General features: G+C 38.6%; 13 protein-coding genes across 26 annotated transcripts; 8 read left to right on the forward strand and 5 right to left on the reverse strand.

Moving 5' to 3' along the window:
* Positions 1–12,743: 12,743 nt before the first annotated feature.
* On the reverse strand, positions 12,744–13,262 carry si:ch73-52p7.1 (uncharacterized protein LOC100321084 homolog). Its single transcript, XM_035531625.1, is given in 1 exon segment — positions 12,744–13,262. A coding segment is annotated over 1 exon segment (519 nt).
* Positions 13,263–20,246: 6,984 nt separating this feature from the next.
* Positions 20,247–32,896, forward strand: ifngr1l (interferon gamma receptor 1-like). The gene is made up of 7 exons (XM_035531628.1): positions 20,247–20,724; positions 25,159–25,276; positions 28,273–28,445; positions 28,760–28,893; positions 29,553–29,730; positions 29,971–30,101; positions 30,361–32,896. Exons 1-7 carry the CDS (start codon positions 20,658–20,660, stop codon positions 30,679–30,681), a joined length of 1,122 nt encoding a protein of 373 aa, XP_035387521.1. The 5' UTR covers positions 20,247–20,657; the 3' UTR covers positions 30,682–32,896.
* A 427-nt stretch (positions 32,897–33,323) lies between these two features.
* Positions 33,324–44,524, forward strand: rab23 (RAB23, member RAS oncogene family). 2 transcript variants are annotated; one of them, XM_027023613.2, is made up of 7 exons: positions 33,324–33,770; positions 39,200–39,438; positions 40,674–40,759; positions 40,850–41,006; positions 41,120–41,202; positions 41,672–41,764; positions 42,396–44,524. In XM_027023613.2, the coding sequence occupies exons 2-7, from the start codon at positions 39,284–39,286 to the stop codon at positions 42,530–42,532; spliced, it is 711 nt and encodes a 236-aa protein (XP_026879414.1). In that variant the 5' UTR covers positions 33,324–33,770; positions 39,200–39,283; the 3' UTR covers positions 42,533–44,524. The 2 variants fall into 2 exon arrangements, with proteins under 2 accessions (XP_026879414.1, XP_026879424.1); XM_027023623.2 differs by having other exon boundaries at positions 39,206–39,438.
* A 221-nt stretch (positions 44,525–44,745) lies between these two features.
* On the reverse strand, positions 44,746–48,235 carry bag2 (BCL2 associated athanogene 2). The gene is made up of 3 exons (XM_027023635.2): positions 48,002–48,235; positions 47,150–47,259; positions 44,746–47,065 (listed from the first exon to the last, which is right to left on the reverse strand). The coding sequence occupies exons 1-3, from the start codon at positions 48,124–48,126 to the stop codon at positions 46,665–46,667; spliced, it is 636 nt and encodes a 211-aa protein (XP_026879436.2). The 5' UTR covers positions 48,127–48,235; the 3' UTR covers positions 44,746–46,664.
* A 143-nt stretch (positions 48,236–48,378) lies between these two features.
* znf451 (zinc finger protein 451) lies at positions 48,379–56,014 on the reverse strand. Of its 4 annotated transcripts, none has more exons than XM_027023675.2 (13): positions 55,992–56,014; positions 55,431–55,513; positions 55,248–55,322; positions 54,997–55,110; positions 54,773–54,887; positions 54,466–54,616; positions 54,090–54,216; positions 52,423–52,582; positions 52,079–52,226; positions 50,425–51,923; positions 49,890–49,976; positions 49,685–49,762; positions 48,379–48,537 (listed from the first exon to the last, which is right to left on the reverse strand). In XM_027023675.2, the coding sequence occupies exons 2-13, from the start codon at positions 55,485–55,487 to the stop codon at positions 48,497–48,499; spliced, it is 2,652 nt and encodes an 883-aa protein (XP_026879476.2). In that variant the 5' UTR covers positions 55,488–55,513; positions 55,992–56,014; the 3' UTR covers positions 48,379–48,496. The 4 variants fall into 4 exon arrangements, with proteins under 4 accessions (XP_026879476.2, XP_026879486.2, XP_026879467.2 ...); XM_027023685.2 differs by lacking the exon at positions 55,992–56,014 and adding an exon at positions 55,904–55,986 and having other exon boundaries at positions 49,899–49,976; XM_027023666.2 differs by lacking the exon at positions 55,992–56,014 and adding an exon at positions 55,904–55,986.
* Positions 56,015–58,555: 2,541 nt separating this feature from the next.
* dst (dystonin) lies at positions 58,556–163,265 on the forward strand. Its single transcript, XM_035531626.1, has 104 exons — positions 58,556–58,933; positions 59,298–59,332; positions 59,732–59,917; positions 62,954–63,167; positions 77,847–77,908; positions 80,393–80,482; positions 84,780–84,857; positions 86,409–86,501; positions 93,745–93,911; positions 94,838–94,950; positions 95,322–95,428; positions 96,191–96,310; positions 97,395–97,490; positions 97,632–97,759; positions 99,271–99,364; positions 99,455–99,609; positions 99,739–100,180; positions 100,266–100,394; positions 100,490–100,567; positions 100,713–100,874; positions 101,419–101,523; positions 101,655–101,750; positions 101,837–101,962; positions 102,051–102,203; positions 102,364–102,518; positions 102,769–102,895; positions 103,210–103,393; positions 103,757–103,914; positions 104,051–104,229; positions 104,362–104,500; positions 104,586–104,779; positions 104,895–105,057; positions 105,219–105,302; positions 105,403–105,510; positions 105,637–105,735; positions 112,719–112,865; positions 114,947–115,035; positions 115,172–115,280; positions 115,990–120,576; positions 120,773–120,919; positions 121,043–121,258; positions 121,376–121,525; positions 121,754–122,017; positions 122,250–122,396; positions 122,589–122,744; positions 122,831–123,064; positions 123,242–123,526; positions 123,731–124,160; positions 124,197–124,279; positions 125,012–125,188; positions 125,892–126,015; positions 126,207–126,415; positions 126,658–126,975; positions 127,068–127,234; positions 127,452–127,608; positions 127,869–127,995; positions 128,128–128,190; positions 128,475–128,710; positions 128,847–128,976; positions 129,210–129,409; positions 129,614–130,109; positions 130,496–131,964; positions 137,977–138,138; positions 138,234–138,404; positions 138,785–138,951; positions 139,158–139,317; positions 139,558–139,884; positions 140,219–140,303; positions 140,754–140,995; positions 141,899–142,105; positions 142,387–142,506; positions 142,621–142,728; positions 142,890–143,108; positions 143,202–143,405; positions 143,983–144,214; positions 144,365–144,591; positions 144,731–144,853; positions 145,154–145,255; positions 145,721–145,822; positions 146,257–146,430; positions 146,514–146,669; positions 146,837–147,034; positions 147,643–147,771; positions 148,187–148,357; positions 149,184–149,339; positions 149,750–149,956; positions 150,255–150,374; positions 150,997–151,166; positions 151,379–151,538; positions 152,471–152,665; positions 152,997–153,125; positions 153,689–153,832; positions 154,180–154,368; positions 154,487–154,616; positions 154,826–154,989; positions 155,098–155,260; positions 155,530–155,684; positions 155,805–155,879; positions 156,495–156,512; positions 158,854–158,971; positions 160,299–160,489; positions 160,821–160,931; positions 161,794–161,917; positions 162,136–163,265. The coding sequence occupies exons 1-104, from the start codon at positions 58,753–58,755 to the stop codon at positions 162,390–162,392; spliced, it is 22,479 nt and encodes a 7,492-aa protein (XP_035387519.1). The 5' UTR covers positions 58,556–58,752; the 3' UTR covers positions 162,393–163,265.
* On the forward strand, positions 108,477–112,697 carry LOC113585686 (desmoplakin-like). The gene is made up of 2 exons (XM_027023347.2): positions 108,477–109,916; positions 110,172–112,697. Exons 1-2 carry the CDS (start codon positions 108,495–108,497, stop codon positions 112,203–112,205), a joined length of 3,456 nt encoding a protein of 1,151 aa, XP_026879148.2. The 5' UTR covers positions 108,477–108,494; the 3' UTR covers positions 112,206–112,697.
* A 1,362-nt stretch (positions 163,266–164,627) lies between the features above and the next one.
* zmp:0000000760 (collagen alpha-1(XXII) chain) lies at positions 164,628–180,458 on the forward strand. The gene is made up of 27 exons (XM_027022951.2): positions 164,628–164,704; positions 165,449–165,560; positions 166,262–166,385; positions 167,599–167,992; positions 168,365–168,442; positions 168,533–168,634; positions 168,721–168,774; positions 171,000–171,053; positions 171,796–171,849; positions 171,939–171,992; positions 172,223–172,276; positions 172,392–172,445; positions 172,537–172,590; positions 173,397–173,450; positions 173,583–173,627; positions 173,707–173,760; positions 173,856–173,909; positions 174,011–174,064; positions 174,210–174,281; positions 174,380–174,415; positions 175,532–175,576; positions 175,673–175,705; positions 176,020–176,166; positions 177,044–177,220; positions 177,983–178,073; positions 179,187–179,264; positions 179,494–180,458. The coding sequence occupies exons 2-27, from the start codon at positions 165,482–165,484 to the stop codon at positions 179,793–179,795; spliced, it is 2,397 nt and encodes a 798-aa protein (XP_026878752.2). The 5' UTR covers positions 164,628–164,704; positions 165,449–165,481; the 3' UTR covers positions 179,796–180,458.
* Positions 180,459–184,245: 3,787 nt separating this feature from the next.
* col21a1 (collagen, type XXI, alpha 1) lies at positions 184,246–215,959 on the forward strand. 8 transcript variants are annotated; one of them, XM_027022888.2, is made up of 30 exons: positions 184,246–184,447; positions 187,030–187,160; positions 187,572–188,132; positions 189,384–189,549; positions 189,642–189,870; positions 190,900–191,073; positions 191,356–191,433; positions 191,950–191,958; positions 192,454–192,537; positions 193,415–193,477; positions 197,065–197,118; positions 197,213–197,266; positions 197,358–197,411; positions 198,179–198,232; positions 198,653–198,706; positions 198,810–198,863; positions 199,463–199,516; positions 202,856–202,900; positions 203,100–203,153; positions 204,205–204,258; positions 204,405–204,458; positions 204,646–204,717; positions 205,575–205,610; positions 206,630–206,674; positions 207,307–207,339; positions 208,154–208,300; positions 211,802–211,856; positions 212,897–213,088; positions 214,379–214,456; positions 214,954–215,959. In XM_027022888.2, exons 2-30 carry the CDS (start codon positions 187,061–187,063, stop codon positions 215,139–215,141), a joined length of 2,895 nt encoding a protein of 964 aa, XP_026878689.2. In that variant the 5' UTR covers positions 184,246–184,447; positions 187,030–187,060; the 3' UTR covers positions 215,142–215,959. The 8 variants fall into 8 exon arrangements, 7 of the variants coding, with proteins under 7 accessions (XP_026878689.2, XP_026878697.2, XP_026878705.2 ...); XM_027022896.2 differs by having other exon boundaries at positions 214,963–215,959; XR_003411509.2 differs by lacking the exons at positions 211,802–211,856; positions 212,897–213,088; positions 214,379–214,456; positions 214,954–215,959 and adding exons at positions 208,565–208,640; positions 209,223–209,340; positions 209,455–211,793 and having other exon boundaries at positions 208,158–208,300.
* A 5,093-nt stretch (positions 215,960–221,052) lies between these two features.
* bmp5 (bone morphogenetic protein 5) lies at positions 221,053–230,600 on the forward strand. 2 transcript variants are annotated; one of them, XM_027022793.2, is made up of 8 exons: positions 221,053–221,182; positions 221,275–222,065; positions 225,302–225,494; positions 227,868–228,016; positions 228,492–228,689; positions 229,157–229,233; positions 229,404–229,514; positions 229,703–230,600. In XM_027022793.2, exons 2-8 carry the CDS (start codon positions 221,576–221,578, stop codon positions 229,850–229,852), a joined length of 1,368 nt encoding a protein of 455 aa, XP_026878594.2. In that variant the 5' UTR covers positions 221,053–221,182; positions 221,275–221,575; the 3' UTR covers positions 229,853–230,600. The 2 variants fall into 2 exon arrangements, with proteins under 2 accessions (XP_026878594.2, XP_026878587.2); XM_027022786.2 differs by having other exon boundaries at positions 221,053–222,065.
* A 6,771-nt stretch (positions 230,601–237,371) lies between these two features.
* On the forward strand, positions 237,372–255,675 carry hmgcll1 (3-hydroxymethyl-3-methylglutaryl-CoA lyase-like 1). Of its 2 annotated transcripts, XM_027022864.2 has the most exons (10): positions 237,372–237,577; positions 238,141–238,218; positions 238,805–238,912; positions 239,668–239,763; positions 244,423–244,571; positions 245,423–245,486; positions 245,823–246,011; positions 252,927–253,052; positions 253,612–253,706; positions 254,868–255,673. In XM_027022864.2, the coding sequence occupies exons 1-10, from the start codon at positions 237,482–237,484 to the stop codon at positions 254,905–254,907; spliced, it is 1,041 nt and encodes a 346-aa protein (XP_026878665.2). In that variant the 5' UTR covers positions 237,372–237,481; the 3' UTR covers positions 254,908–255,673. The 2 variants fall into 2 exon arrangements, with proteins under 2 accessions (XP_026878665.2, XP_026878675.2); XM_027022874.2 differs by lacking the exons at positions 237,372–237,577; positions 238,141–238,218 and adding an exon at positions 238,639–238,669 and having other exon boundaries at positions 254,868–255,675.
* Positions 255,676–255,682: 7 nt separating this feature from the next.
* gfral (GDNF family receptor alpha like) lies at positions 255,683–259,653 on the reverse strand. The gene is made up of 10 exons (XM_027023066.2): positions 259,632–259,653; positions 258,701–258,838; positions 257,682–257,837; positions 257,520–257,605; positions 257,348–257,429; positions 256,936–257,260; positions 256,456–256,709; positions 256,098–256,175; positions 255,892–255,973; positions 255,683–255,769 (listed from the first exon to the last, which is right to left on the reverse strand). Exons 1-10 carry the CDS (start codon positions 259,651–259,653, stop codon positions 255,697–255,699), a joined length of 1,296 nt encoding a protein of 431 aa, XP_026878867.2. The 3' UTR covers positions 255,683–255,696.
* Positions 259,654–262,351: 2,698 nt separating this feature from the next.
* Positions 262,352–273,575, reverse strand: hcrtr2 (hypocretin (orexin) receptor 2). The gene is given in 10 exon segments (XM_027023815.2): positions 262,352–262,457; positions 262,459–262,516; positions 263,029–263,150; positions 263,625–263,809; positions 263,812–263,860; positions 264,138–264,252; positions 264,847–264,984; positions 264,987–265,089; positions 266,281–266,465; positions 273,359–273,575. Coding segments are annotated over 10 exon segments (1,278 nt in total).
* Positions 273,576–275,855: the final 2,280 nt, after the last annotated feature.

Genomic DNA, 275,855 nt, shown 5'->3' on the forward strand with positions numbered 1-275,855 from the left:
AGGCAGGGTACACCTCATTAGCACTCACTAGTCAAGGGCCATTAGCTCTTCAGGTAGAACAGTCAGTGACAGAGGAGAGGTTTACAGCAGTTAAACTAACACTTATCTAATTACTAATAGAGCAAGCACACAGCAGCTTTGTTCTGCCTGACTGCTAAAATACATACCAACACTCACACACACACATACACACACACACACACACACACACACACACACACACACACAAAGAGAGAGAGAGATCGACAAACACATTGAATGACTGTCTTTCTGGGGTGTTGAATTGTGTGTGTTACTCTAGTTTAAAAATGCAATACCTTCACCTAAAACTCTTAGTTGCTAAAATAAAAGCTGCTTTTTGTTAAACAAACAAACAGACGGACAAGCAAAAAATAAACGGGACTAGTCAAATGTTGTCATCAACATTTTCATGTTGTCCTATTATCATGGGAACACTTGGCTGTGTATGCCCCCTACAACACACTGACATTCAACACATACACTTACTTTATTGGTTGATTGAATTTATTGTTGAAAAATGTAAATGTAATGTTTCTATCTAATCTACTACTATAGAAAGAAGAAATCTGGAGACAAGGAATAAGTCAATAACAAATAAATGCCTCCTCCTCCCTCTTCCTGTCATCTTCAGGAAATCTAATTATTTGTCAAAGAAATAAGAGGCCTAAAAAAGTTGTGGGGAAAAAAGCAATATCAGTAGAAAAGAAGGGCATCCACCTCCTTCACAAGCACCTATAACATTGGCTCGCAACGTTGTATGGAGAAGAGACATTAAAGAAACAATACGAAACATAAAAAGCAAGAACAGAATTCTACATAGATGCCTTTAAATTTGTAACAGGCTTTTTCATAAAAGACAAAGGCATATATCTGAAAGTGTCAAAAAAGGAAGTTGAAGGACATTTTAAAATGATCCATACCAACAATTAACCAATACTTGTCCCTGCTGACATCCCACCCCCACAACATCAATATAAGCCCTCCCAACCAGAGTGAGGTGAAAGAGGCAGTGAAAAGGCAAAACTAGCATCTGTGCCAGGCCCTAACAGTGGGTTTGTTTTTTTTATTGTGCCTACAAAAATGCCCTGGATGTTCTGAAACATAAGGGTTGGCTGGGAAAAGAAAGTTATCCCCAAGGAAGAGTGTTAATCTCAAAAGAAAATCATTTGAACAGTTTTGCCATATAAGCCTTCTGAACACAGAAGGCAAGAGCTTTTTCAGGGTGTTGGGACAAAGGCTTACAAAATGTCTGAAGCAAAAATATTTAATAAATCCATCATTCCAAAAAGCTAACATTGCAGGCATATCACCTTATAGCATAATTATGATACAAGCATAATATGGCATCAAATGCAGACAGGAAGGAAAGAAGGATAGAACCAGCATGTGTTATTCTTTGATCCATAGGCCAGTGCCTATGGATCAGTTCCTCATTGCCTACTGTGGACTACCTGCAAATGAGGAATTTTCAGGTGCCTGCAACAATAACAAATTTGGCAAACACTATTTTCAGGATCTGAAATTTTCTCTCACAACAAGCTACTTCACCACATCTTGGCAACTAGCAGAAGTAGTCATCATGGCTGGGTACACTCTCTCCCCATTGGACTTTACTATGGCAATAGAGTTCCTTATCAGAAGCTCAAAATGGGTTGTGGGAGGAATAAGCCAGTTTGGTCAGCAGTTACCACCAATATGAGTCTAAATGGATTATAGAACTATATCAATAACATCTGTGTCCCACACCAAGAGACTTCTGGAAATGCTTCATCAATATATGACATGGCAAAGATGAGGATCAAGCCCAACAAGTGTAGATGCATTTCCACTGTCAAAGATCAAGACAAATTAAATATTTCAGATTGACAGAACACCTGTCCCAACTGTTTTGGAAGAGCAAGTAAAGAGCTTGGGCTGATGGTATAATGCAAAGCTCAAGGACACAGAGCAGTATGAATAACTCCAAAAGGATACAATCACGTATGTAGATTGCATCAATAAGACCTTATTGCCAGAAAAACACAACTTGTGGTGCTTCCAGTTTGGTATACTAACATGGTCTTTAACAGTGTATGAAACCCCCCATCAACAAAGTGTAAAAGCTGGAAAGGGAAATCACCATATAACAAGGGTTAAGACTACCATGAGCCTTAAGTCCTGTTGGACTGTGCAGGAATGGCAAATTGGAATTACCAATTGTAAGTCTTATGGAAGAAGCAAATCTACCAAGGTAAGGTGAATCAGAAAATCCTGTTATTCAAACAGAAGCTGCTCATGTGGCAGTGGGAAGGAATTGGGCCCCATCTGAAACTATTCATTTTAGGGATATGGTTGGTTAAATCCAACTTGGAGGTCCAGTTTTGGGCTTGACCTAAAAGGTCCCTAGTGTCACAAAGTAACACCAGTGCAGAAGAGGAAGCTTGTGGTGCTAGAGGTGAGAAGACATGCCAAGGTTGTCTCAATAGTCAGACAGGGCCAATGGACTACCTGGGAGAGTGGAATCTCACCTAGCATGAAATCTGGGAGATGGAGGGACCTTGGCTAAGTTTTATCTTCAGAGCCACTCATGATCTCCTACCCACATCCCAAAATCTGAAGCTGTGGTTGGGAGAAGACCCTGCTTGCATCCTTTGTCAAGCACCTTGCATAATTAAAGCATATTCTAAAAGGATGCACTACTAGCCTTACCTAAGGACTTTATACTTGGAGCACAACCAAATTCCTAAACAGCAGGCATTGATTTCAGAATAGATGTGAACACAAAGGCTCTCCCAAAAACATCAACAGGATATATACTCTTCATGCCATTTATACCAGCAGGCCAACCTCCAAAGCATCAAATAACATTAAAGGATGTAAGCATTCTACAGTTGGCTCAGGAAAATGAATGTGGACATGGGAAAACAGCTTGTGTTTCCCTCAGACATTGTAGCTACAATACTCCAGCCAGACTTGGTCCTGTGGTCCATATCAGTCAACCTGTTGCCGGCATACGTTATAGAACTGACAGTACCATGGAAAGATAGTGTTGAAGCTTATGCAAGGCAAAAGACCAAATACACTGAACTGGCAACAGAGCTGCCCAGAATGGCTGAAAGGGGTTTCATTGCAACGGGGGGGTGCCTAGGACACCAGGTATCACCACTGAGGTATCACCCTCTGGCTATGTTGTGGACTTATCAACAAAACATCAAAGATGAAACTCCCTCACACAAAAAAACAAAAACATTCCATCTGCTGGCAAGTTGCTAGTTAATCATGTTTTTAAATCCCAGTTAACCAATCTTTCTCATGGATAACACTCTGTGTAAGAAGTATACTCTATAGCAAAGCTGCAGTATATAAAATATATACTTTCCAAATAGGGTTTTAAACCTAAATCTAATAACATTTGTGAAGCATTCTCTTGTATAATCAGTGTGACCATCTCTAACCATTGAAAAATAATTTGCAAAATACTTTGGAACATTGTAACGAACATCTTAATCCATATAGCTGTCTTAAATGACAGCTAATGACTATGTGGGTTGAGTTTTAAAACAACTTTTTAAAATTTGTTGAGAGCTTTTAGTAATTAGTTTTTATACTTTTGTGCTAAATCTGTATATCAGAAGGTGACCACATACTCAAAGTGACACTGAACCAAAGCTCCAGCCAAAATTCACAGTTAACCAGTCCAAAAGGTCAACTGAAATAGCAGAATCATTAACATATAATAAATATTACATGGACAGACTGATTTTAAATAATTCATATACAATAAAAGGAATAAGGGTCCCAATATATATTGGGGCACCCATATCTCATCATTCTTGAATCAAAAATGATAATATTTATATAAATTGATCTGTTAAGTGTCACTAAATATATTTTAGGGTCAACCTGGCAAAACCCTCAGCTTCATCAATAAAATTCCTATCAGTTTCTATAAGTCCAATTGTCACGGAACACTCCTCTTCCACTGCTCACATGGTATGGCCCGCAGCATGCAGTGGGAGTTCTTGGTTGACTGTGTCTCGTTTGTAACCACGCCTATGTTAAGCACACACCTGCATTGGTTTAGTCTTGTCACGTTTGTATGTGTTTAAACCCTTCTTAATGTGTGCATTATTGTCAGTCATTGATCCTGTTTGCGTTCATGTTTGTGCCTCTGTTCACCTTGCAGTGTGTGTTGTCTGTTGCACTTGTTTTGTGTTGCACCATGGTCCTGGAGGAGCATTGTTTCATTTTTGCTGTGTACTTGTATATAGCTAAAATGACAATAAAGCCCTTTTTGAACTTTTGAACTACAGTGCTGGTGTTTGTGTTCATTACTTGTGTTCTATGTGAGTGCCATTGTCATGAATGTGCGTTAATAAACGTCTGTCTCCATCAGCGATTCTGTACGTCCTGGTCCTTGACTTGCGCCACCAATTTAAAGATACAAGTTTTTTTTATTTTGTCCACTTCTTTTGAGGTTTGTTAAATAAAATAGTCATGTATCTGTGGAATAAACCCTGTCTATTCATATAAAAACATGTGTTTGTAATGTGTTCAATTTTTAGCATAAAATTCAATCAGGTACCATGAATTACATCATGAATTGATCCATAATTTCCTGTGTCATACTTATGTTTTTGCAATGGAAACACTTGAGCAATTTTAGGTCATTTGTATAGCTGATTGAATAGAGATTAATATGAATAATACAAATAGTAAAGTCCTTAGCAGCATCTCTATATAATCATGCAGGTATGTTATCTAATCCTGTGCCTTTAATAAAACTTAGTTCATTAAGGCTTTTAAAAACTTAAAATTTGAAACCCTGGTAAAGGAGAATCTATTTAGCACCTTTTTAAAAATAAAACTGCTGAATGTGACTTCTACCATACACTCCTTACTCCTGTGGGAGTTCATTGACCTTTTTTTGAGAAACTGTGGTCAAACAAGAATTAAAAAGTTATAACTTATAACTTATAAAGTTGTCTGTTTTAATCTCTCCATTTAAGTCCAAACTGATATTACTCATCATAGTTTTAGCATTGTTCTGTATCCTAATGCTTTTATCATTAAAAAAATTATGTGATCTTCAATTACTATTTTATGAGTAAGCGTCTGAACTTACTCAGTCTTGATTCCACTTCACTCTTCTTAAAATCTGCATAACTGGCATTCTATAATATATTTGTCTTCAGTATATCACCACTTATAAATTCATTTGATGTCTATTGTTTAATTGTTTAAGTTTAATTTATCATTGATTAATTTTTATTTTCCTCAGTGGAGGAACCAAATTTAAAATAAAACACCTTATTAAAAACTCCACATGCTTTTTCAACATCATAACATTTTGCCAGAGACAAAAACAATCATGAATTCTTGTGCTCAATGCAAATTTTAATGAAAACACATTGGAAAAGAGAAAAATAAACAAATATGAGCTATGAAACAAACACAAAGTGTAAACTAAGCACTAAAAGATAGACGTGACTTACTAGAGCTAGTGAAAACAAGCACAGCAGGGACAGAGAGTGGCATTTGAGTCCACTGCCTAATGGTAATTGGAAACTAGCAGTAGGTGTGGAGAGATGTAACACATTACAATACCTGGAAGCATAGGTGTGAGTTGGGGCAAGAGGCGGGCGAACCCCGCCCCCTCCCCGCCGCCTGGACCATGCTTGTTTTATTTAACATAAAAGACTGTTACCTAATATAACAAGTTTGTGGTTTCATTTGCACATATTGCCTTAAACAGTTCATATAAATCACATTGCTTTTGAGACCTACAGTATGTTCCAACCAATATTGGCCTGCCTTTATAAAAAATAATATTCAACCAAAACACCTCTAGCCTAAATCATCATGATAAAAAATCCTCTCTAATATTAAAATTTATGGTCATTCTCACATATACAGAGACCCCACCTCCCTTCTGATTTTGATCCTTTCCAATAACGATCTAATTTTCTACCTCAGTCTCAGCATCATATAGAATGTTTTCATGTTTCAGAAAACTACTAAGGCATTATTATAATACTGAAAAGGCCATAGTAAAACAATTAAATATTGATATAATTCAAACTGCCTCTTTCCGGTTTATGTTTGCCATGACAGAAGAGATAATAAAATTAATAATTTTGTCAGTTCTTTGGACATTTATTTTTAACTTACTTACCTACTTTTATTTTAATGAGAAAAATCATACTGAAACTTACATTTGCAAAATACACAATTAGACACATCCTTGCAAGATGCACACATATATGTTATTCCTTTACAACACATATTTTAGAATACATTTTATATCTTTAGTGTCATTACCTTTGAATAGCATATGTCCTTTATTCAATCAAATGTACATCATTTAAGATCAGACCAGTTTTAGAGGAGCATAAGATGGATAAAAAAATAATTAGCATTCCTTGGGGGCATTTTGAACAAAGAGTGTTTGTGTGTTCTTTTGAACAATAAGGAACTTGCTAAAGCCTGAATAAGCAAAAGATATACAGCATAGTTTTTTCTAGGGTCACAGGACCTCCTTAGGGCTTATCAAAAGCCTTATACTACACATGTCAGTGTGGAGGAGTTAGGTATAGGAGAAAAGGGCAATTTTCCCAAGTGATAATTACCACTGGGTAATTTAGGGATACCAAAAAGGATTACTTGTCTCCACCCACTAATACACCACCATAAACAGTGTGTTGCTGCCTCTCACACCAGGCACTGTGTGCTCCTAGAATTTCCTCTGGTTTTGTCAGCCCATCAGCTAATGGAGGAAGTTAATTGTGTTGGTTGTAAGGCCACCTGTCACGCCAGCCTCATTAACATAGTAATAGGATGAGGGTGGCATGGACAGCATGCCTCGACCATGATAGTGAAACGCTTCTGCTTGTCTCATAGACTTCACAACTACAGCCACACACATTCATAGTGACGACAGCCATAGCTGTTATGTTTGTATGCACTCCAAGACGGATATGATTGTATACAGCAGCCCAGGAGTAGTAGTTAGCATATGGACAATGTGTATGACACAAAAAGGTATCCAGTAGAAAAGCTATCCACAAATAAATAAATAGCCCATATGTTGCTATGTATTAAAAAAAAAAAAACTTGTTCAGTTGGTGTGTGGAAAAAATGGATTATAGATAGATAAGCAATAACAACATTTGGGTGAGTTTGTAGAATAATACCAAGGGATTAGAGTGGCACTTTAACTAGGCCATCTGTATGACATCCTGTCCATTCTCTTCAGGCCCACTTAGAGTCTCTTGCTCTGCCTGTCAACTAGGCTTTCAGCTAGCCTAGTTAACAAATGTATTCCAGCTCCACAGTTATCATGTAGATTGGGTTGTTTGCCTAGTTAACCACTAACTGCTCAATTGGACAAATTACAATAGGTCACATAAATTGCATGAAATGTATCCAATGGCCTACTGCCGAGGCTGTTTAAAAATAACAGAACTTTTTTCTTATAATAAATATGGATTTGCCATATTTCAGCATCTACTAGTTGTTCCTCATAGCCAGAGGCCATTAAAAGTTTGGATATCCTCCTATGCTCTCATACCATGTAAAGCTTAAGACTTTTGAACATAAAGTTTGTCAGATGTTTAGTGTCATTCATTGCTGTTGAATTATGGGTAGTGGGGATAAGATTATGACATGTAGCTGTACATTTACCTCATCGCCAGTGCACATCACCTTCCCCCCACATCTTTTCTTATGATGCATTTAAAATGCTAATAACCGATTTATTATGTGCTCTATCAAATGCAAATGTTTTGTTTTACTGCTACAAAAGTTGGGTTGACAGAGGCATTAGCATATCTTATGCCTTCCTCCTTAGCATGCAGTGTTGGAGCTAGCACCATGAAACAATGCAATAAATTACATTAACAGTCGCATTAGATAAACAAGCCAAACGATGCCACCATTAAGATGTACAGCGAGGTTGCTCAGGCAAATGAGGGTGTCTAACTCTGCTAGCATATGGTGCACCAATTCCGTCAAAGCAACACCATCTCAACATTAGCTGGAAGTGTCAGGCGAGGCTGTCTGGGTCCAAAAAATCATCATGCTAATAGCCATTTATGACACTAAACGAGGAACTCATGAAAATGGACAACTTATGTGCTGGTCTTAAAGACACAGTTTTGCTAATACTGTTGTACTATAGTATTCCCCAATAATTAAGCTATATTCTAGTAATTAAAGTTAATATTAAAAATAGTAGCACTTTAATAGACTATTAAAGAGATGTAAGTATTCTTACTCCATTAGTTTTCCCAAACTTTTTACTGATCTTAAAACTTTTACTATGACATTTTAGCAAGTTATAGGCACTGAGAGTGAGAGTGACATTTCTTAGGACCTATTGTTAGAGTTCCAGTGGGTGACAAAAGCTTGCATCTGAAAAAAATCATGAATCATGATATGATATATCATGAACCCTGAGTTCAAAAGAGTGCAACAATCAGAATTGTTTATAAAGGCATTTTCCTTTTTGTGTCCCACAAAGCTTTATCTATAAAAACATAGCATCTTTGTCAGGGTATTATTGATGCACTTCAGATGAAGATGCAGAGCCGCTGCTGCTGTGTAGTCTGTCTCTTTGAAGTCCTGATCCACTGGTCACTAGTTAGACCATAATCCTAATCGCAACCATTAGCCATGCAACAACGCACGTGACCCCACTGTAATCTTTGGGGCACCATCCATCTATTTGTCTAAAGGGACCCGAGCATCCATAATCCCACTTCACACCCTACCCTGCGCTGGAAGAAAAGCTCACCCTTAAACAGATGGCCTGCAGTCTAAGCGGACAGGAGGTCTGCATTGGCCCTGGCCTGGGTCTGAGCAGAGGGAGGGGGTGAGGCTGAGGCATATGGCCGCAGCCCTGTCCCCTGCTGAATGCTTAACGGCCTTTGAGCCGCTGCGCAGTTTTTGGCCACAGAGATACACACATGCTTGCACCGGATGACATCTCTATCACACTGTTTCCCAAACCTGGTGCTCTATACATTTTGGTGTACTGCCTGCTCTAACAAACCCACTTTAACTTCAGAATTGCCTTGTTAATTAGCTGAGGAGGTGAGTCAGGTGCACTGGAAGCAGAGAATATCCTGGAATGTGATGTACAGGGGTACTCCACGGCCAGGATATTTGCATGCATTCTGCAGCTCTCACATAGGGTTCAGGTGCTTTCACAGTGGCATCTAGCAGATTGCAGTGAAGAACCTCCTAGCCCCCTTCCCATCTGCACCTAAAGACCTGCATGCCCTGACAATGAGGTGACCATGTCCCTGCCTGCACGCAAACAGAGGGGTTGGCAGAGGCATGAGTAGGAGGGTGAATGTGCAGCGGGGGAAACACATTAACAAGCTATAATCTCAAACGCCTTATCCATAATGCATTGTCTGGGCCAATTTACATGGTGTGGAAGCCTTTGGGGGAAAAATCTCATCCATCAAGTTATTTTATTAGCTTTCCTCCCTCCTCTCCCACTCTACCCGGCCTTTCACTTTTCTTTTTGTTTTTCTTTTTTTTTTTTGGCTTCTGTTTTGTCATGGTTGTTGTTCTGTTCAGCGCAACTGGCCCCATAAAAAACTCCAAACAGCTTAATTGCTGGGTTGTAAAAGATTAGCATGTTCTGGATCGGGGGAGGGCTTGATGTAGGGGGAGTCAGGGATGGAGTGGTCTGGGGAGGGGTGGAAGATAATAGGAAGGGTGTAGATTAGACCAGAGACCGGCTGGGGGAGGCCAATAAAGAAACTTCATCATCCTCATCAAGTGCAACACTGCCGGCACAAAATGCCTGGCTGAATTCCCATCTGAATTGCTCAAAAACGCCACCAATTATAGTTTTGGGATCTGGTGAGGTCAGTAGCAGGGCTGTTGCCATGAACCTGTGGGTGCATGCGCCGACTAATAAACAGTTCCATTTTGAGCCTGTGATGAGAAAGAGAGTGCTGAGAAGGAGTTCTTAATGTTCATCTGAGCTGGGTCTACACCATTAGAGCACAGGAGGCACTAAAGAAAAAGTCAATATTATATTTAAACTAGTTCTTTTTTTTCCTGTCCTTTAAAGTATTTTTAGACATTAATAAGTAAAAATAACAAATTGCTATTTAAGAAGAAAAGAAAATGAGGAAGAGCCTGAAACAGAAATACGTAACTAACTCATTTTCATGTTATTCCATTTCTTTCATATCTGGTACATGAAAAGCAGAAATGGAAAATATAGATATTTGTATGATTGAGAACAGCTTTTTATCCAGTAGCATGATTGCTCTATTATTTTAATGTTAGTGTTTATAAACTAATTAAATAATAAACATATTAAAATGTGTGATTATTCAGAAGCAACAATACACACATTTTGTTGTGTAAAGTTTTGAATTATCATATCTGTTGGTGTTATTAACTGAGCAAAACATTAACTGAAAAAGCTTAACTAAGCTAAATAAACACTTCAAACTAAATAAAACAAACGTTTTTATTTCAGCTGAAGAGACATTTGAAACACTTATTAAGTGGACACATTTTTGATCCATTATTTTAAAAATATTAATTCACGGTCTGTTAACTGTAACCATTTTACCTAAAAGTTTTTAAGTATGTTAATTTGACTGATTTTACGAGTTCATTAATCTGTTTTATTGTCATTCTTCCCTTCTATTAAACTGATTTCCCCTTTTCGTATTAAATATTTAGTGTAGTCTGTTTTCGTGCAAGAGATTAGTGATTATAATTCACAGCCGCCAGCCCTCATTAGCCAAAAGTATGTTTAAATGAAAAATTCGTTTACTGCTCTGTAAAAAAAACTTCAGCTTTAGAAGAACCTGCCGCTACCAACGGGAGATGGATGTAACGGAGCGTTAGAAATTCTGCTGCATGTGTGATGGCTGGGGTGGGATACGGAGCTCAGCCAGTTTGTTTCGTTGTTGGCACATCAACAAAGCAGTGCTTCCTCACTAAGCTCACTCATTATCATCGTACCGACTTTGCCCACAATCCATCAGGCACCACATATCACACAGGCAGCCTTGGAGAAAAGGACCCCATAATTGCAATCATATATGTAGGGATTTAGCATGCGTGCCATACTGTACCATTAGTTTCACAAATAAGTAATAATTTACTAATGACAACATTATGTTGAGTCAGTTTAGGGGCAATTAAAGTGAGTGATATTTACATATGCCTAATGAATCACAGTGCCGTGGCAGCTTGAGTGAGGCTCATGAATATTCATCCGTGCATTCGCCAGGCCTAGCGCAGTTTATAAACTGAATTATGGTTGATTTGCCCTTTTAAAAGATGAACATAGGCGCATCTCCCTCAAGGAGCGAATGAACAATAATGGCTGATTATAAAAATGTTTTAGTGGTAAACTGCCGGTGAGGAGATCAAAGGCTGATTTTTATAGACTTCCACAGCTTTCAGAGGGGGGGGAAAGCGTTTGCCGGGGCAGTTTGGTGTAAGGTACTGGAGACGTCTGTGACCGCCCCCCCATTGGCTGGCACACCAGTAAGGTCAACTATATCATCCCGAGGCCATGCAACAAGCAGCCTGAAATAGAGACCTAATTTGTCATATCTCATCTGACGACTGGCTGTTCAGCGAGTGCTTGCCCATTTAATATCTGTAGGAAATGCAAAATGTGTGTGGGTGTGCCTGTGCATGGTCAACCTGGCCTAACTTTTTAAAAACCTTTTTTTCTCGTGTACTTTTAAGTGTGCTTGTAAAAATCTAAGTTTAGAGTTGCTAATTGGTCTCTGTTAATTGCAGTATGTGTGTTTTGAACTGGTTCCATTTAATTCCCAGAGTAGATTATTAATTGTAAATGCCAACATCTGCCTTGCTGAAAACGATTTGATCGGCTCTCTGGTACTTGAACCTTGATCAGCTCGCTACAGCGCTGTTTACTTAATGGTGAGGGACTGTGACTCATTATATGCTTCGCATAAACTATACATAAAAACTGAATATACTGCATTTCTTTCATCTTAACCTACCTATGTAGGTTAGAGAACACAGTTTAAAAATATGTATACTATTGTCACTCGTGCCAGTTTTGTAAAATTTGAAATAGTACAGATTTTGTCATTTTAAAAAACTAAAAATATTATGAAGACGATATTAACCTGTACCTTAGAACGGATAATAGCATGAAGTGATTTTACGCATGATGAGAAAAAAACAATATAATAAATTTAAAAAAAAAACGAATTGTTAAAATAATAAAAATATAATAGGAACATAACATAATAAAACAATGCAACAAAATCTGATTTTATAGGACGAATCAGCCCACCGTGCTTTATTGCCCCATTTTATTGTCAACATTCTTTGTAGGAGATTTCCCAGTTTTGAATCTCATCCTTGCCTTAAAACCAGTTCAGGTCAGAAAGCGAAAATCCTCCTTCACAACAAAGAACAATGTTCCCCCCTTGTGGACAGTTTCTGTTAGACAGGCAATCTGGGTTGTTTGTACTTTGCTGCTCTCAGTCGTCAAATACATACGCGGAAATATTATCCTAGATAAACGATAGATAATAGCCCAAATTATGCAATGTAATATATATATATATATAAAACCACCCCGCTTAGGCTTTAGATTTAGTTAACTACATATAAAAGCTGCATACCCTTCTCCTTTACATGCATCATAGCAAGACTTTTCTGGTGTGAATTAAATACGATATTGCTGCATAACGATATGCATTTCTGGAAGCCCGTCAAGAGACATGAATGGGCATTAGGCCATAGCTATCCACACAAGTTTTCACTGTATACCCTTTCAGCCCACCCTTGCAAGCCAGCAGAGGTGTGTGAATGACAGCTATCCTTTCCTCTTCATGGTAGGGTGCTCCCATGTCCCCGCCCAGCATAACACTGTGCCCTGCCCCCTGGGATGGGTACGAGATGGTTAGCCTCTCCAGCTTCCGCACTGTGAAATGGTCAGAAGGTGGTGACCCGCCTTTGGCTGTCTGCTCACCTTCAACCAAAGGCCCGTCCCTAGTTGTGCTTCACATGATCAGCACTAGGTGGCGCACCTCTGAGTTGTTCAGGAGCTGTGCCGTGTCAAGCGGTGGTGCGTACCACGCAGTCAGACTCCTTGCACGCAAGGACCACTGCTGTGTGGAAAATGGGTGTTCATTACAGTGGCACTCACTGGAGTCAATGGCGACACAGGCTGCCGGCTCCTGTGCACATGTCCAGGCAAGGAGGCTACACTCTCTTACATAAGACGGCATGAATTCCGCATGCAAGAGTGCCAATCTAGGCCAGGTATAAGGACAGTACAGTACAGCAATGCCTGTCGGGATCAACAGAGGCTTTGTGAGCACGAAGGTAACAGTGGGAAGGCTAATCAGTCCAGCATGAACTTGCACGCATCAGCAGAAATGGAGGTCCGAGGCTAACAGGAACTGAATCACTAAGACTGGGAGCTTTCTTCTCCTTCAGATCAAAAAATTTTCATTTTTGCTGTTACATTCCACTTTGTGCTCACAGTTTGAGCAGTCTTGAGCTGAAAAGGTCGCCATTGGTAGATTGTTGTTATCACAGCATGCCTGGCTGTGCAAACAACAACATAAACAACGTAAGACAACAGAAAGAGCAGAAAAGTGGTTAGAATGTTTTCATAAGAAGTATCTTTTATTATAAAATGTGTTCTTATTTTCACAGCTTTCACTGAATTCCACTACTTCCATGTTTGTCTTTCAAACATGATAATATCCTTTAGAGGCAAGATGTGGACACAGAATTCTGCTAACTACTGCCAGGTCTGGATAGATTTTTGCGGCTCAGACTCACAGTTGGTCACTTTTACGCAACAAATAGGCTTTACAGGAAACTGCCTGCCAATGAACTTCACATTCTTCCAGATGCAGTCAACTAAACACATACAGCTGCTTGACATTTTCTCCACTGACTTAGGGTGTGAGACACAAGCGTATTGTTATTCTTTTAAACCCCCTTTCCATCTTTGTGATAAATATTGCAAATAGTGATAGTATGTGAATACTAAGGTTCATACATCAACAATTTTGAATGTTGGCTTTAAACATCAGTCAACCCCATTCCATTTATATGAACAGATTCCTTCTTAGAAGTACTGTAATAGAAAAAAAATGGAACATTCTGATAGTGATGTATAATGAAAATCAGCTGACAATTTGTGAAACCTTTAAATAATCTTATTTGCTGATGATCAAAAAAAAAATCAAGATGTATTTATATAGAGCTTTTTACAACAGTTGTTGTCACAAAGCAGCTTTACAAATGTTCAAGTCCAAGCCGCAAGTGAGCAAGCCAAGGGCAATAGTGGCAAGGAAAAACTCCCTAGTGCATGAGGAAGACTCAAATTGGGGGGGGGGGGGGCATCCTCCTCTAACTGACAATGGTCACCACAAAAATAATTGTAAAAGAAAAATAAATGAAAAAATAAGCAATTAATATCTAGTCCAACTTTTTAGAGGTCCTAGTCTTGTTCCAAGGTGTGCATGTGTCCGAGACCCATCCGGCAAGAGAATGTCCATTAAGGGCAAGGGCTGACACTTTATTAACAATTTAAACTAGCTGTTTATAAACATGCTTTGCTCTTTTGAATCTTGTTACTGCCAGAATCAAGGGCTAGAAAATTTGATGATAATATTGCAGACAAAGAGGACTTATTATTTTAGCTGCATGTTTGAATAAAGCATCTGAATACAGCATTTCACACACAATCCCTCATACATTCAGAATCCAGTTACAATCACCTTGACATCAAACACAGCTATTTTTGTGATGTGTCCAGTTTAAGTATAAGAAAGGAAAGGAAGAAAAAAGACAAGGCATTATCCAACACAAGTCCTTTCCTCAGTATATGGATCTAAGAGACTGAGCAACATAAAATTTTACTTGGCTGACTGAGTCAGCAGTGCTAGCCAAAGCCACAGACATTGTCCTCAGCATTTTGCTATGCATGGTCAGTCAAGCCAAGCAGGAAAACATTAAATACGGAGGGAACAATGTGAGGTAATCACTCAGAAAAATGGTGTCAATGCCGATCAGTCAAAATATTCACCAAAGAGAACATGTTTTCTGCCGAGGACAGTATAGTATTGCCTTTGAAAAATAAAACATATTACATGTTCTGTGTTATGTCAGAAATTTACACTGTGCAGACTAAAGCAAATGTATCAAATAATCTGCGAGTGCAGTTGCTATCCTGTGTTGAACTATTTCAAAATTAGGGCTCAGCCAAACCATAAGTGTGGGCCAATTCAGCAGAAAAATGAGTCTTTTGGTTACGAGAAAAGCAGTTTTTTGGTAACGAGAAAAGCACTATGTTGTCAAATGCTGTGGAAACCTACAACAAGTAAACAAAAACTGTAGTGCAAAAAAACTACACAACTGCATATCTGGGGAATACAAACACCTGAGAATATTTCAGATATGATTTACCCATTCCAGTTTATCCTACTTGGTAAAAATTGAAATTACTCAAATGGAAACCAAATGCAATGATAGGTATATATAACAGTTTTTGTTTAATTCATAAAGTTACAAATCCAAATCTGTATTTTACAAAGAAGAGTATGAGATTCTACTTCTGCAAAGCATGCAACAGTTCTGCATTTAAATTCATCAGGAAGGTATAGGCATCATTAAGGATCAAAATAGTCAAGTTGTTTTTAATGTAGCATGCTAAACCAATGGGAGAGGGGCCTTTAAGGTGGAATTTCTCAAAACACATTAACTTTTGTAACTTGTCATTTTGATGCCAGCTATAAACAGTGATCAGACCAAAACAAAAGGCTAAACAGTTAACTGACCAGGCAACACTAAAAACTGATTTAGGTTTGTCATAAAATACACACGAAAATTTTAATTAATATAACAAATTACACATTTATCAAACTGCCAATAAAAACCATGTAGATCTTTGTCCAGAGTAGAAGTTGCAAGGAGCAATGCTTAATGACATCAGGAGTGAGTAGTAATTACATTTATTAATTCATAAGTATGCAAATAATATATTAAAATACTCTTCTACTCTTAATCTACTTTTTAATCAGTTTTATTTTAGTCATTTACACTTAGTTACTACTTACTTCACAGTTTAAGCTAGTTCTTTTATAATTCATCTTACCTGGACTGCTGTTGGCTACTCAGGAGGGTAATTTTAATGCTTCTGCTAGTGAAAACTCATTTTTAACATTCCAACATGCAGAGTTAGCCTAATTAATTAAATATTAAATAAATGTTTTATCCACCCTCTGTTTAGGCATGAATTATTCAGTACAGCAGTGTTTGTGCATCCTACTTAAAGGGGCATTCATATAAGTGACATGGAAAGAACTGCTCCTTGCAGGCTCTATGAAGGCATCCCACAGTGCTTGGGCCTCTCTTCGTTTCACTCTAGGAGAGATAATTCTTACATGGCTTCTCCTGTTGCCAAACTGACAACACTTTCTGTTCTTTAAACCCTCAAACACAAACATCTTGACTTTCAGCATACCCATCTGGGATATCATTATAAATCTCTGTCCACATCAATCTTTGTCTGAGCAAGACAGAGCTATTACATATCTCAGGTGATATCGCCCATGGCAAGTTCTGGTCATCTTTGAGATGATACTGCCATTGAATCCCTGAACTATCATTTTTTGCTGATGTTGTGTGACCTGGATATGCACATTTCTCTTCTATATCAAGAGGATTCACCCCTGTCATTTCAGAGAAGTGACTCTTCTGGTTCCTAGATCTTCCTAAGTTCAAGACTGTTTACTCAATACACACTAAATAGAAATATAGAGGCAGACTCTGGAATTAATTGAAGAGAATAGCTGGTCCCATCTTTATTCTGAGCTCAATGTTACAAATGAGGCATTGTCCGGAGAATGTCCAACACTCTCAGGTGGGCACACCTTTTATACATTTTCTTCAAGGACACTTACACTTACACTTAAACTTAATGGACACTTACCATTTTTATTTTTTCATAATACTTTTCCAGGTTTCCACTATTGTGTCTAAATTGATATTCAATATTTATACCAGCCAGTTTTTGGTACCATTATGTTCAACCTGAACCTTTTTTTTTTTTTTTTTTGTATACGATCCTACTTCATATCACCAGATGCCCATATTGGTTCTACCGATGATGTCCATAGTGCTTCTTCCGGTGCTAGGTCAGGATGTCCTGTCCTTGAACCCAGGCTCCCCCCTTGACTGAGGCCCCTTGAGGCCTGTCAAAGAGGCCTCCTGAGGATTTATATTGAAACCTATAGAGGCCATTTCTGCATGAAACCAGTTTATTCTGGACCATCCATACTTTTCTGCTTACGATATCATTTTATTACCTCACTCTGTTGCTTGTTAGTCTGATGTCATCTCAAGCCTGGACTACTGCAATTTACTTTTGGAAGGGCTCCCTGTACACACCACTAGGCTCTTGAGAGAGATCAAGAATGCAGATAAATGATTTCATGGGACGGTGCATATATTCAATCTTCCAAAGTTCTCATACTACTGCATTTGTATTGCATTTCTTCCACTTTCATGTAGTTGCCTTTATAAGATTTATAACCCAATAAAACTTGCCTACAAAACCAAATATGAACCTGTCCTCTTCTACCTGAACCCACCTTGAAACACATCTCGTACACTTTAGGACACACAGTATACTTGCCTCAAGACTAGCAACCAAGTGGTGGAAGGAACTTTCACTACTTCCATACAGTGGAGTCACTTGCTGACTTAAAAAATATGAACAAAAATATATGGACACTTTGAGCCTTATACATATCTATATGAGCTTGTCAGACATCCTATTCAGAAAGCACAGGCATTAATATGGAGTTGCCACCCCTTTGTGGACATAAAAGCCTCAATTCTTCTGAAAAGGCTATCAACAAGATTTTGGAATGTGTCAGTGGAAATGTCAGTCTAAAGAGCATTTGTGAAGTCACAGATGAGAAACTTATCCCCAACTCATCAAAGCATGTTTTTATAGAGCTTGCTTTTGCACAGGGCCATAGTCATTCTAGAACGGGAAAGCGCTTTCCTCAAACTTGCCATAAAGTTGGAAACATGATTGAATAAAATGTCTTTGTATGTGGTAGCATTATCCTTCCTCCACCAAACTTTACTGTTGATACAATTGTATAGATAAGTAGCATTCTCATGGAATCTGCCAAACTCAGATTTGTCCTTCAGACTTCCAGATAGTGAAGCATGATTCACCATTTCAGAGAACATGTTCCCACTGGTCCAGAACCCAGAGGCAGCATTTTTTACACAGCTCCAGTCAACACTTGACATTGTACATAGTAATCTTAGGCTTATGCGCAGCTTCTGAGCCAGGGAAACTAATTTTATGAAGCTCCCAATGCACAGTTCTTGGGCTGATGTTGGTAACAGAGGTAGTTTGTAATACAGCAATAAACAATGCAACAGTATATATATGTGATAATCTGTGTGGTTTGGAGTTGAAAACTTGGCAGCCATGCTTGGCAAGTTTGCATGGCCTTCTGCTATATGGCTGAGCTGTTGTTTTTCAAAAAACACTTACATTTCTTAATAACAGAGGGCAGATCTAGCAGGACAAAAATGTCACGAACAGACATGGGCAAAATTGCATTTTTTACAATACAACAGATAAAGTTGCTTAGCTCTTCAGTACAAACCATTTTACTGCTAGTGTTTGTCTATGGCTCTTGCATCAGCTCTGTGTTTGATTTTATAACCCTATTTGCTTTGGGTGCAACATCTAGCCTCAATAATTAGGAAGAGTGTCCACATACTTTTGAACAGATATCATGTCTATCTTTTTTTTTTTTTTTTAACTCTGCCTGACTTAGCTTTCATTTTATGATCTATATACATTTCTAATCAAAGCATTATGAATTACATCTGTGTTTGAAATAATTAAACAAATTTAATTGCCTTCTCTATAATGAAGGCATCTCTACTATCCACTAGCCTCACTTTCTCTAAAAGGCATTCCTTAAAAATTCTTATAATTAGACAGTTAGAGCACAAAATACAATCTTTCAGTAAATAGTACCTTCTCAATTTTAAAGATAGCTGTGTTAGGTAGCTCTCTGTAGTAGAAGTTTAGTTCTTCATTAATTTAATTACAAAAATATATTTAAAAAGAACACAAAATTTGATTCTCACCATAACAGATTAAATAAATGCCATAAAAATGGCATGTTGCCTTGGCCCTAGTCTCACATCACAATCTTTGCCTACCAAGTAGCCTACCAAAAATGTAGCAAGCAAAGAACTCTTAAAACACAGGCCGGTCAGAAGCAAATATAAGATTTCATATACTGTGCTGTGTGTATTGTAATCTCTTTTAAATGGAGCTAACGGGGTGAGATGAGATGCAAGTGCAGAGTAAAACGCAAGCAGTAAGGTGACAGTACAGTAGTCCTGGGAATTGGACCTCTGGTGGCCATTCCGGCTAACTGCAGACACAGATGTGACTTCCAGCTGTTTGTATTTAATTACTGTAGATGAGAAATCAAATTTGGTCTGTCTTGAGTTTGTAAACACTAACACTGTACCAACAAACATTTCTTCTTACCAACCAAACAAGAAGTGGTTTAGTGGGTAATTATGATGTAATCACTTCGATCTGAATAAAAATGCAAATCTAGTAACGCTATTTGATATGCCATATAATAAAAATTACCTGTAAGTCAGTTCTTGCATAGGTTCATGGCTGTGCAGTTTATTTTAGTGGGCTCCATAATGCATATTTATACATTTGCATGTATACCAGCATTTAAAATGAGCTGATCACCATCAGCTGATTTATTACTGGTGATATTATTCAGATTCATTAAGAACAAATGTAAAACATGTACATTTAAAACAGTGGTTGTTGTATGCAATTGGAGGCAAAACACAAATTAATTTATATAAGAAGAGCCCCTCACTTAAAGTCATCTTAATCTCCTACTTCTTCTTTGCATAAATGACATACAATAACACTGAATCCTTGTTATTTATTTTTGCATTCACTGTAGCCTGCTAGGGACCAGCTCAATTTTAAATCTTATAAAAATAGATCATAGAACAAGACACACAATTATCACAAATTTAGATGCTGCTTGCTCATTTGTAAAATGTTACATTAAAATTAGTAATTGAAAATATTCTTTAAAATATAAAATTTCCAGACTATGCTTGGCAACAGGTAGGTGCATGCCATATACGCACTGAGAAGAATGACGCAGTATCTGACCACCCTGGCCTATAAATAATCGAAAAACGCTTGCAACAACATCAGAGGCTTAGCACAAAACAAAACAAAACAAAACAAAACAAAACAAAACAAAACAGACTAAATGGATAACAGGAATAACAGGGGTTCCATATACTGTTACATGTGGATCCATGCGGATCCCTACGAGTAACTAGTATTTAAATACACAAGGCCGCGCCAGGAAACGCTGGGGAATTCCGTAATTTTTAACGGGAAACTGGCGCGTTCTCGGCTTGTTGGAGAGCCGTTTGGTTTGGTAATAATCCTGTTGGGTTTAACGTTTCGTAGCCAAGTGTGCGGAGGAAACGGAAGCTGTTTGGGAAATATTTGACAAAAATACCTGTACAATTGTTCAGATTGTTGCGCTGTAAGAAACGTGATCATGTTCCAGTGGCCAATCGTCAGTGTATTGTCACTTTATGGGTTTATTTTACAGGTCTTCTGTTCCGGTAAGTAAACAAAGTAGCTAACAAAGTTAGCTAAGCTAGCTAGATAACGACCGTTTTACAATATCAAGTAATAGCTATATATCTCAATTCAGCTCGCTAGACAGATGTTCAACTATGACTGCGAAACCAAATGGGCCTAAACAAATCTAAACTAGCTAGCTCCGCTTAGCAAAATTTGTAGCATAGTTTATGTCAGTTATATAGCAGCTAACTAGCTGTCGACGCATGATGACCAGTATTAAGTTTCTGTTATCCATAGGTAGTATTGGCTAGCTAATTGTAACTCTTAAGATAAAGATGATGATGGCTGGAAATTGATAGTTTTTAAATCAGTTTCCGAAATGTTAAAAATAGCTTAGACGAAAGTTTGATAGCTAAGTTTGTTTTTGGGAGTAACCTTAGGCCCATTTTCCCGCATCCGTAGTTTACGTTAGAGTCGTTAGTGTGATGGCCTGACCCGTAAAAAAGTATTTATAATAATGTAGTTTACACTCCATCGTTCATTTAAAATAAGAGGTCATGTAACAGTTGTCTAACCTTTTAATTATTACCTCTGTTTTGCAACTAAAGCAGGAAACGAAAACAAATAACCCTTTGGATAACTATCCAATTGCTTTGTCACGTTCTAGGCAAATAAATAGGTCTATTAAAATATGGGCCACATATGCAGTTTTTTCATGTGTGATATATATTCTTGTAGTAAGAACCAAGCTTTGTAGTCTTGTTTCTTGGTTTGACCACTTTACATTGTAAGCTTTTGAACATACTTGTTAGAGTTAATAACTCTTCCAACTCAATGTGCTAATTGTTTAATATGACTGGCAGTATGTAAAAATATACTCGATTTCAGCTGTTAAAGGAAGCTGTAAGCCAAAATACAGCTTCTATGATTGCACAATGTTTGCAGACTGCTACATTTAAATTATCCATGACTTTTAGAAAAATATTATTTTCTTGCTATAATGAATCCCTGGAGATTTGAGTTTCAGTTATTTGAGGTTTACAAAAGCATGTATATAATTAGCTTATTTTCAATTAGCTTTTTCTGAATTCCCTTATATAAGATGAGTAAGAAATTGTGAGAAGTTGACACTTTGTTACAGTAATGCCAAGAGTTGACTGTCATGCTTCATCTTATTTTCACACGTGCAAACCACAGTGAAAGCTGATCTGAAATGTTGTGAGAAAACATGTGAGGGACACTTGTGGTTAAATCAAAAAGTGAGGATGTGTTAAAACCATGCTCTTCCTGTTATTATGCTGCTCTGTCAGAGCTGCAGCAAAACAACCATGCTGCAGCTCTGATATGTAGTCTGAAAGTAGGCCTAATCAGCAAACCAACACTAAGATTTACGATTCACTCTGACACACAACCTATGGGCATAGTTGAATTATTGCTTTTTGTGTACTTGTTGAAGCTGCAAATATGTTTTTTTGTTTGTTTGTTTTGGGTTTTTTGTTTTTGTTTTCCCTTTCTTTCTTCAAAAGTGTAGCTAAAGATAGTGACTGTTTAATTGACACCTGTTTTGTCCATTAAATACTAAAGCCTCTAGTTAGTCATGTTCTTATAGGCAAGTACATATACAGTGTTTCTATGAATACTGTTCCTAGTCCAATAAATAACTAACCAGATTTTGTCCCCTTCCAATGGAAAATGGATGTTCCTAATGTTGGGTAAATCATTCATAAGCTTTACACAGTGTAGGCTACATTTACATTAACTACAGGAAACTGTAAGATGGTCAGTGCTGGGCTTAGTTATGTGGCAGTGAAGGTTGCAAAATCACCATTGGTATGTTTGTACATGGTAGGGGTGTATAATTCTGATTCTCTCTGCTCACACCACTGTATTCAACTTTGCTTGAGACTGTTCAGTGGTTTTTAAGTTGTGTGCTCATTGGAATATTAGACCCAAATCCAAACCATTCTCAGCTAGGTCTGACAAGCCAAAGTGGTTGGTCTTTGAGTAATATTTTATTATTTCTGTTCTTTTTTTTTTATTGAAAAAATACTGAATGTTTAGAATTGGTGTCATCCAAACATTTTTAATATTTTACATCATGCTCTCTGGTACTCTCAAGACAGCAGTATGGCCAAAAGAGTACTGTGTTTTTCTTAAATGAGCAATTTTTAAAAAATCAACAAACCTATTGTGTCAATAACATCAACAAAATGGGACTACATCCGTCTATTCACTTACATTTCTCAAGGGCGTAGACTTGATCTAGACTGGGTAGCAATAAGTGACCCTTTCTCTCAACCCCTTTTTATAAAACAAATATTTATAAACATTAAACACCTTAAAAAACTATTTATAAACATCACTAGACCCTTTGCAGTGCCAGTTATAGTTCTCAGCCAAAATGCTGTATGATAAGAAAAAGTGGAGAACAAAAAGCTGATTAAAAGAGAAGACATCCTTGTGATGTTAGGTTGCTACTGACTTCCTCTTGTTTGAGGAAAGGAATTATGTTGCAACTTGAAATTCTCACAGTTGTTCTTTGCAGTTCCCTTTTAAAGGGGTCTTAAAAACAGCAAACATGAAACATTTTTATTATGTGTGGAGGAAGGGGTCATTAAAATATGATTGATATAACGAGAGGCCTCACCACTCTAGTACCATGATGGTGGTGCTGTTGGGTAGCAATTTTGAGATATGCAAAAACTAAATTGGGAATTAACCATGTGGGATTTGTAAAACATTGGTAGATAAACATTTTTCAGCATATTACTGTGCCCCATGTAAAACCTAAATAATAAAATATGAGGAAAAAGCATCTGAAGAGGGGCATTTAAAACAAATCCTTTTATGTGGTTTCAAGTTAGAAATCACAAAAAAAGAACTACAACTACTGTAGAACTACCATGCCATTCAATCTCATTGTGACAATTATAGTGACAATTATCTGGTAAGCAGTGATCCTGTGGTCAGTAACTGAATAACAGTGAATGGGGCAAGAGGGTAGCTGACAACTTATGTATGATAAAAGAGGGTCTATGGCATGCAATTGAATACAGGCCTATAAATGCACTTATAAGACAAGAGTAGCTGATATGGTCAGTGACTAGGTGCAAGATACATATGGATGGATTTTGTGCACCTTAGTTAAGTTAGTGTTCTGTCCATATTATACAGCCTTACAATTTATGAATGCACCTTTCTCAGTACCCATTGATGCTTTACAATCAGCGCACTACATGGTGCTTTTACATTCAGTCAACATACCAGTGAGAAGCAGAAGCTAGTTGCCCACAGCATACACTCAACCAGAAATGTCAGCTCCCTGGTGGACTGCATCAGGCATAGGAAGGGGAGAGAACACAACACCCAGGACAGAGTTTCATCCATTCACTCACACCAGGACCCACAGCTTAGGGTAACCAATTTTTAACTAACTTCAAAGTTTTGGACAGTGGGAAGAAATCCCAGAAGAAAACCACACAGAGCGAATACCTAGCTAGGGACATAAACCTGAGACCTTAGTGCTGAGGGGCAAACATGCTAACCACCAAGCCACTCATGGTACTTTTTTTTTTTTTTTTTTGCTTGCTTAATTCTAATTTTATAATATAGGCTAAGCAAGTCCCTACTTGGAATAAGATTAACAGGTAACGTGAGCTTTACTTGAAGTTTGCTCTGTTCGGTGTAAAGTATCTTCAGAGGAAGGTCTACAGCACATGAATTTCTTACTAAAATGTTTTAAATGTTTGAAATATCAGGTCTCCAGAAACCCATTTTTTCTTTTTCAGTAGTATGAAATAAAAAATATCACTCAGAAAATACCATTCAAAATCTGTGAGATTTTCAAGCATCTTGGATGTTATACTGTTGACACATTTAGTGGATGGCTGTCCTGCAAAACTATGCCTGTACAGTTATTGAATTATTAGTGAATTATTAGTGTGCTGTGAATGTCATGACCAATCTCAGACCTTTGAGATTAGTATCCTATGGGTTTTACAATTAATCACCTCAATCACATGACTTAAAAGAAAGAAACTAAGTGGAGACTGAGTGTAACTAAGAAAGTTGGGCTTCTAAAGAGAATAGAAGAGAATCAATGGAGGGTGTTCCAGAATGTGGTCACCAAGACACCCCCACTCGCTGCGCCGTATGAACTTGAGGGCAGCTATGAGCCAGTGTAACTGATAGAGAATTGTGACGTGAGCTGTTCTTTTGGTATGTGCAATAATTCTCTGGTAGCTGAGTTTTTTTGTGTGTACTGGGATTGCGTAGGGCAATATTATACCCAATATTGCTATATTTTAAGTTCTTTTAAATAATTAGGATAATTGTCCTAGTTTAAGGGAAATGTTGGTATTTTTCATTTTATGAGTGTTCTTTTTTTCTTGCATAGACTATTTGAACTATTTGTTGTAAGTGATAATTGTAGTCTTGTATTAATACCTTGGTTTTTTTTTTTCTTTCCACAGTTCCTCCGCCAACTAACCTCACCCTGAATTGTCATAATTTTCACAATGTCCTGTACTGGAATTACAGTGAACCAAGTCTGCAGCCATTATTCATTGTAACTATTCGGAACTATGAAGGGTATGTTCACGAGACACAAATTCACGGGGGGGGGGGGGGGGGCAACAGGGCAGGGACTTAAGATTTGTTGTTGTTCTCTTCCCCCCTCCCCCCCTTTTTTTCTTTTTTTTCTTTTTTTTTTTTAAATAAAAAAAACAAAAAACATTTATTGCCTTATATTAAAAATGTAATTTCTGATCACAAAAACACAGAGCCATGCATAATATGAAAATAGGCTGTGTATTTAACAACATTGATGTAACCTTAATTTGAAAGTGGTTTCAACCTTCTTTCATGCTTCTTGGGGAATTATATTCTATGCAAGGTACAGCATGTCTTAGCTGATTTGAGAGCCCGACTGAAATGTCTTGGACTCCTATGGAATGATTGCAGATACAGGCAATATAAGGATTACTAGAGGACACAGTATGATGGCTATGATTTACAGATTTTATATTCTCTGCATATGGTGTTACGTACTACATGAAGTTATCTACCAAATGTTATATACCTAGTAGAGTGTGGAACTATTAACATCGGGATCATGGGTTCAGTTCCTAGTGCTGTCATACTGATGTAAGTTGCTCTGGATGAGAACATCTGTACATTTCTAGACATGAAAATATATTTTACTTTAAGTATTGTACTACAACATGCTATTTTAAGGATGTGTACATAATGCTTTTTGGGAAGGGAAAGGATTTTGTGCTGATGTAAAACAAGCAGGTCATAGAAAATTTGATTTTTCAAATAGTATGCTATGGGAATCTGCTGGCCCTGTGCTTATCAATTGGTTACCTGAAAAAGCAGTGAACATCACTTTGTGATAATCCTGTTACATATATCTTACATTGTCTGTCTCTCTCTCTCTTTTATTGATATATATATATATATATAGAATGTGTGTGTATGTAATCTTTGAGGCATTCATCTCAAAGTAAACAGTTTTTTGTAGTCCCACAAGTAACCAGAAATGCTTTTTACTGTGTTGTGCCAGTGTTTTAAAGTTGGACAAAACAAGAACAGCTTCGTACCATTTTAAGATAAAGTTGTACGTTTACATTTATGGCTTTTAGCAGACACCCGTATCCAGAGCAACTTACAAAACTGCTTTGTCATTTACTCATAGATTACATCCTAGCCAGTACAGTAGGTTAGACTCCAGTATACCAACAAACTAGAATACTGTTGGAATACAGGAATCAATGCTGATGCCTAGAAGTGCAAAATACATAAGCTCTCGAAAAAGCACCAGGGTAGCTTCCTGCCAGAGAAAGGTCAGAATCCTTCGTAAGTTACAAAGGAGAAATCTGCAAGACTGGGTTAGATTTGAAATGAGTTTAGAGGACAACTGGTTGTCCAAAATTATACCCAGGCTACGAGCAGCTTCAGATGGTGATACCGTGGAGTTCTCGAAGGAAACTGAGGTCATAGTAAGGCTTGGAACTTCCCAGGATGTACAGAAGCCCAGTTTTACTGGGGTTGAGCTTCAAGTGGTGGGCTGTCATCCATGACGCAATGTTAGTCAAGCATGCTGAGATGTCTGGAGACCTGCGTGTCGGAGGGTGGGAAATAAATAAATAATTGGGTGTCATCGGCGTAGCAGTGGTAGGAGAAGCCATGAGAAGATATCACATCACCAAGAGAACGTGTACACAAAGAAGAGAAGAGAAGAGAAGAGGGCCTAATGCTGAGCCTTGTGGAACACCGGAGGAAAGTCTTCATGGTTTGGATGTGGATCTTCTCCATGTTACCTGGTAGGACTGTCCCTCCTGATGCGACTGGAACCATCTCCATGCAGAGTCAGTCACACCAAGGCTGGAGAGAACAGAGAGGAGAATGTTGTGGTTTACTGTGTCAGAGGCTGCTGAATGGTCCAGTAGAATCAAGACAGATGACAGTTTGGCAGCTTTAGCAGCATGAAGTTTCTCCGTCACTGCTATGAGGGCTGTTTCTGTTGAATGTGCTGGTTTGTAGCCAGACTGATTGGGATCATGCAGCTGGTTCTGGGTGAGGAAAAAAGATAATTGATTGTTAACTGCTTGTTCAAGGGTTTTTGAAAGGAAAGAGAAGTGATACTGGTCTGTAATTGGTTATTTTGGAGGCGCCAAGTGTGGCCTTCTTGAGGATTGGTACCACCCTGGCAGTTTGGACACAACTAAGGAGTTTTTGATGACGGAGATGAAAGGAAGCAGATCTCTTGAGATCATGTAGAACAGATTGGAAGGAATGGGATCTAGCAGACATGTAGTCAGATTGCTGGAAGTCAGAAGTTGATTAATTTCATCTGAGGAGAGAGGAGAAAAATAAGAGAGTTGGATGTAGAGGAATGAACACTGGTTGAAAGAGTGGGAACAGGAAAAGGACTGGTGGATTGCTGCAACTTTTTCCTCAGAAAAGGTGATGAAATCCTCAGGAGTAAGATGAGGGAGGAGGGGGGGTTAAGGAGAGAAGGAAAAATAGTGAATAGCATGCATGGATCAGATTCTGATTATTAGAATAATCATCTGTAGTAGGATGACTTTGCAGATGTTACTTCCAGTGAGAACTTGGAAAGGAGAGAAGATGGGAGAGAGAGAAGGCTAGAAAGTGATGGTCTGAGAGGTGGAAGGGGGTAACTGTGATGTTGTGGTTGTCCTGGTGAAAATGAGCGAAGGAGAATGAGCGTGTTTCCTTCAATGGGGATTTGAAATAATTTTATATTTTTAGTGCATCTTTAATCTTATCTTTATAGCAGTTGTAAAAAAAGAAAAAAAAATTGCAGGTTTTTCACATGATGGTAATGAATTGCAATTTAGTTTCAACATGTACCCAACTGGTCTTTGTTTTAAAATCTCCCCATTTTATCAAAGGGTAAAATCAGCAAAGGGCCCTCATCATAAGAGTTTCCGTCTGACATGGCACAGACCACTGTGAATCACTTGTGGGATTTTGGGGTTTGGCTCATCGTTGTCTCAGTGTTATTGGTGTAAACTTCACAAATATTGATGTTCATTTCATCTTCTGTTTGTGTACAGGCCGCGTCAGTTAGTGAATACCTCTAAGAACTACCTGGACATCAGCTCGTACACTCAGGACGCTGACGATGCATACTTTGTGTCAGTGGTAGCTACGTTGAATGAGTCTGCCATCCATAGTTCAGGCAGATCCACCCAGTTCACCTATGGCGAGTTTTCATCCAAGACCAAATGTAAGTGAAAACCCTCATGACTTTAATCTAGCCAACAACCATAATTAAACTGCTCTGTAAACATGGAGCCAGCAAGTTATGTTTTATTTTGGGATGCAAAGTTATTTGGCATGCTGCTGCTGTTTTACTGATTTCAGATGGCACAGTTGGTGCTGTTATCCATAACACTGCCTATCTTTGCGAGTGACACAGGCTGAATTGTAACAAATTAATTTCATGTTTTCAAGCATTAAAATATAAAATTGAAATGTGTATTTGTTGGAAGTTGAACAGAGATCAGAATTTTTTTATTATTTTTTTTTTTGTCATTTTAGGTACAGTGGACTTTCCACCCTTGAACATTTCAGTCTGGTCACGCAGATTTGAAATAAATTATCGTCATCCTTTTTATATCTATGGCATTGAAACACTGAATGACACTTTCATATACTCTGTTGAATATAATGAGGTAAGACGTTCAGATCCTCAGTTTTTTTTAAACTGATGAAAATAAATGTATCTTAAGTCATCCTACTCCATATATGTCATTTAACAGATCTAAAATGGAACAAGATCAAAATTTTGGATGAACAATTTGAAAATCAGAAATACCACTGTATTTCTCTGAGTTTGCACTATGTATTTATCCATTTTGACAAATGTCACATTTGTGGCAAGGTGAAGAAATCAAAAACAGAATTTGTGTGTGTGTGTGTGTGTGTGTGCGCGCGCACGTGTGCAGGTGCACACGTGTACATGTTTGAGTGTGTGATAAATTTGATAAACTGATAAATTGTGCTCTATGCATGATTCATGCATGACTATGTAATTTGTACTATAAAATACTCATCACAGAAAGCTCCCACATACAAATGTATAATTATTGTTGTTATAATATTATTATTATTATTATTATTATTATTATTATTAAGTTAAATTAAGTGCCTTTCACAAGCCCAAGGACGCTTTAGAATAATAAAATAAAAAAACAGTTGGCTATAGAAAGTTTTAAGTTGAGTTTTGAAAATGGGCAAGGTAGATCAATCACGAAGAGACTAGAGCATGGATAACATCCCCTCCATACACACTTTGTGAATGTTTGTTTGTTTATTTAATTTCCTTCAACAGACTGAGAGCACAATATACAGTTGTCTTGTAACAGAACTTGTCTGCACAGAGAAGATGCACCTTCCCGAAAGCCTTTATGGCAGTTGCATGATGGTACATTTCAAAGGGTCTGTTAAAGGCATACAAACAGATATTTCTAGAAATGTTTGCAGTGACAGACTAGATCCTAATGAAAAAGGTAAGGCCTTTGCTTACATAGCAGCCTATGATGTAGACCAACAACTCAAACTGAATTGTATTGATTAGGAAACCTGCTTTTATAGAAAATCATTATGGTCTGAAAGATTATATGTAATCTAAAATATTTATGTTCTTGAGTTATATTATTGTGATTATCATTATGTTCTGAAAGATTATATGTAATCTAAAATATTTATGTTCTTGAGTTATATTATTGTGATTTGCATTTGTTTTACAGACTGGACAACTATTATAACCACTTTAGTATGTAGTGGGATTGTTGTTATAATGATAATAGTAGTAGGAGGTGTGCTGTACAAGAAGAGGACTCAGATTAAGCCTCAAAACTCTGTAATCTCCAAATTCCTGGTAGGAATTTGTACTGAATATAGCCCATCATTTGCATAGGTAGCAGCCAGTAGTGGTGGCTGCTGTGTATGAATTCTCATCTAAATGTCTTTACTTAATACATTTTTGCAAATTTTGTTAGTTACTTGCATCCACTTGCATAGTACCAGTAAGGTTCTCTACTTGACTGTTCACTAATTGTACCATTTATATTATATTGCTTTTTTTTTAGCATAACTTAACCTAATTAACTTAATGCTGCCATATGTGCCTCTTGCAGAGCATTGTGAGATCTGATCATGCCATGATAGTGCCCGAGCAGCCTACTCTGTGTGCAGTGACGTCTGTAGGCCATATCCCACTGCTGCAGACCCCAGATGATGTGCCCACCCCCACCAACATCTCACCTACAGACGTTACCCACTTTCCCATTGACTCAATTCCTAACATGGAGTCATCAGGGAGCCAGGAGCCTGAAAGTATGGTGGAAGAGGAAGAGTCTGAGGATGCTAAAAGCTCCACAGGCTATGACTGTGGCAAGTTTCTTGTTGTCATGAGCCCAGGAGACACTGTAGATGCTTATGGGCCAAGACAAGCTTAAGGCTTGGTCTGAATTGAGACTGTTTACTAGATGTGAGTAATATGGAGTGATGACACATGATTTAGTAAAGCTCAGCAAGTAGCATTACCAGTAACAGGAATGGTGTAGGAGCTTACATTCAGTATAATTTTTGCTGTATACTGATTGCAAAGTATATTTATAAGACATTTTTTCCATATGTTGTTTAGTGAGAAAATGAAACAATGGTGGTGATGTATTTGGAGTCACCAAAATACTATATACGTTTCTTCAGCTTAGTTAGGGTTGGGCATTCTCATTCAGACCCAGTACCATCAGCTGGTTGGCTATGCTTTTACCTTCTGTTTTCCCCAATTAAAAAAGAAAAAAAAAGATAAGACTGATATACACTGGGTGCCACTGTGTAATACATTTCAAAATTACTCAGAAAAGTGGAAATCAAAGATACAATTTCAGATGCACTTCTGCAGTGCGACTATAAATCCAGTATAATTGCAATGCAAACATGGATGGTATCTTTTGAAAGTCACAAAACAGAAATAAAAATGACTGAAAGAATCCACCATAGATTGATTATTAGAATCAAATTTCTTTATCTTTGTTTGATTTATATTATAGAAAATGAATTTTGTTTCATACAAAAAGGTATGAATCAAATCATTTTCTTTGTTATTGGATTGCAGCCTAATTTTGTCTGAAATTTTGACCTTGTATATTTGAAATCATGTTTTTTTGTTTGTTTGTTTGAGGGGTGAATTGGTTAGTTTGGAAAAATCATTGGATGGAAAGAAAAGCAGGAAAGAAACTTGAGAAGCCTTGAGTTTGATAGGAATTGAATATCAATTTGATTACTTTGAAGAGAAATGTAATTTTTTTTTCATGAGATTCTCACCATCCTAGTGACACATGCCATAGACAATTAATCTCTTTTATACCTGGTTAAATATAGAAATGGATAAATTAGCTGCATGTCCATATGTGAGTCAATGGAAAGCCATAAGAAACAAGAGTTTGGCGCATGATGCAGGACTCAGTACCCCTCCCCCTTGACTGATGGCCATAACAGAATGTCTGGTATTTTAGGACCTTTTAACTTGTCAGTCTTGAACATTATATTCTCAGACAAGGAGGACAAGGAGGCTGTCAAGCATTTTTCAGACTGAAAGTTTCACTTTCAGTTAACTTGTGTAGTGTGAGATGGGAAAATCCCTGCAAAAATCACTCGTGGTGTGTTTGTGCTCTTTTTTCTTTTCTTTTTTTTTCTTACGATAACGAAAAGAAAATTGTAGTGTCTTTCCAGCCAGGGTGAAAGCTGTATTTGATTTTTCATGGGTTTTTTCATGACATTTCATCTTAATGCAAAGGTGCTTTCTGCCATTGAATTAGGTGTGGTGGTTGTTGTTATTAATAATGACTGCTGTGAACAATTGAGTGGTTGCAAGTTATATAAAATCTATTACCTAGTATTTAAAACAGCAAATTATGGTAGGCTTTGTCAGTGAACATATTAATATCATAGAAACTTCTGCAGTTGTTCCTATTCATTCCTAAAGCACTTCCTAAAAATGCTTGGAAAATGTTAATTTCTATATCTAAATGAAATGCATTAATACATTAAAGATTTATGTACAGTGAATTGGGTGTGCTTATATTTGTACTGTACAATTTTACATGGAGTCTCATCACCCTCATGGCATTATGAAAAATACTTTTTGTGCCTTTTTGCTTTGTGTACAGCATGTGTGCCTGACCTTGTGAACCTACCGAAGTTTCACTAGAATCTGGACAAAGCTTCTGAATTCCTTGCCTGTTAAGCAAATTGTAATTCATTGCATGATTAGACAAATATCTGCAAAGTAACCAATTGCTGTATACCTTTACATTATCTTGTTTGGATTTAATGTTTTAGCACTTTTACTTAAATTTGGCACCTTTTTAATATAAAACATTTTAATTTGTTTGTTTGATATAGTATTGTCATTTCAGAAGTGCCCATCCTGATTGTTTTCTCTCCTTTCATGTGATACTGTGACAGACGTAACATTTTTATAAATGAGTTTTTGACAGTTTAGCAAGAACTAGAGCTTGCTAACTTTTATTGTGCATTTGTTACAATTTTGTACATTTACCAGACCTTTGATGGATAAAACCAAGTACCCATATTATTCATGTAAGTTGTTTTGTTTTATACGCTTTCTGTGATATTGCCACTGTGAAATAAATATCCATACAATAAGGTTGGATCCATGTTTGGTTATTTTAAGTGGGGCTTTTGTTATTTTAAAAGCTTGTTTTTAGAACCGTCAGTGGAACTCATCAGGCTTACAGTGCAAAATTGAAAATAAGAAATCTCGTCTTTTTTGTAAGGTTTTCTATCTATTGAAATGCATTGTGTGAACAGTTAGAATCCAGGCCATGTGATATGCGTAAAAAATGATGTCAAACAATTGTGATCAGTGCAAATTTTTAACTTTTTTTTTTTTTCTTTTTTTTTCTTAAACAGTTTTAGGGAAATGGCTTGGTATTGTTAGATGCCTTCAATCATGACCATAATGGGTTAATGTCCAACCTTTGCAGAATTGGAGCATTTCTAGGAGGACCTTTGTTTTTTTTTAAAAAAAAAAAGTGCCGGAAATCTCGTAGTTTCACTTAAAAGTATCCAACACCATCATGAGCAAATTTCCACGAATGCCTCACAATCCACGATTGTGTCATCTTTCAATGACATAAAATTTTAAAAAATTTTCTAAGTTGAACGCTTGTTAGAGTAATTACTATTGTGTTCATATGCTGTGGGCACTACGCTGCAGCCAGCTATAGCAACGCTGGCGGAGAAAGCACGAGGCGTCGCTAGGCCCCTTGGATACCGCTCCTCTTAGAACTGCAGCCTAGTTAGCTGGCGACAACAACAAGCGTGCGCTGTCTGATACATCTTTACACTGACCAATTTAACTACATTTAATTACAGAGATTTCGGAAACCAATACTGCGGGGACGTTTTTTCCCTAGGTGTTGCGACGACGATTGTACTTTTAATTCATGCGAATAAAGAAAATGCGTCCTAGGCTAGCTGGCTAGCAAAGGACTGCTGCTGTTAACAGCGAATGCAGGTAAGAAGCTAGAATACGATGTTACATGTTTTAGATTTATGTGCAGAGGCCGATCTTCTTTGCCATGCATTAAGTTCTTATAATTTAATAAGATAACGATATTTAATCAAGAATAACATCTGACGAGCTAATGGTTTAAAATTCGAGGGGAGGACGGGATATGAGTATTTTGTAGGTTCGTAACGACTTGCCTGCCTGCCTGCCTGCTAGCTAGCTAGCTAGCTAACATTCTCGTGTACTTACCATAGGGTAATTTTACAACTGTCATAAATTCCATGAGTAAACCAATCCGACATTAATTGGCACATGTGTTCTTGTGTGTAGACATTTTTATTTTATTTTAAAGATAAATATACTTATTAAAAAGCAATATACTAATAGGTACACTATTTTAGGAGATAGTTCTATTTAGTTTTATTCACAGTGCCAACTTAGGCTTCTCTATTCAAATAGGCTACTAACATTTCTCCCCATCCCCTATGTTTTGGGTTATGCTGACTTCCTTGGTTACATGTTGCTTAGAGGCATATCAGGAATAGTGTCCTTCAGATAAGCTTCAATACCTGTTAAGGTATATGACACCGTGATTTCATTTTTATAGTGCCTGAGACATTTGACCACTGCCTATAGAAATTAGAGACAGTTTCTATTACTAAATTAAAATGATAATGAAAAAAATGTTCCTAAATTCCTCTGTATGCTGGTATAATATCTATTTCCTTCAAGAATAAAAATGCAGACTTCGGAATTAGTTGAAGAGAATAGTTGGTCCTGTTCTTTATTGCAGATCAACAGTCATTGAGCCATCCTCTGAAGAATGTCTGATTAATGACGTTAAGAACCCACATTTTTATGTTTCAGGAGTGATCATGTAATCGCCCCACCTTCTTTTACATACTAGTGTTTGAACTCTCCACCATTATATCCAAACCATTATTTAGTATGTGCAAATTGAGATCCCATTTTAAACTAAGATGATCTCAACTCACACCACCAAACCCCTCTAAGATAAAGTTGTGGGTTAGCATCACCCTGTCCTTGGTGGTAAGATAACAAACCTTGCTTACCCACAGAACTTACAAGAGGCTTGCACGGAGGCCTTGAAACCACCTGTAACAAAGCTTCTTCTCTGCACCCAGAGACACACAAGGGCCTCTATTCTGTATTACAATTCATAGGCCTTACCTTTGCATTTCTTATTCAATGCCCAGACCTACAAATGTAATTTTTATTACTTCAAAAAATGGTTTAAAGTCTGTTTAACCCACATTTACCTTTTACCTTCCGTAAGGCATGAAATATACTATTATATTAGCCACAGCTCTGACCTACCAAAGACATAATACTACATAATACAAAAATACTTTGTAAGACCTTTTCTTACTTTACATGTGGCTAGAATAAAGGTGGGGGCATCTAGGTGGAGGCAGATTTTTGTTAAGGCTAAAGAATGCCTTTAGCTATCTTGAACAAAGCTGCATCGATTCATTTCATAGGTGCTAAAATATGGAACAGTGCTTATTTGACAGGTAAAATGAATATTTTTTGATTGCTTTCATGCATGCAAGTTATCTTTGTTTTTATTTAGGGGTATCCTAATGTTTTTTATTGTATATTTTAATATATATGACCCTTTTGGTCAAAATACAATACTACTTGGCCAGATATCTTTTAGAGTGTGTGGAGAAAAGTGAAGTAAGACTGAAAGGATCATAGATTTTCAACCTTGTGTTGCTTGGCGTAGGTCTAGTTTCATTGTAGGGCCATTGGGTCCTAAAAAAGTTTCTCATTTGTGTCATTCCTCTGACACAATGTTCACACCCGAAGTGGAGAACCCCCTTGTGAAAATCTGTAGCAACTTGAAATGTTAGACTTGGAGACATCATGGCTGTAACTTAAGGGCATGATCTCAATCCAAAATGATTACTTCTGTTGTCATGCTCAGGATCAATGCACTTTTCTTAAAGATAGTTTGTCACTCACAGTAACATTAGCTGAACTGCAACATATGATGAAGTGCAACTATATGGCCACAAAAATTGTCTACACATGGCAAGCACAGATCAGCTTCATTAAGAACAATTAAGTAGAATTTGTTTATGATTTTATACATCCCAGGATATTTTATCTGATGCCACATCTCTGTTCAATGAGGGGTCTTTGCTATGTCTGTTGTGTATAGTTAAATTCATATTTGGATGTGGTGGAATAGTATTTGTGTTCCCTTCAAGACTTACTCTCCTGAAGCATCATGGTGATACTCATTACTTCACTAACAAACTCCTTCAAAAAATGAAAGAAAAGAGAGGAAAAGGGATGGACAAGCTTCTCCCAGTCATTAATTCTCTGTATGTTGCTCCTTTAATGTAGTGACTTGCTGAAGAGTTTCAGTGACCAAGAGAAGTTCCAATGTGAATTCTGTCTTGAAGTGATTCTAACAGAATTTTCAGTGTGAATTCTGTCCAGCAGTATTTGTGAAAAGGTTCTGTGGAACAGTTCAGGGGGTATCACTGTTGCATCAGTTAGCCTGCTGTATTTAGTTACCTTTCTAAAAGATGAGGAAATAGGCCTCTGTAATGTGACCTGCTATGCAAGCAGTGTGGTCTCTCTAGTGTCATGATGTCTCTGTTGGGTTACTATTGCTTTTTGCCTGCATGGCATGAAACAGCCATTTTCCAATAATTGCTCCACTACTTTTATTATTTCCAATGAAATATTAGAAGTTTTACTTCTGTTTTTAAGGCTAATTTGAAGTGCCCTATCCTGATTTATGATTAAGAAAATAGTATATGTTACAGTAAGGGATGCAATGATGGACGGTTCCTTTGTAGGTAAAGAGTTCATCTGCTTCTTTTTAAGTGCCTTTCAGTGATCTTTAAATTAAGAATTATTCATGTACATTTACAGAATTCAGCAGACACTGTTGTCCAGGGTAGGGCTGGGCAGTATACCGGTATTAAAGTGAATTCTGTATGACAGCACCATGACACAGATTTTGTACACAGTGGCATCCAACTGCCACTGTGCCATACAGTGCCATCCAACTGCTGCAAAACAGTGAATCAGTAATAGCCTTGCTGTTTTGTTCTTACAAGACAAAATAAACATATATAAAAAGAGCTGCAACTGGAAAACACAGAAAAAAACCCAGAAACACAGAAAAACTCTAATTAGAGATTAGAAACAACAACAAAAAAAGCAGTTTTACACCTTACATTTATGGCTCAGGCAGGTTATCTTTGCTTACATTTCTTATCCACATGAGTGGGAAAATAAGCAAACTTGGCTAGCTATCTTTGCTAAGACAATTGGTAAACATAGCCGAGTAGAAGATGAGTGAGGAGGGAAACATGGCCGAGGCTGAATCAGACAATTAAGAATTATGCTACATTCACATTACCAGGCTGAAGTGACCCAAATCCAAGTTTTGCCATAATGTGACGCATCTGATTTTTTTTCACGGCAGCTTGAACACGCATTCCATTATTTCCAGTTAGATTTGAGTCACTTTTGTGTGTGGTCTTGGATGAGGTTTGTATCCAATTCATGGTGATGTGACTTAAATGAGAACAGTCATATTGGAATCCACGTGGCTATTTGCCTATATGCATGCGCTTAGAGAAACAGCAGTGACAACAGTAGCTGTGAAAACAACAAAAAGTGTCCAGCTTTTTTACGTCTTCTTGACCTGATTATGTATAGCTGATGATCTGTTTGCCATTCTCCAGAGTAGAGCTACTAGCACATCCATTTTGCCAGTTTTAATACCATGACTCATCTCACAATTTGAGGGTTTTTTTGCAATATATTTCAGCACTTGAAACCACATGTTTGGGTATGAAGAGGCGACAAAAGTAAGCCTTATTCAGGCCACAGATAGTTCTATTCAGTAGGGATTAGTTTTACATGGGGAGGTGGGAAAATGTAATTAAGCGTGTTTCTCAATGACTCAATGCCAAATCTGGCATGTCATTTTTATAGACTGAAAGCTTGCACATGCTTTCAAGATTCCATTGTTTATTTGCTATAAAATGATTGGTAAAGAAATAGACTCAGGTTATTTTAATCCCACGTGAATTGCCATGTCAGTAAATATTGCACATATTGTGTGGAAAATTAGTTTTTTTTTTTCTCAAGCATGGATGCACTCAAAAAAGAATTTGCTACCATTTAAAGCAACACTTATGATAATTGGGTTAATTCTACTACATTTAAGAGCAAGTATTTTTTCCAATATTGATTCTTCTGTTATGAAGCCATTGTACTGATACCTAGTGGCCTCAAATTTTCAGATTTTCTATTTTATCAGATGTTTTAGAAGTCTATTTTAAACGTGGCCGCTTCCATGTGGGGGACCCGATTAGTATAAATTGGTTCATTTGAGGAATACCAGGCAATTTGATTCTTCATTGCATGCAAGCTGTACATTATAGAAAATAATGTGTAAATAAATGATCGCTTTCATAAATATTGTTTGCTCATTTTTGGTGGTAACAATAACTTATTGGTCCTTTAATGTAGCCTGCTTATGTTCAGATATAAGTTATTGTTACTATAAGTAGTTTTATTAAGTATCAACATTTAGCATTGAAGATGCTGCTGGTTCATAATAGCCCTGAACATAATATGTTTAATTACTATTTCATGAGGAATTAACATTTTATTGTGACCACTGAAACACTTGTGGAATTGTTTGCGATGGCAAAGTGTAAATCTAGTAGACACACCCATCTCTGAATTTATACTGACATTTCTTGTCCTATGTGAACTGGTCATAAATATTAGCCATTTTGTGGTAAAATTACTTTATGGACACAGGTCTGCAAAACTAATCCTGTCCAAATAATAACCCTATTAGAGGAAAAAATGCATTAAATTATTTAAAACATTAAAACTTAAAGTAATAATTATTTAAATTGTCTCAAGTACTTAGGTTTCTTTAAAACATTTGATTGATTTAAATACCATTATTTATGTTTCATGCTTGCAAAGTTGACCTTTTGCACAATAAAGAAAAGCAAGATTTTATTCTTCAATTAACACTCATGTTTTGGCTCATGTTTATACTTTGAGGTTTATTATGATTTATTACTTTAAAAGGGCAAGTAAAAATGAACAACAACTATTATTTATTTATTTATTTATTCTAGATAGTGGAAAATACCATGATATGAATTTTAGCTCATATCATCCACCCCTAGTATACATGGTACGATTGATCATAGATATTCATGGACTCATCTCATGTAATAGAAACAAATTCCATCTTATTCCAGTGTTTTCTCACTAATGTATGTTTATACCCTGTTGGGTGTGTTGGGATCTCCTGATACATAGGATTTAGGCCTAATAAGTGTGGTAGTCTATATTATGTATATTATGAACATGGCTGGTGAGTGGTATTTTTTTTGTTCTTGTTTCTTTTGGAGATATAGGAGAGGCATCAAGTAAGCCTATTGTAGCTGAGTCCAAACGAGCCCGAACCTGCAGGTTGCCCTATTGAGGTTACAGCCATGTTGGAAGAGGATATGGAGGTGGCCATCAAGGTGGTGGTTGTGGGCAATGGCGCTGTGGGCAAGTCGAGCATGATTCAGAGATACTGCAAAGGCATCTTCACCAAGGATTACAAAAAGACCATTGGTGTCGACTTCCTGGAAAGGCAAATAGTGTAAGTGCACACCGTCAGCCTGTTACTTTTTTACTCATTTTATGAGCCCAATATCTTGCTCATCAGTGGATGTTCTCCATTTAAACTGCAGGAAGGTTTTCAGCAATTTTGTTTTCCTTTCACTTAGCCTTGTTCAGTGCCTTCTCCTGCAATTGAAAGGTTGTTTCAGTGTCAAAACAATTCTTCTGTCAGTTATTCTTTAGAATTTGATACCTACTTGGAGAGAGACCAGTCAACATTAAACTGAAATCAAGGAGAGCTTTTGACATGATTATCAGCATCTGCTGAAGGACAGCAAATGCTAGTAACAAATTTGAAACTTGAAATTCTTCAATTGCTCATGGGCCTAGTTTCCCAAAAGCAGCATAATATTAAGTAAGGCCAGTTCTATCATTTTGTTAGTCTCTATGTGGTGATAGTTATGAGTCACTTGCCCCCAAGTAGTCACGGGGATGTGGGTTTCTTTATTACGCAACTTACACTGACATTCTACCTATTTCCTGCTGAGAAAAAGTGAAGTATGTTTGCTAGTGTGTGTGTGTCATATAGTCAAGAGATATAGTCAAGAGATGAGACTTCCACTCCTTTAGTACACACTTTTTCTGAATTTATGGAACACTAGAGGACTGTGCTACTCCATGTCTTACATTTGAAGCCCCAAATAAAGAAGAGTATTTTCAGTTCCAGCCATCTTACCTAGATTGGGAGAATTTTCACTTCAGAACTGAGTGGAGCAGAGTACAATAATGAACTGTAGGAAGGTAGTGTGAAAAGTGTTTGAGCAACATTTCAGAGTATGCCTGTCACATTTCAGGCAGATGTAATAATTAATTACATATTTGTGCCAACAAATGACTTCTCCCTGCAAAAGGGAAAATCTAGCAATTTTGCTATGCAGTATTAGTCTAAGCCACACTGTGATACTATCTGTGGGAAATATCTAAAAAAGGCCATGGAGAGAAGACAAAGGGCTGTTTTAGTAAGCCACATTTCTACTCCTTTCATATGTGCTGGGCTTATGAATTTTAAGGTACTCGTATATAGAGAAATGCCATGAATGGCATATTTATAAAAATGTGGACTGTAACTTGTGATTCGTAAAATGAATGCATCGCGTAGAAGTAAGTCTGATGTAACTTTTCTGCAGGTTTCAGTGCACGTGTATTGATATGTGTTCATCTCTGTTGAGCTGTGCTAATTTGGCTGTTTCATTTGCCATTTCCTCCGTGTTTCAGTGTAAATGACGAAGATGTGAGGTTGATGTTATGGGACACTGCAGGTCAGGAGGAATTTGACGCCATCACTAAGGCCTACTACCGAGGTGTGATTAGCTGAGGAACTCTGACATTTAATTTTCTGGTGGGGGGAATGTGGTGTATATGGAGTGATGGCATCTGTGTGTTACCTGCAGGTGCACAGGCCTGCGTGCTGGTCTTCTCCACCACGGACAGGGAGTCATTTGAGGCCATCAGCAGCTGGAGGGAGAAAGTAGAGATGGAGGTTGGAGACATTCCGACTGTCCTGGTACAGAACAAAATTGACCTCCTGGATGATACAGTGATAAAAAAGTAAGTCTCACTCTAAATGTAGAGCAAGAGTCCAGATTTCCTGTTATATTTGTATGTGTTCTTATGAAACACCAGTATTAAACTATGTTTAACACTCATGTTTAACACTGCAGTGAGGAAGCAGAGGGTCTTGCCAAGAAGCTCAAATTAAGGTTTTATCGGGCCTCTGTGAAAGAGGACCTCAATGTCAATGAAGGTACGTAGCACTATGTCAAGGACAGGACAACAGTCAGTTAATGCAAAGGCCCCAATTGGCCAAATGAGTTTTAGGTTGGTTTTTTTTACGTAAATCTTTGGTGAGGATAACACCACTACAGAGATTAAATGGTTTAAAGCAGGGTAAGACCAAATATATGCAGTGTTGTAATCCCTCTGAACTAGAGTTTGATGTCCCTGATATAAATGAAATTTAAATGAAGAGTTCAACCAAGTAGTACTAAATCCCATAACAATTAATAAAAGTCTGTTGTTGCTCGGAAGCATGTCATAGCACTCTCTGATAACTTTAGCTTTGATTCATTCACAGAGCAAAGACGTTTAGACTTTCACTATTGTAAATGCTCAAACCGACTCTGAAATTCATTTGCTAGCAGTGTTGGCACTGTTTGGTTGAACTGTCCAGAGAGGTTAGTAATAATGGAATACATGTGCATGTGCTTTTGTAGTTTTTAAATATTTAGCAGAAAAATACCTGCAGCGGCTCAAGCAAAAGACAGCTGAGAATCCAGAAGTTGTTCACACATCAAGCAATAAAATAGGTGAGTCCTAATTTATCTGTACAATTCTGCAGTGCTGTTAAAGATTCATTTATCTGCATAGTCATACTGTAAATTATAATTTTTTTAATTGGCACTCAAATTAAACTGAAATAACATTTCAACTGAGCATGTGTATATGTCCCTGTTCTCCCTGTATTCCTTGGACACATCACATGCCATTTCGGGGACATTAACATTTTATAAATAAATTTAACAGAAATCAATATTTGATTTTATGGCTAGATGGAAAATATTGGTATTTGTTAGGCACTCCTAGACACCAAGCTAGTAAAAGGCTTTGCTTTATTGATGATTTTTTATTTTTTATTTTTTTTTTATTACTTTTCCCTACCTGGTCACCTGATTGTCTATCAGGAGCAGGATAATGCCACTCATGGCTTTTATGTTTGGAACAAAGACGATGTCCATGTAATTGAGTAACACTGTATAGTTGTGCATTTCATTTAAAATTACAGCGATGATGTCATGTCAAAATATCTGTTTTAATTCAAATTATTTTAAGCTGTTGCTATACACCCTGACTGTTCAAAACTGCAAAAATACATGATGGTGACATAACAAAATCGTGATATTGTCATGCAACTATACCAACTGTTTTTCATGCTTTCAGGTGTTTTCAACACTACCAGTGGCAACCACCTGAACCAGAACTCCATTGATCTCAATGGCCGTGAGGTCATCAATCTGCGACCAAACAAGCAGAGAACTAAGAAGAAAATCCCTTTTGGTAGCTGCAGACTTGTCTAGAACATCTCCTCCTTTATGGTATGCCTTGACTGTCTTGTTGGGAGAGATGACCTGCAGATGGGGTCCAGGTGACATGGAACATAACTGACACTAACTGGGTTAGAGAAGGGTGCCATCTCCATGTAAACATGCTCCATCCACAGGAGCCCTTACTACTAGATGAACTCATAACTTTTGCACATCCTGTAGTCATGTTTGGTGTCCTTGATTTATAAGGGAGAATGTCATGTACGATTATAGCAGACAAATTGTGGAAATGTGCTCTCTGCTGGTTACAACTGGTTAAAGCAACCTTAGAGGGGGGTCAATACGATCTTAAAGGCACACTTCTTGATTTGTGAAAATCTGTTACATTTTACCTGATTCATTGAGATGATGACTATTAGGCACCCCTCAAGTCTTCTGTAACTGACTTGCTATATAGACAAAATATCAAAGTGGTTTAGCTGTTCATAGTCAGAGAAGGAGCAAACAGTTGCAAATAATACCCTTAAATGGTTTCGTTGAAAGACTAACTTGATTCAGCCTAACTAGACTACAATATTGCTGTAATGCTATAATATTTTTTTTTAATTGAGGACTGTGGCTTTAAAATTGGAATGATCAGAAAATATATTTTCTCTCAATATAAAAAAATATAGCAAGTTACTAAGATTGTGCTTTTTCATGTGGTATAGAGCAGGGTAACATTCACTAGTAACATTAGGCTATCTAAAAGCAGACATCATTTTTACTCTTATCATTTGTGCATTTGACTGTTCATCTTTTGTGCAATATGTTTGTACCGAGTGAGAGAGATTATTTAGTAACACAAGCTTTGCATTAAAAATTATTTGTTTATAATGTCAACAAAGTAATACGATTTCACTATTTTCAGTCCTTGTTCCTAAAGGTATTTTTGTATGAGAGATTGTAATCAGATGAGTTGATGAAAACCATAGCATTAACACAGTGCCAAAAAGTTTTTAAAGCTGTATGTACTTGTAAGAAATGTAAATATTGTTAGTAACAAGTTTCAGCAATCATTTCAGTTTGTAAAACGTCTCAAGTACTACTAATACGCATGAGAATACCTGCTAGTAATAATGTGCAACTATATGCCCATGACTGAAACATTTTCAGGTCATAGCTAATGACTAAATGCACTCCAATGTGATCAGATAAATAAATGAATAAATAAATACCTACAAACATTCCAGTGGACAAAACTGCAGTTTACCTTGCACCTGGTCATTATCTACAATGAGCTCACTGCTGCACCATAAAACCATAGCCATTTTTATGGATCACAATATTGGCTATGATGTTTCTGTGTGCCTTCCACCTGGAAAAGTGTAAAAAGCTAATTATCTCCTAAAGTTATTGTAATGTAAATAAACACTAATCCATTATGTAAAATTGGTGTCAAAGAATTACATGAGAATGCAGTTATACTCCTGGATTCCTATAAACGGATGTTTCCCAACCTAGTACACCATACCAAGGACTGGGTCCCAGCTCATAGCAAAACCAAACAAGGATTAATTTTTCTTGATTGCAGATTTAAGTGTGTTAGGAGCTAAAATGAAATTAAAATGTGCACTGCGTTTGGGCGGGGTTGGTAAATGCTACTATAAATGACCTTGGACATCAGCTTTTACTTGCCATCTCTGTAACCCCTGATCAAAGCACAAGTGCTTTGAATGTGCCACTGAGGATGAATGGTGTGATATTCTGTAGCTGTGACCATGTATATTGGAATAATAGATGCTATGGCCCTTGGACTGGCCTTTTTTTGCAATTTGTTGGAAGAAAAATTGTGGCATTCAGCTTGATGAGTAAATCTGTAAACCCATTATACTGTACTTTCAATTGATCTGAATGAGTTATGCAGCAACTGACATTTTAGGAGAAAGACCACACCTAAAACATTCACCTGAAGCTTTTATCCAAAGGAACTTACAATTATGACTGAGTACAACTTGAGGGTCTTGCTCAGGGGCCCAACAGTGGCAATTTGGTAGTGGTGGGGCTTGAACTAGCAACCTTCTAATTATGAGTCAAATACCTTAACCATTGAGCTACTACTGCCCACAAAACAGCTCCTCCCTCCTGTCCAGTATATATCTCTACCAACCACGCCCCTTCTTTCTCTGGCTCCTCCCTGTACTCAATGCCTCATATACTCCCTGCTGGTACCTTCATCCAGAAGGAACCAGCTTTCTGGCACAAAACAGAAACGGGCCAGCAGTCCAGCCCAAGTTGTTGGAACTTCTACCATTTTGCAGGCACTCTGGAAAAACAGTTTATTTGAAAGCATTTGGTCGGCACTTACACTGCATTGGTCCTATTGTATCAGAGTGTGCTTCAAAATGATTGATTCCATTGGCTTTCATTAGAATCATTTCCTTTAATCTTTAAAAAAATGAGAGAATTTATTCACTAATTTTAACTCTTTGGTGGACAGCACACATGAAAATCCTTCAACATACAAAACACATCAGTGTGGCTTATTATTAATTTTCATATTTATTCATAACATGCATGCCTTATATTTCATTAAAGTGTGAATGTGGATCCATGGTACTTAGCCACAATGGCCACCAACATGTTTACAATTGTGATCTGCTTTCTACCTTGCTCTCTTTGTATTTTGTAATTCTGCATATCTTATCATTATGGGCTTTTGCTATAAAAAATACACTACAGTGAATTTAAGGCACTTTATATGTCAATTTAAATCACTTTATGATTGAGCATATCCTTAAGAATATACTTTGAAATATTCAGTATATCTGCTATTATGATTGCTAATAGTGGTTACTTTTTTCTCCTTTAGTTGTGATGCCTTCACAGTATGTAATGTATGCTTTGTTTTAAATGAAAGCTGGCAAATGTTATTGCACCCACTCTTGACTGAATGTGTTAGTAAGCTACAGCAATGTCATTTTAGAGACTTTGTGTGATTGCTCATTTATTTTGCTGATGTCTTATCTAGTGTGTCTCATAATATTACGTCTGTTGCCTTGATCTCTTCTCTCTTTGGTCCATTAACCTGTACTCATTGTACAATAAATGATTTATTTTAACTCTGTTTAATAAACTTATTTCATATATTAGATGTAAAGTACAAAGAGTGATGAACCTGAGGTTCAAATTTTGAGTATACCGGCAACAAATAATTTTCAATCATTATCTGAGCTTTAAACTGTATGAACCTGTCAGAGATCACTTAAAATGTACTTTCATGGCTCCATAATTTTAATTAGAATGGAAATATGTTCAAGTGTAAATAAAAATTGTACATTTAAAAGAAAATAAATTCAAAGTAAAATTAAGTCTTATCAATCTTATATTAATTATTACTGTTAACTGAATGCCTTGTATTTGCAGCAGATATTTTGAGGAATTGAAGATGAACATTGCTGTGATGCTCCTTTTTTAGACACTAAATTTTGTTAAATATTAAATACTTTTAATAACAAAACTATAACTGAGTGGTTAAGAAAATAATACAATTCGTCTCCAGCAAGTGTACTATTGTTGGGTATGTCTTTTTAAAAATTGAGGATTTTTGTTATTTGAAGTTATAATAATTTCAAATAATTTCAGCAATTTCAAAGTAAATACTTGAGTAGCATTGCATAAATAACACTTACTATCACAGTTAATTGGGCTGTGTCCTATTGCACTTTGTATGATCAGTGCATACTTGATGTAAAGATAGGAACAGGATACCTTATAGCATTCCCTTAATGTAAACAACTGGGTATACAAATGCTTATTGAACCATGTTGAACAGTGCTATTTCCTACACTCATGGTTTCCATGGCAAGTGTTCCATACTGTGATTACAGGCCTAATACCAAAATGAAGACCTCCACTTCGAATTCCACCAAATTCTCTGTGTTGAGGAAAAATCTTAATATAGCCTCAAACTGTATTTTAAAACTTTTTTTTCATAGAGAAAAATGTTTTGTAGTAAATCAAATACCGTATCTAGGTGTTAACTATGATGAAGCGTAAGGGCCAACAAGTTTAATGACGTTCTTATGAAATGTAGGGAAACTGGGCAGCCTGTGGTTATTCAAGTAATTAGCGAAGGCTCTGATATAGTATACACCCCCAAAACGCGCTGTTTACCACGATGCCGTTATTTACCACTGCCACTGTCATTCTTAGATTCATCAACCTTCTGGTAGGTCATGATTTTAATTGTTCGTTCTGTATTGTTCATGTTCCTTATCAGGGTTTCAAGTCGCCGCTTGATTTTCTTCTGGTCTTCCAGCGCACAGCTGATTACTATGCTTTGAAACTTCTGATCAATGGGCACAGGGCCTGCATCTGTGACACAAGCCGCGTGCAAAGCCCGCAAACTCCTCTTTGCGCCCTCCAAGTCTTCAAGCACTTTAGCGACTATCTCATCAATAATGGCCGTGGCTTTTCTCAGCGCATCTTCTTGCTGTGGGTTTCGGATCGTATCTACGGAAACCTGCACAGTTAGAGTCCTACTCATGAGCCTGTTGGCAGTCAGATCGAGCTCTTCTCTTTCTCCTGGGGAAAATAGTGCGCGTTTCAGTTTTGCAATTATGACATTACACTCTTGAGAATTCAGATGGGTTTCGCACACAGCATTACCGTCACATATGGTTCGCATTTCCTGGCTGTTCTGAATGGATTGAATCATTTCTAGTAAGCACTCTTTCTCTTGCTCCATTGCTGTGGCCGCCTCTCTTAGTGCCTCCACCCTGAAACAGACCACATTTCTGACTGTTTAGCAAACTCTTACATAGTAAGCGATATAAGACTGGCGTCTTAAAAATGACACCAGACATCTGAAAATAATCCGCGCATTTTTATACAGAAACAATAGATTACAACTGAGTTATAATTTCAGGTAAATTGAAGTTAATGGATTAGATGGTCGCTGTGATCAAACACGGGATATGGAGTTACAGGAACATCTGTTGCAGACTATATTTTCACAAAATATACGTTATAATAGCAACGATAAATAATTCTTGAAATGACATTTTCTTTGTTTATAACAGCTAAGTAAAAGCAAAACCTACACCTGTTTATTAGTTAACCTATCTAATATATATATATATATATATATATATATATATATAACCTATATGACGTTTAACTTGCTTAAATTTAAACTGTAGTAAAAATTAGGCTTTGCACCTTCGAGCTCATTCAACGTTAATCATGAATCCTAATACAAGTGCACCTTGTGTTGCAACTTATATTTATAGCCTAACTCGAGCAGCTACATCGCAGCAGCTGTCGCCGTTTTGCCGGCTGCACCCGTGTCAACTTTTGCTCAAAATTCAGTACGATATAACCTGTACTAATACGGAAGCGTAAAAAAAATAATAAAAAATTCGCAGTCGCAGTTCTTTTTAAATCGACAACGCTAATACCATTTCTACCACCGTATAGGCTGAACGTTGCAAATGCAGTTTCAGAGGACGCGCAACCTACCTCATTTCAATTTGATCCAGACTCTCCAGCAATCGCATAGATCGATCCGCCATTGAAATCGACCTGCAAAATTTGCCTCCTTTCGCGGCATCGTTAATTTTTGCGTTAATTTTTGCTTGGGCCATCGTGTGAATCTGGTGTTGCGGGAACTACCAATTGCGGTGGTCAATTGTTAACTACACGTTCTAGTGGTTTCCTCGATGTACAGCGTCCTTGAGTAACAACTCCAAACATGGCTTGGAACTTCCCAGGGGCAAAACTCCTTGCCCTCTGGGAAGAACAGAAACGTATTGGGTATAGGGTGGGGTTTATAACATAACAGACCTCATTCTAACAACCTGATGTTATTGTATATGAACTAGAAAGTAACACGCAGAGTTAGTTAGCTCTCTTTATTTAATGTTCAGAATACACTCACCAAAACAAATACATTTAAACTCTTACATGAAATGACTGCCAAAACATCCTTTTTTTAATATTGTCATCCTCTTCCGATCAAAATTCCTCCAGACTTCTTTTCAAAGCTTCTTCCATTTCTGTGAAAATTAAACAGTATTTTTGAAATATTTATAAAGGCTGTTAACTTAGTATGTAGATTAAATAAACAAACATTCATAAAACATAATTATATGTTTTGTGGATCTAAGAGCACTACACCTTATTGAGCTATTTCCCTAAATTAGTCTGTGACATACCGTGTAGACACAGTACTGTATATAGGTTCCTGTTCATTTTCAAGATTCATTTATGAGTACATTTAAAATGTATGGCCCACAGCAGTGGCGAGGTGTGAATCACACTTTGATTTTTTCTTCTTCTTTGAGTTTCCTAACTTCATAGCTACCAGATACGTTAATGCAATGTCCATAATCTTAAAAATGCCTTGCCACTGGAAATGGCAAATCCTTAATTCTGAACGTCCAAAGGTGTACAACAAAACGATCAGCAAGCCATCCGTTGGTTTCTCCAATTTAAAGCTGATTACATCTCTTGCAAGTCTCCACATTATCCTGGAGGATTCTGAAGTGTTTAATTATAATATTAGCTACTTTTTATTTTATTTTATTTGTAGCATGATAAGGCGGCACCAAAGGATCTCTTGTTGTCTTAACAGCAGATTGTTTATAGGTCAGTGTGTCCACTCTCTAAACAGGTAAACATGAGCAAAGTCATCATATCATTTATGACTTCCTTAGGAGATCCAAATTTGGATAAAACTATTATACATTTCCCAGAGTTTTGTAGAGGAAGTCTTCATTCTCACTGCAAATGCACTTAAGTCTTAATGTGAGTAAGGGTTTTCACAGGCCTTGGAATATGAAAAGTTGTATTGCAAATGGGAATGAGTGTGTGTGTAGGTATATATAACTTTTCACATTCCCCCCCAAAATATAGATAAATAAAATAAATCACACACTCACATATATACCATGAACAGAAAGCCCCATACTGCATGCACCAGGTAGGTTTCAATGTTCCTTATTACCCTTGCCTCTCTTTTTCCCCCATAAGAGCCAACAGTGAGTTTAACAAGGTTATTTAACGTACCCATACTGCTACCAGATTTCATGTATTCAAAGCTAGTGGAAATAAACATCTGATTAATGAATGCAAAGTCATAAACATTTAGATATGATGTGCCAGCTGAGTAAACTGCTTAAAAAAGTCGTTACACTGACTCACCTGGATCAAACTGTGTTGGCTTCTTTGCCTCCTCTGCGCTTAAAGCCAAAGCCAGTTTCATCTCCTCATCAGCATCATCTAAGGAAAACAAAATCTTCTGTTTATATGCTCACCTTACATAAAATACCCTAGAATGCAAAAGTTTAAACTTCTTAAAGAAGAAATGACCAGAAACGGAAGATTTTTGTAAACTTATCAAATTCACCATGGGTACCTTTAGAGCCCTTAGGGTTTTCTATAGTAACATCAGTGCTTGAAGAAATGATACTCTTTACATCCTGAAACTCCTCAGCTAGAAAAGAAGTGAATGAATAATTTACTTAGTAATTAATCATCTATACATGCAAGTCTCCCACAAGTTTCAGACAGCCCAACAACATTCTTAGCAGATGTTACACAACAGTATGGAGGCTGAATAATGTCTGCAGCCATCTATTCAAATTTTTGGTCTCCTCCTCTTTGGGAATATTTTGGGAAGGTTGACTAACCTTTGAATATTCTAAACATATCAAAGTCAAAAGATACCAAAACTCCTCTTTCCCCTACTTAAATAATTAAATGACTGCCCTGTTATTTAGTTACCAAGACCTATGTATCCAACTGTATTTAAGACCTCACTCTCTAACCTGAGTCACTCTGGCAGACAAAGGTTCCCTTACATGCTTGTATTAATTAAACCCGCTTCCACAGCAGAAACAACCAGAAGAAAACCAATCCATTAATTTATAAATAAGCCTCACCATTCCTGCCTGCTGAGATTTCCTCTGCGTTCAGAATCATGCCACTGGGGGCATCCTTGCTGAGACCACTGCTTCTAGAAGACACACAGGGCTCTAATAAGCAGTGGTGGGCATGGTAGTGGGAATGGAAACTGGGCACATCCCTCTGTCTCTCGGAGCATAATGCACAGATGACATCAAAACTCTTGTCCTTCCCCTGGGCCCCATGCTTCAGGTACATGTGTGTTTTTATCTGCGAATAAGAGCCGACTGCCACTGTGCATCTGCGACAGATGTACTCGCACTTGCCTTTGCCTGCCAGTTGTTTCATGCACCTCGTGAACAAGGACTTCTGCTCCTCGTCAGCTCTTTGGGAGCCCATGCAGGGGCAGAGCTGTGGGAGGCTCCCGCTCGTTGTTGGGGCCTCTACCAAGCTCTTCAGGGCTGAGGAAGTACCATTCTCGACCTGCTCCAAGCGGTAGTAATCCCTGCTGTGCAGGCTGCTGTAGTGTTCCTGGAACTCATGCTCAGAGTCGTAGAGCATGCTGTCGCACAGGCCGCAGAAGAAGCGGAGGAGCAGGTGGCCACCGTGCTCATTGGTGCAGTGCCGCCGAAGGGTGGACTCCTTGAAGAACTTTTGTGGGCAGTGGCCGCAGGCGAACCTCTGAAAGCTATGACTGCTCACATTGCTGCAGTGCTCGTGCACCGCCGCCTTAGACTCAAACAGGTCCTCGCACATCCTGCACAGCCACCGCTGCTTGCGTCCAGGAGGAGGAGCAGGACAGGTGGGGGCTGGCCTGTTATCTGCAGCACTGGAGCAAGGGTTCGGGGAAGGACATGACGAGGTCTTTTCTGTGGTGTCCTCTCTTTCTTGATAGTAAGTGTGGCCGCGATGGGTCACGCCAATGTGAGACACAATGTCTTCCATGCGGGGCATCTCGACTTTGCACAGGCGGCAATGGAAGAGGAAGTTGGACAGGTGAGCGCCACCGTGAAACCTGCTCATGTGCAAACGGGCGATGGACGACTCTCCCATCAGCTTGCCGCAGATGGCACACTTGTGAAAGATCTGGTTAGCCGAGAGAAGGTGCTTGCTGGCCTCCTCCTCCTCCATGTACCGCAGGCCACATTCGCAGAACCAGGCTAGGTTCAAAGCCCTGCCGTCAACCCAAGAAGCTGAGCTGGAGAGCCTCTGTCGCTTGGTCTGTGACCAGAGACATTCACTTTTCTCTCTTCTTTCTCTATGGGGTGAGGCTTCAGTTGCTCTGGCACATTTGGAGGGCTGACCCTGGAGGCCGTGTCGGCTTTCGTAGGAGCTGCTGTAATACAGAAGTGCTTGCTCGACACTGTTGACCGCCTCTACCACATGCTGCATCTGCTCTCTGTGCTCCTCCATTGACCTTTGGCAGAGGAAGATTTTGGTGCAGGAGGTGCAGTGGCCCAAGACCGTCAGCTGCTTCATAACCTGAGCTATGCTCTGGTTAGCTTCAGCAATGGCACAACCCTGTCTGCAGTGCACACTGGGAGTGCAGTAAGAGACAACAGCACCAAACACGTAATGCAAATATTAGTTTAAAAAAAAAATTCAGGTTGTGATGCTTGCATTCCAGTGCAGCTATATATTTTTTGATGATATATCACTATACTTAATGCATGAGTGAGCAAGTAAACTTACTTGAAGTGGGCCTTTGCTTCCATGTGTGAAGTAAGCACCATTGAGCAAGCTGTGCATTTTACACTGAATACAACATCTTTACATAAAGTAATTAGCCGATTCTTTGCATATCGTGGAATTGGAATTGGCACCGTTGATGATTTCACCTCTGATTGGAAAATGTTAAGAAACATTTATGAGGCAACATATTAGATAACTAGAAAGCTAAAAATATTTATTCTAATTAGAAAAGCTAAAAATAATTAAATATTCACCCTCTTTATCAAAGTGAACATGGGGGATTTACACAATGCATGCAATAATTGAATAAAGTGGCTTTTAGAAGCCACAGCATCATCACTAACCGCCTAGAGAGATGAACTGAGTAAAGTGGTTTTTGGCTGCCATGTGCTGAAGACACTCATCTCTAATGTTGAAGAGCAGGTAGCAGGCAGGGCATGCAAAGCACACAATCAGCTGGCAGGTCTGAGAGCTGACGTGACCACTAGCATCGGCGGAAGACAACTGTAGTGGCAAACAAACAGGTCATTTTTTAGGTCATTGTACCAAGCTCTACAAAAGACATAACTGTAATTAATTTGTATACATTCGACATTAATGGCGGTAGGCCATCTCATCCAGTGTGGCTTTTGGTGCAGGAGGTGCAGCGGCCCAAGACCATCAACTGCTGCAGCGCAGCAGAAGTATCTGAAGTAAACTGGCTAGTTAACATATAGTTAGATATTCTCTAAAGTTAAAGAATGTGTGTTGAATAATAATGAAACCTTTAGTAGCATTATACAGTGCTCAAGATTTTGTATCACAAATGATAAAGATGAGTACAAAAATTGTTGCTCGTAATGAGGTCAGTGAATTGTCCCCGTAATCTAACTGCACGAGTGGGAAATTCAGCCAGCAGTCAGCTTCATGTTCTTTTACCGCAGCAGGCTGTGCTACTTTTTAAACATTTGAGAATTATAATGATGTTGAAAAGCAAGGTAAACTGAGCAGCTACCAAGGCAATTCTTTTAAAATTCTTCAGCAGCCTTTTTCAGGACATAATTAATTAAACAGAAACAACTTGAGCCCTTTTAGCCAAACGTTTTCCCGTGTAGACTGTTTTTCTATAGATGGATATCCGAGAGTTTGTTAACTTACGTGGACATACTAAGACTACAGAAGTTAATAATAGCAGCCAGGTGAGAGGGCAAATTAGATCACTTAGTCTGACATAGCAATAGGGGATAGTTTTTCATACATGGCAGTATTGGACTGTCTATATCTCTGACCTCAAACATTTCCTCTTCACCCTAACCAGTTGTTTAGTTTTTATTTGAAGGCTGTTAATTTCTTCGTCCCTTCTACACAGCCTGTCATTGTGCAGTGGCAGCTCATTGCTTACACTAGGGATCTCTACACTAAGCCTCATCAATATTTTCCACCCAGCATGCAGGTTTGAAATTCTAGTCAAGCAGAAGCATACCTTATTCTTCAAATAGTGGACCATGTTTGTTTCTCTCATTTGGAATGAATTACAACCACAAATAATATTAAAGAATCCTGCTCTACACGACATGCTATGCCCATGACAACTCACTTTCTACATATGCAACATAAACAGTGACACCCCTACACACAACAAAAATGCAATACATAAACCATTACATTACCACTAGAGGGCCCTAATCAGTGCTGTCAAATACCCTGGGCATTTCCTTAAAGTATTGTTATACACTGTGGTCTGGCTTACTGCTTTCAGATGCAGAACTCATTTAGTTCTTGTTGGTATGCGTTATGTATTTCAATAAATCTTACCTTGATGTTTAATATTTATCCAACTTGCAATCTGTTGAATTTTTTTCAAAATAAGAATATAATACATCTGCACAAATACGGAAATTTATAGCCCTGTATTGCATTCATATGTTGATGCATGTAGTGTTCCATATTCTGTTTGGGGGCTGAGCCCCCCTAAGAGTAAAATCCTAGAATCACCCCTGGTGATTCAAATCGAAAAACCAAATCGAAAAACCTTTGCATCTAGGTGTATCCTCCAGGCCTCTTTGGTGTCAAAGTGCTTGCCACAGGCCACACAGGCATAAACACAAGCAGGGCTGCCCTTAAGGGTGATGGTGGGGTCACATGGTGAGTGGTCAAATCTACAAATTCAAAACACACCCGAAAACTTTGATAAAACATATGCACAGAGGAACAGTTTTTATAATGGTACAGGTCATTTGTGTGACATCCTGCAGTCTTTAGCCTCAAAACTACAAAAAAGTGCTTTACAAAAATATCAACATTGTGGAATGCAGAAATGACATTTCCTGACTTAGACGTCAAATCCAAGCCTATACAACCTGCAAGGTGCAAGCCAAATCTTACACTGATACCAGACTATCACTGACCTTTTAAGGTGGCCCTCGAGGAGAGGGACATTGTCATAGACTCGGCAACAGTTAATCACAGGGCAGGTTTGAGGACAAATTCTGAATGAGGGATTGGGGACAGATCTGCACCTCCAGCCTGTGTCTGTGGTGATGATGCCAGGTTTTAATCCTGAGTGAAGATCAATTGAACAATTCACTGCCATGATGTGTTTGAAAAGAAATTCAAATTACATCAGACACTATGTAATTTGATTTAGCCATAGTGATACAAAAAATAATTCTCTACAAATTCTGCTTAGTCTGCATTGACTGAGGTAAAATAAACCTGGCATTTTCAGCCAGATGTCCACACAGCGTTTGGCATCATTACTGTCCACATTGCTGCAACGCCTGACTGCCAACTCTTGACGACCGTGAGCTTGCAATGAAATCATCTTTTCCTGAAGAACAAATACAAGCATGGCCCTTGACACACTCAACACATGTAAAGTGAAATTGTCATGGAGGGTAGATGTAATAAAAATCATAGGTAGTGGGGGAAAAACAAACCTTAAAGGCTTTGCACTTTTCTGCCCTCTCTTGTTTCTCAACTGCGACCTGACGAGCCAGTCTGTCCAACGTGGAAACTACCTGGGCCTTTTGTCTGTCAACTTGATCCTCAACCTTGCCATTCCATTTAAAGTGTGAACAGTAAATAAAAGGGTAGTTTTGACACAGGTGCAAGCAATTGATTTATGAAATGTATTTTAATACAAGGCACGTAGTCCTTGAACGATCATTGTAAGGCATAAGATATTCACCGTACAAACACCTGCATCTTCCTCCCCATCACTCACGAGGTTTATGCATTCCAGAACTGGTCTGAGAAGACCCTCCTGAAACGTGCACAATTTTAAGGACGGGGTTCAGCTGTGATCTGGCAAGCGCTAAAGCTACATTTGTCATAATAAAATGTCTTATTTTCATTTTTTTAATACACTTACTGATACAAACTCAACGTCATCATCCTCAGCATCTTCAGTCACTGCAGAAGTAGACATAGCTAGCTAGCTGCTCTCTTTTAGATCTGTGAAGAAATCAAGAGTAGTTTTGAAGGGTTACAAAAACTCAGCTGTAGTTTACCACGCTGCAAAACGTTGCCGAGTAATAAAAAAATATATATTTCTAAAGTTGTGCTACGGTTCTCCATTTTAGTCATCTGGGCATTTCAACTTAAAAAAAATAACTAGTGTTTTATAAACATAAATAACCTTGTTTTACTCTATAAATGCTGCTTATTTAGATTGACAATACACTTTGGTCAAAAAACTTGGCTGGCTTGCTAGCTTGCTTGCTTCCGTAGCTAACGTTAGCTAGGTATATCATTGGCTAGTTGGCAAGATGATATGAACAAAACAAGTGCATAAACGCCATTTCACATTTATCGGTGTCTCTCCATAAAACAGTAAATTCTGACCCCGTGAAACAACAATAACTTCGGCGGCTGACAAAAAACACACTTATAAACAGTGATTCGGGATAGGACGTTGGAAAAAATAGCCTACCCGCTTGTTTTGTGAAGATTTGTGAAGCAAGCAACGTTAAAAATATCTAGGTCAGTTTTCAAAGTAAAAGTCCATCCTGCATGCTAGATAATGTTTTGGTGAGCGAAACTGACAAACTTAAAACAAGCTACTAGTACATGCAGTTGAACTGAATAATGTTTCCAAGTAGAACATTGTATGTACTCTTTGTTTCAGGCTAGGTAGCTTGAAGAACAAAGCAGTGTTAATATATTAATTTAAAGAAGGAACAAGGAATCTGTAGGGCTGCATCCTGAGGTCCTGAGATTCTGGAGAGCTGCAGCACCCTTATAATGCACTTTAATGTTGATAATTTAGATCAAGATCAGTATCATTTTTACTTTATTGTTCTGAGCATAGGGAAGAACCAGTTGCACTGTACAATACATTTCTTACATTGGACTTCATACACTTCAGTAAATCAGTACCTTTTACACCCTGAAAAACTGAATAAACACTTTAGCACTGTACAGATACTAGAAATATTCAAGATGAAAAAACAACAGTAAAGGTAATAAATAATTATTAAGGAAAATTCAGCATTTTTTCTAGCAATTTTTGTAATTTTTGCTAATTTTGCAATTAATATGACACAAGAACTTTATTCCTTTGAGATCTACCATGTTGCTAGAAATGTGAAAAAGAGTGTTGTAATACTATAGTATTTGAAACTAGTATTTAATACTATTTGCAGAGAACTTTATATTAATTACAGGGAAAAAAAAATTAAAAATGAGACACTATATCCTCTAGGGTTATTTTGTAAGTAACATTCTCTATAGGTGGAAAAAAAGCAGTACAGGCTGCATTTTTTTTCTTCACAAATTGCTGCAACTTAAGAAAACAGAATGACTCATAGTTCACTCTTTAAGTGATTATATGAGCTAATTAGTTTATCAAAACTTTGCAGCATTAAGCGTATTAAATGAATGTGCAGTAACTGCAGAAGAATCCAAAATATGTAATATCAACACTATTGTTCAATAATTCAGAACCACTTCCACTGCATTAGACTATGCCATGTATAATGAGTTATCATGCTGCAGTATTTGTTCATATGTTTCAACTACACAACAAACCCGTTTGTTTTACAATTTTTTCAGGTAAAATAATTTATTTATAGTCAGCAAAAAGGAAGATATAGAGATTTGTCACTGTTTTTAATATAAGCATTAGGCATTTAGTTTACAATTACAAAGTGTAGGCCATCTGTTACCAAATTTGTCAGCCATCTTCTATCCTGTCCTCTATTTGTCAATTTCTAACATTTAGACCACTGCTAACAAGATATTATTTTGGTGGTGATCCATTCTTATTACAGGCATGTAAGTATTGAGATTAGCACAAATTTTGGTTTTCACAAAGTTTGCTGCTTCAGTTTTATGGTTGGCATTTGTATTAACTCTAGATTGGGAAGAGTGATCAGATGAATTGCAATTAATTGCAAAGTCATTCCTTGCCATGAAAATTAACTTAACCAGAAAAAATGACTGCTTTCTAGCCACTGCATTTCAGCCCTGCCACAAAATGGCCTGCTAACATAATTTCAGTGATCTTCTGAGGAATGCTCAGGAATGGCAGAAGGCAGGTGTGAGGGCATCTACACGCACTGTGAGGCAAAAGCTTTTAGAGGATGGCTTGTTTTGAAGAAGGGCAGCAAAGAAGCCACTTATCTCCAAGAAAAACATCAAGGACATACTGACATTCTGCAGGAAGTATAGGGACTGGACTGCAGAGGACTGCGGTAAAGTTATCTTCTCTGATGAAACCCCCTTCAGACTGTTTGGGATATCTGGACAAATTATTGTCCAGAGAAGAAAAGGTGAGCGCTTCCATGAGTCCTGTGTCCTGCCAACAGTGAGGCATCCTGAGACCATTCATGTGTAGGGTTGCTTCTCATCCAAGGGAGTAGGTTTGCTCAAAATTTTCCCTAAGAACACTGCCATGAATAAGAAATGGTATCAAAACATCCAAGAGGAACCTCTCCCAATCCAGGAGCAATTTGGTGATGAGCAATTTGGTGATAAACTCAGCCTTTGACCTCGACTGTATATAAATTACTTTGGCATGTTAATTGTAATATTGTGGGTTTTACACTCATGAGTGCATCAAGCAAAGCAATATTGCTGTGGCCTTTTTAAAAACATTGTCACTGCTGGATTTCCTGTCACCTTAAAGTCAATTCCTGTGGTCCAAAACTAACATTGATAAAATATACTATATTTGTTTTAAATCAATTAATACTGTGGGACAGGCTAAATCAAAAATAAAACTGTTTTTACATTTGGCTTATTACTTTTATACTTGCTTAATATGCAAATAGGAGTACCAGGTAAAAAGAAGAGAGGCTACCCATTTGGAACCCATAAAATGTTCTATCGCAATATTTGAGCTGAAAAAGACACGTATTACTGTTCTGTGACGTTGTGACATCCATGATTTTATGTACGTGTCTGATGTCCCAAGCTTTTACACCGCAGTCTGTGCAGAACGGATACCTTTAAATATCCTCCTCTCTGCAGCCTTGCTGAGCTCAGATGCAGATGCTCGCTCCCCCTGCATGAGCTGTAAAGAGGGGCTCTTGCTGAGTCATGGCTTGTTGTTGCCTTGCATTACTGAAACCAACAGACCTCCAGATAGTGTGAATAGAGGGAACGCAAGTGAACCAATTCCCCTGTCAGCATGCAGTCTTAGCAAATAGATAAGGAATCCATTTTTACAGGTGGGGCTGCCCTACATCGTGATGATTGCTGCGGCTTTTTTGGTCTTATTAAGACCTCTAAGTATTCAGTGTGTGCTGCTATTATTGTTGCTTTTGCTCGGGACTGTCGCCACAATTCTGTTTCTCTGCTGCCTGCATCGGAAGCTTCGCAATGAGAAAATTCCCATAAAATCAGTGCTTACAAGGCGTTCACGGAGTCGCGGTGAGTAAACGCCTTGCTGTCTTAAATCCAAGGCGTAGCGTACTGTTTTCAGTTGTCATATCCCATTTCCGCATATTTGTATGTAAAATAACAATATCCTTTAGCTGTCCGATGGTATTTTGGTATCTCACTTGGGATATGTGCTCATGGGAGCACTTGAAGCACCAACGTATGCCCACGCAATAGCGAGCGGCTATGTCTCCACTCGTCAGTTTTTCGCAACATCATTATGTAGCTCTAGCCTATTGTCATGCATATGAGGCATTTGGGAGGTATTTTTGTTTCGGTTGACTGAGCAAACTCACCATTTATATACAGTAAATTGATAGGGGTGAGTTATTTCAACATTTCCAATTTGTTCCAGAAGCTGGTTTTCGAACACATCACTTTCGAACTGAGGTAATTTTCTTTTCCTTTTCATCTATCAAGGTCATTATTAGGCTAAGTGATTGAAAGATATTTTGAAAGACGTGGATGTTATGAAAAAGTTATGCTATGTTGAACTTTGTTTTGTAGGTATTATAACACTTGTAATGCGTGTTAAAGTTAGTTGGAATACAGTAAAATACGCATTGCGCATGTGTGATCAATAAATAGGATTTTGCCAATAACTTATATTAACATAGGCAAACACTAATATTACTAACTCCGTTTCTGATATATTTCTGCACATGACAGTTTGAAGCAGAAAATGTACATATGTTGAATATAAGCATTTAATTCAAAATGAACTGTGTGAATGATGTATGAATTGCGGTATCGCTTTAGGAATGGGTATCTAATGCATTGTGTTGTCAGGGTTTTCGGCACAGTCCGCGTCATGCCAAGAGAAGTGCACGAGCCCGCGTGTCAGAAGAGAGGCCACTCATTGACATTCCTGAGAGTGACCCAGACTCCACTACTACTGTCAGAAAGCGCAAAGTGAAGAAAAGAGTCCAGCCTGACTTTTATCACTCAATTCAAATAACACCAACTCGCAAACCAGTAGGTGTATTTTTCACATTTCTAATTAAGGTCACTTATAAAGTACCCATATCAGAATGAATCCCACAATGGTTAGCCTACTATTCCTGATTCATGTAATGTTGACTCATGGGAGTCATGTGAAAACATTACACCTTTACATCATCACTGCAAGACAGTATAATTTTATATATATCAAATATTACAATATTTGATCATACCTTGGTCCATAACTAACAATTATCAATTACTGCAAATTCTACCTCTTTCATGTTACCCCAAGAGGAAGAAATAATTAGATTTTACTGGTCAAATATGAGTTTACATGGAATTGGTGCTGAAAAAAATGACCCTTTAGAAACTATACTGTGAAACCACACATTGTGCAGTAATTATTTAATGGAATAAATTCCTGCAAATAAAATGTCTTCTTAGGGCAGGTATGTTTTAAATATTATAGTTGCATAGTTTTTGTGTAGCTTTACCTGTCTGAAAATATATTCTACATATCCTTCACGAAGTCTTTGTGAACAGTCTTATCATTTTCCAAAATCTCTGTGGTGTTTATTCACGCATTCCATAGACATTTTTCTTGATATATTTAAACTGCATTTACTTATTCTAGTCAGAAAGTGTTATGTCCTTGTGCGATGGTGTTAATACATAGCAAAATTAAGTAAATATTGCTCCAGATATGCATTTGTGTCACATAGTTGTTCAGTTATGAGTAATTTGAGCAAGCTAAGTGAATTTGTTGGGTTTTTAAGAATAGATATAGATACATAGGTAGAATTCTATAAATGTATCATCATATTTTACAAAATCTGAAATAGTCTTTGAAGCTTTCTATTAGAATTAATGAAAGAAAAGAAAGTAACAAGACAAGATGTTTTTGTTTTTTTTTAACCACACAAACGCCTTGTTTGGCAGATATTTACACTAAGCAAAGCAGAAAGTGAACTAGAGTGAATGTGTGTACAGATATGGGTGTGCTTGTAGTTTCTTCATCCAGTGCTTACCAATTCCTCCAGTTCCTCTTTACATTTAATCTCTTTTGCCTCTGTTTTACATGGGTAATATCAGTTAAATATGACAATAACTGGAATAGTTGTAGTGGTCTGCTGATGTATTGCTATTCATGAGAAACAAACATGGGCAGTCATGTTGAGATATTTGTGTCATGTATTAAATTATATTCAGGCTTATGGAGGACTAATCAGGGAAGCATTGAGAGAAGCATGAATGTGTCATCAAATTACATTATCTGCATTACATGTTCCTCCGTCCTTATTGATTTGTCTCACATTGCTCTAGCATTTGATCTGTGAGAGGTTTGAAGATATTCCATTATAAGTGGAATATGATAAATGATGATGTTTGTCCCAGAGAGTGCTTTCTAATAGAAGGGAAAAATATCAAATATACAAGTGAACACTGCTTTGAACCATCTTTTGGTCATACCATTATGGTAGAACACTGAAGAGTCATTGAATATTTTTCACAGCGTAGCTTTCCATTGTCATCCATACTTTGGATTTTGTTTAAATAGCACATGTACAAACACAATCTTATATTTGTTTGTTTTTTTCTGTTTAACCTTCTATTGTTTATTATTACAACAGCACCAAGGATGAAAGGGCTAAAGGCCTTTACTTCAGAGTGCTATATCTGTATTTATTTATTTTGTTTTATTTTGTTTATTTTAATTACTATATAGTGGAAGAAGGGAAGAAAGATGCTCATAGCCTATATATTTTTTCCTTGACAAAAAATTACAATGTAAAAATAGAGTAGGTGCTAATAATATGCTAACAGGTTGCATACCTACATTTGCTTTGCATCATGTTTTATGTTATGCAGTTATATAATATGTACTATGATCCAAGCTCTTTGATCCATTATTAGATACGGGCAGCTATGAAATAGGGTTCTCTTGTATCACGTTTCTTATCTAATTTCTACTTGTCTTTGGATAATGAAAACTGCTGCTTACAAATAAATGATAGAAATGAGCTGTGCAACCTAAACATAGTCCTGCAGATGATGTAGCACCGCTGTCACATAGTGAACAACAGAATGATGAGAAGATACACTTCCTATGCATTAGTGCAACCTATGCATTAGTGTTGCTATAGAAACATATAGAAACTATTACATTTGGCCCAAACATAAGTACAGTGAAGAACAGAACTCAGGAACAGCATACATGGTCAGTAGTCCTGTCTGATGGCAATGTACCAGACACTTTCTTATAAAAATAATCCAGGAAAAAAGGATGTAGGCTAATTAACACAGTGGACGCCACAATGATGCTGGAACCCTCAAGGAAACAGGGAAAGTGTTCACCCTAGAATGGAGGCAAAGCTGTGACGAGCATGCGTGAAACACTGGATAGGCTGCTTTTGATTGGGTAAGAGTGGTGCGTGAAGCACACGCATCCAGTAGGATACGCGGACTCAGGAGTGAAGCTGTAGCGTCATATAATTCTTAGCATTTGAGCAAACAGTACAGCCTTGTCTCTATCCAGCATACCATATCTGTATCCAAGGATAATGACGGTGACATGTTACAGCATTACAGGCTGTTTTCCAGCCCAACATATTCTCTCTCTCTCTGAGTGATTTTACATTATTAATATTATAAATTAACCTGGATTATACAAGTGGAGGACTGTATACAGAAGGGTGTGGTTCTGTCAAAAGTGGCATGTAAATGGATAGTGGAACCAGGTTCTCCGTTTTTGACGCTGAGACGTACACAGCGGTAAGTCTTTTCGTTGTCCTGTCGGGGGAGCCAAATGCATTTGATTTTTCATATGCCTTTGCTATTTATTGTCAGTGAGATATCATTTCAATGTGTGCACAAACCGATGCTGTTCTGAAGCTTATTCGTGTTTTTACGATCCTCGAATTCGTCTCCAGCGAAAGTAAAAATGGTGAGACAAAACAATATCAATCGGTAATATGTTTTTTTCCTTCTTCTAGGAATGTGCCTCTTTGGGCTGTAGTGTATTTGCTGAGAATACACAACATGGGTGCTTTTCTATTGTTCCCACAGAGCTCCGGATCGGGGAACGCTTCCCTCCGCTGTTCTATGTCTTCTTCGGCTGATTTCTCAGACGAAGATGATTACAGTCTGAAATCTGGGTCTGTCTCGCCGGCACCGGGGGACACGTTACCGTGGAATTTACCCAGACATGAACGTTCAAAGCGAAAGATTCAGGGAGGATCTGTGCTGGATCCAGCAGAGAGGGCTGTCCTCAGGATAGCTGGTAAGATCCATAGCGTGCTATTTCATATATTTCAGTTTTCTGCATAATTACATTTAGGGTGTAGGCCCGAGCCTGTATAATTACTTTGTCTTTCTGTTGTTCATCAGCGTATGTCAGGCAACTCATTGTGATATTTTTATATGCTGCAAAGTAGGTGTATAGGCTGCTTCAGAATGATTAATAGCGAGCTTGCATGAATTATTTTCAAGGAGGCTACCACTAAAATCTAGATCGTGTCTATGACGTTATTATTGATTAAGAAGAAAACCCCGATGCTATGACATTCTTGTTACGGATAATTACAGTCCCCACAAGCTGTCCTTTTAAAAGAAGATCACGATGAACTGTGGTCACGCTTGAAGTTGGGTTCAAATCTGCGGTGATATAGCATATTTAGACTTTGGAATGCGTACAGCGTATGTGACTAATTAAGCATTTAGCCAATTGGCCTAATCGTAGACAAAATTGTACATAATATAAAAATTATTACAGTCTGTTACGCCTGTTTGTTATCACATGTACACTTGGGATAAGGATAGCGTATTTTATTAAAGCAATTAAGTTATTTAGGTCTATTTAGACCTTTGTATTTGTTTGGCATTTGACTTATTTGTTATTTTTTATAGTCATTTAAAAATCAGCGTTTATCAGTTGATTATGATTATACCCGCATAAAGGCCGCCGAATTAATCTCCTGAAACATCACATCGAGCTCACATGTTGCATTTGAATTAAAATATCATTTTAGTAGAGTAGTCTATTTCATATGGCTGCCAAACATTTCAAAATTTCGCATTTATATCCTATCGGTGTTCTCAGTTATTACATCCATGTAAATGTATTGTTTAGAGCAGAGGTATTCAAATCACAGACGTCCAATTCCTACAGATTTTCCATGCTCCCTTTACCTAGGAGTCAGCCAGTTACATTAACCTTTTCCAGTTTGTGAGGAACGTTTAATTTTTTGGCATTAGATAGCACAGATAAAAAAGGCAAAGCTTGTGTGAATTTTTACATTGTAGAGACATTATATATCCTCTATACCATTTTAACGTTCGGAATCAGTTATTTAAAAATGATGTATGTTTATCAATCTAGCCAAAATTTAAATAAAAATAAAAAATGAACTTAAAAAAGTCAAAATATCATTCCATTCCTAAAAATTGATATTTTAAAATAAATGTCATTTTCCAGATATAGAACAACATAGAACATTTGGATTATTCACAATTTTTGCGGTTACTTAGCAAAAAAAAAAAAAATCAGAATGAACACATCTAACATACAATCAATTTAGTGGTGAGATTGATTTCAATTAGTTAACTACAAAGGATTACAAAATCGAGGACCGGATTTGGGGTCCGGATCGAATACCCTTGGTTTAGACATTCAAAGCGCCGTTCCCCGAGGAATGAAATACATCTAGTAATAGGACCCTGAAGAGTTTGGGCTTACCCATAGGCACGTGGATGACCGACTGTCTCATACACATGCCACAGTGTGAACGCCTTCACGATGGGCTTACCGACGGTCTGTCTATGATAAAGTAGCCCACAAGTTACGTGTTGTTGTAATGCACATGTTAATGTTACATTATTTAAAATACAACTGTTATTTTTATTGGCACTTGTAACCTATTCCACCACCGCCTCAAAAATGCGAAAGCAGGCGCAATGTGAAAGTCATCTGTTTACTTGGACGTAAATTAACGCATGTGAGTTTGTTTATTATGTGCAGGCTAATTATCTGCATTACTGGAACTGATGTGTTTGTGTGAGCTCCTGCGCATGTAGGCTATGCGGTGGGTTTGTGTGCGCGTGTGTGGGAAGGGGCAATTTTGCACTATCACTGTCCAGCGTCAGCGGCACGATACGGCGTGGCGCATTCATAGGTCTAGCAACCTATCGTTAACGCCCGACTGAGATTTTTCAGGAAAGCATAGAGGAACTCCCGTTTATTGGGTGGTTAATGGACATGGGAGGGAGGACCTGGGCGTCGCCTTTCATGGAATAACGGAGCTGATCAGTTTGGGTCTGCTGGCTACAGTCGATTTTCGCTTTCGCGGCTAGTAGCCTGGTTGACCGGCCTCCTCTCCTCCCGGCAATGGCGTGTTATTTACCGGTGGAATATGTGCTCGCCAACGAGAAGGAATATCTGCAAGCTTACGAGGATGTACTCGAGAAGTACAAAGGTAAACAATATTACTTGTGTATTTCGGTTTGTTGATGTTGAGTGGCCGTATAAGAAGACCTTCCTGAAATAGACGTATCGGGTGTTGATAGCGGTATATGGTGTCGCTGATGCATTAACGTTCATCTCGTTAAATATCCCTTCAGGATAACTGTAACTGTGTTTCTTATATGACAGGAGTTTTAGTATGAGCTTAGATGAGCTTTGGGAAACGGATGGCTTATATTAATTTTTTTTCTGCTGCATAATGACAGGGATGTTGATAGCCTAACGGTCCTCCCTAGACTACCTTTATTTTGTACAACGCTCATAAGATGAACCGACATGATAACACTGCAAAAATATCAGTGTTTTTGTTTATTTCTTCTCAAATGAAAATCAAACGAATAGGCTATTTCATTATTTATGGTTCTTTAAGAGGATTACGTCTTTGTTATTCTGTTGTCTCTAAACCGTACCAAAAGATTTTTGTACATATAACACCATACTGCTCCTTACATAAATCAACTCCAGTTTACTCACATTCTATGCAAATGCACTCAAAAGGAAACGCTATTTTAGTGCCAAGTGAATCATTTCAGGATGAAAACTGCTGTCTATATCCTCTCGGAAGAAATCTATTCAGTGTCTATCCAGAGCAGAATTACCTCATCCATCCTCATCAATGCTTACTGGCATGACCTGCCTCAAGAGATACAGAGACCATGCACAAAGACATCTTTGCTAATCTCAAATGAGTAGAAAAAAAGAAACTTGTATCTGATCTCATGAGTGAGAAATTGGTAGTGCTGTGTAATTTAGGAATTGACACAATGTATGGACTCCCCTTAACGGTCATCAATGTTTTCCATTTGTTCCATAATCAAAATTTAGTTGTCAACAAATATGTTCTTAGAAGGCTCTGAAAAGGATCTTATACAAATAGGTCTCTGTGCTTTGGGGGGGGGGTTATTAAGGAATATTTCAGCAGCAATGATAAAGAACTACTGTAGTTTTTTATTATGCACATTTTGTAACACACAGTGAGTGGTGTTTTCTTTTGTGGTATGTTGCTTGTGACTATCAAGTTAAGGAAAAAGTTTGAAATTGTACATGATGGGACTTCCTATATCAGGACTTTTAAGTCAGATGACAGCATGTAATGTGTACCAAAAGACTGGAAACAGTGATTCACATTTTCGGTCATATCATGATAATTAAAAGAGCTTTGTTGTTGGTGTAGCCACAGAGCTCACCATTTAGCTTTCATTTGATCAACATCTTTTGTTTTGTCCACATACTTTTAATCTGATCACCTTCATACTTTGTATACCTAGAAATGGCAATTTCTCCATACATTTTAAATTTGTTAATATGTTAATGTATATTTTTCAGCACTGTAGGTAATGTGGAAGAAGGCAGAAAGACACAATTCATTACACAGTGAAAATATTTTATTAATTTAATAACTCTAACAGTTGTATTATTAATGGTATATAGTCCATGTAATTGTTGAATTATGGCACATCCTAGGCTTATTTTTAAAAATCAGTGAGCAAAATCTGTTTTACTCATTCTGAAATGTCAGAAACTATGGACAGTGACAATCATAAATCTAATGTCTAGATGTTCAAAAATTCCTGAAAGTGATGTTTAGTACTGCATGGAAAATACAGTAACAGTAGGCAGCTGTTCTCCAGACAAAAGAGCTTCAGATTAAATTTCCATTTCATTTACCATTCTTCTGAAGGCCTTTCCTCAGTTATCTGATGAAATCTTGTCTTTGTATGTAATGTCTTAGACCTTGCATGTGCATGGAAAGAGATTACTTATCATCTGTTCATCAGTATTTAATATGTCTTATGTTTCTTGCATAGCAACACTAAGAATGTTGGACACAACACCTACACAACATGATATGTTAGATAATTGCATAGAAGCCAGAGAGGATCAGTGTTCACTTGTATTATTCAAATGGACATTTCACCAGTCTCTTTCAAACATTTTAAGGCTGTACCTTTGAACTTGAATTAAATGTTCATTTTACAACAGGCCAAGATTGGCAACAATAGATGTTCAACTAATGTTTATAACGCCACAGTCCAAAATGCATGTTTTTCAGTGAAGTTTTGTCATCGTACCAGTTGTGGTAGTCTGTCGAGGGCCTGTAGGTCGTCGCAGAGTTCGACTCTGTACTACACTCAGGGCCCCCCAAAATTTTCCAAGAGTATTCTCTCCTGTTGTACCAGTATAGAGAGTGCCCAAGACTATGGGGGGTTTCCCCGCAAGGGCTGGGGAGGACCGGTTAAGTGCTTTCTTTTCCTTCTTCTTACTTTTTCTCCTCTTCCCTGGCATCCTTTGGCGGTTGGTGGTTCTGTAATGTGTGGATGCTTGGCAGGATGGAAACAGGAGCTGTGTAAAACACAACGATGTTTATTGAAAGACACAAAAGTCAATGTAGCACTTAGGCTAATGTAAGTTCAACCACCGACAACATTCACAATTAAACAAGAGACTTATATACACTCATGATAACACAAAACAAGGAGCAAGTGTGTACCACGGGGAGGGCATTTCCATACAAACGAACACACACACACACACACACACACACACAGATGTGTGGGAGGAGGGGCCATACTGTGACAGCAGTAACATACAAAGCCATCATAAATATATGGTATTTGGATATATATATATATATATATATATATATATATGCTCAAAGTCCAATATATACATATATATTATACAGTCAGATATTATTTTGTTAAAACAGATCAAACAGAATACTGCCAGGTTAGATATGCAATTCATATGCCAACCAAGCCAAGCTGAATTTCAACCAGAAGTGCACACTCTGTAGTACCAAGCATGCTCAGTAATGTAGCATAAATCTTAGAGAATTAAATGTAAAATGTGTGATGTAGTATGCATGTCTTTAAGACAAAAACAGATTGATCTGAAAGCATTTTTTACTGTTACAAAAAACAATCTCCATTTCTTGACTTAGTTAGAATTTTTTCAAGATGTTGGAAAGTGTAAAATGGTGTATACAATCCCCCTATGTAACTTGTATCCTGTACTTCATATTTATTACTATGATGTGATATAATCTCTTTAATTGGAAGATTGGTATACATTTGGTAAGTAAAAATGATTAAACAATTTTCTCTGAGCAAATATGTTTTACACATACTTTAATAATGTAAATATCACAATATCACTAATTGATTCAAAATGTTTCCTAGTGTTTTGTGATATTTTAGTACAGTGATGTATTGTTAGTGTTATCACTGTGATCCATTATGAGACAAAATTCTTTCAAAATGCCATGTGATTGTAACATGAATAACTTAAAAACAAAATATTCTTTCATTCAAAGTGAAAATAAGTTTAAAGTAGAAATATGAAGAAATGCATGCATTTATATAAATACTACTTGCAGTAAGGCCGTATTGTTTGCCACTTAACTTGGCACCATGTAAACGTTTGAAGTATCATCCAAAAATAGTTGATGCTACCTGGAATGTGTAATGTCTGAACTGTAGAGAGGCCACAGATATGTCGGATATGTTGTGAGGGTACTAACACATGGCTGACAGAGTGTCTGCCTAGGGCTCTGTGTTCACATGACCCGGTCTACCTCAGGCATTTTTATGATGAATTTGTTTAGAAGCATAGCATATCAATATCTGTTCATGTGAGGTAAGCTGGTTGTTTCTTACACTGTGTTGATATTTGTTGTTGTCAAGATATTGTTGTTAATGGCTATTTTCAGTGTTGTTAATTTTGTTTGTATTTAATTTTTCATAGTCATAACTTTTGTTTTCTCATTACTGCTACAAATGCTAATATTGCTGATTGTGATTAAAACCTAGTGGGGACCTGTTATCATCATGCCAAAGTGCCATGACATCATAGTGCCTAATGCCCTGTACAAGACTTTATTCATTATTAATAACTTTAGCAATTTTGCAGTGGACTATTGCAGTAACCTTATCATTTGCCATTGCGATATCTTGCATTACAATATACATCCTATGTGTTCTTGCCTATGTCACAAACTGGCAAATACTGCCAAAAACAAACATCAGTGCTTCCTTTCATTGTATTGTAGTGGAGTGCTGTTGACATGCTGAGTGCGATTTCTTTCTCTCACGGGAGGCAGGAAAGCATGCATTTCTGCACATTCACTGCCTTTGTGCTCTTCCTCCTCTGGAGCCCCACCCCTCCTCTTCAGCCTCCTCTGCTTCTAGCAGAATGGGCCACACGGTCGGCAGCTGCCACTGCAGCTGATCTACGCCTCTGCTCCAGCACAAAGGCTGTTCTTGTGTCCTGACGTGGTTGACTGCAGGGGAAGATTGTCCATGCCCTTCTGTGACCGTGTGGCAGTGTTCCTGTGGAAGCTTGTGGCCAGGGCTAGGGGTCTGTGCATGCCCAGCCGATGCTGTCGGGGAAATATTGTGAGGGGCTGTGGCGTGATAGGGAGGTGCTGGGTGTGGGGTGGGTTGGGTCTGTCCTGAGATGACAGGAAGAAAACTGAGCCGGCTACAGTCTCGGTGCCTGAGTCCCATCATACATGCTAACCCATGTTCTGTGATCGAGAGGTTTTCCTGGTCATTTGGCACAGTGACAGATGGGTGGATGGGAAGGTGGAGGTGCAGGAGACACTGCTGCGGACCTTATAGAGAGTCTTTATTGCTATTACATCATTACTATGACAATCATATGATGTGGTCTGCCATGAACCAATTTGATGAGTTTGTCAACATGTGTTAATGTGCACTGCTTTACAATATATTACTCCTTAGATGTGCATTCTCAAGATAAAAATATTCAGTAACACTGATGTCATGTCCCAGAGAGGTATCTAGCAGATGTGCATAGCATGACATCATCGCTACAACTGGAACTGTTGACTGCAGTCAGTAGCAGATGCATCCTTTTTTGTGCAAATATTTCATTCAAAATCATTAGTATTTACATAACTGATGAAATGCCATGTCTGCTGTTGTACCAAACCTCATGACAGCCCTTAGTTTTTTGAGTTACTTGCTGTTTTTGGTTGAATAAGCTTGTTAGTCTATATTTATTTATTTATTGTGTTTGCTAAATTAATAAGAAATGCTGTCTGCTGGCCAGGCCGAAGATTTGAGAATTCACTGGTAAAGGTGGATTAGATCTTTTACAAATCTCAGCTGCAAGTGATTACTTGTGGAAAACAGTTGCAACAGGACAGGAATTTTTTGTTTACTGAGATTGCAGTGCCTCTCTGTGGAACTGAAATTTTCACGTGATAATGTAATGAGAATCTGAATATGTGTCTGTGAATATCACAGTGTATTTTTGTGTGTGTCTGTATGTGTGTTCATGGGTGTGTAAATGTATTGGCTGGTCGTTATGGTGACTCAGCCCGGCCGCTCCCTGCTCGGGACAGCTCAGCTTTGTCTGGCTGCGGTCATGTGATTGCTCACGGGCCCTCCCCTCCGGCCTCATGCATTCGATCGATTGGCTGACTCAACAGAGCCTTCTCTATTTAATGACCTAAGGATGCAGAGAAACACACCCATTGCAACAGATTTGCGGTCTTGCCAGGTCCTGTGAGAGCACTGAAGTGAAAACCAAAAGAACGCCAATGACTTTATTCTTGTAGTTCTGCTCTTTTAAAGCTTTGTTGTTACAGATAAGTATATTCACACTGTGAGATATATATATATATATATGTATGTGTGTGTGTGCGTGTGTGTGTGTGTGTAGTATAGAAACATTTGTTATAGCTGTTCCAAAATACAGAATGAACATAGACCTCATGTTTTTTTTTTTTATATAAAATACACACTGTATGCAATATATAGTGATTGTAAAAACTAACATGTGTAGACTTTAGAAACTTTATAAACAAAGGGGAAGCTTAAAACTAAATCATATATTTATTTGGCCTTGTCACTAAAGACTCAGCATTATGGCAAATGTATCCTCCACATCCAAAAAAGATCTCATTTGCCAAAATGAACAAGTCAAAAACATTCAATTTGAGGCTTCAAAGTGATTCTATTTAGCAAAATAGTATGTGAGTTCTGTATGTCATATTATGTGTGCAGCACCAGAAATGACCAAGTAATCTTGGCAGTTAGTTGGTGTTTATTACAGTCTACTAGAGCCTTGTTATCCCAACAGCCTGGCCTCTCAGGAAGGTGACTTTATTTCCACATAGCTTGATGCTTGGTGGATTTATTACCCATCCATATTTATTATGTATTGAACATTCATGTTTACGTATTATTTTAACTGTTTTGGTTATTGTAACCTTAGCTCTTTTATCACCTCTGCTGTACTGCACCTAACCAGAACTATACAGATAGCCTGATTCAGATTGATAACTGTAGTGGCTGAGCACTAAAGCCTGAGGCAAAGATCAATACACATCATGGTCCATGGCACCACCCTGCTATCGAACACAGGGCATTATCCCATGTTTATATCTTAAATCAAGTAGAAGTCTGAAAAGAGGAATTAATCTTTAACATCCTAGCGCTAATGGCCTTCTTGCCAGCTCCCTGAACCCCTGCTCACCTCCAGTGTTCGACCTGAGAGCCCTGAAAGATTAGGGCCTAGTCGTCCTGGGCAACACTGGGCTGCTGTTGGGCTAGAAGTTCTGATTATCGCCTGCTGAGGCAGTCTCTGGCCGTTTGGCTCTTTCAACTGCTGCCTGCCTGATTTAAACAGGTGCCTGTAAAATCCCTACCTGAGAGTCCTCACTGCCCTTGCAGTGCTTCAGTGTCGCTGTGAGTAAAGCAGCTGGACTGTGGTGTAGCTGACTGACTTGGAGCTCTCCTTAAACATGGGCTGCTTGCTTCCACATTCACAGTTGAGCAGAATTTATTGTAGTACCACCAAGGATTGGTGCTCCTGAGTGCTTCTGATGGTAGCTATATATTTGCATTTTGTTTCTATGCCAGGGTAGTGTGGACTCTTTTTTTTTACCCACTTCGAGAGGTGTGATGCAAGCATTGCCAGTATTCGTTACAAGAAATAAGGAGATTAAGAAGATTATTTTGCTTGAAGAGGACAATTGTCATGGCAACAAGACTACACAGTAATATATAGGACACACTGCTCAGGGAACTGATCAGAGAAATCAGTGACCTGATCTGGAGATACATTCCCAGTTACAGTAAATGAGCACATTCTACCACACCTCCCATTCAAAGTCCAATTTCCTGTTCTGCAGCAGGGTTCATACTGAGGCCTTGAGGGCTCACTTCAGGCAGTAATGCTTACGCTGAAGCCTTTAGGGCTTAAGGGCCCCTGGCCCTGCAGTGAAGACCTCACTGTCTCCGGCACATATTCCCCATATTTCCTTTACTTTTTTTCTGTCTTGACTCTCTTTCCAGACTGATAGCATATCTAACTGCATGCCAGCAAGTCCATAATTACAACCATATCACAACTGGATTTGTGATGATATTTGATGTATACAGTCAGTGCCTTACACTGTGGGAGCAAGACACATGGCAAACAGTGACCCAATTTTAAACCCATAGTCTCGTTTCTAAAGGATGACGTCATCAGACCACCATTTCCCTGCATGCTCCGCAGTGGCAGTGGAGACTCGGTGCTCTGCAATTGCCCTTTTGGCAAGAGGTGTGCTTGGCACATTGTTTTATGTCTTGCTTTATTTTAGGCCATGTCTGCTGGCCTGTGACGTAAGCAGGAGTAACTGAACCCTGCTGTCGGGATGAGAGAGGAAATGAAGGAAGTCAGGACTCCATTAGCCACTGGTCTGATTCTGCTTCACTGCTTCTGTAGTTTGCTATTGCAAAACGATCAGAAGTTATTTAGCTGAAGGGTTCAGCTGCGGAGCATTTTACTGCCATTGAAGCTTGAAATGAAACCTTTTTAGTTCTTTATTTTTTGAACCATTATAAAGTAGGACTCAGATTACAGATCATGGACAGATGGAATTTTCAGAACAACTTCCAAACACTAATTGTCACGTGTTTTCCATCTAGGGCAACGTCAGTATGATATGGACTGTAATTGGTTGCTGTTGAGGACGCATAAAGATGCATTACCGTTTACACTACAGATGTAATGTGGCCTGATGCAGCTTACAATGCATGTTGGAGGTTTACTGTTGGCCTTTTATAATCCTAATAAGAAGGATGCATGTTAATGACAGGTGTAAACAGGGACTTAGGCTACATTCACATTATAAGCCTCATTGCTGATTTCTGATTTTTTGGTTTGATTGGCTTTTCCAAAAAATTGCAAGTGACCTCTCTCACTCTTAATTCTATGTGATGCATCACCAAGAAAACAAAATTTTAAAAATCCCAGCGTCACAAACAACAAAAAACTTTATATCTGTGAGACATCTCATAATATTAAAACTGGTGAAATGGACACACTAGTACCTCATGTATGCATCACATTTTGCTCTGGAGGATGGCCAACATTTCATTAGCTGTACACAATCTGGTTTGGAAAGAAAGAAAAAATCCAGACTATCGTTTGCTTTTGCTGTTTAGCTGCTGATTGATGATGACAGGGCTAATCACATGCATATAGGCAAAAAAGCACTTAAATTACGACAGGGCTAAGCACATGCATATAGGCAAAAAAGCCACATGAATTCAGATTTAGGACTACATACGAAAGTGACTCAGTCTGATTTGAAAAGATTGGGTTTGTGTTTTCACACAGCGCAGAAAAAAATCAGATCAGTGTTACATTAAGGCAACACAACTAGATTTGAATAACTTCAGATTGGTGATTATTGTGATTATTAGTGCATGTGTGCATCCTATCTTGAGCTGTGTTTGGACTGAAGGTTGCAATGGCTAAATCAGATTTTTTTCCCCCAAGACAGGTTTCTGAAACTGATATTTGTAGCATTAAATGTATGAAAGAATTATGATTGCTTGTCATAAAAACAATCTGATTTGGAATTGAAAGGTCTTAAATGATTCTTCATGCATAGTATATGCAGAATATTAAGCTATACACTTTGCATTAACATGTAATTATATTATTATGGCATATATTTCAATTTCATGGACAGTTCATATAGGTTCCTGAAGCCAACCAAATGGAGCACATGTGCCCCATATGTAGTCATGTAGTCCTCCTCTTTCCACTTAAACAGTTCAGTATGTCTATATGCATGCTCTTAAGCCAGTTTTCAGTAGACACATGACAGAAGAGTGGTTCTGGTCAGACCAGTCAAGCCCTCTTATTGTGCTACTAGGAAAGTCATTTACAGGGAGATGCTATTGGGGAATTAATTTGCTCTTCATTCTTCCTTGTTTGTTGTCCTTTAGAACCTTTAAGATGGACCTTATTTATAGATTTATTGAACTGCTAAAGGACAAAGTTAACATTTGGTTGGTAACCATGACATGGTATCAAACCCGTGACATCTTGAAAGTTAGCAAAGTCCCATTTCAAAATGACTTATTCTTTTGAAGCCTTATGTAGAAACTATATAAATTACTGCACTTTATGTAGCTATACACAAAAAATAAACAAGGCATCCTGCTAGTGAAGGAATATGTAATGCATGACAAAAGACCAGCATGCCACACTTTCAATACACAATTGAAAAGTCTCTATCATTTTTATTTCTCAAAGGACATACCAATCTGAATTTTTTAGACAGGTTTGGGAATGGAAATCCGGTTCCTACCGCTGCCATCAACAGTCCCATTTCTGTCAAAATATCTTGCCATATTTATAACCTATCTGGCAATTGAAACACAAGATCATATTGCCATATTGTTGAAGAGGTCAGTTAATAGGACATGAAGAGAGTTTTTAAATGAAAAACTCTGTGCTTACTTTTAACAGCTTCCACACTCTGTCAGTGAGGAGTATTTCTGGCTGCCTCATAAAGTGATCGAAGGAATGCGTGGCCTGACTGAATTAAATAATTCAGCGTGAAATAAAATATTTTAAAATGATCCTAAAAGAATCTGGAAGTGTTGGTGGATTTAAAACGTACCACCTCACTGTATTAAAACTTCAGAACTGTTTATTTCCACCCACCAGGTATACGAGGATTGCAATCAAGATTAAAGACCCAGATAAGGGAGATTAGTGGAGAAGGTCCATGAGACTTGTCCAGGTTTGAGGAATTTATGGGACATAATGTGTTTATGATGTAAACTAGATAAACTAGATAAATCAGGAACATCATTATTATGCGATAATCACATTGCATGTAGGATTGCCATAATTATTCTCATTGAGGCAGAGTTCTCAGGTGTTTATTTGGCCTTTGAAACAGAATTTGGCTGTGAAATGAACTACAAAATCTATGACTGGAGGTGACCTTTACTTTTAAAGTTTGATAGTTTGATAAAGACAGCTTGGGTTGATTCATTTTATTGCAGTGCTATGCAGTTTTTTCTAGTTTTAATTTAGAAACAGAGTGGTGGAATGAGAAAAAACTGTGAAATGTTTTTATTCCTCAAGAGGGCATCATACTCCCAAGATTTCATTTATTCATTCATCAGAGAATATTCCTACAATTCAGCATCTGAACTACCTATAATTATGTAAACCCTCAGTTATATTTGCTTATTCTTAACGGAAGTAACAAAAGGCTGAAAGCTTGGATGCTTAGTTTATTTTAGTGCTCTGGCATATGTTTGTTTAAATGATTCTTAGATTATACACTGAATTTAAGACAAAACCGTGGTTTGTTTTGGAATTATTAAATTATATGGATATTACAGTCATTTTTAGTCTAAAACTAGTTTTAAAAACCTTACTCTTTTCTTTTTAATGGGATCCATTTAGAAGCTTCTGATTTTCCAGCATGACACTGGAAAACCTGACTGAACTCGTCCCAGTTGTGGCGAAAGAGAGGCAGACAGACAGACAGAGAGAAAGAAAGCGAGAAGGAGGGTGTAAATGTTGCCTTGCAGGCTTTAAAGTTGTCAGACGAGCAGAAGTTCCTCCCTTGGCAGCGGGGCTGTGGAGAGCACAGCGAACATGCGTATAGTGCAGAGGGTGTCGGAGCTGCCTGGTGGGATGCTGGACCTCGTGAGGGGCGGGCAGGAGCTCCGGGCTCACCTGGTGTCTCTCATGTGCTGCATGGGTCAGTAACACTCCTCCATTACTGTGCCAATCTCTTTTTTTTCTCCCTGCTGCCTGACGAAGTCATTTGCTGCAGACCGGCTTCCCACTTCTGATTTGGAGTGATTGTGAAACAGTCTCTGGGTAGGGTAACGTTATGTTGGTTAATGGTAGCTGGTCAAAGGTCCATGAGAGTTTTGACTGATCATGTGCTGTTATGGTAGTTTGCTCCCATGGGAAGAATCCTGGAGGATTATATGTTGTGGTTGAGTGTTTAACCTGAGTGAGTGGTGCACATGGTGACAAACATTTGCTGTCCTTAATGATGATAATGATGATGATGATGATGATGATGATGATGATGATGGGTGATGGTGTTAGACGTGATAGAGTGAATGTGTGATGAGACAGATAGTCTCTGTGTCTGTAGTAGTCAGTCAGGATAAGAACGTCTGCTACATGGCATAATTGTAACTGTAGGATGAATGTCATTGCAGTCCATTTGTTAACCCTGCTTATGCTGGTAATACTGTGCTTGTGAAAACTGTGCTGACTATGATGAGGTATAAATGCTTGCTTATATGCTCATTCAAAAAAAAAAAAGCACACTCATACTTCTGTGTGTGCGACGTGGAAGTGGGCAAGCTTGTTGCCATGGTTATGAGAAACAAAAAATAATGTGGTCGGGAGCAATATGTAATGGAATCAAAGACTCATGGACTTTGAATATTTTCAGCATAGCTTACTATAATTAAATATCCCCTGGGAAATGTGAACATATGAGTGGTGTTGCACAGAAGAAATGTTGCTGACATTTAAAAGTAAGAAATTCATCCCTCCAGAATAAAATTATTAGAATTATACAGTTTAAGACTATATAATACAGAGTTATACATATTAATTCAGATGAAGAGATGTTTGTAGATTTTTTCACCTCATGTACTTACTACAGATTGACTCATACGCCAATATGAAAGTAAAACAAACAAACAAACAAACAAACTTGCATAAAGAGAAATGATTAGTTTTCATTAGGGCACTAGGAGTTTAAACACTGTTATCTTGGCTCCTGTACCATTTCTTTTACTGCTTAATTTATTATGTTTTCATCCTGTTTAACACTGTACATGTTTAATTTGAACTTTATTAGCACTTTAATTTTCAACATTTTAGTTTAAAATTTGTTCTATTTAAATAGTTTTTAGTTTTATATTTTTGTTTTGATTTTATTTATCTGTGAAACTCTTTTATGTGAAGCACTTTGAATTGCTACTGTGTATGAAAAGTGCTATATAAATAAACTTGCCTTGCATTTTCTTGCCTTCAAAACGTGCAGTACTATACCACTGTATATCTTTTTCCTCTTAAAAATGTGTGTGGTGGTTATAAGAATCCTGTATTAACTTAAGCCTGTTGTCTTTACAGATGAAAGAGACAGAGTACAAAAAAAGACATTTACCAAATGGATCAACCAGCATCTCTTCAAGGTAAGCCCTGTGTGTGTGTGTGTTTGTGTGTGTGTGTTTGTGGGTGTGTGTGTGTGTGAGTGTGTATAATGTAGTGAAGTACATGTCTAGAAAAACAGAACATTTCATTAAGAAGTCTTTCATCAGCTGTGCCTGGACATTGCATTAATTACATATCTGTTTGCATTACCAGTTGTTGCTATAAAATTAGGAAACTGTTTTTATTAGGTTACTGGTATTTGGAAAAAAATGTTGCATGCTGTAATATTTGAGGTAATTGTAAAGGACACATAATTTACATGCTAATCAAGTAAGTAAGATTTATTGATAAAGCACTCTTTAAAAAACTTGAAAGTGGCCAAAGTGCTGTAAAAAAAATCAGCATAATGACTACACATGAGAAAACACAACAAAAACAGGTAAACAGGTAAAAAAAACAAAAAAAAAAACCCAAGTAAAACACATAAGATGAGAAAGAAGATGTAGAACAAGATGGGTAAAAAGAGATAAAACACCAATAAGCTGATGAGTACCAAAAACATAAAACACAGGCACTAAAACACGTATTATTACCACAATCTCTCACTATACCTGACAAAAGGGGCTTGGCGAATATTGGACAGCAGACTGTTCCATAGTCTCAGAGGATTCATCAAAACAGGTTGTCATTTTGATGAATCATGTGATAGCCACACCAGCTCTGTTCATGTTTTTTTTTTTTTTTTTTTTACTTGGAGCTTACAAATCTTTTCTTGAATCGCTTGAAAGGTGTGGTTCAGCAAAAAATAGTATAAGCTGGTTTTCCTGCACCTATACAGAATGCCAGTTATGGCAGGCATGCAGCAATGTATAATGGTTCTATAGGCACTGTCAGCTTTTCCATTTCTCTGTTGTGGGAAATGGTTTGAATTATTGACTGAGCTAAAATATAAGATATAAAAGGATAAAATAGAGAATATTTGTTTTAATGCAGTCATCAGAGTAATTATTTCTACCTGTATCACATGATAGCATTACCAGACTGCACTATTCTTCAAGGTGTATAAGATCTCTTATCAAGCAGTGCACTCACTGTAGTAATGAGATAGAGAGAGCTAGAGAGGGAGAGGAAGGAAACAAAAGAACCTTTAACATTTTGTCTCTCTCTAATTTAAATTGCACTCCTGGCGCATTGAATTCAGTCTTTTCTCTTTTTGCTGGTGCAATTTAGCAAATAAACTATTCACAACATATACAATTCACACAAATTAGACTGTAGTGTATAATTAATGAACCTTGGGCAAAGCCTTCTTTGTTATGCACTATAGAGCTTGTAAGATTTTTGCCCCAAATACACTGTCAGATCAATAATGCTGAATCAATAATGCTGAATTGCTGCTTGTAGCTGCTTGTAGCTCTCTCACCTCTGAAATCAGGAAACCTAATGGCTCTGAATAGGTTAAACTTGCAGGACATTGGGTTGGCATCACGATTCTCATCGTATGTATGACAAACACTAGAGACTAATGGTGCTAGGCCTGGGGTTGGTTCTAGCCCTGGGGTCAGTGCTCGGCCTGGAGTTGGTTCTAGGCCTAGGGTCGGTGCCAGGACTCAGCCCTTGCTCCAGTGCAGGGGGGCTAACAGGCCAAGGGAATGCGGGTCTGCCCATGGACTGCAGGCTTCTCTGCTATTTTGGATGCACAGCTGTGTCTGGGGGATGAAGAGGGACAAGGGTCTGGGTAAATGTGGGTCAGCGAGGCGGCGCTAGGTGACTTCAGTGCCGTGGTATTCAGGACTGGATGCCCCCTGAGCTGTGTAGAGTGAGGCTGTGGTGAGCGGCCTGAAAATAAGCTTTCTGTCATTAGCCAGCAGCTAGCTTAGGTATTACTGAATGGGGATGGAAAATGGAATCTGACAGTATAATTATATGTAGGTCAGTCAGAGCTAATGTGGCTAACAATGAAACAAAGGTGCTGTCAGTTAGAATGATTATGCTGGTAACATTCTAGTGCCTGTGAATGATGTTGGACAATGCTGCAACCAAACTATGCTAACATGACTTGCATTTAAGATAACAATACTGCTGACAGTTTGCATGTTTACTTGTAAAATTTGTTCTAAAGAACAGAATCTAAAATCTCAGCGGATTCAGAACTGTGCACAGGGTGCATATTCAGATCTAATATCTGTGGGTGCTGGCCAAATGAGAACAGGTTTAACCTCATTAGAGTGTGGAGATATGTTTGAACTAGAATTTTTTAGAAAACAGGAAAGAAAATATGCTTGAGGTTAACAGTTGATTCAGATTTGGCTTTGTTGTTTTTACTAGGTTTATGGAGAAAACTGTTAAATCGTATCCTGGATTAGACAAATTTCAAATACATTGTCAGTGATATTTATGATATGTCTTGTCTTACATTACTGTCACAAATAATGTTTGTCAACAGAGCAGAAAATTATTATTATTATTATTATTATTATTATTATTATTATTCACTGTGTAAATATTATACCTGTGTGTTCCAGGTACGAAAGCATGTAAATGACCTATATGAGGATTTACGAGATGGACATAACCTGATTTCACTACTGGAGGTGCTGTCTGGTGACACACTGGTAAGTATAACTGTCAAAAGTAACCGTTGCTTCGATGAACATGTCCATATTTGCTTTATGGTATATCGTAAGTGCCTTCAACATGCTGTATATTAACTTGTTATATTTTCATCAAGCGTTAGGAATATAATAGTTCTTTTATGCTCTTGAATCAGACTGCACTTTCTGGTGGTAACCACACAATGCTTTAAGGGCCAGCACAGTAGCGTCAGTAGTTGCAACAGCCCACATGTGAATCTCACTAAAATGAAACTCCCTTTACACAGTATTGCTAACTTGCTACACCTTCTGAGACTGACACTTGACCATTTGTTCCTAATAGCTGTAGTGCATCTAACAATGCATTGAAAGTGTTTAAATTCATAAATTCATTCTTTCATACACTGCACATTACATAACACTGTGACCTAAGATTTCTTGATTGGGGAATGTTGTTTTGTGTTTCAACCATAGTTTGTCTGTTTGTCTATGCACTGCATCTATTAATTAATTTATTTATTTATTTATTTTTGGTTTTTATAAGTTTTACAGACAAAAGTACCATTCTGACAATAAGGTTTGCTGCAGCTTTGCTGGAAGCAAAAGATTCTTCTTTCTGAAACAGTGTTTTCTGTATTCATAAGTCGTTTATACTGTTTGGCATCACATGCAGCTTCGATGCATCAACTGTGTAATGACTGCCCAGTGTTCTACCAGTTATGTTCTGTATAAACTCTGCTTAAAAATGTACACTGCCTGGCCAAAAAAAAGGTCACACACTCCAATATTTCGTTGGACTGCCTTTAGCTTTGATTATGGTACGCATTCGCTGTGGCATCGTTTCCACAAGGTTTCCAAAAGCTTCTGCAATGTCACAACATTTATTTCTGTCCAGAGTTGCATTAATTTTTCCCCAAGATCTTGAGATTTGGACTACTGCGTAAAGTCTTCTTGAGCACATCCCAAAGATTCTCAATGGGGTTCAGGTCTGGACTCTGTGGTGGACAATCCATGTGTGAAAATGATGTCTCATGCTCCCTGAACCACTCTTTCACAGTTTGAGCCCAATGAATCCTGGCATTGTCATCTTGGAATATCCCCTTGCCATCATGGAAGAAAAAATCCATTGTTAGAATAACCTGGTCATTCAGTATATGCAAGTAGTCAGCTGACCTCATTCTTTGGGCACATAACGTTGCTGAACCTAGACCTGACCAACTGTAGCAACCCCAGATCATAGCAGTGCCCCCACAGGCTTGTATAGTAGGCACTAGGCATGATGGGTGCATCACTTCAGCTGCCTCTCTTCTTACCCTGATGCGCCCATCACTCTGGAACATGGTAAATCTGGACTCCTCAGCCCACATGGCCTTCTTCCATTGCTCCAGAGTCCGATCTTTATGCTCCCTAGTAAATTTAAGCCATTTTTGCCAGTTAGCCTCACTAACAAGTGGTTTTCTTAAGGCAACACAGCTGTTTGGTCCCAATTCCTTGAGTTCCCTTCACATTGTGCATGTGAAAATGCTCTTACTTTCACTATTAAACATATCCCTGAATTCTACTGATGTTTTTCTACGATTTGATTTCACCACATGTTTAAGTGATCGCCGATCACGATCATTCAAAATTTTTTTCTGACCACATTCCTTCCTTGAAGATGATGTTTCCCCACTGTCCTTCCACTTTTTAATAATGCGTTGGACAGTTCTTAACCCGATTTTGTTAGTTTCAGCAATCTCCTTAGATGTATTCTCTGCTTGATGCATGCAAATAATTTGACCCTTCTGAAACAGATTAACATCTGTTCCACGACCACAGGATGTGTCTTTCCACATGGTTGTTTAACAAATGAGAAGCTACTCACTGCATCAGTTAGGGTTAAATAACTTGTTGCCATCTGAAACATAATCACCCATGCAGTAATTAATGGGAATCCAATGGGAAGTGCTTACCTATTTGCTTAGTTAAATCCAGGTGGTGACCTTTTTTTGGCCAAGCAGTGTATTTCAGTTTATGCCAGCATTGAAGGTGTTTGAAGTAGCCGGGTTACCAAATTGTTCATTCTTTTATAATATTTGCTCACAGACATTGATATTTCTTAGTTCTGGATATATAAGGTGCTGTATATTAAGGGTGTCTCAGAAGTTCATAAGAATCTACATATAAGGTCTAATTATGTATGACTTATTGCAGTGATTGCATCCAGCACCAGTAGTTTTGCATTTAGATTGCTCTTGAATCATTTGAATAAACTGTGTGCAGTTAATGCTTATTCTTAATGCTCTCACCAGTGGCCATTAGCTCTTGAGAAAATAGGCCTACATAGTTATTTCTGATCATTAAAAATAAGACCTCAAATATGTTAAATATGTTTAATCAGTCTTTTTTTTTTTTTAAATCAAGCAGGTCATTAAACTGCTGGTTAGATTAGTGATCTGCCAAAAAAAGAGAAATAGCTCTTAGAATTCCCCAGTAACTCTAACTGTAACTCCAGATATGTGTCATTTTAAATCTGTATGCGCTTCCTACATTGCCCTAAGCCTGTTCCAATTTAAAAACCAAAAAGGCCACCCCACCTGAGAGCTCTTCAGAATTGTTTTCTTTTGTTTACTCCATGTTTTCTCTTTCCTATCTTCCCTGCTCTTTCTCTCCCTCCTTCTCTTCTGTCTTTCTCTCTTTCTCTGTTCATCACTCCTTATTTGTCTACCTGTCTCTGCACTCCCTCTGTGTGTGTGTGTGTGTGTGTGTGTGTGTGTGTGTGTGTGTGTCTGTGTGTGTGTGTCTGTGTGTGTGCCTCTCTTTCGCTCTCGCTTGCATTCTCACGGGCAAGCCGAGGGAGCGCGAATTTCTGAAGACATTGCGATTGGTGAGTGCCGGAGCATGTGCAGTTGAGCGGCATGGACGTGTGCGGGATGATGATGATGAGGATAAGGGGGTAGGTGTGGTCACCTGCACTACCCCACCTCAGTAACAGCACTAACTGTTGGTGTGTGGTGACAGTTAATCAGTGTGCCAAAACTAGGAAGCTTGACTTCTCGTGGACTGTAGAAATATAGTCAGTGTCTAAGACTTTGTCTTCAGAGATAAATAAATACCATGTGCTGTGTTGTTTGAATAGGGCCTCTGCATTTGGCGGGGTTGCCATGGAGTGCTTTAGAATGTGAGCTTGGCCTCTGTGTTCTTGACAAAAAAAAAAGCACTGAGAACTAATGACCTGGCTGAAATTCCTAGTGCTTCACTGATCATTATTCATGAGGATGGCATTACCTATGAAGCCTTACTTTTGAATTCATACATTTTTTTCCCCATTTTTAGTACCATATAAGTTTACTTACTGCCTATATTTCAGTCATCCATATTGCGCACTGGAATTAAGTCAAAGCCTTTAGTTCTAGCCTATGTGGTTTGTTGCAACAAACACAGACCTGCTGCAACAGTATGCGTATTCGTTTATCATCCATCACGTGCTCAGTTGCATTATAGCCTAGAGTATGTTATCCATCTACACTATGCAAAGTTTTGGTTTTGAAAAGGAGTTATTAGAACTGTGGCCAGAATTAAGGTATATCCTTCCTCTGTAGGTTTCTCTTCATCTGATCACTGTATTCTCATGCATCGTTCTCCATCTGATTGCTTGACTGCCTCATGCTATACACCAGGTGCTCTCTGGTAGTCCTGTCCCAGGTGCCTGGCTTTCGGCTCCCACAAACCATCATGCAGCTTTGCGTTTGACCCATCATTCAGGTCCAGCATCGCAGGACTTAATGTTGTATAAGCACCTCCAGAAGTGCCAGTTTTCAGGACGTTTGTGAGAAGGTCTCCCATTCAGAGAAACCGAAACTCTGAAAAGGAATTTCCACTGCTTTCCACTGCTGTTTTATGTAATAAACCTGTTCTGTGGTATGTAATTTGCGGATCTGCTTAGCAATCACATTGGACCTTTTTTCCCCATGATGTCCAACCCCCCCGCCCACACACACACACACACACACACACACACACACACACACACACACACACACACACACACACACACACACACACACACACACACACACACACACACACACACACACACACACACACACAAAAAGATGATCAGCCTTCCTTTCTGTTCCATCGATTTCCATGAGCACTGATTTGTAGCTTTAACCCTCAGGGCTGACTCTCTTTCTCTCCCCTGCAGCAGGCTATAAAACAGGCAGGGCCCTCCTGCTACTGAGGACGTGGTGAGTGTGTGGTGCTGAGAGCATGGCTGTCTGAAAGTGATATAAACTTATGTGTCCCCTGCCTTGCTCGTCCCCCCTCCCTCCTGCAGCCTCGGGAAAAAGGCCGCATGCGCTTCCACAGGCTCCAGAACGTACAGATCGCACTGGACTACTTAAAAAGGCGGCAGGTGGGACTAAACCCTGTAGGGGCCTTTATACCTCTGTAGCACTTCTATTAGCAGTTTCTCCTGTCATTTTACCAAGTATTTAAAATAGGATAGAGAAACAAATGGACATTAAATATCAGTGTAATTAGTAATTTTGTCACCAGTGTAGAAACTCATATTCCCTGTGATGGTGTCAGGTGGTTAATCACTGTGGCCTAGTGCTGATGAGAAAATGGATTCGTTGAGACATGACATCACTGATAGGGATCTGAATAAGACAAAGAAGGGGCCTAAATCTTGCATAAGTCTTCAAGAAGTCCCCTAATTTGCAGAAATGTCCTCCTAGTTATTAAGCAATCAGTGTCCAGTTTACTTTCATTCTTGGCCGTACTGACAAGTTTATTGTTTCAGTGACTTCAAGACAATAAACCAGAGCAGTAATGAACTGCTGTAAAGCAAGATGATGTCAGATTTAACATAATTAATGACTTATCCTGAATTTCTGAGAAATTATAGTTAAAGCACGTCACTTCAATTCCAATAAAGTACTCTGATTTAGGATTCTTAAAATGTCAGATTTGTTTGAAAAAATAGTTTTTTAAGGAAAAGCATGGACATTATTTGTTATGTCATTATTGTCTGAAATGTATTGTTTTTAGTTGAACAAAGCTTGTGTTGCACATTAACAACAACAAAAACAAAAAAACATTTAATGGATAAGCATTCATTCAAAGGATCCATTGTTCTGAATAAATGTTCTAGTGTCTAATTTCTTCTGTCTTTTGGTTCCCTCTTCTGGTTGTTAACAGACAGTAACAAATAACAGTAACAATTACTCAAAATAATTAAAAATCACCTGCGACAAAGTTACAAATTGGCACGTACTTTAGAATTTTTTTAAATATGAGTATTAATGGTCATCATACTAAAAACTCAAGGAGTGTATTTTCAGGGAATATTAGATAGATGCCTTCATAGTGATGTCTCACTGGGAGATATGATTACTTGTCAAAACCGTCACAGATTATCATAGTCAAGTATAAGTAATGACACTGTGTTCTGATGGTTTTGCTCCTTGCACTTTGATATGGCAGATTATTTCTATAAAGTATAACCAAGACTTAGTTTAAAATATTTGGCAATATAGATTACAAATAGATTACACAGGAGAAATTAATTAATAATGCCATATATATCAGTTCTAGGCAGGGTTATGGTTTACATGTATTGGATCTGCTGCCTTTTTCCTAATGAAGATTTTAATAAAAGAAAATGTGGAATGCAGATACATGACAGGACCATTTGCATGTAATCTGAGATCATTACATTTTTCAGGTATTGAAAAATGCCTACATCTAATATATGTATGAATAATTAACCTTATGAATTAATTTTTCCTGCATGATCTACTTATAATCTGTTTTATAAATTATTCCAAAATTCTAGTTCAGTTTAAGAGAAATAATATGCCATGATACTATACCTGCACATTTTTAATCTCCATTTTTAATAATGTTCAGTGCATTTTCTAAAACTGTTATTGCGTTACTCAACCCATTACCCTTCCCACAGGTGAAATTAGTGAACATCAGAAATGATGACATCACCGATGGCAACCCAAAGCTTACATTGGGATTAATATGGACCATTATTCTGCACTTTCAGGTCAGTCAGAATTATTTCACCTTTATCTGCTTGTTAAGCAGCCATTGGTTCCAGAATGTTCCTTTCATTGTTCCGTTTTGCTTGAGATTCTCTTACTAGTTTTAATGATATTACAAAGGCTTCCCTTTCTGGCTCTGAAGTATTGGCTGAGAAAACACGAATACATACTGCTGAGGATAAAAAGTGACTACCACAGTATGTGTTTTGTTTTAAATTTTGTATTTCATTTTCTGACCTGATAAACCTATTAGAAGAACCAGTAAGATGACATGATAAATAAATTGTTTTTGTCATTTTAGGGGATTAATAAGTATGACAACAAATGTCGTCTTACTACTTTTAATGCTGTTCTGATAATGCAGTTTACCTTTTGACCACAAGAGGTCAAACCTGCCATATGGTCTTTCATGCTGCGAACAACCTGGGTTGAAAACCGTACCAAATAAGAAATGTCATCATAGCACTTGTTGTGCCATATAACTGTTTTCATGGGATTAAACATTATTCACATTGTTTTGTTCTTGTCCAGGTTTTCATATACACTGTCGGTGGTGTAATATGTGCAGTAGTTTCATACATTGTGCTTATGTGGCTATTCTCTTATGATGCCATTGTGATTACCTCCTGCAAGTACAAGGGGCTGAATAAAAATGAGCAGGCCTAATTTACTGTATATCTCCTTTATGTCTTTGCCTGCAGGAACATTCCATGTCATGAATTACTGTGGTGTGCTAACATGTATGTTGAGGGATCTGATTGCATTTTTCTTGACTATGCTGTGTGATTGATATATTCAGTTCATGCTGTGCTTAGCAGTTACTTGGAAATAGTTCATTATTTTTTTCCATGTAGATTATATTTCTCAGTTATGAATGCTGTTTATGTGTTTAAAGTGTTCTGTTCTCTGGATGATTTTGTCAAGCCATCTGCCTCTGTATTTGAGGGATCTGACGATGCCGATCACATCACTTCAGAACAAAGTCTTTAAGTTCCTATACTATGTGCTTCTCCAACCTGATGTATGATGGATGCAGACAAATGTGTAGTAGCACAGATTGTCTCTCTTTTTTCTGGAGAGGATATGTTGTCACCTGCTGGTGTAGTGCCAGTGCAGGGTTTTTACCAGAGTTGAGGGGAGGTGATGGCTGGACACATTTCTGCTGTCCTCACTGTGCTGCTGCAGGCTAACCAAGCATGATCACAAGCCCATGCTGTCATCAGGATATCAAGTCTGATTCAGGGGAGGTTGGGGGTTGTGTTTAGAGTGCGTGAATCCATTTTGTTACTGGTTTGCAAGACATTCTGTATTATATGTCCTGCTTTTGCATTACTTTAGATGTTTCTCTGTCTGTCTGCCCATTTCTCTCTCTCTCTCTGTCTCTTTGTCCTTCTGAGGCTGATGCTATGTTATTAATATCCCGAGTTCGGGTGACTCTGTGAAAGAATAATATCTGCGTTCGCTCTCCGCATCCTGACTGAAGGGCACAGAGATTCGGTAGTAGATTCCGGCAGGCAGTTGACAGGAATGCTCGATTGCATTCCTTTTCCCAGACTACACTGAGGACCTAGCCTTCCTGCTGGCCCACAGCTGATAAATCCTCTATTTGGAGTCTTTTGAGGCAGGTCCAAAAATATGGATGGTGAAAAAAACAAAAAGTACCCACTAATATGTGGGTGTGGTATAAAAAGGCGCTTTATCATTTTTGGGCTCATAAACCATGTTGACAGGTAGCGTGGGGTGATGTGTGCTAGCACCTGCCCCTGTCACTCTCACGCGAGCCGTTAGGCATGAGACGCTAGTGGCTGTGGGCCTGTTGCCTCTTGACTCTGCAGATGTGGATCTGCCCCACTCAGATGTTTTCAACGACTCTGCCTGGTTTGTAGCTCCTTAGCCGATGTCAGAATCCAGCTATGGCTTGGCATGTTTTTGAAGTATAATCATATTTTCTTTCTTTGTTTTCTTGTATTTGAATCCTGAGCTAATTATATTTAATGATTATTATTGACAGTCTAAGCATTTTGATTCTTAGCCAGTTCAGCACTCTCCAAGTCCTACGTATAGCTCAACAATTGGGGGTAGGGGTAGGGGTGCTTTGCGCACTTTGTGAACTTTGTCTGAGGTGTGTAGATCTGCTGCTCTTTCTTTTTGAATCATTACCCATGCCCTGAGTGTTCCAACATGCGTGAAATCTGTCTCTTTAGACCACAAAGATTCTTTAAGATGTTTTTAGCTTGTGGGTGGGTGGTGGAATGATGTTACTCTTTTCTTCTGATTTCAATGAATAAAGGGTGTACGTAAGGTATAATTTCATGTTTCCACAGATAACAATATTACAAAAGATTCTATTTCTTCTCTACACTGCTGCTAAACCATAAAACAGCAACTGCTGCTCAGTTAATTAAATAACTGTAAAATCTATAAAAGTTAATTTAGTTAATCATAGGACTTCAATTACACCCTTTCCCTTTGATATCATGACATAATTTTATGTTATTGCTGTACTGTTGTAGAACTAAATAATTTCTATATGTTAGTGTTTTACTGCTTATCTTCCAGGGATTTCAGATCACAGATTATGTTGCATAAGATCTAGACAGGGCAGTTGAAGGGCTGTGTTCAATCCCATTATTTTGTATATGGGTTAAAATGATAAACTGGGAGAAAGACCATGTGCTAGAAAAGGTTTTTAAAAAGGTTCCATGTCAGTGATCTTTCTTGTTGTTTAATCTTTAATTTTCATACTGCTGTAGCCCCTGTGGGACTGTGGAGCACTAAAGTACATAAAGCTATTGACTTTGACTCTGGTGCGAAGTCAGTCCAAAGAAAACGTCACTGACTAGTATTAAAGCCATGTGACACTTTATTTTTAGTTTTGTTGTGTCATGGAATTATTTTCACTATTTCAAAAACTAGTCACCAGTGACCTCTATAGCAGTTTCTCTTTATTGGTGCATTTAAAAAGATTCCCTGCATCTTTCTATACAAATAACAGCTCAAACAATCTATTAATTTATTTTAATTTGCCCTATTTGTTCATAAATACATGGAATAACATGTAATACGTAAAGCACCCTTTTTAGTCTTTGCACTAGATTTAAGAACAAATAGAGAGACCGTTGTCATGCGGGGACACCTTGGCCAATGGTGTACTTGTCAAGACAGCTGTGCTGTCCTGTTATATTTAAAGCCCACATGACAGGCCACCATCCTCCGCGGCCGGTACGTGCTATGTGATCGGCTCAATTTGCTGAGCAGTGCTTTCGGAGGCGGAATACTGCAATCAGAAGCCATTAGGCCATGAACGGAATATGAAGCACTCTTCTCGCCTTACACCCTCCCACCCCCAGCCTCCTGGCCCTCTCCAAACCTGTGACCACCAACACATGGAGCAGCTGAGGGAAGCTCAACACTGGCAGGGCAGAGAAAGAGAGCAGACTGGGATGGCCTCCCAGCAGGGGGCGCTGGCACTCATTGAGCCACAGTGCTCTCCCTGGCACGTTGCCTTCATGATGTTTGTTTTGGATTAGCAGGGCAAAGGGAGCGGTTTCAAAGGTCAACAGGGACTCCAGCGTGTCGGCAACAAGCCGAGAGCGCCATGACGTGAGAGACTGGGAAAGGGAACGTGAGCTCTGTAACGTGTCACCGGAGCACACAAGACATAGACTAAGAAGCTTCACTGCTCAGACCGGCTGCTTGGATGGCCAGTGAGTTTTAGCAGTAAGCTGCTTGTCACCAGATGCCTTTCAAATAACAACAAAATGACATGGCTGCTTTTTCCCAGAACAAGGGAACTCTTGAGCTTCGTGGATTTTCTGGTGTGTGTGTGTGAAGAAATCAACATTGTTGGGCTCTGTTGGAGTTTTACGAGAATCAGCATGTGTGAGTGAGAAAAATGGGAAACGCATGCGGATGTGTGAGGGGCCCTAAGGAGGAGTGCTACGCTGATCCTACAAAAGCGCCACTTAACCCCGCACCCAAAGATCTCCGGGGCCGCCGTTTCTTCCAGAGAAGGAAGAGGAGGAAACATGGAGAGCTTCATCCCAACAACTCTGTGAGCAGCCACAGAGCGCAAGACAGCTCCCAGACTGAGAGAGTTTGTGATGCCACGGGGCAGAATTCCCACAGTCACACAGATACTCCACACCCAGAGCAGGCTGAAGTTTCAAGACCTAGAAGAGGCAGCAACAGCCACAGCGTTTATATTGGAGTGGTTCCCGTGTTCAGAATTGGCAGGAAATTGGGTGCCCAATGGTTGAACAGAAGCTGCCCATCCATAGAGCAAAACCTCCACAGAGTGGCAAAGCGCTCAAAATGTATTGATGCAAAAGAGCGGCTGTTACAAAAGAGGCTACTTCGGAGGAAGCTGCAGAGGGCAGTGAGTTTTGGTGCGCTGGAGCATACGCTCCGGACATTGGGGGGGTATGACTCCCATAGAGGCTGTACGGATCACGAGCTGGAGAATGTGAAGGGGCCCACCAGGATTATATGTGATGGCCATGTGCACAGGAAGAGGAGGAAGGTCAATTCATGCTCTGGAGGATCAATTTCCCAGGATTCCCTGGCCATTGTCCAAAAAAAGTCTGCTTACCCTAAACAATGTGAGGTAAATTAAGCATTGAGTCAATCCATTTTAAGCTTATTTTCAGTTTTTTATTGTGATAGCAATGGGAAACATTTTGACAAGAGAAGATATGTAATGTTTTCAAAATATCTCTTGTACTTGGTTTGGCAGCCGCTTGCTCCAGAGCTATTTTGGTGTGTTTGAATCTTCTGTTCTCCCTTAACAGTAGTCTAAAAACTTTGAACTTTCAGTTTCTGACTGGCAAGCTATAATTAATGGCTCGTAGATGCATACTGAGTTTACCTAAATGTCAGTATGTGTAATTATTACAGACAGTTTCAAACTGTTCATTACCACTAAACCTCTAACTTCAATGTGTTGTGGTACTGTGTGAGGCATCCACCTCAGAGCCTATTCTGAGTGCTACAGATAGGTTTGGTCACTGGTGCTTAGTCATGTAAGAAGATCACTAATGAGCTGTTGAACCATGAAGATCTAAATCAACTGCTAATCTCCATTACTTAACTTGATGTACTTAAGCGCTTTTAAAAAAGATCTTTGTTCCAGCATAAATTGATAAAATAACTGGTGAATTTAAGATGTAGTATACTATGAACATTCTGATCTGTGTCCTAAAATACGTTTTGCCCAGCATGCAGTTATATTTTAGTAAAGTATCCCAATTATTGTAATTAATGCCTAATCAGTTTATATAATGCAGTCTCTATTAATATTTGAATCTTCTGTTGTGCCAAAAGTTTTGAAAAAGTCCACATTGATTCATTTTCCTGTTTAAGGGGTCTTTATATTCAGACTTTTCTAATCAGAGACTTTGGACTTTTGGATTGGTCTGTGTAAATAAATACCATGAGTAAAAAAGCACAAATCAAAACAGTGCTTCTAAGTCTATGGGAGTGGACAACAGCTCAGTGCACAATTGACTAAACTACTGTTCTCATATTGCGTTGAATAAATACATTTTTGTTAACACTTTGTTTATAAGCTCAGCAACCGTTAAAAGAAAATTTAGTGTGAAACTTATAAAACAGCACCACACCTTGTGATTCTTTATTTTAATAACAAAGATGGTGGACATCAGCTGTTGAGATAACTGTTAGGGAGTTACTGTTTACTTTCATTCGGTGTTATTGATGTGGGGAAGTGTAGCTTTGTTTGTTTGTTTGTTTTTATTTGTTTGGTGTTTTAGAGGTTAATTGTCAGCAATAAAGGGCATTTCTTAGACATTCAGACGTTTCCTCAACCATCTGTCAGGTTAACAACAATAATAACAGCAGGTAGCAGGTTAATAGCAAGTTAACAACAATAATAATAACAGCAGGTTAATAACAACTGGCAGAGTCCTGACTTATGGCAGAATTAGTTTGCTATTTATAAATACATACATACTTGTGTAGTTTTGGCAGTCTGGAATTTTTTAACTTTTGAATAAATGTTTTTTCTGGCATGTTCATTTCGTTCATGTTCATTCAAATAGTGAATTGTATAAGCATTGCTGTCTGCACAGTATGGACATAGCATAAAGATTGTGAGAAGCTGTCATAAAATGTGTGAGAAGCTCATTATGAGACTAGATGCAAAGGCCTAAGCAGAATGGTATTTAATGAAAAAAAGCACAAAGCAGACAGTTAGTAATCCAAAATTCAGAAACATTCAGGCACTGTCAAAACATAATCAATCAGGCTACTATTGTCATGATTGGCCCCTTCTAGCGTCCTCTCTCCATGGTTTCCCTGTCTCGTGCCATTGTTTCATTTTCTCCATTCCTGTTCCCCTCCTTGTTTTGGTTTTTGCTGTATCATTTGTATCACCTGTCTCTTTCTGCATCTGTCTCATAATTGCTCCACATCACAACTATAGACTTGGGTGTGAAAGAAAATCATGAACTCTATATGAAAGAGAGACTTCACAAACAAACTGATTCAGGGGAAAAGAAGTGGTAGTTAATGGGTACAGGATTGGAGATAGGTGAAAGTGATGAATGGTGGGAGCTGGCATTGAGCTGATGGTCAGTAGGCCGATGAGGCAAAGTGCTGGGATGGGTCAGGATGTGTGGCTGAGGGCATGACAGAAATACTGTGAACTGATAACATATTTATTTAATGTGTTCAAGATGTGTGCATGACGTTACAAAGACATGTCAATATTTTAAGTTTACCTTTACTGTGTTCCTAAACAAGGTCAAATGAGATCGTTTTTGCTGTTTTTTTAAATTTACTTTGGGTCATATTTCGGTATGAGTCAGCAAAGCAAGCACACTATGTAACCTTTTTGTCTTTTTATGTCTGCTCTTTCTGTCCTGAAAATTAACATTTATTCATTGCTGCTCCTGATATGTTTGAGTGAAATATTCAACTGAATATATTATTGCAGGCTAAATGTTATTTGATGAAGTGAGCGACTGTGTCAGGCAATGAAATGATGGATGGATAAATAAATGAAAAGATGAGTGGAATATTTGGTAAATGATTAGTCTTTCAAAGTATTTGGCAGTATCATTTTGAAAAACATGTTCTGGCACATAGTTCTTCAGAATATTGAGATTTGAAAGTAAGTTCTGTGGGTTTCACCACATGCTTTCTTAGTGCTGGAAATGACTGATTTTATATTCAGTTACAAATGTGATTAAGGTAATAGAGGTCTTTTTTGATTCCTCTATATAGATATCAGACATCCACATTCCTGGGGAGTCAGAGGACATGACGGCCAAGGAGAGACTGCTCCTGTGGTCCCAGCAGATGACTGAGGGTTATGTTGGTGTCCACTGTGACAATTTCACTACCTCCTGGAGAGATGGAAGGCTATTCAACGCCATTATTCACAAATATAGGTAATAATCACAGATACTGTTTCTTTTTTTTTTTTTGTCATTAGCAATCATTGCTAATGCTTCAAACTAAGCTTATTCTGAAGCTACCTGGCAACTATCAGTGACTAATTTTGGTTTTACCTTTCCTTAAGTATTGAAATGATCTCCCTGACTTGATTGAACATGCATTCAGCATTCAGCAGACCTAATCAAGCAGTACCCAGTCCAATTATAACTTTCTCTCAATAATGCCCTACTTCTGTTACTACAGATAGTCACTGGATTCTCAGTAATTAGTATGTCCTAGGACATTAAGATCTGGCTTTTTATCAAGAGTAATTATAGCATGGTTTCAGAATTCAACTGACTAATCACACCTTTCCTAGTTGTTAACTTTATCTCCTGTCATGTCTTACTTTATGTTACTGTAGATAGTCATGGTACTCACAGTGGTTTGTCCTTGTGGTTTGCGTATCTTGTGTAAGTCAGTAAGCGCTGGTATTTTCCTTCTGACCTCTAATGGCTCGTCTGTGGCTGATGTCCTCTCTCTTAGAGAAACACAAGTTGACAGCAGTGGAAAGTCTTGGTCACCTCTGGCATTCCATCTGTGCTTTAACAAATTCTTAGTGCTGCATCTTTGCCTTGTCCTAGTTTTAGTACATCAGTGAGTTGATGAGGTGTTAAGTAAACAAATTACCTTGTTTATTTGCCCCCCCCCCCCCCCCCCCCCGAAATTTGGAAATATCCCTATCAAAATGAATAAATAAATTGATGATTAGTTTCAAGTTTCAAGTTTGGTTTATTTGTCACATACATAGTCATACACAGTATAACTGGCAGTGAAATGGTTTTGTGAGTGCTCTGTCCAAACATTACATTCTAAATCTGATGGTATGACATTAGATTTTAATTTTTTTGTCTTGTCTTTCTGGTCTTTCTTGCTGTAGGCCTGACCTGGTGGATATGAGCAAAGTATCAACACAGAATAGCAGATCAAACCTGGAGCATGCTTTCAGTGTGGCTGAGCAGCTGGGGGTTGCTCGGCTGCTGGACCCAGAGGGTGAGTTCATCACTCACGTTTGATCATCACTGTCTTTTTATGGTATATAGATTCTGTAGGCACCCAAATCTGCTACACTGAGAAGAAATATTGTTGTCTAGAGGTTCCTGAACAAAAGCTTTTAGAAAATGTAATCTTGGTTTTATTGATGAGAGACTGAAATAATGAGTATGCAGTCATCTTTAGTTTCATGTTTGCCAATCGTTCTCTCAACAGTGTCCATGATTTTTTGAAGGCAAATCTAAATAAAGAAATACCTAATAAACATTTGGGAGAGTCAGGAGTTTGGGAGGCTGTAATGTGGACACTTGATGCCATTTTAATTGCAGTTCTTTATGGGCTGGCATGGGTCATAATATCTTTCTTAACAGATGTGGATGTAACATCTCCGGATGAGAAGTCAGTCATTACATACGTTTCAACATTATACGATGTCTTCCCTAAAGTACCGGAGGGTGTTGAGGGCATAAATGCAAATGTAAGTTGAGACTGAAAATATATACCATGTTTACCATTTGGAAATCATATCATCAGCCTACGTCATGTTTATTTCTATTATGTAGTGGCCTGTTACTAAGGAGATGTGATTTGAGGCAAAGCTGTTTTTGTGGTATCGGGTATAATGTTAGAGCTAACACCATGACTACACTTATAAATCAAGTATGTGCCTGGTCTTATGATGATGTTCTCTGTGCTCTCTGAGCTAAAACACCTTAGTATTAGTTGCCAGTTCATTTAGAAACTGTAGGTTTGGCTAGTAAACAATAACCCTTAAAGTTTAAGCTTCATTTTGGTTATGACATTTAGCTGTTGTTTTTCACATAGTTATTTTAACTGCTCAAAACCAACACTAGTTACTTGGCAGCTTGTTTAATGTCTTATTCATATCACTTTTAAAATACTGGATAAGTGATGGAGAATTTGATTAGATAATTGTTAGATGCCAGTTTTCAGTGTATGAGTTGCTGTTTGTCTGATAGCAGCATTGTATCTATGTCTTCACACACCTGACTACACAATATTGTTGAGCATATTGTGTCAAAACATTTGCTCAAATGGCTTGCCACTGTGCTGTGTGGCTTACAAGGTGGGTAAGCCACACGGCACAATGAAAGTGTAATGTCATATAATGTTGTATAATGTCATACCATCAGATTTAGAATGTAATCATCAAGGAGTTTATTTATTTAATCAAGGAGTCATTATAAGAGTTAATTATTTTCCTTCTTTCATGGAACAGGACGTCGATGTTAAATGGGTAGAGTATCAGAACATGGTTAATTACCTCAGCCAGTGGATCAAACACAACGTGACTGTCATGTCCGACAGAAACTTCCCCAGTAATCCTGTGGAACTTAAGGTAAGACACAATGTCCTTAAATGTTATTGAACTATTTTGTAGATCTGTACCAATTCTATAGATCCATCATGCAACACACTTGTCTCTTATGTTCACATGCAAAGAAAGGCCTTGATTAATTGTTTCAAGTGTTAGATTTAGGGTTTCAACTAAACTTTCCAGGGAATTAGATCCCCAAGATTGGAGTTGGGTACCTGAGAACACAAAATGTATCTACATGGCTGCCTTTGCAATAAGAAATCCGAGATAAAAATATGCAATGGGCCACTCAGTGACAATGTATGTAACAGAAAAGAGTTCACCCTGTCATTGTGGGTTCACTGGTTCAAGCCCCGATAGTGCCACAGCCATCTGAGGCCAGGAGTCCAAGGGAGCAAAATTGGCTCTGTGCTCTGGGTGGAAGATATGGAATTACCTTGTCTCCTATCAAGTGACATCAGCCAATTGTGTATGTCTGTGCAGTCATGCTTGCTGACAAGGACAGTTAGCACTTTCCTTTGAGGTCATTGTGTTGTAGCATGGGCAGCAGCTAAAAAAGATGATGTGCTTGGCTTCACGTGTCTCCAAGGAAGCATGTGCTTGCTGCACCCTCTACAGTTGGTAGTTGTTGTAGACAGGGGAGAGCTAGCTAGCTATTTGGTGTAAGAGAATTGATTTAATGACTAAAGGAACTGCAATAAGAGAGTTCTTTGAAAAACAAAAAAAAATAGCAAGAAACTACAAAAAACCCATGACAGTATTAGAATAATAATTGCATTCAAAAGCCTGGAATGGGAAATTTCGATGTTTTGATGATGTGTATCACCAATGCTGGGTATTGGAAGCTTGGAAGACTAGGGGCAGAGAGGTTGCTCATGCTTAAGAATGTGTAGCTTCCCCTTTGTTAACAAGTATTAAAGCCTTACCAAAATTGTAGACCTCATCCTCTGGCTATCAGATGAGTTTGAAGTTGACAAGAACTGCGCTGTATTTTTGGAAAATGCTGGTGTAAGGCTTTTCCTGTAATATCTTTACCAAGAGAGAACATGCATTTAAAAACCGGCTGTAGACAAAGCTGCTGATTGGTGGTGTTCTATTTTCACAGGCACTTTATTCACAGTACCTGCATTTCAAGGAGAGAGAAATCCCACCAAAAGAGACAGAGAAGACCAAAATTAAGCATCTTTACAAAATGCTAGAGGTTGGTACTCTCCAAAAAACTGGACACACATCTTCACACTTCTTTTGCCTATAGTGCAATGAAATAATGTGAAGAAAATGTCTGAGATTTTAGGTCTGATATTTGGGGTCTGAGATGTGTTTTAATGATATGGGGTGGCAGGTATGGATCGAGTTTGGTCGCATCCAACTGCCGCAGGGCTACCATCCAAATGACGTGGAGAAGGAGTGGGGCAAGCTGATTGTGGCCATGCTGGAGCGGGAGAAGAGCCTGAGGCCAGAGGTCGACAGGTATGAGATGCCTAAGGCGCCATCCATTCTGTTTTAAATCTCAATCTGTAAAAGTCATTGACAGCACAGAATCAGAGTGGATCATTCAGACCCCATGGTGGTGATGGTGTGTGTTCATACAGCAGGGCTGAAGTATTTACTGAGGATTTCCTCCACTATACCTATGCTTGTTTGAATGTAAACGCACACGGATTGTAAAGGAGGAAAGAGGCAAATGTGGAATTGTCTTTATAGAAAAATTCTTTGCTGTATTCCTGTTAATTTATTTCAGTAGGACTTTATTATAGTATAGCACACATTTTGTCTTTAAGTCTATATTAAGATATTTAGTATAGATAAAGATATTTTTCCATCTTTTTAAGTCATTTATAAATTATTTAATTATATAATTTGTTAAACAAATCTTTTCAATTAAAAACACTTGCATTTTATACTTTTATATATAAAGCACCTCAAACAGATCTGTCTTGCCTTGTCAAGTTAAATGATATATCTCTTGAATCATCTTGCTTATGATTATGGCTAAGGCTTTACTCATTAAATGGCTTTCATTGCTTTGTATCTACTAACCTGAAGTGGATATCCTCAGGTAGAATATTTTTGATTGTTGATAAAACTATTGTAAGTAAAGCTTTGTTTTGTGTTGAAGTTACGGGTATGTTGGGTTGGGTTTGTTTAGCTATTTATAAAGCACGCACTCTTAAAGCAACACAATACTGCAGTTTTATAATTTATTATTTAAAGGAAATGCTGTGTTGTCTTGTTTTAGGATTGCCTGTTGATATTCAGTTGCACTATAATTCTCTTAATAAAAGGTCTGCTGTCCATTATACAGCTAAATAAGCCTATTGAGGGATATGAGTGAAAATGGTGGGTGTGCCACATGTATTACATTCCACGCCCTCCTGTACAAACCGTAGCTGTCTGAACCTGTAGCAGATCATCTGTCTAAGAAGTATGTCAGGTGTTTTTCACCAGAGGGAACTATTATCAGGGGCTGGCTTTTTTTGCTGCCACGCATGAGCTTATAAATGGCAGTGACTGGAGTCGTGTGCCATCAGAGGGTTTGCATGTTTGCATGCTCCTGTGAGTGCTTCAGCTATGAGATCCCAGTCTCAGATAGAGGTGTGCTAGGTGCTGTTCTCAGTGCCTTGGCTGGGGGACTGTGCCATTATGCAGAGTGGCCTGATTTACCACAGCAGCGTGTCATCCGTGAGCGACAGCACCCTAACCAGCCTTGGCTCGGCGGAGAACTTGCTTTCCGGAGCACACGAGCCTTTCTCTAGCACCCCGCTCTATCTCAACAACAACTCTGTGTATGGGCCCAGGTGAGGTTACCACTTGGACATTAGGGCAATGCAGAGGATTACTGAGGGTCTTGTCTTCTTTACCAAATGCCATGTTATATCAAGACTTGGTATGTACACTAGCATCTAGCACTCTAGAAAGACTTGAATACAACTGGATTGTTCTTATTATTTTCTGTTCTCTTTATTATCTCTTTATTATAGACTTGAAATGCTGCAGCAAATAGCAAACAGAGTGCAACGAGACTGCATGACTGGAGAAGATAAACTGGCTTTAGTACGGGCATCTCTGCAGTCTGTAAGTACAGGAATAAGAGAACAATGTCAGAAGCTCCTTTTCTATACATAAGTAACTGACTGACTTAATGCTTCTTAAATATTCCTTAAGGATGCAAAGAGGCTAGAATCTGGGATCCAGTTTCAGCATGAGGCAGAGATTGCGGGATACCTCCTAGAAAGTGAGAACCTGCTGAGACAGCAAGTTGTGGACATCCAGATTCTACTGGATGGGAAGTTCTACTTGGCTGATCAGCTTGTTCAAAGGTTAGAAGCCTTTGGGAGTTTACTACTACATCTTATAATTCTAGATTATTTGCTTTTGTTCTGATTTATTGCCTAGCAACTGTCTTTCATAGATTTTGGTTCTGAATTAGCTGATTTTTCATGCCACAGAGTATCTAAGCTTCGTGATGACCTGCTGACCCTCAGAGCAGAATGCTCATCAGTGTACAGCAAGGGGCGCATACTGACCCAGGATCAGACCAAGATGATGATCTCTGGCATCACTCAGAGTTTGAACTCAGGCTTCTCTCAGCACCTGAATGCAGGCCTGAGTCCGTCTCTCACGCCAGCCCTAACGCCTGGAACCATGGTCACTCCAGGCAGCACACTTGCCCCAGCCCTAACCCCAGACATGACCCCAGCCCTGACCCCTGGCTTGCAGCCCATCTTAGGTGGTGGAGGGGGCATGGAGCCAGGGGTCCTCCAACACCTAAAACAGGTGCAAATCCGCAAACCTATGCTCAAGTCATCATTAGTAGACCCCAACTTATCTGAGGAAGAGGTCAATATGAAGTTTGTGCAAGACCTGGTTAACTGGGTGGAAGAGATGCAGGTGAGAATTCTGTTGGTGAATTCCATTTTTTAATCTGAGGTAAGTCAAACGAAAATGGAAAATAATGCAGTTTCATGCCTTGAAGGTACAGCTTGATCGAGAAGAATGGGGATCAGATCTGCCAAGTGTTGAATCTCATTTAGAAAATCACAGAAATATTCACAAAGCCATTGAGGATTTCCAGATGAGCCTTAAGGAAGCGAAAATTAGTGAGGTAAGACTTCATGTTACATTTTACTTTAGTGACATTTTTTGGGGGCAAAGTCATTGCAATAGGCCTTGAATCACAATTGCTATCTGACTTTTCAGATTCAGATGACCCAGCCACTGAAACAGAGTTACTCAGAGAAACTGGGCAATTTAGAGAACCAGTATGGTAAACTACTGGTATGTGTATCTTACAAAGACTATATTGACTGCCTTTTATTACTCAGTCTAATAAAAATCAGTGACATTTACACTGAATTAATTTGGTAATTATGAGTAGTTTGAATTGTTTTCTCACTAATTGACTACGATTCCCTGTCTTTAGAACTTTTCTAGAGAGAGACAAAAACACCTGGAAAGCCTACATGATTTTGTGTCACGTGCCACCCAGGAGTTAATTTGGCTTAATGAAAAAGAGGAAGAGGAGGTGGCCTTTGACTGGAGTGAGCGTAATGCTAACATCTCCAGGAAAAAAAACTACCATGCGGTGAGTCTACCCACCTGCCAAAGCATATGCTTTGAAATTCTTCTTCTTTTATGGCCTAATCCAGTCCTGGGACCTAGGTTAGTGCAAAAATGAGGTCCAGCTCACATGTCCTGTGGACTAGGTTGAGCAACTCTGCTTTAGTGAAAAGATTGAAACATACATGCCTTCAATACATTTTGAGTTGCTTGCAGATTAAGTATATACACAGTTCCATAAGTAGGATAATTAGGAATAAGTTCAGACTAACTTTACCAGAGAATGGCTCTCATTGCCCTGAGCTTAAGTGTTAAACTACACCCACTGTTTATGTCTTCTCAGAGGGTGAGAGGTTTTTTCCATGTAAACAGGTTAGGTCTCTAGACACATTTAAGTGCTTTAGGGGAAGAGTTAACTTTAGCACATGACTGTGTCATGAGCATGCTGTTTCTTGTAATTACATTATAAGTGTTAGTATGGTTAAAGACATCTGCCATTACAAGCCTAAACATACTATGCCCCAAAGCAAAAACTACCATAATAAAAGTCACCCTATCCCTTCTTACAGGACCTGATGAGAGAGCTGGATCAGAAGGAGGGGGTGATCAAGTCAGTACAAGACCAAGCTGACAGCCTTCTACAACAGAACCACCCAGCCAGGCTTACCATAGAGGTAAAGCATGTGTGAGCCTGAGCACACTGATATCTCTCTTTACAGCACAGAACAGATACCAATGTCTGAAACAGGATAGTATTCTAAGGATGAGGATGGCTGAACCTCTCTTTTGTCCCATCAATCCTCAGGCATATAAGGCTGCCATGCAGACACAGTGGAGCTGGATCCTGCAGCTCTGCTACTGTGTGGAGCAGCACTTGAAAGACAATGCTGCTTACTTTGAGGTAGGCCACAGTCGCTGTGCTCTTGTCTTGCATTAACAGCTTTCCTGTTTTGGCTGATTCAGCCCTTGAACTTGTTATCCAAACAGTTTTTCAACGATGCCAAAGAGAGCTTGGACTACCTTAAGAGCCTTCAAGATTCCATTAGTAGAAAATATGGGTGTGACCGTACAAGTAGTCTGCATAAGTTGGAGGACCTCATTCAGGAGTCTATGGTTAGTAATCTTGCTGAACAATGTATAGTCAATGACTTTGCCATTATTATAGAGCTGATGTGTATCTAGTTGTATATTGTCACTGCAGGATGAAAAGGAGCAGCTACTGCAGTACCGCAGCACTGTGGCTGGGGTAGTGGGCCGGGCCAAGTCTGTGTGTCAGCTCAAGCCTCGTAACCCAGAGAGCCCTGTTCGAATGTCCGTCCCTGTCAAAGCCATCTGTGACTACTGTCAAATAGAGGTATACCCTTGCGAAACAATTCTCAGAAATGATACACTATTAATATGGTGGTAGAACACATGATTAGTTGAGGTGCCATAAGTCCTACTATTATTGTTACATGTATATATATGTTTTACAATTAAGATGATTTCTGTCTTTTCCTTTAAATTATCTTCAGATCACCATCTACAAGGATGATGAGTGTGTGCTGGCCAGTAATGCTCACAGAGCCAAGTGGAAGGTGATCAGTCCCTCGGGGAATGAGGCCATGGTGCCTTCGGTCTGTTTTAGCGTGCCCCCACCCAATAAGGAGGCAATAGACATGGCCAGCAGGTGGGTAGAACTTATCCCCACAAAGACAAAGAAACATCAGTAAAATGATTCAGCTTACTTGGAACGTTCCCTTCTAAACTATAGTTTAACTTTACATTACATTTTGTAAGGTAAAACAATGCTGCTGTATAATATAGTACACAGACAACTTATGGGAAGTCGGCCCTCCCTGAACCCTCCTATCCATTTTTCTCATATGAATAGGTATTGTACCTTTGCCTCATAGTCTGTGTTTTTTTCCCATTGTCAGGATTGAGCAGCTGTATCAGAATGTTCTAGCACTGTGGCATCGTTCCCACATTAACATGAAGAGTGTGGTGTCCTGGCACTACCTGATGATGGACATCCGGACTATCCGAAAAAGCACCGTCGCCTCTGTACGCATATTTGCTTATGCACCTGCATGAGAATTAAGCCAAGAAAATAAGTGGGAAATGACCGGGAACGTCACAGTCACTAGACAAAAGGCATCTAGGGCTGGGAAGGTTAACAGCATCCCAAGCACTCCCCAGCTCTCATCTAACCTAACTACACTAAGGCTGCATTTACTCAACAGAAGTCGCATTCATCCCATTTATGACAACTAATTGGAACTTGATGCGACACATTTACCAACACTCACTCTTTTTTGTGCTCACTGTAATAGCCAAAATAACTCTGTGTTGGAAACTGCATTACCTGTTCCTCTCAGATTAAGACCATGCTGCCAGGTGAACACCAGCAGGTCCTGAGCAGCCTGCATACTCACTTAGAGGAATTCCTGGAGGACAGTGAGGAGTCGGAGGTGTTCACCATGGTAGACTGTACTCAGCTGGAGAGAGAGGTGCTGGCCTCAAAGGAGTACTATGAGGAGCTGCTGAAGTCTGCGGAGAGAGGCAAGATGACCCATGTACTCCCTAGGGTTTCATTCTCCTTGTTAGGAGAGTACTGCTGACTAGAGGAAAACACATGCCCGTTTAAGCCTCTGAAGTTAGAAAGTTAATACCTACTGGAATTCTTCCTCATCCAGCCTTGTCTTCAATGCTATGATCAATATATAAAGTGCACAAATCAGTTTCCTATGTTTACTAAACCCAAAATATCAAATAAGAAGCAATTATATTAGAGATATATAAGATTTATTTATTGTCAGTTTGTTATTGAGATTTTGTTTATTTATTGCTAGAAAATCTGGAGGTTTGCACATGACTTGCAAAATTGGCTTGTGTTTGACTGTGATGCCCTCTTGTGGTTCGCAGAGGAACATGAGGAATCAGTCTACAACCTCTTTATATCAGAGGTGCGTAACTTTCGCATGTGTGTGGAGGCCCATGAGGAGCAGCTGATACGGCAGGTCCGCACCCCTCTGGCCCGGGATGACCTGCAGGCCAGCATTCAGCGCATTGCCGAGCAGGAGGTACAGCAGCTCGACTGGGAAAGTTTATCCTTCACCCGGCAACATTTCTCTCTGAACACCACAGTAGTTATCCTCTGGTCACCGACCTAGTCTCTTAAAAGCACTGTTTTTTGTCTGCTCTCTTCCACACCCACAGAGGAAAAAGGCAGAATTAGACCGGTTGAAGGAGGATCTGGAGGTGCTAAAGGAGAAGTGTGAAGTTTTCCTCAGGCAGGCTGCCAACTCTCCTGCCATGCCTACCCTCTCCTCTGAACTCAACATTCTCACTCAGAGCATGAATCAGGTCTACTCGATGTGCTCCATCTACCTGGAGAAGTGAGTGTGTCATTCACTGATATGTTTCTGATAAAGAAGATGCATGAAAGTAGCATTCCACTAAAACCCAGCTTTTGTGATCATGTTTAGACTGGCTGGCTTGATTCCAGACTTTGCTGATGTGACTTTCAGGTTGAAGACGGTGAGTTTGGTGGTGAAACACAGTCAGAGTGCTGAGGCTCTGGTTAAGCTCTATGAGGCTAAGCTCTGTGAGGAAGATGCAGTCCATGCTGACATCAAGTCCATTGATGCAGTTATGAGCACTCTCAAGGTAAGAAAATGTGAAAATGTGTCCATGAATTATTTTTTTGCTTTCCTGCACCTTTTCCCTAACAATCAACAATTAATATTTTCAGCGATGGAGATCTGAAATAGATGAAAAGCGAGAAGTATTCCACGATCTGGAGGATGAGCTGCAGAAAGCCAGAGTCATTAGTGACCGTATGTTCAAAACACACAATGAGAGGGATTTCGATCTTGACTGGCACAAGGAGAAGGCAGAGCAGCTTGGAGAGAGATGGCGTAACATCCACTCTCAAATTGAAAACAGGTAAGTGAGACAGTCAATTAAATCAGCACAATCATTCCTTTGCAGTAATATGTGTGACAGAAATATTTGCCTTTCATTATGAATCACATACATTTTTCAACATTTATTCTTTCAGACTTCGGGACCTGGAAGGCATTAGCAAATCTCTGAAGTACTACAAGGATACATACAGTAGCCTTGACGAGTGGAGCAAAGAGATGGAGGCCAACCAGCTGAAAACACAGGAGAACCAGCCAGAGGACAGCAAGGCTTTGGCTGAGTTACTCAACCAACAGAAAGTAAGAACTTTGTCCATCTCAGGTGTCCTCTAAAGAAATGTTATTGTTAAGAAAATCATACAACTCTTCTTAAGAAATAATCTTCTTTGTTTGAGTCTACATATATAAATATATATGAACAAATACATGTAATTTTATCAACTGAGTTGTTTATATTTCAGGTACTTGTTGGAGAAATAGAACGTAAGCACAGTAAGATTGATGAATGCCAGAAGTATGCAGAGCAGTATGCAGCTGGAGTAAAAGTGAGACGGGCTTCTGACTCCACCTTTCAAAATGAATCTGTTAAAAGATGCTGTCAGAGTTAAGATGGCCTCAGTGTAAAATGTTCCCCTCTGTTTCCAGGACTATGAGCTGCAATTGATGACCTACAGGGCCATGGTAGACTCTCAGCACAAGTCCCCTGTTAAAAGGAGGAGGATGCAGAGCTCATCAGATGCTATCCAACAGGAGGTGGGCAGAGAAACGATGTGAAATAACTAGCTAATCAACCAATAACCATGAGTTCATTTCAAGCAAAACAACTAATAGGCCTGTAGCTTTGCCTTCAGTTTATAAAATCTTTTTTTTCCTCTTCAGTTTATGGACCTCCGTACTCGATACACAGCACTGGTTACACTTATGACACAGTATGTGAAGTTTGCAAGTGAAACTCTAAAGAGAGCAGAAGAAGATGAGGTAGGAAATTCATACAATAGCCTTTTTCCTGTTCTAGAATAGATTATTGCTTTATTTAAAGCCACATTCGGGGATCTGGAAATAATTTTTGGTCTAGTGACATTTATGTTATTTATAGTTGGAAATGTCTCTGTGATTTGTCCATTTGTCATAGATTTTGGTTCTCTTGCATTGAGTCTTTATACAATTGCCTTTTGCTTCTTTTGATCTGACAATAGATATGAGGGAAACATGCATAAAGATCCTTCCTGCAGTATTTTAGAAATTTCTATGCCTGAAATGCTGTGCATAAATGTGGCAATTCTACAATCCCTGACTTTGGCCTTGATTAAATTATTCTCTTGTTATTAAAGACTTTTACTGTTAAAACTGTAATGCTTTCATTGCCCTGTCCATGGAATGTCCTTGCTACCTTGCAGCTCATATTCAAGTATAAGCTTGAATATGATTGTTGGTTTGTCGCGGGTGCTTTCCAGTACGAAACATTGTTATCTCATAGCTTCTCTGTACCAGAACAGTTGCTATCAAACAGTTGCTATCAGTTTTTAATACTTCGGCTGTGCATGTTATAAGGGTATAGTATACTTCCAGCCATAATTCACTGTTCTTTTCAGTTTGAAACCAAATAATTCACTACACTTACATGCTCTACACTTTCCATGCTTGACACTCCTAAGCGCATTATTTCTTCACAGGAAGTAATGCACTTTATGCATAATAATGTGCCATAAAGTAAACAAAATATTTTGATTCTACTTGTCCTTTATACTACTATAAATCAGACATCAATTTTGATACAAAGTATGCACTATTTTGTATTGATGAAGGTGATGGTGTTTCTTGAAATAGAATGCTCAAAATCCTTTCACCAGAAGGGTGGAGGAGCATTTTCATGCTTGGTTTGGTAAGAGTACAAGATGTTCAAATCACATTCTCTTTCTGTAGTCATCTGTTCAAGAATTGGAGGGTAATTTTGGCTGTAATTTCAGAGGACAACATCAATTGAAAGAGCTGAATATAGAAGTTGCATAGAAAGTATGGAGGTGCAGAAAACAGCAAGTGAAGAAGAGATCTCAAGGCTCCAGCGGCAGGTACTGGTATTGGAGGCCTCCCTGGCTGACAGGCAACTGCAGCTGGAGATCCTTGGAGGAGAAATGGGAATGCAGAAAAAGTCCATTGAGGAGCTGAATATGCAGAAATCAAAGGCAGAGTATGAAACACAACAGTACCGATTTGAGCTGGAGGGTGCTTTAAAATCCAAGGCTGTCATTGAACAAGAGCTAAGTCATGCTCGGCAGCTCATTCAGCAGTCAGAGGCCAAGCAGGTTTCCTTAGAGGAGAACCTTAGGATGCTAAAGAAGAACATAGAGGAGAGCACACTGGCTCGAAGGAAGCTAGAAGATCACTTGCGGCGCAAGAATAGTGATGTACAAGATCTAGAGGAGCACAGTCGCACGTTGGAGCGGGAGCTGAAAGCCAAGGAAGATGCTGAGACAGAACTCCTGAACCAGGTTAGGACCATGGAAATGGATCTTGCAGAACAGTCTGAAACTAGAGTGCTTCACGGGGATTCACGGATGGGACCGACAAAGGATGTTTTGAAAAAGTCCACGTTCTCAAGTAATGTTCAGCTTATCCATACAGAATCAAATGCTGAAACCCTGCAGTATAAAGTGGATGAACTCATGATGGGCAAAAAGAGAGCTGAAACTGAGATCAAGACTTTAAAGTCTGAGTTGAACACAGTGCTTATGCACAAGAATATGGCAGAGGAAAAAGCGCAACGTTTCAAAGAGCTGCTGGATGATGCAAATAGCAGGCTAATGAAGCTTCAGGTTGAAATGGAGTCAGATAGGAACAGCACCAGACAAAAATCTGAAGAACTAAGGCAGGAGGCTTCTGAACTTAGGAAATCTGTCTATATATTTCAAGAACAAGTCAAATCCCTCCAACGAGATAAATCTTCACTTGAGCAAAGAGTGCTTTTTCATAAAACTGAGGTTGATGGATTAAAGGAACAACTTAAGATCAATCAAGGGAAGCTTCTCCAGCGGAGCACCAGTGAGCAGGAGAGTTGTCAAAAATTGAGGCTTCTAGAAGAAGAGCTTTCCTCTAAACAGGCTGAAGGAGAACAAATGAAGTATAAGATAAGTGATCTTAATAGAATAAATCAGTTGCTGGATGGTGATATCAGACATCTTACAGTAAGTATTGAGTCATTCCAGCAAGAAAAACTACATTCTGAGCAAAAGATTAAAACACTGAAAAATGAAATAGAAAGCTTAAAAGAACAACTGCAAAAAGCCAAAGAAGAACTTGGTGCCAAAACAAGAAGTGAAAAGGATCTGCAGTTAAAGATCAAAAACCTTGAATCAGAGCTCCAGAAAAGTGACTTACAATTGACACAACTTACAAAGAAAGTAGATGATCTCAGGAGGCTCAACATGGATAATGAACACTCCATAAAGAATTTGAAAACCGAGCTTGATAAACGTAATGTGGAAACTGACAGCAAGGATCAGCAAATCAACATATTCAAATCACAGGTTGAGAGCACGAAATCTCAGCAGAAAATAATTGAAGAGGAACTCCTTAAGAAAACCCAAATCTCCCATGAGCTTCAAATTAAACTACGAAACTACAATGAAGAAGTGAAAAAAGCATCAGAGCTACAGCAGAAAATCAAAACCCTTGTAACAAATGTTACCAACTATGAAAAAGAAATAAAAAATCTGAGAGCAGAGTTGACTTCGATATCAATGGAAAAGAATCTTGCTAACCAAAAAGTTCAGGAGCATAAAGTGGAAATGAACAACTTGAACATGGCATTACAAAAGGCCACAGGTGAAGCACAAAAAGAATCATCAGAAGGTAAAAAGAATATGGCAAAGTTGAGAGAGCTTGAAAATGAGATTTTAAGATACCAACAGACCATAAATAGAATGACTGGAAGCTCTGAAAAGGCTGCAGTGAGCCTTAAACAAGATATCGCTAGTCTTCAGAAAGAAAAGCAAGCTGCGGACCAAAAGCTGCAAACTTTAAAGACTGAATATGATGAACTTAATTTCACTCTTAAAAAGACAAAAGATGAGCTATTGAGACTGAGTCAAGAAGGAAAAATTAATCAGTCAAAAATCAAAGAGATGGAAGCAGAACTACAGAAAAATAGGTTGACCATGAAAGAACTTAGCTCAAATTCTGATAAATATACAGCAAACCTAAAGCAAGAATGTTCTAACCTTCTTAAAGGAAAGAGTGCTGCAGAAGAAAAAAATACAACATTGGCAACTGAAATTTCACAGCTGAAAAAAAAGTTGGAGCAAACCCAAGGAGATCTAATGCAGAAGCAGAATGAAACAGCAGCTGCTAAACTGAAATCACAGATGTTAGAAGAACATTTAGAAAATTGCAAAAGGATGCTTGAGGACCTAAAAGGGAAACTTGAACTACAGAAGAAAGGCTATGAGACCCAGTTACATTTAGTGCATTCTGAGATGGAGCAAAAACTAGCATTGCAGGACTCCCGTATGAAACTGGATTATGAGAGAAAATCAAAGGAGTGCTCACATAGTACTGAAACAATTGAGCGAGACAACAAACATCTCTTGCAAGAGATTGAGCAGCTGAAAGCAATGCATATCATTGTGACAAAAACAAAACAGGAGATTCAACAACAGCTTGATAGCTTACATGCTCAACTGGAACGAACTGAAAAACAGAAAGGAGCTGTGGAACTTGAATTGCTCAAAGCAAAGTCTAAAATTACAGAACTGGAATCAGAGAAAATCAAGATGAAATCCAGCATTTCTCAGATAGACAATGTCAGTAAAGAGAACTCAAAAGAAACAACCAGATTGAAACAGATGTTGAAACAGAGAGAACAGAAATTGGAAATAGCTGAAAATGAAGCAAAATCTGTTAAAGAGCAGGTTGCTTCATATATCAAAGAAGTGAAGTCTTTACAGGAGAAGAATTTAAAGCTTGAGGTAACTATCAATTCTGGAAACAAATGTCTGAAAGAAGCAGAGTCTCTAAGCCAAACCAGTCACCAGTGTGCAAAAGACAGTGAGCTTGCAAAGCTAAAGACTGAGTTGATATTGACACAAAAAATAGTGTCTTCATATGAAGAGGCAAAGCAAAAACTGGAGGAGGAACTTAACAAAATAAAACTCACTTCTGAGGTACAAACCCTCAAGTACTTTAGACATTTGTAATTCTTATAGATTTTAGCAATTTCTTGCAAGAATAATATAAACTGATTAAAATTACTTATCACAATGATTTTACTTACTATATTTTAAAGATATTTTATTTATGGATATTTTATAAGTATTTCATATACTATAAAATAATGTGTTAAACATTTTAATTAAACATTGACACTTGACTATCACATTTTTCCATGTTTATCATATCAATCACTTTCCTGCTTACAGATAGCCACTCTGGAGAAGGATAAAGCACTGGAGGAGCTGAAAAAAGTGAAACAGTACAAAATGGAAAGAGTAAATAGTAGAGTTGAGGAACGGAGGATAACAGAAAACACAGTCCTAAATTTAACCACACCAGAAAACCAATCAAAGCCACTGATATCCAGTAGCAACCATAGTTCTGAACACACATCCATAGTCAGGAAAAGCTCACGATCAGATAAAGGCAAGTCTGGGAAAATTCACTCTGTAACATTTGATATCATCACCTCTGAGTCTTCCTGTGATGATTCTACTGATTTGTCCAAGATAGATCAGACTGAATCGAGTACCCCAAAATTTCAAGGTTTAAGGGGACGGATCAGTATTAAAAAATTGATCAAAACCAAAATAATAACTCACGAACTTGCCCTTAAGTTGGAAAAAGGCTTGATAACCATGGAGGAGCTAGAGGCATTGCTGGGCCAGTTCACTGGAAAACCTGCATCAATTGCTGGAATTTACTTGGAATCCAGGAAGAAAAAGTTATCTTTTATGGAAGCTGCAGAGGCAGGTCTTATGGCAAAGACCTATGCCGTGGAGTTCTTGGAGGCACAGGCTGCCACAGGAGCCATCATTGATCCAACAACTGGTGAAAGCTACACTTCTTTAGATGCTCTTGATAAAGGCATCATCAGTGGAAGTTTGAGGGACAAAATAACAGATGCTGACAAAGCAGTCAGTGGTTACCCTCATGGTGGAAAAATACTTTCTGTATTTCAAGCTATGGAAGAAAGAATTGTAGACAGACATAGAGGGAAGGGGATAATTGAAGCACAAATTGCTACTGGAGGATTGATTCACCCATTAATTGGTATGCGGGTTCCGTTGGAGTGTGCCATCGAACAGGGACTCATAAATCAAGCCATGCTCCATACTCTCTTTGATCCTGTCAGTAACCCAAAGAGCTTCCACAACCCAGAAACAGGACAGAGAGCATATTATATTGAACTTCTGAAAAAATGTGTTTATGACATAACTGGTGGAGTGTATTTGCTCCCCTTTGGGGAGCACCATATTTCCAGTTTCTCTCCAGCCAGCACCCACAGAGTGTCGGTCATTAACAGTGCTACTGGAGCAGAAATGTCAACATATGAGGCATACAAAGCTAACCTCATAGACAGGAGAACCTACCTGTTCCTCTCACAACAGGAGAGTGAATGGCAAGAGATAACTTCCATGGACTCTGATGGAAATCCTTTGCATATTTTGACAGACCAAAAGAGTGGTCGGGAGTTTTGCATTGAAACTGCTCTGAGTCTAAAGATACTTCAAACAAGTGAGCTAGACAGTTATCGCAGTGGTCAGCTGAGCATCTTTGAACTTGCTGACCTTCTAATTTCACGGAAAGTTGTGATCAAAGATACAAGGAGCCCCATTTCAGGGCTCTGGGATGTAGCCTTGAAAAAAAGGCTTTCTATTCTCAAAGGACTACAGCAAAACCTTGTGGACAGACTCACTGCATTTAAGCTCTTGGAAGCCCAAGCTTGCACCGGAGGTATCTGTGACCCAGCAACTGGAGTCAGAGTTCAAATTGCAGAAGCACTGCGCCAAGGACTCCTGGATGAAAATTTTGCTCGACAAATGCAGCAATATGAGCAAGCTTACTATGGAATAATTCACCCCAAGACTGGAAAGACCTTGACAGTGACTCAGGCAATGCATGAGAACCTATTGTCAAAAGATGTTGGACACCGGTGTCTTGAGTATCAGCTTGCAACTGGAGGTCTGATAGACCCAGAGACCCATGATAGGGTGTCAGTTGAGGAGGCAATCCAGAACTGCCTTATTGACAAAATAACAGCTGCACAGTTGAAAGATGACCATTTGCATGCTAAAAGTATTACCTGCCCGAAGACAAAACGAAAAATTTCCTTCAAAGAAGCTCTGGAGAAAGGTGTATTTGATAGTCATACTGGGCTCCTTCTGCTAGAGGCAAAGCCTCGTAGTGCTGGGGCTACATCATCTTTTCAATACATTTGGACCTATCGGCATTTCTGATGTACACAAAGTTAAATAAATAGATTCATACGGATATTAATGTTGCTAATTGTAAAGGAAAAAGCACATCCATAAATTAGTGTAATGCAAGTGATATTATGCAGATTGGTGGCTACTAGCTTCCATTTATTTTTAGCATATTTGGATCTATTCCTTTAGGTACAAATAATGCAACAGGAGCATTTGTTGGTAAAATATGCATCATGAATATATGAATATATATATATCTATGACTCATTGGTTAAACTTTATATTAATTTGTGTATACATGTGTATGAATATGTTAATCTATAATTATCTACATGTTTTCTCAGATTGGTTGAAGGCAGTTTTACAGTAATCAACTACAGTACACAAACTCACTTAAAATTCACAAAACTAATGTTACATTTCTGAAACAAAATGGCATGGAAGTATATATACTCAGTGATACTATTAGAAATCTAGATGTAATGTCAGTTGATTTACTTTTTTATGTTTGTGTAATTCATGCTGTTCTTTCATGAAATATAGAAGTCTGTTGAAGAAGAGAAGAAAGAACATTGTGATAAAGTTAACAAGTTATTGAATTGGATGGCCAGTGTGAAAACAAATCTGAACAAAGATGGAAAAGCTCTAAGTGATGATAAATCCACCACAGAGAGCTCTAATAAGCCTCAGGTAAATGATTCTATTTTGCCCATGATTTTTTATTCTACTAATTACATTTTCAACAATTTTCAGGTACTTGAGAGACAGTCTTTTGGAATTAGCTTCAAACAAATGGTCTTGGAATATGGTTCAAATTGTTTGCAATACCTTAAAAAGATGTACATACAATATTTTAAATAAAGAGTTGAATTTTGTGTATATTTTATGCATTGCTTTTAATTTTCATGTTCTCAAAGTATTTTCTATTTTGTATGTTCTACTTTTCTAATGCAGTTTTACATATTGCCCATTACTATCCCAAAATGTACAATTCCATCAAAAGTTTCACAATCACACAAATCAAGCATACATGACATTAAACTGTAGATACAATATTTTGGTCTCCTTAATGTTTACTGTGCAGAGGTGATTTGAGGGCCCCTTACATGTAAACTAACTTAACTATAGTTACTGGAAATAGGTGATATTTAGATATAAAGAAATAACATCTGGTGGACATAGCTAAAAGAACAAATGAGCTTACAGCTTCTATCTAGAAAGTCTGTGCAAAGAATTTTCATTTTATTACATCATTCTGTCTTCCACCTTGAGTAACCACCTCCACACTTGTCCAGAGATAAGTTCAGCATGTGCAAAAGTGGAAAAGTCCTCCTCTGAACTTTGTTCTAATGTCTGGGATCAAGCCAGCAGATACAATTTCAAATCAAGCCAGCAGATACAATTAATTAGTCTAATTACATATTTGATGCTAAATTGCTGCAGGACTTTTACTACTTTTAAAACCAGAATTGTCTACCTCTGCACTTGACCCAAAGGAAATATGAAAAAGGAACATTTATCCATCTTCTAAACCATTTAATCAAATTCAAGGACACTGGGAGCCACAAAGATACACAGGGCAGGAATGCACTATGCCCCTTGTAGAAGGGGCAGCTAATTTTCATTTATTTTAACACATAACTTATATACTATTAAATACTAATGCAAAACAGTTAACTTGTTAAGATGTATTTCACCAAATGCTGTTTTTTGTGCCAAAGAGATTCTCTACACTGGTTGCACACTTTAAAGTGTTTTCCCTGGACAAGTAGATGTTATCCAACAAATTAAGGGCTTGATAGTCAGCTAATGAACCAGCTCAGGTGTATTGAGAATAAGGAAAACTTGAAACTGCGGTGGAACAGTGGGTTACCAGAACTAGAGTTCAGAACCCAAGTCCTAGGAGAGTTTCATGCAAATGTGTAACAGTTGCTGAAGGAATTAGGGTACATAATCTAATGTGGACACCAGTAAAGCTGATCTAATATTGAAAATCTCTAGGGTCCTTCTAATGTCCTTGATCTAACCACTGCAGTTGCCTTCCTGAATAGAATACTTACCTCCTTATTACTGTCATAGGGCCCCCTTCCTCCAAACGTCATAGAAAAAAGCTGTTAGACCACAGACTCTCTCTGTGTTAGTTACCTTGGTAACTTTGTAGTAATCACTGATAATACATGAATTAGTGGAGAAAAATAGTTTATTTGCAGGTATGACTAGCCAACAGAGAGAATGGAATGTTCTCTACAAACTATGGGATGGCCTGACTCTTTATACAGTCCTAATTTGAGGTGTTTTGAATAGGTGACAAATGAGGCCACAGATATTCTAAACAGATAATGTAGATTTGTCAGATAAGGTAGCGTATCGTCTTTCCAAATGGTTGAATTACAATAAAGGAAATATTTTGCCTGAATGTGGACTGAAAAGAGATGAATATTAAATCTAACAAGGGCACAGAATGCTCATTGGCCCTGCTGTCATTAAATATATGGTAAAAATGCAGTCTATCACAAGAAATTAAAAATATATTTTCAAATTAAACACTACTTGGTTTAAACATGAAAAATAGCCCAGACCCTAATATGTTAGCACTTAGATCAAAGAACAATTCATGTTTTAGCAGTATAAAATGGAAATATATGTATCTCTGGAGAATTAAGATGTTTCCTTTTACTTATTATGTAACAATGTCACATGTCAGAGGGAACTTTAATTAAATTTAACAGGTGATACAAACTAATTTTTGGTGATGTTACTTATATCTTTAGATTCCAGTGGAAGATGTTCTGACAAAGAAGGAACAAATTGCAGAAGCAATAAGAAGTACTCAGTTGATGCTAACAAAGCACAGTGACAAGTATGGGTTTTTTTGAGCAAAGAAACACTTTTTATATCATTTATTTTTTTCAGTAGCTGTAATTATAACTGCAATGTCCATGATATGGCTCTTGGTCTGTAAAATCCCAAATAAAGCAACTTTTTGTTCTTATCAGGATGACTGAAGAGGAAAAGCATGAAACAAAAGAACAGCTAAAATCTCTCCATCAGGCTTACAGTGAACTCTCTAAGCTGAGTGGCGATCAGATGACACCTGCTGAACAGGTGAGATGGCTTGACCTGTACAGTAAAAGCCATATATACAGTTTCTTGTATATGGCATCTCTCAGCCACTGTTCTTGTGTGACAGATGCATATATTCTCTTCTCAACTGCATGGCTAACCTATTTAATACTCAGCGTATCTGGCCTGGTGTTGTATGAAAGTTTCCAAAGTCGAATTAACCCTAACGTTTTAATCTCATCCCTATATGCACCCTGATAGTAAAAAAAAAAATGTTTAAGCAGCTTTAAGGTGGCTTCTCCACATGATCTGGAAAACTTGTACTGGAGATACATGGTAAACTAAGTATGCTGTAAACATTGCAGAGCATGAGTGTATAATGTCACACAGCCTTGTTCTGACTTCACAGCAAACCTTAGGAGCTCTGGTTCACTCTTCACACATTTTCACCATGTTACAGTAATGCTCAATGTGTTGTCTCTAACCAACTTTGCTGTTTTGCAAGATAGTGAGTTTTCTGCCCACAGATGCATGACAACTTTTATTTCCACTCTACTTGCTGTTCAAATTCTGACTTGCACTATTGCAAATGAACTATAACAGTACATAGACTTGTCTAATGGGTGAGTACATGTTTAATATCATGTGAAAAGGAACTGCACCTGTCAGATTAACAAATTCTAGTACTGACATTTTCAGTGTGCATTTTTATTAAGCACATTTAATTCAGATTTTTTTTTTTGCATTGCAGGAGTTCCAAGTCATTGAGGGGATTCTAGATGTGAGAAATGGAGCAGTCCTGTCTGTGTGTCGCTCAGTGCAGAATGGTCTCATTGACCAAAGCACGGGGCTCAGTCTCCTAGAGGCCCAGCTCATAACATCTGATCTCATCTTACCTGAACTTCGCATGTGTCTGGACCTGGATGATGCATTTAAGCACAACCTTGTGGAAGAACCCATGTATAAACAACTGCACAACTTGAATAAAGCCAACAAGCTCATTCAGGATCCACGTTACACATCTGAACCCTTACCAGTGGTAGCAGCACTGAAAGATGGGGTTATTTCTGAACATGTGGCCATAAAGGTTATTGAGATCCAGCTAGCAACTGGTGGTTTAAGACTCACGTACACTGGAGACAGCTTAAGCCTAGAAAAAGCCTTCCAATTTGGCCTGATCCCCCACTCTCTCTATATACAAGTACTGGAAAGGCAGAATACCTGGAAGGATTTGATTGACCCGAACACAGCTGAAAAGGTCTCTCTTATCCAGCTTGTGCAGAGAAGCATTGTACATGAAGAGACAGGGCTCTGCCTGTTAGCAGTGAAGTCTGGTAAAGATGGAACCATATCTTTAACATCTGGGAGAGATGTTAGTATCCTGAGGGCCATGCATGAAGGTCTAATTGATCGAGAAACTGCGCTTCGGCTGCTAAGCGCACAGCTGTTTGCAGGAGGCATAGCTGACCCTAAAACAAACCATAAACTCACAGTTGAAGAAGCACTATCTGAAGGCCTTATTGATCAGGACACAGCTATTGGAATTCTAAGCCACCAAGTCAAAAATGGAGGCATTGTAAACCCTCACAAAGGCGATAGGCTAACAGTTGATGAAGCTGTCCAGTGTAATTTGATGAGCTCCCAAAGTGCTCTGTTAGTTCTAGAGAGACAGAAGGTTTTTATGGGCCTCCTTTGGCCTCATTCAGGAGAAATCCTCACCATCTCAACATCTCTGCAGCATGAAATTATTACTGATAAAATAGCTTCTGAACTGCTATGCAACCGGCATAACATAGCAGGCTTTTACATACCAGAAAACTCAAAGGTAGTTGATATTGACTCTGCTGCACAAGATGGTTTGATAGATACTTGCACAAAGGAGTTGCTGAAAACGATAGAGATACCAGACATGTTCCCTGATGAAGTCAATGATAGATTTTCTAACTGGTTAGTTATATGTAAGCTTCAAACTGAAGGCTCTCATAGATTCAGTGAAAAAATGGAAGTTGATGAAAACAGCATAAATACCTTTGAAGCAAAGCAATTATTCATCTCCTATCTAATGAAGAATAGTTATATGGACCCAAAGTCAGGCCAGAGGCTTTTAATTTTTGACAGGAAATTAAATAAAATGGCTAAAGTTCTGCTGGAAATGCCAGGAGTACAAGATCTTAATGGCCCTTCAAATGTTAAAATTCATGATTATTTTCTGGACAAGAATATTCTTGAAGATGTACATGAGTGTCTTATTTCACACACTGGTGATATGGAAAAACAAGAAGAGAGTGATCCACAGGTCTCTACAGAGTGTGCTGATGTGCATAAACATTGTATAATATCTTCAACAACTGAATCTGGCAATGTTACCTCAAATGAAATAGAGTCAAGTGAAATATTTTACACTTCCATAGATGATAAGGCTTCAGTCATCGAGACTGGATCAAATAAAAATACTCTAGAGGAAAGTATGTTTAAATCCTCTAAGTACCACGCAAATTATGTTGTTAATGCACTGGCTCAGCCTTCTTTAGCAAAGCAGATTTTAGAACCATTTTGTTCTGAATCTGCTACTGAAACAAGCCTGCACCAGGATCATGTGGATCACACAGGGAAAGCAGACCAGACTGAAGACAAATACCACACCAACTGGTGTGTAATGTTCAGTGAAAAACCTGAAAGCATTGAGATGCCATCTGAATATCCACATTCTAAAGTTTTGTGGAAAAACCCCAAGGAAAGAACCGATACCATCCATCTTCTGAAAACCCAATTAGGAGAGGGAAGAATTTTAGATGTCACATCTGCAAAACGATATGATCTTAAAGATGATGTTAAAAAGGGCCTTATTGATGAAGAGATTGCATTAGACGTGCTCACACTTAAGCGTCAACAGCAAGGGGTAGAAGGAAACAAGTCAGTCAGTATGTCAGTACAAGCCATGTCGCAAAACTCCATATCATCTGAGGAAGCCTTACAGATAAGGGTGCAGCAGAACATGGTGGGTGATTTCTATGATTCAGAAAAAAATATCAGCATTAGTAAGGCTTGGGAGCTGGGTCTAATTACTGATGTCATTGGCTGCAGTGTCCTTGATTCTGAGCTAGTCCAGAAGGCAATCATTGATCCAGAAGGAAAGCATGTCTGCAGTGTCTCTGATACCCAGCTTTTGCACATGCTGAAAGATGAGAAAGAGATGGAAGTTGAGAATCTGTTACAAAAAGAGCATGATAAAGATATAGACATTCTCATGGTTGACATCGCTGATGAGAAGCTTGGGAAAAAATGGCAAAATACTGAAACTGCACTAAAAACAATAGCGGAAGCCACTTCTTTATCAGAAAACACAAAACAACCAGCCAGTAGTCTACACTCTTCATTCTCTTTAAAGACAGTTAGTGATATCCCTTCAAAGACAATCGCATCTATTAGTATTGACTCAGTGACAGAGAATAGCATTGACCAAATTGTCCATACTCATGGTTCACAGGATTTCCAGAATCTGGATCTTGAAAATTCTTTGGATACCAAATATGAAACACATAGAAATTCCACAACATTTGGGAAAGTGATGCATAAAGAAAATGAGAATAATGCATTTTCTTTGAATGTTGCCACAGGTGCATCATGTAGAGTTCCTTTAGTTAGTGTTAGAGATGTTGTATATGGTGGGGAGGCATCAAACAGGATGGAAACCCCTGTTCAGAGTGATTCTGGCATATCTTGTTCTTCACAAAGTGACATTTATTCTTATGAAAGGAAGTCAGAGATTTCAACAAACATGGGTCAGCAGCACTATGTATTGTATGAGTCACAGCAAACAAGAAGTACATCTGTAAAAGAAGGATGTTTTGATGGCTTAAATACATTAAATACAACAGGCCATGAAGATATCAAAACACTAATGGATCTTCAGCCATCATTATCTTCACGTGCTTTATTTTCTGAATCATCAGAGCAAAGAACTGAAGAGAAAATTATTCTGGGTGCTTTTTCAAGTGGAAATAAACATCAGGAAGTGAATGTATTGTCCCAGTCATCAAACCTTTTCAAGTATGGTCAAACAAATTCGAACAAAGAAGAATCTGATCAGTGTAAAGTTGAAGAAAGCAGTATGAATATAGAAGATCCTGCATATGACTGCAAGCTAGAAATAGTTGAGAACCCAGAAACCTCTAACGCAGAGTCCAAATCCTGTTACATTGGTGCAAGTGTTGACAGTAACACATGGCATGATTGTGGTATTGCTGCCGATGTCAATACCTCTGTATCTGTGGGTATGTCACAGACTTGCTCCCAAGATGCTACAAAAACAATATCATCTTTGAAGTTTCTGCCAGATGTGACACTTAGTGATTCTAAATTAAGTGGAGATTCCCATAATGGGAAGCAAGCTGGGTTACCTAACCACTTTGACACCCAAACCACAGAGATATCTGAGAGAGGTACTGACTCCAGAATTAAAAAATCTTATTCTTCCAATGGCAATAACATATATAATATGACAACCTCACAGAGACACTCAGATAAAATCATAGAAGCATCAATCATTACCCCTTTTTACCAAGTGGAAGAGCAAGCATCAAAATCTGCTAATTTACAGTCTGTGTTTCCAAATTCATCAGATAAAGCCCTCCTGGATTTTATTGTATCCCAAGACACAGAAAATGCTGAACACCCACACAGTGGAGATGATTTATGTATTATGCCTTCAAGAACACAAAAGGAAATAACATTTTCAGCCTTAAACAGTCATTTAAGGACTTCTTTAAATGAGCTGGTCAAGACTGAGACAGATGGGACTGATATCAGTGAGATTAGGAAAAAACAAAGTCCAACCATTGACAAAATTGCAAAGACCATGCAGCACATGTCACTATCTGTTGCCACTCAAGGTGCCTTAAATACCAGTAATGTACCACAAGATCTTGTAGAAAGCAGAGATCCAGATCTAAGCCAGGGAGGCAACACACCTGAGGAAATTAACCCAAGGGTGAGAGAGCTGAGTGAAAAACAAGAACAGTGCCTATTCAATGGAAGAGGCTATGGTCTTAAACCTCCAGCATTCATGCATTCACAGATTCTGGAGGTGATAAAGGGGAAATCTGTGGGTAAAGATCCAGAAATTCTAAAAGAAATGTGTGGGAGCATAAGTACGCTGGTGAAACGTACTGCTGAGGGAGATGAAGACCTACGTATGGAAATCATCGAAAATCAGGGACAAATTGTTGCTGGTAAAGAAGGTGAAGATGTCTTTCAAGTAGCTTTGTCTGATCAACAGCCACCTGAGACAAATGTCTTAATCACAGAGGATGTGAAGGAGATTGAAGTCAGACCTAAAGTGAGTCATATTTTTTACTTAAAGTAGATTTTGATGAATGACTAGAATAGAATAAAACAGAGTAGAATAGAATAGCTTTACTGTCCCTGCAAGAGAAATTAAATTTGACTGTAATAGTTGTAGTAATTGTACATTAATATATGTTTTGAGAAATTAAGATAGGATAAGCATGTTTCCTTATTAACATATGTTCTAGATATATTCCACCCAGCTTTACTTGGAATGTGTTGGCAAACTCCAGGACCATTATGATACTCTTGAGGATATCAGGAACACCCTGCTGACCCAACATACTTTGACTAATGGCACTGAGAGTTTACAATGTCAGCTAGAAGATTCTCAGGTTTGTACATCACTTCAACTTAGGATTTCTTATCATGTGTAGGATATTCTTATCAGTGTTTCTCTGTCTGCATTGGTTCTTATTTTTTTGTTTGTGTTAACTTATTATACACATTTTTTCTAGTTATTGGAGGCACAGCTTGCTGCTTTTCCTGGCAAGTTAGCCTCAGATATGGAGCTAGCTGAGCAGCTTCTCAAATCTGATAATGAACTAATCCCCATGCAAATCCAACAAGATTTGGATGCAGTCTTTGTAGATTTGCAAAACACTTTCGCAAATGTTTGCCAGTTATCATCTGAGAGAAGTAATGCAATTCTTCTGGCCATTGACACTGTAAAGGTTAGTGCCTTAGAAACTAGATTGTGTTACTTTTTAAATTTGGGATTAGAAGAAATTGTTAATATGACTGAGATTTTTATTGAGGTTATAATTTATGCATATTTACATGTGTTTCAGAGCAATTTGGAGTACACATATCAAGATTTCCTCAGCTCCCTTGATAAGATGTCATCTTACATTGAAGATAATTATGGGATGGTATGTAAACTTGACATCATGAACACTGATGACCTGGAGACAGTTAAATACAGGATTCAGCAAAATAAGGTACCACATTTAAACCATCAATTTAATTTTATCATAAACAAAGTGTGTAATTATTGTTTATTTTGGCAATATCAATATAACTAGCTATGAAATGACTTGAAAAATTGATTATATAATTGTGGTTTATTACACAATACAGTTTGATATCTAATCTTAAAATTCAATCCAAAGCATACTGAAATTTAACCCATAAAAATGTAGGTGTGACTGTTTCTTCAAATTTATCAGGACCTAGAGAAGAACTTATCTGGAACTAGACAGCATCTGGAGGGTATAGCTTTTGACATCCAGTACTTCATATCTGAGAACACACAGTTTCTGAGTCCAGCCCAGAACAGGCAACTACTGAAGTCTCTCAGTGCCACTCAGAGGAAGTTTAAGGAACTGATGGAGCGAGTGTTTACTCAGAGGCACATATTGGACCTCCACTTGGACATCCGTGAAGATGAGAGTCGGCAGCAGGTCTGGATGATGCATCTCAGTGAGATTGAATGAAAATACACTGTTATTTTGCAGGGTTGTGGACATGTATTGATTTCTGACCTGTTTTATAGGTGTATTTAACTTTTTATTTTCATTTTATTTGTTTGGTATTTAATAGAAAACATTTTGTAATATGTAATATTTTGTAATATATATCAACTGAAGTTTATAGAATCAGTTTTCCACGGTATATTGTTGGTTAGAAATGACCAGCTGTCACATTCCTGCATGTTTTCCTTAACACCACAAAAACCCGTTGCTTAATCACAGCCTAAAAACCTACTTTTTGATCATGTTCGCATTTTCCAGGCTCCAAGAAACCATTGAGCTCTTACTCCAGAAGACCAAACTTTGCACTGTGCATCTACTTTGGAATGCTTTCCAACAAGTCAGCACTAACACAGCCAAGAAAACCTTTTCTTTTGTCTGTCACTGAAAAACCCTCGTCCTCTGACTGGCTAGCATGTTTACAGCATACTCAGTTGTAATGTCCATGTGTGATCTGCAATGTTAAAGTATATTCAGAAAGTATTTTAAGTGGAAAGTATTTTCTTTTAAAATTGTGTCTCTTTTGTGCTAGTCGGCTATGGACAAGCAGAAGGAGTTTGTAGCCAAGCTGCAGGAGCTCTGTGATGACCTAACGCAGACTGAGAATCATCTCATTGGTCACCAGCAGCAAGCCAGCAGTGCGGGGAAGAGTCTAGGAGACCTCCAACAGTACCAACAAGAGCACCAGGTACATAGTTTTGGCCATCATTATTATGGTTTACTTAGAAGCACTTCTGTAAAGTAAAACATGATCTATCTCCACTAACCCACCAGGCTTTGCAGAAGGATATCCAGGCTAATGTAAGTGCCTTGAATGAAGTCATCAGTGGCACTAAGAAGTTCCTGGAGGAGAATCTGTGCAAACTTACACCAGAACAGATTGTTGCTATTGAGCTCAAGTTGGAAGAGGCTAAAAGCAAGGCTAATATGCTTAACGAGAGAGCTGAAGAAACAAGGAAGGATCTGGAAAAAGTTGTCACTACTGCTATCAGACAGGAGACTGAAAAGGTCTGAATGCTTTATTTTAAACATTTTCATTTTGCTAACCTTTCACATAGAGATACAAGTATAATAAGTAAATTGACAATCAAAAGAAATGTTTCTCATTCTCTGACAATATGTTTTTTGTATTATGAAAATGTTGGGTATGTCCTTGTTTGAGTGGAATTCCTCTTATTGTCATAGGTTGCAGCAGTGGAGCAGCTTGAAGAGAGCAAAAACAAGATTGAGGTTCTCTTAGACTGGATATCCAACATTGGGAAAGAGAGAGAGATGGGAGAAATGCAAAAGGACCAGTTGACCAAACAGAATAGAAACATACAAGCAGACACCCCAGAAAAAATAATAATTGGACAGGAAGAAGATCCTAATGGGAATGCAATGGACACCACAGACAATAGCCCAGAGTTTACTGGTGAAAGTAAAGACAGCAAAGGACTGGATCTTGACCAGCAGTATGACAGGGTTAAGGCAAGTAGATGATCTACAGTTCAACAGAAACATGGTTTACAGTATGGAAGAACTACATCAGAATGTAACTAGAAATGTTCCTTTTTACAAAAGTCTGTTAAATTAATTTTATCTTGAAGGCAACATTATTATGTTTCAGTAAGATTTGGTAATCTGGTAAACTTGGTAAAATATGTAAAACCTGATGAACTGTTTACTCTGCAGGCTCACCACCAGGAAATCCTTTCCCAGCAGCAGGACCTGATTATTGCCACCCAGTCAGCCCAAGCTCTTCTGGATAAGCAGGCAGAGGTACTATCTCCTTCAGAGAAAGAGAAGCTCCAGAGAGACATCCAGGAGCTGAGGGGGCGCTACGAGGCCTCACTTGCCCAGGCTGAGCAGCAGGTGAAGCAGGTTCAGAGCATACAGGAGGAGCTGCACAAATTCCAGGGTGACTACAATGAGTTCGATGTCTGGCTCCAGCAAGCTCTGGAGAAGTTGGAGGAGCTGGGTCTCCAGCAGGGCACTTGGATGTACTGCAAGATAAGCTCCAGAAACAGAAGAGCTTTTATGAGGATTGTGATCTCCCACAAGGGCGACTTGCGCTTCATTACCATCTCAGGCCAGAAGGTGTTGGATGTGGCTGAGGCCTGCAGCCCATAGGGAGGCTAGAGAGAAAGAGGCACTACCTGAGGTAGACACCTTGGAATGTGTGCTGCAGTGAAGGAGAAGTTGGACTCGACTGCTGCTCGTTACAAAGACCTGCACATGCAGGTAACTGCTGGCAAAAAGTACATGTGCAGTTCATGTTTAAATTATCTTTCTTTGGATCGGTTCAAACACATTTTCCTTTCTTTGAACTCCATCTCTTGATATGTGTGTTTTTGTCCTTACAGTAGTTCACAGTGTCACAGTTTAGCTTATTTCATCATATCGCTGACTTCAAACATAAAGAACATGATAATAGGATCAGGTGTGTTAGTCTAGTGCATTGAGGGTTCTGGGAAACACTGTCTTACATAAATGACCAGTACATTTTTGGCTGGTACATCACAGTTGTAACCAATAGATGGCGACATTTATGTTGAAATAAATGACGCATTACATATGACAGCATGACCAAACACTTAAGTCCCAGACTGAACTTTTGATGAACTTTTTAAATATCTTTTTTTCTCCTTTGTGTAATGTCAAATGTTGGTGATGATAACCACTTTATTACTTTTAAGTTAGTGCATTTATCTTAAATTATTTTACCTTTACTTTTAATATTTACTCACCCTTCTACATGGTGTTAAGGCATTTGATGTCTTTTGGGCAGGAGTAGGAATTGGTGAGGGTAGCACAGGGATCTGGAGTTCAGACCTCTGGTGATGTGCAAGGAGGGGGCTGGGTCTGAGAGATATAAATAGCACAGACGAATGTTACCATTTAACCTGTCCTCTGCTGCCCTAGAAGAGGTATAGAAGAGGTCATTTTAAAAACTGTCCTTATTATTTCTTTCAGTGCAACCTGCTTGGAAACAATCTCAAAACTGTAGTTGAGAAGTACAAGAAGTATGACGATACTACTCGGGGCCTCTTGACATGGCTCAATAATTCTGAAGAGGAAGCCATAAGACAACAATCTGAGCCTATCATGGCAGAACCCCAGACACTCCAGAGACAACTTGAAGAGACCAAGGCATGAGACAAACACACTTCCATCATCATTCACAGCTACATTATTACAGTCAAAACATTTTCATCTAACACAGGTGGCAGCGAGTGGAAAAGCTGTTCTCACACTCCCTCTCAGAATTTTTCATGTTGCTAAGTTCCAACAGCGCTGGGAAGTTATTATTTTGTCAACCAGGCCGCTCCATATACAGTGTTTCCACTCAGTTTAAAACAACAGAGCTTTTTATATGTCTCTTAGAATGCAGAGTGGTATGACAGATACAAATAGCTTAGCATAGTTTTGCCTGCATTTGGTCACTGGCGTTGGTTGCCAGTGTAGGTTAATGCTGAGTATCATTAAATAAATTACTTGCTCTCCTTCTTCATCTTGTTCACATACAAATGGCCAGCAGCCCAATCTGATACATAGATAAATTGCATTCATGCCCTGTTCTATTTGTGTGTACCTATAAATTGTGTGGACCTATAGTTTATGGATAGAATGATGTTGGGCAGTGCGTTCAGTATTCTATAGTTGTGTTTGTTTTTTTTCAGGCAATAAAGGAGTATTGTTTGAAATGTATCAAGTCACCAGTTTATACTATATGGTTGCCAGTTTATACTATATAATAGTAGTCAGGTTTATTAATTTAGTGACCCTATTACTCTACCCCCCCCCCCCCCCCCCAAAAAAAAAAATCTATCTAACAGAGAGTTGTCTGATGCAGGCTCTTCAAGGACAGACTGCTGGCCGGCAAGCTGCTGTGGAGACACTACGCAAAACCGCGGATGCTCTCATTGCCACAGAAGGAGACCTGCTGTCCAACAAGGATGACATTCAGGAAGCAGTGGGTGAGTCATATTCACCTTGAACTTTATCAAATCTAAATTTAAATGCAATTGCATTGAATGAAATTGTACTGGAGGTTTGTTAAAACTGAAATAAGGTTGAATAACCTTAGGGTTGTTTATGGTTATAATGTTTATAATATAATAGTCAGCCTGTGTGGTATTTCTCATAGTATATAATGATCTGTTTCCAGATGACATTGTGGAAAGGTATGATAACTTGTCCAAATCAGTGAGTGACCGTAATGAGAAGCTACAGGTGACACTGACACGCTCGCTGAGCGTGCAGGATGGTCTGGATGAGATGATGAACTGGATGGGGAAGGTGGAGGAAAGACTTGGAGAGGAAGCACAAGTGCCCCTAGACTCAGCCATGATCGCAGATGCACTCAGCAAAGTGACAGTATGTGACCTTTCACCACCAGGCTCTTCAACAAAAATGCTAAAGTGTCTAATGTGTTTATGAATTCTTATGATTTAACCAATGACCAATGATTTAAATTAAATTCATTGATGGTAGTTTTGAGGGACTGTTCTTGATTAGCCGGTACAGCATGACCAAAATGGCTAAGGTGGCTAAGAAAGACAGCTGGTAGCCATAGATTAACGTGAACCAGGAAGAATCCCTGTATTGTTTGTCCCCAGGCTCTGGAGCAGGACATGTGCAGCAGGCAGAGCAGCATACTGGCGATGAAGGCCAAGGTGGAGAAGTTTGTGGAGACAGCTGAGCCGGCTGCTGCTGCTCTGCTCCAGGCCAAGATGAAGGGTCTGTCCCAGCGATTTTCAGATGCCTATGAGAAGCATGGGCTGAAGATCTTGCAGATGGAGCAGCTGAAGGAGAAGGTGGAGCAGTTCGAGAAGACATCTGAGAAGGTGCAGCAGTTTGTGATGAAGCGCACTCAAGCCCTCTCTGAGACCAACGGACCTGGCAAAAATGTAAACGAGCTCTCCCAGCTTGTGCAGGTATTCTCCAAACCTATCCCTCAAGAAACATTTTTTTCTCCAATGTTCATGTAGCCACTATGTACATTAACATTCCAAATCTACATTTGTAGGACACAAATGCAGAGTTGGCTGAACATGCAAAAGACATGGAAACACTGCAGACACTGTCAGATGAGCTTTCTAGCTTAGGTCCAGAAGGAAACAAAACTGTGATTCAGGGCAAGATGGCCAACCTGTCTAACATGTTCAATGCTTTTAAAGACACAGTTCAAGAAAAGTAAGTGTTTTTCAACTTTAGACATTTCTATTGTAATCTTTACACATGATACCAACAGTATTATACAGCAGTCTACCAATATCATGTAATATCACAGCCTGTAATTTATGTAATATCATAAACAAATAACAGGATAAAGGCCACCTTCTCATTAGCTGTCATACTGCTGTGTCATGAGAATCTAACAATATGTGCATCTGAATCCTGCGTGATGCAGAGAGGAAGAGGTTTCCTCTTGCCAGGACCAGCTGGGCGAGTTCAAAGCAGCTGCAGGGGTGCTAATGAAATGGCTGGAGGAGACAAAAGAACAAGTGCCTGTGGTTCAGCCCAACTGCAGTGAACAGAGCCTGGGAAAGGACTTGCAGAAAGTCAATGTTAGTGAAAATATTTACCTTCTGCTTTGTTTTACACAGTCAACACAATTAGACAAATGCATAGGCCTAGTGTAAGAGGTAAAAAAAAACCCAGCAAGACTAGATCTCAATTACATATGGAAAAGATAATTTGTTTTTGACCAGTTCTCAAAAATTTCATTTGCCTCATAATCTCGTAATAGTTTTGGCAAAGAAATGGCAGCATATTTTGGATATTTGGTGAGTACCATGCTTTACAAACTGGAATTCTATCCCAACAGGGATTGCTGGAAGAATGGGCTGCTAAAGCTTCTGCTGTCCAAGACATAAATAGCAAAGGGTCTGCACTGTGTAGCCTAATCAGTGTTTTGACATCCCCAGGCAAAGCCAAAATGCATCACAAATCAGGTATTGCCAGGGAGTATTTTTAGGAGTTTACGAGCGCTCTTATTGCATGTCTTTGTCCAACCTGATCACATTAGGAAATTTAACCAACATGATCTCAAACAGATGGAATATAAGATGGTTTTTTTTTTTCAGGACTAGGATCAGTAGTCACTAATGGCTCAGGTCCAGGAGACCACGCCTATCTGATAAACAAAGGTAAAAGCTCACACGTTGTTGGACTTTATTGTATATCCTATGGCATCCCACCAGAGGTTCATAGATTCCATGCAATACAATTTATCCAGCAACTATAAGCTCAAAGATTAATACACTGTGGTGTTGTTCACTTGTAAAAATTGTTCATATTTCTTTCTTAAGGCACAAACATTAAATCACCTTATGGTTTGTGTGCCTTACTTGACCCAGCTGTTTACAATGTGCTATTGGTTGTTGAACTGAAGATGGTGATAGGATTCTGTCTGGTTCTTGGCTGCCTGCAGAGCTGATGCAGGTGCAGCAGAACATGTTATGTGTGGGCGAGAGCTACAGGAACCTGGGGGAACTGCTGAAGACCAGGTCCTCTGAGCTAAATGCCCAGCTGCTGAAGGTACAAGGGGCCCATGATGAAGCAGAGTCCATGCTGCAGTGGCTAGAGAACATGAAGAAGACGGCAACTTCCTGGAGCTCTGAGCCCATGGGAAAAGAATCAGTTAAAACACAAATGGAACAGCAGAAGGTAGACACACTGCCCTTCCATAGATAATGTATGTTTTCACTCCCCATAACTTACCCACACAGGCCTTCTACTGCATATATCCAACTTCGTGGTTTATTTAGAGAAGGAAATTACTAAGTTATCTCTTTCTGCACAGTCTTATGAAGAAAATATGAAACAAAAAGAGCAGCAACACCAGCAGCTGAGGGAGAAGTTACTCCACCTGATAGAGGAAAACCCAGATTCACCTGAGGCAGCTAAGTGGAAGCACATGCTGGATCAGATAGGTATATCATGTTCAAAACCATTCATCTAAAACCATGAATCTTTTTCTGCCCACTGGTGTTGGTGAGGTGAATGTCTCAGACTCCACATCTTCTGCATCAACCCCATGCTCAAGTGAAAGCATATGAGCACTCAGTACCATAGTTGGGGAATCTTGCCTCCTGCATGTACTCTGATGGTGCTCCCCCAGTATAAACCAGTGAGTGATGGTATGTGTGCTGTGCTTCATATACAGATGCGGGATGGAAGGAGGTCAGGGGATCTGTGGAGAACCGAAAGCAGCACCTGGAGGAGTCATCCCGCATGCTGGAGCTCTTCCAAACAACCCAGCTGCAGCTGTTCCAGTGGCTGCAAGAGAAAGAACTGATGATGAGTGTCCTGGGGCCCCTGTCTATGGAGCCCAACATGCTCAACACTCAGAAGCAGCAGGTTGAGGTACTGGGAGCCACTCAAAAATTCTGCCTAAATATCTCTTAATAAACTGTATATTTAGATGATACTTACATTAAACTGACAATGTTATGTCTTTGAAATTCCTTCATCCCACTAACAAAGACAAGATATTAAATAACATATAACTACTTAGGCATCTAAATGTAGTGCATCTCCCCAAAGTATCTAACTTTATCTCCTTTTTAGATTTTACTGAAAGAGTTTGAAAGCCGCAAACCTCAATATGAACAGCTGAATGAGGCAGCTCCGGCCATCACTAGTTCATCAGGACAGCAGGACCCTGCAGTAGAGGGGGTGAAAGACCAGCTGGCTGCTATCACCCAGAAGTGGCAGAGTCTGACAGCTCAGCTGTCTCAGCGCAGTGTCCTCATAGAGCAAGCTGTGGATAAGATCACACAGTTCTTAGAACTCCTCCACAGCCTGGGTGACAGTGTGGTAAACCTGGAATCTCAGCTCAATGGACAGCAAGCCTTGAGCACACATCCTGATGTAGTGAAGAAACAGCTGGAAGCAACTTATGCCATCGAGGCTCAGCTGTGTGAGGAGAAAAAGAGGCTGAAAGAGGCAGAAGGTCTCTGCTCTGAGCTTTCGGCACTGGTGACTGAAGAGTATCTCAGAGCCAACCTTAAAAAGCAGCTGGAAAATGTCTCCAAACCATTCAAACTGCTTGAAGACAAAGCAGGTTTGTTGGATAACATCAAGTACCCTTCCTAATCAGTTGTATTCTGAAAAATTTCTGAAAATGTGTAGTTGCTTAAATTTACAGTACTTGAGGCTTGCCAAAATAGCATTAATTCATCTACTCACTGATTTGTTACATTTATTTGGATAAAAAAAAATTTGTTTGACAAAATTAAGATGTCTAAGGGAGGGACATTACATTATTCAATTTTTATTATATAAGTATTACAGTTTCAACTGAGGCCATAATCAGATATTTTCCTTTTAACAACTACCACATGTTCAATATGTTCAGCTAAGATAATAGTTCACATATAACAGGTGGTATTATTACAATAGTATTATATTAATTTATTTGAACTTAAAGTCTAATTTTGTATTCACTAGGAAAGCGAATTCATCAGCTCAACTCTACCTTTGCTAGCTCTCTGCAATTCCATCAAACATCTAAAGACTTTCAGGCTTGGATAGAACAGAAGTTGCAGGATCAGGCTGGGCTTCAGACCATCTCAGCAAAGGTGGATATTCTGAGTCAAAGCTTGAAGGAGCACAGTGCTGTTCAGAGGGCCTTGAGTGAACATGAGGAACCTTACAGCACCATTATAAAAGAGGGAGAGACACTCCTTCAGAGCACAGAGGGAGCAGAAAAGCTGGCCCTCCAAGGACAACTCTCAGCCCTCAAGTCCAACTGGGAAGAGGTAAAAAGGGGTGCTGTGGATAGAGCAGAGAAGCTCAACACAGCTATAGATAGGGCCCAGAAATACAAGGAGCATGCAGAAAGTTTGAGCAAATGGCTGCAGGACTATGTAGGCAGGGAGAACATGGTAAAGTTCAGTGTGAACCCTGCAGAAGTTGAGAACTGCATCTCACAGGTCAAGGCCATACAGAAGGATTTGGACAAACGCAGAGCTCAGATGGAGCTGTTGAACACAGCTGCTGACAGCCTTATGGAAGTGGCCACAGCAGATGTGGATGCTGTAAAAGAAGAAAAGATGGTTATTGGGCAGAACATTGAGAACTTGACTGAAGATTTGCAGCTCAAGAAAGAATCACTGGAGAAGCTTTCACAGAGGCTGAAGGAGTTTACTGATACACACAAAGAGCTCAAAAGCCAACTTGAGGATGCAAAGAGGCAGCTGGAATGCCACACTGACCTTGGTGTCCAGGCTTATAGTAATAAAAACTTAACCAACATGAAAGCCCAGCAGAAAAGCTTAGAGAATGTCCAGACACAAATTGAGCACCTTAAAAGTCTAGCTCATGTTTTGGTAGTAGATGTACCAGAAGCTGAGGGAGTGACAGATGTCCTCCTTCAGGCAGACAGCTTAGAGAAGGAGCATAGAACCATCAGCAAAGCAACTGAAGACACCTGTTCCATGCTGGAGAACAAACTTAAGGGCATTGGCCAATTCCAGAACACCATTCGGGAGATGTTCACAAGCTTTACAGACCTGGATGATGAGCTAGATAGTATGGCCTCAATGGGCCGAGACATAGACACCCTGCGAGATCAACAAGGCAACATGCAAAGTTTTGTGACTAAACTCCAAGATCTAATGACCAATACATTGAGTGCCAGAGACACCTGCAAGAAAATGCTAGAGTCAGAGACCTCACCAGATCTACTCGGCCTAAAGAGAGACTTGGAAGCACTGAGCAAGCAGAGTGGCAAGCTGATGGATCGGGCCAATAGGAGGAAGGAGCAGGTTGAGGACATGCTTAAACATCTGGAGGAGTTCTACAACAAGCTACATACATTCAAACAAAGCATGGTTGTTGCAGAAGAACACGAGGAATCCCTAGGACCTGTTGGCATGGAGACAGAGGTCATTAACCAACAGCTAGAAACTTTCAAGGTAAGATAATAATATTTGACTTTTTGCTCTTGTCTTGTTGTCCACTGGTGTCTATAAAATTCTTCAAATGTATTAATTGCTGCCCTCTGATTCTGTCAGCTATGTTGTCATTGTAGCTTACATTGTGAGAAGGAACATTCACAAAATTTCCATCTCATCATTTAATGATTTTTAGCCTATGAAATCAAATCATGACTATGAGTTCTTTTGTTTTCTGTGTGCCTTAAAAAGCAAAGTAATATAGTGCAGTAATAGTCATAATACGGTAATGTAGCCTAATGCTTCATTTAAGTTACATTGAAGAACACCTTCTCACTTAATTGTGCTGACATACAGTAGAATGCGTAGAACGTGAATAATATGTAAGATAATATATCCAAACAAAATTCTGTAAAGGTCATAGTTAAAAACACAGTAATACACTTTGATTGTAATAAGGGAAACGTTGGTTGGTTAGTCTCCACCCATATAGTGGTCCTTTGTGATGCATGTGGACTTCTACATAGATTTTCATCTATAATTAACTTTTCAGTGGTACATTTACCTGCACTCTATAAACTTGAATACAGTGTAACTGAACTGTTTTAATGTGCTCTGTAGCCATTATGTAGACATTACATCTATGTTCTTGTTGTTAAAAAAAACCTCACAGTAATTACACTGTGTTGGTGTGATCTTTACTGCCATGCTGATATGAGTTAAGCAGCATTTACTTGGCCTGTTAGCCACGTGCTTGGCTGTTGTGTTGGGACAGCCATGTTCACTGTGTTGCTGAGCAACCTGCAGTAACAAAGGAGCCCCTGCCAATGTGCCATTTGTCATGGGTGAGCAGTCAGCCAGCTGGGAGCCACTGAGGCTCTGTGTACCAACAACATAGTGAAAAATGACAGGGTCTGACTCCTGCTCTTTCAGTCATCTGAGAAGGCAGACACATGCCTTGCAGCCACCTGAAAGGTTCTTCATTTCATTATGACTTACTAACAAACTAGCAAAAAGGAACTGGCAAAAAATTGTGATAAAGATTTTTTTTTTTCCCAAAGTAATAGTTATTATTCCCTTTTTGTAATTATATTATGTAATGAAAACTATTGTGCCATATTATATTGTTTCCTTCATAATGCTTAGAAATGCCTAAATGTTTGCCACATCTCTGGATAAAACAGATCTACATGATCAAGATGAATTGTGGTATATTAAAATGTTCTACAAGCCTTATTTCCTAATAAGTCTAGGTTTAGACTATAAAAATGCTGATAGTTTTCAGAATTACAATTTAGTAATGCTGTAAAACATCACACGTAAAACTTGTAACATAAGCCACAACAAATGAGAGTTTATGAGAAAAGAGGACCAGTGCAGTTGAGTCATTGTAGGGTTAAGGAGCATCAGCTGCTGCTGATCATTTAGACCCCATGCTGCATGAATGCTGCCTCTTTTGTCTTGTCCCTACATCTGGGGGCTTCTCGCTGCTACTTCAGCTGCTGGGTCAAAATCATCATTGTTCTCAAAGATGCAGTCATTTACCTCAAGGAAATGAAGCACAACATTAAACAAGATTGCGAGATTCAGAATTTTAATTTGGCAGCTGCTATGTGTTTGGGATTAAGAACGTAAGTATGAGTTGCTGGAGTGTTCCCTTAAAATCTGTGGCTGTTATCAGTGAAGTACACAAGAAGAGCATTGCTAATCACATCTCATGCCTTTGTGGTATAATCTGGCTATTCACTAAGAAGACAATACTGGGTCAACTGTCTGCTTCTGTGCAGGTTTTGCCATCTTTGTAGTTTTTTTTTCTTCTTTTGTTTTTTCTTGCATTTTTCCAAGAATCCTTATACGTGTAGAAGGAAATATTAAATGTTACATCGCAGAAACATTTTTTGTGGGTGACTGTAATGGATGAGGGCATGTTTTTTTTTCCACTACTTGACCATGACCTCAGCAACCCCCTATGAACCTAAAGGCATTACTTTCCACTGAATAATGTGCATTACCAGCTCTAAAGGTGATGATCAGAAAGAGAGCTTTATGAAGCCCACAGCTTTGAGCTTAGTCATTGCCCTGACTCTTCGTGAAAACCCCCAAGAGGAAACATGAGATCACTCAGGAACAGCCTTTTACACGTTGTATTATAATGACCTTGGGAGTATATGAAACACCCAATATTCATGCACAGTTTATCTTAACTCTGAGGACTCTATAAAAAGGTCTCTGAAATTGTGTTCAGGGCAGTCTTTGTTCTCTCCTGAATAATAGCTTTGTGTTTCATTGGCTAGAGCTATTATTTGTGTGAGCATTATCTTGTGTGAGATAATGTTGTCAGAGGGTAATTTTCTGATGGGTAGATGTCCCTGTCCTGTTTGCCTGTTCAGGCATGCACTCTCTCAGTAAGTAGTTAAAGCAAATCCTGTCAAGCATACAATATTAAATCACAATAGAACATTTTTTCTCCTAAAAGTATAACATTAAAAGCCACACTTAATTTACAACATTAATAACAAACACAGTAATTTGTGTTTGCTTTGTAAAGAGATATTACTTTTTTATTTCAAAAGGATCCTATTAACTGAAATTAGATTCTACTGGTAAACAAGTGAATTCAAGATAAGAGACATGAAAGTCCTGCCCCCTTGACCAAATGTTCTGCCTCCTTAAATCCAATGCCTGGATTATGTCAAAGTATGTGGGATTCAGCTGCCGAATATCCTTTCTGTAAATCCCACAGATCTATTTAACTGCGTACTCATCTCTGCCAGTTTCCCACTTTTCTCTCCTTGCAAACATGGAGTTGAGCAGCAGACCATGCCTGTATTCCTATAGGCTGTCTTGTTCTTTTGGAGTTGACAAGAACACAAATGAAAGGGGATTCTTCCTTTTATATGGACTGTGCTCGATTCTTCCTTCCAGCCTGGTCATTGGCTATAAAAAAAAAAACATGTCCCATCCATGCACTTGAATGTGCTCATGCTGTCATTTTCTAGGACTAGTAACCTCCCTAAACATTCCAGAGTAATTAAGTGAATATACAGGCTCCTCGACAACTCCCCACATGATAACACCAGAGAAAAGGGGGTTGGAGAGTATCTGTTTCTGCCCTGTGTGATGTCATCTGAGAGGAGGCTGTTTGCTTCTAAAACCTTTTTTTCCCACTTTCCCCTCTCTGTACTGAAGGAGGAGGGCTACTGTCAGAGCAGGAGATGAATAAGAAGTTAAGTCAAATAGGCCACAGAGACAGAAAGGGAAAATTAAAACAGGGTCAAGCATCCACCAATCAACATGTGCTCTCAGCATAAATTGGAGCTGCGGCAGATGTGTCGGAATAATGAGAAGGGGGCGGGGTCTTGAGCACATTGCCAGGAGGGTGTCTGTCATTGCCGGGTGGACCACAAGAGAGGTCCAAGAGCGTTTTTTTATTGTTGTTTGTGCTGGTGCCCTACCCTACCGCTTTTTTTTTTTTTTTTTTTACAAATTGGAGTATTGTATCAGGATTTTCCACTTCACAATGGAGATAGTTCTGGGGAGAGCCACTGCTGACTGCTCAGGAGAATAGAAAAATGCCAGCACTTTTGTTCATAGGATGTTTGTGACGAAACTTAAGACTGACGAAACAAGCTACAATAAGCAAGTTCTTACAATGAGAAGATATGAAAACTAATGCGTTGAATATATGGAACTGAATGTTCTGGAGGAAGATGAAATATTACTAAAAGCGCTCTACATTGCAAGATATATTATTGACTTAGCTCTCAGCATGAAATTGTTTTATATTACAGATAACATTTGTCTTATTTTTTCCTATTGGAAATCTTCATTCATTGAAACTTCTATTTATGTATATTGAAGACTGCTTCTAAAATAGATTTTTCTATTTATTCTTAGACTTCATGTTTTGGCACAGTGTATGATAGGATGCACTTTTTAAGAGTTCACCATGTAAGCTGATATGTGCTTTATAGCCTTTTTATGCCTTTTTCTTCAACATGAATGGATCTTTGCACTGAAAACTCATACCTCATTTCTAAATTTAAATTTCACAACATTAAGTGTTAGTTATTGGTAGAATGGGCAAACCTCTTAGCAGACCTGACTGCCTGCGCCAGAACCCCTCCTGTGTGGGTAAAGGAGAAGAAGAGGACCTGAACATTGATGACTGCTATGTTCCCCAGAGATCCATTTATGACACTGTGCGGCTCAACGAGCAGATCGACTCTGGTTCTAAGGGCAGCCTGGCCTCCCGGCATTTTATTGGCACTCTGCCTTACGCCCACCGCACCCTGGACATGAGTACGCTTTGTGGAAATGGCGTCCTGGTTTCTTCCAGTGCCTTCGAGCTACACAGCAGGGAAGTGTCACGGTTGGATGAGCAGGTGGTGTTCGATGGGCTGAAGCTTAATGGCGCAATAATCCGTGGGGCAGGCACTGTGGCAAGGAAGGTGCGGGTGCAGGGTGAGAGACGGGAGCCTCAGCAGCACCGGCGCTCCTGGAAGAGTTACGCACAAGCCAGCCTCAGTGAATATGGAAGCTGCAGCGGTACCCTGTGTGCTGACGGAGCCGGCCGGCAAGCCTTGGTGCGAGTCAGCCAAGGGCGGAGCGTCACGAACTCTCTGACGTCGGAGGATGATTCTGGCCTGTGCAGCCCCATGGTGGAGCGAGAGCGGCGGAGCCAGCGAATCCAGTGGAGACCCATGCCAGGCACCAGGAGCCTCTCCTCCACTGAGGCTGTGCACATATCTGAGGAGCTAAATGCAGCGTGCTCCCTCAGTTTTAGGCAAAAGGAGTTTCTGTTCTCTGCACCTAGCATGATGCACCAAGCAGTACAAGAAGACCAAAAGCATAAAGACATGTGTGCAATAGGCCTCAGCGACACTGAACCAAACATTTCTAATGGTAGTTGCTCAGATATACGTAGCAAAATAGCAGTTGGGTCGATAAAACAAACACAGAACTCTACCTATGACAGCCAGTCTAGGACGATCTCAGGATATGATGAGTTACCCACAGCTGAACTTCTTGAGGATACTTCATCTCAGGAGGAAGTTGAGCTTTTAAGCATAGTTGTGACACAGCCAGAGACTGTGTCACATCACAGTCCCTCCCTGGAGCAAAATGTTACTAAAGATGCAGAGTTTTATGAAAATGAGCAAAGAATCACAGAGTCTAAAATGGCTGATTTGGAAGAGTTTCTCTTGTCTGTGGAAAGAGAGACAGGTCTTGCCAATGGAATAAAGTGGGCTATTAACTGCAAGGGAGATGAGGAAATACAGAGCTTGTTAACATCCTTAGCTGCATGCCCTGAGATGGATGATATGGTCTTGCCATCTTCACAGGTAGGCTATCCCAAAATATCCCTCTTTAGCCTTAAGCCTTACCTCATTAGGTCAGCATGGCAAATATATGATTAGCATTTCCTGCGAAGTTGTATTGTACTGCTCTTGCTACCTGATTATCAGGTGGCTGCAATGAGTTTGGTATCATTTTCTGTCAGTGACTCACCTTCTATGATGTTATACAGCTGTGTATTAACAGTAGCCCCTTTCTGAACTGCTGACTGGTCCTACAATGTATGCTGTGCCCAATTCAGTGGAAAGTCTTGCCATAAAAGGAGCAAATAAAAGCAAACATGGTTCAGGTATTCAGAGTCAAATATACTGAAAGAGGCAGGTACTCTAATTGATGCTTTTATAAAGAGGATTTTGTATCTTTGTGCTTTTGTTGGTATGGAGCAGTGAGCCTTTGTTAGGGAATGGACTGTACTGTTGTCAACTATTGGAATTTAGTGATACAAAATCTGCAATTTTTCATTATATTAACAGTAATACATTTTCCTAGAACTAGAGGGCTGATGATGATTCCTTAAAATGACACTTTAAACAAACCTTCCAAATGGAATCATTCACGAATCAGCAAACCATAATAAATGACTGTGACAGCTTAATCTGTACGACTTCTAATGAGATTCACATCAGTGTTTCCATTCAGCCTTTGACATATCTCTATGTTTTCCACTCACTTTAGGTTTTCCAGAAAGATACCATTGAGTCACTACAAACTCAACTACAAGAGCTAAACTCGCTAGGCCAGGGCCTTATTCAGAATGCTCCCAAAGGGACTGTTATTAAGGGCCTTGAACATGACTTGGATGAGGTCAACAACAAATGGAACACCATCAACAAAAAGGTGACACTTTTATATCTATTGTCCGTTAGCTAAAAGATCAACTTTTTGTACTCTATTAAGAGTTCTATATGTTTCTGCCTATTTGATCATGTCAGGTAGCAGAACGCTCAGCACAGCTGCATGAAGCTCTGCTGCACTGTGGTAGGTTCCAAGATGCTCTCGAGTCCCTGCTCAGCTGGCTTACAGACACAGAAGAGCTGGTGGCCAGCCAGAAACCTCCATCAGCAGAGTTCAAAGTTGTCAAAGCACAGATACAAGAACAGAGAGTAAGTATACAACTCAGCAATTCTGTGATATTGATTATAAAACTTGCCTGTATTGAAGGCCCAGTTGGGAAATGCTTCCCCAAGCAGGTAAGGTTTCACCACTCCCAGTAGACCCTTTAGGATAACAGCAGCACACGAAGACTGCTACCATGAAAATATACATCACATATGTTTACCATGCTCCCATTTAATAAAGTCAGGCTTACTCCTGGGGCCACACCACTGTTTTATCAATACAGCAATGCAGGATATAGGCTTTAATAAGAGATCAGAAATATATGAAGGCTTTGGAGGATTTATGGTCAGTTTATCATGATGCACATATTGTTTTATTACCTTGCTTTGCAATTGTATATTTTGCTCTTGTGTGCCATGGCCAGCTCTTGCAGAGACTGCTGGATGACCGCAGGCCAACGGTGGAGCTTATTAAGAAGGAGGGGGGGAAGGTGACAGAGCTGGCTGACTCTGTGGATAAGGAAAAGATTGGAAAGGAGATTGAGTGCCTGGGGGAGAGGTGGGATGCTCTGCTGAAAAAAGCGGAGAGCAGGTAAAAGTGCTGCACTTTAAGTTCATAAGGATATATATGTTATCATCAGGAAGTGAGATAAAGTGTCCAACTATTTTAGAAAATCTCTTAAAACCTCTCTTACAGTTAAATAGCAAAGTAAAAATATTAGTGGGTGTAGTTCAGTTTTTCATGTGTAACGTTAATCAGTGATTAAACATTGGGTCATTATACTTCTATCCTGGCAGACGAAAGCAGCTGGAGAATATTTTGGTGGTGGCCCAGCAGTTCCATGAGACACTGGAGCCACTAGTCGAGTGGCTCACTGCTACAGAGAAATGTCTAGCCAACTCAGAACCCATAGGCACCCAGACATCTAAACTGGAAGAGCAGATTTCTCAAAATAAGGTACAAAGCTGCAGTGCTTTCAGGCACACCTGTACTTATTGGTTCATCCTGCGTTAAACCCCATCCATTTTGATCTTTTTTCACACCTTTATGTTATCACTTTTATTGCATCTTTATATTATTGTCACATTTGTTTTTGATATCTATTATTTTTTTTTTTTGTTATTATTCCATTCTCTTTGTGTTCGCTATGATCTCCCCACCCACCCACCACTGTACTCTGTGTGCCATGGTAATCAGACCTTAGAGGAGGAAATTATCAGCCATAGTAAGAGCTTGTACCAAGTGATGAGTCTGGGCCAGGAGCTGCGGACGGTCAGCTGCATGGATGATAAAGAACTGGTCCAGGCCAAATTGGACAGCACTCAGAGCAGCTACATCAAGCTGCAGGAGTGCTGCTGTAGGAAGGCTGAGTTGCTGCAGCAGGCTCTGTCCAATGCTCAACTCTTTGGGGAGGACGAAGTGGCTCTCATGAACTGGCTTGATGAGATCCACGGCAGGCTGAGTGAAGTCATGGTCCAAGACTATGCACCAGCCATGTTGGCAAAACAGCACGCCAAGCAACTGGTAGACCAGATCTGCTCCTCTGCAGGCTCTCCTCTCCAACTTTTCTTGTTGCTGCTATCTATCTATCTATCTATCTATCTATCTATCTATCTATCTATCTATCTATCTATCTATCTATCTATCTATCTATCTATCTATCTATCTATCTATCTATCTATCTATCTATCTATCTATCTATCTATCTATCTATCTATCTATCTATCTATCTATCTATCTATCTATCTATCTATCAACCAACCATCATCACAATTTAAGTTATCTGTGTTTACTCAATTATCTTGTTGTCGTTGTTTAAGGATTATTTGTGGTTAACTGAGATTTGCTCTATGGTTAGGTTCTTCATGAAGATATTGTGTTAAGAAAACAGAGTGTTGACCAGGCATTGCAGAATGGAATAGAGCTGTTGAAACAGACCACAGGTGAGATTTTTCATTTTATTTTAATTCATATTATTGTCATTTTTATAACAAAATATTAAAACTTTGTAAATACAATGAGTATAGAATGTGTTCAACTCCAATATTTGCATTCAAGCACATTTTCAAGAAAACTACTGTATCTAAAGTTAATAATATTGGTAGCTGATAATATTGATACAGTGGTAGTGCTTACCCAGTCATATCTGTATCAACGTCTGAAAGGCTGAGTAGCAGGGCGTGGAGTGTTTGCGGGGGTGGGGGGGGATGTTATCTTCCACTTCCACTTTACACTGAGCCTTTTAGCAAATTTTAGAATTGCCTACTGAGAAGCAATCTACATCTGTAATTCAGCTGGCTAGTTTAAAAGCTTTTTCACTTAGTACCACACCATGAAAGCTTTAGAAATGGCAAAGTGCCAGGCTGAGTAATTTGTCTGCCACTTTTATGCAGGTGATGAAGTTGTCACCATTCAGGGCAAACTGGATGGAATAAAGACAAGATATGCTGAGATTACTACAATGAGCAACAATGTGCTGAAGACCCTGGACAAGGTCCTGTCTCTGGCTACGAGTCTACAACATACACACGAGGAGCTGAATTCCTGGCTGGAGAAGGTGGAGTCTGAGCTGGCTGTGTTCAGAACTCAGGAACAAGTGGGAGAACAGCTCACTCAAGTGCAAGTGAAGCAAAATGTGAGTACGCACTTTTAGCCTGCAAGGGATTCTTCACCTTTAAAGAAAAGCTTGGAGGATCCAATTTGCATTATATGAGATCGTCAAATTACCCACTAGTCTTCATTCATTATTAGCTTTAGTAGCACTTTTGGGTGAAGGGTTTTTTAAGGTGTTATTACATTCTAGTTTACATTTGCTATTGCTAAGCTTCATGTTAGTTTTTAATGAGTTTATGTGTACATTGCAGTCTGTCTGAAATGGTCTACTCGTTTACACATTCACTAATCACCAGTTTAGTGAGACAGTTCTACATGTAATGGTACATAGGGTATGCAAAGGAGACAAAATTTGGACAATACTAGCTTGTGCCGGAAATATATAATGGTGGTACTATCACAACACATTGAATTAGTGTAGTTTAGCAATGTTTTACAGCTTCAAATGTGTTATGTTGTGACTGTATTAATACTTATCTCTGTGGTTACATCCCATTTTATGAATAAAAACTACTGAAATACTGTAATGCGTATTTCTTGAGCATGAGCGTTCACATTCTATTAATATATTCTGTGAATGTTACTTTTGCACTCACATGAAATGGCGATGCCAAACCAGTCAGCATTTCTTTTATACAGGCAGTCCAACAGTATTAACATCTGCCATAGGAAACTGTTATGCATTGTAGTACCTTTTCACATAAACTGTGAACATCAGTTGTTTACTACATTTACAGTGCATGATGGGTAACAATATAGTGAACTATATATGGAACTTGAATTTTCCACTGAGAATTTGGACAACACTACAACAAAATGGCTGAAACTCTAAAAAGAACACTAAACAGTTTCGGACAAAGCTTAGGAAGTACTAGCTGTCTTAGCCTGTTTGCATGAGTGTGCATAAACTGTGCTTTGCGTTCAGGCGCTACTGAAGGAGGTTCAGGAGTGCAGGCCAGTGGTGGACATGCTAAATGAAGTGAGCAGTGCCTTGCTGGAGCTGGTGCCATGGCGTGCCCGAGAAGGTCTGGACAAATTGGTCACTGATGACAATGAGCGCTATAGGTCTGCTAGTGAGGCCATTGCCAGGCATGTCAACCAGACTGGAGCTGCCATCTTGAAATCACAGCAGGTAACCTCAGGTGCTGCAGGTACATGAATAGTAACAAAAAAGCAAACTCACCACATCGATCATAGATTCACTCCAATTCGGTTGGCGTCACTAACACAATATAGTGTCATGACAGCTGAGGTTGATTGGCCCTTCCATAGAATTTCTTTGAATAATATGTTGTTTAAAACATAAATGGTGCATTAATATCAAAATGCAATGTATATTTTTTGTGAGCTTTTTCTACTATAATCAAATGCCATTACCTGTACTTGTTGCTGATGCATGAGTCTGGTGTTCAGTTTAAGCAGGCAGCAGACACTGAGCTGGCCTGGCTGACTGAGGCAGAGAGGAAGCTTACATCCCTAGGGGACATCAAGCTGGAGCCAGAGCAGACTGTAGATCAGCTACAGGCTCAGAAGGTCAGACTGACAAGCCATGGTTATTAGTGGCTGACCCCACCATTAACAACAACAGCAAATGTGTCTGTGTGAATATAACCCATACCATTAACAGAAGCACCCTCTTTTTCCCAGGGTTTCTCCATGGATATTATGAGACACAAAGACGCTGTGGATGATATCACGAAGACTGGAGATGCAATCATGAGCAGTAAAGATGAAGCAGAGAAACAGGCTCTAAAGGTGAAAACAAAAAACCCTTAGTGTAAAGAGATACCATCCAGAATCATGACTGAACCCCATATGTAATGTACACCTACAAGACATGACACATCTTTTGTGTATGGTAGCGGTTTTTGGATGTAACCATTATGTGTACGTGACTGCTGTTGTCATGGGAACAGGCTAAGGTTCAGGCCCTCCTGGAGAAGTACAACGTTGTGAGTCACTTGAATTCAGAGCGCTGTCTGCAGCTGGAGAGGGCCCACTCTCTGGTCTGCCAGTTCTGGGAGACCTATGAAGAGCTGTGGCCATGGCTGCATGAGACCCAGGCTAACTTCACCCAGCTCCCTCAGCCAGCCATTGAGTATGAGACTCTCAGACAGCAACAAGAGGAACTGCGGGTAAGAACATAATGGAGGTCCCAAAATAGCAGCTACTTTTTAACATCATTCCTCCACATACCTTCCTAATAATACACATGGTTTTGCTGTTAGCAACTGAGGGAGCTGATTGCGGAGCACAAGCCACACATTGACAAGATGAACAAAACTGGCCCTCAGCTGGTGGGGTTAAGTCCAGTGGAGGGGGAGAAGATAAGGGAAACCTACCAGGCCACAGACAAATTATATGCACAGCTAAAAGCAGATGTTAAGCAGAGAGCTACAGCCCTCGATGAGGCCATTTCCAAATCTACCCAGGTTTGTCTACTATGTTGGGTGTTTTTTCTTTGCCAAAGTTTACTTGGAGTTAATTTCAGCCTTTTTGCTTATTAGACTTGAATTACTGCTGTCTTAATAGCCTTAAATTCTGTATGTTCCTGGCAGAAAGTCTTGCTAAAAAATCTATTGTTAATCTTATCTTTAAAAACAAAATCACTTCTTTTATAGTTGTCCAATATAGTAACAGGTCATTAGTGAGGTGTGATGTCAGAACCCTTTGATGGAAGTAAACCTTTAAATGTTGTACAGCCTGTTTTTGTATAAAAAGGATATATTAGTCATGACCTCTCTGATATGAGCATGAGGAGGTGTGAGTTCTTCATTTTTCCACTAAAACGCTTCCTGACAAACTCATGTTTAACAGATCTGAAAGTGATTTTATTGGAAGATCAAGAAAAGTTACTGGCTAGATCGCTTGAAAAAAACTTTTTAGTTTTTAGACTAAACTACATAATGCTTGCCCTGATGCTTATACCTGCATGGGTAATGCAACTGTATGACTTTAACTTAATGTTTGTAAAATTTCTATCTGAATGGTGGCCTGTCCCTCTTAAAGTTCCATGATAAAATTGACCCCATGCTGGAGTCCCTGGTGCGAATAGCAGAGCGTTTGCGCCAGCCCCCCTCCATCTCTGTTGAAGTGGAGAAGATCCGTGATCAGATTTCTGAGAACAAAGCTGTGAACATGGACTTGGAGAAACTGCAGCCCTCATATGAAACTCTGAAGCAGCGAGGGGAAGAGATGATCACTCGCTCAGAGGGAGCAGACAAAGACCTGTCTGCCAAAGGTAATGATTTCAATCCAAAGGTAATAATCTCAATTAATCTCAACTGGTACAGTCTACTGTCATCTCAGCCAAAATGGTTGGTTTACCATATGTCTGTCACAACAAAATGAAAGGTACAATATACTTTGATATACTTTATATACTTTATAGCTGTGCAAGACAAACTGGACCAGATGGTATTTGTCTGGAATGACATACATGCCCTTCTGGAGGAGAGGGAGGCAAAACTCCTAGACGTGATGGACCTGGCTGAGAAGTTCTGGTGTGACCACTGTGCACTCATTGTCACCATCAAGGAAACACAGGACCTCCTGAAAGAGTTGGAAGAGCCTGGAGTTGATCCTTCGGTGGTCAAACAGCAACAAGAGTCTGTAGAGGTCAGTTAGCCATTGACTCAACGTAAAATAATAAAATATATCTTTTAAAGCATATATTTAGCACTGAACAGTACACATAGTTTGTTTGTAGCTTGTTTAATGCACTGCTGTAAAGGAGGATATGTTTTGCTTCCCACAGGGGTACAGAGAGGAGATTGATGGTCTTCAGGAAGAGGTGAATGTGGTCCAGAATCTAGGAGCAGAGCTTATGACAGCTTGCGGAGAACCAGACAAACCAGTGATCAAGAAGAGCATTGATGAGGTGATAGTGCCAGAGATATGGAAATGAAAATGCATGAAAGCTTTCATCATTGGTCTTACATTATTTAGAATGTTTCATTTATAGGCTAGTGTGGTTTATATGTCCTCATACTTTATAGATTTTTGCTGTCTTATGAGGAAATTGCCACAAACATCTGTCTAATCAATATGGCTCGGGCATCCTTATTTAAATATTTTGTTATTCTTGAATTAAATGTTCATTATATCAAAAAAGTTCATATACTTAGCACCAATTTTTTAAAAACTCAGTATTAAACTCAATATCTACTCTGCATACTAGGTGAACTTGGCATGGGAGACTTTAAATAAGACATGGAAAGAGCGAGTTGAGAGACTGGAGGAAGCCATGCAGACTGCTGTTCAGTTCCAGGATGGACTTCAGGTATAGCATGCTCCTCTAAAATGTGAGACCTAACAGTGCTGTTCCACATAGGAGTTGATCAGGATGTGGTGCTGTAATTGTATTAAATTTACATTTTACAATGAGTGGCACCATCACCCATGATGATTAATGTTTTTACACATACAATGGACATAGAAGTATTCATCGCTGATGAGCACATTTGAAGACATTAATAATTGTAGTTTTAAAAATAATTTGTTTAGTTTGATGAAATAACAAGTACCATTTAATCAAAACCATTTAAACTCATCAAATGTAAAATGTATAAACATGATGAAAATCTCAAATGGCTAAAGCAAATAGTGCAGACTGACTGCTTGAAAGGTCTTAGGCGTAATTCAGTTCTGCAGCTTTTCCATTGTTGTCTCAAGGGTGAAAATGCAACCTGAGTCTAGGTAAAGGCAGCATTGTCAGTGACAATAGTGCTCCATTCCATCTCTACAGGGCATGTTTGACTGGGTGGATATTTTGGAGAGTAAACTGGATTCAATGTCACCTGTGGGCACAGATCTGGAGACTGTGAAACAGCAGATTGAGGAGCTCAAGGTATTACTTTACTGTTTCTGCATGTGTGAGCTTTTTTTCCCTTCAACAGACCTGGAATTACCTTGTTTGGTTTATGCTAATAAAAGTATAAAGATGTTTCAGTGATTCCACATAGTTGTGCCTTGACTGTTTGTTTCATAAACAAAGTGACCTTTCAGATGAAATTACAGTTGTGTTTATCCAGAGAAGGATCAATTCATTTTCTGTTCCACAGTTAGTTCAAAGCTACATTGTGGTAAACATTGTATTCAGTATATGTCAGTATAATTTGAAAGAGAGATAAAGACAAACAATCCTAAATTTTTCCTTTATTGTTGACCAAGGGGCACATCTATATTTTTTAGTACTTAGAATCAAGTACAAATGTAGACAGGGGATATTGAATGTTATGTCTGGTTCAGCATATAACTTTTCACATTGACGTGCCCATGCAGGAGTTCAAAGGCGAGGCTTACCAACTTCAGATTGAAATGGAGAGGCTGAACCATCAGGCAGGACTGCTGCTGAAGAAAGTGTTAGATGAAGCAGACCGCATTGCCATCCAAGAACCCATGAATGAGCTCAAAATGCTCTGGGACAACTTGGATGAGAAGGTCATCAACCGACAGGTATGGCAATGACTATGAAAGCCTTTGTGTCGTGTTCTTCAATGACCGTGAGTGACTCCACTATTTTTCCTGATGTCTTGCAGCACAAGCTGGAGAGTGCCTTGTTGGCTTTAGGGCAGTTCCAGCATGCTCTAGATGAGCTTTTGGCCTGGCTGACCCATACTGAAGACCTGCTAAGTGAACAGAAAAAAACCAGCGGGGACCCCAAAGCCATAGAGATAGAGCTTGCCAAACACCATGTAAATGCAGGGATTTATATATTGTTAATATGTTTTTGAGATCTCACGATCTGTCCAAAAATGTTTTATTTGTTAGTTACAGAGGCCACGTGTCTTTGGTAAAACACATCTCTCCCTGAATATTAACATGTCATGTTCTCATTAGTTTTTATCACTACTATTGCCAGGTGTTGCAGAATGATGTCCTTGCACATAAGAGCACGGTGGAGGCAGTGAACAAGGCAGGCGGTGATCTGATCGAGTCCAGCGCAGGTGAGGAGGCCTCCGGCCTGCAGAGCAAGCTGGAAAATCTCAGCCAGCGCTGGAAGAGGATTCTGGAAAAGACTGAGCAGAGGAGGCAGCTTCTGGACAGTGCCTTGCTCCAGGTCTGACTGAGCTTGGAATGTGCAGGTTTACTAGAAGGAAACTGTGATTGATGATGCTCTCAACAGGAGTGAAGGACTTTAATGAAGGAATGTGCAGACAAAGAAGGAACATGGCAGGATTTTATCAGACCTATGCTCACACACAAATTCCCATGCATGCACAGACACATGCACATGTACTGGAGGAAGCCCTTGATATGAGATCTGAAATAGATGTTGAATATTTCTTTTAATATCCTGTGATTTTTCTTTAATCATATTTTTGGAAGAAAACATTCCCAATTTTCTTTTTAGTATAAACAGCAAAGTTCAGATGAAGTTTGATGTAGCCATTCTTGCTAAGACATTTTAAGATCCATATTTAAGCATCTTACAATACTATAAATAAAACTCTGGAGACAGTTGCAATGCAGTCTACTACATACTACAATGCATCTGCTCACAATGTATGGTCTACGACAGCATTGTTCAAGATGGGAATTTGTCATTTTTACTCAGTCCAGATTAATAACAGAAACGGGAGGGTTTTTTTTTTTTTACCTTCTTTTCACTCCCTGAAGCCTCCTCTAATGAGTGTATTGTCGTGACACTGCATACATTGTGTTTAGGCCCAAGGTTTCCATGGTGAGATTGAAGATATGCAGCACTGGCTAAAAGACACAGAACGTCAGCTGTTAGCATCAAAGGCAGTTGGGGGCCTACCAGACACGGCCCGCGAGCAGCTTAACACCCATCTGGTATGTATTTAAGACTGCAAGGTCTGGTATAGATGGCAAGTTTGTGCCAGTTCAGGACTGATTGCTGACAGTATGTTTGTTTTTGTTTGTTTGTTTGTGTGAACAACAATAAACAAGATTACATAATTAATTAGCAATCCTATAGATTTTGAATAGCCCTAGAAAGCGCTTATTAAAGAAAACAAACAAACAAAAAACTAGCTGTGTAGTACCTTTGCATGCTTCTTTGTAAATCCATGTATATTTGAGTAGTTAATTAGTCGCTGAGTAGAACAAGAGCAGAAAAGAATAAGAGCAAAACAATAAGAGCCACATAGTGGTTATATGTATAACAGGATCAATATGTGCAGGCTAAATGCCTTTCCCATTGTTCCCTTCATAAAGGAAATGTATGCTGTTTTGTATGTGTGCACAGGAGCTATGTACTGCAATGGAGGTGAAGGAGGAGGTCTACCAGCAGCTTCTTCACCGAGGACAGCAGCTGGTATCCTTGATGCCGGAGAGCCAGGACAGCACCACTGAGCTGGACCTCCGCAACCTGCAGGACAAGTGGGAGTGCGTGCAGGCCAAAGTGGCCGAGAGGAAGGTGGGTGCGCTGAGCAGCAGATCCCACATAGGAAATGGTCTGTCATGATCCACGTCTTATCCCAGGGCTGTGAATTATGGTGAACTCAGTGAGGATATGGTCAGAAGGGGTGCTTGTTCTCGCCTGCCTGGGGCAGGTATGAAATCAGTATAGAACAAAAGTGGCCCTGTCTGTTCAGACATATGACTGTTTTTTATTAGGACTTGCATCAAGCTATGGAGTGAAGAAAAGTATAGGTTGGTTTGGTCCTAAATTTTGTTAACTCAAATCTTCTGTTTAGTGATGCATCATCCCAGGATTTAAGCTTGACTTTTGAATTCAGGATATAGGCTTTACCACTGAGTAAGGTCAGTGCTCTTTGTGTCAATACATTTTATGTTCTAATTGTTTTAACCTGGTTTGACATCAGTTTACAGGATTAGTTTGATTTCAAAAATCAAATGTTTTTAAAGCACCACAGCTTTCACTAGAGAAAGTGATTGGGCTGTTTACCAGACAGCACTATGAGCCAGGCTGTAATATGGAGTCAAAGCATAATGATCCAGTATTTGTGGTTACTGGGGAAATGTTTCTCCTTCACATCCTCTTTCATTATAGCACTTGGAGATCAAGACTTCCTCTCTCTGCTCAATCACCAGAAGATTAATCAAATGTCGACACTGGTTTCCATTGTACTGATGTAATTATGTCTTGAGTAACTGAAGCCGTATGTGTATTTGTGTGTGGTTATGGGGGTGTGTGTGTGTCTGTGTGTCTGTGGGTGTGTATGTGTGTGTGTGTGTGTGTGTGTGTGTGTGTGTGTGTGTGTGTGTGTGTGTGTCTGTAGGTGAAACTGGAGGAAGCATTAGCAATGGCCACAGATTTCCATAACTCGCTGCAGGATTTCATTAACTGGCTTACACAAGCCGAGCAAACCCTCACCATGGTCTCTCCAGCCTCCCTCATCCTGGAGACCATCTTGTTCCAGATTGATGAACATAAGGTATCTCTGTGTGAGTGTGTGTGTGTGTGTGTGTGTTTGTGTGTGTTATATCACTGTAAAGTATACATTATATCCTTACAAAGTATCTATACACCCTAATCTATACATTACATCTACTAACTAATCCTTTATTGGAGGAATCTGTTTTTCATTTACAGTTAATCATGTGATTTAACATTCACTGATGTTTTTAAACCACATTATTGTGGTTTTTGAAGACACAGTCAGAAAACCTCTGGTCTTTTGAGCATAATCACATGAAGTTTTAGGCTGGCTGTGTTCTAAATACAGCAGCCTACTTTATAATTGTTTGTTTAGAATGAAATTATTTGCCCTTTTACTCCAAAGAGATTGTGACCCTCCCAAGTCCAAGTACTGCCTCATCTTTCCTTTCTTTTGTTGCCCTGCAGGTCTTTGTGACTGAGGTGAATGCACACCGGGACCAAATCATCGAGCTGGATAAGACGGGCACCCATCTGAAGTACTTCAGCCAGAAGCAGGATGTAGTGCTGATTAAGAACCTGCTCATAAGTGTGCAAAGCCGCTGGGAAAAAGTGGTGCAGCGCTCGGTGGAGCGAGGACGCCTGCTGGATGACGCTAGAAAACGTGCCAAACAGGTGCAGAACCAAGACTATGCTTGAAGTGATTTAAAGTATTATTTCCATGTTTTTGAGCTCAGTACAGTCTTTACCCTAGTATTTCTAATAATCAGACACAGTATACTCTTAAAAACTTAGATCATCCTTCAATAGTTTGGTCAAAATCTGATTGACATTAATAAACTGCATTGTTTTACCAAGATTAAATATTCAGTGCATGGATCTAAACATCTGTTTTTATCTAGCCTTGACCCTATAGAGTCGTACCCAGGGATCATTAAGTCAAAGGGACCTTCTCGTCTTTCTTTTCCCCCAGTTCCATGAAAGCTGGACCAAGCTGATGGAGTGGCTGGAGGAGTCGGAGAGGGCTCTGGATTTAGAGCAGGAGATTGCTAATGATCCTGACAAGATCAAAATGCAGCTAGGGCAGCACAAGGTAACCAGATCTCAACACACGCCTTCCCTTAGAACCTGGAGAAAAAAAAAAAAAAAACAAACATTTCCCACATCCTACCAAATTAGTGAGTTGCACATCTGTAGAAACACATTAAACCATGTCTGGGCATGGTGAGAATCACAAAACCAGCTGCTCTCTATCACCCAGTTATTTATTAATTGGCTGTGACTCACACAGGAAGAATCACTCTGCCGCAGTGATAGCAATTCTGTGTTAATCCTATGTGCTTGTAATTGTGACCTGGTACACCATCCAGTGTGTATCTTATTTTGGGTCTGCCCTAAATCCAAAATAATCCCTCTCTCTGCTGATTAAATAATAAATTAGGCCAAGCCCTAGTCTCTGATACTGATAATCCAGGAAGATAATAGGAATATTAGAATTCTATCCTAGCCTTGCCAACAGGAGCATGACTCACTATTTTTTCTCACAGCAGAGGAGCAAGAGCACACTGCCATGTAATTAACAGCTCAGCCGTGATGACTCAGGACACCTTCTGTTGACTCAGTCACAGAAAGAAGCCATCCAACTCCACAAATTTTAATGCATGTCCTTGAACCTAAACATTAACCTTGGTTTTCTGCTTTTTGGGATCCTGTAGGAATTCCAGAAGGCTCTGGGTGGTAAACATTCTGTGTACGATACTACCAGCCGCACGGGCAGAGCCCTAAAGGACAAGACCTCCCTTCAGGATGACAACCAGAAACTGGACGACATGCTCTGTGAGCTCAGAGACAAATGGGACACCGTGTGTGGCAAATCTGTAGAGAGGTATGTCTATATGTTTTAGAGTGGAGCTGTACATTCCTTTACTCTCTCTCTCTCTCTCTCTCTCTCTCTCTTTCTCTTTCTCTCTCTCTCTCTCTCTCTCTCTCTCTTTCTCTTTCTCTCTCTCTCTCTCTCTCTCTCTCTCAGACAAATCAATGATCAGACAAATCATTCCCTGTTTCCTGTTAACATGGACATATGGGCTTCACTCACAGGCAGAACAAACTGGAGGAGGCTCTGTTGTTCTCAGGCCAGTTCACAGATGCTCTGCAGGCTCTGATTGACTGGCTTTACAAGGTAGAACCTCAGCTGGCAGAGGATCAACCAGTGCATGGAGATATAGACCTGGTGCTCAACCTCATTGACAACCATAAGGTACTGCTTGCCTGTCCTTATTTTGGTAACATTTGTTGATCCTAGACAATTTGTTAATAGGCAGCACTGGGGGCTGTTCTTATGAGTATAAACCTGAAAGCTTTTTTTAGCATGCCAGATACTGGATAAAATTGATTAACTGTTTAAACAGGGATTACTGTTTACAGCTGGTGTTTCCCAGCATAGTCTCCCCTAGGGTTCTCTCCTCATCCCTGCCCTGCATGTCCAGTGGTTTTATCGAGACCTTCTAAGGTTCTGTTCTTAGAGCCATTGGCTTCAGTGAAATATAATGATGGTGGAATAATGGCACTTTTCTCCCCCGTTTTCCTTGTCCATGTGTACAATGTGGAAATATTCTGCACTTTCCAAGCCCTTTCCAATTAAGGAAGCAGCGGAACTAAATCACAAACAAAAGCTCATCTCAGTGTCTACATCTCACTCTCTACATGAGCTCTGTTCAGCCTCTCTGATGGGAAACGTAGGGTTTATCTGCTCAAAGCGTAACCTTTAGCCTCAGGACACATTCTCCAGTGTTTTCAGACTTGTCCAGTCCTATTAGTGTGGTTTCCTCCTGATCAGCATCCTTTTTCTTGGAAGGGATTTAAGCTCTGATGACCTGATCTGATGAACTGGTCAGTGGTCAGTGCTATGGTATGTCACACATTATTAAACCTGTCTTCTGCTCTCATAAACTCTAATTATAGCCAATGTGAGGGTTCAGGAGACTGACATGCCATATTTGGGTTATCAGTGAAATAGCGATAAAACAAATAGCTTTACGATCTACTACCATTTTCATATTTTACTATGGTCATTAAAATGACTGCATTGAAGGCAGGACTTAATTATGTTGGGGTGTGTGTGTGTGTGTATGCGTGCGTGTATGTGTGTGCGCGCACGTGTGCATGCATGCCTGTGTGTATGTATCATAGGTGTTTCAAAAGGAGCTAGGAAAGAGGACAAGCTCAGTGCAGGCCCTGAAGCGTTCAGCCCGGGAGCTTATTGAGAACAGCCATGACGACTCCTCCTGGGTTAAAGTTCAAATGCAGGAGCTAAGCACACGCTGGGAGACTGTGTGTGCTCTCTCAGTGTCCAAGCAGACACGGCTGGAGCAAGCCCTCTGCCAGGTACATCACAGTCTATTAAAAACAGCCAAGGCTCAAAGCTTGTTATGTGTTGAACACTCTTGATAGTCAGACATCCTACAATCAAGGTCTTCTGACAATTATGTCAAGAGTTTACTTATTTACACAAACAGACCAGGGTCCAATATCTTATGTAGAGGATCTGTAATTTAAACAATTTAAGAGAATTTACAGCAATATTCTTGAGAACGAAATGAAATTATTTGGATCTCAAAGCTACATTTCTGTTGGTTGGAATTTTACATTTCCAAGCTGTCAAATTTGTGTTATTCCAGTGTTATTGCAGGTGGCTTGTGTCCTCTGTGTTTCTCAGGCTGAAGAGTTCCACTCCACTGTTCACATTCTGCTAGAGTGGCTGGCTGAAGCAGAGCAGAGCCTCCGTTTCCATGGTTCCCTGCCCGATGATGAGGAAGCCCTCCGAAACCTCATCGAACAGCACAAAGCAAGTTTTCCCATGCAGCCACACCAGCATACAAGTCTCACATACACAGCTATTCCTGACAGAGTTAACATGTTTTATACGCTCTTGTAAGAAAATGAAATAATTTAGTTTGATTTATAAATACAATTCTAGCTCTAAACATTGAATGCAGACCCATGCCAGTGTGATCAGCATTCGAGGCCAAATGTGTGTAGCTATAATCAGCCACACTGTCATTCTTTTCACATTAACTCCTCTTCTAATAAGGCTTTGAGACCTTCAGGCCAGCTCATTCTGAGGTCTGCCAATAGAGTAACACAAACCATATGCGGCCTCTCCAGCTTTATGGTACTATCACTGGCCAAAACAGGACTCAGGCTCTAATATTGCATATCCAATGAGCATGATCTCATATTTGAACCAGTAATGGCTTGTTCAAAGTCCATATACTTCTCATCAGACATTGTCCACATTGCACACAGTATGAGGTCTTGGGAAAAGCCTCATTGGGACATCAGTGTAAATTCTCATTGTTGTGCCTTGCATTGGCATTTGACTAATGAGAGGCCCTCTGGTATGAGCAGGAGTTCATGAAGAAGCTGGAGGAGAAGAGAGTGGCTCTGGGTAAAGCCATCAGCATGGGTGAAGCCATCTTAGCCATCTGTCACCCGGACTCTATCACCACCATCAAACACTGGAATACGATCATTAAAGCACGCTTCGAGGAGGTCAGGCCACCAACTGTTGATCTCAGTAGTATTACTTGCGCACATACATGCAGGATTTTCTTCTCTGATAGATTTAATTTAATAACCTACATCTATATCTTTGACTTTGGTGTGTGGACTTTGAAGCGATGCCTGTATCAAATGATCCATTCTTTTAAATAGAATGTGTATAGATATGTTCATCTTCAATCGTCTTCAATGTTTGTCTTCAATCAGGTCTTCCAATATAGATTAGGGGTGCTCCCTCTAATGGTGTCTGATGACTTGTGTAATGCTGAGCTATCTCACTGTAAGTACTCAATTATGTGTGTCATGTGCCCATTGCTTGTATATTTGCTGTGAATCAGGTCACAGCTTGGGTGCGGCAGCATCAACAAAGGTTATCCACTGCCCTGAGCGAGCTTCTAGCCAATCAGGAGCTGCTGGAGAGTCTGCTGAGCTGGCTGCAGTGGGCCGAGACTACACTGACAGAGAAAGACAAGGATCTTCTTCCACAGGAGATAGAGAAAGTCAAAGTGCTCATCACTGAGCATCAGGTAATACTAATATCTAGAATGGTACTTCATACTAACCATTGATTATCCATTCCCTCTTCTTTGGTAAGGTGGTTACTGCTTTTCAATGGAAGCTTTAACTTTTGATTATGTTCCTTAGACCTTCATGGAGGAGATGACCAGGAAACAACCAGATGTGGACAAAGTTACTAAGACCCATAAAAGAAAGGCAACAGCTGAACCACCAGTTCAGTCTCAGATTCCTGTGCTGGACAAAGGAAGAGCAGGCCGTATGCTTTTGACAACAAAACCTTAGCATAAGTCAGATAAACATATATAATATTCAGAAAGAGTAAAAATCATATGTATGTTTGTTTTGATAAATGTTACTGGACACAAAGAGTTGTTCTTCCATGAATATCAAATGCTGAATCAGTGTAATTGATTTCAAATTGATTTTCAGATGGGTTGTATGGTATATATGTGTTTTAATAATCAGGAAAGAGGTCACCGACCCAGGCCATGTATCCACCAGCTGCCCAGCCTCAAATCGAGACTAAGAACCCAAGAGTCAATCTGTTGGTCAGTAAGTGGCAGCAGGTCTGGCTTCTGGCCCTGGACAGGAGAAGAAAACTTAATGATGCTCTGGACCGACTGGAGGAGGTATGTTAGACCTACCAACTTCATGATCAGCACCAAAAGACTAAGTTTGTTGTTTGTGAAAATGACAACAGCCACTAGAGAGCCCCATCTATCCAATGTCTTTCTCAGCTGAAAGAGTTTGCCAACTTTGACTTTGATGTATGGAGAAAGCGCTATATGCGATGGATGAACCACAAGAAGTCACGAGTTATGGACTTTTTCCGCCGTATTGATAAAGATCAGGATGGCAAGGTCACCAGACAAGAGTTCATTGAAGGCATTCTTTCTTCAAGTGAGAAATGTTTCCTTCACTTGTTTATAGGCAACTTATAGAAGCTGAATTAAACTAGTCCATCCACAAAGAACAGTGTACTTTACCCTTAAAATGACTACAAATTGCTGTAAGGCTATCAAGGAGCAAAAGCTAATAGTTACTATGATCCCATTTGAATAACACTAATCATTGGCTATTAGCTTTTATTTATTAGTAGCAAAATTTTCTTTTTATCCTTGTATCCAGGGGAAACCAGACCTGATCACTTATTTTTCTGCTCTTTGTAGAGTTCCCCACCAGTCGACTGGAGATGAGTGCTGTAGCGGACATTTTTGATCGTGATGGCGATGGTTACATTGACTACTATGAGTTTGTGGCTGCTTTGCACCCCAACAAAGATGCCTACAAACCGCTCACTGATGCTGACAAGATTGAAGATGAGGTATACTTTGTTTTAATTGCCACCAGAACTGTGAGTCTGTGATTAAGTGATTTAGTATTTTGTTGATCATTATAGTTGCTATTTTTCATGTGTTGTAATGTACTGACTTCATTTCTGTAGGTGACTCGCCAAGTGGCAAAGTGCAAGTGTCCTAAACGTTTCCAGGTGGAGCAAATTGGTGCCAACAAATACCGGGTAAGAAACTGCCCTAATTACCATTTCTTTGTAAGTCCTAATGCTTTCATGTATGAATACTGTTGCAGAAAGCAATATTGAAGCCAAAGCAAATATGAAGTCCTGAAGCACATATCTAGCCTCGTGATGACAAAAATGTTTCATCAGCCAATGGCAATGCAGAAGAATGGAAAAATGGCAGCATTCCATTGGCCTCTGTTAGACTACATCCCAAGACAGACTTTTTTTATTTGCCCCCACACTTTTTGTTGCCAAAAAGAATGACTTCATATCATTGACATGTGGAGATTTTTCACTCCCAGTGAGAGGGCAAGGTGACTGTCAGAATCCATTTTGCCCTTTTTGAACTGTCTTCTTTGTTTTTCAGCTAGTTTGTGAACTGACAAAAGACCAGTCCACAAAAAGATTTAAATAAAGATGTGGAGTTTAAAGTTTAAAGTTAGTAGTGCAAATGCTGGTAGCTGTGTCCCAATATGGACCGTATACTCCTCTGTTAAATATGTATGGTATATTTGCAAATGCTAATCTAAGGTAAATGCTAAAGAATTTAATGAAAACTGTGCAGACCATGATTTCTAATGTTTGTCTCTTTTTTTTTTTTCTTCTGCTGTTCAGTTCTACCTTGGAAACCAGGTATATATACAGCTTTTAAATGTTATGCTGTGCTGACTGCCTGTTTTGGTTTTCATTTCCTTTCACTTTTCCAGATCTATGAAGTCAATCTTGAACTCAGAAGCGGATAGGCATACTTAATATTAAGAATTCTCTCCTTCAACACTAGCTTGTTTTTCTGTGATCATGGGAAACTCTACAAGCACCCATATTTATAATATTTTATTTGAGTCTTCTTTTGTGTGACGCAGCAAGTGCTGTAGGTGGAGTGATGAGCAAGAGAACCAGAGAGAAAAAAATCAAAAGTGGGAGTTCCCACTAAGAGCTTTCCCCACCTGTCTGTTTGATGGTCTGTTTTTAGGGAATAGAAAGGCAACAAAATACAGAAGAAAAGAAAATATCCATTAATATTCATTAGTGGAGAGCATTAGCCTCTTATTAGGTTAATTATTTGTGTCAGTTTTAGGAGGCAAAACTATTTTAGACACAGGTCAGAATGAAGTGGGAATGCTGGCCTTTTTAGAAAGACTGACCTTTTTACGTTTTGACATTTTACAGTTTTTATGGCCTTGCATATCTGCTTTTGAGTTACAGTGCAGGTCTAACAACCTTTCTTTCCCTCCCCTTCTGAGTATTTATTTTTATTCTGATATGCGTTCATGTTTTTGGGAGCTTTGGAGCATAACAAATGTTTTCCTGTCTTCTTTTGCCTTCCCTAATGTTTTTGGAATCATTCCACTTTTCATCTTTAACCTATGGTGAAATAATAACTGATGCTTTAGGTTTTTGTTTTATCCTTTCAATGAAATATTGACTGATTTTAAAATAAGCCCAGCTCGAGTTTGGAAATGCCTGTTGTGCTTTTTTGTTATTTTATCTATTTTTTTATGCAGCATAAATCACATGAAATCATAGGCTACATGCTTTCTCAAGCTCACATTTTGACAAGATATGCGTTAAGTCATAGCTGGTCAAACATTAATGGGACTTTTATTGTGGATTTCATGCAAAACTCATTTTTCCTTTGCTTGTGCCAAGCTTTTTTTGTTGTTGTCATGTACACTGGTCTGTTCAGTTTTTTGCTGTTCCACATCAACTGAAACAATTCTTTCGACAGTTTGGTCTGGTTCACTGCTTACATGACCCCTTAATCGCCGATGAGAGTATAACAAACAGGGACTATCAAAATCTAAACCCCCAACTGCACGTTGCTGTTTTGGAAAGCTGTATCCTGGTAAATGGTCATTTTTAAGCCGTTTGTTGTGACTTTTTACTATCTCTTACCTGATCATACTTCAGATATCATCCTCTCCCCTCAATCACCAACTTCACCAGTGGCATTAAATCATTTTGGTTATCACATAGAGAGAGCAGAGACCAGAGAGAGGGATAGCAAGAGGTTCATCAGTGTGTTGGTCATGTCGAGTGTTAGAGAATGGTGTACAGCCATCTTTCCATATTGTTCCTATTGTGTCATTGGAGTCTAGCTACATTGGTACTGCATCAGTGTTAACACACACATTCTCTATGGGTATGGTGATTTAGTAGCTATAGAGTGCAATTTTTGTATGTATTGTTGGTTTGTGGAAAGATTTATTTTGGTTTACACTATTTCATTTCTTTTTAAACAGAAAGCATGTGGCCATAATTTTGTGTGTGCGTTGTGAAATCAGCTACACCATGGTTATATCCTACTGGCAAACTGGTTTGTTGAGTTTCTGTCATTCAGCTCACAGAGCATTGCTTCTGAATTCTATTGAACGCCCTTCAGTTTTGATTCCCAAAATAGCTTTTTGACGTATGTAGTTGCTAATGTGGTTCTGCCAATGAGGACCAACAACACTTAAGCGCACTCTAGTGGTGAAACCATATAGGTTAACTAATCTAGAATAACTGTACACCACCAACCTGAAAATGACTTCTTGAAGTTCTAGCATACCAAAAATTGGGCTACTATGAAGCACTCATCACCACCCCCAAAACAAATGGTAGCTGCACAGGAACATTAAAAAAGGGGCAAACCAGTTGGATTGACCATTCATTTGTATGTCCTATGGAATGAAACTGATGTCGTGTCTTGATCAGAAAAATTCTCCACACAGCTGGGCAACAAGCGCAAACAGGGCATTTAGCTTGGTCCAAGCAAGAGTTTATGGAATCAAACATGGCCACATTATCTGACTCATATGGCCACATATGTGTTACAGCTAGTATATGCAAGGACGAATGCTGCTTTGAGAACACTAGACATTCATAAAACGTCAGCATGGTCTCCGATTTGCGCGGTTACCCTGCTGTGGGTCTTTCTCAGTTGTGTCTCTGTATGACTCCAGTGACTCATTGCTCTCTGCTCCTTGCCCAGTTCGGAGACTCCCAACAGCTGAGGCTGGTGCGGATCCTGCGCAGTACAGTCATGGTGCGAGTGGGAGGTGGCTGGATGGCCCTGGACGAGTTCCTTGTGAAGAATGATCCGTGTAGAGGTAATGCAAGTGCACAATTTATTCAATTTATACAGTCTTCTCTTAAAATGACAGCATAGAGAAACTATCAGTTAAAAGTTTGGTGTAAGTTGCAGGACCTTTTTTGTACATGCATGATAAAATTGCTTTATTATCCTTTCATTGCAAAGTATTTTACTTTGATATTCTTACACTGTCACTCATATTTATGTTAAGCAATTGGGATTATGCATTGATTTTGTAGAAAATCAGAATGAATACTTGGATATTAAACAAGCTAATTTGAATTTTTAAAAATAACTAATTATAACAGATTTTAAATGTTAGTTATGTATAATATTGTGGCTGAATTGCCTGGCTCTGCCTCCTGGTGGGCTGTGTATAATGTTCTCAAAGCTTGCTGTCATGTTCTTCTGAGGCTCCTCTGTTTGTAAATCTGCTCTCTCTACTGTTTTCCTGCTGAATGCACCCACTATTTCCATCATCTTAAGAATGAAAATGAAACTATTGTTTCTTCTAGTTCATCACCATGGGAGTAAAATGTTGCGCTCGGAATCAAACTCGTCAATTACTCAGTCTCCTATAGGTTGGCAACTCTCCCACTTTCTCTCCTTGCTCCATCCCAGTGGTATGTGTGCATCCCCATGTGAGCGTGCATGTTTTGGTGCGTACGATCCAGGTGGAGTGGTGGTTTTCTCATTAATATTACTCCCCGAGACCTCTCCTGCATGCAGATGTCCATCGCCCTACATTTCCGGCCGCTTTTGCGCTCGCCTGCTGCTCTTTCTTTGCTCAGTGTGGTTTTGGCCCCTGTGCTGAAGTCTACTCAGCTGTATCACTTTGCTCTAAATCAGGTTACATGTTCTATATGAGTATAGTTGGTAACATAAATAAAGTTAGAATTATATTTTCTTAACTTCAGAATGTCTGCTACTAGCCTGTTTTAATAGTTTCCTGGTAGACATGTCCATCCTGGACATCAGGAAAAAAAATTGCAGATGTTACAGTATATCATACATGAATAGTGCTCTTTATTGTTTTATTATAACTGAGTTGTTTTATGGGTTATAGTTGATTTAAGGGGTTTTTTGGTTATTTGGCCACTAACCTCAGAGGTGTGAAACTGCATGTTGTATGTTCATGCTCACCAGACTCATCAAATGAGTGTCACTCATTTCACAGAGTCCATTGCCTCAAAAGGCAAGCATTATTTGGGCCATTTATGAAATGGGCCTCAATTTTGTCAAATCACCCTTGCCATGTCTTCCACCCTCTACATATAAGCGCCATGTGTGTCTGGCAGATCCACCCTCACTAAGTGTGCACTCTCTGTGCACTCTCTCCTCAGCTAAAGGTAGGACCAACATAGAACTGCGTGAGAAGTTCATCCTTCCAGAAGGCACTACTCAGGTGATGGCCAGTTTCCGCTACCGAGGCCGAAGGTCAAGGCCCTCGTCAAGGGGCGCCTCCCCGAACAGGTCGAACTCCAGCCACAGCTGTCCTTCACAACCAAACCCAGCCTCAACTTCTACACCCAAAGTAGGATTTTTTTTTTAGCTATTAGCTGAAAGTGCAATGTGATGGGTCCCTCTCCATGCCATTGATTAGCCTATTATCAATAGTTTTTATATTAGTGTTTATATAATTCCCATGTTTTGTCCATGTTTGCCTTTTCAACCAAGGATGGTTCTGGAGTTTTTCAAAATTTTCCAAAAATTTGTTTATTTGTACTTGGCTCAATTTACACCTTGGTAGAAACCAAATTCGTTAATGTGCTTTGCATCAAACATTTAAACATATGTAATCTTTTGGAAAAAAAAGTCCCTTCCTTTGTATATTTATGTATTTGGCTTACAATTCTTTCTCGCAGACTCCCCAACATTTAACCCGCAATTATGATAAACCCTGGCTGACAAACAGCAAATCAGCTACTCCTATAAAATCAACTGACTCCTTTGAGAGCCAAGGTTCATCCACTGAGGTACACTGATTTAACAGCACTGACGAAACCAAACCTGATGCATCAGTCCTAAGCTAACAACTAACTCACCATTGGTTTCCTGCAGTCTACCTAAGGTTAATGCTCTGTAGGATTTCAATTGTCCTGGCTTACCCTACGGTCTGCCATGATGCATGACTGTGTGATTTATTTAGCAGATTTGGATTGTCGATCAGCAGCAGCTGTAACTCAGTTGTTCCATCAGTAAACGCTGTCTTTTCTTTTCACAAGTGATTTTTATGGTATTTTAACATCTTAACTTCTTTTTCTGTTTCGCTTGGGTTGTACTGTCATACATTAAAATACTAACTACACAATGGACATTTTGTTCTGTAGGCCTAACTCCTTCAAGACGCCCGTCTTGTCCTTGAATTTTTGCACCACTAAATTATTGTGCTTCCTGTATAATAACTGAGGACTTTTTTATGTGCAAAATATTCTGTTATTCCCTTATTCTCTTCTAATGATATGCTTGTTCTACGAAACAGTACACTACTTTTCAGTTTCTATTGCCTGTGGCCATGTGAAGATCAGTTATTGCTATATAATGCCATTTCTGTCACTTCTTATGTTATTTTGTTCTGAGTCACTGTAATTATCATTTTCTCTCATTTGAAATACAGATATGTATGTGGTCTGAGAATTGCAGCTCCAACCATAATGTGATTAATCAAGTGGTGCATATAGGATGTTTGTCAGGATTGGGAAAGTCTATTCAAAATTAGCTCACATCATAAATGTATGATGTAGCCTTTGCCACTTTCTTCCAAATAGCTGCTTTGTGGTTTTGGTGAGAGACAGATCTTTAAAGTCAATTCTGACTGGGTTATTTTGCTTTTGACAGAGTACACCTATCCAAGGCAGCAAGCTCCGGCTGCCTGGCTATTTGTCAGGAAAAGGTTTCCAGTCTGGAGATGATGGGACCCTGATAAATGCTGCTGTTTTGAAGGCCAGAGGGCAGGCCACTGGTGAGTTAGTCAGTCCTCTGTTCAGCACATTAGAGTGCATTCATATTAAGCAAGTTATCCTTCTACCCAAAAGGTATTACAGATTGTGATTGTGACAGTATTCCTGAGATTAGTAGTTATAGCTCTAGAATATAGACTACAAAATGTTAAAATTTAAACTGCATCTCTAGGATATAAGATATTAAAGTACACTGAACTGTTCTGGAATGTTCCCTTAGGGCCTGGTAAGATTCCAAGTAGGCCTGGCAGCAAAGCAGGTAGCCGTGGGAGCAGTCGCCGCGGAAGTGACGCCTCTGACTTCGACATCTCCGATATTCAGTCCGTCTGCTCAGACATGTCAGAGGCAGTGACAGACTCAGGGAGGCCAATTCCCCGTGCGACCTCCCGACAGCCTGGGGGCAAACCCTCCAAAATCCCCACGCCCCAGAGGAGGAGCACACCCACCAGCAAACTGGCCAAGACCACAAAAAGATAGTCAGCAGCCTGGCCTTGAGAACCGGGAGGACCAGCGTAGACTTCCACAGCACTGTGCTGGAACACACTGGACTTAGACTGGGCACTCACAGACACTAAAGACTGCAAAACATCATTATTTAAAAACAAAACAGTATAGCAAGATGTAAATTATTCTGTGGAGAATTGTGGGGGAAAGATGCAGGATTAATGTTTGAGTGTGAGTGGAATGTCATGGTTTCTTGTACTTGTCCTGTAATTTTTTTTTCTGTGAATAATGTTGCGTCAGAGTATTATTTTTATTTTATCGCTGCTGGAACTGGAGAGGTTATCACCAGTGGGAAAAAATTAATTGAACTAACAATTTACCATATTGATTGGCTGAGCTGATAGAGAAGCTGAATGTACTGTAATCTCCTCAAGATGACATGCTTGCGAGCAATGATATACCGCTGTAATCTGCTGGTTCACCACAAACTATTTATTCATCTATTTAAAGTCCAGTGATGTGCTCCTGATAATACATTTTAAAAGGCGATGCAATTCTTACAATTGTAACCACAGCAACAGCTCCTCTTAAAACATTACAGCAAACTTTGGTCAACCTTCGAACAGTCCATCATAATCCACCTGCTGCATTTGAAAGTAACATTTAAGTTCTTCAGCTACTAGCATTGTGTACCATTTATCCTTGACAAGAACCCTCCAAGGTTCTGACTAGTAAATATTCTGAAGTGTAGTCATGTTTGTGTACTGTATGGTTCTGTTTTTGCCTGAGTGACAATGGACTACTCACAACATTTTTTGTAATAAATCTGCTTGCAGAAAGCTATGATGGCATATAAAATCCAAGCGACTTCATCTGTCATCATCTGTTCAGCATGTTTAAAATGTCTGTGAAGCATTCACAACAAGGATGCATCAAGTCAGATACAGATATTGGCTGTAATACAGGCTGTAAATAGATATTTTACTGGCTGTAATAGGAGTAGGGGAGAAGGGGAAAAAAGCATTTTGGTGCCTATAGCAAGTACCCCTCTGGTTTCTATGGAAGAATGAAGAATGCCAGATGTGCATCAGATTAATGCATGCATTTGAGTAAAGGAAGCAGTGTATTCAGCATAAGATAAAAGATGGCCCTGATTGCATTTATATACAATAGCCTATGATACCACACACTTCTAATACCACACTGAGAAAAAAATCTGTGAGCCTCCTAGACATTTCTGCAGTGCTAAAAACCACCCAGTGTTTCTAGCATTATCCAGTGTTTCCAGGGTATCCAGTGAAACCCTAAAATATTTCATGCCATGGAACTGTTGGTAAATTTATAAAGTGCACTAACCTATGCTGTTACTGAATTAAAAATCCAGTTAATGGTGGATTATTAATGCCAAGTCACTAATATGGGGGGTGGAGGGTGAAGGAGGGTGTAGTGTTATGAAGACACTATTCATATTTATATGTAGAACATGTAGCCAACTGTAGTTTTTAATATGACCGATAGCACACAAGCTTAAGTGGTAATGCTTTGTATTTATTTTCTTTTTGCACGATTGTAAATGATCAATCATTCATTCATTCATGCATTCATTCATTCATTTATTCATTCATTCTTCCAGCCATCCAATAAATTATTTATTTTGCAGGATTTAGTTCCCAGTTGTTTTCTGTGAACATTAACCCATTTTTTTTTAAATGGAATGTTTACAGAGCTCCTGTTGAGCCTATCTGTGACATACTGCATCCTTCCATCAGTGGCCTCTCAGAGGGCTTGCTGTCCTGAACAGACTACAGACTTTAAGAATGACAAACATAGACTACATTGATTATGGTATTATGGCATGCCTTTTACTGTACCAAAATAACAAGCACTTAGATAGGCCTATGAAATTTTATGATCACACCTCTACAGATACGTCTGATTAATACAACTGCAATGCTCTGGAACCACGTATCGAAGTACACTCAGCAATTCTAAAATCGCCTTCCAGGACTACTCCTAACATCTAAACATTTAAAACCAGGGTGCTTGCTACACAAAGAGAAGGCTATATAGACAAGACAGCAAGAGTTTTGTAGTGCACTGTTTACTTATAATTTATTGCAGTGATCAAATTACCATGGTGTAGACTTTGGGACCTTGGAAAGCCAGCAGATCCCTTGGGACCGAAGGTGGAGTGGAGCTCAAGGGTCATGTCCTCTTCGAATACACTTCCAGCAGGACAGACTGCTGTAAAGGGGCTTGCACCTAAGTCAGTCCTCGGCCTACGCATGGGACTTTAACACTGGTTATGTTCTTCACTGCAGGAACCATTAAGTCTTGAAGAATATGTAAGTGAATGCTTTTAATTAATTATTTTCATGTGTAAGCCTAATAGCCAATTAATTAAAATGAGAGGCCATAACACAACTTTGAGCCTATCATGTCAAAACCATGAATTACATCTAAACCATGATTAGTCTTTACTGGAATTATCATTCTAAAAAGTGATTTTAGATTTCAATTTTTATCTGCAAATTTTATCTGCAAATGATGTTCCGTTTTTAAAAGTATGCTAATGTTTTGCAAATTATTATCCAACACTATGATAAATACCGACCTAAACTTATAAAATTTAGAGTGCACTGGGTTTTTTTATGTGTGCTAAAATGGTATTTAAAAAAAAACTGGCTTAATACCTAGCCTATTTTATTGTTATGTTATTTTGATGTTCAGTTATTAACCCATGTGTTAATGGATAGTTATAAAATGTTATTTGGTGAAATATTTTTTATGCATATGCCTAAGATTTTTAGGTAGCTTTAGCCCATTGGATAAATGTTTTAGCCTCATGCGAAATGTCTGTGTAAATACCAGTGGATGTGCAAACTAGTCACCATAGTGACAGCATGATTTTCTACAATTAGAATGTAACTGAACCCTTTTCCACATGTTGATTACTATTTTGCATGGTAAACTAATTACAGAAACTCTCGACATCATCCGAGGCAGAATTTTTGTGTAACAAGCTGTCGCCTCAAGATTTCCATGATATCTACTCCAGCCTTTTCCCCTCTACTGCCTCTTTCCTGCAGGCACAATTAGAGGCTGACAGTAAGTAAGTGACAATGCCAGCTTGGAATAAAATGCTGGTTCTCCATATTCTTTTGACTTCCTTGGGCATCATCAAAAGTCAGGATTTTCCAAGTAAGTAACCTATCTAAGCTCTCAATTCTTAATTTTTGCTACACACAGAAGTCTAAAAAGACTGAAATGTTCTAAAATCAGACCTGAAGGTTTTATGTATTAGGCCAAGTTTATTAATATATTTTTTAAATGTTTTATTTTGTCACTAGAGGGCAGTAGAAAGCCACTTCAGACCAACTGTGTTGTCTTTAGCACTTGTTTAATGTGAGAGGAATTACCATTATCAGAATGGTTCCATGATCACTGGTATTATGAAAAGTGGGCTATATCATATTAATTATATCATGTTTCCTTTGCTGAGTATACTACGAAATAGCACGAAGCTCTTGGATGTTAATGCCGTTGGCCAATGGTAATTAAGCTGCCAGAATGCTATTAAATGCAGTCTGAAATATTTCTATTAACTCAGCAAGGCCATAATAGTTTTTTTGCCAACAACAGGATGATTAAAAGAAAAACAATAAGAATCTTTGATCTCCAGCAGTCTTCCTAAGTGTAACGCCATGAAACTTGTCATACCGTTGTGACTCTTTTAATCACAATGACAGCAAACTCATCTGATTTCCAAAGACTCTTCAGATCTTAAACAGTTTACAATGTTTTGCCAAGATAGCATATAGTGCTATACTGCATATACTGCATATAACGTATAACATATTATTTCGGTAGAATCAGTACAGTGTACATGTGTTTCACTCTAGGTTATGACCTGCTGGAAGAGTTCCGCCTGTCTGAGTCCAGAGGTGTGAGGCAGGTAGCGGGATCTGAACCAGATGCAGTAGCTTACCGAGTTATTCCCGCCCTCCAACTCCAAAAGAGCATGAGGTATTCTAGCAACTGGGTACAAGATCAAAATAAATAGAGCATTCATTTTACGTGAGTTTTCAGGTAACAATAAGACACAGAGTATAACTGAAAGAATTTTCCTACTCATGTCCAAACAAATACACTTTTTTTTTTTTAGCTCTGTGGTATGCACAGATATTTCAAAGGCTTGATCAGCCCAATTTTCCTACCTTGCCAAAGTGAGACAATGTTATACCCTGACATGTGAGAAGCCCAGTATGTCATTTGGTCTTCAGGACAGAAGCTAACTATCCTTTTTTCATCTGATAGTTTTCCACCAATCTAGCATTTCCACTGAGTGCATTCATGCCCTCCTCCAAACAATAGCTTTAATTTCCCACTGCTGATCAGAGTTGCTGAGTTTACAATTCACCTGAGTTGCTGAGACAGTTAATTAATGCATCTATGATTATATGTCATTAAGCAATCAAACTGCTAGACGTACATTCTTTATGTACAGTCAGGACTTGCCTGAGAGCTTGCATGTCCTTAAATGCCCCTACAGGTTTACAATCTAAAGTGCTTTTGAATATGTTTTGGGGCCCACAGCATGTTAGTTTCATGCCTCCCAAGCGCAGCAGTAGATTCTCCATGTGTAGGGCCTTTCCTTTTTGTGTGCGGGCCAACTAAGCTGTCCTCATTGAACTCCCCTAGCTTGACAACCAAGCCATGTTTACATATGAAAAGAGAAGAGCACATTAGTGTATGTCAGCGGCCAAATGTGGAGGCAAAATATGATCAACAGTATTGAGGAAAACAAGAGAGGGTTATGTGGGGGGCCTCCGTTCAGATTTGCACATGGATGCGGACTGTGCACCCAGCAGCTGTTCTTGGAAACTTGAGCTGCTGATTTCGACAAACTTGATCTGCTCACTAAAAACAAACAAAAAAACAAACAAATAAAACAAACAAACAAAGCAGAGCAAAAAAAAGAGCATGTGGTTTTAGTTACCATGTGTGTTAGATTAAAGTACTCAAAGAATACAAAGGCAGAGCTGTGATTGCCTGTTTTCATGACATTGCTGCCGATCTGATGATTATATTTTTATTGTACAGGAGTGCAAATATTATTACATTTGTGTTTAGAGTACACTGGATCTGTGTCATAATCTCTCCCACGGAAACACCTATGTTAATCCCTTCTGGATCTCCCTCTATCTCTCTGTTTCTCTCCAACTTTTCACCCACTTAGTGACGTTCACCCAGAAGGCCTGCCTGCTGACTACTCTATCGTAGCCACTTTCAAGATGGTCGAGGACATGGCAAAAGACTCCTGGGACCTCTTGTGGCTCAGTGATCCTGAGGGCCAGGACCAGGCTGGGCTGCGCATGCATGGAGACACCCAAACCTTGGACTTTTTCTACCGTGACACTGGGGGCATCCAGAGACTGCGAACCTTCGACCATGTGGAGAGGCTGTTCGATGGCGAGTGGCACAAGCTGGCACTCAGCATAAAGGGTGACAGGGCGACGCTGCTTGTGGACTGCGAAGAGGTCGGTGGCGAGCCGTTGGATATGCCCAGCCGAGTCATTCGTCAGGGCCAGGCTTCCATCGCCAAGAGGGATACTGGTGGCCCCTCCTTATCTGTGAGTGCTGGCGGGTTTACCTGGCAACACTTAAGAAGTCTTCTTGTGACACCAGTCCTTTGGAGTACTTTATGCAAAAGTGGTGTTTGTTACCTTCATTTTTTTTATTTAAATGTTAACGTTACAGGGAATGTCAAGATTTAATACTGCTATGAACATAAGGTTCAGATTAGGTACTAGTTGTATCTTAATGGCCTACTCTGAATGTCTGTGTAACCATCTGGATACCAAATCTATGCCTTTGACAACTTGAGCAATTCTTTTGTGATGGAGAATAAATGACTGCAGTAAAAAGAACTGTTTATCATGCAATCGGTGCCCTGCTACACAACACAGCTAAAATATACACTCCACTTCTATGTGATTATGTAGGTGGACCTGCAGAAGATGCATATCTACTGTGATGCTGACCAGGCCTATTCCGAGGGTTGCTGTGAGCTCTCCAATGTAGTAAGACAGTCACTCTTCTGCTGTGTGTTGTTTGTGTGCATTGCCATCTCTACTACATGCCTTTTACTCTCCTCCCACTTCTCTCGACAGTGTGGTGGATACGCTGAAATTGGACTGACTGTTGGAAGAGGCAGGGCATCATGTAGATGCCTCCATGGGCAGCCAGGTCCCCAGGGGCATTCTGGCCCGAAGGTAGCCCCCCCCCGGCATTAAAGTGCTCTCCTCATGCTACTGTAACCTGAACGACATGCTGACCTCACTCCTGCGTCTATCCACAGGGTCACAGAGGCCTGCCAGGAAACCCAGGGGCACCAGGCAGAGTAGGGAACTGGGTAAGAATCATAGTGAAAATCTTTCACCTGCACCTGGGAGTCTGCCACAGCAAAGCTGGAAAAACTCGGCAGGAATTGTTGGGTTCCTAATAGGGGGTTGTTATGTGCCAGTGAGCAGACATGCGGAGTCATGAACAGTGGGTAGAGCAGCACAGAAAACAAAAAAGAGAGGGAGGAGAGAGAAAGGTTTTTTTAGGGGGGGGGGGGGGGGAGTAGAGAGTAGCAGGAAAAGAGCCTGGCTAGGGGGATGAGTGAAGTTGTGGAAAATGGCAATGGAAGCAAAGTCCGGATGGAAAGAGCACACAGAGCAGGCGTCACTTTGAGATGTTAAACACTGTGGCTTCTCACACTTTTCCAGCAGGACTAATTACACCAGTCAAGGCATTAATCAGCATTTATTACCCCTGTTTGCATAAGCCACCATTAACACACAGACATGTAATTATGAGTGCAATACAAATTAATACACCATAACATGCATTCCTTATTGAAGACAATGTTGACATTGGTCAACTTTCTTTATGTTCAGTGATGATTACTGACTTTTGATACATGAGATAGAGGAATAGAGGTCCTTTCTTTGAACTAAAGGAAATCAAACTGTAACATGTGCCACCACAGTGCTTGGCTCTAGACATTTTGGAGAAAAAAACTGACCACAGAGGAAAATAATCCCAGCTTTGGTTCTAGTGGTATTCACTTTGTAGTTTAAGTTACAGCTCTTCCTTGTTTCCTGCTGCCTTGTTTTCTTTTTCTTTTTTCTTTAACTTTTTTATATGTGACAGGATTTGTAGCTTCCGTTGATGCTGAATAATTACACTAAATCAGACTTTTCTGAACACTTTACAGTGCACATGTCAGTGTTTTGACTGAGGTATAATAAATAAATAAACAGTTAAAAAAAAAGGCAGCAGCGCAGGAGACTCAGAGTACCTTTGATTGAATGAAGCCACACAGCAAACAGCAGATACACAGGACACAGTGTTTCATGATGACCTTAATTCAAGCACATGACACACTGCATCAGGTTCCAGTTGTATACATTTGGCTTATGTGAACTTCCCCAGGCTTTAGACATGATGCTTTCCACTCCAGAGTTATGACTAATTTACATCTTTGATCCACATCCAGTTCTCAGTGGTGAGCTGTAACAGAGGGACATCTTTAAAACATGGATGAGGAACCATGTGCCTTTGTGAATATGGTTTCTCCCTCTCTCCCTCTCTCTCTCTCTCTCTCTCTCTCTCTCTCTCTCTCTCTCTCTCTCTCTCTCTCTCTCTCTCTTTCTGTCTCTCTGACTATGTACACATAACATCACTGATGAATGCAGCACTGGCTGTGCTTTGGGGTGAACATCTGATTAACTCTCTGCAGACTGTGTGTGGGTGTGAATTGTTTTCTGCCACCCTTCTGAGGGCCACTGACTGCATTTCCTGCCCTGTGCAGGACACACTGGATATCTGGGTGGTCTGCACCCACACTGCACCAGGCACACTTCACCCTCCACCTCCCACCTTACACCCTACACCTCTGTTCCCACATGCCCATCTACTCACAGATACTTTCAGTCTCCAGATTCGGCTCGCACTATTGATGAACTGCTCTTGAACGAGGCTGCTTACTAAATAAGTGCTAACTGAATAAGTACTTGTTTATGACTAAAGTGATAAGTCATAGAAGAGAAGCAGCCTAAACTAATACACAGCTGGCTTCACTGATGCAAAGCTGCAATTTTGGGTCCATTTTATCAGGAATATGCCATTGTGGCATTTTGTAATGGTTAAATTCATGTCATTTAGCATCAGGCTTAGACTACAAACATAAAAAAGGGATGGCAGCTGCGACATCTCAGTTGAAAGGATCAGTCACTATGTCACAGTTATTAAACCTGATGCCTTAATGCAGTCTTTAGGGAGTATCCAGGAATGCTGAAGCTAGACACATTTATGATCTTCAGATGTTAATTGTTCTTTCATTAATGTTGCTTATATATGTTCTTTCATTAATGTTGCTTATAATTGTCTTCAATGCATCCTGACTTTATGTAATAGATCTGAGCTCTTTACATCATTGGTTAACATTACTGACCAAATAGAAGCAATATTTCTATCCTTGAATGCTGTGGTTATACATTTATTATTCATATTACTTGAAATATTAAAACTTCAAGACATATCTAGCTTGTGTATCTCTGTGTATATCTCAATGTATATACCTTCCTATAGGGGTCACGTGGAGACACTGGAGAATATGGAAACATCGGGGAGCCTGGTTCTAAGGTAAAGCTTATATTCTCATTCTCACGTACTGTAATGGTATGCAGTAAGGAGGTGGATGCACGTGCACAGAATAGAGAGATTTAGTAAGGGCAAATCCAGAGTTGTAGTCAGAGTAATCCAGGGTCATTGATCCAATACAGAGCATTCAGGGATACATGATCCAACAAACAAAAACACACGAAGGCAAACAGGGGAATCAGGCTATAACAAAAGACGCTAGGAAGAACTCAGGGACTAACAAAGACGAAGGCTAGGAGAAACACAAAGGCACGGAGTACAAACTTACACACAGGCAAATAGAGGCTTTCAGATATTCTGACATTCAAACAAACATTAATCCAAACATAGAAACACAACCATTCAAAAAAACAATGAACAGCCCAGATACTGCGAACACGACAGGGTATAAACACATGAACTTAACAAGACTAGAAACAAGGGACAGGTGTGGAAAATCAAACGAGGGGAGGAGAAGACAAAACTATGGTATTGAACTAAAATACACAAGACAGGGAAAACATGGAACATGGAAGCTGGGAGGGACTAACTGTGACACGTACCATCATTTACTTGCTTACTTCTTGCTTATTAGAACCCAACTCATCAACATAATTGTTCCTGCAGTTTAGGTTTCTCTTTGCTACTGCCCCTTCTGGCTTCTGGTGTGTAAGGCTTATGTGTGAGGCAGTGTGAAAAGTTCTGTACAGTCAAATCTGTAGTGGACTGAATGTGTCCCCCTTAGGGCGATCCCGGGATCAAAGGAGAGAAGGGAATGAGAGGACTGCATGGCCTCGAGGTGAGCAGCCATCATCGTCATCCTCTCTTCAGCCTTTCTCTTCTGCTTCAGCACATTAGTGATGTTGATGTGACATCTTCCTCCTGCAGGGTGACAGAGGCACTAAAGGCTTGAAGGGCTTACCTGGTACTGCAGGCCATAAGGTTGGGAGCATAGCAGAGTATACTCTGTATACTCCGAAAGGATACTGTTAATCATTTCCACAGTCATGTAGAAAAGTCTGGATATATGCGAGCAATGTGCTTCTCATTTTTCAGTCACGTATTCAAAGTTTACATATGTTACCTATCTGCAGTAGAGTGTTTACTGCATGTAGTTCTTTTGGCGTTTTATTTTATTTTTTTATTGCATGATATTCTATTAACAATGATAGGGAGTGCAAGGACCTCCTGGTGAGAGGGGTGAGACTGGGTTGCTTGGAGACAGGGTAAGTTAGACCAGAATTAAAAACTTTTACTGCAACATTTAAGGTCATTCTTTTGCAGCAGTTCACGCTGCTGGGGATATTAAGTGACTCATTCACTCCTTATTGCCTCATCCAGGGTTCACCGGGAGATCGGGGATACAAGGGGATTCCCGGATACCAGGGAGTGAAGGTACATTTGGTGCATTGGCTTCTATCATGAGAACTATGTATGTGTATTGTGTGGTCCGACAATCACTGTGCTTATTTCATGCCCTCTAAAGGGAGATGAGGGCTTCCCCGGCAATGAAGGACCTTCAGGATCACGGGGCCTGCAGGTATGGAAACAAGTTGAACGTTGTGTTCCATGAGTTAATGACATTTAACACTACTGGGCCACTTTTAAATTCAAAATCTGCCACCTCTGACATCACACATGCATGTGATACTTGTCAAATTATTTATTGTTTTAATGCAGTTGGGTCCATAGAGAAATTCTCATAAGGTCAGGTTTCTAGCTGCAATTTTTGCTCTGCAAACAACAAACAACACTTTAAGGTTAAGCGGTGGAGGGCAATGTGCTGTGGAGATTATGGTGGCAATATGGGGGACTGCTGGCCATGTTTTATTTGGACAATTATTTTAGGTAATATAACTAGTGCAAATCCACTGTAACATTGTTTTCAAACTCCATTCAAGATATTATATATAATGGAGAAAATTAGGCTAAAAATGACATGGATCACAGTAAGGATAAACCCTAAGGTAAGCTTGCTTGGGGGTTCTGCTAGCATTAGGTTGCACAGCATAAACAGACAGAAATATTAACCTTTTGAGAAAATTTTAACAGAGTTACCGCATTCTTTCAAAATGGAAGGTTGTAAGGTCACCCTTTGAAATTTACTTTATGTCTTGTTTTTTTTTTAACTTTTTTTTTTTTTTTGGTAACCAGTGCGCATATTACTTGTCTATTACTCTGAGACAACAAGTGACCTAATTATATGTAATGTGGTCATCATACTCCATTGATATTAAACAAACAGCAGTATGTGTTATTCTATATCAGCTGGTTATTTCATATCTCTGTAATGGCGCAAATCAGATGATCTAGCTTAATATGAGTTCTCTTTTTGTTCTACTATAGGGTGTTTTGGGAAACCCTGGTGAGCAGGGAAAATCTGGAGAAAAAGGAAAGCCTGTACATATTCCCCACCTCTTGAATTTTCACATTCATTCAAAAAAAGCAATTACAATTTACTATACTCTTCTTTAGTTGAACAGTTCATTTCTATTTGTCAGGATATAAAGGTCACTTTTTCACTTTACCCAGGGCATTCAAGGTCTAAAAGGAAGAGTTGGAGGCATGGGAGAGAAGGTAAACATGTTGCAAGCTATAGGCATGACATGTGTTCCCTACAAATAAATGGGAGGTGTAAATGGTATGTACTTTTCAGGGCATCTTTGGTGATCCAGGTTTGCCTGGCAGAGATGGCGATCCAGGAATTGAGGTACATTCTATTAATGAAGCTGAACTGTGTGACATCTCTTCCTCTTCACCACCTCTCTGCAACTTCAAATTGATTTCAGTTTTGTTTCCTCACAGGCATATCAAGGAGCACAGGGGCCAGTGGGTAAAAACGGAAGAGTTGGCGAGAGGGTAACATCAGTCTACCTCATGTACCTACCTTGTAGGAAAGTCTTCCTAGCAAAATATATATGTTTTAGGTTAAATAATCTAACCAACTGTATTTCATACAGGGTGAGAAAGGTGCTCTGGGGCCTCCAGGGAACATGGGCCCTCAAGGACGCCCTGTACGTTTTTGGAACTTTCCCTCAATGGCTAAATTCTTTATCTCTAAACATTGTCTGAATTTTCTTCCATCCCTTTAGGAATTCTGTAGCATAGATAAAATAAACTGTGCTTTCTGGTAAATATATAAAATGCTAAAATCTCTAGGGCCTACAAGGTTACAAGGGCTCTGCTGGAAAACCAGGAAGACCAGGATTTATTGGACCCCCAGGAAGAACAGTGAGTGTTCCAGATAGACATTCCACAACCTAGTGAAATAAAAGTTTATTCTCTCTAAAAAGTGCATTTCAGTCTAAAATATGACATTTTATCTCCAGGGACATGTGGGGTTACCTGGAACACCAGGCCCAAAGGTAAACAATCCACTTACTTTACCCCTGTAAGTGAATGGGCTTCAGTATGGATTCTGAGACAACAATCTATGACAGTTGGCTTTAAATTCTAACAGTATCACTGGACTGGGACCATAGAGTTAGTACCTTTTGTTAGTTGTGCTATCCTTTGATATCCTCAAATTGTAATTATAACACAAAGTTATGGAAAAACTGGTAGTTTTGCAGAGGGACATATTGCATACAGAGATTGTACGCCTAGGTCAGGAAAAGGTTTAATGTAAATTGAACTCCTGTAAATCTTTGGCATCATCTGTGCCTTTCTGCCCATGTACATTTGTGTCAGGAGCAGATATCATGTAGGGGAAGTAGTTTAAGCCCATTAAGCTACTGTCACAAGAGTCTCCATAAATCATATAAAAGCATAATTCACCATGTATGACTCGATGTCTGATATCTTCAGTCTCAAATGCTTGCAGGCAGAACATGCAGCGTATTTCTAATATTATAGTGACACATTACACATTCCTCATCATAGTATTGTCCTTAAGCCATTTATTATAAAAGGGAATGGTCAAAATTCTAGTAGTGTAGCCTATATTAATAAAATGTGCAATTAAATGATCTTAATCATTGTTACATTATCCATTTAGGTAGATGTGACAAGCAGGTGCTTGAATCCGGCACCACAGGCAACCAGAAAAGGGCAGTGTAAAATGCATGCATGCACTGTATGTGAACACTCTGGAAGCCGTGCGTGTTTCAATGGTGGTGTCATGTCCGTCCCATGCTGCACACCAGTGTTTGGCCACAGGCAGCCAGCTGGCTCAGAGAGCAGCCGCACTGCAGAAGGTCTATCAACTACTATGTTCTCTTTGCAGGTTCATCCCCCCACTCCTACTGAACATTTTCATGCCTAATTGGACCCCTGTTCATCTTGACATGCTCCATCATAAGGGCACATCAACAGTGTGAATGGTCATATGAGTGCCATGCTGTATATAACATAGCTTTTAGAACATCGTACATAAACAGAAAGCAACCCAATAGAAAGTGATGGCAGCACAGCCCCCGGTCTGCAGATATGCTTCAAAGCTATCAACTATCAATTGTGACTAATGCCTGTATATATTACAGGGAACCACTGGTATTCCAGGAATTCAAGGTGTTAAAGGGCAGAAGGTAGTAAAACACCAAGTTGTTCCATTTTATTATGCACATAAATATGTTGCATTTTTGTATACATACAGTTGTTTACGTCTCATTTTTTTCATGTAGGGAGAGAATGCAAAAAGAGGTTCCAATGGCAGGGTAAGATTTCCTTGAAATTTTGCAGTGTTTCAGCAGTTTGAGTACATTTGTTCGCTTACAGTCTTTTATTAGGTGGTACTGTGAAGACTTTATGCATTCTAACATCCTAACCCAGTCTTCCTAAATCCTGTAACAGTTGTAGAATTGCAATTTGATTATCCTGAGAAACCTGTATGTGCACAGGTGTAACCAATGGTGGCAACATTGCTTAAACATGTGTTCCAAGCCTACCATTTGTTGCCAGGATGAATGTGACTTTCAGACTTGACTTAATATTGTATATACTGTGTAAAACCTGTTTGTGTGTATTGAAGGCAGGGGATAGAGGTGTGCCAGGACCACAGGGAAACCAGGGGAAGCGAGGGCCAGCTGGAGAGCCCGGTCGGAAAGGCAACGTAGGGACCAAGGGCATCAGAGGAGATGGCGGGCCAGTGGGATTTCAGGGACCGCCAGGTCCACCAGTAAGTGCTATCTGTGCAGATTTCATTTTAAACATGTCTGCTTTTATTAACCTCTTACACTCACCCATGTTCACATGGTGGTGTTAACCTCTTGAACCCCACTGGGTAGATAACTGCCCTATTGCAGAGGAGTAGATGACCAAGAGGCTGGTTATCTGGCCTGATTATGTACATGGTTTATTCAGTTACCTGCTCAGCATAATGTCCCTCATAATTGGGCGTTAATACGTGATTACAGATAGTAACATTACTGACAATGACTTTGAAAGTAATATTGTGACTACAGATAACAAGTTTCCTGTTTGGCCTAAAGTTCTTCATGATTGTCAGTTAACTGAAACAAGTAACATTGCTTGCTTTTCAGGATCATTGTGCTTAGAATTCTATATCATTCAAAAACAAAAAGAATCAGTTATATGGATGATATGTCAGTAAATATGCAAGTATGTCTTCTTTTCAGTTTTATTGTGTAATAATCCATTCTGAACTGCACAAGAGAAGGGTCAATTAGGAAAATAGCTTCTAACCAACAATTAACCAACTTGAGGTCTTGTTTACAAAGTCCATTCCTTAACATTTTCACCATCCAGTTATTAGACACAACACCAAGACAACTTCAAAGATACAGCCATTGTGCCACTTGGCATTGCATACATAAAACCCAATCTGGGTCAAACACTTTATTGTAAGTTTGGGCTCTGCAGCTTGGAGAAAGGTTTTCATTTAATGTTGGCTGTAAAGTTTTGCTGGCTGGTGAAATATTGCTGGCTATGTTTGATTCTCCCTCATTACGCAGCTACCCATTTCCCCTCAAGACTAAGCATTTGTTTCAGAACTGGGACAGAGCCAGTGAATGATGTGGTAATTTCTCTTGCAGGGCCCCACGCTCCCTGCCCAGCATGTTATAGAGGTCTGCAAGCGTGTGGTACTGGAGCAGATGTCCACCTTTGCCAACTCTGTAAAGCGAACGTGCGCTGCCGTATGCCCACTCTACGGTGATGTGCCCATGGGTGTCCCTGGTCATCCGGGACAAAAGGGACCACCTGGACTTCCTGTGAGTTGCCCTCACATCTGAGTGGCAAGAACAGCAAAAATATCTCTACAGTAATCTTAGTGCAGCTGATGTCTTGAAATGGCAAACTTTAGATGGTTTAATTCAGACATTTCAAACCATTAATTTATGCTTTTCAGCCTCAGATGTTGAGATGTTTGTTTATTTACTTTTGCCATTATAAATAGAGGAAGAACATACTCCATACATCAACAGCCTTAACATCTCCAGAGCCAAGTTTGATATGTTCATAGTGTGTAGACCTCTAGAGAGCATGCTGCAGAGCTTGGCAGTATTGCTTGGAATTAGAACATTCAATATTTCCAAGTCTCCATGAAAACAAATAGGAAGTTAGAGGGGAGGCACGTACTCTGTGTTGAATGGTTCTTGGAGAGAATCTGGAGTGAAAAGCCTTTTCCACATTTTAAAAAAACCTTTTTGGGGGTTCTTAAACATTTGCACTTGGGAAACTTCACAGTGCTTCAAATGCAGAAATATAAAAAGCAGAAAGTTGTACATTTGACAGTTGTGAAATCTCTCAACATTGGTGTTACAATGCTTTTTAAATGTATTCATTTTTTGTGACCTCAGACTATTTTAAAGGAAAGAGTGTCCATTATTAAGTTGAATTAAACTAGTTTTACTGTGTAGTCAGCAGACATTGGTAATTATTGGTCATTTCAGACATGCCACAGATCAATATTTAGCATTGATTTTCTGGCAAATAGATATGTATTATACTTATTTTGAATGGTATGATATTAGGGTGATCCTGGCACTGATGGTGTTGCTGGAGAAGTTGGACAACAAGGATTCTATGGCGAGCCTGGTGACCCAGGCAAGCAAGGAGAGCAAGGTAATACATTACCATTATCACCTGATAACTGGTAAAAATAATGACTGAATATCACCACCTGAATCAAGGTGGTCCTGTTCACAGCCATCCTATGCTTATGAGTTTAAATGTTTCCTTCAGTGCCACACAGATTGATATATTTCATATACTGTGGCTCCTTTTTGAGATTTCTATGTTAGCAGCAGTGTTTCCTATGTATTTCAATTTTCACCATGAGAAATGCCTCTCTGAGGGTTAAGGATGATGATCAAGTGAATAGCCCAAATGAATTATTAATTAAATTCTTGGATTTGTGGTCTCTCATAACAGTGTATTTGTCAGGTATAGAAATATAGATAAGTATACAGCTGGGGCTGTTTCCTTAAAACAAGATCAGGATCTGTCAGCAAAGTAAGAGTTATAAGTGCATTAAACATAACCAGCTGTGTGGCTTCTATGCCAAATACCATTAATAAGATTGATGAATGCACAGGTGCATTCAAAGGATGTTTGAAAATGGAGTGTTTAGAGAAGAATGATCTCCAATATTACCTTATTTTGTTTTAACACAGAATGAGATTTAAAAGTGAAAAAGGAGGAATACATGCAGATGGTTAATGTCAGTGTCCATGGAAATCAAACTGGAAACATAAATGTTGGTGTTTAGACAAGGCCTGAGATATTGGATGCACCTGTATAACTGAAACATAAGCCAAGCAGCTTGGTTGACTTTAGAAGCATTTTGACAGGATAACATGAGAATAGTGCAACATAGTACCACAATGGGACACACAACCCACATTTGCATTTCCCAACTCCCGTTCTCATCCCTTAAACATACTACAGTATATACAACATACTGCAGTGAAGACAATGTTAATTGTAAAGTATTATGTATTAATGAATTACACCTTTTACTGCTGGTAGTTAATGATATTTTGTCTAGTGTAAAATCTATGGAATAACCCTCAGTCAAGCTAATTCAATTAAACAATATTTACAAGTAGTTTCATTCATTGATTTAGAAATGACCTCAGGCTGTTAGGGCAATTAGTCAGTATGAACAGCATGTTCTGAAATGGCAGTTATTTCCTCAGGGAATACCATAGGTTTATTATTATTTTATCCTTCTAGGTGATACAGGTGAAAGAGGAGACAGGGGTCCTAAAGGCTATGGCTTACCTGGTCACATTGGAGACCAGGGACAAAAGGGCAAGTTCACCTCACACATTACATCAGTTACTGCATACATGCAGATCAGCGTCAGGCTCCCATATATGTTTATAGTAAAAATTATATGGTTAAATTTACTGTCAACACGGTAGTTTTTAATTAAGCATTAGTTATATTACACTAATAAAAAACAAATATTTAATTAATCTGAACTCATTTATCAGGCAGGCTGTAAGAGCTAAGATTGAAGAATAAGTACTATTTCCAGGTCATCGTGGGCGACCTGGTAGAGCTTTTGATGGGCGTCCTGGTCAGATGGGAGAAAGAGGCCATGTTGGTCAGCCAGGACTCAGAGGTCATTCTGGACTTCCTGGGGTCCCTGGAGTCTGCTTGACCTCAGGATGTGCTTTACTCAATGCCACTACCAACGGAGCATCCCAGCGCTCATCCCAGCGCTCATCCCAGCACTCATCACAGCGTTCACCACAACATTCACCCCATCACTCACCTCAACGTTCACCCCAACGCTCACCTGAGTGGGCATCCCAGAGGTTCAGGACACGCCCATAAAGGCGGGCAACAAATACAAAAATTGTGTGAATGCTCAGAAAAAAAAACTCTTAATTGCATTTGTGTGAAGACAGAATAATTAATGTAAATATATAAATACATATATACACTCTCCATTAACAGACTGTAACACACAAAAAATTATCCTGTGTGCAACCTCTGAAAAATAATATTATTTGCAAACAATAATAAGTATTTGAATTACTATGTAAAACAATTATTCGTTTGGGATGCCATATAGGTTTCTATCTCTTTATGTGTTGTTGTGTAATGATTGGATTTTTAAAAAGAAATTTACAGCACCTTTTTCTTGTGAAATTTGTCAGTAAAGTCCATTGGAAAAAAAGTCCATTGGAATAGTTGTGTATAGTCTTTCTAAATGATTATGATTATTCACACTGTCTGGCAGCTGCCTCATATTTTTAATGTATTATTGCATTAATTAGTGGTGTGCTGTGTGGTCATGTGTACTTAGTGCTTTTGCCTTTAGGGGTCTACAAAATGAACTATACTCATTTACACAAGGAAAGTACAAACTTTCCTTTTGTAAATTTCCTTTACGTATTTTGTTGAAATGAACCTGATGAACTTTTGAGGCTTATGAACATTCACATCTGACCCCTGTTGTGAAAAGCAACAGAGTGGCCTTAAAACATAGGACATAAAAATAAAAGATCAAGTTTAACATGCTCTGTAGTCCAGGAGCAGCTGTGGCTTTTTATTTCCTCAGGAATTCCTGAATGGGATAATAAAACCAATGGTGTTGACAAAGGTACATAATTATTTGCTATTTGGTTTCATGCATGGTCATGTTTAATATATTATAATGTACATGGTAAGTTGATAAATGTACCAAGAAATGACACATGACCTCCACATAAAAATAGTTAAATTGTTTATGCCTTCTCGGTATAAGGCTGAATGCCTTTGCTGTCTGGTTGTAATTTACTATGCTGATAGGATTTTTATTAAAAGGCACCAAATAATAAGCAAAATGTTAAAATATGACTGACAGGATTAGATCAGTGTGGTAACTAACAGCAAGCATATTAAAGAAAGTAAATTAATTAACAAATATCAATTCTTTAAAAATGCCTATAGCATACACATACTAAGCTCTTACTCCTGAAACAGATATCATGAAAAAGCTCCACAGTCTATGTGCAGTAATGTGATATACAGAAAATGTCTCCTTGTGACAAACTTTAATCTGTTCCCTGAGTGCAGATTCCAGGAAGCAGTTGATTAGTTGTGTTCACTGGTGGTCAGTGACCAGACTGCACATTTCTAAGAAATCCAAAAGGTAATAAATCATTGGCTCAGAATCGCTACCCTCCCTCACAATGGATGAAACCAGGAATTTCCTAAATAGGACTGTGGTGTAGCAGCATATTATTGATCCAGGGGTACCATTAATCTGCATTTTGGATAAAGGCACTGGATGAGCTTCTACAAAATGCTGCTTAAAATTAGTGTCAGAGAAATTCTCTTAAATAGCATTGCATTATTTCACACTTGTTTTTGGGATCTTTTTGACATGATCTCAGTGGAGCTCCCTGGTGAAGATTTCCAGATTTCCTACCCTTCTTGTTAGTCTCCAGCAGTCTCAGGAACAGTCAGGAGGAACTCTGGCATAATTTCTCTTAACATTGCTCTGAATCCTTCCATGGAAACTCTTATGATTACACTCCAGCTCTAACCGCTCCCTTTCTCTCTCCGTCAGTTCAATCAGTTGGTTTCAGCTACGTTTTACTCTAATCTCCAATACTCACCACAGAAATGATCATGTTGCCATTTAATGTGTGGAATCATTAACCATTACAGCTCAAACATGGAGTCCTGCAAAAACAAAGGATGGGCACTAAAAGATTGCAGGAACAAAGAAAAATCTTACAAATAAAGGTACATTCCAATATGTCTTTGGTTTACCAAAGCCCATATATTAAGCCCACAATGACCTTAGAGGCCAACAAACATTTAATAGGAATATGCAGTTTTATAAAGAAACAGTGCTTAATGTTTATACATTAAACACTAAAGTGGTACAGTATGAATGCTGTTTCACTTATCCAGGGCTACGATTGCTTTCTTCCTATAAATATAAGAGATTTCACACATATCATGCTTTCTCAACACTCCACATGTATTCCAGAGTTTCCACACTCAGTAATAGTACACCTAGATCCAACCTACACAACCACTCCAAAACTCATAATTTTTATGTCATACCCCACCACTATTTTTCCCCATTCAGGAAACAAGCAAGGCCTTCACCTCACAGTCATGACTTTGCAGTTGATATTTAGATGTTTTTCAATGGAATATGCAGTCTTACCAACCCAGCTGTACTTTTTAAAAACCAGGAAGCCAGTGCAAGCAATCCCCCGAACATCCAGATGGGATTCTCCACATTTTCCAGGCCTTTATATACATCAACAACAGCCCCCAAACCCTCTGACTAAGCATTGTCAGGGGAATAGCTGCTCTGCCAAAGACAGCAGGTGGGCCTCTACAGAAGGGTACTTTGTCAGAGAGTCAGGATCAGTATTTAGAAACAAGATCGGGTCCAGGCAGATTTAGCAATGGTGTGTTTTCACTTGAGCATTTGAATAGCTGGGCCTAAGAGGGCAGATTAAAGAGGCATGCTTGATATGCTTCCTGTCAGGTTTTGGTGTTCTCAAGATTGCCTGCGAGGGAAGTGAATTGCTTCCCAGAGGACGTGGGTGATGACTCTGTAGAATTTGAGAAGATGGGGGCACTGGGTCTGTGGGTGGAGAGCAAAGCCTTCACTTTCTGGCTCATTCCTCACTCTCACATGTCAATTCAATTAGACAGGGTCCAGCAGGGACACCACATGGACAGAATTCATTAGATAAGGCTTTTTTTTTTTTTTTTTGCTATAAACACTCCAAATAGTTACAGCACTGAAACCCTGTTTCCACACATATACTAACCCAATAGTCATAACAGTATAGCTAATATTACTGGTCACTGCATGAATGGCATCTAATCTTCTTCTAAATTAAATGCTGACAACACTGCCATATCTTTATTGAAACAGTAAGGATCAGAGTCAGGCATTATGACCAGATTAGGTGTGGATTTGCACTGCCTTCGCCCAAAAGATCTTTTAAATATTAAAAGGTTATTTATGCCTCCAACATTGAAAGTAGACATATAGTATACAGATGGATCTTGTCATCAAGGCATCACTATAGGACCCATATTCTACTGACAGATTAGAAAGTTGAAATTGTAGTTAATTGTAGATATCATTATATATGGGGATTGCATATAAAACACTGAATACCAACATACATAAAAAGGGGGCTTGAATGGCTTGCAGTCATTGAGAATCCAAGAATTCCAAGTTGAATTAAAACATTCTAAAGCAAAATGTTCAGGTGTGTGTCTTTGAGCTTATACCCAAGGGGGCTGGGACAGGCTGCATTCCTTATAATGTAAATGGAAGAAGTGAAGCAACAATACAGTGGCTCAAATTCTTTTTTTGAAAAAAAAATCATCAGTATTCTAGAATGGAAAAGTCTGAGTCTTAAATTAGCTGAAATGCTGTGGCATGATCTGAAGCAGACTGTTCAAGTAAAACATTTCAAAATTATACATAAACTGTTTTATATAAAAGAAACTGTAAAAGTACCTCCTAATGTCTGCAGAGGGTTTATCAGCTACACAAAGCATTTTGTTAAAGTTATGACCAAAGAGGTATCAATAATACTTTTTCATTGACCTTGATTGTTTAATCTATTATGTACAATAAAAATATATAATGGTAATACATCAGTTGTGTTTTTTGTTAAAATCTGTTAAAACCTACTTACTTATCTATATTAAATAAGCTTATTTTACATAAATGATAAAAAGATCACACTGTAGGTGAAATCTATGAAGAAATGTGTGCAAATCCAAAGGATTCAAAAAAGGTTTCTTGCAACTCTACCATTCTCCTTTGATACATTTTCCAAATAGAATTTTAGGAATAGGTTTTTTTCTTTTTTATTATGACTTGTCATGCCTTTCCCTGAAAATGTTTATATATTATACACTACAAATGCACTTTAATCAACCATATCAGCCGATTCCTATAACGTATGAAAAGTGTATTTTTAATATTAAAAAAGTAACTAAAGCTATCTTCTTATACAAAATTGACTCAGTATCTGAAGTTCTGTCCCTTATATAATCTCATGCTTCACTGCAGAAACCCTCACAAGCTGTTCATTCTATAGGCATACCTATACATACTGGCAAATACTAGCAGCTTGGAAAGATGTTGCTAGTAGTAGTGTTGCTTTCCTTTTTTCTTTTACAAAAAGTATTATTCTCTGTTGATGCTTTTATGTAGCTTTCTTTATCTGTGTCTGTTCCCAACCCCTAGTAAATTGAGGGTGGCTGCTTGCCACACACACAGAGACTGAGTTTGAAAGCGCAAGAGTAAGAAAGAGAGAGGGAGAGAGAGAAGGGGAAAGTTGGAAAGTAGCTGGAGAGGGCAGGCCCATTCACTGAAGGAACATCTGCAGTCTCCCCTGACTTACCTTCTTCAGTCTAGTGCTCTACAGAACCTTGGCCATGGAACACCTATGAGGGTGTAACTTCATTCAGTAGGAGTCCAGCTCCACACACAATAAATCCTGGTAAATCTTACCCTTTTCTCTGTTAAACTGTTGTGATGCAAGGTTTTTAGCTGTATGCTTGCTTTTTCTTGCTAGTATTCAGATTTTGCAGAATGAGACCTTTATGTTAACGCAATCTATAAAGGAGAAGGCTAGCTGTTTGAAATTCTGTTCGTGTTTTTATTCTGAGGATTTCATAATTGATAAGCTGATACAATGCATTGATAGTCATTGATGCAACAACAGCCTGTTTAGAAAGTCTTCTGGTACAAATGGTTCTTGAGCAATGCATATTTGTTGCATATCTCCTTTAATTTTATGTGTATGCATACAGGATATTTAAAATAGTGTTCCATCTCTTTTTGAGAACTTTTTTGCACTGAAACGTAATAGAAAATGAAGCATGCCCAGAGCCTTATGCGTTTGCATTTTGCCTCAAGGTCTTTACGAATCATTGAGCATGCAGGTTTCCGCAGTCCGACAGCCTCTGCACTGGGAACATGCCAAAGACATTTGAAACAGTTATCTGTCCCTTTGTTTGTGACACTGTCACATAAAAAGAATGAATGAAATTTTGATGATCACCTTTTTTGCTGATTTTGAGAGGAATGTTTTATATTAGTCCTACAAGTTGTTTGCTTGGATTCTTAAAAAGACTCGGAAAAGGTTGGGTAAGAATGATATAAAAAAAAGAGGGGGGGGGATTCCCAACATGGACAGAATGTTAGTCACGCTCTGCATGATGTGGAGGATAGTGGAAAACCCCTGGATTGTTAGAATGGTTTAGTCCTTTGTAAGTCACTGGGTTTACGGTTTTGATTATTTGAGATCAATTCAATGGGCTTTCTGATATAATGCTTTGGCTTTCCCTTGGTGCCTTAGGCATTTGGCTGTCATTTATTTTCCCTTCATGTTGGCAAAATAATTGAAAATAATGAACAACAGTTGACAATGTAAAAGAGCATTTCCAGTTGGGCAAGCAAAAAAAGAACTTGTAATAATATAGTGCTTGCCAGGAAGAGGGAATTCCACCTAAGAAGATTCATAATGCACAATAATAATGGATATTAACACATTAAATCCACAAGAACGGTACATCTACATATAAGACATTCCAGTCAAGATATTTAAAAGACATCTTTTAAAAAGCACATGATTATGTATTTAGGCTAAGCAATTCACATCATCTGGAAGACAGGGAAGAATCAGCTGTTCAGCAAGGTTTTCTGTCTGCCACATCTATTTGGACAAAACCCACCAGCCTGAAATAAATCTTAAACAAGTATCCCTGGGAACAGGAGGAATTATCCCACCACATTCCACTATGATCTCCATGTCATGTTTTGGATAATACATGCTGAAGATACATTTGCGTAATTTTAAAGGTGCAATTTTGAATTGCAAAAAAAGATATTTAAACATGCCACATTCCATCTATGGTCCTGCCTATATCAAATCAACCTGGGAAATGAACCAAAAAGTGTCTGGAGAGCCCCAGTAACTTCAAAGGTCAATGAAAGGGTTATGGAGCAGAAAAATGCCATATGGCAGGAAGCACTGGCTGACAGACACATATGTACAGGGAGTTTTATTGGGGTGTAGTGCTACATCTCTACTTGCTCCAGAAGGAAGTGGTGGTGTCCACTCAGGAAAAATGTTGCATAACTACAATGTCAAATGAAACTCTTTCTACTTTTTAAACCAAATTTGCCTTTCCTTTGTCATGAGTACATGTGTTTGGTTGCTGTCCAAAACTGGAATTTCACTGTCTGACACTGTAAATGAATTCCATGTGTTATTGGCAGAAATGTAGAAATATCCAGTTCTTAGGAAAAGCCAGTAGGAGGCTGTATGGCAACTGGTTCATGCAAATAGTGCAAGCAATCCAGATGACCACCCCCAACTCCCCCGCACTGAGATTTTGGAAAGCAATAGAGCAAGAGGCAAGCTCTGTCATGGCAGAAGGATTCTGTATGATTTCATGCCTCGATTTTGAGGTCATAGAGCAGAAATCCCCATTTACATAAAATAAAATGCTTAAAATCAGGTTTAGCTTTCCTCTGTCAAAGCTGGTGCTTAGTTTCGAAAGCTGCTCAACTTTGCCTAATTATGGATATTGTGATCACAATATCAACAATAAATGAGTACAATAATTCAACCCCTTTGAAAAAGCTGTTCTTCAAATATTACTCTATTACTCTTACATCTGCTTAGTTAGATTCTTCAAGGATCAGCCAAATTAGGATCAGTATTGTAACCAGACATTGTAAATGATGCTATAACATTAGAAGATTTAGCTGAACACAAATTGTTTGGCTGTCTTAAATTAGTCTCTCTTTGCTTGGTGTAGGTGTCTTAGATAGGTTTAATAATGAGCTATCGTGTTTGTTGGCATGAACACAATTAATCTCACTGTAGCCTATCTTCTGCACCACAAATGCAATAAAATAACTCTCTTTGTCTTAAACAGCCATATTAAAAACAAAGAGCATGCCATTCATGTAACAAGCTATCATAAACACTTTGCTTTAACATCCACAATACTGATACCACTCTTTTGAGATCACCTAAGAAATGCATGTCTTATCTATATTTCTCTTTAGGTGCAAAACTGGAGCTTGGCACTTCAGGAACATGGGTTGCAAAACAAGATCCATGCATTTTGTGTTTTGGTATCTGTGCTTCTTCTTCCTTCACTTTTTTTGCACAGCACAAGATGAGGACATGAGATTAAGTAAGATGCTTCTCTCATTCCCATTCCTATTGCATGGAGACTGCATCTCAGATAACATCACCTAATTAATCATGTTCAATGCAGCTGTCTCAATTCACATATAATCTCCTAAACTAGTATTTTGCAACTTAGTCCTTAGGGACCCTCAAGCAGTCCACAGTTTTGCTCTATCCCCGCTTCCAGTACACCTGTTTCAGGTATTTGGTGCTCATTATTGCTTGGTCTAAGTTGTTAGATTGTGTTAGGGGTCCCTAAGGACTGGATTGGAAAATACTGCCCTAAACTCTGTATTTGGTTGCAAATGAATAGAAAAGTTATTTACTGAGTTTGCTGTTAATATAGTATTATCTATCTATAATTTCTATTTAAATAAATAAATAAAAATAAAGATGAACATGTCTCATTTTCCAGGTTGTAGAACAGCCCCAAGTGATTTAGTTTTCATACTTGATGGATCATGGAGTGTGGATGATACAAATTTTGAGATAGTTAAACGGTGGCTGGTGAACATCACATCAAGCTTCAACATTGGTCAGAAGTTCACCCAGGTTGGGGTGGTCCAGTACAGCGATTACCCAGTACTACATATACCGCTGGGAAAACATGACTTAACAAGAGACCTTATTGAAGCAATGGAAGCCATAGAATATATGGGAGGCAACACCAACACAGGAAAAGCTATCACATTTGCCAATGATAAGCTATTCACCCTGTCTAAGCGTGGACCGAATGGGATTGCAAAAATTGCTGTAGTTCTGACAGATGGGAAGTCACAAGATGCAGTGCTGGAAGCTGCAGAGGCTGCAAGGAAAAAAGGAATAATCCTCTTTGCTATTGGTGTTGGGTCTGAGACAGCGGAAGCAGAGCTGAGGGAGATTGCTAACAAGCCGTCCTCGACCTATGTTTTCTATGTTGAAGACTATAAAGCCATTTCTAGGATCCAGGAAGTTATCCGACAGAAGCTGTGTGAGGGTAAGACGTTTCTGATCATTTCACTCCATCTTTTGATGTGTGCTTAGACGGGCACACTGCGTGAATTGTTTCCAATTTCTATCAACATTAAATGTTATTAAATTACATTTTATTTATTACAAGCCAGTTTAACCTAGAATCCTAAATGTTCCAGAGTGTAAATCAAGTCCTGGTCTATGTTTTGAGGTAGAAAAAGACATATATTAACCTAGTATTTATTCTGAGAGGTTATTTCTGTGTCAACCAGTCTCTGTACACATAGGCAAAAATCTTTATTCTTCATGTCATAGGTCAGCACTTAATTTATACCACAACATTTTGCTGTTCTCACCTGGTTCATAAATAAAAATGGGAAATCAGATGGCACTCTTTCTGAGACTGTGACATCAAAACCCTTAAAATGTTTATATGTACTATCTGAAAATGGTAGTTTGATGAGTTTTGTCTAGTTATATACACAACCAGGCTATGTATGGCACAAACAAGCAGAAGTGTTTATACTACCTCTGCCCACAAGCTTCTGGAGAGTCTGAGATTTGCATTCTAGCAGCATTATATTAGAAAAAGCATGTGTGGCTCAAGTTTCTTGTTACACACATAAGCTGTTTTGACATGTTTTAACACTTAAAGCTCACACACAGTGCCAAAATACTAGGTACTAGCTTTACTGCCAGTGATGTATTACAGATTTTCTTATTAAACATGGAAAAGAAGAGGTTGTCAAATGGCAGACCTTTACACTTATTAAAAATAATGGGACAATCTCATTTCACATGGGATTTCCCACAGTGCTAATTCTACATGAGCAGTGATTCTAAATAGAGTTGTTAAAGGAAGAAAAATATCACGTCTGAAAATCTAAAGGTTGGAATGTCTCAAAAATAAACTCGTGTGAACCCAGAATATATATTCTGTAGATTTTCTGGAGACTGCTAGCATTAAAGATCAAAATGTGTCTTGGAAATAACATTTGCAAATCCAGGGTTCCATGGTAAGATATTTATATACTAGATTATTTACTATGTGCCAACACTAAAATGAAAGTCCAGGATTACTTCAATGTCTAACTATTCTTCCTGGGAGTATATGAAATATAATTCCATAATGAATCAGAAAAAAATAATTAATCAGAAAGTAGATTTAGAGAAATAAATTACTAAGTTTTATAGAGGTCTTCCTTTATTTAAAACTTAAAAGAAATTTTCAACTAGTATAGTAAAATGTGATCTTGTTTTTCACTCTCTAATACAGAGACTGTATGTCCGACCAAAATAACAATTGACTCTCGGGATGAGAAGGGATTTGATATTCTGCTGCACTTGAACTTGGCCCAAAAAGCCAAAAAGATACAAGGATCATTTTATGGAACCAAAGCATACCAAGTGACACCCCGAGTTGACTTAAGTGAGAATACCAGGTACAGTCTGTAAAAAAATGTCGCAGTTCTTAAGTTAATTTTATATACATTACATTTAATTTTAAATAGTGTCATTATTTTGATATCCATAGGACCTTGTTTCCTGTTGGGCTACCACCATCCTATGTATTTGTGGCCACACTTAAGTACAAGGGTCGTGTGCTGACAGAGGAGTGGGATCTGTGGCGTATACAGACTATGGATGGGGTGCCTCAAATGGCAGTAACCCTAAATGGCTTGAACAGAACCGTCATGTTCACCACCACAAGCAGAGCACCGAGTGGTACTCAGACAGTGGTCTTCAGTAAATCACCAGCAAGGGTAAATACATTCACCACCATTCATACCACCATAACACCAACTACCATGCCAGAGACACTGCTCTTGATAAAAGACCATCATTCTCATAATTTCCTGAAAAAACTTTTGCCTGGGTAATGGTACCACAAAAGCTTTAACCCTAAATACTTATATTTATAATGTACCCAGGTCTTAAAATAACATCAGTGCTTACTGACAGGCAGCCAAGACCCTGACATAAAGCAAAGAGCTCTTGTATCACTGTGGAGAGGTTTATTTAGTGAAAATGATGGACTATTACATTGCTTCCTACTAAAGAAACAAATAGGCTGACTCTAAGAAATGGTTTTGACACTAATTTTGTAAGTGAATTATATAAAAACAGTCCACTAAGAAAAGCACAGGACTGCACACCTAAAAATTGCATTGGTTGCCTACGGCAGCAGTATATTACACAGTTAAGCAACCCAACCTCCATATGTCATGATTGACCAATCAGAACCAATGGGTATAGAACATGCAGCAAAAGAGGGGGAAGCAAATGCAAGTCTCCAATTGAAGAATTTAATGAAACAAACGAACCTGAAACCGAACATATGCACAAGTGCACTAACAATAATAAAACTCAATGTAATAGGAGCAATGACCAACAACAGTCATGCAAACAACAAGGGATTTTAGAGTAACCAACATAATAACATAAGAACACACAGGTGGTGTGGCAAATGAGACAACATGCATTAAATAAATTTATGCTAAATATTAATTTATGAACACCAAGCACACTTGCTAAGTAATTAGGTTATCTGAAATGTACATACTTTGAAATTTATTACTAGACCTTCTTTTCATAATAATAAGGAATCTGGTATGAATTATTTAAATACATTTTTTTTCAGTAAGTTTTAGTAGTTTCAATTCAGTAACTGCATTTTAAGGTATGTAGAGTAAAGAATTAGAATCGAGATTCACCACTGGTACAAGGTTATTGCATAGTTATTGTATTGCTCCATACTAACTCCTGATATTTTACTGTATATCTGAACACAGAAACTTTTTGATGAACAATGGCATCAGATGCGTCTTCTGGTAACAGAGGAAGATATCTCTCTTTATGTGGATGACCTGGAAACTGAAAACTTGCCACTGGAACCTCCTATTGGCATTTTCATCAATGGAAAAACACAAGTTGGCAAATATGTTCGAAAAGAAACAACAGTTCCAGTAAGTATTCCAACTATTATGTAATACAATAACTCAGTTACTAGTTACCTATGGATGAACCTCCCAAGGGTAACAGGAATATATCCATTTTATGCAAAGCAGCAATATCCATATAAAAAAATATATATATAAAAAAATGGCACATTGACAGGAAATGTATTTTCTTTTTGCTTAGAAGTACACTTTAAAAAAGAAACGTTCCCACCTACAAAACTGATTGTTTTTATGTTTGATAAAAAAAACAAAACTGATTGTATTTTAAAATATACTTGTTTTAAACAGTTTGATGTCCAAAAATTACGAATATACTGTGACCCTGAGATGAATAACAAAGAAACTGCTTGTGAAATTCCCGGAGTTGTGAGTACAAGAATCCTGAATGTTTGTCATTTTATCATTATATCAACCATTATTGTCATTTTGTCTTTTTCCAGCATAACCCATGAATTGGTATGTAAGGTAATGTTAACCAATAATTTCATAGTATTTTCTCTAAAAGTATTTTATTGCATAAACCATGGATTTTTTGCTCATTATTGTAGCCTATATAATGTGCATGTTAATGCTTCCAGTCATATTTCTTTTTACTAGTTTTCCATCTCCTTTTGGGAAAAATTTTATATAAACCATTAAAAAGTCAGCTAAACCAACTTTGCTTAGCTATTGCTTTAAATTTACTAACCCGTTACCAAATATAAATACCGGGACTCACTGTTAAGGAAGAGTTGCAGTAGAAGGCATGAAAAACAGATAATTCATATTAAATTCATGTCACTTTTTCATTCTTAAGCACTGCACTTGCACCAAGTTAAAATTAATCTGTGCCAATTTGCTGCATTTTGGCTGATTGTATCATTTCACTCCTTTCATTTGTAGGATGGAGAGGTATGTATTTTGGCCAATGACTTTGCTCACTTTCAAAAGTAACTGCTAAACTTATTTTCAACCATAGAGGTAAGACTGTTAAGAGTGTAAAAGTATACCAAAAACATTACATCTGTTTACTAAATAATAAAATTAGAGTTGCTTATAGAACATAAAATGATTCATTGAGCCATGAGGTCTCTTTTTGCTTTTTATTTTGTCACCTCATAATTGCCACTTCACATAGCTGAGCTGTTTACAGTCATGTAGTTAGATGTGAGTCTAAGATTTAGCAATCCCAAGCTTGTCCTTCCAGTTGGCTGACTACCCTTTTGCACTGTGCTATGAGCTATTGGGGACTACAAGGCTGTAAATACTTTTGAATGCAGAAATGATATGCAACATAAATAATATGGCATGTAATCCTTTGTTTTCACATCATATATTTTTAACATTATCACGAGAGAAGTCGTCAGAAATGCAAAATAACAGCAGGTTTCTTTGGGGTTCTTTCAGTGTGCCAGTGGACCAGCTGATATTGATCCAACCCCTGAACCATGTATCTGTCCAGCTGGGCCACCTGGGGCTCAAGGCCTAAAGGTTATTTGCCTAATTTCTTCTTCTTTAGAAAAAAAATAAGCCTTTAGTGAACATAAGCTAGTGAACGGTGTATCATGACAAATTTATTAAGGGTTAAATATATTTACATTACAGAGTCTCCCACAGTGCATAAAATTACCTCCTTAGTCTTCACTGTTTTAATTTTTATGTTTAATGCATTTGGCAGATGCTCTTATCCAGAGTATACTTACAATTTCAAGCATGTTACAGAAGTATGCAAATGTAGTGTTAAGAGCCTTGCCCAAGGACTCTTACTGGCATTGAACAACATACTTGCCCAGATGGGGTTTGAACGCCAGTCACCACAGGAAAGACAGCATTGCTACCCACTACATTATTCCGACCACAAAAGCCTCCTTAAAGAAAGTTTGAGATTTATGAGTTCAAGTCTGTGCTTGGAATCATCCTTCTTTTAAACATGAGATCACTATAAAAGCTAATCAACTTTCTAAAATGCTTCAGGCTTATCTTTTCTTATAGATTTAAAGAGGAACTTCATAATACTATTCCATTACACTAAAAGAAACTGAGTCAAATAGGTTTTATATAACTGTAAATATTTTTAAAATGTAAATGTAAACACTGGATGTCTACAAGACTGGAAATCTCTATAGGTCGTACTTATTAAACATAATATGAAATGGCAACTGATCTAGAAATACCTTCGTATGTCCAAATTATTAAAGTCATTACAACTTGAGTCAACTCATTGAGTCAACTTGAGAACAATTCCAGAGACTACTTTACCTAAACATGGATGGTCATGCATTTGATAAAGTGATTTTAGTCTACCTCCAATATATCGTGGAATAAATCAAACATACACAATATTTACATTTTTATACATTGTCTCTAGGGAGAGCCAGGAAGAAATGCAGAACCTGGTAGACCTGGTCTTGCTGGTGCTGATGGTAAGCCTGTGAGTACTACACAGTTTAATCCAAACCTCGAATCAGCTGGAGCACATGTAGTGCCAAGCAGGGGCCAGTCATACTACTTTGATTATTCCTTTACCTATGTCAAGCCAGCACTGGCCATGATAATTCAAAGCAGTCAAGATTACTGAACATGTTTAGTAAAAGTAATGACTGTAGTGTTGAGGAACTGGCAATGGTTTTAAAAGGCTTTTGTAATGCACTGGTTAAAAAAAAACCAAAATATTACTACCCAGATGGGAAAAATTTCAAGCAGATGAAATCTATTCATACAGAGTTATTTTAAAGTGAAGTGGAATTTTTTTAACATAAGGGCATAGAGTTTCTTTCCCACACAAGGACCTACAAAAATAGTAAAATAAACTGGCAACATTTTTGTTTGTCATGTAGAATATACATGTTGTTCTGCCATGTTTAGTTCAAGGAATGTGATGGATACTTTAAAGCATTTTAGAAGGAAATCTATAAAGAAGTAATAGGTACCACTTCCTAATTTCTGCAGTAAGTCAATTAGATAAGGATATTGCATAATAAGGATAATTATAATTATTGCATAAGGATAATTGCAATGTGCCACTGGTTTCCACACATTTTTTATCTCTACATAACAGAAGTAGAAAGCAATTTAATACTAGCGTCTCTGGGAATAGAGTTTTTCAAAACACTCATCATTAACGTACATTCCTCATTTATACTAGTGATAATCTCAAATTTTATGCCACTCAGTCAGATGCTTATTTATAGTCTACAGTTAATTTAATTTGGCTACACCTGGAAGGATTTTATAAAAGTGAAAGCAAAGTGAATTATGCTCATCATTATTTGATGTTCTTGTCAGGCCCATCAAGTGTGTAGAAATTACCCTTTGCATTATTCATGCAGATGCTAATTCTAATATTTTTAGTGTAGTTCATGCCCTTAAAACCAGATTATCTAGGATATGAATCTATAAGCTTGACTCCCCACGAATTGTTATATGATGACAAAATATTGCCCAGAAATAGTAGCCATTTTATTGCCAGCAAAGAAACCTTTTAAATTCAAGGATTAATATATGCATAACTGAGATTTTCTTTGTCACCTGAAATTAAAAAAAACAAAAAACAAAATACTGATAGTCACAATCGGTACTATCCATTTTTTCTCCATATCAGACTTTTAAAATGAAAGTGATATGGTTGGCCCATCCTAGCATCCCTGTCTCTATGGTTTTCTCGTTTTATGTCTTTGTTTTACTTAACTTCCTTGTTGTGGTTCCGTTCCTTAGTTTCGTTTTCTCCGCCTCTCATAAATTGCACCTGTGTCTTGTTAAGTCCTCATTACCCTGTGTATGTAAACCCCACCATGTTGGCTGTTTTTTTTATTTGGGGGGTGTCATTGTTAATACTAACCTCTGTGTATGTAGCCTCTGCATGTAATTCCTAGTTGTTCGTGATTCCTAGTCGTGTTTCTTATCCTATTCGTGTACTTTGTGTTCCTTACTGTAGCCTGTTTAGTCATTTTCCTATTATCGTGATTTACTTTCTGTTTGTTTCATCATGTTTCCTGGGTCCCTCCATGTTGGTAAATTGACCCTGGACTATGACTACGACTCAGATTATGAATTTGCCCTTAATAAATCTCTCTCTTCTCAGTGTTTGTGTCTGCCTCATAATCGCTCCACTTTACATAAAGTTACTGAGTTCATTAAAATATGGCTCTATTTTTCACATTTGATCATAATGTCTAAGGTCATGATAGTATGAGGCTGCCTGTCTAAATACAAATAATAATTATTTAATGGATTTTGTGCCCTTTGAGTTTTGGCAGTTGTGCATAGAGGACGATGACTATGGTAAAGAGGTTCACTGTGCCACATTCATGCTTGTCAAGAACTGTCTTGTATGAAAAATGTCTGGTTTATGAAAAAGGAGTTTTAGATTTAGTTCACATCTGTAAAACAAAGAATTGAGTGTCAACCTCCTATGGAGGTACAAGATTGCACAGATGTTACGTTTAGGTGTTTAGGGATTTCAAATGCTTTCAAATGCTAGATGTTCTTTCAATAATCTTTACTGGCTTTCATGATCTGTAACTAACAAATGTTTAATGATGCATGTTGTCTGTTGTACTTAATGTCTTCCTTGCCTAAAGCCTGTTGTGACTAATGACCTCTTTGAAATTCCTTTTGGAGAATGCTATGGATTTACCAAGGAATGCCACAAGTAAAACATTCTTTATGTTCTGTGTTATCTAAGAAGGCTGATTTAAGGTTTATACTTTAAAATTTATGCAGAGCTGTTATTTTCCTACTGCTGGATCTAAATTACAAAATGTATAGTGCTTGGTACCAAAGGTACTACAGTTCACATAAATTATAATAAATTCAAGAACTTTTTAAAAAACTCTTTGAGCTAATGTGAGCTAATCTGTCTTATTTGTCTAATGTGTCATTTCTTTCAAAATTGTTCAGATCTAACATGATATATAATATGCAATAACAAAAGGTCAATAAAAAAGCAGTGTCAAAGGGACAATGACTGAAACCAGTCTCCCTATAGACTTTCTGTTGCTACGTCCCCAACCTTCCCTTGTGTGAAACCATAATTCAGGTGTACTATATTACCACCCAGATAACCACAGTGGGGTGAAAAACTTACAAATGTCACTCGCTAAGACAGGAGAAAATGTGCATCAGTCAGCAAAGATCTATAACACTACAAACAGCTGGTCCCTATGACATGGTGTTAAAAAAGAAAACCTTTGCTTAAACCTTGCCATTTCAAATCCCACCTCATGTTTGCAGCAGTGTACCTTAATGATGAAAGTTTCTGTGATTAGGTGAGAAAAACTGAATTTCTTGGTTTAAAATGCCTAAAGACATTTTATTGCAATCTAAATACAGGGCATCTCTCACTCATTTCCACCAGTGAAGTAATGGTGGTGGTAGTTGTATGCTTGTGAGGTTCTTTCTTGTTAGCAGGCAAAAGCAGAAGATGAAAACACAGAAATCCCAAATTTGAATTGCACTGAGAATTATGGATTAAACCTTCAATGATGATTTTAATCACCAGTCCTTAGCTGGCCAATAATGATAGACAAATCTGTCACAGCTGAAAAATAGAAGTTTCAAAGCTAATTGATTAATGAGTTTCATGTGTGTTCTTGATTGACATTATAAATGTTGACAGTACTTGGCACACTTGTTTCTGAAGCGCAACACAAACTACTGAAATCAATAGAAGTTTTGAAAGCGATTAAATATGGCTAAATTTAGAAAGTATTAGAAAACTCTCTGCATCCCTTCAAATGCCATGAAGAGGAAAATAAGTTATTTAAAGGTAGATTAAGGACTGCTTTTTATATGCTTTCCTTTGAAATGCTTTTTAAACTTCAAATGTTGTTGTACATAACAGTGGCTAGTGAATGATGTCATGGAATGCAATAACTAGTGAAAAGCACTAATGACAATTTTGTTTCACTATACCAGTTCAGTACCTGTATTGTACAATTACTTTGACATTGTGATTGATAGACTGATACATTGACAAACTGATACACTTGATACACAAGATTCCTACATTTATTTAAGGGTATTCCTGGGCCAAGAGGAAGTCCTGGCCTTCAAGGTTCTCCTGGCATGGCGGTATGGAAATCAATCTCAATAATATATAAATGTTTTCCAGTAAAGCCTCATGGTATTTTAATGTCATCAGATTCTCTTTGTCCTCTGTGCACAGGGGCCTCGTGGTTCAGATGGGTATAAGGGGGAAAAAGGAAGCCCAGGAGAACCTGTAAGGAATCATTCTATTACAATAATTTATCAGTTTGTTTTATTTAGACTGTACATGAGGATTGTTGAGTCTATTCTTTTTCTCTCTTTAGGGTGCAAGAGGTGTCTCAGGTTTACCTGGGACATCAGGTCAAGCAGGTGAAAAGGTAGTGTAGATCTATAAGTAATGCATTTCATGTGCATGACTAATATACATTGCATACATGACAATCTTTGCTCATTACATCTGTGTGCACATTTTTTGTAAACATCTGGATTTCAGTTTAGTGCAATGACACTATTCTGCTGATGAAATATAGTAGTTGTAACACTTTGAAATGCACTTGGGACACCTTTAGCTGTCCCAGTGTTAGACAGACGAAAAGATATTTGAGCTTAAATCCAAAAACAACATTGCAGGTCGGTATTGCTACCCTATGAGGAAAATATGTTTGATGATAAATTGTTAGATGACTTAGAGCCTTATCTTTCCAGGCCATTACTACAACCTTTGCAAGCTGTGCTACATGCACAAGGACTAGAGGTTGTATCCAAAAGACAATATTTGCAATATTTGTTCTCATAAGCATAGAAAAACCTGTGGGGGTGATGTCCAAATAAACACATTGGCAATTAATTCTTAGCCAAATATATTTGCTACGCACAATAACATATCCTTACACCTCACTATCTTAGATTTATACCTCCCTCACAGCTTCTCTAACCACAAAATTACCAAAATGTATGTTCTACGTCCACATAGATACCAGTATGTTGTGTGTTCTGTATGTATCCATGTGCATCCATGAAGGATTTCATCTTAATGTAGTCTAATAGCATTTGAGATTGCATTGCAACCACTTAAATAACTAAACAGTTACCCTGACATGTGTTGTCATATTCATCTTTGGTGAACTTATTCTATTTCTCTCAGGGAGCAACTGGCTCTCAAGGCAGACAAGGAATGTCAGGCAAAGATGGGCAAGTGGTACGAATATTAAGGCTAAATAAATATACAGACCTGTGAATTCTCATTCCATAATCCACTGTGAATATCTCTGAGATGTTACAAATCTTACATAGCAATACAAATTGTTTAATGGCAAGCACAAATGTTTACATTTTTTGTTAGAATAAAGTCTAACAGAATTCCATCAGTAGTATAGTACATAACAATAACTCTACAGTGCATAAAAAATTACACACCAACTGTACAAATGTCTTTATGTTTTACAATTATAAAACTCATTTATGTAGTTATATATGAAGATTTGGAAACAACCAAATAAAATTATATAATGCATTAATCTAGTCAGACTATGTAGGTTTTAATGTGGGTCTTATACATTTTTGTCTATGATATTCAAAGGAAGCATTTAGCCTAACAGACAGATTTTCTCTTGACTAGGGTGAAAAGGGAAGCATAGGACCTGTTGGCCCCCCTGGATATCCAGGGGAACCCGTATGTACATAATTCTACCTTTTACAATTATGTTTCTAGCCTGCAAAGATAATTGTTCCTGAAAATACAGTAATCACATTTTACTCCATTTTGTATTCAACAGGGGAGACCTGGAAGAGATGGTAAAGATGGAAGTCCTGGAGAAATTGGTGAAAAGGTTTGCATTAAGTGGTTTCTCAGCTCAGGAATAAGCATATTTAGACTAACTGTCTCTGTAAGAAGGGAACATGAATCACTGCATTTTTAGCCAGGCCTGTTTCAGGACATTAAGCTTGCTTTTTCTGCATTACTTGGTAGAATTCTATGTAAAAATGTATTATTTTGGGTTGGTGTCATGGTTGCCGACTACATTTTCTCTTGCTAAGCCTTTTCAAAAACAGATGATTGTCATTATTATGAACTGTTCATCACAATCAAGGAGGTGGCATACAGAAATGTTTTTTCATGAGATGGATAAATGGCTTTAAACCAAATAAATCATTTTTTAAATGTTTATTTTTATGTTTATTTTTATCCAAAGAATAGAAATTAGTGGTTTGTCACAATATTTCTGAATGTTTATAAATTGTTTACCATTTTTTAGCAACTCAATAACTATTGACTAAATACAGCCTTTGTAAAGCTGAATGAAAGACCATCACAAATATTTTATGCATTGAAGGACATCAAAGATCACAGTTCATGTCTTCTTGGTTCCTAAATGTCCAGTAATTCTGTTATTCTAATTTTCTATATTATTCTACACTGTTTCTTAAGGGAGATAAAGGAGCTCCTGGCATTCCTGGCCTAGATGGAAGAGAAGGACAGCCTGTGAGTACATTCTACAATGGTCTCAAAGAACTGTCATTTTTGAATAGCAAACAGTGAAGGTTACTACACTGTAACCTGTGGTTATACTCTTTATATATTAATCCAAAGGACACGCCTATTGGTGTGTTCATGGACGAAACTGAACAGGAGCAACCCTCTATGTAGTATGAGAAAAATGAGAAAAAATGACTCAGCTAAACAACAACATGCTTGCAACTGGTCTCTCTAGAGGAGAGTGAGGTCTGATTCAGTTTTGTGATCCCACTGAGGGGACTCTACAACATGTGCTGTCGCAAACCATCAGGATGAAGGGTATGGTTTGCTCATTTCTGACAGCATGCAAACAGGTTGGAGCATTGGGTTTAAGTGTCAAATTCTTTCTAGATCCTGGATTATTTTTTTCCTTTGTTTTGTTCTTGTTTTATTTCACTGGTGAAAGAGAGGTCATACAGACTTTTAAATAAATCTTTAAAATCCCACTTGTAATCTCTATATGCAAGAGTAACACAATCTCTAAAAGCATTCACTACACTTATTATGAGCATATTTGTCAATTATTCTCACAAACTACCAAGCAACTGAATACATGAGAAAATACACTTTAGTGGTGTCTTATTGTTGTTTTAGTCTGTTAGGTGAAAGGATGCAGAATATTACTTTTGTATGCCTTTGTTAACAGTAATGCATTTGTGAGTAATTTTAAAATACTGAAATTTAAAGAATGGACATGGTGGCTATATCTGGCTGCAAAAGAACATAAAATTCAAGAAAAAGATTAATAATAAAAGCATTTAATGGAATTCTCCAATTGAACAATTATAGATAATGTCAAAACCTATTAGTCCGGCCTATAATCCTCATCTCATTTTGTTCCAAAATATACCTCAGCAACTTCTTTTTTATGTCCTTGAAGAAATGGAAGGTACTTTATTTTGCAACACGTTTCCATGTTCCTTTACTATTCCCTCCAGAGCAAATCCAAACCAAACATCTGCCTTCGCTTATCATGGAAAATAACCCAAAGCCTAGCAAAAGCTATTTCAAGGTGGCTATGTTGGATATGCTAAAATTATAAAGCATTTGTTTATTTTTCTGCTCATTCACAAGCCACTAGATTTATTATTTATTTTCATTTGTGCCCTCAGAAGACCATTAAAATCATTGCTATTTTTATTAACCCATAAACAGGAAACAATCATCATTTAATAGAAAGATAATGTAAAAAAACAAACAAAAAAAACCCAGATTGTTATTGTTTAAATGATCTGCTTGTACTTTTACCATTTTGTCTAAAGAATATGCTGTGTATATACACTCAATTTTCAATCTATTGTGTCTTTTAAGGGTGGGTGTACTAAACATATGATGAAAAACTGTTCACAAAGTAATGCACAGAAATGCACAATTTAAGATTGTTAAAAATATATTTATGAAAAGACAGCAAAAAAGCTTTAAGCCTTCCACTGAGCCATGTTGCTGCAAATTTGCATTTAGGAATAAATCCTAAAGGCCTTTACCCACAGAGCTCGGTAGAAGCAGGGCAGTCTTAAGATATACAAAAACAGATAAACAGGAAGTACATAAGAGTGGAAGTGTTTTTTTCAAAACCAGCAAAATATGTTAAAACAAGGAGTCTACCAATGCTTTAACTTAGTAATACAAAAGCTGTTAGATAAAATAAAATGTGGATTGGCTCCACGTTTTATCTTACCAAAATCTTAACCACACTAACAAATATATAATTTAACTCTATTTCCAAATGTATATTTTGCCTATAGATTCAATGTTTTTTGTACCATGCATTACTGTTTAAGTTTTCAGGTAGGAATATTACTTTGCCAGAGATTCTAAAATCACCAAAATCAGCCAGGCTCAAAGACACTGCATCAAAATCAATCAGTAATCCACCAAAATGAGCAGTCCTATAAACAATGCTGTTACTTTGTACTTACATAAAAAAGCCTCCAGAGTTTGGATGCTTGATAACTGTATCTGTTGGAAAACCTTGAAGTGAAGGAAATGTTTTCAACAGATAATATTGATGCACATACATCATATTTCAAAGAGGAAGTGTGCATCTCTTTGGGACTGCTTCAACATGATAAAGTGACTGATCTTGGCAAGTGTACAATAGGATGCAGGTAACCTTACATTTCAAAAGATCTGAAACATCACACTATACTAAATCATTTTTTGAAAATGACCGCAAGATTTATGCCATCAATGCAAAGGTCTGTATTTTGCATTTCACTGAATGTATTAAAGTATTCTTTTGTCTTTTCAACAAATGAAAGCACTTTGTACTACAAATTTACAACTTTAGTATAATGTTACTTGTAACACTATTAAGATTGAGTGAGCAATAATAGTCTTACTCATGATCCAAACTGGATGATCTGCTAACCACTGTTCAGTAACAACATAAACGTTGTCTATCTTAATATTGTTAATTATTTAAGTGCACATTTTACAAGTAACTTTATCTACATTTACATTTACAGGCTATTTTTAATAACAGCTATGACATATGTTCAGTACAATTTTGATTTGGTTTTTGTCTCTTATCTCTCTGAGAAACCTCTCTGAGATCCTCACTAGTCAAATATAATTGTATAGGGCAGGACATGAGAGAACTGGAACCTGTTCAAACACAACTGGACCATTAAACCACCAATTAATCAATATAAACACCTGCAAGTAAACACATGTATTTCGGATTTAGGAGGCTAAGATGTTAGCACCAAATAAAGATTGTGTGCTAACATCTTAGCCTCCTAAATCCAAAATTTTGATGAGAATCTTTGTTCTGGAAAACACTGAAGTAAAGGAAATGTTTTCAGCAGATAATATGAATGTACATACATCATATTTTAAAAAAGGAAGTGTGCATTACTCTCCCTTTCTGACAAAACATCAGGGACACATAACATTTGTAAATAATACAGACACTAAGAAAAAGAAACAAACCCATGTATTCCAGAGACATGCATGTTAACTCCATTAGAGACAAGGGAAAACCTTTAGTGTCTTAGTATATGAGCCAACTATAGTTTAGATCTCTCAAATAATTTTGCACAGTCAGACTTAACAATACAATGTTTTCATTTATTTGTAAATTCAACATTTTCAGTTACATTTGAAGAAAAAAAGTTAGCACTGAATTCATTTTTTAATTTATATTGTATATTATATTATGTTGTGTGTGTGTATATATATATTATATTGTATATTATATTATATTGTTTTTGTAATTCATTAGTTACATTAGGAATGACGTCTGTTTTAAAGGAAGACACTACATGATATTTTATAACTAAAAGACCCTGTAACTGTTCTCAGGGGCTGCTGGGGTTACCTGGCAGTGAAGGCCCAAGGGGCTTTAAGGTGGGTATGTTTTCATGTGGCATTTGTAAAACAAATAACCTGACTTTTTCTGTCACTGATAATTAGCAATATACTAAAATAAAGTCTAGGCTTCAACAATTGATACCTTAACTTGTACCTTATATCAGCTATGATGCAAAATGTTCTCAGCATATATGGAGAGGGCTGCTCAAAACCTGTTTTATCATTTTCATAACAGGGTGATGCAGGACTTCCGGGATCAAAGGGCACCAAAGGTACACGTGGAGACAATGTGAGTAAACTGAACTTTTTGATCTTTTAAGAACTGAAATAAGATTGCACCCGCAACTGCCAATTCATCACAAAATTACCACAAACAAATGATATCAAGTGATACCAAAAGTAATACAGAATCTTTCCCAGTAGGGTGCTTCAACTTTAGGCCCTTCAACTGCATTAACAATTAAGGAGAAACACTACCCACCAAAATCCCCAGTGCACAATTAAGAACAGAAATTATTGTGAAACAATGATAAATTATGGTATTTGGAAATCTCATGTATATTAATTATGATCTTACAGCCATTGTGAATAATCTTGTCGGTGTTGGATTCATAAACATTTATCAGGCATAATTGCTGGTGTTTTTACAAGCATTGATGTCACTGCTGAATTTAGGGCAGTTCAACTGTCAAAATGTAGCTCAGTAGTTAAGGTGCTTGAGTAATAAACAGAAGTTTGTCAGTTCAAGACCTGTCCCTGTGCAAGGCCTTTAACCCTCTGTTGCTCAAGCTGTACTCAGTCATAATTGTAAGTTGTTTTAACTGTCTCTTGTTGGCCAGAGGAGGATGGGCCCCCCCCCCCTTTGAGTCTTGGTTCCTCTCAAGGTTTCTTCCTCATGCTCTAGGGAGTTTTTCCTTGCCACTTTTGCCCTTGGCTTGCTCATTGGGGACTTGGACTCAGACATTTGTAAAGCTGCTGTAAACTGTTGCTAAAAGTGCTATAAAAATACATTTGACTTTGACTTTGAAATGTGAGCATGTCTGGTACTGACTTGGCAAATTGTTAAGAGAAAACATTTGGTTTTATGAATGCACCTTTAGCAAGAATTCCTCATTCTCTATAACATGCTTTGTAATATACCCCTCAGATCAAGTTTACAGGATGTGATGATAGCTTGAGGCAAATTCACTGCTGTGTTTAGGTTCACATAGGCTCAATTTAATCCTGTGCTGAATGGACTGGTTTAAACCATGTGTGTATTAGGAACCAAAATGATGATGAATATAGTTTTGAAAACAATCAGAGGCAATTGCATCTCAACTGAGAGTGTCTTTTTACAGGGTGAGATGGGTTTGCCTGGAATACCTGGTTCATCTGGATTAGCTGGACCTAAGGTAATGCATGTTACTGCTGTCCTGGTACACACAGTAGTCAGCTCCAGTGATTAGACCATTATATTGTCATGGAGTTATATTATCATAGTTTCAGAGTTTTAGCTGACTAACTAATTCATTTTATTCTACTTTTATTTCATCATTAGGGCAGTAAAGGAGACAGCGGGGTGCCAGGTCGACCAGGGCTGCCTGGGCAGCAGGTAAAATTTCTTAACTGAACATGCATATTCAAATACCACATCTCTGCAGTGCATATTCAAAACACGTGTCATAGCTTTAAAATTTGAGTAGTACTTTCAGAACATAGCAATAAGGGATAAGCAACAGAAGGAAAATATTTCAGTGTTCTATATTTATGATTATTTAAAAACCTTTGTTCTTCTTTAGGGTCAGTCTGGAGAACCTGGAAACCCAGGTCAACCAGGACATCCTGGAATGCCTAGCATAAAGGGACAAAAGGTATTAATGACTACCCATCATCTGCACTGACTGTGTGTCTTGTGTTCAGCAGTTAATTTAGACTTTGAAGTATAGATGGGTAATGCTTTCCAAATTACTTTTTTCCTCTCTTTTTAAGAATGCTGCCATTGCATTTCTTAGTCATGTAGGCCAACATGAAGGACAAAGGATAAAGCATAGCATCACACTACTGGCTTAAATAAATAAATAATAATTTATGACTGCCAACCAATAAGTAATTTATGTATATAGTAATTATGTCTTACAGTGGTGTCTTCTACAACTGAAAAGGGAGGAGTTCTTGTAAGAAAATGTCTCCAAGATATTTAAGAGAAGGAAAATAGATTCATAATATGTGCCGGTGATTGTACAGATAATTTTGTGCAGATAGTTGTTATCCAAGTAGTTTTGCACCATTCCTATCGATCCATTCCATAGGCTGACTTATTAATCCGGAGTGTACATGAGTATAAATATAAAATTTATTATATATCATATATAATATTAATTATTTTCATTTTGGGCAACATTATATGTTAGAATAACAAAGTCTATAGATATATGTATTTTTTCCACTCTCTCCAACATTTTTTTTTCACTTTTATTTCAGAATATTTACAGTAAGGCATACTACATCTTAAAAATCTAACAAATTGTGGGAAAATCATGGAAGAGAAAGAAACCTAAAACACAAAACTAAAACACAAAAACAAAAAGTCTACATTACATGTAGTTAAATGTGTTATGGCATGGCAATGTTAATTATTGGTAAGATTGAGGTGATTTGTTTCTTCTTTATTAAATTTCTCCAGCATACATGCTCAGTGTTTTGTTTTTTGTTTTTTGTCTTTTGTCAGGGACAAAGAGGAGATACTGGTGAACGAGGGGTAGAGGTAAAGTGCACTTTGAAATGCAATGCAAATGTTAATTGACAATCTTTTAAAGATAAAATAACCTATTTTCTTGTATGTTAGGCATATCTTAACATCATTTCCTGTCCTCATTGTTGAAGTTTCTGAACAATCCCAATTATTTTCAATTATTGCATGCATATACAGTATAAATAATTAAATAAACAAACAAACACAAACAAACAAATAAATAAATAATAATTAAATAATAATAATTAATTATATATATATATATATATATATATATATACAGGCAGATCAGATCATGTGAAAGACAAAAATTTCACCCAAGATCATAACTACTGATCATCTTGAGGTTACCAAATCCCAAAATCTATAAGATGCCACAATCACCCCTTACATTATTTGTAAGGTTTGCCAAATGTGATTGGAAATTGAGTTATTCAGTAAATTGCATACTTCCCACTAGGATGTATAGTGAATGTGACATTTGCGGCATGGAAGTGAGAGGCGAGGTTGCAACAAAGTGGTCTTTATTATCCATTGTTCCAGAGCAATGGAAGCACTAAACAAACATAAACATTGGCTCTCAAAAGGTAGCGTGAATGTAGTTCTCAGACATGGCTGGCGTCTTAGGTCCGCTAATGTGCAGCCTTGTCTCTTGGTTTCTGTGGGTTTAAATAGGTGGAGTCTGAGTAACGCACAGGTGGATACAATTAGTATTCTGGTGATTGTGAGTGGAACAGGTAAGGGGTGTGATCCCTAGCAGGAGTGGGCATCTCCCTCCTGCTAACTGGCCACCCAACCGTGACAGTGAAGTTATGGATTTTTGGATATTCTAGGGGACAATATTTGTAACAATTGTTTTATTTTTTTTGGAATTATGAGATCATAATTTTCTCCTGGTACTGAACACTACAATTTTGAAATTATTAATGACTTAGAATTTATCTACCTTTTTCATACTCACTGACTATACCAGTAATTCTGGAATTCAAGACTGGACCTTTGGGTGATAATCTTTTTCTGCATTTCAACAGGGGTTGAAAGGAAACAAAGGAGACCCTGGAAAACCTGGTGACAATGTAAGCTTTAAGGCAGAATGTTCATCTTAAATGACTTATGAAGCCCTTGTGTGTTTATTGCAAACAGTAATATGCATCTACATGTGTAACTAAATAAGGATGAGGATTAACAAAATTTAATTTTTTTGCTATACCCATAAGTAGAAAATGTGTAGGCAGTTTTGGAAGACGTTTTGACAGTTGAAAATTCAGACAGGGGTACATCACCAGATTTAGGCCTTGTCCAACACTGTTAATATCTCAAAGAATGTAATTGCAAGTTTCATTACCAAGAAAAGGTTAAAACATACTGGTTTTGCCATCAGCAGGATCACCAATGAAGTGACAGCCCTCAGCCATAAGCCTTCAAACAAGTGTAACAAAGAAATGCACTGTAATTCGATATCTGGTCTGATATTAGTGAAGTTGGTTGAAGGAAGTCAGGATCATGTAATGTCATTAAAGGTCTATTGTGCCAAAAAGCACAATAATTCCACACAAATTCCACACAAACAGTTTAAAACGTAAATAGAACAGACGATTTTTGAACAGAATACATTTATTTTAATACTGATGAAGAAATTCTGCTTTTCTGTGTTTATGAAATATATGTATGAATGGCTGTTGATTCCCATGTTTCTCTTTGTGAGCAGGGTGTGACAGGGCTAACTGGACAAAAAGGAGAGGTGGGTTAATATTTGTACTGCAGTTTTTTTAAGTAGGTTGAAAACCAGTACATCAAAGTAAGCCTTTAATCATACATTATAGTATTAAATATACCATTTGCTCTTTGTTTCCTGAAAATTAATTGATGATTTCTCATTAACAGCAAAACAGTAGGTATCAAAGAGTTAAAGTAAGCGGCAAGTGCACTATACATGACAGTATGCTATACATGCCATACTGTGTTATATCCTACTGTGAATGCAGTAGGAATGTTCCTGCAGTATGGGCTTCAACACAGTCATCATTCAAATTGACAATTGGAGTGCGGGTCCCTGATAAAAAAACACATGCAACATGTTACATATGTTCAGGGATTACAGCTGCAAGGACAGTGCCAAACTACAGCTGTGCCTACTTCAGCATGACAAGTCTAAGGCAGCAATGATATGCAGATAATTACAAAATGGTGATACATTAATAAAGTTCAAGTAAATACTAACTAAACCTATTTAGTTGATATAAGATGGCATTTATAGAAACGACAGAGAAGCAGCAAACATCACGAAAAAGTAAATAATTGCAAAGTTAAGGCCAATAAACAAGGAAACATAAATTGACATTAGGCTTATGAAGGTTCTGCACTATTTCAGAGAAGAAAGTTATTTCCAGGTTTTTTGTTTTTTTAAATGGGTTTAAATATAGAATACTCTGAAGTTAAAGAATATTACTACAATTTCTCTCTCTACTTCAATTTCTCTCTCTCTCTCTCTCTCTCTCTCTCTCTCTCTCTCTCTCTCTCTCTCATTGCTGATGCTGTGCTTTCGTGCATGTCAGAAAGGGACAACAGGAGAGCCTGGCCTCAGAGGACAGACAGGGCACCAGGGACAACCAGGACAGCCAGGACAACTGGGTCACCCTGGGCTCAGAGGTCAGAGTGGGGATGCTGGACCCCCTGGACCACCTGGGCCTGAAGGACAACCTGTATGTGTCTTATCTCCTTACGACTTTACACTAGCAAAACATTCTTCTAAACAGGGGTGGAAATCGTTGGGGGAACAGGGGGACCCGATGCTTTCTTTCTGGAAAAAACAGAGTTGCCCTCCTCAATATATCATTGTAAACATAACTATAGAATTTTAAATGATATAGTAATATGCATTGAAAGAATGTGTGCTAATTGTAGAGGTGAAAAGATTAATTGTTAAGTTCTGAAACATTGCATTTCCCCCTTTATATGCCTCACAGTGACTTGGTCCACTGCCTATCATCACTGCCATGCACATTAGCCCTCAGTATGAGAGTCAGTGGTGGCTGACCTGCTGTAAGTAGCTAGTTTGCAAAGGTTAACAGAAGTCAACAAAGATGGCAGACTTATTTTCTCCTACCAATCAATAGAATAAAACACATTTGCAATTATAACCTAATTGTATTTTGTTCGTTCCAATACCTTGCAATTGAATCTTGTGTATCAACATGGCTGCCATATTGTTACAGGGCAGCTGTGTCTCCTAATGCATGAATGTCTTGGAAGGAAGGAGATCTACAATTAAAATCTTAACAGGCTGAATTTTCAATCAATTTTTCAATTTGAAACAGAATACATGGTTCTCAAAACAGACCTCCCATTGGGTACTAATAAGGAACACCCATACATATTATTATTATTATTATTATTATTATTATTATTATTATTGCTACTACTACTATTAATAATTAAAACATTTGAAACTGCAGGTACATCCCTTAAGTTATTTACCCATTAATTATACAGTGTGTGTACTCTCTATCTCTCTCTCTCTCTCTCTATCTCTCTCTCTCTCTCTCTCTATCTATTAATATTAAGGGTTCTCTATATACATTTAATGCAATGGTACTTTTGGTGGCACCTTTGGTGTTCCCTCAGGAACTACAGTTGAGAAATGCCTGCCAACACTGAAGGGAGACATCTGCTTTTGCTTCTAAGCTTCTAGTTCACACAACTTCAGTTATGTTGACAGTGGGGTTCTATTTTGGCGCTTTCTGTAAGTGGACATTTGTAGGCCTTATTCAGTCTAAAGGGCAACCTTAGAGATACAGCAGGAAGATAAGCATAATGGAACATCTAGCCTACCTGAGCTATTTCATTGTTATTTCAGGAGATTTTAATCAAGTTTCACTCTCCACCACACTGCCAAGATTCCAGCAGTTTGTCAATTGCGCTACCATGGAAAACAGATTGCTGGATCTTTGTATGCAAATGTTAAAGATGCATACAGTTTATCAGCTCTCCCTCCACTTGGATGATCAGATCATAAACTGGTTCTGTTGTTACCCACATACTGGCCTGTTTTAAGTCAACCTGTGACAAAGAAGTTGATAAGGAAGTGGTCACCAGAGGCAGAGGAGGCTCTGCAGGTTTGCTTTGAGACTACAGAGCTGCTGTATGAATCAGATGGCAAGGACATTAACAGTATCACAGACTGCATCACCGATTATATCAACTTTTGCACTGACATCGTTGTTCCTGTCAGGCGGGTACGTTGTTTCCATAACAAGCCGTGGGTCATCAAAGACCTGAAGGAACTTCTTAATAGGAAAAAACAGACTTTCAGACTTAAGGATAAAGAACTATTGAAGGGGCTAAAGAAAGAGCTTAAGGTGAGACTCCGGGAGAATAAGGACGCCTATAGAAGGAAGCTGGAGATGAAGCTTCAGCAGAATACAAAGGAAGTGTGGACAGGCATGAAGCAGATCAATGGCTTCAAAATTAGGCAACAGACTATTGGGGGCAGTCAAGACAAGGGCAAAGAGTTGAATGTGTTTTTAACACGTTCAGCACAACACCTTCCCCCCACACCTGCAGGGGCATCTCCGCCAGTTCCTTAACATCAACACCTCTTAAATATCGGCACCCACCCCCTCTCTCCATACAGTCATTATCTGTTGATTTGAAACGTTCACAACTCCCTTACCTAAAAGTTACAACCAGCCCTTTCCTGGACCCTCTGCAGTTTGCTTACCAGCAGCAGGTAGGAGTGTATGATGCTGTTATCTACCTACTCTAGAAGGCACATGCACATCTGGATCAGAACAACATCACTGTAAGAATCACTTTTTTTGATTTCTCAAACACATTCAACACCATCCAACCTCTCAGATTGGGGGAGAAGATGAAGAGAATGCAGTTGTATGTGTCTATGATCGCCTGGGTCAAGGACTACTTGTCTTACAGACCCCAATATGTGCAGCTGGGAGCAAGCTGATCTGAAGTCTTGGTCAGTAACATTGGATCACCACAGGGAACTGTACTCTCACCTTTCCTATTCACCCTGTACACTACTGACTTCTAGTACAGGTCTGACTTATGCCATCTTCAGAAGTTTTCTGATGATTCTGCAGTGGTTGGATGTATCAAGGATGGTCAGGAGGGAGAATACAGAAATGTGGTTAACAGTTTTGTAGAGTGGTGTGAGAGGAACCATCTGCTCTTCAATGTGGACAAGAGCAAGGTAATGGTGGTGGATTTCAGGAGGACAAGGACAATAACCAGTCCTATTACCATCAAGGATCAGGATGTTGGGGAGGTGGTAACGTACAAATACATTGGTGTCATCCTCGACAATAAACTGGACTTGAAGGGCAACTCAGAAGCTACGTACAGGAAGGAGACAAGTAGACTTTACTTTTTGAGGAAGCTGAGTTCCTCTAATGTGTGCAGCAAGAGGCTGACAATGTTCTACCAGTCTGTTGTCGCGAGTGCTATCTTCTTTGCAGCTGTGTGTTGGGGAAGTAGCATCCGAGGAGGAGACACAAACAAGCTCAACAAACTGATCAAGAAGGCTGGCTCAGTCCTGGGCTGCTCTCTGGACAGTTTTGAGGTGGTGGTTAAAAGCAGGACAAGGCTATCCTGAATAATACTTCACACCCCCTTCATAATCTACTGGCTATACAGTGGAGCACTTTTAGCCACGGACGCATTCAGCTCCACTGTAGTAAGGAGCGGTACAGGAGTTCATTCGTACCAACTGCGATCACACTGTACAATTCTTCTTTTTGTGTCGGGATGCTACTGAGTGGTATTGAGTACTAGAATCGTACTAGTTGGTTGGTTGGTTGGTTGGTTGGTTGGTTGGATAGGTTTATCTATCTCTATCTCTCTATCTCCCTCCCCACAACAAATATTCAACTTTTTTTATATTGGTATACTGTTGGTCATAGTATTTTATTATTTTACATGCAAATAATCAATCAATTCCTATATATTTGTGTGTGTGTATAAATGTTTGATTTTTGCACAGTAATAAAAATGCAGAGTACATAAAGTTTCCAGAGAAACAGGATGTTTTACCAGATAGCCTTTATTATCTGTGCATTTTATAATAAATAAATATGGAAAAAACATTGTATTGAAAATATAACATTGTATTAGAGACAGTACTGTATATCTATGCTCCAAATTATTTTATTTACAAATCAGGAGTTTGGTTATAAATGTTTTCACAGGGAAGAGAGTTATCAGAACAACATATTCAGCAGATATGCAGAGAAGTATTTCAATGTAAGTTCAAGTTTGGTTTTATTCGTCACATACATAGTCACATTCGTCACATACATAGTCATACACAGTATAAGTATAAGTATTTAGAATAACAATTCATCAATATTTTCTGTTATGCTAAGTAGAATTTTAACAGTTTAATTTAATATTGTATGACTTTAATGTCATTTTAAAAATGAATATAGAAAATTCAATATCACCGGAAAAGAATTTGGGCTCGAATCTATAGGTTAGTGAGAGCAACAGTAAGAACACTGAGTTTAAAATGGGAAGGTTCACATTAATCTTGACAAAAAAGAACTTTAATATTACTCTAATTAGCATCAGTCTCTGTTACAACACCTTTACCCATGTCTTCTATATTATTATTGTGAGAATATTTCCAAGAAAATGATGGCAAGCATTCAACTTGGTTACTATGGCACTATATTGTTCCAAGGTTCAATGATTATAGTGTTTTGAGAACAAATGGAGCTAAACATTTTCATGTTAAAAATGATCACAATATCACAAAGATGCATGAATGAATGAATTATAAACTCCCCAATCCCTTTGTAGTAAATGTAAGCAAATATATTAAAATGGATTAAAGTTACAGTGACAAAAAAGGGAATAAGTATAGTAGAGGAGAAGGGGTTGAATGAAGGTTCTATGTAAATTACAATCTGCTCTTAAATTGTAATGATTCAGTGTTTCTTAAACAGTTCAGAACATTTGTTGGCTAAATGTTAGATTACTGTATCTGAACAAAATTACAATAAGCAGTCCCACATTTAGTAACCAAACTACCAAACTAGGTAGTTGAGAAAGTATACTAAGTTTAGTGAGAAACATCCTTAACTTTTTTAAACAGAACGTTTTAAGGTTTTAAACATAAAGATTTAAAGCAGTTATGTGTAAATTATCCAATTAAATGGCAAGGGTATCATGGGCTCCAATAAGTCCATTTAGTCTATTCTAATACATGTGTACATTTATATTCATGGAAAGGGTTTTGCATATCTTTGTCCTGCATAAATCTTCACTTTTCTGAATTGCAGCTGAGATTTCTTCACTTCTGCTAAGTAGCCATCAGAGAAGTTGTGACCACTGCCACATGAGGTTAGGACCCCCAGGGCCACCAGGGCCAGTAGGTCCCCAAGGTTCAAGAGGTTTTACAGGAATGCCAGGATCTAACGGGATGCAGGGGCACCGTGGTTTACCTGGGAGGCCTGGTATTCCTGGCATGAAAGGTAAGAAACCTTGGAAATGCACCGAGTGCCTTTTAAAATCCAGTGTTAGCTATTTCCAGTTCAAACCCACTTTCTAGTTTCCCCCTATTAAATGGCAATAATGATTTACAGAATTTGTGGTTTATTTGATACATTTATTGATGCAGGAAAAATGAAGGGTATAGTAGAAATTCATTGAAAGATGATGGTGAAACGTTTATATTTTCATCGATATAAAATTCTAGAAATTAAAAAAAGAAAAGAAATATTCTGGAATTCTGGAGATTTCTTTATAAAAATATTTTTGAAACATAACCAAAAAGCAATGGCATTCTGAAGGCTCTTTAACAACAGAAAAGATATTTAGCCAGCAAGGCTACTTGGTTAGTCAGGCTTACTGCTTTTACCACCATAATTATTAAATTGGCTGATGCATGTTGACAGCTAATCTGCAAGACAGATTTTAGGCAGATGCTATGCTTACTGATGATAGCCTGTTGACGGTTACCGATGATAGTCATTAAAACATGCTTCCATGTGGTTTTAGTAATAAATCTTTTCATATTATTATTGTATAGGCTTTCATGGAGGTTGCAACAACAGTTGCAAAACAAAATTTACATCATTTTTTGCTATTTGAATGTTTTGTTAATCAGTATTTTAAAAAGTAATTTTTTGTTAAATATTTATGTACAATGTCTCTTGAAAATATCTTGATGTATCTTGTCATATTTTTGCTATCTCTCTCAACCCTTTGTTCAAATCCCTTCAGGAAAGCTAAATGCACTCAGAGGAGAGCCCTCATTGACCAGTGTTTCCTATGAATATACTCAGGGGCCTGGGGAAAGCTAAACTAAGTCATGCCTCCCATGGCATAAGTGCAAGACCAGTTGTTTTCAGTATTATTGTATTCCCAGAAATGTATAACGCAATGATTCAGTGAAGACCAAGTATTAAACAAATAAGGCACAAGTAATTATGGGATGGTCAATTCATGCTTAACATGTTCCTTTTGTGAATCTTAGGTCTTAAAATTAATTTGAATATATTTTGATCCACTGTATGACCTATACAGTCATGTGAAAACACTGCATCTGTGAAAGTTATCATACATGTAGCCTTGACTTGTTTTTAAGCATGAGTAATATTTATATCTACACTATAGATACTGCCCAATTCAATGTAGAAATGTATCAGATTGTAGCAAATTTGTTTTCTCACAGTGCCTGAAATGACAAAGTAGTCATAGTGAGACACATCCTCTACTTTTCTCACACTTGCCTCACGCTAACTGGTCTTGGAAAATTCCAGGTGATCCCGGAGAAAAAGGTGAAAAAGGAAATAAAGGAAGATCAGTAATAGGATACCCAGGTCCTCCAGGACTTCCAGGCAAGGCTATATATCATCAATCAACTGACGACCCTATAATATACATATATTAACATAATAATATAACACAATTGTGCATTACTAGTTATTGCAAGGTAATCATTTAAAATAAAAAGATTATATTTAGAATTCAGATGTAGGCATCAATTCATCTTGCAATTTCTAATGTTATAGATTGACAGATGGAAAAAAACATCCTAACCATTCTAGCTCTGTAATGCTAATGGGCACTGTAAATTCTAAACTGAATTAGCTGAGATGAAACATTGGTTGTATTTGTCGTATGTGCTGACAGAAATAGACTATATGTTTTAGATCCTCTTTCTAAATATAAAAGCCATTTGTCATTTAAAAGACGCTTCTTCTTTAGTATTCTAATTGCATTTTAAAGATTAAATAATATCATCTACCAGGGTTTTTATAATGCAAATTAGGTTTTCAAACATCATTCCTGGTTATTTTTGTTATATTCAGATAAATTCTAATACTTATTTTAGGTCCTATAGGTCCACCAGGGGCCAGTAAACCAGGGCATCCTGGCCAGCCAGGCCCATCTGGGCACCATGGAGAAGAGGGTAAAAGGGGCTATCCTGGAGAACCTGGGGCACCAGGAGTATGCCATCCATCTATGTGCTATAGTGCAATGTTCAGAAGGGATCACTTCGGTAAAGGGCCAAACTATTGAAATAACCTTGGATGAATCATGGACTATCTGGATCTGGTGCTTGATGAGTGAGCAATGGCAAGCCTTTCCAATCTCAGGATGATCAAATTTTCAAGGTTGTCTCTAATGCATGGAGACATTAAGTACCTCTAATACTGTAAATAATGAAAAGCACCCTTGCACGCTGAAACATGACATTGCCTAAACATTATCTCACACTTTTTTACTTGGTTTATTTTCTTTTCTCTTTCATGAACTGAAGGGTGTCCTTAGTAACTAGAAAGTTTTTATAGTTAGCAAATTGCATCAGATCAATTGTAATAAAAGGCATTCAATGGTTGTGGGATTGTACTGCTTATAGACTTTGAATCAAACATATAGTCATTTCCTGACTCTTTAGCTCCCTCCAGTGTTTGTCTGTAGCTTTTCAACCAATCTGCAGTAATGCATCTCTTTTTGGTAATTTTGCCTTATTTAACATGTTCAAGATGCTGTGTCTGGAAAAATGTTATTAAACACTCTGACATCACATTTCTCTTTCATAGCTAAAATGTAAACTATAAAACTGCATGCTTTTCAAGATGGCTCTGCCTGCTCATCTATTAAATGAATGTCTTGTTTTCCATAGCAGAGGATAACAGGAGATAAACAATAGACCATGATTCTGTCCATTTTAGTAATATTATTATATTTATGTAATTTTATTTTATTACATATTCAGAGTTGATACTCCTATGCTGTTTGAACTTTTTCTGGTTATCCTTTCAACAATTAAAACAGTTTTAGTTATTCTTATGAACTAAAATCTGATTTTAATTCCACTTTTTGGATGAGTTTTTGCAAGGTTTATTTTTTCTTACTGTTTATGTATTTTTATGATTTATGAATTACTTTTGATAATATTAATTAAAATTTTTTATTAAGCCTTCTGTGCCTTATTTCTTGCAGTGTATTAAATACTTGAACTAATCATATGCACACAGAAAAAAAGGTGTTTGCTGTATATAGAAAGTCTTAGAGACTATGAATGTTTATTATCTAACACCAGAAATATTTCAAAATATTTAAAATAATGTAAAAAAAAAATCAAATAAAAAGTAATGAGTGATGACCAAATAAAGACTAGCAAACATCTGTCTTATAAAAGCTATTAAGACTGAAGAAAGGAGAAATGCCCAATTCTGCTCCCCTGACATGCCATCCTTAGATCAAATTTTACTCTAACTTCCCTAGATAAATTCAATCAGGTTTTGTAGTTCATATGAATATCAGAGTAAAATATGCAAAACATATTAAGGTTGGAAATATCTACTCCATGGCAGATCACCAGCATGGTATAAGACTGCAGTGTAATGGCTTTTTTGTTCATCATTCTAGCTCACTTGGAATAGAGGTTCATAAACATAAATGGCTCTCTCTCCCTTCTAGCCAATGACAAACATCTCATAAACCCACTACCACACTAGAAAAGGATTCTTTGACAATAAAAATGAAAGAATAAGCAGAAGCCCAAATGCGAAAATGAAAATAATTGCTTTTGGGGTGTACTGACTCAAACTCATTTAGAACAGTGGCAACTTACTGTAGCCATCATCCTGAATTGAAGATGATGGCACTATAAATTCTTCATTATAGATTTTTTTCTTGCCACTTTTATTCAGACATGATCATTTGAGTGACATATATTTAGCAACTTGACAGTGTGTTTCCTCCCCCATGACTATGGCGTTACTAGCAATTTTCTAGAACTGGTCTACCAGGTGCGCTGCAGTATACAGCACATTTGGCTTTGTCCTCTTTGTTCATCATTCTAATGCCTTCACAGCATGCAACATCAAATGAAAGCTAAAGGAAAATGGAAGGGGTGTTTCAGTGAGACAGCTTTATACAAGTTAATTGAATTACATGGTGAATAAACTAATGTGTTTTTTGCTCAATGGCTAACATCAGCTATAAATACTGCACTGTGCTTCTAACATAAAATCATTAGCAGTATAAACTAAAAGAAAAGAGCACTCAAAAAATGTAAGCTTTTTAGATTGGGTTGATTGGGGTGTCACCTGTTTTCTGCTCCAGACATTTTGCATGTTTTATATAGGTTTCAATGCTAGAAAGAAAATGATTGCCATCTCTGACATGCTGACAGAAAATCTTTCACCTATTGTCGTGAAAGGCTAAAAATGTTTCCCAAAGTTAGTGATCCTTCCCTACCAGCACAACTGAATAACCTGAAGCTGGCAATTGTAGATATATTTACATGCACAGAGTAACTAATTTCTTAGTCTAATAGAACCAATGTAATATATTCTGACTCAACTACAATGTGAAATGCACTTTTCATATGAAGCACCCTCTCATATGCGGCAATTAGGTTATTAAAAAGTGCTTTGCTACAATCCCTGTTTTTTACAACTCAACATAAAAATTTGGAGAATCACAGAGAACTAGTGGTGTGATTTAAATCTACATAGTCTGGCCAATAGAGGTAAGTGCCAGTTGCACATGCCCCTTTTATTATGAAGTTCAACAAGAGGTTAATCTGGGATTCTTTCTGTCAAACATCTTCCTCCAGTTCATCTATTGCCCTAACAGATCATGGTGGTTAATGTTAGTTGACTGACTAACTTGTGTTGGATTTTGTATCCTTTTCTTTTCTTAAAACCTCACTACTATATAATTTTGTAACTTTGTAATTTTCGTATGAATTTGTATGATCTTTTTATGGATCATCTTCCAGATGACTTTGACACATATAGAGAACAATATCCACATAACAATGATCTTTTCTGATTTCTGCTTAGCTCCACAAACATACTGCCACACTGTGCACTTGATCTGAGTTGGGTTACTTCCTGAGAAATCCAGTTTAATAGGCTTTTAACTCCCAGTCAATCAGCACCAGTACTGGAAACAATTAGAATTTTGTGCTAAATTGTATGTAGTCTCGCTTCACCCATGATTGTATGGACTTTGACCGAACCACACTGTCATCACATTTGCAGATGATACTACTATCATGGGATTGATAACTGATCAGGATGAATCACATTGCAGGAAAGAAGGTGATCTCATGGCTGCCAGTTGTATGGATAACCACATTTTCATGATGGCTGGCTAAACCAAAGGACAGGATATTAATAATTATATTTAATAAAGACCTTTTAAAAACATTTACAGATTGCTTTACAGAAACCAATAAAATGCAAAGACAATATAATTAAAAATATACTTTTAAAAATTGAATTTTTTTTAAATCACTGAATAATAAATGTATTTTCAAAGACAAATAAAACAATAAAAACAAAACAATATAATGCAACTGTGCAAAAATAAGTCAAAAGCAATATACAACAAATATGTTCAATACATGGCAGCCCTCAGAATTTCTGGGAAAGAGTTCTAAAGTTTTTAACACTAACTAAAGGTTTCTTCCCCACTCTTCAAACAGGTTTTAAGGGTGGGAGGGACAAGAAGCAGAGACATTTAGATATTAATAAAGGAGCCTCAAAGTAAGCAAAAAACATATTTTAAAACGGTGTAATATAACATGTCTATTGAAGCTGAAGTCAATGTAAAAACAATTGGATTCATGCAGACCAGTTTTTTGCCTAAATATCCAAGTGTATGTTTTCACTGTGCTTAATTTCTAATTACAAGGATATCTGTCTTAATTTGCAGAAAATTTAAAAAAAATTATAGTGGAAAAATATTGAGACAACTGGAATGTAATATATTCTAGAATATCAAACCGAGAGCTATCACACCTGGCAGCATCAGATGGTAAACACAGACAAAGCATTTGTGTCATTTGCAACTGACAGAAATGTGTGTATTTATTATTTATAAAAGAATGTGTCTTTGCCAGACAGACCAACCCAGTTCCACAGCTGAATATTTCTCATGGTCAGCTGTATAAAAGGGACAATCAAAAGAGGCAACCAAATCACAATGACTGTTAACTCAAACCATGTAAATCTCAGAAAAGTGAAAATGTGTGATATATACATAATTTTCTGTTATTTTGCCAATTAATGAAAAGGTTAGACATATTTTTATAGTTAATAATCACAGAAGAGTCTAGTTCTTTAGTTTAGCAGAGACTTATTAACACCTGTTTTGAATTTATTTAGATAAATGTAATGTTTCTGTGATTGACTGACAAAATATAGGACATCAGCTGATAATGAGTAAGCCAAAGCCAGCTAGAATTGCAGATTGAAGACATTTCTGCACCACTATTTGGTTACAGACTGCTCTATGTAAGTGACAACTCACTATGTTTTGCCTAGTGGCAGTAACTTTATTTATTGCAAACTCAATGACAATCAAAAGAGAAACTGGGTAGTGGTTAATTAATCTCTATATAGTGGGAAAGAGGAATTCCGAGTTGATTATCAAACTAGAAATATAAGAGAAAATATATATCTATATATAATATATGGTTAACTGTTGGATTTTGTGCACCCACTGTGTACCTGCAGTCCCATTTAGGTTTTATAATAAATCTTACAAATGGATTTTCCCGAGTCAATACCAGACCGATACTATAGATTTGTCTGTGTAGTGATTTAGCCTCAAAGTCCAACAATGAATGCTACCTCATGTGTGCTTCCTGCTGAAGAGGCCTATTCTTTCACAAAAAAAAAACAACTAAAAAAAACAGGCACGTTGAAAAAAAAACATTGCTGTAATCTAGGCTACTTTTAAAATTTGTCAGATGGAGGTAAGGGGCTATCTGTGAAAATATTACATTATTTTAAAAGGATACATTAAATATTTGAGTGAAATTACCTGTGACAGCTACTATTTCGATCAATCTAAATAAACTCTTCCCGGGAGCGATAGCATTTATAATTCAAACAAAGCCTTAAATAAGCCATTTATAGAAGAAAAAAATCATATGCACGTATAATACCTGGTAAAATAATCGTACTATCGCCTTCTCTGAGAGTCTTCTAAAAAAACTCAGACAGCATCATGCACGATAGCCAGTTACAGTAGCCTCTACATTTAGGACATATTGCACAAACGTTTGGATTTGATTGGCCAATTTACACATTTGTTTGTTTTGCCTTTACAGATTACAAATCTGTTTTATCCCCCAAAGTCGGATTAACGCAAATGCATAATCATGCATGGTAGGTTTGTGTATGAACATTCATCTTCATCAGGTTCGTTCACTGCAACATCTGGTCGGCAGATTGGTTTTTTTTTTTTTAGAATGCAAGATCAGCTTTCACCGAGGTTGCTTAGTACAAGTGATATGGACTACCTCATGGAATATACTCAGTAACGGCAGTAAATCCCGCAATGTCAAGACTCGTGGCTAATTAAAGAAAAATGGTTGGCGCTTCAAACACACAAACGGGAGGCCTGTATAACATAGCTGCGGCCCTGTTTCCTCTGGCGATTTTCCCCAGTAGGGTACGGTATTAATCAGAATGAGAATACGGAATTAATCAGATTTCATTCCACTCTGTTCATGCAGTTTTAAAAGATGTATGCCCTCTTTTTTTCGTATCTCATTATATCTACTTAGGGGGAAAACTGTAATATTACAATATATTTCAGCAACAAGTATTAGCCTCACACGAAACCAACCAGAGCATTGCTTATTCGTACATTTCTTTAAAAAATGTATTATGTTCTGGTAAAAGTTAAGTAAAATAATAGGCTATGTTAAGAATGCATAAAGTCGAACATACTCGAAACAGAATGGACAGGTGTTTATCCGCGGTCCTTTCCTTTGCCTAATTACGACGTGTCTCAAATATCAAGTGTCTCTAATTTCACGATGGAGCTGCATTCATCCTCAGGTCAATGATGTTTCATGCGACCGCTAGAGGTTGATGTGAATCCTCTTGAGTGTGGGACGGACTACTGGTTTCAACACTTTTTTAAAGGATGTAGGCTTCTCGCGCTGGAACTTCATCTAGTTTGAGCAGTGAACACTGATTCCACGAGCTGCACGCACATGCCCTTCTAGTCTCTCGAGCTTGGCCAAGATGAGTAATTTATTGCTGTTCTTCGAGCACTAGCTGCGCAAGCTGAAAGAACTGTATGTAAGTTGTTTTTGCCTTATTAGAACCAATTTGTATGTAACAATAGAGATTTGAGGGAGAAGAGCATCACTCACAGAAGTTTGCTACAACAGATCAGAGCGCGTCAACGGCAGTGATTTGAAGAATAAATGCGAGGTGATGTGAGGCGTCGCTGAACAACCTGAGAAACAAACCGACGTTTTTGACGTTCTGGTTGGAAATAAAGAAGCAAGTAAAGACTGCTTATCGAAGGGGCATACGGATACAGTTTTTATGTATTGTTATTTTTCATTCTTGTTAATCAAGAAAACATATCACAAAACACTCATTGATATTATTAATGGTTGAAGCGTTGCAATGGAGGGTATCAACAAGCCAAGATCTGCATTGTGAAACGATATTATAAGAGTCACTATGAAGGTATTGACACTTTATGACGGGGCAGCCTTTGGACTTCTGTGGAGTTGTCTTGGTTTTCTTCAGAGTGTTCAGTGCGGTTTAGGGGATAACCATGTGCATTCGAGCTTCATTTACAGGCGGTTGCGTAATCACGAAAGGAGAGAAATTCAAAGAGAAATTCTATCGATTCTGGGTTTACCACATCGTCCTAGGCCGTTCTCCCCGGGGAAACAAGCATCATCGGCACCCCTGTTCATGCTAGATTTGTATAATGCTATGACGACCGAGGAGGAGGACGCAATAGTGGAAAATACTAGGAAGGGGGTCAATGGAAAATCTCTTGGAAATTCGCGTAAAGGCTACTATGGGTCTCCACATGGATATTCTCGCGTGGCGCAGCCCTACCGCGCTGCAAACTTGACAAGTCAGAGTCCACCTTTGGCTACTTCTCATGACACCAACTTTCTGAATGATGCCGATATGGTTATGAGTTTTGTAAACATGGGTGAGTATGATCTGAAAATTGTAACGCGTAAGTGTGATTATTTATGTGCCCTTCGTCTATTGCACTCATGTCACATATAAAACAATTTAAGAGCCTGCTAACATTTTACTTTTTTCATAACTAGTCGATATAGCTAAAGGTGGGACTGCGAACAAGCTTCAAATTAATATATATATATATATATATATATATATATATATATATATATATATTTTTACTATGGATGTAAACCTTTAAAGTGCTTTGCATTTCTCACCGTTTATTAACCACTTGCGAAATAACGTTTCAGTCAGTCTAACGGGATTTAGCTGGTTAAAAGTATTTTGCTTTGGTCTAAATGGTCAGAAATAGGTTAAAATAGAGTAGTAGCTGTGAATAATACTGATAAAAGCAATAACATTAAATGGTCACTATGTTTGACCACTGATGCTTTGACTACATGCATCAATCTAATTCCGTTTTATATCTTTGCAAATATGAATGTATTTCATTGTGAAAGTGCATTTCTTCTATATTACCGTTCCTAAAGTAACATTTCCTTCAGATTCTTGTGCAATAATCTAAATGGTAAAAAAGCAGGTGAACTTATATATATGTTTTACAACTTTCCATTTACAGCATGTTACTTATGAAAATATAGCCTAACCTTGCACAAGCAGTATGTCCTTGAAATCTCCTTAAACTATATAAAATGGAACAGAGGCAATTGCAGGTTAGAGATGAAATTGAAATGTCCTCTAAAAATTGTTATTATACCGTTTTTTTTTTTGTGAAAAAGAAAATATTCCATATTAATAGCCTCCATAATGTCCATTCCAGCCACATTTAGATGGGACATATGATGCAAAGGCATTTAGAGACATGCATGGTATATAGTGGGGAAAGCTGGAAATGTTAATTGGCTAGGACATGCTGAAGTGTTTTGTTGAATTCATGTCGTTAAGGTTTTTTTATTTTTTATTTTTTATAGTAGGCACTGCATTCTGGAATGCTGCATGCTTTTAAAAAGAGGCATGATGATAAGCATGATTAACACTGTAATGCTTCAGTAGCTGTGACCTCTCTCACCCAGCACCTCATACAAACTTATCAAATGACTGTCTGACCTGTGGAAAATTTGCCTTAATTATTTCCTGTTGTTAAAGACTGGACCAAGTGTAAGGGTAGCCTGTTTTTGTTCAAGACCAGTTAGGTCAAGACCTTATATGTTTAGTGGCTGTTCTAAAATTAGAATTCATGATCATAAGTTGATGTTGGTGTGTTTAACTGTAGGTAAAATTATATTTCATGAGACTAACATCTTGAATACCTAAACAGGTGTTTGTGTGTGTGTTGTTTATGTTAGTTATTGTATTTAGAAGAGGAAAAACAGCGTGTTGGCGTGAGAGTGAAAAGTAGGTCCGAAATGTTGGACGGACCTTTGAAAACCTTTCAGTTAAAGTGGCCCACAGAGAAAGCCATCACATTGAACACACTACGTATGTTTTCATTTATAATTATGTGAGGCATACACAGTCCACTTTAAAAGAACAGGTCTCCTAATTCATAGTGAGACAGAATTGAGGCAAACAAATCCATCCACACAGTACATAATACTAAACAGTGTTTTAGTCTATGATCTGGCTATGAAGGGCACAGATTTAATTATTAACACTTTAGTGTCAAATGTTTTGATGATGTGATGAATGGGGCATATTAGATAAGTTCTGTGAGGGTATAAGGATAAGGGATGAAAAGAGCCACCTTTTTATTCAGATATCAATATAGAATTTCTAATCAACTGTCCTTGTCCTAAACAAAATGAGTACTACTCAAATCATTGCAACCAAAGCAGGAAACATCAAAAAATGACTCTTGACCTTGACCTTTTCAGTGCTCAGAGTTATAAAAATATTCAATGATATAGTTAAGATTTTTTCCTAGGGTAGTAACAATACATATGTCTGAAATAACAAGAACCAAAAAACAGACAGAACCCACATACTAACATTAATTCAGTCATACTAAAGTAACTGCATTACAGTTCACTGCTCAGGGTACATATCCCGTTCCAACAATTTATACATTTAATTAATCCTATGATTGAATCTCATGCCATTTATGGCTTGACAGGCTCTGTATCCCCCACCTCTGTTGTTAATTAGCAGACCAGGCTAGCAGTTGAGCCTGACCAGCTGGTATAACGCAGGCCTGGCCTCTGACCTCTTCCTGTTAAGTAACCACAGACTTTCACTGTAGATAAATTATCAGAGAAACGTGGCTGCATTATTTCTGTGGCACTGTGGATTGAAAACACACTGACAGTACTGCTATAGCTGCTCCTCAGCTGCAATGCTGTCTGCCTAGATGTCAATTTGCACTTTTTTATTCTGGGGGTGGTGGGGTGTGTGGACTTTTATATGGCCGCTTGCATGATTTCAGCACTTTAAGTAGACCATTATGTGTGATAGCACTTATCACTGTAGTGTATTAAGACCTGCATGATATAGTGTTCTATAAACATCTGCCCAACCAGATTCTAGATATATGCAACTTTCCATGTTTATAAAGTGCTTTATATAAATTTTTTATCTTGTTATCTTTTTAGTCTGTTGTTTCAGCTGTTCTTTTATGCTTCTGTAGTAGATATATATTTAAGAAAACATTCAAACTGTGGTATAACTTCAAATGTATTACTAGTAACATTTTTATTTTATTAACATATTTCATGTATTTTAAACAATCATGAGAGGTAAACATCTGTTAGGTAAAATATGTGGACTATGCAATTACTGTCAGTCTGTCTGCAAGAACAAAAGCTTTATCTTGTGGACTTGCCCAAGCTGAAGGGCAGAATGTCATCAGTGGAGGCCTGTTTTGCTTAACATACAGTTCATTCATCATAGTGAGAGGATACTGAAGGATCACAGCTCTGAAAAAGCTACCTCAGCCGACTTGATTGATTTAATGGAGTGCATATTGCTTTCTTTCTTTTTTTCTTTGGTCGTCAAAATGTTTAGATTGGGCGAATAATGTTAAAGAATTTTGATCGATGGCCCTTTTCTTCGAGAAACCCACGGCAGACACTTCACGTGTAAGACTATCTAATGCCCCTCCAGCAGTGAATACTTTGCCGAATGAGCTAAAGCACACTCAGTTAGTTACCAAAGACATTGATGAGATTTATCTAATGCAGTTTGGGTGTTTTTTGTTGTTCTTGTTTTTTTGTTTTGTTTTGTTTTGTTTCTTTTTTCCAGTGGAGAGGGACAGAGACTTCTCTCACCAGAAGAGACACTATAAAGAGTTCCGTTTTGACCTGACTCAGATTCCGGATAGGGAAGCTGTGACTGCAGCTGAATTTCGCATCTATAAAGATCACAGTCATGGCAGATATGAAAATGTCACACTTAAGGTCTCCATATACCAAGTTATCAAGGAATATCAAAACAGGTGAGTACAAAAAGTTGCACATCTGATCTCCTAAATAGTTAAGTTATGGAGTTAAGTGTACTACTAGTACTGACTCACTGAATTAAGTTTATTTAACACAGGTAGTATTACTGTATTAGGAAAGTCTTTTATCTTAAAGGCACTTATAATATTTTATGCTCAGGCAAGCAACTTGACACAGGATGTAGAGGGGAAAAGATTTGTTTTGTTTCTTTTTGGAGCAACCTGCGATAGATGCAAACGTTGCTTTTAACTGGTGAATATAAATATTCGTGATGCTGACAGTCTATGGTCTTTAAAAATTTGACAGCACTGACTGGAGTAAATTTCATGCCTTTAAGTTAAACCCTGTTTTACATTTTCTCTTGTGGAAATGGTCTTTTAAAACCATGGCTGATGGTAAAAACACTTTGGACAGGCAATCAGGCAGAAAATAAAAGGACATCCTGTTTACACTAGCGTGCGTCTGGAGTCTGTCTGGAATCTTCTTTAGTGGTGATTAAGCAGTGTGTTTCAGGAAGTTTTAAGAGCATAATTTGTCACCATTGAAATACTGACAATGGTCTTAACCTACATGTGTCAGCTAATATAGACTTGGTCTGAAAAATACATGGAAGTGGAGCTAAACAAAGAGAATGTAGTGCAGAAATGACATTTAAATGAACCATTCCAGAATACTGTATGGGCTGTTTTTGATATATACTCATGATGAAGATGATTAATTTTTTACTTAGTATTCCGAAGTATTTTCATTACTTCATGCAATATTTTTTTTCTCTACCCTTGAAATAGATTTAAAATAATTTCTTTTATTATATGCTGAAAACAAAACAAATGCCACACAATAATGTAAGTACCACACAATAATTTATTACTGAACATTTTGCAGTCAAAGCACATTGTATATTACATTTACTGCACAGTATTTTTGTTTGTCTTGTGTTTTCATATGAGTCAGAAATGCAAATATGCAAATATGTAAATATGTAATATGACATGATCCTTGACTGTAGACTCGCGAAATTGCTGGACTTCTTGTGGCTTCATGAGCCCTTATCCTAGAAGTGAAAATCTGTGAATCAGATGTGAAATCTGAAGCACGGGAGGTCTAGTGCAGCACCGTCGCTGTGCAGTGAAGAATGTATAACAGTAGTGAACAGGCAGGCGGGGGACAACCCTGTTTCTGAAACTGCACATGTGCTGTAATATGGATTTTAGTCAGCTGTGCATATGCTGTATCTCATCTATCTGTATGCAGTCATCAAAGGCCTGCACCCTATTGCTTGCCCACATCATTTAGTCTTTCTTTGTTCTATGCAGAGGAGAGACCATGTGCATGACGGAGGAGCAAGTCGCCCCTCTGCACTGCCTCACGTTCTGTTGCGAGCCTGTTCTACCTCACTCTCACCATATATGCTCCCTGATAAAGCTCAGGGATAAAGTGTTTCCATTAACAAGTCATTTGTAAGTTCTTCCCACTTATGAAGTCTCGGAAGCCCATCAGTTATCGCTTTCGATATGTCACTGCTGCTTTGTCAGACCACTCGCAAATCATCTGCTCTTAATAGTGACCTTCCGGGGAGGGGAGCCACGTCTCTGGAGAATACCCTCCAAGCCACCTGTCCCTTATACAGACATAATGTTCTTGATGAGGGAGCCATGACTTCTCAGTAGTCATACATGGGCAGTCCATGTATGACTGTGGTCTGTACTCCTGTGGTATAAATGCAATGGGAAGATAGACGTGGAGATATGGTTCTTCTGGGGCACTAAGAAGGTGATTTGAAACAACTCTGGCCATGTGAGGCCCCAAACCTGCCGGTCTGCTCTGATGCTCTGATTTTATGAGAGGTCTGGGCCTAAGACCTTCACAGATTCAGTCCCCCACTTCCTAGTTTGGATTTTTCCTTTGATAAAGGGAGTTTCACAGCTCAGCACCTGGTTTTTTAAGTATGAGCCAAGATCATGCTGCAGAACGATATTATATATATATAAAGAAAAAGAATACCTGCATGAAAGGACAGTTCAGGACTGAAAAGCACTTTGTTTGTGATGTATGATCAGAACCAGTGTGTGGGCATGGGGCATGTCTGCATGTCTGGGCCTGTTAGAGTTTCTTTTCTCATACATCATCTGCTCTCACAGTGTGTGGTCCATAGGCTGCTTTGGAACATCACTAAGCAGATTAACTAAATTGCTTGTATATGAAATTGAAGCCAAGATGACAAAGGAAGACTTGGAGTAGAACACGACTGCATTCATACTGATTCTTGTGTTTGGAATGATTAGCAGATCTGATTTATCAGGCCTTTTATTACATGCTATTTGTAAGACCTTGCACACTTACAGCTTTAACCTAAATTTGTCGTTTAGGGATGCTGAGACATTTTTACTTGATTCAAAGAAGGTCCGTGCCTCAGATGGAGGATGGCTCGTGTTTGACATCACAGCCACAAGTAACCACTGGGTGCTTAACCCTCAGCAGAACATGGGCCTTCAACTCTGTGTGGAGACCATGGACGGTAAGACAAAAACATATGCCCATTATCAAATAGAATTAATCAAATGTTGTTTTTTCCTATTCTTGTTGCACATAATGTCCTTTGAAATGCACCAGATTTTATTAGTTTTTACATGTGTACAATGCTTCTTGTTCTTTGCTGAGTGATTATGAAATGGACTGAGATAATATTGTGGAAACAGAATATTATCCCCATTATTCCCCTTGGTTTAGGGGCACATGGCAGAATGCCATAAAGATTTTATACAGTATCATATTTCAACCCTTTTCCCCACAGTGCCAAACAATGTGCAAAATATGTGCTTGAAATCACAAGGGCTTGTGTGTAGTCATTAGTTTACATAAAATGTGTTGTAGACTATTAGATAGTCTGTTGACCATATCTATAGAGTAGGCCAAACTCTGTTCCAGGCACACTCTGAAAACATGCTCCCTGCAATGTCTTTATTTGACCTGTTTGACCTCTTAAATTTTAGGTCGAAGCATCAACACAAAATCTGCTGGAATCATTGGAAGGAGTGGGCCACAATCCAAGCAACCTTTTCTTGTCGCATTTTTCAAAGCCAGTGAAGTGTTGCTGCGTTCCGTAAGGGCCACTGGGGGCAAGAAGAAGAATCACAGCAGGAACAAAAGCAGAAGTCAACAGAAAACCTCCCAGGCTCCCCGGAGTGGAGGTAGAGTGCACTTTAAGGCAGCGTCTAGGCAACACATTCCACTGTGTCTGTGGAATACATATGACACACTTTTGGAAGCACAAAGCTTTTTCAGGAAACTAAACCTAAAGTGTTGAACCTTTTTTTTAAAATAGCAGTTCTAAGGCTCCGGTTTCAGGGTCTTAAAAGACATAATTTACACATTGGTAGTAGTCATTTTTTTGGCATGTGACTCATGAACCCACTTTTTGCTGAGCTGCTTTCTGAAAACTTACAAGGCACTGATTTTGGTAACAGGATCATGTGGTCAGTGGGGATATTTACCTAATTTCATTATTGTGCAAAGTCCTTTTGGCAGATGGAAATGCAGAGGAAATGCCCAGGAGGGTTGGCTATTGGGGCCACCCATGCAGAGGTAGACTAAACAACATTAAATGACTACACTGGTGTTTGAACACTGATGGCAGGCTTTTGTTGTCTTTATCTAGATCAAAACACCAGCGAACAGAAGCAAGCCTGCAAGAAGCATGAGCTTTATGTGAGCTTTCGTGACTTAGGATGGCAGGTATGGGGCAGGCGTGAAAATGTCAGGGAAACGAACAAAGACATAGTGCGTAACATAAATCTGTGTAATCTCTCAATTTAAGTTATTCTCTCTCTATCGCTCTCTTTTTCTCTCTCTCTCTCTCGCTCTCTCTTTCTCATTCTTTCTTTTTGCTCCTTTGCTGTCTCCAGGATTGGATAATTGCCCCTGAGGGCTATGCAGCTTTTTACTGTGATGGAGAATGCTCATTTCCACTCAATGCACATATGAATGCAACAAATCATGCAATTGTGCAGACATTGGTGAGTCTTTTTAATGGCTTGTACAATGTTTCATATCTACAAAATAAAGCCAAGTATTCGTATGTGACATAAAGTAAGTTTGTGGTATCTAGCTTGTTGTATCTAGTAATATTATGTGGTATCTAGTAGTGTTACTGCATTTTCCAATTTAATATTCTGATTGATTTTTGTTGGTCTTGCAACAACAGGTCCATCTTATGTTTCCTGATAATGTGCCAAAGCCGTGCTGCGCTCCAACCAAGCTGAATGCTATATCTGTGCTGTACTTCGATGACAGCTCAAATGTAATTCTGAAGAAATACCGCAACATGGTAGTCAGGTCATGTGGCTGTCATTGAGAGTAAACTACACATGTGTTTGGGAGCTTGTTTGACAGACACAGCTTAAGCATGGTCTTGGGCTAAATTACACCAGCAGTGGAAATTATCTATCAAAAGTCATTTTAAATCTAGGACTCTAGGTTAATAAGTGTGTATAAACCTCAGTGATATTGCTGGACTTAAGTCCATACCAAATAGATTATTTTGACATTTGATGTACAGTGTTATGTATATATTAGCTCATTAATGCTGTTATTTATTTTACTTTGAAATAACTGTTTCAATAGACATTTTGCAGAACAAAAATGCCACTTGCAGATACATGTCCAATATCGAATAGTCTTTCATAAAATGCAAGCAGTAGCTGCTGTTATTACATTGGTCATCAACAATGTTTATGATGATGTTAAATATGGAGGTTTTAACTTAAGATGACTAACAATTACCCACTCAATCAAGGCATTGCTGATCTTTTAAGGTGAGACACTTTTGCTCAAGGATGATGAAAATTACCCAGTTCTTATGTTGACAGCATTGAGTTTGTCACAGTAAATTATTATTAAATATGGTAATGTATTAAGATGAAATCTCCCCAGTACCATTTAGAGTGACTAGTTAAGTTCAGATATCAGTGAATGCATAAACCTAGGGAAAACCTATGGAAGATTTGTTTGAGGTAATAGTCATCCAAGTTGCTCCTGAATTTTGTACATTTAAGCTAGTAATTGAGTAATATATTTTGGAAAACCTTTTTGAAATAATTTACTGTATTAGAACAATATTTATGTATTTTTTATATATATATATATATATATATATATATATATATATATATATATATATATATATATATATATATATATATATATAATGACTGTGATGTTTTCTTTGTTCCACTTCAGCATGGCATTTTGCCATAAGTTTACAGACAGTACTTGCAAACTGCAGAATTGATAGAAAATAATGAAGAAATTTCAATAGCCAGTGTGAAAACAGAACAAAACTGTATAATTTATTCTTTTTTTTTTTCATCACTACCCCTATTAGATGTACTTTGCTTAAATAAAAATAAATAAATAAATTCAGCCACATAGTCTATTCCTTGGAGATTTGCAGAATATGGCAGATGCAATTATCCAGAGTAACTTACATATTCAACAGTATGACAGTAAGTGTGCTCTCTAGAAATCAAACCCAGCACCTTTATGCTGTTAGCACCTTCTACCCCATGTGCTACCAGGTTAACTTTAGGAGCAGTCTTTTGTTTACACTAGTGCTCACACCCATCAGCTTCACCCCTTCTGATCTTGTGTCTACATTTCTGAATTGGTCCTGGCATTACATCAAATTAAACATATTAGGCTAGACCTTAACATGCATCTACACAGCTATGCTGGCCCACTGTGACCACAGGCTATCATCCTATGTACCCTTCCCTGGCTCTTGACTTGTGGGTTTTGTCTTTGTTGTGTTACATTTTTCATGGTGAGTCGGGAAGTCGAGTGACCGTAGTTCACTTAATTAAAAGCAGTGGCAGAGGTGGCCAGATGTTAAGCAGGCTAAGTTTGAAACAGAGTGTTGACGTGGGATGAATAGAAGAGGCCACCTGCTAACTTTTGGCAGTGTGGATGATTTGCATTCCTGTGGGCTGCTGCCCTGTGTGATTACTCCTGCCACTTAACAATCCCATCTACTGTTTAATATCATGGATTCCTTCCAATTCTGCTAAATGTCTTCTTTTCTGCAACACCCAGGCCCCAGATGAATGAGCTCCTATTTTAGGGGACTCTGCCAGTAAGGGGACCTCTTAGCCCTAAGCCCTTGCACCCACATTAAAGGGTATTGGGAGAACAGTCACCATACTGACAACGAACTGATATAGAGTCCTGTGCCCTCTTAAGAGACTCTCTCCATATGCATGTACACACACACATGCAGCTGTAGAAATATCTGAAGTGAGTTAGAGATGCTCTGAGACCTATTCCCCTCACACTCAGAGTCAAATGGCAGCTTCTCTAAACAGCTGTTAAACTTCCCAGGAAAGTCAATGAGAAGTAATATTTAGATTTGGAGTTTCTTAAGCCATAACACCAGGGGACATGGCCTGCTGAATTACACAGTGTTAGGGCTGTGCTCTGTAAATCATGGTTTTACCTTGAATCGAAGCTCTGTTCTTGCTCTTTGAGTTCATTGTGCTTTATGAACTTCACATCTTATACGTATGTTATACTGGGTCAGTTGCCAGAACTTTCTTTTCTTCCCACTACCATATTGTGACTATGAGAACTGACATGCTTGAACTGAAACCATGAACCAATGTTTCTTTTTATTACTGAAAGCCACCAGTTTTGAATATAAGTACTCCCAGCTACACATTAGAGTAACAGAGAACCCAGAAATAAAACACAGAAAGGACAACACAGCTATTTGGGAGCATTTATAAGAGTGTAAAAGTAAGTGGAGCTTTTTTTTCAATTATCTGCTACTCTTTGGGACAATGTAAGTCTTGCTAAAGTTGTGAGTGTAATTATGTTATTATGTTTAAGCCTATTTTATGATTTACACATAGGCAAAATAATCACACACAGATTCAAACAGAATTTTAGAATGATAAATCACTTTCTCTTTTTTTGTAATTAATAGAGTTCAATCATAGAACACCATACAGTTCTTGTATTGACAATTAGGTTAACACTGGCTAGTTTTGTGAAATTTTACATCTCTCCAATGTAAAGTGCATTTTTCATGTTCATCTTTCTATCTTACTATCTTTCTTTCTCTCTCTCTCTCTCTTCTTGACCTGACAGTTTATTTTCATGGTGCCATCTTTCAGTCAGACCACAAAGCTACTGAAACTTTATCCAATCAACATGTTTTTAAGTTTCTTTCTCATCTTTCTGATACTCTCAGTTGGGTCGGTGGGTGTGCTGTATAGCCTTCAATTTTGTTCAGTCAGTATCCTCTGAATGGCCTGACCATCTGGGTCACATTTTTACATTAGCTTGGACAAGGCCAAGCACACAAGACTGAAAGAATGAATCCTCTTTGAGACACCATGAGTGCGTGTGTAGCCTGCACTCAGAGAACATTTGTTTTGCTCTAAAATGGAATGTAAGAATGGAAGACTGCATTTGACCTGTGTAAAAATGAGCACCTGTACACCATGGCTTCAAGCATAGGCATTTCCTCCTGCAGATCACTGTCAAAGAGGGTGTTTTGAGGTCACCATGTGCAATTTGTTCCATTTCTGATTCATCTTTTGTTCCATACTTTGTTCAAGGTCTCGTTTGTATTGCACATTGAACATGGAAACAAGAATCCTTTCAAGGTGGCAGACAAAAATATTACCTCATATTTGAAAGAGGTTTGGGTTTTTAGCATTGTTTACTCTCTTAGCCATACCCAACATATTTGAGATTAGAAGAGACTTTCCATGCCATTAATTTTCCTTACCAAAGGCATATACAAAAATTACTCTTTTGATCCTTATTGCATATAAACACCTTTTACACATTTGTAGTTCCAAACCTGGACATAGATGAATGCAGCAAAGTGGACCTGAAATTTTCACTTCATTTTTCACTAAAACAATCCTAATTCTTTTGATTAGGTGGACTGGATAAAAAAAAAAATGTTAATTTGTGATCAGTGTAAATATTTTATCATAAGCAGGACAGGTATTTTAGTAAAAGAGAAGATGCTTTCTGGGTTTTACAAAATGGAATATACACAGCAGCAGACCTCCAATTCAGTTCATGCATTTTGTAGCTTGTAAATTAAGTGCTCAAATTGAAATTAAATCTTCACAAAAGATGAGTTCCTAAAAATTCGTTGGAGTTCAAATTTGTGTGAGGGAAATCATGTCATGGTTTCCTTTAAAGTGCAATTAAACAATTGGCACAAAACATCTATGTAGACAGATTTCACTTGCTGATATGTAACTTTTGAGCCTTGTCTTGAGTATCTTGCCAACAGTTAGTTCTTTTTCAGAGCAAATTGTCTGCATTGTAACTATATTATAGACCATCCATCATGTAAAGGAGGTGGAAACAGCCATTCTATCATACTTTCAAATATAAACTGTGAATGGAAAGCCACATATATTTGATATTCAGGACTTGTAAGCAATTTAAATGTCAAAGCTCTGCACAAAATTGATATCTAATTTAGATTGGGTTCAGATAGCTACATCAACAATGGGAAGCAATGATCTTTATGTGGAAATCAGTTTCATCTATCAGTATAGTGTGAGACAGCGTGAGACTAGCATGAGCTACTGCATGGTAATCTTTAATGTCTCTGAAGACATCTGTGGAAAAATGGCACAGGTCAGCTTCTCATAGGTACCGAGTAAAATAAACCTATTGATTTTTTAAAAAGGCTCGTTTGCTAAAAGTAATATTTTCTTCTGGTCATTTGTGTGCATGTTTGCATGCAGCTGGGTTAAGGCAAAATAAACATGTCATTAGGACAACATTACTGATCCTTTAAAGGGATGGCACAGATGTTCTCAGAGACAGCAAGCAACAGGGCCCATAGCTATCCATACTGTCCCTAAACAGGGATGTGCTGATGATAAAGTGCCCAGGGTTTTATATTCTACCACATTCTATATATATGGCATGTGACATTAAGAACAGTGTACAGAATATTTGCAAAGCTAGGGTATTAGGGTTACAACTGGTTTAGTTCACAGTGACATATACTATATTTATATTCTCCTCAGTACATTTCATAGACCCAAAAAGGTTATAAAAATGCTATGTCTACAAATGGACAGAACAACCAAATAAGTCCCAGAATGTAAGCATAGCTATTATTAGTAAAGGAAAGACTACCATAAAGGAACAATATGATGACACATCAAAAGGATATTAAGCAAGAGATTTCCTGGCTGCTTGGCTTTGCACTTTTAGAAATGGAAACAAGACTGAAAAATAACTTATGAATTACAAGTTAATGATGTTGGATTCATCTATGTTATGTTTATCTGTATGCATTTTGACATCTTCTACATATACTGACACTGCTATATACAGTCAACCAGAAAGTCAACAGATTCTCCAAAACTGTTCATTATGTTCCTTAACCCACTTCACCTATCTTCATCCTACATTTCCCCACTGAATATAATAGGCCTTGTGTTGGATGTAGAGGCAGTTGGGTAACTCCTTCAGTGTTCTCTCTATTTTACATATGTTGTGAGAACATTGCTGCTTGATGAATCTAAACTAGCTACCATCATTTTCAGGCATACAGGCAAAACCTGTATGTGCTACCACTCTTGATCAGAAGGGAAATACTGAGACCAAATCAGGGGCTAGGTTTAGCCAGTCCCTTCCAGTGTCCTTTCCTGTCCTGGTTTCTCTTACAGTGATAGTTACAGTGACTTCTGGTTATAGCTTCCTGCTACCACACTTGCTCCTTAATGTGTCCATATTCCTGATACTCTGGCCATGGTCTCTAGTTGCAGCCTGGTCTTTCTGCCCCCCTCCAAGGGAAGCAGTTTCTGACGATTAAGAGTTCAGAGTCGCCCCCTGGCTATGCTTCTTCTCTTCTCATGTTACTCTGGCTTTGCAACACATTCTCCTGTTCCAAATCCAATGACCAACCAGTGTCAGATCCCTCAGGCTGCTGCCCGTCCATTCCTACTGGTCTGGGATGCATCTTATTCCTGCACAGCCTTCTGTCACTTCTGCTGATCCAGTGGGCTTGCCCATGTTGTCCATGCCTATGTAGTGACTCCTTACAACTAATGCAGGCAAAGATTAGTGAATAAGTATGACTAAATGTAATCAGTGCTTATATCCTACTGCCCTGACTTCCTATCATTACTGCTTCATTGCAGGGATTTTAAAAAATGTGAGGATTGAGGAGCATGAACATTGCAATCAGAGCTTGGATCTCTTCATTCACTTTTAGGAAAGGAGAACTGGTGTGGTATATGGGACAATGAAAATTGTTTTAATCTGGACTGAATTTTCTGTAGTTTCAGTCCATTTTCAGGATTTATCTGATGGCTTGAAATCTCTTTGATGCTCAGCTAAGGCCTGCTCCCCATAAAGAGTTTTTTTCCTCTTTCACATCTGTTTTATCCTAAAGATGAAAAAGAGCATAGTCACACTCTTCTACTGACATAATAGCCAGTATTAAGCCAGCAGTGCAAATCAAATATCCTAGATAGGTTTTATTAAACCTGTCACTTATTATTCTATTCTATTTCATTGTATGTATATACAAACCCTTTGGAATCATTTGGAATTATTTGGATTTATGCATGAATGGCACTAAAAATGCAGCTGTAAGTATCATTACATCACAGCAACAGTAGAATGTCATGGGATGGCAATGTGTACATATTTTAGAAATTAAAATCAGTGATGCAAAGGTTAATTTGCAAAGGCACAAACTTTTTACTGTTCTAAACTTTGACTACAAAGGAATCTAGTGATGGATAACTTCTCAAAGTAGAGCTAATGCTATTGGTTCTAGGCTGATTGTCGAATTAAATTTAATTTTATTAAACATTTGATCTCAATGTTCCATTCCTAATCCTAATATCTGGTGATGCAATGCTTGTGACCACATTTAAAATACCAATGAGACACAAAGACCCCCCCCCCCCCCACTCACCTGCAGCATGTTGTGTAACATTACCTAGGCTGGCCTGGAGGCAAAGCTCACTGCTTTGAAGTCAAGCTCAACAGCTGGTGTTTGTCAAGACAAATGTCCCTGTTTTCCTTAGCTACTCAGCATTTATGGAAAGGGCATGCTAAATGGTTGAAAAGGTACCTGAATCTGGTGCTGTCTGCTCCAGCTGGGGATGATTCTGAATCATATTTTTCTACAAAAGTAGTTGATCACCGAGCAGAAACACTTTTAAAATATAGGAAAAAAATAGTTTGTAATGATGGCAATTGTTCAATACAGAAATTCAAATACATTCCAGAAGTCCCCCTTACTGATGATTGAGAGATTGGTTCTCAGTCTTATTGAGAGGAATCACAGCACAAGGGCTTCTTTAAACCCCTCTATTGTTAACACCTGGGCTTGAAAGAATGGCCCTTTCACAAGCAAATTGTGGCCCAGCTTTACAGAGAGATTTTATAACAGAGTGCAGTTGACATTGGCAGGAGTGACATGGCTGGCTATGGAAAACTTGCATCCCACTCCATTCGCAGGAGATCAATCATGGCAGCATGTTTCCCCAAAGCTGCACATTTCCAGTGAGAAGGGAGGTAAGGGCCTGTAAAATAAGCTACTTGTGGTTTGGGCTTATTCTAGTCCTGAGGATCCCAGAAGGTCCCATGTTACCCCTTTTGATTTCACACAAAGCTCCCTGTAACACTGTCAGTCTTATACTGACAAAAGTGCTAAGACTAATGCCTGCAAGCAGTTGCCACTCCCTCCTCCCACCCTCCCTTCCCATCCCATTGCTGCAAGGGATGCAGCTACCATAGCAACTGCTGAGTCATTCTACGTCTCCTTGTCGCAGATCCTTTGATATATCCCCCTCAGGCAGCCGGGCCCTGTTTGTTCACTGTGTCACTTGACCATACATCTTAGCCGTCGGAGCCACTGCATGAGAGGACAAATTGCCACAGGTCCTGGACTGAGCGGCAGTAGCTGGTCGACGGAGCTAGCCTGATGGGTAACGTTCCCAATGCAGTGAAGCATTGCCTCAGCTATGAGAATCTCATGGGGGAATCTTTCAGGCTGCCATCGTCCTTCCAGGAGAAGAAGGTGGGGGTTTGCTTCTGTGCATGTCCACTACTTGATTTACACATGACACGAGAGCAAGACAGAGCGATACGGTATCATGTGTGATTGCAGCCATCTCTTTAATAGCTTACCTATTAATAAGATGAGCAAATATGGCAACATGGTTGGTTTTAAAAGCATTTCATGTAGGAGTATTATTCTGTAGACATTAATAACATGAGGAAATAATAAATTGAATCAATGCTAGATCAGGAGTGTTGCATCGGGTTGTGCCTTAACCACTGAGAGATGGTCTCAGCAGTGAAGTTGCGTTTTTTTAAGCTGTTCAGATACTCTGTGGACCATCTCATTGCCCAATACTAGTCTTATATCTATGAACTTAAACTTGACTTTTACTGTAAACAGGAAGGAACATAAATTGTAAATGGCCTGGCAGTGAGCTGAGGATCTGGACCTTTTGACTCAAAGCCCAAATTCACACACATCATTTGAGAGGAAATACATGCAAAAACTCCTGTTTCAGGTTTTACTAATGTTTTGGGACATAGTTGTGTCATGTACCCTCATTGGCATTCAATTTGCAGTGGCCTGAAGTACACAAGTTTCCAGACTTTGTCAAAATTGTGGAGGTTGGGCCAAGAGATGGGCTTCAAAATGAAAAGGTATGTTTTTTTTTTTTGTTTTGTTTTTTAAATACTCTGCACAAAACAACTAATGACTAATCTTACCAAATTAAAATAGATTCAATTTCAGTTTAGATATTTTTTTCTTTTTCTGTATTGCATGCTTGGCTACTGGTTTGCCTAAGAACTGCACATTTTTCAAAACAAACATAATTTACACACATAGTTCAAATTTTCTTTTTCTTATTGCATTGCTGAAACGAACACAAACTAACCTTGAAATATGTCGGAAACATGACATGATACAACCATCTGGCTCATATGTTATGTATTTTGTATGAGTCACTCACATTTTATCATTCCCATATTCACATATGCCGTAACTCAGGAGAATGACTTGATGACAGAATTAGTTCCTTGAGTGATGACACACTGTGATACCGAGAGCATCATTTTGGAGAGAAAATGTTCAAGAAATGAATGCAGGCAGGTGAGCGTAGTAAATTACTTTGTGCACAATTACAAGCCAGTGGAGGCTCATGTGTGCAATTCTTACATATGCCTTTATCCAAAGCCAAACTTCAAAGCTCAATATCGCTGCATTTTCTCAATTTTTATCTCCTAGGAAATGGTGCCCACAGAGATCAAAATTCAGCTTATTGACATGCTCTCCCAGACGGGCCTGTCTGTGATAGAGGCCACTAGCTTTGTGTCCTCAAAGTGGGTCGTGCAGGTAATAACCCTACATTGTAAGCTCATGTGGCATGCTGAGTGATTTACTATGGACTCATTGTCCTGCTCAAGAGGGCTGAGGACAACCTGTGCTTCGAGTATTCCAGCTATGCCTGAATTCTTGCAGATGTTTTGCTGGGGAGACAGATTTCTATCATAGCTGGAGAGTTTTATGTAACAAAAGACAGGCGCTCTAACATTTACCAAATTTACAAATAATATCAATGAAAGGTATTTAGAAACCCTACAACAATTATACGTTATAAGCAGTCATTCTCTTGTTCACTCAATACATGAAAATACCTAACTATGCCATCATTCGTGTGAATATAATGACTCAGAATAGTTGCTAAATCTGAACTTTAAAGGATGAACAGGAAAGGAGTCAAAACAGTTTCTTTGGGGCAGTTGTGATACTGACACACAGCTCTGGATCTGCACAAACTGTAGTGTGTCATTCAAATAGTTTATTATGCAGGATATAATAGATACATCTATCTTTATCATCCTGAGCTTCTACCTCTAAGACACACATGCTTGTGGTGCTGAATGCAATAGAGAAACTAGCAAACTGAAACTAATAATCTGTCTTTTTTGTCAAAATAAGAGGACACGTAAGTATCTGTATCCCTAACTCGAATATAATCCCCGAATATAATATAAATGCAGGACCACTGCATCTTTGACCACTGGTCAAAGGTGAGGCAGTATCAGCCTCTGTATCTAACCCATGGATTTTTGCCTGTTCTTTTTAAGATGGCAGACCATAATGAAGTGCTTACAGGGATTAACAAGTCGCCTCATGTTAGGTATCCTGTCCTGACACCCAATATTCAGGGCTTTCAAGCAGCAGTAAGTGAATGTCTACAACATTTGCATTTGTTTACCTGTGACATTTTCAATTTCTTAACTGTGCAAAGGTCAGTAATGTTGTCTGTTTCTCCGTAAATAAACTACTTTGGGTTTGCGGACCCTTCACCTGTACTTCTAGCTTTGATAGCATTTCAGCCCTAAACAACACTGTGAATCATTGAATTTTAAAAATTATTTATAAATGTTTATCCTGTCTCTCTTAATTGCTTAGCTGGTTAATAGGTCAAAGTGTGTTCACAACTTGTGTATACTATCTCTTGATCTCTTTTATGGTATTTCTTCCAATAATTAAGTTTGACAATTTACATTTTAAACTTACTACTTTAGTGGTCACAAAAATTGTAGGTTTTACATTGTCTATATTCTATAGCTGGCTTCTGTTGTCATGCATTATTATAACTTCTCAAGATGACAATGTTGCCTAATGTGCATAGGTTCATGGCTTTAAACAAGGACACTGCAGATTTGTTTTCTGCCCTCTGTTATACCTTCATTGCTGCTTATGATATCTGGTTAAATTCATGTTCATCATGGTACCCTTAACAACCCTGTCCTTCCCAATACTGCCCTTGCTTCAAATTCTATATGTTTTATTTATTTTTATGCCGATAATAATATGCGTTCTCTGCGTGTAAATGCAAGGATTTTAATGCCAAAATAGATCAACTCACAGTATGGGTTGAAAGCTCAAAAACAGATTATAGTATATTCTAAACCATGGTTAAGTAAATATGTTTCCTATAGTGACATAACCTGTCTGGCTATAATCTTTTACAACAAGATACGATGTCTAGGGTGGAGGAGTGGTATGTTATGCCTTTTCCCAAGCAATTTGATTTAAAGGTTAACACTGGCCTAGCAAACAGCAACTTCTTGAGAGCTGACAGGATGTTACCGTCCTCTTTCAGCATCCATTTGTACCCTAGTGCCCTTAAGCAATGCCTTGCAACTTTCACAATACCTGAGCTATTTTTTTGGGGAATCTTGTTTGGAACAAGGTGAGATCTTCTGAAAATGTATTACAACAATGTGATTGCTTGAATCTCCACCAATTAATAACTCCCCCTAAATGTGATCCTAATATCTCTGATAGGGCCACACAGATTGATGTGATTTTGTACTAACTTACCACGTTTGCTCTATTCTGGAGTGTTTTGCACTTTAGTGATCACTGTTTCGTTTTGCTGATGAGCAAAGTGGTCACTTTGCTAAAGTTGAACTATGTAAGTTTGGGGAATTGGCAACCTCTCTACTGGAAATATTTAATTGAATGAATCATGTGGAAGAACATTTTATATCATGTGCTGTGTTCTATTTCCCTCAACAGATTTATCTGATGATCTAGATTGCTTTTGTCAGTATTGTGAGCAGTTTACTAGGAGAATATTTTGTAAAGCCAAAAAGCCATAAAAAGCTAACTCGGCATCATTCCTGAACCACTTCAGGTCACAGAGTTGTCGCCACCTCTGAAAAGCAAAATCATGCTATTGCTTTCCCTTTTAGCTTACTTCCAGTTCTTTGTTCCGATATCTCTTTATTCAGCATTTCTCTCTCCTTTCATTCAATTACTTTCTGTGATGTACAGATCAGCATGGTGTGCCATACCACCACTAAAGTTACTCAGGTAATCAGCCCATCCAGCTGGACCTTATTTTTTAGCCTGTGCATGTGAGGTTAATATATAAAAACATTTGACATGGTCTGAAAAATTCCTGCCAAATGTGACCTGACAGCTCTGACTTTTGATTTTTTGAAGCAGAAAGTCACTATATTCTAGCAGTTTTTTTTTCTCTTGACTTAGTATTATGATTTTATTTAACAAACAAATTTTATGTCGTGCAGCTTTAAATTTCCCAGTCAAATTAGTCAGAAGAAAATACTCAAAAATGTTAATACCTTTTCACATCATCTAGCTGAGTTGAACTGGGACAGGGTGTGAGTCCTACTGTGAAATATACATGGGAATTGTTATAGTGAATTTATTGACAAACATGCCACTATAAAGAATAAAAAATGTCCTTGGTTTTCGCGTGATTTGGCAGTGCTTTTGCAGCAAATAAAATTACTGTTTGTTGCATAGCTTTCCAAACTGGATCCACAGGAGACAGACTTTTATTTTGTCAGATTCAGAAGAAGGCAACACAAGCAATGTAACAGTCAAAATCTAATTACTTCAAGGAGAAATTTTATATAGTGGGTCCATTATGCAGCTATTTTGGAAAATAATGAGATAAGCAAATTAGCAAATAAAACTTCAGGCATGCATTTTTCATTAAAAACAGATAATATTCTGATTACCCATATGAATCTTATGGCTGGTCATTTTAGGAAGTTTTGACATGTTTCTTCTAATTGTAGCTGTCTGGAGAAGAGCTGCTTGCACCCTGGCCCAATTCATATGCATCTCAACTGCAGCATCTTGTTCAATACCTTCATCTTGTTTGTATGTTGTCTTTCACACATTTGTACTTAGGTTTCTCACAGTAGATGAGGTTTTAAAGGAACTGCTCTAAATGGACTGCAAAAAGCCAACTGGGTCAGATGGGTTAGCCTCATTCTTTGTTAAAATTGCAGTTCTAATCATTGCAGTGCCATTAACTGATTTTAGAACTTAATTTTTAAGTTCTCCATTTGTACTGATGTAGCCATTATATGTCCTCTTTTTAAGGGTGGTGAGCTTGCTGACTATTGCATTATTACCATGCTCTGCTTCTGAAGAAACTTGTCAACATGTAGCTAACTCAACTAACTATCTTGAGAAGCATAACATTTTGTCTATGTTGCAGTCTGGTTTTCTTTCAGGTTATGGATGTGTTACTGCCATTTTGAAAGTTGTATCTAATATAATATCTGCACTGGATACCTCTCAGACCCTGTCGCAGTTTACTATCATGCCTCTACAAATTGTCAGGATTTAAAACCTTGATGCTTGCTAACAAAACAAAAAAAACCTCAAGTAAGGCTCGGCTTGAAATACCATGCTTCAAGTCTCATGGAAGACAAGCATCAAGACTATTCTCTGTCCTGGCTCCTAGATGGTGGAACAAACCTCTGCTTCCTGACCGGGCAGCAGAGTCTTGCAGACTGAAGATTCATCTATTTGTGGATTATTTAAATGACCACTGACCCTGCTCCTATGTTGACCAACTAAAACTCTAGTACTTCTTGTTTATTGCATTGATTGTTGTCTGAGATAGAACTTATGTACTTTGCACTTCTAGGCATCAGCATTGATCCCTGTATTTCAACAGTATTCTAGTTCATTGGTATCTTGGACTCTAATCTATTGTACTGGCTAGGATGTTTTCTATGAGTAAATGGCAAAGCACTTTTGTAAGTTGCTCTGCATAAGAGCGTCTGCTAAATGCCATAAATGTGAATGTAGCCAAACAACACTGTGCAGCAATATTTATTGATCCAGTGAAAGTCTTTGATTCTGTGGATCGTGTCAACTTATTAAATAGACTAGGTAGTACTGGGGTCTCTGGACACTTTGGCATGGTTTTCTAGCTATCTTTCTAAAAGGGTGCAGTGTGTAAATTTAGACGTCAAAGTCTCTCAGTCCCTCCATGTGTCTAAAGGTGTTCCCCAGGGCTCATTATTCGGTCTCACTCTCTTTTCCATATTTATTAATGATATTGCTTATTCCGGTAATAATTCATATTCATTTATTATGTATATCCTGGTAGTACAATTTCCCCAGTGATCCCTCTATTAATGCAGTTTTAAAATCACTTCAGAGTGGGTTCCCCAAGGTTTAACTGGCTTTTACTGGCCTTAATGTATCACTAAACACTACCAAGACTAAAGTTACGTGGTTTGGTCAGAAGGGTACTGTGCCCCCTCTCACCTTTAATATTAATTAGTACTAGTAATTGTCCTAGAGCAGCTTATGTTTTACAAATACCTAGGAATTTGGCTAGATAGCGTGTTGTCCTTCTCTCACCTTGTCCCTCACTACATTGCAATCAAAGTTTAAGGTAAAACTCAGTTTACTGTATAGGAGTAGTTCCTCCTTTACATGAAAATGCACCATTCAAAATCTTGATTTATCATTCTGCATTTGATTTGTTACAAACACCCTCTTCAGAACACACTGAACACACTCTGTATACTCTGGTTAAATGCCCTTCTCTGCACACTCAACATGACATCCACTGGTACACACTTATTTATAAATGGATACTCACCCCCCTATTTATGTCAGTTATTGCAGCCAGTTTCAGTGGCCAAGTAAAAAACATCAGAGTGAAGGTCTCTAAATCCACCACATCCTTTGACCTGTTGTTATTTCAGTCAGCTGTTGCTAATGACTGGAATCTGTTACAGGGAACAGATTAATTTATCTCAGTTTTTGCTTTTATGGAATTCCATATGGGTATTTTAACAATAACTGTAAATGTTTCATTTCTGCTAAATGTATTTGACTTCTGTTTGATTAATTAGTCTTTCTCTTTTGTTGTTTGCTGTTTGTTATTTCCCTTCCCCTTTTACCCTTCTCTACAAGTCAGACACATGTCAGGCCATCATTGTAAATAAGAATTTGTTCCTAATGTCTTGCCTGGTCAAAATAATGGTTAAATTAATTAAAATATATATAGTATGCACACAAGCCTGACTAAATGTTTTCTGTTAAAGGTCGAAGCAGGCGCTGCCGAAGTGGCTGTATTTGGTTCTGCTTCTGAGACATTCAGCAGGAAGAACATCAACTGCTCTGTGGAGGAGAGCATGCAGCGGTTTGAGCAGGTCATCTGTGCAGCCAGACAGGCATGCATACCAGTGCGGGGGTGAGCGCTGCTGACTGTAGCCCCTGCTTCGAAGCACTTTATCCTGCACATCCAGGCCACATGCCTTATCCTTGTCACTCTTTTAAGTTACATAGGCCCCATATTGCTCTGCTATTTTGCTTGTAAGGTTTTGAGACAGGGACACCTGAACAACAATGAGATGATTCCTAAATTAATGAGTAAATAAGTCAAGTTCCAGATGTGCATGCATCCTGGTGCTTTGGTATTAGTCACAAGCACAAATCCAGATGTGTCCTAGTCTTTCATATACACAAAAAAAAGAAAAAGAAAAAAACCAGAGATGTGCAGTGAGAGCAAGCACTTTACTACCACACATAAGCCTGACATTGGCATTCTGGCAAAAGTCACTAAATGCTCGCAGGTTGAGATGACTGAACAGTTTTACCTTCTCAAGGGGCCCAGAAGAGTCTATGGAAATTCCGGTAGCAAAACTGAGGTATCGTCTGACAGACGAAGGCCCAAGAGAAACATTCTCAACTTTTCACTTGTTTGTCCACTGCTCCAAGCAGTAAATTTCCCCCTTCCACATATGGAAAGCGCATATAGCTTTTAATTCTGCTCTCCTGCCTCATTTCTCATTGGCCACTGTCAACGATTGGAACTATTTAACACAAAGTTTGACACCAGCCATGTGTTTTGCCTGCTCTAGCACATTTGATTTTATTCTGTGATGAATGTAATCCGTTGTAAGGGGATCTTTGGCAGCTGCAGACTTGCCGTTGCTGTAAAACAACATTTGACGTTATGGTGCTGACTTTCTTTCTAACACAAACAATGCGGTGCTCAACGCTCCCCTTCTGTCTCTGACTGTATGTCTTGCTTGTTCACAGTTATGTTTCCTGCGCCCTAGGCTGTCCATATGAAGGACAAGTGCATCCAGCTCAAGTAACGAAGGTAAAGTAAGAGTCTGGCCAAACCTAAAGTGTAAGCCTCCCCGCATTCCAGTTCTGAACCCGAATAAGTCTTTGGGAATTCAGAGCTATAGACATACCAAACCATAAACCCACAGACCATCCAAACACCACTCGTCCTTTCCTTTTCCTTCCCTCTTTCCAGCAGTCTCCTGGTCCCCAGAGACCCTTATTACTGTGTTTGCTGTAGAAGCCGCAGCCGCAGACTGGGCCCTCTGTGTGCGCTGTGACTCCCTCCCATTGCCCCCACTGGTTGTTTACCTTTCCTTGGGGGGGGATTATGTTTTTATGGGCTCTTCTTCCCCCTCATTCCACCCAGGTTGCAAAGCGGCTGCATGAGCTCGGCTGCTATGAGGTATCCCTCGGGGACACAACTGGCATGGGCACGGCCGGCTCCATGGCTGCGATGCTGCGCGCCGTCATGGCCGAGGTGCCCATCCATGCTCTGGCCGTGCATTGCCACGACACTTACGGCCAGGCCCTGGCAAACATCCTGACCGCACTGCAGGTGAGCAAAGCCCACAGGTTCTGAATGCTCCCTTTATGCTCCACATGAGAAGCGATGGCCCCTGAGGCAAGGTAAGTTGTGTAATAGTTTGTGGCAGGTACAGACTGTATTAAAAATACAAACTTTAGCATGTTTAACACTGTGCTGGCACAGAGAGGGAGAATTAGTTAAGACAAAAACTCATTTATGTGTTTACACTGTTGTTGAAATTCTGAGAGAATTTGGCCCATAACTATTAAATACAATGTTTGGAGACAAAAAGTAGGGGAAAGCTTTGTGAATATCTGTGGCATGCTTGGGTGTTTGTGGGTTTTGGTAAGATGGGAACATGATACAAATGTCCAAAAATCCCCTTTTAGGGAAAACACACATAAAAAAAATCCTCAAATGTGGTCCAGAATTCCCCAGAATAATGATAAACCTAAAACACATTTTGCAGTCTCATAATTAAAAAAAAACCCACAACATGACAGCAGATCACACCTGCCCTGGGGCTCGTAACATGTGATTCCATGTGTGATTTTCCCCTCCCCCCCCCCCCCCCCATTTCACCACCTCTCCCTTCGTGAACTTAAAACCGCAGAAGCTCCGGATGTGGAATGGAGACGGCTCCTGCGCGGCTTTATCAGGCCCTCCGCAAGCCCTTTTGTCCTTTCTTTCACAGTTTGTCTTCACTTGCCATGCCGCGATGCTATTTGGGGGCTGGGTGGGACGGCAGATGAGAGGTAGTCGAAACAAAGGCTTACCTATTGGATGTCTGTTTCATATGACAGTGGCCTGGTCTTGACAAAGCCCGAGAACTGGAGGGGAGCATAGGACCTTTGGGGGTTTATGGGGGGGATGGAAGGAGGGGGTGGCTCCAACTCATCTGTCGCTTAGCCACTGAACCCCCGTAACAATCCTTTACTTAAAGGGCAAGAGGGAAATTATCCTTTCATCACCCGCTACTATCCACATGGAGAACAGGGAGAAAGGAAAACCCCAGGCTCTAGTATTCATGCCTCTGCTCCCCCCTCCCTGCCCCCTTTCCCCGCTCTGTCCGTCTGTTTATCCATCTCTCCCCTTCTGGAATTTGTAACCTTAACTGTGGCCAGGGCGCTATGAAAGTGGCCATGAATCTCCGTGGCCAATTTTTTAGAGAATTTGGTAACATGAGAGAAGGACCTATATGAGGCTGGAGAAGGAGGAATGATGACTTGTAAACAGGAAGTGAAATAATTCCCATTCCAAAAGAATTGTACTTTTAAATGCTCAGTTCTCTTTGAGTCATTTCAGTTTGACAGACAGCATTTAGCTGTTGTGAGAAAAATCTCCTTTATTCTGACAGATGTTTTTGAAATGTTCAGAAATGAAGGCTGACCTTTAGTCTATTTGGACATTTGTTACTCAAAGAGCTAATAACATCTACTCTTAACACCTAAACGTGATAATTGGGTGAAATTGGAGGATGTTTTTCTACAAAAAAGTGTTGTTTGGAGTTAGCTATGGTTGCTAAAAACAGTGACACTTGCAAATATGTACTTTACTAATGCATGACTCATATTTTTTATTCATCATGGCCTGACCTTAAATCATAATTCCAAATTAATTTCAATTTAAATACTCCTATTTCAGAACATATAAGACAAGTATCAGTTAGAGGCACTAACAGATTTCCTATTTTGTGTCCTACATATTGTACCTATGTAGTACATTTACATTTACACCATTGATCAGATGATCTTGTCCATAGCGACTTGAAATAATTCTTAGTTGTCTTCATAGAAGTAGTCCCTATGCTAGTATACCTATATAGGCCTGAGTAGTATAGTATTACAGTAAATATAGTATACATATTTTAAGAGTTTTTCACTGCTCTACCACACACATTTTATCCTTAAGGGTGTGGTAATTATCTGATGAGTTATGTATAGTATCTGAGCAGTCAGGGTTACTCCAGTATCATTACTGAGAAACACTGCTTTAGAGCACGGGGTTGCAAGGCAAGATCTGATGCCCATTAAACCTTGTCAAGCATGAAAGCCCATACAAAAGTCTAATACAAAATACCTACAAATCAAAGCAAAAGGGGGTATTTGTGGGTATACTTTTGTTCAGGATTCTTCATAACGTTTTGTAAGTAAGCCTGCTTCAGAAATAAATACCTTTTAGGCCAGCTAAACTAAGCGACCACCTAGTTGCAAGACATATAGGAGCTTAAATAAGAGTTTTGACATTTGACATAACTGACAGCTCCACTCCCATGCCATCACACTCAGCACCCCCGACACGTTTTGAGAACAAACAGAATGAGGCCTGAATGCCTGAGAGAGAATTGACATATGCGATGATTCATCATGAACACCCCATGTATATGCTTGCCAATTGTGCTCCAATCAACTACTCTTCAAAAAAAACCAAAAAAAACCATAGAGGAAATTAAAGATTTTACCAAAATGTTTCATTAGTCTCTGTCACCAGCTGAGCTAAAAATTCATTGTGGTAGCCCGTCAGCTCCTAGCCCCTTTCCCTTTTGTTCTCTGTAAAAATGTGTTGTGCACTTTGTGCCCTTCTTGTCCTGACCCCTCTGGCTGAATGAAAAAAAAAAAAATCTATCCCTTGAAAGACAACTCATAATGACTCGGCCAGGGTATTTATTAAATTTGGAAAAAAATATTGACAGAACACAACTGGCTAGACAGCTCTGGCTGAGTAGAAGTGCTCTGTTCTTGCTCATTTCTGACAGCTTTGATTAACAAATAGTAAGAGGGAAGGTATTCTTTTTAAACACCACAAATTAGTTCTCAATAACTCTAGTTTTACTTCCAGAATTCATAACAAAGCTTACAGTTCTTTAAGCTGTGTGGGTAGTAATTGGAAAATTGCACTTTTGGGGGGTTAAGAGAGCAAATGCTGAATAACATACATTTCTAATTGTAACATATATTAATCATAATATTTTATGTAATATGAAGTCAAACACCAGGTCGCTAAATGCTTCCACATTAAACCAACATTTGAAACAATTGTAAACAATTACAATAAAAATGATCATTAAATCACTTCAACAACTTTTAAAAAGAAATTTAGCTAAAGTTGTTTGTTACATGATAAATATCTGTAACTGACTTCAGATGTCACAAATGTAGTTCTTTTGTCTCTGGCCTGCCTTTCATTTATTTCATGTCGAAATGTGATTCTCTAAAACACATTTTATAGAGCTTGATGGGCAGTTCTCTATGTGCTGGATGATAAGCACTTTTTCTGTTACTGAGAAAACAAACCTGAAAACATGAAGAAGAGCGTAACCATCTCCTCAATACTATGCCTCTGCGGGAAGCGAAGCATATATCTAATGACAGTAGGGTGCCTGACCTAACAGGAAGTGTGTGACCTGAGAGCAAACTAAATGACCCATGTTTATGTAGCCCATACTTTCAGTGTGGTGGGTCAGAATGCAGGGCCAGCACTGTCTCAGGGGTCCTGTGGTTGCGGCTGGGAAACAAACCTATCACTCTGCTTCCTCTTCTCTCTTTTAACAAAACAGAAGGACTCCTGATACATGAAGCTTTTGCCCTCACAATATTTTGAGTGTACATTTCAGAACTGGAAATGGATTTTAGCTCTGTGTGCTTAAAATTGTCTCAAAAGGGCTCCTGGATAGTTAGTTTAAAAGAAAACTGTGCGGGGAGGCATCTGAAATCAGCAGGAGGTTCAAGTCTGACTGGGAGAAAGAGAGCCACACCTTTAGTCACCTTATTAATCTTTCAGGGCATATCCCGTAGCTTGTGACAATTGATCTTAATTTAGCACAATGAACATTCAGTACCTTGCTGGCTTATTGTAGAGGTGGAGAGTATCTGCCCCAGAGGTTAGCCCTGAGATAGCATTCTTAATTTACTTTTCATGTTCCTATGGTGATGGCGTAGATGTTCTCCCCATTTAATCCTTCAGCCAGGTCATCTCTCGCCTGTGTTAACTCGTTTATGAGCTATCTGGGCGGTCTGGGGCAAAGGCATCATGGTGCTAAATTAAGAAAAGCAAAAAATGTTTTTGTTCTTATTTCTTATTCAAAACAAATTACATGCAGTAATTTTTCATAGTTTGAATCTTTCACAAACCAACCTTTCATACACTGGAATCATTTCAGTAATTTTGTTCATGACCCCATGTACATGTAGTATAGGTGTTTACATTCTTGCTTATGTGTAAGTCACTTGTATCTATGGAGAAACTTCTTTACCTTGGCCTGGGGACACATGCCTACACCAGAGGGTATTCATGGTCTTGGGCTTCCTGAGTGAAAATTTCCAGCTTCTCTACAAAATAAATAAATTCTTTCTTTCTTTCTTTCTTTCTTTCTTTCTTTCTTTCTTTCTTTCTTTCTTTCTTTCTTTTTTTTTGTTCTTCCTAATGATTGGCCAAAAATATGGTACTCAGGAATGACTGTGGCCTCATATGGACAGCTCTGTTTATTTATAGCGAGGAAGTGCTGTTGTCCCAGGTCGGAAAGCTGTCAGCATGCTGAGCTACCCTCCAGCACCTTCACTCCAAGAGAAATGATGGCTTTAAATCCATCACTACAGTAGAGAGTGGAAGCCTCAATTCTCCCTATCAGTTTTTACCTCTATTCTCTTAGCTTTTTGTGCCTTTTACCTCAAAATCTCTCCTCCCACACCCACATCACTCCATAACTTAATGCATGTCTGCGCGACAACTCCAAGGTCCTGAGGCCTACCCACAATCTATGATTCTTAATGCCGCCTACGGCTCATTGACTGCAGCCCTGCAAGCAGTCCACATCTGGTTTTTGGGCCGGGTTGGGCTAACTGAATGCTGCCAATTTGGAGTTCCGGACCACCATTCCCTGAACCTGAGCCCATGATTCAGGTCTCTTCCTGACTCTGCTTTTCTTCTCTATATTAACACCTAGACCTGGCCCCTCCGGATCCTTGCAATTAGCTGACAGAGCTGATGGGAAGATCAGCACAGTAAATTAAGGCTTGCTGTTTACATGGCAGAAACCATCTGCCCGTTACAATATCCGGTGGTGTCTTAAGTCAGAAAGGCCTGAAAATGTGCGGTGCACCAGCACAAACAGTAATTACAGCCTAGCTCAGACAGCGCCTTGCTCTGAAACAGGACCTAGGCCGTGAGAGAAAGCTTCCAATTTGGGCTGCATTGTTAGCTGTCATGAAGGGATCCCTCTTTGTTTTTGCTTCCTGCAATTCTTGTGCCGAAGGACCCGGAATGCATCTCTGTATTGATGGGTCCTGACGCTTCAGGCCCGATTGCAGTAATTTCACCACTCCTTAGGGCACCCCTCCCACCATTCCAGCACCGCCATCACCACCACCCTCCTCCGTTCCCCCTCCAACATCTGGCTTTGCCTGAAAAGCTGGAAAACGTATTTAATATTCTCCCGACAGTCGAGCAGAACATGTGGAAAACATTCTGATATCTTAATCTACAATGCCTTTGCAAGAGAAAGATACATGCTTGACTTCGTAATTTGTCAGGACATATACAAAGGTTTTCGGAAACTTCTGTAACAACCCCAGTGGTCATAAGCCCACAGTCTCCAAAGAGCTGTTTGCCCTACCTGCACAGAGCCAGACACAGTAAGCCATTCAAGTGACTGAGAGAAACATTGTCAAGTAAACAGGTAAATCAAATGTCTATTTCCTATCCAACTATACAAATCACATCCTACTACAGAGTAAACTATCTAAATTTAATCTCAACATGTTATTTTACAACAGGTCTTAAGAAATATATGTACTATTCTAATACCCCAAAGTAAATATTGCATCTAAATCTTCCACTGTATAGTACTCATTGTATTGGAAAACATAGGAATAGGCATCTCTTTTACATAAGTTCCTCTAAAACATTGCATTTTTGAACTCACAACTCACAGAGAGTTCCAAAGTAGTACAAAATCTATAGTAATTAAACAGCTCCTGGTTCATATGATTTCACTGAACACAAAATGGGCTCAGAACTCATTAAAGGTTAGGTTAACATGGGTGATTTTATTATGTTATGATGCTTTATCGGTAAAAATCTGTATCAGCAGGTTTGCCTGCACCAACACAAAGAGAGTATGTGTTAAAGTAAAAATGAGCATTTGAGTGAAATGTCAAATCCTTTACTAAGCAACATTTTTCTGGGAGTCTAGTAAAGTGGTCCAACAAGAGCTCAGGAAAGCAGAAAAACAGAATGCACCATTAATTCTCAAATAGAGGCTTGTGGTCGAAAAAAAAAAAAAACTCACTATAAATTGCAAATTTCTTCAATTACAGTAATTATAGACACTGTTCAATTCAGTTTAATGCTGTTGAAGCTCAGAAAGAGGCACATTTTACAGGTAATTATTTTTTCTTATGTAAGAGCTGTATTTATTCCGGTCCTTGAGAAAAAGTGAAACATGCTCAAGGCCCTACCATAGTGTCTTGTGCCGAGTTATTTGATTGGGTTATTTGATTTTCCAGTTGCCAAGGCATTATTGCTGAAAGTTTGTGTTGAGATGTCAAAGTTGCTCAGTTAATTCTGACCACTATTTTGTGTTACTTTATAAATACATTTATTAAAAATAAATTAACATAAAAAAAATTAAAGAACCCATTTATCACATTAATACATTTCTACATCTTCCTTCCATTCACATGTTTATAATCCCCAGTGTATAAATACAATGGCAACAAACCCAGGGTCGTATAATCCCCGGTTTGGTTGGACTAATAAAAGTGTCAGCAGAAGGTGCAGGTGCTGTGCAGCATACTAAATGTTCCATACATGGCTATTTCCAAGAAACAGAGGCACACAGAAAGTACACACTACAGCAGAAGATAATGGCCAGTATTGTTCTCGAGCTTTACACCCCGCAGCCGTGGAGGTGGGTATTGATTGCCCGTTTTAATGTCTCATTGGCAGATGGGGGTTTCTGTGGTGGATTCCTCAGTTGCAGGCCTTGGAGGCTGTCCATACGCTGAGGGGGCATCCGGTAATGTTTCCACAGAGGACGTTGTGTATATGCTGCATGGACTAGGTATTCAAACAGTGAGTGTGTTCTTCTGTTACTTCAACCACAAAGAGAGCATTGATCGTTGCTATGCATTTAAAAATGCTTGAAAACAAACTTTCTCTCTCAGTATTACTGTAGCCTCTAGACATAACTGATAACGAATGACGTGTGGATGACATCTAAAAGTGCTTACTGTCAAGTTGTTATGAGACAGAAAGCTTTTAACCTCACAGAGATATGTTAACACATAGATGAAGTAGATCCTATAGTGTGCATTGTACTTTTGAAACAGTTGTGAACAAAGAATTCATTTAGTCTTAAAAAACAACCAAAAAAAACAACAGTTCAACCAAAAGACAAGAATAAGGCTTTGTTTTACTGAACTGCTCCCAGCACCTATGAACCTGATATACTGGTGGAATTGTGTTTGTGGTAATTATGGTCTATAGTTTCTCTCACACCCTTATCCACACCCACCTAAGACCTTGAACTAACCAGAGAGCTTTGAAAACCAACCGAGTATCCTTTTCTATAGCACCCCCTGCTGTAGACAAGAACTAACTACTGCTCTATTGAACCTTGGTTACTCTGCAGGGAGTGGATTTGGCCAAAGTGATCGAAGCAGGAGACTTCATCTGCCGAGCTTTAAAGCGCCCCACCAACTCCAAAGTCTCCCAGGCTACTAGCAGGTCTCAGCCATCATTCAATATGTGTGAATGAAAAAGAAATATATGATTAATGCTCTTACTCTACTGTCAACTCTTGCTTCAGCTCCTGCTTATATGTAAATAAGGGCCTACATACAGTAAATGCAGCACTGTTTGACACCAATAGGAAACATAGTCATTTAAAAGAGGTGTCAGCTCACTGTCCATGTGATATGTACATAGATAGTTACTTCACTGGGGTCCTGGTATTTGTTTCACTTGTAAAGGAGAAGGTAGCTGAGGACACTGTGCTCGGGAAAGTTAATCTTCATGTTGCAGTGGGGGTCTTCCCAGTTCATTTCCTGCCCAGTGTGGTTGCAATTAGACAGATGCCCATACAGGGTCACGCAGGTCACAGCAGGTCTAAACCAGCAAGAGCTTGATCATTATTTTCCTTGCTAAATATTTTCATTTCCTTAAGAGACTTGAGGGAATATGTCTGTGATGGTAGACATGCTGAACTCTTAGTTCTCCATTCAGAGCAACTGTAGCATGTCATTACATCTACAGCATAATTGCGTTTTACAGATAATTTATTCTTTTACAGAAAAAAAATTAAATGCTGCCTACTAAAATATGTGCCATACACTAATTGCTCAGTGATACATCTAAATTGTAATTGACTTTGGAAATCATTCCTGTTCTGCCTTAACCTAACAATAGCTTAATCCTGAAAACTTGTATTAACATTTTGAATTACTCTCTGGATCCTGGAAAAATAATACATGTGTTTATTACTTTAAGCCTTAATTAAAACAAAACCAAACCAGTGAAAACCAGTGAAATTAAAGAAAAAGTAAAAAAAGGGAAATATGCCTATTTCTATTATTAAAAGCATACATCCACATTATTCAAGTAATTACGTTTTTAATTCTGTCAGTGATTCTGAATATGTATGTTGATAGTGATAGTGTTCTGACAAAGCCAGGTAATGCACCTTGTTTACACTGCTTTCTTCTTTGTCTGCTCTATAAGATTGCTTATGGCTCTTTTTATCTCAAGTGATCCTTTAAATGCCTGATGTCATATTCCTATTACAAATGTATTCACGTAATATCGATCACACACTGCAAACTGCACCCTGGTCCACGAGATCAAATGTTTGACTGGTTAACCACCTGTGTGTTTACCTCCATTTGAAAGGGTAATAGATATGCAGGCCTTTTCAGTCTTGGCTGAATAGAAGAGGAGGTGAAGGCAAATGGAACAGTACATCTGTTTATTGCAGAAGACTATTGTGCCTTGATCCCTGGATTGTGTGTCACGTTTGGGCAAGGAAAAACTCATTACACAGAATACATACTTGTATGTTTGCATGGCTAGATAGGGAATGCACAGCTTGACCTGAGGTGTGTGATTCAAAGTCATTGCCAAAGAAATGTACACGCTGCATTTTCTTTCTTTCTGTATTTTGACTTTTTTCCAGTTTTGACACACAAGCATAAATGTGCTCATGACAATAACTGCTTGAACATCTTTGATATTGTCAAATATGATATCCCAGATCAAGGTGAACAATGATATGTGCTCCAATATAGACAGCATCAGCAACATTAGATGAGTATGAGGTGCCAGTCCTAGGTTAACTGAGGATTGAGGTGCCAAGGACAATACGGACCAGAGAGACTGGTGTGTACTGATATGAAATCACTTAAGCCATATCCCTTAACTAAAAATTCAATCAGGGTTTGCTCCAACTCTAAGCTACATCTGCTTTAGGATAAGAACCACAAAACCTAAAATACATGTAAAGAGAATTTATTTAGATCAGATATCAATAAGCCCATGATGAAATGCAAAATCTCTGGTATAGAATGACAATTGTATTGAGTCTGTGGAATATAATTATCAGAATCTGAAGTGTTTATATCTGAAATAATTATTCATAAAACAATGAATAAAAAAGAATGAGAATTTGTACATGCACTGATTCTCACAAAACTATTTTATGCATCTTTGTTTTGCCAGGGATCTACAGCACAAGTGATTTTGTGGAGTCTTGTGGCAGATTAAATCTTGCATTCTTTGACAATCTGTGCGTTCTCCTATAGGTAAGGAAGACAAACATGGTAACACCAGTGCTCCAGGAGATATGTGAATAACATACTTAAAGGTAGTTTTACAGAAACCATGCTCACAAAATGACTTACAGTCAACCAGAGCTTACCTGAGTTTGTGCCAAATAATGGTGACTGCAGTTAATATTACCACAACCACAAAGATGTACACCAAAAAGTACCATAACTGATCTGTCATAAATTTAAAAAAAGATATCGTAGCATTACATGGAAGATAACAGTGAGGTAATCAGCAGAAAGCCTTTTCTGCAGGGAACTGTCACTGGAGTGTATCAATAATGCAAAATCATCTTACCATTGAACTGTGAGTGGCCTGGTTTTGATTTGTTTACTTCTGTCTGTAATGAGGCATTTCTTTTTGCCCCATGTAACCCTATAATTAAGACAAGCCAATCAAAATGAAATCATGAGGAACATACATTGACATTAGCACAAAAGTATATCTACAACAGTCCTCTAGCCGCATAGCACTGCAAAGTTCAGTGTTTTCTGTATTCATGCACACTTGACTGATGTAATGAAAGGACAGATTAGCAGCTGATGGGTTGAACCAGGAGTGATAGAGCAGATCAGCACAACACAACACAACACAAAACCAGCAGCTTGGCATCTCTAGACATTATAAAACATGAGCAATGCTCATAAATACTTACTGAAGTGGGACCTGTTTTGAATGGCTTGTTGCAGCATATTGCACTTGTATAGGTCGTGATGATACAACTCCTGGCAGGTGCAAGGACTCTGCAGAATAGACCCCACTGTGGCCACAAACGCCTTTCTACATTCTTTGTCTTCACTGAGAAAATGGTTAAGATCTATGATATGTATCAAGTCCGTGGTTGAATATTCACTGTATGGCGTATCCTCTGGCTCAAAGCATTTAGACAAAAATGCTTCAAATGTTTGCCTGTTAACACAAGCAAGTGCATTTTTACAAGCAAGTTCATGTCCATCAGAGCATCTCTTAAATTATTTATAGAAATCAATGAACACAAGTAAACACAATCATCTACCACTCAGGTGGGAGTATATTGGCCTTAATGCTAGAATAAGTGCATATAAACCAGAGCCATGTTTCAAAGTAGGCTCTAAAAAGATAATAGGTGTTATATTTGGGACATTAATGGCCAAACCTGCACAGCATGTTTCTAGTGCAGCTCTCTAGTGTGTCCAAGCAGCTCCGCAGGGGCACCTGGGCTCCTGTGCAAGAGACGGACTGCAGAGTGCCCCAGACCTGCTCACAGTCCTGCTCCCCTTTCGCACACTGGCAGAACAGCAGCATCTCAGCCACATTCTGAGGCAGACCAGAGTAGAAGCGTCTTGCAGCCAGTCTGCATTGTACATCCTCACACTGAGGCCTCGAGCAGGACTGGACAAATGGCACAAGGTGCCTGTTGCAGACTTCATCCTGGATGCATAGCATCATCTCCTGAAGGCAGGACGCATTTGGGCCAGGCACTAAATCGGGGTGATTGACGGAAGGTTAGGCATGGTGAAATCCATCAGACATTTGGCATACACATTAAGCTCAGATCCAGGTTTTACCATATCCTGAAAGTCTGCTTGATTTCCATTCTCCCTTCAGTTTCATGTTCTCATGCACTGGAACACAGTGAACATTCTCGTGCTATAAAACAATGCAAATGCAATTTAATGAGCTGCAGGTGTTATAATACAATTTGATCATTTGAATATGTGAGGATGTGAGAGCACTGGCTTGGCTGAGCTCCTGCTGCTCTGTCACAGTCCACTGCTGGGCTGCTATGCTCGACTTGTCAGATGTGCCTAGATCCCCATCACCTGCTGCAAAAATCATAGGTTTAACTTCACTGACATTTTTCAGCGTGTGGTCAGAAATGCTACCTGCCACACATTATACCCAAATGCGAATGGCACAGAGAAGCCAACAGCTGCAGGGTGTCACATGGGTCTTCTTCATCACAGGCACACTCTCTCCTCCACGGCGGCGAACGGCCAAAGATGGCCTGGATGGTCTCGTTACAGCCCTCAGAATCTTGCATCTGGCAGTTGCCACCTGATAGAAAGGGGAAAGTAGAAAAGCAGATTTTGCTGGAGGGATTTCCATTGACCACTGATCCATACAGTGGAAGCATTTATTATCTGTAGGTACAATTCACCTCCATCAGACTGCATCATTATAAGTTAATAATGATTACATTTACATCAGTATAAAAATATTGGACACAAAAAAATACCTGGTTCAAAACTATTTATTTTTTACCTCTTCATTTAATGACTTCTTCCCTGGCTTTGCATAGTCCTAGTGTTTTTGAATGATGTTATTTATCTCAATAATCATTCTATGGAAATATGAATCAGATGTTTTGTCTGTTTCTTCTTTTCAAGATTAAATTGTGGCAATGCATTGATTTCAAATAAGTATACAGCAAAAACAACCCTGACTTCTGTGTGCTCCCAAATTGGGTAACCAACATAATCATTTCAAATGATCTTGAGTTTGCTGTGGTAAAGTCCAAATGGCTTACCACAGTATAGATGATATCCCATTTTAAAAGCAATGGCCCACAGGAAATTGTAAGAAATATTTTCTGTTATTACCTCCTGACAAGAAAGCATGGTTCCTTTGCTCTGTGCTATCGCTATTAAGCAGTAGCCTAGGGCCATAGGTTCTTAGAATTTGCTGCGGGCTATCACCGTTATGAGGTATGAAGAGAATTTGCTGTGCCATATCACTTTTAAAATGTATCAGCTAGATTGCGTAAGACATTTGAACAAGTTGTTGTAACATATCAATCATTTTTGGTGATTGTACAAGTCATAGGATAAAAAAAAATGCTCCCAGCAACACTTATACACACATCCACACACAATTGCATACAATCAAACACAAAGTATGGCACAAAAATAAGTCTCTACTTTTAGAGTCACAGATGGTTTGCAGAAGGTTCTCTTCATTTTTACAGAGGTCTGGTGAAACACATGGTCCCAGCAGTGACAAACAGTCTGTAGGTATCCTGGTGCAAACTGTCTGCAAAGCCAGATAGACCCCTAAAACTAAAGGAAAATATGATAATGTTTGCAGTTAACTTGTGACTCATCATTATAATATATGGACTTACCAGACACTTTTTTGAAACATCTTGGAGATATTCTTTATACAGGAAATATATACAGGAAAGATTTTTTGCTCATGCTGGCAGCTACAAACCATGACAGCAATCTTCTAGCCTTTTATAAACAATCATTTTGTTACCACAGGACTGCTATTGGCTGGATCATTCTAGGTGGTGGTTTACTCTCAAAGTGTCAACATGTGTAAAAACTCACTGTGCACCCATTATCATTAAAGCTGTGCTGAGTATTGTTCTCATGCCAAATAATATCTGGTCTGTTTCTCACCACAGGATAGCAGGGGCTGGCATGTGACATGGTGTATAATTTTACACTTTAACCTGCAATATATGTGTACCTGACAAAGTGACAAAATGTAGAGGTGTTTCTAATAAAATGAGTAGTTAGTGTATTTGACAGTTTGCTTCGTAGGCATTTGAATGGAAATGTCCATCAAGCTGTCAGATGTTCTGATGTGTGAAATGTATAATATGTAAATTAGTTAAACCTCTCTCCCTTTCTCTCTCTCCCAATTTCTCTCTCTCTCTCTCTCTCTCTCTCGAATTTCCAGAAACGTCAAAAAGTGAACTCTCAAAACTACATAAAGCATGTTAAATTAAAAGTCATCATATAATAAACCTTCTAACGATCTTAAAGAGACTAGAGAGATGTCCAAATCAGTCCACAACTTTCAGTGTCTGCTTTCATTCTGGTGAACATCGAAATGAATACTCACCAACGACTATTACCGATTTCATAACCCCAATATGTTTGCTCCGTTCGGGTGGTATCTCTTCCAGTTGGCAGTTTGAGTGGACAGCTCCAGTCCAGCCGATTCCGTTTACTAAGGCAACGCGAACGACAACGCATGACGTCAAATCAAATGAAGATAGTTAGCACATATTGGTGAGTGCGATTATTTAGGGTAAGTACGTTGTGCAGGCAATAACTGTATTATCAGCAACATTATATTCCAAATGTAACCAGTGCTCTAAGAATTTGCCTACCTTTTTCAGTTTCAGTTAGAATAACGTATAGCTCTAACGTAAGAGAGTTCACGGTAAAACCAGTAATACGACGAAACTTCAAAGTGGCAGGGATCAGTAATTAGAATAATGCAATATGTAATACAGAGTGTAATTTATACAGTTCTTAAAACACCATATTTGTTTAAAGTTTATTTAAAGTTCAGCTTATTCACATTCTAACTATTATTGAATTGTCTTTAGGCATTTCAGTCATCAATAATTTAAATAATAAGGCTAATTAATATGAAAATGCCACATCCACTCTGAACTCCATTCAATGGTAAATATATATTTCACTCATTGTACATGCACGCTCCGCCTGTGAGAAACGCACTTTGTAATTAGCCTACTTAATACTTTCTTTACCTTTTTATACTTTATTTTTCAATTAAAAAATCGATAACGACAAAGTTTTTAGTCAGCTATTTTTCTGCATATTCGCTTCAGCGATTGGCTGTGGTCTATTTATCCACTGAGTCGGGACTACTTCCATGACGTGTTCGTGCCTAGAGCAGGGATTCCATAAATTGCTAAGGAAACAACTGTTTTTTTCCTGCAGTATGAATGTGAACATTCTGACAGTTGCAGCTACAAGCAAAAATACATCGTGATGAGTTAATGTAATAGAGTGAACTCTTTCTCTCAATGGAAAATTTTGACAGTCCAGAACAATGCACCTGTTGCTGTTAACAGCAGTAACTAAATTACTGTTAATTTTTTGTATTTAAAGCAATCAAAAACTGGAGTGAATTGTTGTGCTTCTGGCATCCCAAAAATATATTTGCGACGGAAAATATGTCTTTTATTGTATTATTTTGCTAAAATAGGCCTACGAGGTTTGAGGGCATTAACGTTGACATTTAGCGTACATAAGGATATTAATTAATCTGATCATAGTTTAGTTTGCCAAACAGTCATTGCTGGTAAAATAAATAAATAAATAAATACATACATATTTTGATGCCAAAGCCGTTTGACACCTCTAGAACACGTCTAAAACACATCTAACGGGTATTATATGTAATATTATGTGAACTTCACCTTTATTTGCAGAATGTATAGGCCAGGACATATAGAAGCAATCTTAAATGTACTGCTTGTATTTAACCTTTATATTTATATTAAAACATAGTATTGTTCTTGTTTTCATAGATAAAATATTTTTAACATATAACCAAACATAGAAATTGATGAGTTTCACTTTGTCTTCTAACAACACATTAACCTAACAATTACATTAATTCAATTAATTCAATCATAATTCAAGTCAACAAGTGAAAAATAATTAATATAAAAATAACAAATAACACTGGATAGTATATATTCAAATATTAAATATTATGCAACTGATTTCTCCAGTATTTTAAAGTTAGGTCCCACCAGGAAAGCATTTACAATCATCAAAGGTACCATGAATAACAGCAAAAAATTCATAGCAAACAAATGCAAGGAAGGTCAGTAAAAAACACAAGCAATTTTAATTCACTATGGTTCAAGTGTTCACATTCAAGAGGGCTACCAAACCAGATGCACAAATTTGCCAGCCTGCTTTATTTACTCTCTGATCCTTAAATGTGGCTTAGCAAATAACTAATACACTGAGCAGATGTCTCTAGCCGTGCACTGCAAAGTCAGCTGATGAGTAATGTAAATTTGGGCACTTAGATACAATCCCAGCACAATGTCACATAAAAGAGGTGCAGCACACTGTAGAAACGTTTTTCTCTTGGCTAAAATATAAATCATTGCAAGCTGCAAATTCATGGGTGGCACACTATGTCAAAATGTAAAGTGGTTTCTCAAGCTTTGCTTGAGAAATCAGCTGATGGTATAAATTGTCACAAAGCACATGAAGGCAACAAATGACCTAACCATACTCTTTAGACAACTCTGAATTATGACATATATAAACACCATTATTTTTGTTACAAGGACTTTTCAGAACAAAATTTTGTACATGGAGTGAAGTGTAACTCTCTCACCAGACTGATCTCTGTTTTGTGTGTACAAGGTCATGTAATAGCCTACACTTATATTTATATTCATTGTTACAGTTTATTCTTTTGTTATTTTGTTTCCATTACTAACATCAAGCAAGACAGATCAGAATACTGGGAATATGAAGGCCATGTCTAGATTTCTGTAAACATAATTTCTGTGGATTACACTGTTGATCAATTGTGCAATAGTCAAGAAGCAAGCTAGAAAAATAATCCTAGAAAATGGAATTTGGCTAGCTGCTTCTGCTGTCCTTTGAAGCAGAATGTCATTTTCAGTTTGTATGGGTAATTCTCTGGAGCTAATGTCTTCACTGAAACATTCCAATTGGCTGAGTCAGTGAAAGAATGAGCCTTTGTTTTTGCCCTCAAATCAGCAATCATGTCCAGTGAAGTGGCCTGCTCGGGGGATTAGTCCTTCCAGGTTAGGGCTACACTGCCTGGTCTGAGAGCCATGACACGTTGTCTAAATGGCTGACTTGCGTGGATAGGGACTTGTGGCTGTCCGTGTTCATCTTGGCCATTACCCACTCTTTTTTCACCTCTGCCTGAGTACTGACAGGTGATGGCTGCTTTGAACTCCTCCTGAAATTTATCTGTGTTTAGAGGGGCAAAATGGAGCCAAGATCACAAAGCTGCATCTTACTTTAAAAAGCTGTCAGTCCTGAAGAATGATACTTGACAGCAGCTTTTTCTCTTTTGATTGATAGCCAGCTCAGTACAAAGGTGACTGTTTTGTGCTTTTAAATCATTGTTCTTGCTTTCTAAAGTGATTGTGTTCAACCTGTCTATGAAATATGCTTCACATTGCCCACTGGGCTTGGTAGATTGAAATAAGAACTTTCTCATGCTGCTGCTTGTTTGCACTAGTGCAGCTGCATAGTCACCTACCAATGTATCTCCCTCTGTGTAGGCTAATGGAATGAAATGGGAGTGAAATGGGAATATTAACAATGAACAATAGCCATTTAAATGCTTTGAAGTCTTTTTAAGCTTGACTGGCAGTGCTGATTAGTGTGTAAGCGCTTCAGTGATGCCTTGTTGTGTCCAGCAGATGGAGAAAACATCTCACAGTGAGGGTGGCCAGCGCATGGGCTTGCATGCTCACCACTGAGGAAGTTGTAGATGATTGGATTGGACGCACTGTTGGCATATATAAGCCAGTGGGTAAAGGTGAACCAGGCATACACCATCTCTCTATCGCTCATGCTCTTGAAACCACCAAACACTCTGGAGAGGTTCAGGCGCACAAGAGCAGAAGAGAGATTCAAGGACAGCTGCAACCCCAGAATGGATCTGGCAAAACAGAGAATCACTTTGTACACTTACGGACATTCTTTGAAAAAGTACAGTTTTGTAATAATTTTACCCTAGTTATGTTGGAATTTCTTTGCATCCCATAGTGAGCATTTTTCATACAGTTGATCCATCACTATTTTCAAATTGCATATTTACCGCACAATTTTATCCAAAGGAACTCACAATTATGTATGTTTGTTGGTAACTAACTTCCTGATACCAGAAAACAAATGCAATTTTGTCAGTATTTTCAAAATAAATACAAATATTTTTTTAAATCTCACAAATCCTAATAGCTTGTCACAGGAGAATGTTTCTGTGATGATGATGCAATCCAAGATCAGTCAGATCGGTCACCATTTTATAAAATTTAATTTAATTTAAGAGCTAAAGCATTTCAAGTACCTCTTCATGACGTTGAGGACACTAATGGGCAGATAACAGATGGTGAAGAAGAGGAGTACCACAATCAGCATGCGTGCTGTTTTCCGCCTGGTCCTTGTCTGCTTTATTTGGGCCGACACTGTGCTTTTCCTGACCTTGACTGACTCACCAGGGACTGTGGCCTGAGTCGAACACCGCAGAGACTTTCACTGCACCGCAGATACTTTCGCTGCAGCACCGACGACGTTCCAGGAATCCTACCAGAGAAATCATCACAGTTCATCCTCTTAAAAATGCTTCACAAGCAGTGAGAGTGGCAGTGTGAAATGTCCAACAGCTATTATACATCCATCCCATTCAAACACTAAGAGTACTGACCTCATACAAGTGTGCAATTTATAATATTAGATGACACTTAAGTTAAGTTCTTATGGTTTTTTTTTGTGTGTGTAAGAGTTGTCCTAAGCTCAGTGTATGATTTTGGCTTAGGCTTGTCATTATGAGTGGGAAAATCATTGAGTTCTGTGTTTTACCTGCTGACACCAGAGCTTATGACAGATTTGTATGTATGCCAGGACCATTAGGCACAAAGGGGCAAAATAAGTGACAATAAAGAAGCAGGTGTGGTAGACCTTGGGATAGATCTCATCTGCCACAGAGAGTAATAGTTACATTTGGAGGGTACATGTGTATATGAAAGAAAAACCTGCGAAGGCCATCATTTCTGTTCTATCTTACGTGTACTACTGTAGACAGAGGTGAAAGCAGGGCAAAGAAAGAACTGATGGCAAGGGCAGTTTATCTGACCAATTAAGAGAGAATAAGATGAGTATTTGCTGGTTCTACAGGAAAAACCTGTTAGTAAGAAATAAATAAATGGAAGGAAAACATGTAAAGAGCAGAACAATAGGGGCCCTCATTAAGAGTTCATGTGACCAAGACTGTCCCATGGGACTTTTATACAGCAGCCCCGATATCAGCCCTGTGCTCACTTAAGTGCACTTTAAAGGAAACAAACCTTTCATGCACCTTGAACCCTTTTTTTACTTTGAGTGTAAACATGGGAGGAAAGTGGTGAAAGAAGAAACCACATGCACAAATGCAAGATGCCATTTAATGTCATAATTTAACTCATTTGAGCTAATCAAGAGCTCCTGGAGCATTTAAAGATCAAAGTGTTTTAGAATAAAATAAGTATAAATTGTCACTGAACCTTGCAGAACCTCCAGTCAAACAAACTCACCTCCCCAGTGCTCATCACGGATGGTCTTGTTGGTGAGCTCGGGCAGCAGCTCAGGCAGCAGGCTGCTGCATTCTATGACAACTGCCTGCGGGACCATGATGATGCAGGACACCAGCCAGATGAGGACAATGCTTCTGTGGCCCTTCTAACCATGCTCTTGATCTTGAGTGGGTGGCAGATTGCATACCTCCGATCCTGTGCTATGTGACTGAGGGTCAGCACGGAGACAGACACAGAGATTGTCTGGACAGCAGTGAAAGAGCAGGAAGTAGGAAAAGGAAGGAGAAGTAGGAAGGAGCATATTGAAGAAAAAGATATTCAGAAGGAGAAAAATATTTATTGTGGTGGTGCCTAAACATAATTAAAATCCATAAACTACTCAATAAATCAAGATTGATTCATATTCATAATAATGTCTCTGAAGGATTTATTGAACTTTAAAGTAAGTGTCAGACCTTTGTTTGAATTAAGGGATACTAATTATGAGGAACATGTTAGCTGGACTCCTAGTTGGAAACCTTTGAGAATGCAATTGGTTCTCATTGCACTTTCACAGGAAAGCAAGGATCACAGTGTTTTGTCGCAACACTCAACAGCCAGCTCTATGAGCAATATGTGATATCACATCTCATCTCACATATCATCAGCCTCCTAGACTGGTAGACTGCTAGTGCCCCTGTTGGTGCTGAGTATTTTGTTGTGTGGAATTCATCTGAAGAAAACTGACAAGGCATTTGACTGAGATAAACAGCTGTAAACAGAACCAGATTTTCTCTAGAAACAGCACATTTAAAGAGCTCATACCCATTTCATGCCCATTTGCTGCTAGTGCTTCTAAATCCTGTATCTGGAATATTTTATTGTTCTTTGGACAGTACCAAATGTTAGAGCACAAAAACTGTGCAGCATGGGACTGTTTGAGTAACAAAACTGTGAAAGAGAACTGATCGATAGAAAACATGTCCCATAAAATGACATCCCAATTTAGGAGTTAATACCAGTAAGGGATGGGTATAACTGAAACAGATTAATAATAATAAACCAATCGTAATAAGACACTGTTTGCCTTATGAATATACTCTGTCTTGTTTGAAATATGTTGTTGCTATTTTCAAGGCTACTTTCCTTGACACTATAAATAATTGTGGCTGATGCCGCATTGGGTTGAACGCTGGTTGTTCAGCCTCTGTGGACATGAGTCCTTGCCAATGAGTCATCTGCCTCAATTTGCTTGAAAATTCTGTTTCAGAGTACCAGCTTTTGCAACTGACACATACCAGCATTCCACCCAGTATGATTCACCTCTGTACCTTGGTAAACTGTGATTTTAAAGTCCTTTTTTCATGTAGGAGACTTATTTATTTTGTCTATCACATGTATGTGATCCCAGCAGAGCACTGAAGATCCCCGGAATCATACCTTTTCCACCCAAACCCTTATCTATTAATAGGGTAATATTCGGCAGAGCGTTTCTCCAAAAAAACATGTTTCTGTGATGTCCACTACCAAACTTGCAGGAAGGCATGTTATAGTGACCAGGATATCAGGAAAGGAGAGGTTCACAATGAAGTAGTTGGTTACTGTATGCATGTTATCATTTTTCCATACTGTAAAGCAAACTAAAAGAGAACAAATAATAGTTTATGCAATAATTTTTTACATTTGCCAAAAAGTATTTGCAGTACAATAAGTTGGAAATGTGCTCTTTTCCAGGGTGGCATTCTATAAAATCTGTAAAATATATGTACTCACAACCTACATTATACCCACTTTACTAGAATGGTCTACCTTCTGCTTACATTTTAGGGACATTTATATGTGCATTGTATAAATGTGCAATGACAGACTGTAGCCATTGCCAATTCAAGAGTAAAAGATATAAAGTAGTAAAAATTTCATTGAAGTATACAAGATAAACAGGCCATTTCAGATATAATATTGGCAAACAAATTAGTTAGTATTATATTAACACATAATATTGCATTAGCATATGAACTGTATGTGTGAACAGCAGTCAGATGGCGAGAAATTGCAAATAGTTCTCAACAGAAAAGATGGCTGTGCAGTTGACCTTGCGATTTTCTCTGTCTGGCCTTACCAAACCCAGGCAGCCAGGGATTACAGTCAGTGTTAAAGCACTCCAGTATGCTTAATTGTATTTGGTGCTGACTGTGATTAACCCTCTGCCAAAATATTTTTCTTTTGGGAAGGTTAGATATTAGTACAGTCTTGGCAAGGACTCATTTGCAAGGTGAGACAAAAGGCCAGAGCAACCTGAAGACCTAGCTTCATTGACTACAGCTGTCCAGTGACATTTCAGGCAGATACCAGCAGTGGTACTGGTCAGGTGGCTGATACCAAAAAGATAGAGGCTACCAGGAGAGCAGATAAGCATGTTGGCAGCAGAGCTGATGGATTTGTACAGACCATGCCATGAAATGTTAGTGAGCTGCAGAGCTTCCTGTGCTTGATTTTATAGTACAGATGTTTCGTGCATAGGTTTGCCAACAGAGACACATTGTTATGCCTGCTCACAGCAAAGGAGGCTCCATTCCAGTAGGATATAGAGGCTGAGCATGCATTTGTTGCTCTCTGTGGTTGGCTATGCTGGGCACCAATGCTAACATATCCTAGGGCAGGTGGTAAGTTGATCGTGGATACAAGAGCCAGTGATAAGGACATTGGTACCATCCTCTCACAGGTACTGAGAGATTCTCTGCATACTCTGCATAAGGAGAGAGCTGTTGGGTGTCATGGCAGGGTTACATCATTTCTGCCCTTACCTCTATGGCCTCCCTTTTGTCCTGCATACCAGTCACACCTTGCTAACTTGGCTCGTGCAGTTCAGAGAACCCAAGGGTCAGGTAGTGAGATGCATTGTGGCATTGCAGAATATCACACCATCATCCAACACCATGTTGGATGTGTACACAGTAACCCCAGTGCCTTATTCTGCTGCCCATGCACCAACCAAGAATTCCCATACTGTAGTGTCTTGAGGAGAGAGCAGAGGCAGATGAGGGGTGTCCTGCTGCGTCAAATGTCACCCCAAATGACACCAAGCTCGATGCTGTGAGTCGTGAAGAGTTCTGTTGCTCCCAGGAGGAGGATGCAGAGCTCTCTTGGGCCGAATGATGGCTCCAAGCAGGACATAATAGTAGCAAGATAGGAGTTTGGCATACATGATGACACAACTAATATAGGCTAGGACAGGCTAGGACAGTCATAGGCTAGGACAGTCTCTGGATACACGATGGGCTGCTGTATCCTGTATGGGAGGAACTGGTGCCTAGGCAGCATATGTGCTAGCTGTTAGTACATAATTTGTGTACTAATTTGTGTTTGGCAGCTGATAGTACATGATATGCCTTACAAAAACTTGGCTGTCAGAAATCTGGTACCAGACCGAGGCATAGAACTGGAATTGTTTTTTGTTGAACATCTCTCTAGTAAGGGCAAAAGATGTGTAGTGTGTATTATGATCAACAAATCTTGTTGCTATCATCACAATCACAATCCACAAACTCTCTGAACCACCTGCACTCCTTGATCTGGAAAACCTCATGCTTAAGTGTCAGCCACAATAGTGCCTGAGGAAGTTTACATCGGTTATTTTACTGAATGTTTACATTCTACTGCAGGTTAACATTAACAAAGCACTTAAAGAACTGTACAAGGCACAAAATGATCAGGAAAGCATGAACCCTGAGGCTGCTTTTATTGTAGTTGGGGTCTTTAATCAAGCCAGCCTCCTGTAACACAAAATGAGACCAGACACTCAACCATTTTGTTCTCCCTTCTGGAATGCCTATAAAGCCCAGCTATGTCACTCATTTGGCAAATCAGTTCATACAGCCATCCTACTGCTCCTCTCCTTTTGGCAGAAGATGAAGCAAGATCCACCCAACACAAGGAACATACGGTGCTGGACAAACCAATTAAATAGTACACTCCAGGACCTTTTTGATCACATGGCCTGGGAAATTCTAATTCTACATTTGCTAATTTGAATGAATTTACTTATTCTTTCACAGGATTTATTCAAAAGTGTTTAGAGGATGTTGTGCTGAACAAAACTATTCAGCTTTATCCCAACCAGAGTTAGTGGATAAATTCTGGTGTCCAGAGAGCCATAAATTGCAATTGGCTGCCTTTGCCTCTGGAAATATGGAAGAATATGAGCCAGCTATATTCTCTGTAGGCCTACCAAATCAGCCAAGAGCAAATACAGAGACAAAGTGGAGGTACAGTTCAACACTGGCAACACGTGGAGTCTCTGGCAAGCACTGCAAACCATAATGGATTTTAAAATTAAATCTGGTGTTGTAAAGGTCTGTCCTACATCTCTTCCAGACAAATTAAATGCATTCTACACCTGTGCTGAGGTCAATAATATTGATGTCTCACTGAAAGCCCCTACTATAGGTGCAGACTCTTGAGAGTTTTGTTCATCGCCATGCAAGGCATAAGCCATCTCTTCAGGGCAGTTAAAGCTACCAGTTCAGATGAAATCCCCTGATGCTTCCTTAAAACATATACAGACCATTTTTCAGGTGTGTTTACAGACATTTACAATTTATCTCTCACCTTGCCCACTATTCTTACTTAAAACAGAATACACCAGGGAATTTGAATCAGTCGGGTACACAGAGGAACTCCACCGACACCTCCAATCTGTGCCCCAGCTCACCAGAAGACACCAAGGCAATGCTAGCACTCACCAGGGTCATTCAATCTCGCATGAACTGGGAGTGTGGTTGTTTAACCTATGCCACAAGAAATGATGCATGGTGAAGCAGTTCCTACATGGTGAAGCAGTTCCTAGGAAAGGTGGTTCTTGATCGGGGGATAGACTGTCGTGATCCATAGTGACTGGCTAACCCAGTACCAGCACTGTGAAAGCGAGACTATGGCCAGCCAGGATGCCAAACAGACTGTTGGGGTGCCCAGTGTTAAGGAGTACACACCCCATGGCTGGCCAAGGCAGAGGGCTGATAGGGAATGCAGCTGTGGAGAAGGCACTATGAGAATGGCATGCACCCATGTGTTTAATGATATAAAACTAAAATAAATGATGAGATAAGAGCATAATTTGACCTTAAATATTGTGGCATCCAACATTGGTCTGTAGGGAGTCAGCCAATGGGAGAGCAGAGAACACAGCAAGATCACGCAGAATGCCATGTGGCTCTCTCCAGCTCAGTTTAATCTATATATTTATTTATAATAATTTTATAATAAAAGAGCATTTCAGTTGGATATGAAAGTGAAATTTCCTGGTTTTTCAATGCTGATGCTACAATATCCTCCTTTGATAAATTACCAATTTTATTACTCATAAATTTTTGACATACTTTTTTTTATAATTAGAGCAATGGTGTAGCCATTGTTTGCTTATAAAATGTCAGAAACCAAAGATTTATCCATAAATGAATACACATTAAAATTCATATGATCATTATGAACATACCCTTATAGGTTCACAGCTACTACTCTAAAGCATCAGTCACAAAATGCATCATCTAAATTCAAATAGAGGTTTGTGAAGGTAATTGAACTAGCTACTCCAGTCTTGGTGCTGGGGACTTAATGCAATTTGCATTATATGATGAATTCTTTCAATTAAAATTAATTAATTATTTCATAAATCTAAACAATTTATCACTCTAGCTTGAAAACCCAGGGAACTGAAGAGTCCCACTGCAACCTGGAAGTGGGATGTTACTGCATTTCAGAATACCAGACCATTTGGGTGGCAGAGTGCATCTTTTCTGGCTTATGGAATGCAACCTTAAGGCAAGAGTGTTGTAGCCTGAGAATGAATTTAGGAGGTAACACAAAATGCAAAAATTATGCAATTGACATGAGTGAAAATTCAATGTGAGTGCATTTGATTTAATGTGCTTCAATGTCTCAGAGAGAGATGGAAGTAGTCATAATTGATGCTTAAACTGCTATCGTGTCACAGATGTGGCAGATGTTTTTATTATATTGAGGTAAATATTGTAGAAATTCATGATCACATATTGATGAGAGTAAAATAAGCCTGCTGAAAAGACAGACAGTGCTTATAAATGTAAACTCATGACTAGAATATATAAACATGTAAACACAACATTTACACATCACAAATCAGTACAAATATTCAATCTAATTAAACAAAGAGAAAAAAGGTCAGAGCTCAGTTTATACTTTCTAGAATAATCTTAAACCCCATAAGTCAAAAGTCATAAGGCTGTTATTTGGCAACTATTTGGTAAAGTGCATAATCTTGAGCAAATTAAATAAACACCATGATATAAAAAAGCTAATCTAAAAGGATCCACTGCTAATCAACCCCCTTTCCCCACCAAGGCTCTAATCTATCTGAGAAGACTCTGCAACTTTAAAAGCAGGCACAAAACTGGCACTCACAACTCCATTAACTAATGCACATGAAACCAATTAACATCTTCTACTGATCTGGATTCTCTCCACTAGTTTATGCCATGTTGTTTCAGTCAGTGCATCATTAACACTAGCGCAAAGGACCAGGTTGATGGAACCAGCCTCTATAACTGTTCGTTCATTCTGCAGAGCCTCAGGACAGAATCTAACACACATCAAAGCCAGGCTGTGCCTCAGGTAAAGCACAGAAACAGGCAGTGGGGATATTTCATGCTTTTGCCATTTGCTCCAAAAGCAAGTTACTTTGAGATCACCAACCTGTAACAAATCCCACTTTGCAACTTAAGAAGATTGGTGACTCAGCAGGTCTATGCTGGGTTTCAGCCAAAGTAACCAAGATCAACTCCATAAATTATCAGTCAGTGCAGTTACTTGCCACATCTTGGAAAAGATATTTATTTCAAGTATTTTTCAATGGAGTGAATGCATGAATAACACTACAGACTGGAATCAGACACTTGTAGATAAGAGCAGATGAATATGATTTATTGAGAAAGGGATAATCCAGACCTATAGTCAGAGAACACACATAGACCAATATTCATAGATAAAATAGGAGACAAGACAGATGTGCAACCAACAAGGCATGCTCAGTACACATGCAAAAGACATAGCAGCAGTTTACAACAAAAAGACAAAAACCAGAAACCCAAGAACAAGGTACAATGCACAGAAAGGCTATCCAAAACCACCACCTAACATACTTTAAGATAAACTGTCACCAATACTTTGGGTCTTAAACCTTCTTATATACACTTGTAATCAAGACATACAGGTGAGTTCAATACTCTGGCGACACAGATCCAATTAAACGCCTCCGATTGGTCGCGTCATTGACGTGGGTGACGAACGGGCTGCTGGGTACTGTAGTCTGCATTGGGATCTGGTGTTGACAAGTATACTAATATACTTTAGTTATTTTATGCTGTTATATTAATGTAAATATTGCTTATTGTACATCTCTAATCAAAGTGTTTTTCAATAATAAATACATTTACTTTTTGGGCTAGGACATTACCACAAGTATCATCCATAGCACAGTTGGTTAACTCAGCTGATTTAACAATTTGGGGTTCCTACAGATGCATGTGCGATGGTTTGATGCTGAAAATGTCAATTGTGCAGATACACTTTAGTGAGGAGTGCTGGAAATCTTAGAGCATTTTAGTAACTTCAAAATTATTTCCCTCAAAGCTATATGTTTAAGAGATTTTTCCTTTCTGTTCTGCATTCAAATTTGAAAGCTTAAACAAGTCTTGTTTAATTGTGTGTCAATTAATAGACCACCATCATCTTCCATTTAGCATATTTAGCAATTTTTATCATTGCAAATTTGTTTTTGTGCATGTTCTTTTGTTTTGTTCTTTTGTAACAGTCAAGACGTGTATAGCCTGCCAAACAGTCTGTAATTAATTTGACAGTGATTTAGTTTTTTGTTGGGTTTTTTTGGGTTGTGATCTCTATATAGTTCACTCCAGTATTCATATAAATATCCACAAAGTTATGCTGTCAAAGCTTTTTTTAAATAAGGTTTTGAACTCATAATCTCAGCTTTGTTTAAAATTTTAAGATATTGTGCTGGAGAGGCAAAACAGCAGAATCGTGTTGCATGTGTAACAAGAAACTGTGGTAGATTAGATTTAGTTTAGTACACCAGGTGGATGTGAATGTCACATATGTGCAAACAGAATGAAATTCCCACTGCGTTTGTGTATTGCAGATTGTGGTGAAGTCTAATGCACAATTACGCTCTTAGTTTTATGAAAGTAATTCAATTGCAAATGCAAAACTAATTTCACTAGATTAAAATTTATTCCCCTTTATAATATGTATATATATACATTTTTCGCTGACCTTAAAAATGTTAAAACAGAAAGGGAGATTAAAAAAAAAAAAAAAAAAAAAAAAAAAAAAAGAAGAAGAAGATGAAAAAAGCAGAGGAGCGGAGAATAATATCGGAATATTCTGGCGCTGAAAATGATAGACAGGCATCAGTAAAGATACTAAATCCACACTAAATCGGTATGTGCGTTCACTTCCAAATATGTGCGCACAGAAAACTTACCTAATGTGTTCCCAACCAAAGAGAGCAGGAAAACAATAATATATCCGGCTATTAAAACCCACTCATACTGTTTTGGATACAAGTATTCTCTCCATATGTACTTCAAAAGTTCATCACCTTCTTCAACATGAGAATACGTGTAACTTTCCGTTGAGTTCAGATGACGCCCTAATGTTAAACAATCGCTGCAACCGTAATTATCAGTAATTCCAGACATGTTTTGACCGACGGTGCTGTCGCTAACCGTCCAAAGCATCGCGTCTTGGATGACTGCTAGGCGAATGGTTTTTCGAGAGTCTTAAATCGAGAGCTCGACTGCGCCATTAAGTGCTGGGAGACATTCGGTTTAACCAATTAGTTGCCAGCGGTGATGATCGCGTTAAAAACTGCACAGCAATCCTCTTTGATATTTCCAAAGTCCAACTTCATTAGGATCTTGTAACTATTATGACTAAATGAGCTGTCAAAAGCATACGAGTATGCATACAAGTATGATTTGCAGGATTTCTGTACGGGGTACTAGGGCAGTGTAGAGGTTATTAGATACTGCAATTTTTTTTAAGGTGTGCATTGAAATTATTTAAACTTCCAGTTTCATGAAATTGTTAGTTTTTTCTATGAAGAAAATACTGTTGTATAGATTATAATAGATTAGAATAGTTACATTCCCTCTGTCTACTGTAGAAAAGATTAACAACCTAAGGTTGTGAATGAATCATTGAAATTTGCAATTTATTGCAATTTGTTAGATTCAAAACAGCATGCAAACTACAAAAGACAAATGAATCACGTTTACAATAAATTGCAGTGAAATCTGGAGAATTTATTATATTTTCGTACTTCATATATGCAACAATAAGTGAGCCATGTACTATACAACCTTGAACTGAACTTTCTGTTTTACATATGTTGCATCTGCCCTTCAAAATCCTGATTATGCTATAAAAATTCACAAAGGTGGTTCTTCCTCTTTAGTCAGAAATGCAATAGTTTAAAAGTTGATTTATTTTATACTGTTAAATTCATAATTCGGTTTTTAAAATGATTATTTTAAACAAATCCCTTGCAAACAACAATGTATTGTAGAAACATATTAGGTCTAATCACATGTAATTTCATATGAATCTGCCTGTCATTCATTCTTCATTAGCAATGCATGAAGGAACTATAGTAGGAAAGCTGCAAACAGTGTTTTAGTCACATTCATTAACTGATTATTATCAAGAGGGATGAGCTTACCTAAACAGATGACCTTGCAAACAGAAGTATGCAAGTGTGAGCATTTATCATCTCTGTGAAAGAAAGGTTTCAAGGTAAATTTTGCTTTCAGCAAATCCTGTCAGCACAGTACCCATGAATACTGCCTCTATATGGATTTGTTTGCATAGTGCATTGAAGTTTGGTAGGAGAGGTTGTGTCCGATACAAAATTTCAATGTTTGGTGGAAATAAACTACCATCATATGTAAGGTAACCTTCAAAGCATTCTGATTTAAATAAAAAGACATATGGACAATAAAACATTGCACAATAATGTGACTGTATGCAATATTCGCCATATTATAAATTCTGGGAGCAAAGAATGACTATGAACTGGTAGAATTGGTAAGATCATCTAAGCTTTCTTTTATCCCTGGACTTAACACCTAGAAATGTAAATTTTTATCATGTCCTCTTCTGTACACTGTACACAATTATTAGGCAAGAAAGTATTTTGACCATATCATCATTTTTATGCATATTTTCCAACTCCAAGCTGTATAAACTTGAATGCTTATTGAATTTAACATATCAGGCGATGTGTATTTGTGTAATGAGGGAAGGAGTGGCCTAAGGAAATCAACACCCCATATATCAAAATGTGCATAAGTATTAGGCAGCTTCTTTTCCTCAGGCAAAATGGGCCAAAAAAGAGATTTAACTGACTCTGAAAGGTCAAAAATTGAAAAAAAGTCTTTCAGAGGGATGCAGCACCATCAAAGGTTGCAAATAGTCAACAGGGTCGCAAGAAATGTGTTAAGAAAAAAGGCACAGGTTAACTACCAAAAATTTCAAATGTCAAGACTGGTCCAAGAAATATCTGAAGACAGATTTTTCAAAGGTTTCATGGACTGATGAGACAAAAGTGACTCTTGATGGACCAGATAGATGGGCCCAGTGTGTCTAACCAGTAAAGACCTTAAAGATGATAGAATAATGACATTGCCCCCTTCCTCACCTGACCTAAACCCTAATGAGAACTTGTGGGCCCTTCTTAAACAGATTTATGGTGAAGGAAAACAGTACAGCTCTCCCAACAGTGTCTGGGAGGCTGTGGTTGCTGCTGCACAAAAAATTGTCTACAGATTAAGAAGATTAAGAAAACATATTAAGAAAATGACAGGCTCCATGAATAGAAGGCTTATGACTGTTACTGAAAAGAGGGGTGGCTATATTAGGCAAGCATGCAGAATTTTTGTCTTTTGGCCTTCACATAGAGCTTCTTATTTCTTGTTCCA

Source organism: Electrophorus electricus, chromosome 11, assembly GCF_013358815.1.
Source record: "Electrophorus electricus isolate fEleEle1 chromosome 11, fEleEle1.pri, whole genome shotgun sequence".
NCBI lineage: Eukaryota > Metazoa > Chordata > Actinopteri > Gymnotiformes > Gymnotidae > Electrophorus > Electrophorus electricus.

Coding starts and splice junctions, on each gene's coding strand:
- dst (XM_035531626.1), top strand. CDS start 58,753: ATGATTGCTGCGGCTTTTTTGGTCTTATTAAGACCTCTAAGTATTCAG. Junction 103,915..104,050: donor AGCGCATTGCCGAGCAGGAG/GTACAGCAGCTC, acceptor CCACACCCACAG/AGGAAAAAGGCAGAATTAGA. Junction 161,918..162,135: donor GGCCAGAGGGCAGGCCACTG/GTGAGTTAGTCA, acceptor ATGTTCCCTTAG/GGCCTGGTAAGATTCCAAGT.
- bag2 (XM_027023635.2), bottom strand. CDS start 48,126: ATGGCCCAAGCAAAAATTAACGCAAAAATTAACGATGCCGCGAAAGGA. Junction 47,260..48,001: donor CTGGATCAAATTGAAATGAG/GTAGGTTGCGCG, acceptor GGTCTGTTTCAG/GGTGGAGGCACTAAGAGAGG. Junction 47,066..47,149: donor AATGCGAACCATATGTGACG/GTAATGCTGTGT, acceptor TATTTTCCCCAG/GAGAAAGAGAAGAGCTCGAT.
- LOC113585686 (XM_027023347.2), top strand. CDS start 108,495: ATGGAAAAGAATCTTGCTAACCAAAAAGTTCAGGAGCATAAAGTGGAA. Junction 109,917..110,171: donor AAATAAAACTCACTTCTGAG/GTACAAACCCTC, acceptor TCCTGCTTACAG/ATAGCCACTCTGGAGAAGGA.
- zmp:0000000760 (XM_027022951.2), top strand. CDS start 165,482: ATGCCAGCTTGGAATAAAATGCTGGTTCTCCATATTCTTTTGACTTCC. Junction 165,561..166,261: donor CAAAAGTCAGGATTTTCCAA/GTAAGTAACCTA, acceptor GTTTCACTCTAG/GTTATGACCTGCTGGAAGAG. Junction 171,054..171,795: donor TCGGGGAGCCTGGTTCTAAG/GTAAAGCTTATA, acceptor TGTCCCCCTTAG/GGCGATCCCGGGATCAAAGG.
- znf451 (XM_027023675.2), bottom strand. CDS start 55,487: ATGTCTACTTCTGCAGTGACTGAAGATGCTGAGGATGATGACGTTGAG. Junction 55,111..55,247: donor AAGATGCAGGTGTTTGTACG/GTGAATATCTTA, acceptor TGGAATGGCAAG/GTTGAGGATCAAGTTGACAG. Junction 54,617..54,772: donor CATCTGGCTGAAAATGCCAG/GTTTATTTTACC, acceptor ATCTTCACTCAG/GATTAAAACCTGGCATCATC.
- bmp5 (XM_027022786.2), top strand. CDS start 221,576: ATGAAGGTATTGACACTTTATGACGGGGCAGCCTTTGGACTTCTGTGG. Junction 225,495..227,867: donor ATCAAGGAATATCAAAACAG/GTGAGTACAAAA, acceptor TTTGTCGTTTAG/GGATGCTGAGACATTTTTAC. Junction 228,017..228,491: donor CTGTGTGGAGACCATGGACG/GTAAGACAAAAA, acceptor CTTAAATTTTAG/GTCGAAGCATCAACACAAAA.
- rab23 (XM_027023613.2), top strand. CDS start 39,284: ATGTTGGAAGAGGATATGGAGGTGGCCATCAAGGTGGTGGTTGTGGGC. Junction 39,439..40,673: donor TTCCTGGAAAGGCAAATAGT/GTAAGTGCACAC, acceptor TCCGTGTTTCAG/TGTAAATGACGAAGATGTGA. Junction 40,760..40,849: donor CACTAAGGCCTACTACCGAG/GTGTGATTAGCT, acceptor TGTTACCTGCAG/GTGCACAGGCCTGCGTGCTG.
- gfral (XM_027023066.2), bottom strand. CDS start 259,653: ATGAAATCGGTAATAGTCGTTG. Junction 258,839..259,631: donor GAAATCGGTAATAGTCGTTG/GTGAGTATTCAT, acceptor ATTTTCCTTTAG/TTTTAGGGGTCTATCTGGCT. Junction 257,606..257,681: donor TCTGTGCCATTCGCATTTGG/GTATAATGTGTG, acceptor TGATTTTTGCAG/CAGGTGATGGGGATCTAGGC.
- col21a1 (XM_027022888.2), top strand. CDS start 187,061: ATGGGTTGCAAAACAAGATCCATGCATTTTGTGTTTTGGTATCTGTGC. Junction 204,259..204,404: donor CTGGATTAGCTGGACCTAAG/GTAATGCATGTT, acceptor TTTCATCATTAG/GGCAGTAAAGGAGACAGCGG. Junction 208,301..211,801: donor CTGGGCCTGAAGGACAACCT/GTATGTGTCTTA, acceptor ATGTTTTCACAG/GGAAGAGAGTTATCAGAACA.
- ifngr1l (XM_035531628.1), top strand. CDS start 20,658: ATGTTCCAGTGGCCAATCGTCAGTGTATTGTCACTTTATGGGTTTATT. Junction 25,277..28,272: donor ACTATTCGGAACTATGAAGG/GTATGTTCACGA, acceptor GTTTGTGTACAG/GCCGCGTCAGTTAGTGAATA. Junction 28,446..28,759: donor GTTTTCATCCAAGACCAAAT/GTAAGTGAAAAC, acceptor TTGTCATTTTAG/GTACAGTGGACTTTCCACCC.
- hmgcll1 (XM_027022864.2), top strand. CDS start 237,482: ATGGGTAACGTTCCCAATGCAGTGAAGCATTGCCTCAGCTATGAGAAT. Junction 238,219..238,804: donor ATGGGCTTCAAAATGAAAAG/GTATGTTTTTTT, acceptor TTTATCTCCTAG/GAAATGGTGCCCACAGAGAT. Junction 238,913..239,667: donor CCTCAAAGTGGGTCGTGCAG/GTAATAACCCTA, acceptor GTTCTTTTTAAG/ATGGCAGACCATAATGAAGT.